Source organism: Anopheles coluzzii, chromosome 3 (genome assembly GCF_943734685.1).
Source record: "Anopheles coluzzii chromosome 3, AcolN3, whole genome shotgun sequence".
Classification (NCBI taxonomy): Eukaryota; Metazoa; Arthropoda; class Insecta; order Diptera; family Culicidae; genus Anopheles; species Anopheles coluzzii.
Genome location: NC_064671.1, coordinates 73,106,416 through 73,389,171, shown reverse-complemented (window position 1 = coordinate 73,389,171; position 282,756 = coordinate 73,106,416). Strand labels below are relative to the sequence as shown.

Sequence of the window (282,756 nt, the reverse complement as noted above, 5' to 3'; positions counted from 1 at the left end):
AGGCTCTCTACATTCATAAGAAATGTTAATACATGATATAAAAAACTTGAATTCAACAAAACGTGTGAAGGTTATGAGTCTATTCGTAAATTATATAGAACATATAGAAAACAAACAGATTTTTTTTTTATGAATAAAAATTTCATAGAACATGTAGAAAACAAACAGAACTCAGATAAACTTGAACTTAAAGCTTTGATAGGATAAGTAGTAGGTAAGAACACTCTTTTCTATTCTTTTAATAACAAAAAAAGGACACCATTTAAACCACAAGCACTAGTTTATTAATATCCGTAAGTGTTTCATTTATTTTATTAGCTTTTTTAAACGATTTTTTTTCCTTTTTATACATTCCATTTAATATCTTTCTAAAATAGCAGCATGTCTTTTCAAGTCATAAAGTGTCTAAGCCATCCAATTATGCCAAGGATCGTCTTAATACAAAAGCTTCTTTAGCATTAAAATTTCTGAATTTCCCACAAAACATTCCGTCAGCCTTCTGATTAGTTAAGCATGCAGCACGACGCTCTGCAGCCGGGTTTTGATTTATCGAATGCATCGCTAAACTATCGATTACATTGTACCGCGAATCACCCGCGAAGCGCACCGGCGGGGATTCCAATTTTCGAGATGAAATATTTGACACCATTACCAGGAGGGAGGGGCGAGCAGTCAGATAGGTTGTTCGAGGGAAAACATAATCAGTCCAATATTAATTTATTCCTCCCCACACCACAAAACCATTCTTCGCCGGCACCGCCAGGCTAATGTGCTGCGGCCACATGAAGAAGCTAAATGCGATTGAAAAAAGGTTAAATTAATCTTCACCGAGTCGGAGGGTGGCAGCGACCGGACGGACGGACGGACGAAGATGTTTCACAAAGCATAAAACGAACATTTACAAATGACCCCGCACAGAGCGATAAATCTACAAGCTTTCGGATCGTTGGGGGGGCTTTCTCGTTTGTTCGCCCATCGCGGCGTTGGCCGAGCTTGGCTGCATTTCCTTTAACGGTGCGCGATGCACAGCGCCACAAATAAAGGCCGATGTCAAGTGAGCGTTGCGTTTGCTGCGAGGCGATGATTATTTATCTAAAACCTAATTCTGACCTCAATCCACGATCCGTCGAGGTAACACGAAAAAGCATTCCCCGCACACGAGTAAGCTCTCGCCAGCCAGCGAACGTTCTTGTTATATTAGATTTATTTTAAATTCCACCTCACACCGTTTCCGGCTCTTCCGGCAGCGGGGCCCTCCAAGCGGTGCAGTTTTTGGCAGCGCACAGTGTCCGTGTTCCGTGTGTGTGTTGTTGGCGTGCTCACAGCATGAACCACGAACATCGCGTAGCAAGAAACGCATCCATCGTTGCACCGAAAAAAAAACACAAAAACGTTGACGCTGGTTATTTATAATATATTTCAATGAATTTCGAATGAGTTTTTAAACAATTTATAACAAAGCATAAATCATAATGAAGAAGCGTAGCCCTTTTGCCCGCGGCAAGCCGATCGCGAACGCCAAACGCTTGGACAAAGAGGGGACGCTCGCACTCGCACGGGGCCAAGATCCCGAGCCACTTCACCACGATTGAGAAGAAGCTTCCTCTTTTATTACCGAAATTCGAAAAAGAAAGGAAAGAAAAAACATAACCCAAAAGGGCAGAGTGGCTCCAAACGAAACGTTCATCATTCGCACAACGGGGCCCAATTTTGTGGCTCTACCCTTTGGGGAGTAGTTTTGAAAACAGGGACGCTGGCGCACTTTTTTGGTCGCTCCTTCTTGGCGTTGAATGAATATTTTCTCTAAAAACACTAACACAAAAAAAAAGCATCCCGCCCCATATGCAGGCCCCGACTGCTACTAGAGCAGTAACGATAAAAAGTTGTTAAACCTTTCACACGACTCACACACACACACACACGAGGCACTGTCACGAACTCTTGGCGGTGGTGTTACTGCACCGACACGCAACATGGTGCAGCAGTGCAGGCCCGCTCGCTGCATTGTTTCCCTTTCCACACGTTCACGTTTGTTCGAGCCCGCTCGGGATCGTTTTTCAAATAAAAATGAAAAAAAAAACCTCCCGGGAAGGAAATACTTTTGTTGCGGTAAGTTTGCGACAACTTTATTTGGAGCGAAACGTGTTGTAGAAGTGTTCGCGTGTTTTTTTTTTCGGGATGTGCAACCGTGCGTGCGTGTTGAGTCGCCGCCACGTTTTGATAAATTTATTCGACAAAGGATATGTTATTCGTGTTTAGTTTTATTCATATGGCTTGATAAAACCTGTTTAGTCCGATAATTGATCGAATGTGATACCAACTGTAGTTATGTTTTAATTTAGTTTGCTCTTGTAACGAAGAAGCTTGTGCTTTTTCTATCTTTTATTTTTGGTTTTTGCGAATCCCAAGCGTAAAATACATGGTTTTCCAGGGGTTCTAATAGTTGTGGGACACTTCCATTACAATTTCCTATTGGAAATGAACTTTATATCATGGAAATTGGACGCTTGGCACGCTTTTTGGACAGGATCCTTGCCAATTCCTACAGCATTTGTCCAGCGAGGATGCTATAGAGTTCAATTCCCAATACCTTAAGTTCATTTCACGCAACAAAGAGTCAATAAAGTGTCCCACAGCTATGAGAACTCCTGGAAAAACATCTAATGAAATTTGAAGTAATTTTGCTATTTACAGTACACTTTTATATTCCTTTTCAAATGGTTACTTCTTTTGAGTGTGTTTTGGCCTATTGTTTTTAGACCTATTTTCTTCTTCTTGCCATTTTCTATTCTAATGATTTTTTTTTTATCAATTTCGCTCTTCATGCTCAATTATATTATTTGTGTTGCATTTACTGCTCTTCTTTGCATGTAAGTTTATGTTTTCCTATTAACTTTTTGCTCTTATTTTTATTAACAGGTCTTTACTTGTTTTACTCAAAATAATCTCTTGTTAGCTCCCTTAAAGTGATTATTTTTTCTTCTATCTTTTTATCGTCATCACTTTCAAGCAACAATAAGGCTTACCCGTTCTTGAGCAATCAAACTAAACATTTGTTTGCTAGGTAACTCCACATATGTTGAAATGCATACACCTCAAATAGCCCCTCCAGTTCAGTCGAATCGATTCACCTCCTCCGTGTGCAAAAAGTCAAAATGTATTAAAATGTCAAAAAATAAAGAACCGGAAACGATTCACCCAGCAATCCGGATAAGACACTACACCGAAGCCACTTATCTGTCCGTGCCCTGCTCCAATACGTCATCTCACACTGCAAATGATGAAGTCATACCTGCCCGTTCCCCTTGGTTCAAAATCCCGCGGGATAGCTTCCGGTTCTGGGGAAAAGAGCGTTCCTGCCACTGATCGTGCTGCTGTCAAATCGCACGCGCCCGCGCACACACACACCGGCCGAGATAGATTGGACGAAATTTTATTCATTGCCAACACGTCGCTCATCCCGCGAGCACGAGGGACGCGTGTATACGAAATGAATTTTAATTTAACCATCAATTACCTCTCGATCCCAGGGCAGGGAATAGTAGGGCTTCCATGTCGGCCTGCCCGTACCAGTGGAAGTCAATTTTCCATTGTGCTCCTGAGGTTTTCCGCAGCCCGAGTCTGCAGCGTTCGACGGCGGAGCATGTTTCTGCGCTGCAGAACAAGAAACACGAACCAGCGGAGCCGGGGCGGAGTGAAAGGGATGTCGATTATGACGGGCGGGACATCTCCCTTCGCTGGTGGGGTGGCAGAATAAATTCAGAATCGTAGATTAATGCCGAACAAACGTGAAACGTGGTTTACGCGAATGATTACCGACGAGGGAAATGGGACGAAAAAGGAGATGGAAAATGAAAGAGAGTAGGAACAAATGGCAAAAAGTGGTATGATCCACTAACCTTCCGGCATATTATCGCAGCGGATGGAATACCTTCCACTTTCCTTGTCCTTGTCCTTCGTTTTCGTCTCACCGCGATGAGAAAAAATTATGCAAACAAGCACTCAGGAGCTCCATTTGCATACTTTATTACGTAACAACAGTATCAGGTATCATGGATGCCGTGTGACTATTGAAATGATACCAGGGGGAGGTCGTCCACAGTTGCCTTTAAAAGCGAGACAGTTTTTCTTCCCTCCTACCCCACGGAGCAAGGGGAAATCTGTGACATTTACCAGCACCGGAGCGGAGAGTGTACTAAAAAAGGGGTAAAACTACACACAGAGAATAGCAAATGAGAAATTAAGATGTTTATCTCGATGCTGAAAATTAACTCTTTTCCCACCCGTGTCCCTAAACCGTCGTGCCCTCTGAACCCGGTCGCCTTTTTCCGGGAAATTTGTTCTCGTTTTTGGGCTGCCATGCTTGTGTTGGGGAATTCGTTATGTTTTTTGTTTCCCGCCTCCTCCTGAGCGAGCAAAGGGAGCCAAGGATTCGTAACGGATGGCGGTTCCGCATGTTTGCCGACTATTAATAAAGATTACCCTACCGTACGCCCCCGGTTTCGGGAAGGCCACCGTTAAGACATTAAGCTTTACAAGCATACATACATTTAAATTCCTTCACCCGGGACATACGCCGTTTCCATGGGAACGTAAACTTTTGCTTTCTGTCGCTTTTGTTTGTACTCGGGGTTTTTCCCGTCCTCCCCCAAGCGCAGGGAACGAACGAGCCCACTCGAGACGTCACGGTAGCAGCTCGCTTTCCACATTAGCAGGGCAGACCGTTGCGTTTTAAAAGTTAGGGTTAAAATTAAGCATTTTTCATCCGGCACTCGTAAGTTGAATTAAATTGAGTCTCAAGCGTACACCCCCAAGTGGTGACAGCGGGCTAGGTTGGGAGGGGTGAATGGGTAGTTTTTCGGACCAGACTGCTACCTGCTTCTCCTCTGTGATCCCTAACAATCCCCGGTGCTAAAGCGGAAAATTCAAAGGAAAAAATGGGACTGGTTGTAGTAATAGGTGTAATGGCTAGTCGAGGGGAAATGAGGCGTCTGAATAAGTGCAATAATTACGTCTGAAGGCGTGTTTATTTTTCAATTTGTACATTCTAGCCTAGCAAGGGTTCTGGCCCGCAGTATTCGGAACCAATTTGGAATTCCATTGGATGTGAGTATAATTTAAAAAAACGGCATCATAATAGGGTGTAGAGTTGACGAATTGTACACGGTTTGTTTTAAAAAGAGAAAATTGAAAATATTTCTTATTGAGAAGTCTACACCGATTCGAGAAAACGAATCCACCGATCAAAGGGATAAAATGTCATCAAGTTTTTTCATCATTTGTATGATAATCTCTTACCAAAGATAGGAGGCTTGACCTTTATTTCTTCTTATCATTTCATACAAAACCCTCCTCAGCAGAAATACAATTTAAAATAATTAAACTTCGCGAATCGACATTCTTGAATATGCAAAACCCTGCCAGGAATTTTTGTAGTAGAACCAACCGATAGCTTTTGGATCGTTTATATTCTCATACACCCCATTCAGATGTGATTGCATACATTTGTTATACCACCATGCTCCTTTGTACAGAGTAGCACAGTCATCAATTGGGTGAATATCATTCCTCCGATCTTTGGTGGAGAACTTCATGTCTCTATGATATTTCAATGCATCTGTTGCCGTTCCACTGTACGATCCTAGCTTTTTTAACGGATATTGCTCCTCTTCACTCCCGATCTCGAACTCATCATACCGTGCATAAATGTACTTTCCATCGAAATCTTTCAGCTCCACCAGCAGCTCATGCTTTCGCGCCGCGGTAATCCGATGTAACTTCTCCAAGCCGAGCCAGAACTCTCCATCCATGCTCCCGAACCCATCGCGATACTCAGTCCAGTTAAGATAAAAGTCCACCGATCCATCAAAACGATACTGGAACACTAGCCATCCCCCTCCGAGAGTAGTCTGGTCACAGTAGCCCACGAATGGATAATCATTTTCGGTTGCCTGTATGATGTACTTGCCAGAATGCTTCGACTGCTCTTGCACGCACGATCGAGACGAGACATTCCGATATAGTATACCTGGATTCACCTGAAGCATAGCTAGATCTTTTTTAGTTGCAAGCACTGTGATCTCCTTCCTTATCTCGTCATGCGTAGCGTAAGCCGTCAGCTGAGAGATCATTTTACTTGACTGAGTTTGTAGTGCGATGTGATTTTCGACCATCGTTTGATTCAACTGATTTATAACAGAAAGTAATCTTTCCAACATCTCTCGATCTTGCCTCCTGGTGAGCTCCATCTCGTTTAGTTTGGTCTGAAGAATCTCCAGCCGCGTGTCCAAAATTTCGTACATAAATCCCGATATCGGTGATTCCGTAACATTGTGTTTTAGACCGCGCACTTTTGTCACAATCAAAAATAACGACACAAAATATATGGTCACTCTAAATGCCTCCATACTCAACACACACCTATACGATCGATGGTTTAACTATGCTGCATAAATGCTGATGCAGCGTGCTTTTATAGTGGTTTGACAAGCTTATCAGTATTGGCACGTTATACTCCAATTCTTTGATTGCTTTAAGATTTTTTGCGCTCTGTTTTACTTCGTTCACTGCACGCCAGTATGAAACTGGTATTATAATGCTGATAAAGCGTGGCGTAAGTCACAGTAACATTCAGCAAGCAAGTTTGCTATTAAATTGTTTTGAGTACGATTTTTATTTGCTTTTTTTCATATTTACCGAATGTGTGCAAAATTTCTAAATGTTTGCCATATTCACATGATTGTCTAATGGATATTATATCTGCACAAAACCAAATACAGATATCGGGTTTTAAAATAAATGGTAATAAACGCAATGATGCTATTCCGTTCTGCCAGTACACTTTATATTTCATATCAGATTTGCTCAATCGAGTAGTGAACATCCTCAAAAATCCTGTAAATAATTCCGAACGCTTCAAAAATTGTGCACAGAATGATCATTACCGGTGCAGTAGCGCTATCAATGTCGAGGTTAAAGTTCTATCTATGATTCAACAAAGTCCTGGGAAATCCTAAATGATACGAGTGGAATGAAATAATGTAGAGCCATATTAATAATAACCATGCCGTTGCTTACCACCCAATTCGTTATCGCCAGTGAGCTGCCTGACGTCCTGCAAGGCAATGGTTTGCTAATGACTTTTATGTAGGATATAGTGCGTGTCAACGGTCATGGTCAGGCCATCTCAGCCACGTGTTAGGGAATGGATTAAGGAATTTCACACCGTGTTGCTTTCATCAAAACACAGTAGAAATGGAACCTGACGTGATGAAACGAAAAGTTATGCTTATATTCAATGTGGTTATTCTATATCGCCAATGTTTCTAAATAGTTCACAGCGAGATTGTAACATGGTGATTAGCATTAATGAATTTTGTTCATCGTAAATATAAATATAATAAATAAATATAAATAAATATAATATAATATAAATATAATAATAAATAAATATAATAAATATAATACTTCTAATTTTTTGTCAAATGTCGCCATGCATTGTCATCAAAGGTTTGAAAATCACTTGTTTCAGAACAAGTGTTCGCGAATCGACATTCTTGAGTATGCATAGCTCTTCCAGGAACAATCGTAAATGTGCCAGGTAATATATTTTCGTTTATTTATATTGCCATGCCCTCCATTCAGATTGGATTGAAGAAACCCTTTGAACCGCCATGCTCCCTGGGCAGATTCATTGCCTGTGTTATTTTTTTTTCTTATTTGTTAGACTTGTTTGTTTTATTTTTTAATAAATTGATTTGATTATAATTCTTGTGATTATTTATTGATTATTTTTTTTAGGTGTTTTTAAATGAAAATGAGTCTTTGAACAAACTAGAATAAAGTATCAAGTGGAATGAATTTGATAATGAGCTGGAAAATGAGTTGATCGGGTTTTAACGGCTTCATCGGACAACAGGACTGTTCATCGAAAAAAAATAAATGAAAAAATATTGGAAAACCCTTTGCTCCAGAAGCTTCAATCACATGCCACAGTTATTATACTTCGCGAATCGACATTCTGGAGTATGCAAAACCCTGCCAGGAATATTTATAATAGTACCAACCGATGGATCTTTCATTCTTTGCATTTTCATATATCCCATTGAGATTTGAATGTTCACACGCTCTATACCACCATGCTCCTTTGTACAGGGTAGCACAGTTGTGCTTGGGGTGAACATCATTTTCCCGATCCTTGGTTGAGAATTTCATGCCAAGGTGATGACTTAATGAATCTCCTGCGCTTCCACTGTACGATCCTAGCTTCTTTAACGTATATTGCTGCTCTTCACTCCCGATCTCGAACTCATCATACCGTGCATAAATGTACTTTCCATCGAAATCTTTCAGCTCCACCAGCAGCTCATGCTTTCGTGCTGTAGTAATCCGGTGCAGCTGCTCCAATCCGAGCCAGAACTCTTCATCCATGCTTCCAAACCCGTTCCGATACTCATCCCAGTTGCGCCAAAAGTCCACTGATCCGTCGTACCGATACTGAAACACAAGCCAGCCTCCTCCGAGAGTTGTTTGATCGCAGTATCCCAGGAATGGTTTGTCGTTTGCGGTTGGTTGTATCAAGTACTCTCCTGTTTGATTCGATGGTTCCTCCTTGCACGATCGAGCCGATATACTCCGAAAATATAAGCCCGGATTCAGCGTCAGCAAAGCAAGATCTTCCTTGGATGCAAGAACTTGAAACTCCTTCCTCATTTGATCGTGATTAACTTTGGTTATTTGCTCAATGAGCATTTCATTCGACTTCCTCAGCAACGCGATGAGGTCATCAGCCATTGTTTGATTGCACTGATTTATAAACCTTTCCAGCAACACACGATCATGCTTCCTGTTGGCCTCCATCTGGTCCAGTGTGTACTGAATATTTGCCAATCTGGTTTCCAATAGTTCATACGCAAATTCGGATATTGCTTTTTCGTTCACAATTTGATCGCCACCTCGAACTTTCGCCGTGATAAGCATCAGCCACACAAAATAAATGTGCACTTTATATGTTTCCATGACCACACTTCTCACCAATAACTGTGATTTAATATAATGAAACATTGCATTGGCTGTTGCAGCTGCTTTTTATAGTGCTCTAGCAGCGTGCAAGGTTATCAGCATTGTTTTGTGTTGAGCCAGAGCGCCTTGCAAATTTGCTTATTTCCTCTCGTTCGTTGCGTGCCGATACGAAACTGCAAAAAACATACTGATATAGAATTATTCACCACACATATTTCTGTAGCACGAGCTTAACATATCTTCTATTACTCACTTCTTTCGCCTGGATTTTATTATCTACTCCCGGAGTATGCAAACAAAACTGAATGATAAAAAATTGGTCGTATTTACTGCAACCCGGTAATGGTAATGGATACACATATGCTCAAACTCATCATGTAAGGTTCAGTAAATATGTACATTGGCAGTTGGGTTGTCCATCAATAAGGTACAGATTAGGCACTGTAGTCTGGAGAACAAAAACATAGATTTGTAATAAACATTTTAAATAAAGACTCAAAGGAAATAATCGCAAAACCCTCCAATAGTTAAAGATGACCCCGGTCAACCAATCCATCCTTGTTTCCTCACCGATTCCCTTGCCTAAATGGTATCAGCAGCTGCTAACACGCGCAGCACGATTCCACTTCAAACCCAAGCAGCAGATCGTTAACACCATCGGCTTCTGCCATCTTCAGAGTCGCCCGTACCCACCATTCAGGCAATTACCATTTTGCACCGATACGGCTGCTGCTCACTGCTCGTGGCAAGCTTTCCGTTTCATTATAATGCAACCCAGCTCGTGCCAGCACTCGTGGTGTGAATTTAATCATTTACAATCGCGCCAACGATTGCAACACGCCTGCACTATCCAACCCATTACCCATCCTGTTTAAGCTGGTGGATGGTTTTTGTGGGTATTTTGTTGTTTCTTGTGTGCCACTCTCATTGCCTCCGTGACTTAATTCGTGACGTACGGGTAAATGAATGCGTGAGGCTTCATCTCACACCTCAGCGCCTACCTGGGGCGCATACCTTACCGTTTGCAGTTTTCTGGCCGCTGGCCAGGAGAACAGGAAAGCAAACGTTTTCTTTTGCCCTGGCAAACGGTAGGTCGTGCCCACGAGGCTTCCCGCGAGAGCCAAACAGCGCGAAACCGTTCCACCAACCAAACGTGCCCGACCAGCTCGTTTAAACCACGCGCTATCCTCTTTAGGACTTGTGCGGGGGGAGGGGGAGGCATCCAGCATCCTGCCATCGGACGTCGATGCCCGCCGGGGCCAACAGCAAACACCGAAACGGGTCGGGTCGGAGTGAAAGAATTATAATTAATTGTGGCAGCAGCGATGATGAATGGTGTCTGGAGTAATTAAGAGTAATGAGGTGTCTGACTGCGTTTTTTTTTCTTCTTTTTTCTGTATCGAGCGAGTTTGGAACAAGGACAGAAGGTGTTGAATCCCAGAAGCCCATAACGCTCGCAACCACGGGTGCAGTTCCTAAAGGAAACAATACCACCCGTGCTCCTTTTCCAATGGAATCGGATGCATTTACTCGCTCGCTAAACCAGTCCCGCGCGAACGTTTATGGGGTCGCGATGTAATGCAGCAGAAAAAAAACAATACGGAAGCTTACAGCGCAGAAGTTTGCTTTAAGGCTGGTTGCTCCGAGCGGTCCGCGCGCGAATGCATCTCCGCCCGCCTAATGAGGCCGGAAAGATGGAAATCCTGTTCGCAACGCTTCTTTTTGTTGCTGCGAGGAAGATTCGCACAAATCAAAGCACCGAATGTGATGCATAATTGCAGGATGCAATGCGCTTATGCATGCGCTCATCTCCATTCATGATTCGCCACGCTATTTTAACCGTGAGGGCGAACTCAAACGATGGCAGATGCTTACATTCGTAACGACTAGACAACATTACTCAGGATGTGGAGGGAATGAGTTGTAGAAAAAATAATATAAATATAATGAGAAGCTGTGATGCTGCGTTTGCTTTATCAGGTAAACAAAAAGCTTTTACTTGAACTAGTAATTCCTGAATATGTACTAAATGTTAAATGACTACAATCAATGTTACGAGTTGGTAACTGGCTGGTTTTATTCTACAGAACAACCTATACAAATAATCAATTTTTTGTTTACTGTCATCAATTTTTCCGTAGAAGTAGTATCTATTATTGCAATATCAAATTCAAACAATCAAAACTATTGTTCTATCGCACCGGGTGCATCGAACCTACTCCCAAAATACCCTTCACTACCATAAGTACAACCACGCCCACCAGCAGGTCCTGCACCTTGCAGGAAAACTATTTCTACAAGCCCAGAATGTGATAGCGTAATCATAATTTTAATATACAAGCTCAGTCCCTTTCATCAGTTTACAGCCGGCGTCTCTATCGCTGCTGACTTGGCATTCTTACGGAAACCATATATTTTTGCTCCACTGGCCATTGTTGCTAGCAGTAGTGAAGCGAAGAAAAAATACCCATCTTTAATAAGACACACTTATGCCGTTCGTTATCGATTTGGGATCGGTATGGAAGTAACAACAGCAATGCTCTAACATACACCCACCCTTCTCTGATAAGAAGATGCTGAGTGGAACAGTTTTGTATATTTTCTTTTTATTTCCTTTCTATTATAAAAAAAAAAAAAAACAGGATGAAAAGAATACGTAGCAGAGGCAGAATTTCCCCATACGATGTTTTTCCCCTTTCCCCAATATTCGAACCACCTTACAATGACGCATCTCATGTTTTCTTCGGATTTCTGTAAGAAGGGCGGGGAATATTGGAGAGCCCGCTTTCGTTCGTTAGCGGCCTGCTTCCGGATGTATCGTTTCATGGGATAACCCCATGAGATGTTTGCTTTGGAATGGTACAGGGGGGAAACATAAAGAATGTATTCTCTAAAAATTTTAATGATTCAACTTGAGTGCATATTTTGGTACTTATTCTAGATGCATCCAAATCATAGTACAATTTAGCCCATTTTTCTTATATAGTAAATGTTAATAACATTGATATAAGTTATCATTTCATACCACTAGCTATTACTCCCGTTCTTGTCACAATTGCTTTGATCTATCTTCTTCGAAAACCCCGAATAATCTCTCTCCACACCGATGGTCGATTTTCACCGGAATCGTCGTAATTGGAGACCGGAAATGGTTTCGAAACACCAAGGAAATAGACTGCCCGATCCGACTTATTTCCCCGGCTCAATCCACCGATTGGTTGGTTGGATGGCAAAAAAAGGGGTGAAAGATGAAAGTGCAACAACGACCCGGCGAAAAACGTGCTCAATTAGCCCGAGGAATCGAAGTAAAAGGCCGTGCTGGATTTGAATCAATCGGTAAAATGCTAGCGAAAAGGCCAACGCAGCCACGTTCACGAATTCCACATAAATATTTCCTACCCTTGGGGGGGATTTTAACTACACAACGGAAGCAAGCCGTTGAGCAAAAAGGAGGATTCAACTACACACCCGCAATTCCCGGCGGATGTTAGGGTTTTTGGGCTGCCGAGCAGCTCCTTGCACCGTAGGGAACAGCTCGCGTCATAACTCAGTGGCGTGCCGGGTCGTAGATCATCGCCGCAAAAGACACTCTCGGAAGATATGACACATTCTTGTGATTAAAACCACTTGCCCATATATATGCTTGATGGTAGCGGTATTCTTGTAAAGTTATATGACATCCAGGATTATCCATAAATGACGTAACGCAAAATAAAGATATTTTTTCCTCCGATAAGCGTATTTAATAAAGTTTACAGCACCTCAACTTAGTTCAATGTCCTCCTAAATAAATGTTATTTTAATGATTGTTATGTTTAAACACTTTTGCTTTATTTAAACACTTATTAAACATACGATATAAATAAAATACATAATGAACAAACACTTTAAACGTATACTGTATGGGCCGCGCACCAGCCGCACCGAGCGCCCCTGCCGAGAGCTCCTGCTCGATCGGCCTTCGTGCACACTCTGCCTAGGCGCTCGGCACACACTAAGCCTTGCACGCTTAGTGTGTGCGACAGTGTGCGTGTACACACTGTTGTCCCCCTGGACGTTGACCGGTGGCAGCGCAACTGCCACGGCAAGTCTAGGGGTCGGCACGCACGGCTGCCCACAACAATGATGATAAATTTCTGCATTAAAAGATTATCTGAACCATCAAAGCTGTCGTCGACAGAAATGTGATCGACACATTTTTACATTTTTGAGTTAATTTATTATGTGTTTTTCTAATTATTTTTTTTTTGTGATAAATTTACCACTGACTTTTAACATAGTTTTGATGAAAAAAAAGATCATTTATACCAATATATTTCAATCAAAATATGAACCTTTATAAACATTAATATGTAGTTGAACAAACTATGCTATGTGTTACGTTTGTCACCTTATCTCTGCATGCAGTCAACCCTTCTCCCTCATTGTAAGCGTTACAGAGTTTATGGATGGCCCCCTAAGAAGAATGAAGGATTGAAAATATTCTTTAAAAAAAATGGTTCCAATTCTATTACGCGCGTGAGCCACCTGATTTATAGCATGTCGAATGATTCCACCGGAAGAATTATTGCATATTTTAGGATATTATCCAGCACCACCGGAGAAAACCTGAACTGAAAAATGTTCTTGAAAAATTCAAAAATCTATTAAACAGTTGCCAACTATTGTCGTTGAATAACACTAAAGCAAAATTTCCAATTCTAACCAACCCTTTTGTTCTCTTTTAACTCCACACTCTTTGCGCTAAGTACCCGCATTGCAACGAACTCGCAACGAGATTACACAGAACCATTGCGCTGTGATAATTTATTTTCTCACCGCACTCGCCGTGTCACTCAATGATTACTTCCACTCGCATGACACTTGGCTGGCGTAATTTCCGAGCTCATATTTTTCGCTTTATAGCCAACCTATTACTATCATCAACCATCTCTGAAAGGGTGACCCGCGGAGGTTCTACGGGTCACCTTTCCATCCCCTGTGTGTGTGTGTGTGTGGATAGTCAGCCGACCTTCGGGCAAAACTAAACGAATTGCACCAAAACCGGTGGCCGATGAAAGAAAACAAAAAAATCCAGAACGATCCACTCACAACCCATGTTCTACTGCTCGTTACAACCACCAGAACCAGACCCAACGCCGGCACTCGGTGATAAATGGCACGAGTGTAAGAATGGGAGCTGTTTTCTGTGCACACCCGTTCGTTCGACTCGGTGCCATCTAATACCGATGCAGTTTTGCAGCAGAACGGCGCGCGGTGCGGGATGAAGATAGCCCTAGCGATTACCGGGCTCGAGGTTCCGGAAGGTCAGCGGGCGCAATCGTACCTTTCCGGAACGGAATGAAATAAATTATGACAAACTAATACTTTCGATATTAATGACTTGTCAGACACGGCAGCTAAGCTGCGGGTGATGGGTGATGATCAAGTACTGGGTCTTTTTGCTTTGTTCCTTTCGCCGGCAAATTTCTCAAGCACTCGCGTTCGGCCCCTATCTGCCGAGTGTTAAGAAACGTTCGTCTGCGGGATTAAACTGTGCTCTGTGAGGAGCAAAAAACGGATTGAACCCACGTTGATTTGATTCGTTCGTACAGCGCCGCGTTACTGTAATAGCAACATTACACTCAGCCTTCGCACACATGTATAGCTGTGTGAGATGATGATAAAAATTCCAACTGCAGCTGCATTCCTCGACACGACCACTCTCACCCACTGATTACACTAAGCTGCACAGTTGCACATCACCGGACAAATTGTCGTCCATATTTCACTTCCGCCGTACAAATCATTGTATTTTTGACGCCTCACGGTGCCAAATTTATTGTATCTTGTGCAGCATTTTTCGCCCGAAACGGGTCGTTCCCGCTGCTGTTTTCCCTGCTTTCGGTTGTGTCGCAATGCAATGGGAGCGTAACCACGATACCACGGTGTGCACGAATTTGTCAAACCCGTTCGCGCGGCGCAAATAATTTAGAAATGGGGAGGTGGCCAGCGTGTGAAAATCGTGCCCATTTGCCATTTACGTGTGGGTAAGCATGACGCTTTTTTTGCTTTTGCTTGGAATCTTTTTTCTGTTCGAAAAAGCTTACATATGAATGTGAAAATGAAGGTTGCAAAGGGAAGGGACCGAATTTATGGAAATATCAGATTATAGGAGAAGTTAAAAAAAAACATACACACACACATAGGGTCACAAGTTTACAAATCATCGTTTTCTCCACCATTAGTGCAGCACTCGGAAGCGTTTCTGTTCGGTCACTGTGCGCACTTCAACCTACGTTTTGCAATGGATAAGCGTTGCAGCTGAAAGAGAACAGCAAAACAATAAAATACTATTTTTGATTAATCTACCATTTGTTTTCCAATGAACAAAAACCTGTTACCATTTACAAGTGAGATGAAAAAAAATCAGTAATGTGATAATGTTCTGCATCACTGCACGGATGAAATGCAACACGGGTGCAGTACGGCCTGGATGCGACAGTAAAGGGGAGCGTCAACCAAACTGTCAGCCTGTCAGCGTACGAACCAATCCTGACACATTTATGTAGCGGATAGCAGCGTGTGTAATTAACTAGCAAAGCGGAATTTAACACAGAAAAAACTACACAAGCCGTTTCAATTCCACCCACGGTTCACAGATGCACGGATACAAAATATATTTAATTAAAATTGCCCACTAATAAGTTTCAGAATCGGATGGTGCATTCTTTTTTTTTTTGTATTTTTGCTTTCATATCCGATCCTCGGAACCGATTCGATTGCATTTAATGGGTTCAATGGAATGGGGGAAAACAGGATGAAAAAAAATATGCTGCTTCCGACACACGACTGATTAATGTAAATGAAACGTTAAACGTTTATTCAAGCTGATATTTTGAATTGTTTACAGCTGGATGTATATGTGCTTTTGTAATACCTACACAATGGTTAATTACATGTAACTTTAATTTTATTCAATTACTAGAAGAATGATATAACAACATCCTTCAATAACTATTACATTTTGATTTTTTATAATATTTTACGCCAATGACTTGCATTATGATGTTGTATTTCATCGATGTATATGAACAGTAGTTCCATATAAATCCATCTATGGTTCTGAGGTCATCCATTCAGTTCAATTTTCACCGCTTTTCTTGCGAAAATAGTGTACAACAACGCAACTATATTACAACGCTGAAATCAAGAAGAGCCCATAAATTACGTAACAATTTGTCAAATTCTTATTCTTTATTGCTTTCATCGTCGCTTGTCGCTTAAAAACTCTTTTTTATCTTAATGAAAATATTTATTCCACATACAAGTTTTTTCTTACAGAGCTCAAATTTCAATCCTCTCCGTGTCCCCGTGCAGGGCATTACGTAATATATGGATGATCCTGTAAACACAGAATACCGCAGAAATATACACAACAAATAACGTGTAAAAATCGCACATACTCAGCTTTAAGCATCCGCTTTAGAAACTAAAACTCACTTCAGCAACACATCTACATATTGATTTTTCCTACCCTGCTACCACCATTCACAATGAGCCCCTTCACACGGCACAGGCACCATCATCAGCGAACTCAAAATGCCATAACCACTTTAGGGGGATGGCGAGGGTGTCAAAGCCTTGAGTGCCACCGAACAGCCGTCCCAAACGGCCACAAAAGGGAAATGCAAAATTTGTTTTCCCTTCAAATCTCACACCTTTTGACCGACGGGGGTTAGCATCCGGTCCGCCCAAACACGAGCTCGTTTACAGCCTCTCTGGAAGGGAGCCTCGAGGCGGAAATGGACACTGGCCATACTATTCAGAAGAAGCCAGAGGGCGGCTAAATTTGTATGTATGTTTGACTGCTGTTGGGAGATGGGAAAAGGAAGAGAAAGGGACACCCTCACGGAGTTGGGAAAGCCATTAGGGGCAACCATCACATTTGGCATCGTTTGATGATGGTGTGAATGTACCATAGAAGAAGAGCGAATATAATATGCGAGAGAGAGAGGTATTTTTGTCAATGCCGTGTTATTGTTTGGCGTAATCTGACGTTAAGAGCATAATTTATAATTTTCTTGTAAAGTAATATCTGTGCATATTGATCTCTCAACAGTGAGTTAATGTTTTATGCATGAGCTTTCACTTGCTTTCAAGACGTAAGTGAAATATTCGACTCCGTTCCCCACATTTGTTATCAACCACCAATCAACTTACCCCCATTTGCAAAGCGAATCGTTTTGATTGCCTTCTCGTTTACTACCGATATCGAACGCTATTGATATTAGTAGTACACTCTTACACACACACGATTGGACCGATCGGTGACATTCGCTGAAGAAAGTCCCGACACGAGCCCCGAGAACACCCGCCGGCTAACCAATGTTCATTTGCCGCTCTGTTAGGAATCACTTACACCGTAGCTCGCCCTCCGGGAAAACACCACAACCAAGCGGTTGGTAGACTGCAGCAAGCTAGAAATGGGTCGCAACATCAGGGACACAAACAGACCGGCAGCGGCAGATCATGCCTCGGGTGTGCATTTGTTTGAAATACAACAGTCACACCAGTTGTTCGCCGTCCCGCAGGACCTAACCACCGTGGCACCGACGACCTAAACAACGAAGGAAAATGCTACTTTTACACCGCCTCACCAATTTTCTTCGCCGAATGCGTCCTGCTCTCGGTGCTTACCGTTTGTAGACTCTTTTTTATTTGTCATTCCTGCATCTCACCCAATAAAAACAGGCATAGACACCCACAACACACATTGGGGGATTGAAATCTGACTCTGACTCTGAGTTGGATGGTGGTTGATGTGAAAATGAGATTCCATTTTTACAATTCCCCCACATACACAACCTGGCGGTCTAGTGAACCTGTGAAGGGCCACACGGCCACATTACACTCGTCTACGTGATGCACGAATCTCGGAAGCAATTTCGGGGGAGGGTTCGAGGGTTGAAATGCAAATGGTGTACATTTTCCTTTTTTTATCCTCCTTCCCTACGCAAAAAAAAGGCATAATAGCTCCTGTTCCTAAGAGCTGCCAAGTGAGGAGGGTTTAAAAAAATATGTAAATGAGCTCTGTATGTGTGTGGGTGTGCAGGAATCCGCTCGTTTTTTTTTAAATGGCAAGGGAAAATCGGAGCTCAGGTTTGTGCAATCTGAGGGAGATCCCTGAAACGCGAAAACGAGTAGGTAAAAACATGTGTTAAGCATCCGTGTTTATTGATTTTTAATCCCGTGTGTCCTTTTCCCCGCTCGCTTCTAATATTCAACAGCCACAGCACAGCTCTCAAAGGGAATATGATTTCACATGGTTATTCGACTCTTTTTTTCTATTTGTCCAGTAGAGAAAAAAACTGTCACCAAAAGACACTCCCGAAGTTAGGGAGAGAGCAACTGTGAAAGGGAAAGGGTGTTATAAGATAAACTTTCACGATAAGTGTGGAGATGCAGACACCGTGCACATCGTAAGCTGATTGCGGTGCATCTTCACACCAGACACACACACGCGTACAGGTGGCTGACTGGCTGGCTCCTTCTGCGTCTAGGAAACTGATTCTGATATGGAAATTGGAAACGAGAACCAATAAACGACACAGAAAGTAAGCAAAAAAAACATACACGTCAACAAACTCTTACCGAGGGAACGCGTGCGGGCTGGGCCGTGTCTGTCGATTCCCGAGGCCAACATCAGGACACCCGGGGAAGGGTGCTGTGTGCTTTACATAATTTCTTGCCTGATTTGACGTTTCGATCTGCTAAGCGGTGGTAATTGGGTTTTTACATCGATCGCTATAATCGCGCTTCCCCTCGAGAAGGAGCATGCTAACAGGATGCACATGACATTTGAGAAAGGAGGATGCTTTGCAAGGCGGTTTAAAAGTGGCGGATGCAATTATGATCACATTTCGGAGAGCCTTTCTTGATGGGGAAATTAACAGAGCGTATTAAAATGATAAGATTATTGATTTTTTAAATCGATTTTTTAAAAATGTCAGACGTTACAGGTGCAGCTGAGCATTTAGTTTAGTATTATGTTTGGAAATATCTATACAATCAACGCATCGTTATCGACAAAGTGATAAAAAACATTCTAATAAAAAAGGTGACATGGGAACGGAATTTATCATTTATTTCTGTTAATGTTTATTTTTCTGCTTTGGAGATTTTCAAATAAGAAAGTTTACCATGTTATTATTGTAATCGAATGTTATTCTCATGACGTTGCAAGACTGTAAGCATGACAAGTAAACGTGTATAACCAAGCTTGTTAACAAATTATTTAATATGTATCTTTATTTTTATTGTTGGGAATGAATTTAATATGATCAGGTCGTAAAAACCTTAACTTAATGATCATTACAGCTACTGAAGCTCATTTTTGGTACCGTATTTATTTGTAAATTTGTAAATGACTTCACATTATATTAATATGTCATATTAAATGGGACTTCTGTTCAAAAGAGAGCCATACTTCCCAACAACTTGATTCTTCAAAATCTTTTGACGAGCAGTTGCTTGCTTCCTGCAAATAAAAACATTGCTGAATGTATTGCAATCTCTCGTTCGTAGAGGTATTTTAACGACTCAAAGGAATTTCAACCGCTACAAATCATTGCACTCGCACTAAATTAAACGTTTGTACGCCCTTCCAACTGGGCGTCAAATCAACCCTACTCATTCCTAGCATTTCCCGTAAGCAAAAGAAAAAACTGCACCGTCCATCATTTTCCTGCCGATAAGAAAGCGGGCAAGCTTATCGCTGCTCGTTACCAATGATTTTATGACACCCGGGGATACCCTTCCCCCGTAGCTGACTGACCGGCTGAAAGTCCCGGTCTTTATCCCTGGCAAACTCGCACGCACCGCACACGACACGCTGTGTCGACCGGAAGAAATTAAAGAGTACAATGACCGTCGCTAAAATGTTGCCCAGCGCTTTGCCTCCCCAGTTGGAGGTTTGAAATACCGGCTTCCTGGGGAGTTGGGGAAAATTCCCTACTACAGAGGGTGAAAAGGTACCAGCTACGGTACCATATCAACCTAAAGTTTTCCCCCCCCGTAAAGTTCGACTGGCAATGCTGGGAGGGTTGGTGGTCATTTGGGAATTCTTATCACAAGGCGTTCCAGCCCCACCCTTTAGTTGGTATTGTAAAACATGCAAGATTAGAAAGTGTGATAGTGACAGCGGGCTGCGGCTAATAGGGAAAGCACGGCACAGAGTGTGAGTGGAAAACGCCAAAACTTTCGGGAAGCGGAATCCTGCGTTTTCATTTACCTTGTGTTGACACAATGTTGTGAATTCACCCCAAAATATAAAAAGGAATAAGTGTATTTTGTAGTTACAGCGGTCCACCAAACGAGTAGGCAAATGGAAAGCCAAGTACATCAAACATACGCTTCCCCTTCTACGTGAAAGTCATTAATTACCTTGATATGGCACACGGTTCATGGCTTATTTGAAAAGAAAAGCCTCACGCTAATCAAAAGAGGGAAACTCAAAGCTGAAGGTCCGTTTTTTGCGCGCAATATGCGCCAGTCTTTCTCGCCACACCGCGTACAGGCGTACAAATATTGAAAGTGAATATAATTATCGATGAAAAAGGACCATTTTCATGCCACAGACCGCAACCCTCCAGCAGCAACAACGGAAGTCATGCTACGGCTCATGAACGCGGCGACGAACGAAAGTGCCACCTCATGACCGCACTTTGGTGCCTTGTTGGGTTTTTTTTCTCCTTCCTGTTTTGACTTTTTTGCTCCACTTCCCCGGTGCGTTCCAATTACCAATCTAATGGAGCATATTTTAGTAGGGAAATTACTTACTCCAGCACTGCTACCACCACTTCGGGCCTCCGGGTGGACACTGATTCTAATGGTTGGCGCTGCTGCTGCATTGAAGCCCCTTGGTTGGTGTCCCTTCCAACTCCAACTTTTTCGTTGGAGGCTTACTGTAAAGTTTTCCCTGCAGGAATCGTTAATCTCAAACCGTCAAGGGTGGCAGGGAATGGCCATGCGTCATGGATTAGGGTAAACATAATGAGGGCATAGTTTTTTTTGCCTATTTTGTTCCGCATTCCATCGTGGGTAGTGTTTATGAGTTTGCTTGTTTTTATTTCCAGTTTTCACGCTTCATTGTGGGATGGTGCTGGGAAAGCGGAACGAAAACCGCTCACACAAACTCGATTAATTTTCGGGGCAGAAAAAATTACATCACACGATGATTTGTTGTTCTTTTTAACTATATTTTAATGTTTTCACTTTGCTTTCAAAGCGAAATTAAAAGTGTCTGATGAAATAAATAGAGATAAAAAATAACCTTAAATTGTTGTTGACGAGCATTGTGAAAAATACGTCAAAAGTGTTTGTTAAATGTTGCTTTTCAAATATTTCCATTTTCTACATTACACCAATACAAATTACCTTTCCCGGTACATCACACAATCTCTGTTACCTGCAAGAAGCTCACTGCTTCCAGCTGCTTCCTTGCATGAATCATTCATCATAAGCACTCTGTCACGCACGTGATATTATCGATAACAGCGAGCCTGGCAGGTCTCTTGTCTTAATTAAATGTTTATCTCCTTTCAACACTACCGACTACATCGACAAGCCCGTGCCTACGGCCGGTATTTTCCGAGCCTTTGCCCCAGTACGCACACGGTACACGCCAGTCTGCCATAAATCAACCGACAAGATTGTCCGCAATCATTTTAAACTTTCCACCCATGCACACCACCGTATGATGAATATTCTGTACGCTACCTGGAACTCACACCGCTCTGCACCGCGATGGAAATGGAACAGGCAGAAACCGAAAAAGCCGAAACATTTCCGCTCGAAGGCAATCATCGTCCAGCAGCGCTGAAACTCCGAGGCTTCGGCGACGTTTCTCCACAGTTGCGTTGCATTCCGTCCGACAAGGACGGAGACGTTTCTCTCTCGCCATCCAACCCCAAGTGCCTGTGTCGTGAAATTTGAGAGCGAAGTAATTAATAGCATTCCCCTTGGTTCTTAATCGCCATTAATAATGCACGTAATCTAAACGTGACATCATTCCCGGGAAAGGATTAATACGTGAAGCTTCCCTCTCCACCGATCACCCTGGAAGCAACGACACCCGAGCGCGCATTTTACGAACGATTATTTATCTTGTTCCGGTATACCCCGGACAGAAGGGAGGGCTTCTTCACGCCGACTGCAGCCTGCATGGAGCCTGCCCGAAAAGGTGCCAGTAAAGGAGCTGACGGAAGCAGCGCGTAATGAAGCGGCAAGATGAAATTAGTTTCGGTTCATTTGAATGCCAGCCAATGTTCTTCTCCGCTGGGCAAGCCGGGGGTGTGTTCCGTGTTCAGTGTGGCAAGCGCGTTCTTCGTGATGTCATAGTTTGGGGCTGGAGGTAGCTGACGACCTCATCATGATTTCTTGCTATCGTCATCTCCATCTTTGGGAAGGGTTATACGGTACGAAGACTGTTTGTGTTTGTGTGTGTCCTTAGAGAGGAAGTAAGGAAAAGTTAGTTTCTCGTCCCAACGGGACCTGCAACACCAAACCAGTATATCCGGTGAACCTTCCAAACAATCTTCCTATCTGATGGATATTCTTACCTTTTGAATCGACCCATTACAAACGACCAAGACACGAAAGGTCAAGGAACACCAATCAGACCCAAAGTGGTGTTTGTATTGTTAAGATTGATGATTGCAAATCAGGTAAAATTCTACTCTCTATGGCTTTGCGATTTGATGAAGGATGACATTCTCAAGAGAAGTATAACTTATTAATGTATTCTTCAATATTTTCACTGAATCTTTAATACACACCTTATGTTAAAATACTCAAAAAGTACATCTTATTGTCTTCTGAATGATTAAATAGAAAATATTTATTAAGGTTCTTGGTTAGTACATTACTCCACCAACCGCAAACGCCCTTTCTATAGCCATTGAAACACGCGTTTGATTAATTTGCCCCACTCAGAGAAAGAAATGCAAGCGATAACACTCAATACACCAATTCGGCGGAAGTTTCTTTCCGCCTTTATCAATAAAATGATAAATCCAACCGCTAAAGTATCTGGTCACAAAGCATGCCACAAGAAACGAGAGGTGGGAAGGAAAACTAAACAATACATCTTGTAGACGTCGGTACGCTCATCATTCGCTGAGTTTTTGAAGATATCAGAGGACGAGAAAAATCCACAAAGATGAAACATTGCACACAAACACAGAAAAAAAGATCATTTGTTTAGGCTGCGGCACAATTGTAACCCCTAGTCCATATCTTGTATCTTTTCCCTTTCGATAGCGTTATGGATTGGCGCTAAGCTAAAAGCTATTCTTCTTGCACAGACAACCCTTGGTGGAAAAGCATTGTGGAAGAAGGAACTCCGTTGCATCCTTGAGTTGTTCCCCAGTACTTTCACCCAGAATCGTTGACGAACGAGTATCACGAATAAGAAATGGACTAATCATTAATTTTGATTTCTCATTCTTACCATCCTATTGTGTGTGCTGGCTGAATGGAATATGTTTTGCGCAAAGGGGCATCATTATTGACGCATACAGAGACGGTAGGCGGTGCTTCTTTCTTCCTACAAGTGGAAGGAAAAACTTCCCATCCAAGCACGCCACTGCGAGTGGTGCCGTTTTAATGGAAGTGTGGGCTCGTGCTAGACTTGTTTGTGTGTGTGTGTGTGTGTGTGTGTTGCAATATCTGAAGGATTGTTATGATGGATGCCAGATAAAACACTTGATACACTTCACCGGCCCGATTCCTCATGGGAGTTTCCCGGGGGACAACTTCCGGGTGCGCGCGAGCACTGGTGGCTTTGAGGCTTGAGGGATTGAGGACGAAATACCATTAGTCATTCGGATTCATAGGTGAATCCGATGCCATATTGGTCCATAGAGGGGGAGGAGGAGGGAGAACTAGGTCCCAAGGTTGGCGCCGGGGTGTCGAAAAGCATCACCACCCGTGACCGGATGGATAACATCCCAGATGACTCGGTGGAATTCGAACCGACAGTGTGCGAAGCTTTCATATTTGACTTTTGCGTTGTTTGCGATTCGTTGCGTGGCGTGTGAATGGACGTTCGTATTTAAATAATTGATTGATGTTTGAGTTTTTCGCCCCGACTCTGGGTTGATTTGGTTTTATCGCTAACTATTGGAGGGGAAGTTTTACTTTCTCTTTTCCAGAAACGTTGGCATATCGATGGGTCGAGCAAAAATGGATGCAAAAATCGAAAAAAATGTCGATTGAAATCGTTTGGAATACTTTTGAATTTGAATAAAACTGTCACACACTATAGTTATACAAGTTTTGCTGTAGGATCTTCAGAATTTTGTAAATTCGGTGGGAAATAAGGAGTTATTCTTCAACGTTCTACAAAGCAACAATAATCATTTACAGTAACTTCTAGATCCATCTTTAAAAAACACGTGTCCTGAAGAATTAAGCTAAACAAATCATGTATTGTAAAACAAACATACACATCAAATGTAAATAAAGTCAATTGTTTTCTCCGTACTCCATCGAAACCGATTACAAAATGCTGTTGTTTTTTAGATTTTACTTGTTTATTTTTCATTTCGAGACAAAAAATAAACTCTGTAGACAATCTCAAGTGCTTGATCGCTCTGACATTGACACTCCTTATGCTCTGCCTCTTCCTATTTCCCCCTTCAAAAATCAACCCCATAAAGCATCTACCTCGCGTTATGAATCAACCCCGAAATCAGCAACCGGAACAAGGACACACACACAAAAAAATTACAACATACTGATTCGCAATTTTCCGTGTCAACGATCCGCGGCACTCGCTCGGTACACAAAAGCCCTCTGTTCGGCGTCTTCAGGATTTGTTCCCGAACGACAGGAATGGAAAGATAAAATCGCTCCGTGAAATACATCACAAGCGAGACGAACTTGGCAAGAACAAAGAACAAAAAAAACAGTACAGCTCCGTGACGATCTCATCACTCACGCGGGGCGCTAGATTCCACCGAGACACCAAGCTCCTAGAAATTCAACCATTTACAATTCAAAGCGCGACGCAAAGCGCCCAGCACCGGCACCAACGGACAGGACGCGTCCCTAGGAGGGATGGAATGTGGGAGCTGGTGGGGAACAATTGCTCCCGCACAAGAACCCACGACCGGGGCACAAACGGGGGACTTTCGCTTTCATTGTTCAAACATCATTCCGCGTAGCACAATATTTATGAATTCCAATGCCCTGCGGGCAACCTCCGGCCCTGCGAGAATCTGTCGGTGAACAAATGACACGCGGGAGCCAGGCCCCAGCGTGGCGAATCTTTGCACGGCGAATGCCAAGAGCTGGTGACAATACAGCACGCTAGAAAGCGAAACAGAGAGAGGGTGAGAGAGAGTGGAAAAAAGAATACATCAACATGTCTCATGGCTCCGGATGAGCGAGGAAGTCCTAGGCATCAGCGCCGACAGGAAGCGGAAGCAACGCTACAACGAACGCCACTGCTCGGAAGGTACCCCGCACTCGTTCGGGAGATGATGAATTCGATTCCTGTTAGTGTGTGTGGCTGTGTGTGTATGCTTCGTGAAGCTGTCGTAATCGCCTCCGGGTGATCGAGGGTTGCTGTGCCACGATGCCGAGAATGATGGCACAAACCGGGATCGTGTACATCGACTTCCGGCCCATGGACGTCTACCACTCTGGCGAGGACCCCCTGCACGAGAACAATACACACCACCGTCTGTCCCATCTTCCACACCAACCTTCTCCATCAAAACTTCTTAGGCCACGTCGAAGAAGTAAACAGAGTATACAGGAATTGCCAGACTTCCTTACCTTTTAATTTCCCACAGCCGGCTTCGGGTCGTCTCGACCGTCTAAATCAGCTACCCCGGGAAGAAGAATGGTGCCAAATCGTACCGATTTGTGCGCGACGCGGTAGAATCAAACTTTAAACACGCATCCCATCAGGCTCCTCGTGCCGGGCGCCGGCATTGCAGGCAGAGCAACAACAGGCAACAAGGGAAGGCTGGTGCTCCATTCTGCCGCGAACGGCAAACGAGCTAAGCCATTGTACTTGCTCGCACCAACCAGATCCCGTACGCTTCCAAAACCCCTTAAGGGCTTTTTGGGGAACTTACCCAGTCATGAATCATTTCGACAAGGCACTAGAGCCTCCGCCCTTCCAATGGTAGGAAAACTTGTATCCTTTTGCTACTACTGGTGGTACAAAGATACAAATTTGCCAGCACGCCCTAAAACCATGAACAAAAAAAGAACTCTCCCTTTGCCTTATGATTCCTGGGGAAGGATTTCCCTCTTCCCGTCCTTCCTGTGTGTGTGTGTGTATATAGTTTCAAGTCCTTAAGATTTCTACCCCCAAAGCCCCTCAACTTTCTTCGCCACTCTGGAGCACAAGCAAAAGGTAAGCCGAAAGGTGCAGATTGGAGGGTGAACGGAAAGCCACAGGCGGTCCCGCCCACAACCCATATCTCATGAATATGTAATCAAAACTCGTAAGAAAAGTCGTTGCATATCATCATCGTTTTTGGCCGCAACCTGTAAAACGAGGGGATGGGGGTCGATTTTTCCCTTTCCAAGAAATGGGAGATTTGCTTTTTTTTCATTTGGGGGAGTTGTGTAGCTTCTTTTTTTCTGCACTTCTTCCTCTTCACAAGCAATCACTCCAAGGATCGCTCCCTCAGAAGCACCCTTTCCAACATATGGATTAAAAGCGGTAAGTAAAGTGGCGCCAAACCCTTAACTTTGGAGTGAAGTAAGTGTGAATTCATCATTCAACGGTTTCGCTTACGGGCGATTCCCTGGAAAAAACGGCATTGGAGAGGGGGGAGGAAGAAAAGCTTTCCGGGAAAGTGGCCCTATGCGGGGGTATTTTTTATTACCGCATTCAACCACCTCCAAAACCCCCCCGCTGGTTCTCGGTTTAATTGGGGGGATTTTTATGATCTCGCCACGATTTGCTTCACAGATTGTTTTACACCATCGCCACAGCGCAGCAGGGCAATCTGGCGACAAGGGAAGTAGGAAGTCATCATAAAAACCCCAGGTTCAAAGATGTTTATCGAATATGCTTTGTTGGAAACAGATTTATTGGTCGCGGTTTAGACGGTACGGTTTCCGATAATACACAACCATGGAAACAATTGTGGCGTTAGTGGATGTGTGTGTTGGGGGTTGTTGTTTTAATTATCAGATAATACGAAACGAAACACGCTGCTGGCGCTGCTTACATTCATCACAGACAGCGGCAAAACAATGGCCAAGTAATGGTAATGTGTAACGGTACGCGCAATACGATGCTGTAAAAGTGTGCCATAAATACATTAATAATAGGAAGCAATTTGGCAAAGCACTGATAGGTAAAAGGGGAACTGTTTCCGGTTTTGTTTAGATCAGTGCGTTTCATTTGATAGCTCTATTGTTAGAAGTTGGCAAACTTTACGAAAAAAGGGTCCAATTTAAGGGAGTAGAAGAGACTTATTCAGGGCCAATGTTCTAAAATATACATTCATTCGCTATAGAATGCATAGCATTGTTTTCCTTCCTTATCTACTGAAAAATATTTACAAACACTTTACTTCTACTTGTGAAAAATTGCTTCTCTACTGAGACAAAACAGACTTCTGCAATAAGTTAACAGACAAGTTTTTGTTTCAACTTTATAAAATCTCTTTTTGAATATGCAGACAGATATTAAAGTCGTAAATTAACCGTTGATCAACGTTTAATCAATCATGAACACTTTTTGGTAATTTACATCGTAGTAAGAAAACTTGAGTTCTTACTAGATAAGCAGAGAAGAGTCTCAAAACATGTTTAATGGGATAATAATTTGCTAAAGAGAGATTCCTGAAGGTCTAAGTGGAATTTTCAGAGCCTATGACATGACTTTATAAACAAACCAATAATCTTCTTATTAATTAGTTTATTTATTTTTATTTACGTATTTATTTATTGTTGTTCGTTGTCTCTTTTCGTTCTCATCCGCTCCCGGACGTGCTCCCGTAACCTGCGTAACGCGTGATCATATACAATTGTATTTAGTGACAACTCGGGAATCCAATAAAAAATAGTCTACCCACGAGGTAGCCAAAACTGGTTGTTAACAACATGCCCGTCATGGGTTCAAGTTCCGAATAGACCGTGCCCCCATACGTAGGGCTGACTATCCTGCTATGGTAACAATAAGTCATTGAAAGCCAAGCTCACTTCACTAGTGGGTAAAGCAGGCCTTGACCGACAGCGGTTGTTGTGCCAAAGAAGAAGAAGAAGATTTATTTATTGACTTGTTTATGTATTTAAATTGTATAACTTTTTCATAATCACATTACAATTTGTCAATTCGTCATCTGCAACTTATCTATTTCAATGTCAGTATACAATTTTATGCACCGATTTTCACTACCAGCTACACATCTCGGCAGCAGATTTAATTTGTTAACTTATTTATATCCTATCACTGTACCGTGATTGCTCACGGCACACCATTCAATTCACCGCCTGCATTGATCATAATCAAATCCGCTTCATGTTTCCATCCAACACAACCACACTCCAAAGTCGCACATTACAAATTCAAATACATTTCACCGCTTCATTAAAACAAGCGAGCCGATCCATCCCGCGGAAGGGTACCGTTTTGGAGATTAAAATTTAATTTTCTCACCCAACACACACACACATGCTAGCTGCGCTAAGTCTAATGAATTAAATTCGCCCGTCTACCTTCACTAATCACAGCGATGCCGTGCACATATTCTATCCAGCAGCGTGTGCATTAGCAAATAGAGTCGAATCCTTCACCGTCACTGGCAAAGACGCTCACGGCGACTCAAGATGAAAGTAGTCTTGCAGCCGACTGCTCACTTCTCGGGCAGGCAAATCCATCGCTTGCTTGGAGCACAAAACCACCAATGCGCCCTGATCAAAAGCGTGGCCACGCCAAAAACCCCCTCGCTGGAACGATGGGCCAGATGCGATTCCATCGCACCTGCAACAATTGCAATGCACGTGCGTCCCGTGATGCAAATAAGCAAAGGAAGATAACAAAAAAAACACACACAGCTAAAGCACGACAATTTGCTGTGGTTTCACAATCTGACGCCCGTTTGAAGTTTGAAGCAGAATGATGATTTATCTCCCACCGAATGAGGTCACACTAACTTCCTGTGCAGCAGAGTGGAGCAGGAGATGTCCGCTGGCATTCAGCTTCCGCCGACAGGCAGATCTTTGCAGCTTGGAAGTCGTAGCACGCGCTGTGTGGGACCCATTGCCCAAGTAAGTAAACCCTATGGAGGTTAAATTAACTGCCAACTCGGTTCCGTAACCGACGGGAGTCTTCATCCAGGAAAAGCATTCCAGCCGGGGCGGATAATCTCCTACAACAGCGAGCATTAGAGCCGTACGGGTTCGCTTTATCCCCAACGCAAGAAGTCGGCAAAGATGGCTTCCCCTTTTGTGGCCCTGTATTGCGGTTCCTTCCGGGTTGCCGGAGTGTGCGAATGTGCACATGCTTTCGTAATTAGTAATTACCAGCAACAGATTCTATTTAAATTCTTAATGAAACTTTTAAACGAAAGCTATCAAGGAGAGCCATTTCGAGAAAATATTGCTATTTAGATAATGCCCGGGCGCAGAACTTGCCACTTTGCCGAACGATGATCGCAACCCTCTTCTTTTAGCTTTGCTACTAAACACACCCACACACACATACACTTACTCGCACACATTTGTCCCTTTTATTTTTGTGAATATGAACCAATTCCACTGCGACGTGCGAGTACACCAAAATGGCTTTTCCCACCGTCTTTACCCTTCCATCGCTGCGCAATCCTTTAGGACGTAACTTTTCGACAAACTCACCCAGCAATGGTTAACACCCGTTCCTCCCCCCCTCCCCCCTTTTGCAACGACCATAATGGCACTGCACAGGGAAGACCCACAGGCGCTTCATTTAACTTTAGCACCCGACCGAAAAGGGCGTTAGTTTCTGCCAGCTTCTGCCAGTTTGCATCCAAGCGTAACGCATCGGTTTTATCCCGTCGTCAAATTAGCGTGCCGCGTCGGAATGGAACCATCGACCGAAAGACGGGGTAAGCGTGGAGATTTGTAAGGTAAAACCCGACGACAGAACTTTACGGCAATAAAACAAACGGCACACGGACCGACAGGGTACCGATGTCATTTCGTGTGAACTTTGGCCCCGCGGGATGACGAGCGACTCATCATTCTCGGCAACGGGTGAGGGTGGGAGTTTTCCCAACGACCTGAAGTGACGATGCAAAATGCAAAACAAAAAAAACATACACAAGTTCGCTGTGTAGTGTAATTATGGACAGATGCTTTAGCAGTTTGGCAGTTAAAGCGGCGGTTAGGGTGTGCTTTTGACTTTTGCAATTTCAAAAAGACGAATGACTGTTGAAAAATGTTTGAGTTAGTTGGGTTGGGGCAATAGGGTTTTAGTGTTAAGCAGTAGTCGAAGCTTTTTTTGTCTGTGAAGAGATAAATCTTTGTTTTTTTATTGAATCTGAGTCAATATCAAATTTTTCGTTTAAAAGCTCCCAAAAAGGTCAGTTTAGTGAGGCAGGTTTGCATACTTTCAGGGGGTTTGATTAACGGATTGCCATTTAGCAGCCAATTGGTTATTCAGGCTTATAAAGTATGCAATGCACAAAACGCCTGCAAACACGCACCTCATAATGTGTTTGGAGAATCCTTTTAGTCATTAATAGTTTCTTTGCCATTCTCCCCTTTTCTGCCATGCCTGCCGGGTAATAACGAATGATACGGTACAAATTGCAACACGCAGATACGTAATTTACAATACGCCAACAGTTGGTATTTAATTTTAATATCCCCCATTGGTACACAATTCAAAATATTACAATCATATCCGATGATCGACGAGCCGTGTGTCAACAGCTCGCCTCTGTCCGCCCATAAAACTCTTAACCAATGGGTGGACACCGCATGATCGCGACCACCCCCCGGGGGTAGGCAAACTGGCCGATAAAACACATCGGCTGATTTATCGGTTCAATTTGTTTTTCACGCCTTTGACACTCACAGCGCAAGTGCGTCCGCGTGCGTACGGGACACTCCCTGGCTGTAGTTGGATGGCGCCTTCCGGCGACAATAATCCCACCACCAATCCCGCCGACCGTAGTGTCGGTTATGCTCGATTAAATGCGCACAGCCTGAGCTATTTGATTGCTTTTTACCTTCACCCACGGAGTTTTTTCCTTCTTGCTGTTGCTGCTGCTGCACTGCTGTCGGTTTATCTTCTGACGGCGAAGGAGAAATAAGCAAAAAATGCACAACGAACATACCGATCATCACGCCCATCTGAGACAAGGGTGAAAAATTTGAATTTATGATAGCGACAAATGTACAATCGGACGTGTTTTATTAGCGCGAAATGCTTTTCCATTTGGCACGATTGGTTTCTGGCTTTTTTTTTTATTTGCTTCGTGCTACTGATCGGTGTAAGAATTTATTTACATAAGTGATGTATTGCCGTGTACAGCACTATAGTTTTCGATTGTGGACATGATGTCAGCTCCCTTTCGTTTATAAACTATTTCTTTTCAATGTTCAACCTTATTTTACACAATTTTTCTTCTTACAACCAACAAAAAACAGTCTCACATGTTTCCAAATTTTCCCTCCGTAAAGGAAAAAATGATTCAACCCCTGCTGATTCTTGGCGAGACAAGTCACCGTAAAGAACCATCTCCACCCCGTTAAAACAAGGAATCCTTGTACGTATTTTCACCGATCCGTGATCAACCCCCGCCGCTTGTGCCCCTTTCCCAAATCCTTGTAAGCATCAGCGTAAGTGGATTTTGGCGCCTTGTTTTCCAGATCATTAAATGAATTTGTTTATGCTGTTTGCTCTTGCATGAACGAACCCCGTCCTGGGTCCTGGGCATGTGTGTGCAGACGTGATACGTGGAGCGAGCAGACTAGCCCGGCTACTCGTAAAAAGGGGTTGCACGGTACTATAAACTAAGAAGCCGAGAGAGAGAGTGGAGGTTGGGGTGATTCTTCTACGACAGGATTCAAGGACCGACGCGTCAGATGTCGCTATTTGTCGATATAGTTTACTTGCGGCTCATCCCCATTTCATGTTGCGGTGTCGTGCTGATACATCCGTGAACAGGATGAGTCAACTGAAGGGGATGTAGGTTTTTGTTTTTTTGTTAGTGCCACATGTTACATGATTGAAATTTAGCAGAAGAAAAATACAGCAAACTGTTTGCAGCTATTTTGCTTATATTGATATTCATTTTATTGACATAACAGCTGCAGAATCACGTAGTTTTGTTTGAAAATGATTTTTTTGCTAAATTTATTGGGTAATTTGTTGCTTTTTTATGTAAAAAGTACTTCCAAATCTATTATAATACTAGAAATTTTCATGTTTATTAGTAAATCGTTGTTTATTTTTCTATTATTTCTTCATATTTCCATGATTGTTATAGTGAAATTATTATGGGATGTCATTTAGTTAATTTCGATAGCAAAAACCATAAAATTTCCTGTAGAATCCAAAATCATACAGCTTGTTAGCATTAATCAAAATTTGCTTCACTTATTTCAAGCAAACAAAACCATTCTAACCACATTTTTCCATCCCAATCGTTCGTTACCCTTATCAACACTTCTCGAAATTCTCCAATTTAAATAAAACATAATTTGCCGCTCAAATAACACATCAAAACCACCCGCCCGAAAGCGCCCGAATCATTGAATTGTCCTCAAGAAGTCGTATTGACTGATCCTCTCCAGACGAATCCTCTGCTATTTGCTCTTGTGCCATCCATAGAGCAGACGCGTTCGACAATACTATTTTCTCAACACTTCCCGAACGGATATAACGATCAACCACCCGGCAACTCACCGGCACCAGCCGCAACCACAAACAACCAAACCGCCAAACCAGCATAATCGGACAATTGGTTTGAGGGGGTGGGGGAGAGGGAAATTACGAATCGAAACTACCGGTAAGCTTAAGCCTTAACATTCTCAAGCATAAGGTACGAACGTGCTGCTGGGCTGACATCAACCTTCAGGGGTCCTCCGGGGAGAACCTTCACTGGCACAACTGAGCTGCACACACAAAGACACACAAAGGAAGTCCCTCCCCACGTTCGCCATAAGCCAAAAAGAAGAAACGGCTGTGTGCAGTGTACAGCTGTATCGTTTGCATTTGCATTTTGGCCTTCCCTCACCGCGCACTGTGCGGACGTTCGGACATAAATGTTTCAAATGGTTTCGCTCCATCCCGGGGGCGAGAAATTGCCCGGACAGTACATGCAGGTTATAATAGTTTTCATTCAATCCGACAAGGCTAGCGAGCGACAACGATCGCCGCACACCGCCCCCCGCTGGAAAGGGGGTTTCCTATCGAAACAATTCGGTTGTGCCCGTTGTGACGGAAAGTCCGACTTTCTATACGGCTCGGCTTGGAGGCGGGTTGTTGCATGTTTGTATAATCCGTTTGTTGAAAATATTTCACCACGAGAACGTGGATGCTTTTTCCGGTGTTAGATTCGTGCGATGGGGCACTCGGTCTCGGTCCCGTTCCGGGAGTGGAGAAATTGAATTCGAAACCACGAAACCTTCCGGGTTGCCTCTCGAGACGGAAGAGAAGTGTTGGGGAATGGTTTAATTTTTCAACCGTGTACCGGGCTCTACTTTAACATGGAGTTAAAGCTGACGACATTAAACATGCCAAGGTGTTTTGCAAGGTGCTTGAAACACTTGGAAGGGCTTAAAGGCCGGGCTACATTGACCGTACTCGCAAGTGTAATTTCGATTTTCACTAGCGCATCTGGCGGCGGCTGGTGGAAGCTTTTTTTGGTAGTCGGGGGAATGGTCGTGCCGGATCTCAAAATTAAGTAGTTTTTTAACCGTTTTTCGATGCGAAAACGGCTGGAATACTTGCACAACATATTCATCTATCAATTCCAAAGCTTTTCCAGTCCAGTTAAGGTAAAAAACATGGAAAAATAACATATTTTCTGAAGCGGCTCCAAATTGTTTGGAAAAATGCTTCGGTCAGCCGCCGCCAGGAGCGCTAGTGAAAATCAAAATTACACCAGAGAGTACGATCAATGTAGCCCGGCCTTAAGGGTTTTGTTACACTGCTTCTAGACGACCAACTTTTGTTCTGCGACAAATTTTCTGCGAGCTCTTTGTTCTAAAACAACATCTCAGTTTTAGAACAAAATCAGAGGTAACCGTGATTGTCGCGGGTTTGTGAAATTTTCACAGAAAGGCAACGCTCGCGTTTCGCGACATTACGATCAAAGTAAGCCATACATTCGTGCTAAAACAAGGACGGTTTGACAGATAGAAAGTGTCGCAAAAAATTGTCGCGGAAGATTTTTTGGGTCGTCTAGAAGCAGTGTTAAGGCCGGGCTACATTGATCGTACTCCGTAGTGTAATTTTTGTGCACGCGTACGCCATCTAGCGGCGGCGGGTTGAAGCAAGATGCTGGTATAAATTATCTGTCAAAAATCGTTTTGGGTCGAGGAGCCTATAATTTTGCCCAGTGATGGATAGAGGTAGGAAGATGGGGAAAAATGTTGCCCAGCGCTTTGTATGAATGACGATTTGTCCACCAACAACAATTAACGGCTTGCTTTGTTCCAATTTGTAGGCGTTTATCAACATTTAAAACGGCATACAAGTAGCCTGGTCGAAACTTGATGAGACACCAAGTATGAATAATTTTGACACATAAATTATACAGACATCTAGCTTGCGCTGGTCGCCGCCAGATGCGCTAGTGAAAATAAAAATTACACTTGCGAGTACGATCAATGTAGCCCGGTCTTTAGAGGAGAATTCCCTTGCTAGGATGTATAAAAGAAATAGACTAGACTTCTGTCCATCTAGAGCTCTTGACTATGTGCAATATACTACTAAGAACATTGCTAAAATTTACGAAAAATTAGGCTTTTAATGATTGAATACAAGCAACATGTTCATTAAGAAGTCCCAATGAAATGTTAAACTGAATATTTAAAAAAGATTGCATACCTTCAGGCGTTTTGTACTGAACAAGAAAAACATGATACAAAATGTTGCAACAAAAAGCGACTGTTTACAAATGGTAATTTTGAATGAGAAATAGAAAAACCCAACAAAATACAGCAAACAACCAATCTGATATGTATAACAACATCGAGCTCTCCCTAACGTTTCAACGCTACACCCAACCGCAGCTGAAATTATCCCTTTTACGGGGCATTATCGCAGACGGGACAACAGTTTCACGTCCGCCTTAATCAAACCGACCCTCGCCGGCAATCATCTTGCCTAATAAAACACGATACGAACCAGACGGCACCAACACGGAATCCGACGGAAGCGCAGCACCCTAGAAGAAAGGAAGTTTTCCACCCCAGGTTTCGGCGTTTCCCCATTTGCCATTTGATGTGATTTGGACACCTTTCGGGCGCGTTTTCGACGCTGCAAAACGTCATCCCTCATAATACCTTGGAATTTGAACGTCAAATTGACGAGCGGGGGGGGGGGGGGGCGATAGACACAGCGTGGTGAAAGCAAAAACAGAACACGCAAGAATGAAGGAAAAGCTAACGGTCGTCGCAGCATCCTGTACATTCACGGTCGATGCAAAAGGATACGCATCTCGTGATAAGCAAAAGCGTGTGTGTGTGTGTGTGTGTGTGTGTGTGTGTGTGTGTGGGGGGGGGGGGGGGGAGGCGGAGAGGGATTTTGATACGACGCATTCATTCATTTCCTTTTCTATCCGTCCATCCCCGTGCCACCCGCAATTTGCCCAGGAGATTACGTTCGTAAATCCTTCCGCTAGAGTGACACTTTAATCGCCGCGCCGTTTCAGTATCGAATGAGTGAACCAGGGCAGGGCCGGAGTGATATGGGTCCAGACAGATTACTCCCATACCCTCCCTACCCTTCCCAGAATCAAACAACCGTGCAAAAAGAACGTAACGTCTGACAGAGCGCGTATATTGTGGGGAAGAAAGGTCGCAAAAAGTAAACGGAATTGTGGTTTGTTTTCATATACAGTTCCTATTGTGTGTGACTCTGTGTGTGTTTTTCCCCACACAAAAGAATATTAAAACGCCTTCCTTAAACGCATCCCGCTTGTTGTCACTTCATTCGGAACCAAGTGGGGTGGCGAAGAAAAAAAAAGACAAAACAATAATAACATAAACTGAACATCCTTCCGCAATAGAACCTTCCCATAACTGCATTATAATCTCGCTGTCTAGTGTCTTATTTACGGGGCCAACTCTTGTAAAAGTAATGAAATAATTCTTATGACCTGCAAGAGGTATTTTCATTACCTAAATTTTATTTCAGTACCCATCCTTAACCATGACCAGGGTGGCCAGGAAGTGAATGAAAAGGAAAAATAAACTTTTAGATCCTTTTTTTATCCCCCCATTTTGCATCTGTCTCCTTTGTTTCTCGCAACTACGTTATACTAATACGGAAAAAACCAAAAAAAAACCCTGCAAAAACCCAAAAAAAGCGAACGAACCGTCGGTGCCGCATTGAAACACGGTCGCCCCCACTGCAGGACCATTGGGGCTCGTTGAAGTGGAAAATTATGCTTTTGATTTCTTTCTCCCTAAGCTGATGTTTTTCCTCATTTTTTCTTCTGTACGTGCGCCATCTTGCTTTGGTGTAGTACTATGATTTTAGCCAATGGCCAGTAGAAGTTGGATGAGAGTAAGTTTTGCACCATTTCAGTAAAATGTACGTGAAAGTGAAAAAAAGGAAAACTCAAATCTCCTACGGCCCTACCAGCTTTGACGCAGTTTGAACGCAGTGATTTTTGTGGTTAGTGTGCTTAGTGGACGTGTCCAGTTTTGCTCTCCCCCGCCTTATCGATATCATTTATTCATCCCACAATATTAAATTTGTGCTTGAAGTCTTCTCCTTTCCTATGACGATGAGCAGACTAATCGGAGTACATATCCAAAAGTGCCTCCAGTACATGCCAGCCGAATGGTATTAGGCATCTCTCTCCCCGGGCATGTAAAAGCGTAACCAAATGTCAGCTCCCCAGAATCGTATCGTGTTGTGTTTGTTATGCAAATAATATTTTGTCATTTTTATGCGAGATTTAATATGATTTGCATTTTTCCGATTGCCGTATGGCGGCGCTCTTGGCCCTTCCGTTTCCCTATCAGCACGAAATGATGCTGGCGAATCGTAATCAAAACCATCTGCTCCGTCTGAGTGCTCCATTCGAGTAGCCGGACGGTCGTCGGGATTAAACGATCTCCACCCACAAGCGCCCAAAAGTGGGGTAGAATGTAGAATCGTCAGAATTCTTTAAGCTCGATTTTCCGACATCGTCGCTACGGTGCACGAGCAAAGCTGAGGTTTTCCTTCCAGAATTTCGTCTCTCGCTTTCTCTCTGTGTACGCCCACTCACACTCCGCACGCATCCATCCGAAACCTTGGAACCTTCGCTACCGCCAGCTATAAGCAAACCTTTTCCAGCTTTGTTCCTTTTTGCCGCAGCGAGAGCAAAGCGGAACCGTGACAGTGTATAAAGTAAAAAAATAAAATAAATAAATACACCTCCAATACGCGTACGTACCCCAGCAGCGTACCCAACAGAAGATGAAAAAAAAACGAGCAGTCAAAATAAACGGTAAACATTTTACGTTAAATGTTCATAAACCGTTACGGACCTCGAACGCGCGCGCGGCTGATGTTTTATGGAGTGTTAGGCCGGGACCGACCCGGCCTGCCACAAATCAGGAAAGCGAACCGTTCCGGATTAGGGTCTGATTTGATTGGCTCGCCTGTTTGCAAGGGACGACGGTCTCGAGGCGCATGGAAGAGAATGTGCACGCAACAAAAACAGTCGCAAATCCAAGTGCCACTTCCGGTTTGAAGCACACAGCAGCAACAGAAGAGCAACCATTTTCACCAGCCACCATTTAAACTGTACAATTTGGAGAGGGGGGGGACGTCTTTACGCACCACGTCTGGCACGTAATATTTGCATGTTTACTTATGATATTGAGACATCAAGCACGACGGGAAGGAAGGATCATCAGACGTGGTGCTATTTTTATTGCTTTGCTGTTTTGTGCTCAACCACCGACAGGAACCGAGCATGATTGTTCAATCGAACGAAAACGTGTGCTGAAATGAAGCGATGCTGTTTGCTGAATATTAGACTCACGGCCATCAGACGGTCGTGTTCGGTGTCGTGAAGCAGATAGGAACCTTTTTGGTTATCTGAGATATCATAGGAGGTTGATATCAACAATAATGTTCACAGGCATGATACTAATAAACTTAAGACACTTTTCAGGAGATAAAATAAAAAAAAACAATTTGAGGGTATCATTATCATCATTATCAACGAAGCAATGGAAAACTTACAGCTTGTGTCGAAATCAGATGGCAAGTATGATTGTCGACTAGTTTTTGGCACCAAGAGACCTAACAGATATTCGAATAGAGGCTAAAGCATAAAGAAAATGCATCCCATTTGCATCATTTTCATTAGATGCACTATTACATCTGTTTTTTCTTCACAATTTGATTGTCTAGTGTTGGATACCAGTTACCACAGGGATAGTGGAACACATAGCAACACTTAGAAAGCATAGCAACCATGCGGTATAAAAGGAGCCGATAGCTCATCATCGCTTTACTCTGAAGTTGACTTTCAAATACAAAACTTTAATTAGAACCTGTGTGCGATAGTCCGAGTAGTTCGGACATATCATCTAGCTATCCCAATTCAGAGCTAGTTGGTCCTACTCAACTTCTTAGCACCATCTGGTATTTTCCATGTAAACTATTCAAACACTAAATGTTAATTGTTGTTAGTTGTTGTTAGGCTGTCCGTCAAACTAAATGTGGTCAATGTCGAGAACTCAACCATCGGGCATCGGACGTATCTAAAAACTTCAACAAAATCATCAAGAATATTGTAGGAATTAAACTTAAGTCACTATTGGCCAATATTTTAAGGTATTTTAGAGTAGTATAAAAGATTTCGTTGAGATCTTTATATTTGTACGTAATCTTGAAAAGAATTGACGATGCCTAGTTGACCTTGTACTTAGATGATGTTAGTGGACCATTGTGGGAAAAAAGTCATCAAGAAGCTTCTAGGAATTAAACTGAAGTCCCTATTACCCAGTTTTGTTCAGTAGACTTTGACAATGTCTACTATTCTTATATTTTAAAGAAATCTAAGAGGATCACCATGAGATCATTTGAACCTGAGAGGCTCAATCTTCAGTAACAAACGCTTCTAACACCAGCCAAAATTTGCGGAGTCCATGTTGGATATGATTGTTCAGTTTTCCATCATTTGCGGGTATGGAGTGTGGTCAAATTCGAAGGAAGAGTTCCAACTAATGTAGACACACGGCTAGAACTTTTACGGTGAAATTCTCTGGAGTGCAATGAATTTACGATAGATAATGTCTACAAATGAGACAAAACTGAACATTCTGAAGCTTTTAAATGATACAGCTTTTAGAGCTTCTACATCTCCCGAAAAAAAGTTGTTGGTTCAAAAGCCATCATCTTGGTCTTGATTATTTAAATGTGTCCAAAGGTATATCCTATTCCAGCTACAGTACGCATCCATGAACAATGTTACAAAAAAAAGCAATCAAAACTCATATTCTTAAATGCAATCAATGTAAGACACTGAGTATCATTTGCCGATGTACACATCATTAAACAAATGAAGCAAAAATGGAGCAAGAAGCGTACATAAAATATATCCCATTAAAACAATCCCTCAGGTCATGGAGCAACCAACATTCAAATGTAAGCGCTCAGTTTCCAATCAATTAGTTCTACGATCGAAATTCGCATTAAAAGAGTATTAAACAAACCATAATCTATCGTTGATAGAGTGAGTGTTTGGAAAAAACGAAGAAAAAAAAAACAACCCGATTGGAATAACTTCCCAGCAAACATCTAAATAAACTTCACGCTCCAATTGGCGCGCGGAAACTTTGGTACTGGTGCAAAACTGATGCTGGCATCGTATTTAGAGCGTAAAGCATTTAACCGTTTGCGAATCCTGCCCATTACACGCATGCCGGAAGCTCGTACATCTTTGCGTTAGTCACCCAAACTAGTCACCGCACCGCAGAGCCGGCACCACACAAACAAACAAATTATCGCAAACGCTTTCCGCTGCACCGAGTGTGTAGTGTAACCATGGCACAAGCAGGACGACATCGCCCGTCGTTTGCATTGTGTGTGCGGGGATGAGCCAGTACCACCATAAATGCACTCTCGTTCATTCGCTCGCACCCTGTCACATGTGTGCCATCATCATAACTTTACGGTTGGCTTTGTAACGATTTAGTGAGAGAGAGAGAGCAAAAACCATACACACACACACACACAATCACCCAAACAGCCACCAGCTGCTGTGTGCCAAAGTTTAATTAAACCATTCCTAAAAGTTTCCAAAAGGACCCGCCTGGAGGGAAAGTTCGCCAGCCAAGAATTGCATGTTCCATCCAGCTGCGCACTCCCTTCCCCACCCCACATATACACACATATGGCCTCGAGTCAAGTTGGCACCTCCCACGATAGAGCGGAACGCTGTCAAGTTTACACTGTCATCATCATGCAATCGGGGATCGGTTTTTCTTTTGCAAAACCCTCCCCTCCCGGAACACTCTCCAATGGTCCAAGGATGGCACTGGCAGATGAAATGTACGCCTTTCCGGCTGCAAAACGAGCTGCCGTTTCAGATCGGGAGCTAACTTTGCATAAAATGTTGCCTTCCGTTCCAATGTACACACATTCCAGCGGTGGCACTCTAGCAGGTGGGCCCCTGCTAAAACCCACATGCACACCACACACAATGTGTGTGAGGGTGTGGATATGCTCAAATATCATAACTTATTAACGGCATAAAATATGAAATTGTCAAAAGCACTTAAACCCCGATAAGGGAACCGATCCTCTGAGCCGAGTGCCGAGTGCCTTCTTCGAGATCCTGTTGATGGCTTTTGAGTCGGGCGCCCCTGCCCATTCGCACCCTCCGCAACCGGTCCTGATTCATTATGGCAAATAATTAGAAGGAACAGAGCAGCAAGGGCTGCCAAAGGAGGGCACATTATCACAGGCGACAGAATCGAATAAGGGGAATGCATGACAAAACGGGAGACCAGACTCGAAGCAATTTACCGAGTCTTGGAGACGAATCTCTTAAAAAGGCTGCACCTTCCCTCCGCTGTGTGCAAGCGCGTGGAAGGAGATCTGAAGGATCGGAAAGAAAAAGGGCTTTTATGCCTGCCCATGCTCCGAATGGCTGAATTAGTTAACTCAACCCTTGGAGTTTCATCCCCGCTTTTTTGTGTGTTTTATCGATATAATAACTTAAATTAAATCTACAGCCATTAAGCTTTAGTACCCGGCACTAGTTTGGTATTAAAAATCCCTCCCCTCCCTGCCCTGCAGCCTTGCACCCTCATTCCTTCCGCACGGCAGACAGGTGAGCGAAGTGCACCGACGAAGTACGTCATTTCTTGGCAAGCTTTTCATTCGCTAGTAGCTCCGCGCGGCCCCGGAAGGCAAACTCTCTCCACAATCCTTCTTTACAGCTACATTAAGCGCTGCCCGGCATATGGATATGCATATTTATGAGAGGTGGAAAATGAACCAGGCAGCAAGGGTTGAGCGCGGGAGTTAGTTTTCCCTGCCCGGGACACATACACATACACCATCATCGTAAGCGGGCGAGCTGGTAAGTAACCTGCTTGGAGTAACGCTTTGGAGCGCCAATGCAAGCATCCAGATGATGGATGAAATGGTGAAAGATGCGAACAGAGAGATTGCTTCTTTTCATTAAATATTGAAATTCAATGGTTTTGCAGCTGAAAGGCGAACGGTGCGGCTCCACTGCCGCTTGTATCCCCCGCAGCAGGATGGATGATCAAACGAGTTTTCCGCTGGCTGGCAGCTGCCAGCTGAGATGGCTTTTAGTACAAACGGCACAGTGGGCACGGCTGGATGTCGTAGGTGAAGAAATGGAGAGCCAAAAAAACACACGCTTACCTCATTACTGCTGTGATGTTGGGAGCAATAAATTTAGAGAATTAATGCAGTCACCACTAAATTATTAATTGCAGCATTAACCCTAAAGCCTTCCAACTAACTGGCAGCAACACTATCACTTTCAGCCCAACAAATCCATGGTGCTTTGACCAACGCGACCAATCTCCCGTGGCCTGCTGTGCACTTGCGGGAGGAGGAAAATGCACTGCCACTCTTAAGCCCATAAATACACCGCCCCAACCGAGACACAGTCTTTCACAGTCCATCTGGTGCTGGTTCCGACCGGAACCGTCATAAATAAAATCAGCATTTTATCAATATTTGTGCGATATGCATCTCATCCTGCCCGCTGGCCCGGAGGGGACCAAAGCCGAAGTAATTGAAAATTATTCCTCTGATCTGCTTCCCATGGTTTTTATCTCACTGCACCTGAGCGGGGCTGCATGCCCAAAGGGTAGTCTTCGTGTTTTTTGCCCTTAATTCTTTTTCAGCTTCAATTCAGCACACAAAACCAGAATTGCGTTCCAACGGATACGTTCCATTTGCTTTGCCCGTTCCGTGCGTTTCCCTTGGGGAGAGAGCGGTTCGAGGATTGCTACATCCTCATCCGATGGTTTGTGTGTCTGTATGTTTGAGTGTATTTCAAATGTACCGGGATAAGCAAAAACCAACCCCCATCAACCTAACAAACCCGACTAAACACGGCCGGAGCACCGGAATGAAATCTCACCCGCCTTATTGCCGGAGGCTTTCTTCGTCGTTCCAAAAAACTCATTTCGACTAATTTCTCCCGGGAATGAGCTGTCCTTCTTCGCTGCGTTCTCTTCCTTGTTGTATACTTGCGCTCGTAGTACTTCTGCAACAGCAACAACCAAACAAAAAAACACACAGACACGTAAACACAAGCCAAAAACATTATTCCCATTAAACGAGTGACCCTATCGTTGCTCTCTTTCTCTCTATCTCGCCCCTTGAACATTGGAACATTGGAATTGGAACATTCGTCATTTAAAGTTTTTGCTTCAATTGGTACAGGCAGGGGGAGAGGTGGAGAGGTGGCTTTTGGCACCCGGGAGACCGACCTCGCCAAACCTTTGCATGCACAAGACAATGCGCCCCGAAGGCACGTTACTTTCGGACAGAGCAGGCCGCACTTCGGAACTGGAGCTTGGCTAGAAGTTTTGCCATTTGGTGGTGCCATTTGTGCTTGGGGGGAAGCAGACGAAGCCCGGTACTAGCAAACCGACAGTTCCGGCCAGCCCGCTTCTGTCCGGCCAGGGTGCAATCGGCGCACAACTTCTTGACTTGGCACCGGGCAAGCACTGACGCCATGGCCGGACTCGGAAGAAGCACATCTTCCGAAGAGTTATGCAAATGTGTCAGACAATTTATGTTTATGAATAACATTATGATTCCGGTCGGGGGAAGATGAGAGAGAGAGGGGGAGAGAAAGCACAAGAAGGGAATGATCTCAACACAAGAACGTTCGCTTGTGCCGTTTCGATTATTTATGATTAATTGTTCGGGATCACTTGGCAGCCTCGGTTTGGGGTTGTTGTGCGCTTTGCCACAGTTTGGCCAGTTAATGGACCATTTTCTAACAATCCGTCCATTGGGCCTTTTGAAGATTGGACGATCGAGTGAGTCGGGGCCAATAACATACTTCCCTCTCAGCCGCTCTGTTTATTGCTCTCTATTTTGCTGGTAAATGATTTGGGATCTTCATAAAAGGCTTTCGAACCTCGCATGGACCACTCACCCCAGAAGTAGTAAATCATCACAAGCAGACAACAGGGCTGGCTCATTTTTCTAACCGCCACCGGTCAAACTCGTTTGGTAACAATACATTTTGAAGAAGACAGTAAGGAAGGGTATGGGAAAATTTTGGGTAGCTCTTCAAAGTTAATTTCGGTATATATTTTTCACTTTCAAACAAATCACAACTTAATCAACAATGCATTGTGGGTGTAATGTAATGTAATCGATTGATACCGTAATTAAAACACGTAAAAGTAAAGGTATTTTTGTTTTATTTTGGTATATGGCAACTCACTCAAACACAAATTGAATTGAGTTTCAACCAAATGGAGATAAGAAATAAACTGACAAGCATTCAATGTTCACAGAATATGGCTTTACAAAATTATGCATGCTTTACAAATTTTGCTCACATGAAGTGGGAATTCCCACGTGTTTATTTGGACAAATTGGACCAACTTTAACCTTTTAATTGATAAGCTCTTCCCATTGGATGGACTTGGGTGGAGTCTTGTTTGATGTTTTTTTTTTTTTATTCTGCATGTTGCACATTTGTATTAAGCATAATACGCGATAGGAAGCTTCAAAACGCTCTTTCAATTGTAATTGCAATTGTACTGACCTAGATGTTTGTTGGAGCCAAATTCTTTGTTTGCCCCGCCGCACAACTGATAAGCTTTTCTTTCTGTGTATTCTTTGCGATTTTTTCCCATCCCTAGGTTACTATAAAAACCAGCCGTTTGTGAAACGTTCCTCTATGTTCTTTTGATAGAAGTTAAGTGATCGGTAGCAGTGCACCATGTTAAATACTAAAGTGATAATCTTCCCTCTGTTAGTAGTATTTCTTACAACAAAAATCCAATGTTCCGACGAAAATTGTAGTAATTTGTCCCTCACTGGCTTTGGGTACGAGATGATAACGGCAAAACTAGACCATATGCAGTGTAAACTAACCGCGATGGAGATTGCTATGAAAGAGGATCGGGAAAGTATCGAACAGAAGATATCTGGAGCTGTGAGCCAACTAGCGTCGAAGGAAGATCTAGCTCAGTTGAGGGTCAGTAAGCAAACTTCCATTCGCTCGTGTAAGGCAGAGCCATCGAAATTATCTGGCAAGTATCTGATACAACCGACCGAAAATCATTACCCGTTCGTGGGACATTGTGAACAAACACGTTTTGGAGGAGGTTGGTTAGTGATCCAGCATCGGTTTAACGGTTCGCTGGACTTTTATCGCAACTGGACCGAGTACCGGAATGGGTTTGGAAGTGTTGATGGAGAGTTTTGGCTCGGTTTGGAGCTCGTGCATTGGTTGACTTCGGCACGCACCCACGAACTATTAGTGGAGTTGGAGGATTTCTCGCAAAACTACGCGTACGCACGATATAGTGAGTTTCAGATCGGCAGTGAAACGGAACAATATCCACTAGCAAAACTGGGATCGTACACAGGAACAGCAGGAGATTCATTGGTAAACCAAAAGGAGATGAAGTTTTCAACCAAGGATCGAGACAATGACATTACAGAGAGAGAAAACTGCGCTACCGAGTACAAGGGAGCATGGTGGTACAAAGATTGTCACTATTCCAATTTGAATGGAGTTTATATGAATAGCGCTGACGCAAAATCTATGTGTTGGTTTCACTACAAAATATCTTTCCAGGGATTGGCATATTCCAGAATGCTGATACGCGAAACATAATCACAGTGTAATGTATAAATAACCGTTTGTATCAATAAAAGTCAGGAAAAAGTGTTGGACAACTGCTCTTCTAATAGGGTCTCTTTTAGCTGATTTCAAATCTGCAATCTTCTAGGAAGCATATACTATTCCAGGTATGAAGTTAAACGATCAAAGTTTAAAGACAGAAATAAAGACAGTGTCTCCTTTATTCAGATTAGTGACATCATCAAAATAAAGCAGAGACAACTAACCATGTAGTTGTAAAAGTCTATCACACTTTGCAGACGTGCGTTAGGCACTCCATTACACCGAAATCTACGAACATACACCATTCTCTGTGTTTACTCCTGTAAGGAAAAAACACTCTCCCTAGCATTACAAATCACCAAGTAAACAAGCTTCGAAAAAATGCCGTACAAAATGTCCTTCCTCATAACAAGCGAATGAACAAAAAAAAGATTCACGAAAGATATTTTCCATCCCCCTAACTCCTCTTCCAATAAAACCAACCCGTTTTCCGCCCAACACCAAGCCTTCATCTCGCAGATGATCGAAGGACAGAAATATATCATCTTCGTACGCTTCTTCACACTCCAGCAAGCCGGAAGCATGCCGAAATTCTTGAAAAAGAGGGAAAAAGGGCTATCAGTTCGCTTACATGATGCGTTTAGCCTTAACGAGTGTGGCTGTATCCTTTTGCCTGCTGCGTTGCTGATATGCCGTTCGCGAAACACTTTCGGGTGTGAACACATACACAAACGAGTCAACAACCATTTCCTGCTGTGCTTCCAAGTTTCCGGCCAAGGCAGAGAGGAATAAAAAAGATCCAAACTTCACAAGCCACCAACTCACTGTATCGGCTGTATCCTATCGAGGATAGGAGCGCAACCGCTCAATCCATAGATCATTGCATTGGAAGTTTTCGAGGACAAATTGTTTGCCCATCGAAGGCAGCACGACCAGTGTGAAACCCCTCTCGGGACCAAAGGTGGCTTTCGTGGCAGCATAAATAGTGAGTGACTTCCGAATCGGCAGCTCCTGCGCTCTTTTTTGTTTGCTTTCTTTCCAGGGTTTTTGAAGTCCATCATGTAGACACGTAGGGATTAGAAAATATCTAGCCTTATACTTGTGTTGTGCAAACGGTTTTCTTGGTTGTTGTGTGTGTATGTTTTTGCGTCATGTTTTTTGCATCCGTTTCGCTTTTCCCCCTCCTCCCCTTGTGCGCTTGTTTTTGTGTCACCATGAATCTTGAATACACCGAGTAGGCCCGGTAGCGCACATAAATCACATCGGTATAGATAAATTATGAGCGCGCACCCTTTCGATCTTTGAGTGGGGCTTGAAATATTGTTCCACCTAAACCATCCTAAAACACTCACGTGTGAGGGTTTGTAGAAAAAGAGAGGCCTTCATTTTTAAGCTTTTTTATTATTTTCGTGCTCTTAAGCATGCCGATAAACTTTGCTCCAAGAGGTAGTCATAGATCAACAACTTTTCGAACAAAAACCTACTCGGGAGGATCGATACGGAAAATGATTTACGCCATGGTAGAAAAATATTATGCAAATATTTGGAACCTTCATCAAACATGCAAAGGTAGGAAAAATGAAACTGTATAATGCACCGTAAGCAATGCAATCTCTGTACCGGTCCAACTTATTTCGTTGAATCTATTATGCTCATTGCGATAGAGTCTACCCCAAGCGAGTTGAGATTCAACCAAGTAGAGATAACAAACGGACTGACACGCATCATTGAATTCACAGAAAGTGACTTTAAAAGACTATGCATGCCGTAAACATTAGCTTACATCAAGTGGGAATTCCCGCGTGATTTTTGGACAAATTGGACCACTTTTAACCTTTACCAATTGATAAGCTCTCTTCGTTGGGTGGGCTTTTTGGACTTTTTTGATGATTTTTACTTTTGCATGTGGTACATTTGTGTTAATCATAACAAGCGATATGAACCATCAAGACACTCTTTAAGTTGCAATTAACTGCACTGGTCCTGATGTTTTTTTTTTCTTTGAGCATTTTGTTTGCTTCTTTACACAACTGATAAGCTTTGCTTCCTATGCCTTGTTTCCTATTTTTCCTCTTGCCGGAGTACTTTAAAAAACCAGCCGTATGCTCCGTTCCTCAGTGTCATTCTGGTAGAAGTAAAAGTAACAGTTCAGCATGTGTGATCATCAAGTAATGTTCTACCTTCTATTACTAATATTTCTTACAACAAAAATCCACTGCTCCGACGAAAACTGTGCTAATTCGTCCCTCACCGGCTTTGGGTACGAGATGATAACAACGAAACTGGACTATATTCAGTGCAAGCTGACCGCGATCGAGCTTGCTATGAAGGAGGATCGGAAGAGCTTCGACCAGAAGCTGTCTACAGCTGTAAGCCAACTGAGCGAAACGATTGGCCGCAATCTGACCGCACTGAGCACACAAACAAATAAAATGCTCACTGAGGAGACCGCCAACGCCAATCACGAACGGATGCGAGATGAGATTCAAATGCTTTTATCGAAGCAAGACCTGGCTCCATTTATGGTTACTTCTGGCCTAAATCTTCACAGTGTTTCGTTTCAATCGTGCAAGAACAATCCATCGAAGCGATCGGGCAAGTATCTGATACAGCCTACTAAAAACGATGAGCCTTTCATAGGATATTGCGAACAGTCTAGTTTCGGAGGAGGTTGGCTTGTGTTCCAGTATCGTTTTAATGGATCGGTGGACTTTGATCGCAACTGGGATTAGTATCGGAACGGGTTTGGAAACCTGGATGGAGAGTTTTGGCTCGGCTTGGAACACTTGCATCGTATTACGCAGGCACGACAACACGAGCTGTTGGTTGAGATGAAAGATTTCGATGGAAACTATTTTTACGCACAGCATAGCGAGTTCGAAATAGGCAGCGAGGCAGAGCAATATATGTTAAATAAGGTTAAATTGTCTTCAGGAACAGTAAGAGATGGATTAGAATATCATAAAGGGATGAAGTTTTCGACCAAGGATCGGGACAATGATGACTATCCCGATAAAAGCTGTGCTCCCATATACGGAGGAGCTTGGTGGTATAGTTGTGCTAACACTTCAAATCTAAATGGTCGTTATATGAATAGTACAAGTGGAAAATCTATAAGCTGGTATTTTTACAAATCCTCCTATTTGGGTTTAGCATACTCAAGAATGTTGGTTCGCGAAATTTAACGCGTTTTAATCAATAAAGTAAAACAAACATGCATCCATTCCAAGCTCAGTTGAATTTCCAGAACCAGTTAACAGTTGCATATGTTTGGTGTATTATCGCTGCATCTTCATTCTTCGTCTGGTGACACGCCGGAATGCTGTGCGTTATGATAAGGCATCAACTTATGAAGTTATAGACGTGATCGCACTACTAAAATAAAAAAACTACTATAAGCAACACATTTATGGAAGAGAATCTATTCACAGTTATAATAAACCTCACTGACCCTGCCACTTGAAATAAAAAGGCACAACTAAAACAGCACACTAAACGACTGATAAGGCAGACCGCATTATTTTTGCATACGTTATCGCACTTTTTGAGACCGCATCCAAACGTTTCATGCATACAGCAGAACACAGATGACCAATCAGATAATTTACTTACTATGGTGTGCTGAAAGCCAAGTCGTGGGAATCAGTTGCTGTCTTGAGAATTTCAATCCAACCAGACCTACAAAGCGGCACTATAAAAAGAAGCCACATACGCCATTGCTCAGCCACATTCCATTGTGATAATTGGTTCTAAATGACCATCAACGTTTATTCAGTGTTTTTGTGCCTTGTGGTAGTTTTGTTTTCAACACCAAAAGTGCACGGTATCGAGCAAAATGATTCACATCCATCCCTCACAGGCTTTGGATACGAGGTCATTACAGCCAAGCTAGAATACCTCCAGTACAAACTGATCGCAATGGAGCTCGCGATGAAGGAGGACCGAGAGACTATCGAGCTGAAGCTGACCCATCAGGAGACTCTTATGGATGAACTATTGTGGACCATCGACCAGAAGCAGTCGGAAGTTACGGGGGCCATAAGCCAACTGAGTCAAGCGATCGGTCACAATCTAACCGCACTGAAGACACAGTCGAATAAAATGCTCTCGCAACAGGAGGCCTGCGCCAACCACGAACAAATGCGGAACGAGATCCAAATGCTATCGTCAAAGGAAGATCGAGGTCAATTCAAGGGCAGTTTTTGGTCTACATCGACGAAAACCCCCGTTCGCTCGTGCAAGGAAGAGCCATCGAAGCAATCGGGCAAGTATCTGATACAACCAACCGAAAACGACGAACCATTCCTGGGGTACTGCGATCAAACGACTTTCGGAGGAGGCTGGCTAGTGATTCAGCATCGGTTTAACGGATCGTTGGACTTTTATCGCAACTGGGTCGAGTACCGGAATAGATTCGGAACTGTAGATGGAGAGTTTTGGCTTGGTTTGGATCGTTTACATTGGTTGACTTCAGCACGCTCCTACGAATTATTAGTGGAGTTGAAAGATTTCTCCGGAAACTACGTTTACGCACGATATAGTGAGTTTGCGATTGGCAGTGAGGCAGAACAATATCCACTAGCAAAACTAGGAACGTACACAGGAACAGCAGGAGATTCATTAGATCACCACAAAGGGATGAAGTTCTCGACCAAGGATCGGGACAATGATAGTACAGGTGGAAACTGCGCTACCGAGAACGAGGGAGCATGGTGGTACAAAGAGTGTCACTACTCGAATCTGAATGGAGTTTATATGGATAAAGTGGACCCAAAAGCTATATGTTGGTACCATTACAAATCTTCTTACCAGGGATTGGCATATTCTAGAATGCTGATACGTGAAACATAATCATAACATCAAATTTACACGAATAAAATTAAAAATCTGGTTATCTGCATTCGATACTTCCAATATCCAAACTATCACATATGCATTTATAACGTGTGCTGCTATACTGGTTCTTCTGTCGAGATCTATTTTAAGATAAATTTCAAGAAGATCTCGAGTTTGATAATTCATCTAATATTGGCTCTACTTTTGTTAAAAATAATCTGCTTTGTTACGCGATGCTTTATATCCTGTTGTCTGATCATCTCTTAGCTCGTCTTAGATCATTTATATGCTCATACTTTATAAAGTAAAATCTGCGTGTACATCAATTTATACAGCCACCGAATGCTACACATCCATCGTCGTTAGTGTGACCCCATGAACCGCTCAGACTTCATGGTGTTCCACTATATGGTTCAATTGTGTAAATGATGTAGTAATTTGGGTACCAAAAATTGCATTTCGTTACTTTTTTTCGTCCCCCTTTGCAACAATCCCTTGCTGCCAGTCTAGCTTCAGTACCTCATACAATAAACGGCCAATAAAATCAGAAAAATCAACCCAATCAAACTACTGTGCTGTGGTTCCGTCACAAAACGACACCCATTCCCGCCCTCCCCAAGGATCGTGCTAAGTTCATGCATCAAGCACGTGAGCATACGCTAACCGTAACACCGATTCCGAACCAAAGCTGGCACAGCTTCGTACGCGAGTGCCAATCAAAACCTTTCCCTGCTGCTGCTGCTGCTCCATCTTGCCCACCTAATGCAGTCGGTGCAAATGTTTACCCTGTCGACTCACGTCGACACACTGTACCGGGGTTCGGGGGGGAAATGGTTGCGCTTCCAGCCTCGAATACGCGAACAACGTGATGTACTACTGCTTGCCAAACATAGTCACACGAAACTTTTGATGCACCACTACCCAGGCACCGTATGTGTGTGTGTGTGTGTGTGTGTGTGTGTGTGTGTGTGTGTGTGTGTGTGTGTGTGTGTGTGTGTGTGTGTGTGTGTGTGTGTGTGTGTGTGTGTGTGTGTTGAAATCGTTTACCTCCCCCTTCCCAGCTTGCCAATGTGTTTTCGTGACAGCAAGCTCTAAAATCCCCAGCGTCCCGTCTTCTGATACCGCCTTATTTCAGAGGATGACAGCAGAAGGAGAGTCCCTGATACACTTCACATGCGGGTTAAGCGGTGCCCGGTGTCTTTTGCTTCTTAAAACGAGCTTCGTGCAAATGATCCTCAAAAGAACGCATCGCACACTGCTAGCTTCTTTGTGAACTTATTTGACGAACGTGACTATTAGACAATTTTATTTGTGTACGTTGGTGCCGCACCACCACCATCACTCGCTCGCTGCGTCGTCTTGCGTCGTCAAAATTGGCCCACAGGCGTCATCTTCATCCGCACGTCCGTCCGTTCCCCGGGATGTACAAATGTTTCAATGCACTAAAACAAAAAAAACTTCTACCACTTCCCACCCTTGCGACAAGAAGCTGTACGCAATTGGAACTGATATATCTCCGCAAACAGACAGACTCACACACATGGGAAGCACTGACTGCATCATGTTCGTGTCATGGATGTCCTCCTTATGCTGCTCCTTATGCCTTGCCAGTCGCAGTCGCTGCATTGCTGCTCACGGCGTATGGCAGTGTTGCAGGGTTTTGGATACCCTCCCCCCCTTAAAAAGTTTTCATGGATGCACAATATTTGGCAAGCATGCCGCTGATGCCGTTTTGCAGTGAGGTGAACTTTTCCCGAGCGCCATTCTTCGGGGCAAAGAAGTGGCTCTGCTGGCTGGCACGACGGTACGATTCCACTGGTTCGCTGGTGACGATTGGCTCCGGGCGGTGTTTGCCTGGAAAAGTTTTAATGGTCATGTAGTGTGAATGGTACCGAATGAGGGAAGGCATTTACTGACGCAGTGTACAATCATTTCTGCGATCAGCAAGAAGGATAGTGCCATATGCAGGGGTTTGATTTGCAGCGATGATATCGTTTCTAGTTATAAGAGTCTGTTAACTTCAAATGGAGGCTATTCAGATGGATAGATATTTGGTTTTTCTTACATTTATTTTTGGCACTGTACATCCTCTAATGATAATTAAACTATATCCAAGGTATATGCTTAATGCATTAAGATATCAAAGATATCAATCTTACTTGAATTTTGGGTAAAACTGAATATGATGTAATTCTTTTCTCATGTGTTTTATAATTTTATTTAAAAAAAAACTTTTTTTTGTTTTTTTTACACATAGCGTATTAGACACGTTCGATATGCCTTAAAATCTGTAACTACGAATTTTGAAATACAATGCTAAGAACCGCGTTACAAATGAGCAGAATATTCGACTGTACAAAACTGTTCAAATGTTGATTAAATGATCCAATATTTATAGTTTACAACCAAACATTCATCCAATAAAACTTCCCTTTCCCTCTATTTTTATCATTTACTCTTCCCCTACAATATCCTCGTTTGCGCAATCGAATGAACAATCTTTTGCTGCAAATAAACGGCTCCAGTTTTTCATTTACCCATCTATTCAAGGAATCATAAATTTAGCATCTAATGCGACTGATAACAATCATCCAGCACGCATCATCCACCGTGAAGCCATAACGAACGAACGAAGACCTCCGCCCATGCACCTATTACGAATCATTTCACGTCCGACTGTCGTCAACCCAATTTCCCCAAATCTTTGCCACACAGCACACAAAATGCTGCTGGGGAAAAATCACCAATCGCACCCAAAACCAAGATCAGAAATAAATGCATCGCACCAATACGCAACACGATGACCAATCAAGAATTTCGACGACTTGTGACCAGTCGCCCTTTTACTCATGACTACTTCCCCAAATGATTCCACCGAATGCCGCACTCGGTTTTGGGGATCTTTTGCTGTTCCCCAGCGTTTCTTGCGTTTTGCCATTTATGGGAAAGTGTCTACCGGTCACTCTGTTTCAGTATCTCTCTCTTTCTCTCTCCCTAAGCCGGTAAACGAGAACATTAAACGGTTCGGCGCTCAGTAACTGGCGCCAAATTGTGTTCACCCACCCATTTCGATTTCCTCCCCCCCAGTAAGGCTACTGCAGAATCATGATTAACTTTTACTCTCGCTCCGTTGAGCTGATGCTGTACCCGGTCCAGGGCCGATGCTGGTTCGAGTCTATCTTTATTGGAGTCAATAAATTTAATTTGCTATAGCTATTTCCGGTTTACGAGCGCAGGATACTGCTGCCAGTACGGTAGCAAACGGCCACTCTTCCGTTGGTAAGGAGGCCAAGCTGGCACGCACTTGCAAACGTTCCGACTAAGCATCCGAGGCAGCAGGCCCCCTAGAGTACGTAGGCTACCGAAAGTAGGTACCGTTAACCGAGAACAAAACAGGACATAAATTAACGGAATAATTTATCCAACTACACTCCTCGGTGCTCGAATAAAGAAAAATTGCCCGGCCCGCACCACTGCCCGTGATGAGTGAGTGATGCTGGCAGACGGATCGTTTCCACGCTCGATCGTTTCATGTGCGTGGAGTAGTAGCCGTACTGTCTGTTAGGATGGATTCGTCTGGTGTTAAACGATGCAGAGAGCGGCAGTTCAGTGAGATAGGTTGTAGGAAATTTGCTAGAATTAATTCAATTTCATTACAGTACTGTTTGATACCGTACAGGGAAATTCTTTGTTATGGTGCTTTTTTTGGAATGATAGTATCTGTTCAAGGATGTTCCCTGATGCACTCTTTAGCATCTAGGAACAATAAATGAACTCAAAATAAGACAAGAAAAGCGATCAACTTCAAGAATCATAATGTTAAACAAAAACGTGGAGTTTTTAGGGCTTTGTTTTACTCCAATTGCAATATTCTGAGCATCAATCGTACTTATGTCTATAATTTCAGTGTTCGTTTCTGTTTTAATGTTTCAACATCTCTCGTCTTATTAGACTTAGAGAGCAAAAAAAGAATCTGTGATAGCTGATAGATCTCGACATTTTCTTATGTCTGAAAGCTCTCAGAATGTCCTACAAATGTCCTACTCACAACTAATATGATCATCCTTCTTTCTCCCTAATATTTTAAGGTGTAATGGGTACCTCAAATAATTGTTCCTGTCTAACTGGGTATACACAGATTCCCTAAATGGACCTACACGGTCTTACTCCTAGCTACGCGACACATTTTTGGACTAAAATAGTGAATTTATTACTTAATTTTTCTCAGCATAAAAAAATCAATAACCGCTCTAATTTGCAACTTTGTACATGCGTCCTCAACAAATCAATGACCCTGAAGAACCCCATTTTCCCTTCACCGTAGCATGCCAGGGCTGCGTTTTTCAAACCGCACTAAATTATTCGTCCCGGATACAACTCTTCCCAATCACCTCCAACGTTCCTATGCTAGACTTTTGCTTTTGCTCACTGACCGATATTGGAATCGCGAACGAATCGTTTTCATTGCAATTAATCAGCAAAGCAATCCAAACCTCCACCAATCGGTACAGGTTACGGAGAACAAATACAAGGCTTACTCGCACACAAAACCCATCGGCACCGGCATCCTAGGCAAATGGCAAATTGCTTCAAATTTACGAACGACATTCCACCGTACAAGCGGAACGCAACAAGCGAAATTTTGTTGTTTTCATGTAGCGTGAATCTTACCCCTATGTGCCAGTCGTGCGATTTAGCGCTAACCCATGGCTAAACAGTACCGACTGGTAACCGTTTCTTCACGTGCCAACCAACCATCCATTGCGGTGTTACACGAACAGCTGCTTTTGGATAACAATCAAACAATTATCTGGCACAGCAATATTCACTTGCTTGGTTGGGTACACGGTACAAGGTGGTTTTATTTTTAACTGAAAGGTGTTTTGTGTACCCTCAGTAGGGCTAGTCTAGTTATTTCTAGGTAAGCAAATGTTATAAATGTAAAATATAACTTTTTTTAGAAATTCAGACATAATTAATCTCTTTAAGGCCATATTTAAGTATCTAAAAACACCAATAAAAAAGAAAAAAAACATGTCTTATCCGCATCTTGAGATGAAGTTTTTTTTTACTTCTCATCACTCATCACTCCCTCCCAAAACCGCGATTGATGGTGAAAAATTTGCCAGACGGATATGGGCTCAAACACCGCAAACCGATTTAGCCCAATTTTCTTCCCATTTCCATATCAATTTCCAGCAGACGGGCAGAAAAATCAGAAGCAGCAAAAGCCCAAACCCAGTAAGACCGCTCAAGACAAAATCTGTTCCTCCCTCCCCGTTCCGAAAGGTCCGGAAATTTGGGCAATAAATTTCCCTGCTCCATCAAGCGGACACAATTGATGGATAAAAAGCTATCCATCCCGAGGACAGTGCGGTGAAAAAAGTTGGTAAAAACGGTAAAAAAGCAATGGTAGGAATGGGAAGGAATGAGCGCAAAGCGGGCCAGCGGAATGCGTGTGGAGGTGCAAAAAATGAATGATGAGCTGATCGGTTTCGGTCCGTTCTTTAGCCTTCCAGCGCTCATAAATTAATTTTCAATCGTCACATCACTCACTCACACAAACATACTGTGGAAAAGCGATCGTGAATTTGCATAAAAATTAAGGTCATCCTTTGTGAATTCGAAGCGGACTGGGATATTAGGATGAAGTTTTATTCCACGGGTTTTTTTATTTTCCTTCTTTTCTCTCCATTTCGGAAGTCCTTTTTCATTCCTCTGCCGGCGATAATGACTTCCATTTCGATGGAGAGAAGCTTAGCCAAACAATCGGAACTGGCGCTGCGGTGGGGTTTTGGTTGGGGCAATTTTCTAAAAATGCCATTATGCATCCTCGTTGCTACCGGTCCATCAATCCATCAAATAAGTTCGGTGATTGATAATAAAAAAAAACCTTAATTTTTCTGAAAAATGAAAAACAACGGCTAGAAAAAAACTTAAATGCAGTAAAATTTGCGGATAAAAAAACCGTTCTTTTCTGAGTTTGCTTCGTGCAATAGGGTAATTGAAATGTGCAGAAACGCACCAAGAATGACAGAAGAAGGATTTTGGGAATGGAAAATTAGTTTTTTATGTCTTTTTTAATCCATTATTAAAACATAATTATCCATCCTTCTGCAGCCAGAGACTACGGTAACCCATTTCATAGAAACCCTTTATGAAATATGCTGCTTTAGGTTTAGAATGAAAATAGCTTACCAGGAGAAGAAAAGGTCACCCAACGACACTAAATTATTATTCAAAGGTTTTATTAGTTTTTAAAATCCAACGTGAAACGCTATTGAAATATAAACTACGAAAAGGTTTTCCACTGATGGACGTTATCTACGATATAATGGACTTCCCAAAAACTGCACAAACGCTATTAAATCTTGTCCGAACAAAGCAATACAAACGCTCAATACCCTGCTAATCGGAGCTAATTTAAACTCAACCGAAAAACATGAAAACAGCAATCCTGACCAACAACAGTCACCAACTCATCCAAAACCATCAACAACAATCATATCTTTTACTACGAATCATTTCACAAATCGAAAGAACGTCCATTGTGATTGTGGTTCATCCTGGTGCAGGCCTTTCACAACTCCTGCTCCTGCCTCAAAATTGCCCCATAAATCGTCAACTTTCACCCGACGAAGCGTAAAATTGCCAATACTCTAAACTTTTGCCCATCGCTCATTTAGCCGGCTATTGTCCGGCACAGACCGGGCCCTTGCTGCATTGCTCTTGCGCAAAAGATTCGTTCAAGTCAAACCTCAGAAGCGACGATGTGTCAAGCCCCTTCCGTTTGACGGTTTCCCAATCGCGGAAACTTTTACTCTCCCCCGCAAAAACCATTACCGATCGATGGACCCATTCGGGTTGGGCTTTCTTATTCTTTAAGCGCAATGACAGAGCCAGAGGTTTAGCGCTGCCCATAGAGCAACTTTTAGCTAAATTTGATTTCCAACATGTCCCACAATGTATCATTTATGGTTTTCGGTGTGCCTTTTGCACGGATGAACACGAAGAACCGAAAGGGACTTGTTTGTAAGCAACAATGGTGTTCAAGACATCCATTGCAGGACCTTGTTCTTGCAGAAACAAAAATCAGTCTGTCTGGCTTGCTATTCTTTCTGAAAATAGCCAGACAAGCGTAACATGACTAACGGAGCAAGTTACGAGACGGTTGCAACTACTGTAAACATATCAACAACAAACAAGGACGATGCCATTCACTTTGCAGACTATTTATATACTGCAAAAGAGTTCGTGAACTTTCAGAACATGATATCTTTTAATAATTCTAACCATAAATTTATGATACGATGTTGATATTAGATTGTTGCCACTGTAATTCGAATTGAGGAATGTCTTAACTTTTTAAAATCAAACGACAAAACGCCAACTTTTCGCATCCCAGGCCTCGATCGTAAATCACGCGACACCCAACCCGCCCGGCATGATTGCATTTAATTATACACCACAGAACCAATTTCGCCGTGCAGGTAAAAAAGAGCTAAAACCAGCGTCCGAAAGTTTGCTGGAGAACCGTGAAGGCACACATCATCGATGGTGTGCACTCTGACCGCTCGCAAACCCGGGGAAAAGCGTTAGAAGTCAATAAAACTCAATCAAAGTGTAAACGTGTGTAAAATAATTCAATCTGCGCCAAGCACCTTTCGTTCGCTTGGGGGCGAGCGAAAAGTATCGGCCAAGTTATCGCAAACCGATCGCCGAGCTGGAACGATCCGAAAAACTGGAGGCGATGGTCACCCTTGGAGCTTCTGCTAAACAGTTGCACCAGAAAAAAGGAGCAGAAGCAGCACAACAACAACAACAAAAACACATCATCTGCCATCACGTCGTCGCTTTTGCTCGTTTTCACATCCAGCCTCAGCGCAAGGACGTGTGGCGGGGGAAAGTTTCCTTTCCCTTCCTCCCCCATAGAGTGCATGATCGGTGATGGTCGCTGGTCGTGCTATTGACTCGCCGGTAAAACTTTCTTTCGTTCGCTCGGTAAAAGTTCAGCCTCGTCCCAACCACGCGCCCACACGCGAAAGTATCGCTGGTGGTTCACTATCATAAGAACCTGCAGCCGCAGTGGGGTTTTTGCTACACTCTGGTGTGCGATCCAGCAAGGGGCCGGATGCTTCTATTGGCATTTCGTGACCGAATGTTTGAATTGTGGTTATGTGGGAGCGTATATTTAGCTGCACGAACGTAAAGGCACGTGTATCGAGAGAAGGCTTCGTTCGCTTTGCTTCTTTTTGCCCCATTCTACAATAGCTCTAGCAGCAGCTGGCGGGAAAGGATGTCTTTCTTTGTGCTATCTACACATTGCATACTTTCAGGCGCATTTTGGTTCAGTTTCACCACGTGGCGTGGGGGATGGAATAAATTCACCACTTTTGAAAGCGAATTCAGCCGAGATTGAACTGAACGCGGTAGGGATGATTGATGATTTGATAAACCGTATGCATACGTATGATGGGCAAGATTTGTGACATAAGCAACATTTCAATTTATTGCTATTCAATTCATCGTAAATCACGATTTCGGATATACCAAACGAAAGTACCACACTCGCTCTTGTGGATACCTTTCAACCACATCAATTACAACCGCAACGGCTGCTTTCGAACTAATACCACAACACTCTACTAACTTCAAGGATTGCGCAAACAAGCACACAAGCCGGGATCAGCAGGCTCTATCGGTAATCGGTTAAGAAGATGAATGTATCGTCTGCTTTTCAGCCAAATTTTACCCCGTCTTAACCGCAGATACATCATCCCTTTGTTTCACTCAAACCAGCAGACAAATAGTTTGTAAGTTTTTGTTTGATTTTGCTCTTAAAAGATCAATTATCGCTTTCTGTGCTAACAGCGTGCTTGTGTCCCCTAAGGATAAATGTGTTTAATGGTGTTTACTACAAATTCAGTCAAAATTCGTACAAGATTCTAGAATGTACATTGGTATTATGTTCGTTTAAGTTCTAATGTCAATACTTTATTTCTTGCAGCGAATAAAGCATTGTAAATTCAAGTTGGAATCGAATTGATTTATCCAACCAACGACATTTCATTACATACCTTTAGGCGCAAATCATATATACCTACAACATTTAAAAATAAATCATTTTTCCATAACACTTCTTGAACTAACTCAACCATCGACCCAATGACCTTAAACGGGAGAATGTTCAAAAGTATTTTCTACCCATTTTTACATCTCATATGCAACGCTATCTCAACAGCTGCAGTAGCAATTGCGTCATGATCATGATGATAGCTTTACCCAAACAAATAGACATTTAACTTGCATCTCGTACAAAGCACACCCAAAAGAGAAGAAAAAAATGTACAAAAACAGCAACCGAACAAAGTTTCTACTAACATTAAAAATAAGAACCCCTCCTTGTTCGTTGGCAAGGGAAGCATGGGCACGCCAGTATAGGCAAGGGAAGCATGGGCACGAAATAGCTGCACAGCATACACACTCACACATTCCCGTAGAAAGCATCAAGGGATGGAAACACTGGTGGACCATGATGCTGCCAGACGCGTTGCAGCAGTGGCAGGGAATCGGGACTCGGGCATTCTTTCCCGACACCATCCCATTGCGCTGGACGTCATAGTTCATGTTGGATGAATTTATGAAACGAACCAGTCACCAGCCGGGAAATGAAAGTTTGATTCTTTTAAACAGCACCAGAGCAAGCAAAAAGCTTTATGTAACATTCGTCCTCTGTTGCATATATAGCAAAGTTTGATATTGCATTTTTTTTTCTTATTATACGTCATCACTAATGTGTGTTTTATGTTTAGCGAAACCTATTTTTGTGTTGATGATTAAAATTTTACTACAAACAGCTAGCGAAAGGTTTGCACAGCGTTGCGTTCCTAAATTGAGCATCCTGCCTGGCGCCACATTTGGCGACCATCCGGACGCAGTAAATGCAATTCGCCATTGCAGTTCCCGTACTGTCCGCAGCACATCATTGGGGAATATCTTTTTTTGGGGGGCACTAACCCTCCGGAAAAATATCCAAAGTGCATTCCGTGTGATGCGTGTCCGAATTGTGTACTTTACTAGTGTCCTATTCCCCGTCGCAAAGTTATGTCCTAAAAGTGGTGCAGTAATGATCATCGGACTGTCAAGCGCCTTTCCAATGCACCAATCGAGGTAATCAAATGTGCACTGGATTCCGTTTTTTTGGGAAAACATTTGAAATTGGATTTGGTAAAAGGATGGGAGAAAACGTACCGATCAATTATGCCCATTTCCTGGTTGTACCTTTACGATGTCACAAATCTAAAATAATCTTATTTTAATGTACCACTCGTACAACATTTTCCTGACAATCCGGTTACATGTTCTATGTCAACTATAAGTTATTTCAATCGCACAAAAAAAAGGGATCCTGCCCCCAAAATACGTCGAACTCGTTACACCAGCGACAAACTGCAGCCCCGGAATGGAACTTTTTCTTCCGACACGTTCCTGCTTAATTTCACAAAGCGAACGAAACGATCCAGCGTATGCCAGTAGCAGAAGCAAACGCTCTCTGCACCATATGCACCACCAAAGGCAACGCTCGCCGAAAACTCACCGTACTTCCTTTCTGGGGCGGTTTTCCCGTTTGGCGTAGTTGTTTGCGTAGTTTCGTAAACCGCCGCGCCAGAAACAATCGACAATCCGGCAGTACGGGCGGAAATTCAAAGTCAAAGTTTTAATTTTGTTTGTACAGCCGGGAGGCGCCCAGTGCCGCTTTGTACCGCCGTGCAATATGTTCGGTTTTATTTCCTGCTTTTGCTCCGTTTTATTTTCTTTTAGTCTCAGTTCTGTTGGCCTGTGTGCTGTGTCTGTAGGGTTCCCTTTGTAGTTTTTTATGTTTTTTATTCAACTTTTCTTTCACATACAATTGTAAAATATTTTACTTGCTAAAAACGCCTTTTAAAGCGTCTCAAAAAGCTTCACAAGGGTAGAAAGTTTATGATTTTTAAGATAAACATCTCTATCTCAGCAAGCAAGGCTTATCGACAGGAAGAATTATTTTCCAACAGTCTCCAACTGTAAGGATGCTCAATCAGTTCCGTACAGCACCTTTTCCTAAACTGTCATGCCAGCCACAACCGGGAGGAAAAATCAGAAGGAGAAAACTTCTCAACCCCAGAAACAAAGGCGAGTCAACGAATCTCGTATCTGCGTAGCCCAGAGTAGTCGCCCGCACAATATCTATGCAAATTTGTTAATTAAAATTCTAATTAACTTCATAAATAATTATACCACCACTTCATCAAAGTTGTAATTAAATTATATGTACTGTTCACGTTTGACTCTTTATGTTTTGCATTTTTTTTTTCGTCTCCTTATTGCTCCGTGTCTACCCTCACTGTTCTCGGCAATTGCTTCAGCGGTAATTGACTAGCGGAAGCGCAACGAAAGAGTTTTTCCATTCTTCCATCTTTACCGGTGCGTGTACAGCTCAAAACAGGAAGAAGCTAGCCGCAGCCATTTTCCTCGCCATTCAGTGCGTGCGGTGCGCTTTCTGACACTCCATTTTCCCCGTCAGCATGTCCAGAAATTCCGCATGCACTTTGAAGGTGAATGGTGAAAATCTCACCACGCGCCATTCAGCGCAAAGTACACAACAACCGTTTTCTGCCGCTGACTGGTGAATTGGCACAACAGTGGAGAAGGAAAAATTTATGCTTAAAGCGTCCCATGTTTACTCAACCAAGATTTGAAGGCCAATGAAGAAAGCGAAGGACCGGCACACGAATAAAACCACGTCTGCCGTACAATAAACTTCAGCCACCATTCCGCCTCAAACCATCCAGAGATTGAGCCGCTTTTCTCTTCGTGTGTACAAAGGCTGGTCTCGATCGGTGTCTTCGGTGTGTTCAGTCAATTCACAGTGTGGGGAGGAGAAAACGTGAGTACGTTGCTTGCGATTGCCCTCAGAGCATCCGAGAGCAAAACCACCTGCAACGAACCTCGCGCACTATCTTCACCACACAACACCGCACCAGAGCGCGGTGCTGGGGCGAAACAATGATAAAGAAATGCAAACTCCTGCACCTACCACCTGCACCCCCCACCAGAAGCAGGGCAAGGCTGCGTTTCGCGAAGGTGCGAATGATAAGGGAGAAAGTTTTAACAGGTTTAGTGGTTTCTTCATTGAGGCGTTAATTAAATTAAGCTCCGATTATCACGATTATCTGCCGTAGTGAGCGCCGCGCCGTCCCATGATGCCGCCTTTGCTTGGAAGAAAGAAAAGGGATCCCTTCTGTTGCAGCCTGCTGGTGTGTTTAGCCTTTTTCGCTCCACCACAGCTCACCTTTTGGGCTGGCACAAGTCAATTGTTGTGGTGTTGCTTTTTTTTATTTATTTTATTTGCTTCTTTTTCTTCCGACAAGGCAAGTGCTCGCTTGCCATCCCGCCGAGCGCAAGAACGTTCGCTGGGCAGGTGTATTAGCAGGTAATCGTGGGGAAAACTTCTCGTGCAGAAAGGAACAGAAAAGAACAGCAAAGGGCAGCCCTAATTAGGATATTGCGTTCCTCAGGTACGGCGGGGTTTACTTTGGAGATTCTCATCGATTGGGTGTATGTTGGAATCTGTATTGTAGTGGAATTTTGTAATATTATAAACGCATTTATTTCGACAGGCAAAATAAAACATTTGAAGAATTACTTTTTGAGGCAAAGGTGCATTAAATATTAACAAAAATTCTTAACAAGGTATCTTACCGTTAAAAAATTAAAAATGTACATGATGCACTTTATATTGCATACTTTCAGGCGTTTTATGAAAACTCAAGCCATACTTTAAGGCGGTTTACACTATTTTCTTTGCTTTTTAATAATGTGTTTCCTACAATACTTGTCTGATACATTTCTTAATGTGTTTTTTTTTTTCTTATTTGCTTGAGAATATCAATAAATAGTTTAACAAAAAAAAAATCCCAATGAAATAAGGTGTTATCAATCATTTCAGCTAGATTTTGTGGCTCTAACAGACTTCTCTTAAACACCGGGTTTAACACACTGCTCCAATTTGGATACTTCTTATCGAATCGATAGGCAAGGTGCTCCCCACCCCTTGACCAAACAATTGTAAAATGTGGTCTACCTGTCGTCCCAGTTGGCCGCATCATTGAAAACTTCCAGCCCAGGTACAACGTCACCGTAAGCTGCCTGGCAGATACCTGGCTTGCCATCTTGTGTGTTTGCCCCACGTGTTATCATCGTCCCAGCTCCCTTGATATTGAGCGAGCCCCAGAAAGCCCGACCCGGCATTGTGTGTGTGACTGCACGAAATGTATTCCCATGTTTGTGAGCAGCTGCCGTGTGCAAATTACCGAAAACCACAGAAAACTTATCTAGCCGACTTTTCCACTTGGTGACATGGTTGTGGTTCCGTTTTTCTAACCCTCCTCCAGGCTCCACTTGGACAGCGTCAACCTCTCTGGGAGCTCTCACTCTCCCTCTCCCTGGTGATGTTGACCACCTTCAGCAAAAAGGCCACCTCCCAAACCATGTCCGATTGACCGCTTACTAATTCTCTAATTTGCTACGGTTACCGAAAAGGGACAACCCTTTTGGGTTAGTTTTTCTTATTTTCTTCCCCTTGGACCGACGACAACGTCGCACAGGAATGCTGCTTTTTTATTGTTTTTTACTGCTCACCGGTAAACTACAGCATTTAACTGACAAGCTTAACGAAGAGCTGGTGAACACCGGTGGTCTCACTACCCTTGCTTGGGAGAAGCTTTTTTTCTTCGTCTTGTTTTGGTATTGTAACCCGACCTTCGACATTGACCGCAAGAGCAAATGGGGAATTATTGGATGCTAAAATGGCTGTCGGCAGGAAGTTTCGGTTGAAAACCATCCTTGAACACAACGGATGCTTCGGGTTAGTGTCGCAGAGGTAGATTGGTGTAATTAAAGTGGGTTGATAGTTTTACGTAGATCTTACAACGTTAAAAAACTGTGGTTAAAACAAATCGATAAAAGTACACACTCCTTTCTGCAGCATGTTAAGACAAGCGCCACGTGCATTGCATACATTCCGGCGTTGTTGAGCAACCAATAAAAAAATGATCGCCAAGCACTTCGCAAGCTTTTTGAAGGCATTTCTTTTCGGGCTCTGTTCCTATTTTTTGTCGGTTCAAAGTTACTGGCGATAGAAATAAATCTACCTATCATCTTCCAGCTTTCGAGCGCCGGAACGCTTGAAACTTTCATCATAAATTCCATCACATTCCTCCAGCCCGCTGATCAGCAAATTTGGAAATTTTTCGAACACTTGAGGCTACGAAGCTGCCTCTGCCACTTTTCTTTTTCTTGCATCCAACAAACCACTGCCAACGGTTACGTCCAACCGCAATCTTTTGGCTTTTGCTTGCCTCGATTTCCGTGTGTCGGTGAAAGCCGCCCCGCGTTGGCGTGCGCTGGCAAAAATGGAAAATTATAAAACAATAAAGACAATAAATTAACGTGATTGTTCGCACACTCAGTGCGAAAGTTCCTCCCCGTAGCCCGTATGCGAAAGATACATACACATCAGTGAAGGTTCGGAGCGAGCAGGGTTTCGCAGCGTTCGGTAGCTGTCGGCAAAACGGCCGCCCGCCATCGACAGGGCCGCCATCAGCCCTGTGAGGACGCCTGTGCTGTGCCCCCTTTTCATTATAATGTTCACCGGCGGAGACAGTAAATTATGCAAATTTCTATATCCTTGCTACCATCCCGGCTGGTGGCGTACCGACGGCAGCTACCAGCTACGTCACTGCAAAATGCTACCGGTTCGATATAATGTAGATGGCCCGGAGCGATATGTACCGCTAGTGGTAGTGCCGTGCAGCATCGTGACGCTGCGTCACCTTTCGCTCGCTGTGTGCAACGTGGCGGGGCTGCAAAGTGCTTTCTTGCGGTAAAGTGATTGTATTTTCGGGAAACAATTTCCGTACAACCGTGCCACCAAAAACCATTTCCCTTTCTGCCACGGGAGTTTGAATGGCATTCGGGACATTGTCGTTTAGCAACGCGTACAGTGACGAGTGCAACAGTCGGTCACCCCGTGCCGGCTAGTGTGACAATCTCATATTGATTTTATATTAATTTTGTGAAATGCAAACATCAAACGAATCTTTCGGAAAAGGATTACGTTCGTGCTTCGCCGGTTAAGGATACAATTATCACAAACATCCTGCCAATGCCAGCTTAACGTACCACACTGTACCCTCAACCATGTGCCACGTTCAATCACGACATAAAGCCTTTGCTTTTCACATCTCTCGTCTCGTACAAAGTGAAAGTTTCCACACAACGAACCAACGGGTGAGGTCCTCAGAAAATTGTTTCCGAGGAAATTTTACCAATATCTGCGTGTGTGTGTGTGGGCGCGCCCACCCATCAATACATATCTCACATGCACATGCTTCGCCTCACAATTTCGTCGGAATTTTCCCATTTTGTACCACGGCTGCGAAAACGGCCCCGAAGTTCAGGCTTCGACACACTTCTCCAATTAATCATCAGCAGCGAACAGGGAGTATCGGTGGTAGCGGTACTTCTTCCATACTCACCAGAACTCATTGTGTTGTTACCACCGCACCCCGCACCGCCACCTAGAAGAAAATGCATTGTTCGTGCTTTTAAAAATGTATGTTACCACATTTTTTAACCCTGCTCCATTGTTGGTGAGGTACTTTCTTTCGAGACAAATTTCTGCCTGCCTTCCCTGCAAACGCTTACTTCTTCATTCTGCACGCAAATTTGTGCAATTTTATTGCGCGACTGTGCTCTGCGGGCAAATGTCTTTCCGGAATTAATCACTAAACGGGCACTACTAAACAGAATGGCGGGAACAGAAGGGAGGAAGGAGTTTATCCATAAAGAACGTTCGGGTTCCGATAGACTGGGACGGTTTGTACCGTGATCGGTCGTGGCACTGTGTTCGGTGGCCGCTGTGAGCGAGTTTCTGCGCCAAGCTTTTCAATTTCACGATCAATCCATGGCCGGTAGGTGGTAAGGTTGGTGAACAGATGCGGCGCATGATTGATGTCGGTGGACCAGGTCAGCAGACCCTGGACGGTGCGTCGTAGTTTGCCATCTTCCAAGAGCTGATCGCATATCAGGGGAGAGCCGCTGTAGTCCTGTAGAAAGTAGGAAATTGTTAGAATAGTTTGCATTTGGAAAACAAGACCAGAAAAATCATTCATAGCCAGAAAAGATTAGTACATTTTAACGTGAAGTGTCGTTCAGAGTTGGACTTTCATAACCAAAATACTTCATAGAAGTTCAAAACGTTTTTTTAATCCCTTAGCTCATTCAAAACTTAATGTAAAACTGCACTTTTTACAGAAATTAAATCATATTAGACTAAGCCACAATACAACAACTATAATATCGCCTAGAGTGTAACAAGCTGCCAGAGTTTTGCAATAGAGGGCGCTATTGTGTAATGGCTCTTAGTACTTAGAGAAAATTTTAATCTTATCTTATAAACGAACAAAAACGGATGTTACAGAGCATAGTAATTTATTCCTGATTATTGTTCAACTTATGAATGCATTAGCAAAACAAATAAATAAAAAAACTTGTTAAAAATGTTTCTAAACAAATTCAAAACAACCTTTATCGATTACTAAGCCAAGAATACAAGTTCCATATGAAATCGCTCTGTCTTTCACTGAGCTTCAAATTAACCAATCGTCACTAACAATTGACCACTTCATCACACACAGTCGCACGACCCTGTTGCGAGCGTACACTAAACCACACATTCGTGAGAGACCAAGAAAACCGCAAATGTCGAAAGCTGCATCGTACACTCTTTCCTTTGCGAGCGAGCCAAACCGCCAAACGACACAGTGCCCTCGAAACGAACCGTCCAACTAGCTCCCCCAAAACACGGAAACATGGAAAATCCTTTACGCAAATGTGCCCGCACCCGCACCGTTGCCTGCCCGGGCGAAAGCAATCTACGCCATCGCCAAGCAACAGTGTTCCGATTGCTGCCGGTCCGTTTCGGGTTTCGGTCAAGTACACTTACCACATCTATGCTACGGTTTTTGGCCGCACCGTAGCCGGCGCACAGATTGCCATCGTGCTGCAGATACTCCCGATGCTCCGGCCGGCACTCGGTGGCCGGAAAAATGCTAATATTTGTCGTAACGTAATTAGTGCCATCGTTGGCCAGCCAGTCGTCCGCGCCAGTGCTGCCAGCTGCCGGTGGTGGTTGTGCGGCCGGTGCCGTGCTGCAGATTTGGATACACCGATGCACCGAACGGATTGTGCGGACCCAGGCAGTCCGGTATGACCATGTGTGTGTGTGTGTGTGTGTGTGTTGCACCGGGAAACCATGGTGAGAAAACCGAGAAAAGATAGACGGTGCTAATTGAATAAACGACGTTCTTTCGATGAAATTATTTAATTCAGATTTTAGTCAAACACGAGCTGCAGCCACGGAAACCCCTCCGGGAGGAGAAAAGCGTTGACCAAAAGCCCGATGGCGGTAGCCGGCGTTTCTCATTAGTGCTACGTGCGGTGAGGTTTCCGCCTTCCCGAATGGCGAATGTTTACATTTTACGAGGACAAAAGGATAAGATGGACGATTCGCTGGTTCGCTGGAGGTTAATTCATAATGAAACCGGAAGAGAGTTATTTAATCAAGAGAATAATTGTCACCAAACAAGCTGCAGTAGATCACTGCTTTTTTTGGTTGTGGTTTTAAGAAGCTCAAGTCAACCACCAATGGATGGACAATGGTTCAAATTGCTTGTGCAAATAACTCATCTCTAATGAGCATGGATTAAGATGTACATTGTATGATGGGGCAAAAATTCATTATGAACAACGTTTTACGTTACAATGTTCCATAAAATTGGAGTAAAATGAAACTGTTGAACGATTAAGACATGATCAAAACAGAACATTAGTATTACAACTCATTAAACATCACTTTAACTTTAACTCATTAGATTTCAAATTTCAATAAAACAAACAGTTTCAAGTTTCAATAAAAACACAAACAAAATGTTTTGTGTAACTAGCCTTACTAATTAAACTACTTTTTGCTATAAAAAGTGTGCTATAAAAGGAAGCATTTCTTATGGCAGGCTACAAAAGCACTGGATTGCTGTCATTTAGTATTTAGTGTTTCATTATTATTACATATATTATGATTTCAATGACCAAATTTTTAATTTAACTGAAATAAAGAATTGCATGCGCCTGCCTCGATATCTCTACTACAGTCCTTGAATACATTTTACTATTCAAGTATCTATACATTCACTTTGTATTCAAGCAAGCCATGACTTGAGACGAGAAGCTTTTTGTTATCTCTTACAAAGAAAGTTGAAGTAAAGCTAGTAAAAAACCTCTTTCTTTGGCAGGAAATTTAAACAAACCTCGAATCGAAACCGTAATCCTCGCCCAATGTAAGACACAATCCCGGAACGTCCCGATTCCCTATTCCCCACAGCATCACAGCACCCCCTCCGGAGCTCTAATTGCAAAGTCAAACGAAAGCCCACCAGCGAAACGTTCCAATTTTCAAAACCGCAAAAACAAACGAAACAAAAAGGAAGGGAAAACTTTCCTGCTCAGCTCAGCCCTCCCCTGACCCTTTTGCGCGTAATGCCCTCGGTGCGATTACTTACGTGCTTGGAAGGTTCGTCTTCCGCAGCGACACGGTGTAGCAGGCGTGCTCCGGGGGGCTCCGGGTGCTGGCTGGCGACGCGGCAGCACGGTCTATAATTGATGATAAGCAAATAGACGCCGGTGTCCGTTTCCGCTGCGCTCGGAAAAGTTGCGTCCTGGCAAGATTTGGTCGTGGTGCGTCACCACCACCACCACCACCACTGCCGCCGCCGCTGCTCCGTACGCTAACTGGCCGCGCTCGCAGCCCACCTGTCGAACCGATCGGTACGGGAGCTTCCGTTGGCGGAGCGCTCGGCGGTGGCTCGAGCAGCAACAGTAAAGCCTGCAATTGGTTAATAATTTATTTTTATTCCACCAGTAGTATCATTGGCAGTCGGGGGGGGGGGGCTACAATTTGTGTTCTTTCTCATCGTAAATATCCCAACTGCCTATAAGAGTATGTGCTGTGTGTGTGTGTTTGTGCGTGTGTACGTGTGCTCATCGAGTGAAAGGTTTTTAGTGCGGCATCCTGATCATCCTGAGAATGGGATGGAGCAGCATTCTGCATCCAATATTCATTAGCAGAAGCAGAACTGAGCTCAGCCTCGGTGTGCATCCGTAACCAGATGGTAGCGCTGCTGTACAGCAATCGGGTTGTACGTTTCAATTAATTTCATCTTTCACTTTCCGGAGCGGAAATGAAAGAACGCTTTTGTGCCCCTCCACTGATCCATCCTGCTACTTGCTCCGAGCGGAAGCGCCGCAAGGGGAGGCGTTCTTTCATCTCCACCCCAAACCTTCGCAAACGATTCACCCCATGCGAGGATGCTGTCCCGGGTGTTTATTGATATTGCACTTCCGTTAACAACTTGTCATCACACCGAAACATTCTGCAGCTGCTAAAGACCACCGCTGTCGGGGCGGAACAGACGACACAATCACGCACGAACGCATGAGTTTGTTCCGCCGGGTACAAGTGGCGCACTCCTGTCCCCATACAAAATTGCAACAAACACCGCCAGCAGGACCGGGGAAAGATTTCTGATCCCACACACAGAAGATCCCGAGGATTGCACTTCAGCCAAACCTGTCAACCGTCACAAGCCGTGTCAACAGAGCGAACCAAAGAGCGAAGCTGAAAGGGAAAACAGCATCGTGCTGCGATGGATGCTACGCAACACACACACAAGTCCCAGAAAACATCAAAGGATGCCATCACATGCCACCATAGAAGGAAGTGGCACCCGGGTGGGTAAGGATCTGTTCAAAAAGAAACAATCATTTGTCAACTGGGTCGCCGACACGGGGTAGAGACATATGGTGAGTGCTGTTGCAGGAGGGGTTTTTGCAAGCTCCACCACTGTCCGCTTTCCAACGCGCTCATCATTCAACATTCAGCACGTCCTTTTTCCCAATCGGAGGACGTCGGAGGACATACCCCGGATGACAACTACAATTCCATTCTGTAGCACTTTGTGTACGCATTGTTACCTACAACATTGTTCTCGAGCCGCTCGAAAGTGGTGGCAAATTTCTCCGGCAACAGTATCCTGCCCACGGGCCACCGCGTCGCTTCCTCGGGCCGCTCCGGTGCACGTTCGCTCCAGACGATCAGCTCTTCCGGTTGCTTGCTGAAAATTTAATTACAATTCCATGAATGTATCCACTACTGGTATCGTATGGTAAATAAATGTAGAGTATGTAAAATAAATCTGATTGGCTAAAGAGAGGGACGCCCGGATACGTGATTGTTGGGATGCAAGGGATCGCCTCGTCAGTACTGCACCCGATTGTTAGCAAAGCAAAGATGTGTTGTGTGTTACGGATTAAGCAAAGGGAAGGGGGGGTGGACTGGGATTGGCCACGGTTGCCATGCCATGCTACTCAAACACAAATTATTTATTGTCCAATGGATGAGTGCAGCGGGGGAGGAGTATGTAATTACAAGCTTATGTCATGTTCTTTGTATGCGAAACGTTTAGCCGAACAACAGGATCTTTTGACATGCATTCTAATCGGCCAAATCTGGAGATAACGTACGAGAGCAGTTGGAAAATGCTACGTAAAAATCAAACATACGAGATAAAAGATATTACATTTCAATTGCAAAATGATCATTGAATCTTCATACAACTTTACAAATAACAAAAGAAACAATATTTAGACAGTAAATAACATATTTCATTAAAATTTTCATTTCCTCTTCGTATCTAAAGCATGCAGCCACGTTCAAACATCATCATGCCGATCTTTGATTATGCATCGTTTGATCCTGGTATGCTGTGGTAATCGTGCGCCTGCAAGGTAGGCTAAACACACAACTCTCTGCACCTGCTGCTAATGAACGCTTTTAATGTGCTCTCAGATTGCATACCTTCGGGGCGGTGGAAGGATAGCAAAACTAGTAATGAGTGTGGTTTCATTTGTTTGCACACCATTATACGGCGATTGATCGTATTCCTGTTTTCTACATGGTCGAAACGAAACATTTTCCTGGGAAAACAAATCTGAAATCAATTACCTACAGTCCGAAGTACTTTATTTTGATGAGGAAAACTAAATAAAGAACATTTCATTATGTACTCAATGCGAGCAAAAAAAAAGTACGAGAGATGTTTAATAAGATCAGTTATCGACTTAAAACGACTTAAAAATCCTTTTGCTTTTTTTCACACTATACCCTTTGTTTATACCCTGCTTGGTGGATTTTAATCTAGCTACTTTCAATTTTCCCGTGACAAAGCCCCGGCAAAGTGCCGGTTGAAATATTGTCGGCAAGCTGATACTGATTACGAAGCGCGACCAACCCCGTCGACTCATTTTTCGTTTCCCACGAACGCACTCGCTGTCGCTTCCACGCCGCAAAAACCCATCAATCCAACGCTCGAACGGCTCTCGAAACGGCAATATTCCCAAAATCACACAAACCTTGCCCGCGTCACTTCCACCCCCATACTAAAACCAGTCAGCGCAAACGCAAGCGACCGGAAACGGATGGAAACGCATCAGTGCGAAAAATCATTCCACCGAATGGAGCACAAGAGGATGGCGTACAGCGCAAAACCTCAACGAGCTGTTGGTGCGGGGAGAGAGAGAGAGCGAGAAAAAGGGAAGCAAAAAATTCTATATCTATATACAACAGAAACGATGTGAGATAAGGACTTAGCGCAATCATTATTCATCTCTCTATCCTCTAACCGGGAGCAGTACTAATGAGTAACGAGCTCGCAAGGTCGGTTTGCCGCGCACCACACTACCAGAAAGAAACGACGACGGTCCGTAGAAGCTGATCCCGGATCACTGCCGTGGTGGTGGTGGTGGTACGAGTGAGAGACCCTCCACCAAAATGAAGACAAAAGACTACTAAATCGTAAGTAGCGAGTGCTTGGCGAGGGACAGAGAGCGAGCACGGCCGCGGCAGTGAGATAATGGAAGGAAAACATCACAAAACGCGCGTCTAATCAGAAAAAGGATTTCCATAGCACCGGCACCGCAGTATCGTAGTCGTCGTTTCGGTGAAAAACTCATTTCCTGACAGGCGAACCGAAACCTGGTTCCAACACTCACAGAGAGAAACACACAGACACACAACCAGAGTTTGGTTTCATTCCGGTTTTGCCAGAACAAATGAAGGAAACGAATCCAACAGCCACCGTTAAGCCGATGCCACGGATAACTTCACTCAGCACCGGGCGGCACAATCGGAAGAACCGGTCGGTCGCTTTTCCGGCAGTGTGTGCGAGTGACGAAAGCAACCGCCGCACAATGCCTCGAAACCCAAGCAGCAGCAGCAACACGGCGAGGATTTGGGAGGGAAACAAGTATATTACTTTTAATCAATCATTAGTAAAAGCAGCTTTCATTTGTCTTCGGTTCGGCGGGTTGGCGTGCTCCGGCGTGCTCTCTTTGCCCCTATATTATATGCCGACAGTTGGCCGACAGCCGACCAAGTCTTACCACGAGTACCACGTGTGCGCTGCTCGAGGTGGCCGGTGAGGCCACACACAAACATTCGCCATTGCCACAAAAGCGTTAAACACGGCGCAAAGCAAAGCAAACAACAACAAAGTCAACCACATGAAGGAGCGTTGCTGCCGGCCGCCATCACCATTTTCGGAAATGAGAAGAAAAATGATGGATATAAATTTTCCTTTTAGCAGCAGCAAACCATTGTAACCAAACAAATGAAAATAAACATTCTGCTTCCAGGCCCCCTCTTTTGTCGCAGCCTTCAGGAGCGCCAGTGAAGTACGCATATCCTTTACGCCAAGCGAAATGAGTCCTACAGGCTTACAGAGCACGGGGGAGGTGACTGTACAAACAGTACAAACGGTCGACGGTCGCCGAGTTGCTTGTGGTCATTTTGTTTTCCTTTATATCACGTCTATGCCTCCTCTTCTTTTTCTGTCCTTTTACCCCCAGTATCTTCCCCATTCACAACCACTCGGCTGACGGCTGACAGATTTGCACCGCACAACGGACCTCTCAGACGGATGAAAGCTGGCAACGGGAAAAAAGGATTCCATTTTTCTTCGCCAAGTCCCGCACTCCGCACAGCCAGGCCTCGTTTGTATCATGGATTTAGTGTTTGATGCGATTCTGTCACACGGTACATTCATTTCTAGTGCTACCAGAGCTCGACCAGACCGGGAAGCAGCGGCGTTTGTGCGCTTTATGTAATTAATGCGCGTAAGTGGTGTTTGATGCTGTGTACGTGTGGCTCGTCTGTATGTTGCGCTACACGATCCGCACAATTACAATCTATTCGCATCATTACTTGGAGGGGTGGGCGAGAACTACATAGATTAACTGTGTAAGCGTCTGCAAGTGATTTGTCTTCGTAGTGTATGCGCGATTAAAATCACTTTTGAGTTGTTTTGCGCTCTCTGTACGCGGCGAATGAAACTCTAGGAACTGGTTGCTTGGTTTGGAAACAGTTTGAAGTCACTAGAACTTCTGTAGACTTCCAGTAATATTAGTGAGCCTATTTAGATGTGCCACCTAAAAAATATTCCACCTAGAAAGCTATTCCTGTAGGATTACCTATTGACTTTTGTATTTACGTCATTTGAGGATGTTAAAGAACGATTAGACATTGAGCATATAGATGTAACGTTAATGTCCAATTCCATAGTATCTATCTTTTACGGTAATACACAAAGTGAAGTCTCCCAAAAGCCAGTCTCGTGGTACAGCCGTTAACTCGTATGACTTAACAACATGCCCGTCATGGGTTCAAGCCCCAAATAGACCGTGCCGCCATACGTAGGACTAACTATCCTGCTATGAGGGGAAATCAATTGAGCCAAAAGAAGAAAGAAGAAGAAGTCTTTCAATCCTGCAGTCTCTCCAATATGAATTATTTCCTCGGGAGCCTCATTTTATATACAATTTTAGCTGAATTCCTTCGTATGCATATTTTTAACCAGCTAGATTTTTTTTACAAAACTTTAAGACTCCTGAAGTTGAAGCAACCAACGGCATTTCAAATAAGGTTTTAATTCTTCAGTCAAAAGAAGTAATGTGTTAATATCCTAGTTTATTAGATACTCCTTTGGAACAAGTTAAGTTACATTCTCTGAAGATGTAGGTCACACTGAGCTGTAGGTTCCTTCAAGGCTAATTTTAAAAGAAACTTTACTGTAAATCTTTGGCACGACTAGTAGGGTGATATCAGGTAAAATCAATAGGAAAAATTCTGGTATATTAGCTTAGAATACAATAGTTTATTCGATACCCAGAACCTGCAAATCGTCTTATCACAAGAATAACTACAAGGTGTATTAGATTACTTATCAGAAGTTATTAGCTAGCCAATCAACTCCCTGCCTCATACGTTCTGATGTATTAAGTTCACTATGTCCACGAACTACTACACGATAACTCTTGACACGTATCACTGAGCTGCGGTTGTATCACCTCATCATCACTCAGCTTCACCCGTCGCAGTACGACGCTTTTATTATTATTTTGTATCAAACAAGATATTTACTACATCTCGTTAGTACAAGAAAACTCTGGAAAGCGATTTATTAAAACAGTTTCAACTTCACCGCTGAAAGTCCCAACAACCTGTATATTACGTTTTCCTGTTATGGTTCTACATCTTTCTCACGACTGACTGTAAGCACCTATTTCGTACAATGGGCTACTTCCTTACAGCTTATTACACAAGCTGCGTCTGCCAACCTGTCCACCAGCAGGTCAGAACATGTGCTTTTAACGACATACTCACGCATAAGAAGATCAACAAAAGAAGAAGAAAAAAAGAGCACCGAAGAAAACATCATCTCAATCCACCCGTAAGGTGCCAACCATTGTGCTTCCTGCCAAACGGACGAAAACTTCCTCGATTACATGCTGTAATTAAAAAAGTTTCCGGCACTCGCCCCTCTTCCACCCATCCCATCATCCGCACTCCCACTCCGTTCGAAAGTTTAACCCACTCAGGAAGCATCCAGGAAGTTGGTTATTTTTGTTCCCATTTACTCGCCGCTCGCTGATTGTGTTTTTTAGTCTCGCTCCGATTTCTTGACTCCCTGGCAAACGTTCACATCAACGGGAAACAAAAAATCGGAAAACAAATTTCACCTCCACTTTGAGTATGCACTTTGAAACAGCAAAAAAACAACAAGGAGAGCGAAGCTCCAATTAGAATTGTTACGTTGCGCGCGTTACACGCCCCGAAGGCAACTGCTTGCAAGCTGTATGCTGTAATTGCATGTGCAGCATAAATTCCGTTTCCACATCAATTCATTTACGCTCCGTGATTGGTTTATGTTGCGAAAGCGATAGGAAAATTGCTTGCTACGCTTTTAATTTCAAAGCTGCACAAATAGCGCATAACTAAGCTTTCGTACCATCATGTTAGACGGCCAATAAATTTGTGTACAACAATTCGCAGAACAACTGTTACCATCGTTTTGGGTTGCAGGAATACGCTGTTTGACTGTTTTAATTCCCATAGCACCGGCAATAAAAGCGTCCCCGTCGATCCGTGTGTGATGAATCTCGGAGCTGTTGAACGAAACTCAACACCCAACTGCATACACTGTCCCGGTTTGCCCGTTCAATTTATTATCTCCAATATCTCCTGGCCGGTGCAGGGAAAGGTGTACGTAAAACCCATATCATCGCCACACCACTGGAAGCTTTCACGAAGCCGGGACGGTTTGTTCAAGCAAATCACGTCATGGTACCACCACACACAACAACAGGCAACAGCTAGTAACAGCAGTCCTGTCCCTCCCACTCCAAGAGACAAAATGGAGCTAAATCCCGGACAGACGTAATCATTTCAAGAGTCATCGACCATGTGCTTTTTCGGGAAGCATTGTGCATTGTGCGCTCCGTTTAACCTTTTGCCTACCTTGCAGGCGCACGGCGGACCGTTTGTGTACGTAGAATCGTCCTTTTCCTATTGTCGCATGCTGGTTCAATTGCTCTCGGTTGCTCTTTCTGTGCCCGTGTGGCCCGTGTCGCTCATAACCCAGGGCTCATCTCTCGGAACGAGGCCAGTGTCCATTTCATTATGTACGATTATGTGGTTTTAAACTCGTTCGCCCAAACCACAGTGTCTTACCCGTACGGTAAAGGCTACGGCAAAGGATAGCGAAAGGATAAACGGACCAGCGATTGCCAGCGATTTGTAACGCAGGTTGGGCTGGATCTACCTGTCCGCTGCCGAGGCTGCCCTTTCGCCGTAATGCGGAACATATTTTCGAGTGCAATCGAGTGCAGACCCCACGACGGCCATGGCGCACGCTTGCGAACGCAAAGCCCAACGGTTCCGCTGGTCGAGCCGGTGCAACCAGTGTCGCAAGTGTCATTTATTTAAAATTCAAATTAATACTTTCGTACCGTGCTTTGTAAGCAGCGGACCATCGGCAACAGAGGTAGGCAGACTAGAACAATATTGGGCCCACTACACGTACGTGGCATGGCAGAACATTCGTACGTACACAAGCAGAGGACCACGAATCGCATCGTGTTTGCATATTGCTTTGCGCCTGAGAGGATAGTGGTCGCTTTCCAATGGGGCGCGCCCATACGCTCCCGAGCAAATAAACATTTAAGCAGCGGAAATGCATCTTCAAATCCAATATTCGCCAGCTTCAGTGGGAAGATCAGATAAAAAGGGTATTTTCTGTTACAGAACAGAAAGAGCTACAGTGTGCTGTAGGGTTTTTTTTATCCAGCATAGTTGAACATTATTTGGGTGAAATAATTAAAATAGTAAAAACAATGCATCGTTTAACCCATGCCCTAGCACATTGCCAAAACCTGTACCGTTGAAAGAGCAAAATATTGTAAACCTTTTATTTTTCTTTCTCCATCGTAAAGCTCGCAGTAACCTCTTAAGTCGTACAACAGAACGAGACCGTACATCGTCGGACAACGGATGCAATAACGTTTTAATTTCCCTTGCATTCCAAAGAGCAAAACAGTCAGGGTACCCTTAGAGCTTGCTGCACAACTCAGCATACCGTTTTGCATTGTTTGCGAAGAATTGTCCAGATTCTCCTGGCCGGACTTTCGAGTACGCCGCCGGACGCCATCGTCAAACGGTGCGGAACGTAAAAATCTTCATAACATTTTAGCTTGCACCCGAGACCCCGAACGGATGATATTCGCATTTCTGGAGCTCACAACTCGACCCCTGGTACGACTCATGGCGATGCTTCCAAAGCAACCACTTCTGGGAAGCGTTTACCTGTACTAACTACTCCAAACTACCACCACCATATTTCCCTTAGAATAGGGTAAGCTTTCCATGTGTAAGCCGGTACTTACTTTATAACACACACTGCAGTTGTTAATATTAAACTCGGATGGATTAAAGCGCCAACACAGACGGGATGCTTCGTTTCAATTAAACCGACCCGGAACAGCCACGGTGCTCGATTGCTGGCAATTGAATTTTGCTGCTACAGAAAAGCGAAGGGAAGAGAAGGAAAACAAACGTGTGCAACGTTTATATTTAGTGGAAGGATTTTTGTCATGATGGTAGCAGAATATTGCAGATATTTTTTGTATTTGTAGGTTTTTTTGTATATTTGACGACAGTTGTGTAGTGTGATGGGAAACATAAAATAGCCTTTTCATCGTTTAGGGTGCTGCTGAAGAGGCATGTGCTGAATGTGTAATTAGATTCAGTTTGACAATAAAGGTTCCTCATCTGAGATGGTGCGATAGCGTAATTGTCTAGGGCAAATCATTTTAAACACGATCATCATGACTTCAAGCCTCAAATGGACCACACTTCGTTACATGAACTGTGACCTTCTTTTGAGCACAAATAAACTCAAGACATCCTTACAAGAAGAAATGTAAGCATAGAAGTTCCAAACGATTGCTGCAGGGTTTTTCACCTACTTCGGATAGTTTTGAAACTATCCCTGAATCATATTGCAGTTCAACTCACTACAGTCATATTGCAATACTACATATGAGAGTGAACCAATTGAATTCAATCATTAAATAAATTGAATTAAATCACGATCTCTAATAACTTTAACTGTGTGTATTATCTGTGAGTACTGTGAATCTGTGTATCATGTGTAGGCTACTTTCCACTCATTGAAGTAACTCACGCTTTGAGTGATGAGCTTCAATGTGAGTATATAGATATTATAAAAATTGTTATCTTTAATGTAACAAAAGCTATTGACAAACAAGGATCTTTCCATCAACCCACAATAATTACAGGGTCAATTAATTCAATTATGGTACATGCGTCTCTCGTCAGACAACAATGTACGCCAAACAATAACGATATCTATTTTACTCCTCCTTTACAGAGGAAAAGAGCGGCCTCAAGCAAGCGGATAATAGTTTTTAGCAAAATGATCATGTCATGGGACAGATTAAACCTGAAACGAAATGACCAGTAATAGGAATGATTGTATTTTTTTCCTTCTCTCTGTTCCGTTTTGTTGCACCAATCATTTACCACCGTAACTGTGAGATACTTCCCAACTGCAGCGCGCTGTAAAAAGAGACCTTCATCTTGCGATACAATTACATTACCACCTCCCGGGCCGAGAGAGTGAGCCTTACATCGATCCCATCGCTGTTGCATGACGATGGTGCTGGTGCTGCTGCTGCTGCTGCTGCTGCTGCCGGTCGGTCACGATGGTCACGAACGCTCGCGGGTGAAGGTGAACCAGTCGTCCGCAACCGAAACGATGCCGCTTCCGACGGCTGCATCCCTTTCCTGGCAGATAATGACAGCGATCCCATCGGTGACCGATGAACCGCGGCGGGAGTCGCCACCGTGTTGTAGCGCCGGACCGGCCCAAGCGCCGGTGCTACCACATTCTCGAGCGCGGCCGGATCGATCGAGCGGTTGAACTTCTTCTTCCGGCAGCAGTGCTCCCGGCAGGAGGTGTGGATTTTTCTGCAAATTTTTACAAACACAAAAGCAGAGAGAGTGAATACGAAAGCAAAATAAAAAATATCAGTCCCATGGGAAATCGTAAACCGAGCGTAAAAATTGCGGTAAGAAGAAAATAGTAGAACAAGACTCATCATCATCCTGCCTTTCGTAAGCCTTGGAACCAACCATTCCATCATCATTAAACGCCCATAAATGGTTAATTGCACGCATTATCTCATCCTTTGCAGGCCGAGTACGTGCGTGTGTGTGTGACTGTTGTCGGCGCCGGCCGAGTTCGGTCCGGCCGATGTGGTCGAGTTGTCCGGTTGAGTGCGTCCCGGTGTCCCTTCGCATTCAACGATCGTTCGTTCCCATCGTTTGTTCGAACTACTTCTATTTAATTATCTAGCGTGTCGTGCCACATATGGACACTTGACTTGGTTCTCGGCGGCTTCCTCCGTCACCCGGGCGCAATGTGCGAACATGCTCAATTAGCAATTGTAGCACCGATCCGCCAATTCCCTCCCCGGACACTGTCCGTGCGGCATTAAACCTCGGGCTCAGACCGCTGGATGGCCAATGAACCGGTCCCGAGCCCCTCGGACGACTTCAGAGATAATGCACGATGCAACCGCATCGCATTACACAGATTGCGTACCCGCATGTACCAACATTATCACACCACTTTAGTGGCCGTCGAAAGGAATGGACATTAAATTCAATATAAAGTTTAACCTCCTCGCAGTCTTGCGGCTCTCGACCACCGCGTCTAAGCTACTGCCCGATTACACTGTCTGTTGGGGGATTTTGTGGGCTCGGTCGGTAGTAAAGTTTAATGACGATCAGCTGTAATTGCTGACAAATGTGCCATGGGATGCATGCAATCGGTAGAGATCGCGTTGTGCTTACTTGGATGGTTGAATCTTTAGGCTTCTTGCATCGAAGGCTCCTATGTGAAGAAGCTTTCGATACGTCCTGACTAAGGACTAATTTGTCTATTTCCTTTCGGACATTTGAATTTGACATTTGACAGTTGACTAATGACTAACAGCTATAATTGTTCTATTTCAGCATCATATTGACCATTATTGGAAAGCTACGTAGTCATTTTGTTAAAGTATGAAGACTATCCGACTTTAAGTGGATCTCACAAATTGCCTTCTTTTTCTTATATGTATGAGAAGGTTTCCGAGATTTTTCCAAAGATGTTAGCCTGACGTTCTGCAGGAGTTTACCTAAAGAGTATCCTCAACGACCTTTTAAAAAAGATTTCGATAATTAATGCAAGGAACTGTCCACGATACTTCAAACTTGGTAGATGGACGAAAATATGAGCTGCTCGACCTTGGGTAACAGCCATTGTAAATAGCGTATTTTTTTGTAAACAGATTTGACCTTTACAAAAAGGATCCTTTGTCCAATATAACTTCAACTATTGATACTGAAAAAAGATATTTCAAACCATTCCAGGAAGCAAATGTAATGCTCACGTACTCTCTTACTTTCAATCGATAGATCCACGTGTAAGCGTTATAGCCTAGCGATGGCGAAGCACCTGAAACCTGCCGACAACGCAGCATCGATAAAATCAATTAGCATTCTCAGAACATACATCCGAAATCAATTCCGCTCGACTGCTGCCCAAATGGGAAAGAACATTTTCCGAAACCAGAAATCAACCCGCCCGATAGACAACTGACCTTCATCAACGCCAACGCGAACACCCGTGAAAACAAAACCGCTCCTAATCAACCCATACAAGGAAGCGCGGAAGAGAAAATCACTTTCAAATTCATCCGGCCACGCGTGCAGTCTCCGATACGGTCGATATGTTCTGATATACACAAAGAGCAGAACGGAACCGAACCAACGCTGCCTGATTGAAAGCAGAGTTTGATTTATTATGTATGAATTAATTAAATTGATATTTGAACAAAATCAACCGGTGTAGTGCAGGCGCGCGGACGACCAGGGGCGATTCGGTGCTGCTACGCAAACACACACACACACACACATTGCACTGACCAACCAGCGACAGGTGATATCGGATGTACGGACAGTGATGGTACGCGCGTGACATGGCCACCAACGTCGAGCGGTCCCGAGCTATGGATGGATGGATGGCGTCAGCTGGCCCGCAAGGACGAGCGATGGACAGCCGCTGGACGCTGATGTGATTTCCATCGCCAAAGCATCGCTTTTCAACTTCTACCGGTGGTGCTGCCCGGGCGACGAATCCTTTCATCGCATCCAGGCGAGAGTTGCTGGTCGGAAGGCAGCTGCATGTAAAATGGATTGCGAACATTTGCGGAAATTGGGACAGTGTTTGAGCAGTCCATTTATGCCATTGCACAGGTGGAAGGAACTACACCGTGTGTTCCATTTTGTATCGCCAGTTTGTTTGCATAAAAGCAAAGTTCAAGGTGAAAGAAGGAATATCTTTTGAAAAGTAAGACCAGTAATCTTGAGCAGCGAACTTCATTGAAGCTTTCACTGAATCTATCCCCCTTTCGACAGCTAATCAGATTGATTGAAAGCAGTCGAGCTTTTGTGGCTTTAAATTACGTTTATCCATGAACAGCAGGATGTTTTCACAGCCTTGCACACAGCGGGTCCAGTGTACGTTCGAGATTGTGCATTAAAGCGAGTGCATTAGCCGTAAGTGGCCGCTCATCGAGTGGTCTGACCTGCCCCGTGCTGTTTACCAGTTTTAAGCCCTGCTCGACATAGTTGTTTTAACGCCAATGTACCGGCTAATCCATCCAAATTGCTACCATCGTTAGGGGAGGTCGCCAGGCACCGATGCTATCCTCGGAACTTGGAACAGAGGCTCGAGAATGCTTCTGCTCGTCGTTTGATGCATGCTGTCGGTTACAGGCCCGATGTAGGCTTCCACAGGAGGAGGCCTCACCGTATGTGTGCATCGGTCCGAGCCACTCCCAACCGTTGATGAATGATTGAGGTCCATCTCTCTGTATTCCCGCGCTGTGGGGAAGGAACATTGTCAGTCAAACGCACCACGATAACACAAAACCGCAATCGCATGTCGGCATGAGGCAGAATCAGGGCAGGTTGATGGCATAATTTATTGGGGCCTCGGGGTTTCGCTGTGATACGACAAATGCAATGCACTTATCATTCAGAAATTTATCAAATAATGTACCATTACATTTTGACTAAACTTTCCGCTAACGCAAAATGACATCATCAAGGTACAGCAACAAAAAACTGGTACAATAATTACATCATTCATCTAAAGCTCGGGATGTTCTACCACGAACAAAGAGTTCCGAGTCGTGTTCGCGGGCTGTGCGATGCGTCAAGCATGGCCCTGCTGGCCTTTATCGAAACAATCGACAAGCCTCCCGACAAGGTGAGATCATGCGGCGCGGTACTACATCATCAGCAAATCTGTTGTAGGCTTCTTCGTGCTCTGAGCTTACAAAGCCTCCACGTGCAATCGATTTCAGCTAACCCTTGCATGCTCAAGGGCGCTTGTTATGACCCAGTAAGAAAGAGAGGAGTAAATTAAGAAGCACTTAAGACGAATTTTCTCCTACATAAAGTTCATCCAACTCACTAAACACACCCGAATCACGCGAATCAAAGACGTGCAATCCTGTAGCAATCCTGTAGGTTTAAAAATGCAGAAGCCCTTTCATCTCCAGCACGACGCTCCATCCAAAACGGGGGGCAACCCGAGCGTGTGCACGTTCGGGAGCTAATGGATAAGAAATAATAATAATCAAACACCCATTAATTCCCTGCCAGCGCAAACAGCAAGGCGTCCGCGTTATCGCACGCTCGCCAAACGCGAAACCGCAACCTTACCCCGCGCTTGCAATGCGCAAAGGATGTAAACTGCATCCTGGCTGCTTCCGTGTAGCGCTGCCAGCGGGTGCATAAATTTATGGACTTGTAAATCAACACGCGATCGCGCGTAAAGCACAATTAGCAGCCGGTGCTGGATAAAGAGTCGATACAGAGGGGTAGTAATAGGAAAGGAAGGATGGGGCTACAAGCGAGGAAGTAACGCTAAGCAATCAATTTATTAATTTCACAATCAAAGCAGCTACCCAGCTCGGATGCCATGCTGGAATGGTACACCATCTCGAAGGGCAGCGGATGCGGTACAGGAGACAGCGGACCCTTGTGTGTGTGTGTGTGTGTGCACAGGATTAGCACAGCGTTGATGACGCAATCAGGCACCGGTGGGGTTGGCATGGGATGCATCTTGAAATCAGGTCCTGCTGGCCGCTGATCGGAAATGCAAGCAAACGAAGGTTGGATGGTTTTGCGATATGCTCGGGTGAACAAGCTCGGGTGAACCAGAGACAGTGGCAGTGATGAGTTGTGGCAGCGTCATTTATTTGCTGCTTATTTGCTAACGTGCCGATAAGAGGTACGACCCGGGCCTCGGGGTGCATTAATGCGGCGATAATTCAGCATGAGAAATGGGCTTAAGAAAGCTCCGCCGATAAGAATGCATGTGTGTGTGTTGCGATGACAGTAATAATGCTTAATACAGGTAGGGAATGGTTGCAGCCACATGAAGAATTCTTTTTTCATGGGAAAGCTTTTGTTTTGTAAATTCTACAAAATAACATCAAGTCTTTGTTCATCAACGCTATCTTCTTCTTCTTTGGCACAACAACCGCAGTCGGTCAAGGCCTGCCTGTATTGGCCTGAATTGTTGGCGTAATAAAACTATAATATGAAGAATGTCTGAGAGCCTGAACTTCCAATTTACAATCGAATCACTATTCAATTTCTCCGGAAGTACCAGGGTATTCTTTCATCGATCATAGACCATAGATTTCTATTTAACATGGTTCGCTTGTATGTAGTCTTCAAACTATATTCAATGAATAGCCGAGCACTTGGATCTACCAAATACCAAAGAAACTCTGAACCAATTTCCCAGAAGATGTTCTAGGCTCATCAAAGCCTTTCACTCTAGGCTAGAATTCTTGGGAATCATAGAGTTAAATAAATTATAAAGCATCATTTGACGTCTTACTGTGGTCTGAAATCTTTGAACTACGGTTGATGACTAACTGGAAGGTGGATCATTCAATTTTCAACTCCAGCAGCTCTTTTCGAATCAACTCCGTGTCAATCAGCCGTATCGGTGAACTCGTTCGTGGAAATACGTTCGTCGCTCATGAGTGGACAGGTTTCTACCACTAGGTTGAACAGCACAAAACTTAGAAATGAAAATGAGTGTCACGGTGAACGTTCCCGGGAACGAACGAGTTCACCGATACGGCTGAACATCTACAAAATTGACGTAGGCTCTCCAACGTTTTTCACGAAGTGCTTAAATTATTCTAAAGGGATTCCATTACATGAATTATGCCTACAACATTACAAAAGTCAACATATGTGCTTCGGGAGCAATGGACTCGCACTAGCACATAGATTTCCTCTTCAATAACTGATCTATTTTATCACTGCTCCTACCGAACAGCACATGCAGCAGGTACGCTCTGTCCAATATGTTTGATATGAGCCAAGAACCATCCCGTGACTAATGGAACCTCAACCAATATCCTCCATGTAGCATTTAATACAGTTAATTCTAATGGACCACAACACGAACAAACCATTCCCCGGGCAAGAAACGCGCTGCACGATGTGGCCGGTCGTTCGCTAATCCCTTCCAAACAGTCAAACCACACCACGTTCACCAGCATTGTCCGGACGGCATTGCACTACGTTCTGGTGCACAAATTGCAACGGTGTTTATTAAACTATTCATACAACTCACACGGAGCATTAACCTTCGTCCAGGGGTTGACGCGCGCGTTCTTCCCACCCTTTACAGCCCTTTACAGCATCTTCGACATCTTTCCATCATCACCACCACCACCACCATTCGATAAGCCGCAAGGACACGCGTGCTTCAATGCCCGAAGCGTACCTGGAGGTGTCTCGGGGAACCGAAACCACCCAATATCCAACACAACCACCAATCATCTGCCAGTGGACGCTGGCTTCGGAAAGTCAGACCACACAACCATACGGTCGCTCATTAGTGACGTCCAAAAGAGACGATCGGGTCGGGCCGGGCCTGGTTGGGTTTGGTTTGAACGCTGCGACAACTATCGTCACCATCACTTACCTCTTCGGCTGCAGGGAGTTGAGCGGGGACGGGCTGGAGCTGGCCAGCAGGTCCTTACACGAGTAAGCCTCACAGTCGCAGTGCTTCGTGGTCACGTTCAGCGTGGACGAGTTCGCCAGGCAAGTAATTAATTCCGGTTGCGGCGCTGGCTACCGATGGGGATGGGCCGGGTTTTTGCAATTGCGTTGCGTCGTTCATTAGTGCGTGCCGGTGTTAATGGATGGGAAAGCCGGCGAGATGACACACCGTTCGGGAGAGCGCGGGAAGTTGAAAATAAACCAACAAAAAAAAGACATGGGAAAAAGAACGAATTATTTGTATGACATCGCGGACGGTGTACCTTGATCTGCATCATTATCGCCATCATTACTCGGAACGTGCGTGTCCTGACGAGTTAACTGATACTCAGACATTACCCCCAAAATATCTTCTTCGCTGTTAACAGCAGATACATTGTAGGTTCATCAGAGTCAACTAAAACAACTACCGAAACATCATCAAACGAGTCCCATTTCAATCAACATTCCTCCCTTGCCGCACGGAGATTGACAGGGCAGACAAGTAGACAAAAAATTAGTTATTTTTACACCCGATTACATCGCATCAACGTGTGTGAGTGTGGAGCATACCATTACCGGAGACAATGGACTACGATAATCACACCGCTAAAGACGACAATTTAATTTTCTACCGCGCAGAGCACAGGGTCGTCTCTGCGCCAGTTGATTGAACGCACCCATGGTCTCCTCCCAGCCCCCCCCCCCCCCCCCCCCACCGTGTCATCCCGATGCAGTGTCATCCAGTCAGTCAGTTTTACGTCACCGAACGTCACGTTACGCATTCACGGCAAATAATGAGACCGCGGGCGCCGACGGTACGTGTGCAAAATCCTTTCAGCTCTCGCGCAGCGCGCTGTCGCTGTCGGTTGCACATACAAAAACAAAGAGCAGGAAAGAGAAATCACTTCCTCACATCACGTACGCCTTGGCACGGATGATTGAATGGAGGAAGCGATAACAACGGAAGATTAAAAAAAAAGAGACATCGTCTGTTCTGAAATAAATATTTCTCGTTAATCGAAACATCCTTGCTAACAGAAGGGAGAGACGTTGCACACTGTGCAAAAGAATGTGCCCGTTTACATTAATAATGCTTGTTGTAAGCAGTTAACTTGTTCGAAGCTTGCTTCTACCGATCGGTAGCTGCCACTGCTCCTTGTTACCACGAGCGGTACGCGTAGTTTAAACAAATAGTAGCGATTTTTCATACACTTTATTGGATGTGTTCTGTGAGCGGCTTGGAATTCCAGCCTATAAAGCGCGAAAAGCGCTTAGTGGAAAGTATTCCCTAAAGGACAGTGATAAATTGAAACATGGTGGCTAGGGGTTAACCGTTTAAATGATTGCCCATTACGTCGGATTTACATGCCGGCTGCTTATAACGACTAGAAGCAGGTTTGCATTTTTCAGCCTATTACAATCGTTCTTAAACGGTCACAAAGGGCAAGTTCGTCATTTTTCAAAATGAATATCACTTGAAGATGCAACTTGGAGGTAGCGAGATAGTACAAATGAAAATTTGGTACTTGGGTTGTATTTGGTACAAAACAAATTTTAACATTATGTTTAAGGACATTGGATTATCCAATGTTTGATATAATTTTATGTCGAAATTAAGGCGCTCAAATACCTATAGTATCATTCCCTATAATAATACTAGGATATAATGTGAAAGTGGTAGTAGTATTTATTGTGGATATGATATATAGTAGCAAAAACCAAACTGATGGTGGCAACATCAGCGGGCCTACCAATAAATAATCAGAATCTACGTAGGCGTGACGTGCGGATAGGTGAACGCACTTTTTAAGTCGTCCCAGAATTCACCTATCTGGGGTCAAAGGTCAACAACGACAATAGCATGGAAGCTGAGTTGCGCGCAAGGATGCTGTCTGCCAACCGGTAATTCTACAGCCTGAAAAATCAGTTCACCTCAAAGAACCTGTCGCGCCGGACGAAGCTGGGACTATATAGTACCTATATAGTTCCGGTACTCACATACGCCTCTGAGACATGGACACTGTCCAAATCTGACGAAACCCTCTTAGCCGCGTTCGAAAGGAAGATGCTCAGAAGGATACTTGGCCCCGTATGTGTGGAAGGACAATGGAGGAGCCGCTATAATGACGAGCTATACGAGATGTACGGCGACCTCACTGTCGTGCAGCGTATCAAGCTAGCCAGGCTCCGGTGGGCTGGCCATGTTTTACGCATGGAAACGGACGACATAGCCAGAAAAGTCTTTTTAGGCCATCCACAAGGACAGAGGAGGCGTGGTAGGCCCAAATTGAGGTGGCAAGATGGAGTGGAGGCGTCCGCCATTAAGGCCGGGATAACGGCCTGGCAGATGAAGGCGCGAGACCGTGAGCGGTTTCGGACACTCCTGAGGCAGGCCAAGACCGCAAAGCGGTTGTAGTGCCGGATAAGTAAGGAAGTAAGTATGATATCTACTTGTGTACAAAATTAAGATTTCTTATCGATCTTGGGTTCGCTTTAGTGCTTTCCTCAATAATTAGAATTGTATAAATAATCATAGCTGTGTTAGAATGTGTCCTTACTTGATTTTAACTTTAAGTATATGCGAAAAACTGCAAAAAACCCATGTGACTTTAACCTTAACCTACAAAAATGATTTTAACCTACCCTAATGCCTAACCTACTTTATTAAACCTATATCTTAACGCTTGGATATAATAGTTTATTTTAATTGAACTAGAACTTGACCATTGGGTAGAGCAATTATCTATCGTTTATTTCAAATAAATTCATGAAATTTCATCCATTTTCATATCTGCTTATGCACAACAGAAATGCTACCACAGGAATTAAGCCTTTTTTAAAGTGTTGAAACGGTTACAGGATTATTGAGGGATTCTCATAATTTAAAAAAACACTTTCTTGGTTCTTTCTTACAAGGTTTCCCGCGATTTATTGACTTTCCATTAAGGTTTTGGGCTCGTCTTACGATATATTCATCGTGTCCCAAAGATTTTTGGTTCATTCCCACGATTTCCTCAAAATTCTTCGTGCTCAATTCTTATATGCTTCCTAAAAGGCTTTGTTTCTCGCAAAGTTGATAGTTGTAGTCACTTTTTATTTTCTTCTTTTTATTTCTTTTTATTTCTTTTTATTTGAATTTAAATGCTTATTTATTTGCTTGTAAAAATGCACCAAACATCGGTAAATAGACCAAAAAACTGGAGCAAACAATTCGACAGAAAATAAACGATACGTTTGACAGGGTTTGTCATGTCAAAACATGAACCTAACAGGAAAAAAATAAATCCTTATAACGTCATTAGCCTCCATTCTGATAAGCCGTTTCGCTATTTCAAAACTACTACAGGTAAATAAATCATCTAAAATTCATCCCATCAAAGCTTTTGCACTATTCCGCGAACACTCATTGCCAACCCCATAATTATACCCTAACCGGCGTTGGTTTAGATGCAGGACCACAGCGTTCACCCTGCTCCTGCACGAGTCCCCTACTTCGGACCCCCAGCAGATTGGCCCGGAACGGTGATTGTGTTGTCCCGTTGTCGGGAAACAAGTAAACAAAATTTGCAATTTCACCGTACGCCGGTAAGGTCCATAAAGGACCACGAGCGGCTCCCGAAATCAGCCACTGCCTCCCCCCAAAAAAACATATTTTCAATTTTCCAACCGACCAACCACCGCCGGCCGGGACCGGGGCCACCACTGCACAAAGATGGTGCAAATTTAAATCCCCCGGTTTGGTTGGTGAGGTTCGAGGAGCCCGTTTACGGTGCGGGGTGACGGTAGCAAATTTATCAAACAATACCTCCCAAAACGCACCGACGGAACGCGAAAAGCCGGAAGTCATGGCCACAGAATTGCCGCAGATTTTTCTCCAAGGGACGTACATGGCGGTCACGGGGAAGAGCGCATGAACTGTGTGTGTGTGTATGTGTCAGTTCGGTAAAATCACAGCCAAAACCAGTCAGTTTCATTATTGCACGTAGCACGCTAAAACAAACTCATGAATAAATAATTTACATTTTCCGGACGCCCGAACACTCAATCCCGGTGTGGGTAGTTTGCCATCAATTGCAGGAAAACGCGCTGAGCGCTTTCAAACAATTTGCCAATCGTTGAACAGGAATGGTCGGAATTCGATGGCACGATGGTGGATGGATGAATTAAAAATGGAAAGTACGCTCATAATAGAATTAAGCTATATCGCCTGCGCCCGAATGGCCCCCCAACCAGAGGCAGCCGTGGAGTGGACATGATCTGGATATCTGGTGCTGACGGGCCGGCCAACTTCTGTTGCGAGTGTCCTTTTTAGTGGAAGTGGGACGGCTAGTGGGCAATAGTTTATAGTTTGTGTTCAATTTGCTGACTTCAGAAGGACGTTGTAAAATTAATCTATTTTAAAATAATCATTTAAAGAGTCATAGAGCCATGCTACATTTACTACTCCACAGCGCCTACTGTACAGCATCTGTGATAGATATAATTAAACACTCGTTCGAGCTGCCAGACAATACCGTCGAGCATACCGTCCACCAAATGACGCCGATGTGCGCCAAACCGTACGGTTTGGAGAAGCCGGCGGAACCAACCGTTTCGTGCTCTCGCATGAATCCGTTAACAGACAAACAACACAGCACGACAATTGTTGACAACCACTGAAAGGCAACATAAACCTTCTGTCCTCCGCTTACTGCTTCCCCACAAAACACACATAGTGAACGGGTTGTTTTAACAGAGCGGCAGAGCGAGAGAGTGAGCCTTGTTGTACAGGGAAAAAAGGCACATTCAAGAAAAACAAGAATGAACACATTGCACACAATTCGTTCGGGGAAAGTGGACAGTGGAGGGACAGCGAATGGAGTGATCATTTCTGTACAACGATACCAGACGGCCTGGCTGGCCAGACCGGGCCCGTCTGGCCGTGGTCGTCGTATTGACCAGTTAAACAATACCTTCTGGCAAAGCCTCACCAGCCTCTGTGTCTGTGCTCGAAAGTCTGGGTCATTTCACCGTACGCTTCCCGTTCACTGGCTTCCCGTCCCCGGTTTGCGGATTGCAGAATTGCACAAAACTGCACACAGCCACTGTTTCGGGCAATCCTTTTTGCAACCGTACCGTACATCCTCAGCCCTCCGAGCCATACAGACCTCCACCTTGCGCGATACCAGCAAAACTCTCACAGCCACCGTGGAGCCGCCTCATCCGAGGCTGGATGCACTGGGAAGCACACGCCGCTGCTAGTAAGCAAACACAAATTTTGAACACATTCTGCGGAAACAAACTGGTGTGTTGATTGCTATTCCTGCGGACGATGACCTTCCCGGGCCGTCTTCCTGGCGGATATTGCGTTCGCATGCTGGTCCCTTGCTGGTGCGCGCTCTCGCAACGCCATTCGGAAATGACGCAATAAAAACCTCGGATGAGCATAAAAGGATGGGTTAGTGGTAGCAAACCAAGAACACACAAAAAAACGAACACCTAGAAGTACACACAGATTTAGCAGCCGTACGCTGCGTTGATTTATGGAGCACGCAAATGGTTTCCACCGAAAGTAAGCAGGCACGGTAGTTGGCACACGGATGCCAACGGGTGCAACTGGGCCGTACGGTTCACGCTGTATGGTGTTCCGCGTTAAGTGTCCAAAGTATTGCAACGTAAGGGGAACAATGCGTTTACTTTGGAGCATCAGGATTGGAGATGGGAAATTGATGTCAACTATTTCTGGACACTGTCCACGATGTGAGATATTGGGTCCTAAGATATTTGGGCTAGGAACTGAAATGCTAAATACTTGAAGAGGATCAAAATGTGACATCTTGGTAACATTCCAGTCATTTTTCAATGTAAATCTTGTGCTCAATTTCAAACTGATTCTTTTTCGACAAAGTTTCAAATTATTTGTCCTAGTTGTCGGGATATCACTCCAATAAATAGGTCAAATTCAAGAGATTCAAGAGCGTTTGAGTTAGTTTTCAAAGAAAAGCTTTAGTATGTTATAGCCTTTTCTTGTGTGCAAAATTATTTTACAAAACAGTTAACATAATGTTGCTTCACTGAAGTTATTCAGACTTGTAGCAATGATTTTTCAATTTCCTCTTATTGATGTTCACATCGGATCTGAAGAAGACTCAAATTACTAATTTCATATGCAACGGGATGAAGTTGCCGACTGCTGAAGTAAAGACAAGAAACCAATAAATGGCACTTTGGGCATGTTCTTTCCAAATTACCTTAAAGGAAAACAACTCTTTTTTACTGATCATATGTGAATCCTCCCGACTCAAACGCGAACCACCAAGAATTGGATTGAGAATCAATGCGACGAAGACGAAGTACCTGCTTGCCGGTGACTCAGACCATCTGGGAAGCAGTATATTAGTTGACGGCGACAGTCTCGAAGTGGTAAAGGAGTTTTGCTATCTCGGGACGGTCGTTACTTCGGACAACGACATCAGCAGCGAAATCCGGAAACGCATTGTGTAGGGGAATCGTGCATATTATGGGCTTCACCGACTGCTGAGATACAGAAGACTTCGAGCCCGCACGAAATGTGAGATACATCGCACATTGATTCGCCCAGTGGTCCTCTACGGACCTTCTAATACTGGACCATCTGAACGGAGGATGCAAATGCTCTGGGCGTGTTTGAGCGACGCATCCTCCGGACCATCTTTGGCGATGTGTTCGAGCATGGAGCGTGGAGGAGAAGGATGAACCACGAGCTTGCTGAGCTGTACGGCGAACCGAGCATCCTGACGGTGGCGAAGGCTGGCAGGATACGATGGCTGGGACATGTCATGAGGATGCCGGACTCATGCCCCACCAAGAAGGTGTTCGACAGCGATCCCCAGTTCGGCATAAGGCACAGGGGAGCACAGCGAACTCGATGGCTAGACCAAGTGAAGCGAGACCTGACGGAGATCGGATGTCTGCATGGATGGGAGGCTGCAGCCAGGGACTATTTTTGACCGGACCATGTCACATCGACGTGCTCTATCGTGAGCAGGCCAACAAGAGAGAGAGAGAGATGTGAATCCTCAATGTATTGAGCCAAACACTGAACAGCCAAAGAGGACCTCAGAACCATTTTACTAAGCATCCAGCTCGATACAATGTAAGTGAAACAATGTTTGAATTCCAAACTAAATCTACTCCTTTGGAAAGCAGATACGAACTAAAATAACTGAAATTTTTAACGACATACCTCAATGGAGGAGAATGATTCGAAGACAAAGAATCACTGTGCTGCCGCTTTGGTCACAGATGTTTCCAAATTAACCTCAGAGAATTCAATTTCTTCATTTATCGAACAATTTCAGTGGTTTCTTGCTAAACCACAATCTTCTTCAATAACTTCCTCCCAAAAATAAAAAGAATCAAATAACCGCAGCCATTCTGGCGGTTCTCAATCACTCACCATCGGACACCAAACAACCGCAAGAATGTGCCGACTAAATTAGAACTTTTTTTTCTTGTTTTTGGTTTCCTTTCCTGTGTCGGGTATTTAATTCCTCTTTCCCTTTCTCTTCCACCTCAGCTTTTCATTGGTGCGAGAACAAATTCCACAAATGGCACAAGTGTATAAAAAACACACCTATAGTACGCATGCATGCGCGAAACCTCAAACATGGGGCGGTCAGTTTTGTGGTTGTCTCTTACCTCTTTCGAGATTCTGTATTCGCCACCTCGAGCGCACACCGAATCGGTACCCCTTCAGGTCAAGGACACGGAGACCGAAAAGGGTGTATCGGCACCACCGGCAAGCCATGCCAAAATATGGACAGAACCCTGGCCTCGGACTGGAAGGCGGACTGGAGCACGTGAACGACGGCTAACCGCAAAAACCGGCTCCACACCAACCTGTCCGGGCTTGATTTAGCCGTTGCCGGTTCGATCAGCCCGTCGTCACTTTAAAAGAGACCAGCCAAAGGCGAGGGGGATGGGTATAGCAGCGAGCAAACCTCACACGCATCCAGGAACGCAATTAACGCCTGTTACCGGTAATCGACCATCAACGGTCACCTGCCCTACACCTTCCTTTGCTCCTCATATTTCGATGATTAATGAATGGTCGATAAGCGTCCAGCTGGGAGCGGGGAGAAGAAGGAAGAACAAATTTCTCAACTAAATAAGCGCAATGAAATGGTAGGGCAGGCTTGTCTGGATTCTGTGGTTGAAGAACGGTGCGCGAATAGCTTGTGTATCCTTGCGTATATCTTCACGACAGCGACAGCATCTACGCAAAAGGATCGTCACTACGCCCATACTAGGTTACGGGGCGCAAGATTTACCGATTCGGTCGCAAGATCAGCACCGACCCGTCTGAAGATGAGGCCATGTTCGGCCATCGACCAGCAGAAAACCACCGTCACCATTTCTGGCAACAAAAAAAAAACAAGGCAAGGGGTCATTGACAACTTGGATCGAGTGATCATTTTTGCTTTGCGATTCTCGCTTCGCACTCTTCGGGGACTTTCCTCCACCGGAGAGAACGGTATCATAAAATGTGCCATAAGCCCGGCTGCGCACCCGGCTCGATTAGCGAACCTAAGAAGATTAGCTGCGGTTTGTGCACACACACAGAAAAGGGCCATCGCGGATTGCACGGAGAGTCAACGGGGGCCCGGGGTTCCGGTGGTCCGATTCGTTGACGAATGCTCCGCAATAATTCAGCTGCATGACACCACTGCCGCAACTGATCCCGGTGACCAGCACACAAGCGTGGTAAGCTTCGAAGCGCGCTTGACCGCAACGAATGTGCTTAAGTCGAGAGGGGAGAAGGATGGTATATTACTGATGGTGGTCGATTCACTGATTCGATGTAAGCTGGGATAAGATACGTGAGTTAAATGGGTTGTGTAAAGATGCTACACAATAAATTCTTCACCTTAGTAGGAACTCTCGATATGATCATGATATCTCCTTAACAAGCTGGTGAGACATTCATTCTTCAAAACAATCTCATGCGTCTATCGTCTATGAACATTGGACAGGTACTCGCTCTACTTTTACACTTCTATGAGTTTAAATAAAGCAAATCCGGCTCGAAGGACCAAAGTTTAGTAAGTTTTAGGACAACATTTGAGACATACTGTAATAAAAGTATAACTTCGAGACAAAAATTGAGGATTTAAGGACTAAAATACTACAACAACGACTGATAAGTATGTAAGAAATGGTCTAATAAGTAAAATTGTGTAATTTACAGGGTTTGTTGTAGTGATGCATAAAATTGGCTAAAATCCAGAGTAGACTCCGATCCGACTCCGATAAATTCAGAATCGGCTCCCGAAAGTATATCCGGAGTCATTCGGAATCGTCCGAAATGGGGCGGAGTCGTCAGAAGTCGTTCGGAGTCGTCAGGAGTCGCCCGGAGTCGGAGTCGCCCGGAGTCGGAGTCGCCCGAAGTCTAGGTATAGGTAGTGCAAGCGCAAAGTGAAAACCAAAAAAACACAACGAAAGGAAATGGCTGATCATAAGCACATTTAACCACATGGCTCCTGTTGACTCCGACCAACTCCGAATCCGAACGACTTCAGATGACTCTGAACGACTCCGAACGACTCCGAACGACTCCAAAAGACTCCGGACTACTCGGACTCCGGGCGACTCCAGATGACTCCGAATAAATCCGAACGACTCCTCACAATTCCGGACGACACCGAACGACTCCGAACAACTCCAAACGACTCCGGACAACTCCGGACGACTCCGGACAACTCCGGGCGACTCAGAACATTTTGCCGGAGTCGGAATCGGACTAACAATAGTCGTAGTCGGATCGGATTCGTGGGTGCACTCCATACAGCACATCACTAGTTTGTTGAACCATTGTAACGCAAGCAAATGTTTTTAAAACCATTTCAAAAATATTAATTGAAATCTACACATACTAGACTATATCCACATCTGTATGTTTACACACAAGTGAATCTGAAAAAACTCAAACACTTGTCATTAACTTATGATTATGATTTGATGAAGAAGTTGAGGATCTCTGAAATATTCAAATCACTCCCGACTTCGTCAGTTGCTCCTGTACCTCCAATGCCTCAGAGCACACTGCCATCCAACGCCACCCATCACCCAAATCCTTTTGATGTCTTAATCTTTGTCACATCATTATGTTTCAATTAGGCCCGTGGTCCACCGATACACCCTGCCCATGCCCCCCTCGGGCTACATTAACTTCTTTCTCACGCACTTAACAATAAATTATGTCACTGTCAAAAACCGGTCCCTTTTCCCGATGCCCCCTGGTCTGGTGCGTTCGCTACCGGACACATCGAAGCACCACCGGGACACGCTGTTTTGACATGCGAAAACTAGAAGCCGCCACGTAACCAGTTGCCAGACGACAAAACGACCAAATGATTCCAATCGCTTTAGAACACGACCGCCACTTGTTTCCGTCAATTGGCTGCCAGCTTTTGAGCTCGGCCCCGCCGCCTGGTCTGTCCGTTGCTCCGCGTTCTCCCCGCACCCAACCAAACGCGAAACGAGATAATAAAAAAGCGCATTCCAATCAATCCATCACAAGCGCGCGGCGGTTGATACGCGGTTATGCAAATTCGCGGTGACATTTGTCGAACCATCCCGGCGCATTGCGCTGCTTTTCGGTGGAACCCGTGGAACGTGGGGTGCGAAAAGGTGGATTCGGGTGGACGATTTGTTTGCTAAATTGTCAAGAAGAGTAAATATCAAATCTTGCTCCATGTGTACTGTTTCAATGTTTTTCAGGAATAAAAATAGTTCGATCGAGCAGAAACTAAAGCAGCATAAAATAACCCCTTTCCTGGTTCCGTTTTATATCGAATTTTCGTAACACAACGCGCTCTCGAATGGTGCGCCATACCAGCGCGCCTAGTTTCTTCCCTCGAGGGAACAATAAATTCCGAATTAAAAAATACACAAACACACACACACACGCAGGGAGAGAGAAAGATACTTCTTGTGCTGGATGTGCCAAAATAGATACGAATTCGCACCGTCACCGTGTTTGGGGCTAGCAGAGCAGCAGCATTGCAGGAAAGCCCAATACAGTACAGCAAACAGCAACTGTCACCACAGGAAAGGGGAAGGACGGGGCGATGGCACGACACACACACACACACCGGGTTGTTAAAAATTCTATAAATTTTCAAATTTTCTCTCTCACCCCACCGGGAATTGTGCCAAAACATGTTCGGGAACAGAATACGCACGCATCCGTATCGCGTACAATCGTTAGCAAAGCAAGGAAGAGACCTCGTTGGATACGGGGAGGAATGAAAATTTGTGCAAAAATTGTGCGTGCGCGTGCATGCCATTCTAATCAATGCATGAGCTATATTTTGCAGCTGTACGTGGCGAGCCATTTTTTGGACTGTACAAGATTATTTTAAAATGTTTGTTTTTATTGTCCAACAAATGGATAAATCTCATACCTTACCGGGAGAGTTTTTCGACACTTGTTTGAGCCTTTGTAAATGTTGCTTTAACTGAGGCAGCGACAGTAAAAGCTTAACAAAAGATTGTTGTATCCCAATGTTAGCCTAAAAATATAAACAAACAGCTGCAATAGCATGATGTTCTGTATTTGCAATGATGTTTAGCAACTATTTACAGGCGGTTTTGTCGAAAAAAAGCATAACAACTTTGTTTGTAAAACGACCCGACGACACGAGAAATGGCATTTTTATCAGTTTAGTAGAGGGGTCGTGTTTTTTTGCTATGTTTAAAACGCAATTCGTCTATAATTAGTCAGTGTCGGCGGCCACAGGCTAGAAGGTGACAACAGAAAAATGTTCTTGCTTCAAGAATAAACACAAACGTGTGTGCGGTGATGACATCGATCCGATCGAGATTTACACCCAGAACCGGTTTTGTTGATAAGCAACGCGATAACAACTGGTCTATCTATCAGGCACACTGGGACGCCACTAAAACCGGAATAAAAGCGACCATCTATGGCGAAGGAGATTTATGTCCTAAACCAAACTGATGTACAAGTTGCAAAGATTTGTTATAAAGTTGGTAGAAAAACTATATTTTAATTTAATTCACTTCAACACTATTATTCCCATTTGTCTGGCAACTAAACAAGCTGTGTAATTTTAGATGATACAAAAACTATCAAAATTAATCAACACACATCAAGTTAAAGTATTGCTAGCTTTTTTATGTCAAGCGATCAGATAACCGGCACACACTCAACTCATATGTGATCCATTCTTCTTTTTGCACAAATCCTCCTCCCATATCCACTGCTGATCCGTAAAGACCAGACCAGACCCTGCGTTATAAAGCCATTAAAGCCACTCGCGGGACCATCGTCCAGCTCGTTATGTTGTTCGGGCCGCGCTGGTGGTAAATAATCCGGCTGATCGGCAAAATCTTGACAATAAACCCCCGTTTACACCCCATCCACTAAACCGGTCGCAGGATAATTAATTTTCGATTGGATTGGGTAGCTTAAAGAAGATCAAGCAACAGCAACAACAACACAATCGATTCCCAACCGAACCCGCTGCCGTTGTGATTGGCACCGCTCGTTCGCGGCCCCAACGGCGCACGAACTGTTGTACATGCTAATAAAAGTCAAACTCGGTGCCCATGCGCAGATTCAATAACCCTCGGCGGGAGAAAGCGATCTCGTTGGGAGGGGTAGAATTCCCCAAACCCGTTTTATGGTTTTGGTCTGCCGCTCGAGAACGAATTGGGCAAAATCGATCGTACGGTGTGCTGTGCGTTTTTGCTCACATTCACGATTCGCAGCACAGGGATGGTGAGGCTTTAACATTACTATTAGCAAGTACATATAAAGCTGCTCTAAAAATGGAAAAAAGCTGCTTGAAAGAACTACAAATTAATTTCCTACACTCTAAAACGTAAAGCTTTAAAATTTACCTTTATACTCACCATGTCATTGAGCATATCCGCAAGCAGAATCAACCGCAGCTTGGACAGCTTCGTCCGATACACGTTCCGTTCTGGCGGTCCATTCGTGGCACGCTGCTCCCCAGCTGCGGGGGGACCCAACATCGACCGTGCCATAGGGCTCGGGCCGGTCACGAGCAACCCATGGCGCGTCCAGAGTCCAGCACCAACATCACCACCACTGCCGGTGCTCGCATAAATTTGTACTAAAACGCTTAAAATCACAACTAATCGCATTATCGTCGCTAAAATTTGCATCTCATTTGCAAATGCAACGGGACAGTGTGGTTGTGGACAGGGAAAGAGAGAGAGAAAACGGTCCAACACTTTGGATGTTCTTGTTGTTTTTTGTGCCGCCCGTTGGTTCGTTGCTTCTTTTCTCACTTTATCGATGTTGTTACGGCTTTTAATCTTCACCTTCGCAGCACCTTCAGCACTTCAGCACTAGGGCACGGGTTTTGCCCTGATGCCCCACTTGATGAAAGCCGCCCGCCGACCTTTTCGGTGCTACTGGGGAGGCTGCTAGCACGTCCGAAAGTCCCTTCACCGCGCAGTTCTTTCCTTTTCTTCCCGCTCGGAGCGCTTTCAATCACCGTTATGCTGCTCCGAGGCCGCACGGAAGACAGGTGACACACGTAAGGCGGATCGATGATGATGTTCGTTTTTTTTCCTGATGATGCTGCTACAGGGCGCTGGTTTTACACTGCACCAATCACTACCACACACATGCGTGTAAAGCAAATCACTATCAAGTGGAACAAAAGACAAAAGGCACACGCGGTCAGAATGAACTGTGAAGCAAATGGGAAGATGCCATCATGGAAAGAAAGTGCCGAGATTGAGTCGGTCATTTTTTAAGGGTTGTTATTTAAAAAAAGAGTCCCAAATAACACATGCCAAACACTGGGGTGTACGAGAGGGTGAGGAAAGGGAGCCAAGAACCAAGACCAAGCAGAAACAAAAACACCGTCACGCGTCCAGAACCGTTATCAAACAGAGTGATCCCCCACCAGAGGGGTTTTCGGGGTTTTTTTTAAGGTGAGAATCGCTCTCTGAATCGCCCTTCGCTCTGACCATATGTGGACACTGTTAATGCATTTTTTGTTTTATTTTTGATAATGGTAGATAAGGATGGTATTCAAACCAAAAGCCACTATCCATAGTCACTTTAAATAGCGCAAAAAATGGTTAATTTACTGAATACACTCTTAAACATTTTTATGCGGAAAATTAACCTTTCTGCCATTTAAACAAATCGCTTCTGTTATATACAATAATATAATACAAAAAATCGTAGATTTTTTTTTTAAATATATATCGCACGGCTAATGTACACAACATGTTTTAAAAACAGGACGAACAGTTTGAAACAAGCTACTGTTTTTCAGCATGTGATTGAAACTCGAATTTCGCCCCATTAAACCGTGTTCGCAATCGAATTAAAATTAAAGCCGTTTTCTTCACAAACACTTTTCCAAACACTTCTAGTAGCACACACACACTCAAAAGCTTCTTCCTTTTAACTTCAACGGTCCCCAAAAGCTCTGATTGACCATTCGGCGGGCAGCAACTCAGCGCACAGCCCCGGCACCACAGCTTCAGTTTGCTTGTGTACTGTTACCTGCTCCACCGGCGACTGATGCCGCTGCTGTCCGGGTGAAGACGACGTTGGCCGTGGATCCTCTAGTTTGGCGAACTGCTGCTGCTGCTGCTGGACCGCCGCTAACGCTTCAGCTTTCTGCTTGCTTCTTCACGTTTGTTCTTAACGCTGCGATGACGATGATGATCAGTGTGTGTGCGATGATTACCACAGGGTGGGAAGAGCGAGGGGAGGGTTGTGATGCCATACCAACAACCCTGCAGCCGGGGCGCAGTTATCGATCACGGTTGACGGTGGAAAGACCCGACCGAGTGTGCTGGCTCCGTGCTCTCCCTTCTGCCTACCCAGAATGGTACAAGGTAGAACGGAGTGGAGCAAAACGAAAATAAAACAGCACACTGTAAAGCATGTTCGTTCTCTCTCTCTCTGTATCTCTCCCTCTCTGTTCGGGTCCAGTGCTGACCATCAAACACGTAATCGAACCGGACCGTCAGTGTGAGTATCACTTTGTGTCGATGGAAACGGGGGAGCGATTCGGGATTGGAATTGAGTGGTTTTGTTTTGCCTCATTTGTTGCCAGTTGCTGGTTGCTGCCTGTCCCCATCGCGAAAGGGGAAGGGAGAGATGGTTTAGGGCGTCGGAATTGGCGTTGATTATGCCGGTTTGGGAGGCTCTCTTATTATTATGTTGAATCGTACCGAAGAGTGCGGTCTCCAGGGCGGGAAGTGTTTTTGTTTACGATCGGCCCCAGAGAGTTCACCAAAGATGCTGTGCTTGGCTCGATTTTCCCCCGCCACTCGTATCGTTTGAAGGGTTTCCTCCCGCAACCAACCCGGCAAACGGAAGAGGCAACGTTCAAGGCCGGTACGCTCGGAGAGCGCTCGGGAAGAGAATAAACAACGAAAGACTTCAATGCCGCATCAAGCGACGAACCGTACGTGTGTGCAGTGCACGATGGGTCGTAAAAGCACTTAGAAGCTTTATTGACGCTATTACGCTATCCGATACGATGCTCGTTGCTCAGTTGCTCTAGATTAAATTGCCCGTTTCGCGTTTCCTTTTTAGGTTGAAAGAATCAAATTAATCATAGACCGGCAAACAAGCATCGTATCTTGAGCGATAAATCATTCATTTTGTTAAATCATTTAATATTTTCACTTGCCAATTAATTGAAATTAACTTAAGGAAGCTTTCAAGAAAAGTATTTTCATTAAAATCGTTGGAATACGGCCTTTTTGGACCGTTACTCCTGAATAAAAAAAAAATCGTTGGAGAAGAAAGCAGCAGATATTTAAAATAAATTAAATCATTTTATAAACTCGTGACATCCACAGGTCCTACACGACGATCGATGACGCGATATAGCTGCAATGCGGAAAACTACGAAATCATTCGCAGTGCTAAAAATCAAACCTGCAAGTTGAGCATTACAAAAATAATAACCAACCCCCGGATAGGTAGACCTCTGCATGTGATCCTCACTTTAATATCACTCGAGCTGGCAAGAACGAAGGACTGGGAAGGGAAGGGAACAAAAACATAACCATAAAATAATCATCCGTACAAGATCCAAATACGCAAGCACTGCAACAAGCAGAAGAACAGGTACCACACACATCCGACCTTCCGAACGGATTGGCTCCAATCAGAGCTTCTTCATCCCTTCTCCGATCTTGGAGCTCTTAGAGCTTGGATTTAGACTCAGCGCTAATACCAACCCGAACGATCTCATTCTTGCTGCCTCCCCCAACCCGTATCATCGTACACAGCACAGCAAACCAACGGATGGAAGGCCAACGGATGGAAGTAAAAGTGTAATCACATGCGAGGAGTTGGAGCCGGGAGGAGTACATGTGATTCCATCACCAGTTCAAGTTCAAATTGTGGTCAAGGATGCGCGATCGTTGGACAGCAGGCAAACCTCTATCTGCGGTCTAGGATCGGGGCATTATCTATCCATAGCTTAAATTGCTCGCTCCGTGATCGCGTCTGTGCTCATCCTACCTACGCTGATGATCGCTAGGATGAGGGCGAGGGAAGTGGAGAATCACATTTAAAGGCTCCCATGTAGAACCTCCCCCCGCAGTGACCGGCGAACGTCAACCGGCGCGTGTTGTTTATGATTACGAGACCACATAAAGCGTAGTAACGAACCTTAAACGAAGCATATCGACTATTCCAGAGAGAGAGAGAGACTGCTGACGATCGCTAATGAAATTTAACCTTCGCTGTTGTTCGTTAAGCGCGGTTTAATTGAAAAAGAGGCGTTGTTTTCCTAAATGGCATAATACGGCTAAAGGTATTAGTGTAGGTATCTAATTGTTATAGAGATATTATTTGCTTCGCATAAAAAATATATATAAAATGATACACAGTTGTAAGGGAATAAGGAAATAATTCAGTTACACAAAAATATATTGCCAACACCAATCGTCTTCCGTGACAGTGCATCATTTATTTTCTCCAAACTCACACGCCCCAACATTAGAAAGGCTTTCTTTTGAAGAGGTAAAGTGAGAGAGGAGAGAGCAGCACTGCCGTGACCAGGATTCGAACCTGGGTTACTACGGCCACAACGTAGGGTCCTAACCACTAGACGATCACGGCTACAGACGATGGCTTGCATGAGTCAGCTTAGACCACAAACAGGTTGCAAAACTACAACCATACTGTTACCATTAGCGTGAAGTGAAAGTATGTGGAGCGGAGAAATTGGTTTAGGTTGTCACAAAAGTATCGTTATAAGATTCCGATAAAAAAAGTATGGAATTTTGATTTATTTTGCATGTTTTTAGTTTTTTTTTATCTTGTACGTTAACTTATCTTATGGATAAATTAAAATAGCAATAACATTACTTAATTATTTTTTTTTAATTTAAGGTTATTAAACGCAATTAGTATAAAACTCTCTTACAACATGGAACGAATTCACTTAGAGCTATTTTTCTATATAAAAATATGTTAAACTAAAATGCAAAATGTTAAACATCAGCAAACTTTTTTATCAACCCAATCACGTAACAATCATGCCAAAGAAAACGCATTTGGAGCATGTTTAAGGTCTTCCACCTCTCTTTCATAGCAAGTATCTAAAAATAGACTCGTTTGTCCGTTGATGTACCGTAAAAAGCAAAGAAGAGAAATTGAAAACATACAATTTTATCTATAATTAAAAAAAAAAATGATTCTACCTCTATAATTTCACCATCCAAATGGAGGCAAATACTGGCAAAACTGCCAAAAATGTATTTCTATAAAATCTAAATGAACACACAGCTTTATGAAATTATGACATTAAGTTACATGAAACAAAAAAAAACCTCAGTCGTTCGTCTTCTTTTCTCATTGCGGTATATCACTGGTTCTTATTGAAGATGCACTCCTCCGCATATTGCATCACTTTGTTCAGGTTCGCCTGCAGCTTCTTCAGATGCTCCAAAGTCGCGTAATCGATCTTCGGCAGCAGCTCCCGATCCATGTCCTCCAGATCGGTCGGCTGCAGCGACAACATCCCGTCCGGCACCGGTATGTTTACGTTTGCCGTGTTTTTCGACATCACCGTGTTTACCACCGGGCTGCCGGTCAGCGAGTAAACGCTTTCGCCCGCCCGCGGATAGCGGATGAACGCGAGCGGCGTGTTCGGTTCCACCTTCAGCATAATCTGGCTCATGCCCCTATCCGCACTGACCGCTTGTGTGGTGCGAACCTTCCTGCTACCGTCCGGCAGCGGTGTGCGCAGCTTCGGGCGGGAGATTCGCTCCGACTGCCCGAGGAAAATGTTTTTCCCCACCGCCGGCGTACCGCGCAGATCCGCTTGCTTCGTCTTCAGACCGAACAGCATCGACGATTTGCTGGTCGGTTTGCAGGGTGTGCCGATGGTGCTCTGCCCGGACACGGAATTGCTGCGCCGCCGCGCGTAACTGCTCTTCATAGCGGAAGCAAGCGGTCCCATCGGACGCTTGGAGGGTTTGGCCGAGGCCAACACGTCCAACGATGGCTGTTTTGCATTGTCCTCCGTCAGGTAGCCTTCGTCGGTGCGATACGATCGCCGCATGCTCGTTTGTAGGTCTCCGGAGCCGATCGACAGTTGGCTCGAGTTGGCCGCATCCCGTTCCGGTACGCTGTCGAACGGGGCCGCGGGCGCATTCAGCACATCGACGAACATACTGCAGCCACGCTTTCGCAGATCGCCCATCGTCATCTGGAGTATTTCCTTCGGTATGCGACTCTTCATCATGCTCGCCTGATAGTCCAACTTTTCCAGGTCGGCGTTGAGCTTTGCATCGATCGACATAAGAAAGGTTTCCGCTATCGCCGCCGAAAAAGAAACAATCAATACGATAGCAACCCTTCATCCGACTCTGAGCATTTAAACAGCGTAACTTACATATAATATCGAATTCGCGCATTACGTTGGCGAAGCGCTCCTCCTGGTAGCTGGCCCGGTTTCGCTTGGATGCGCTGTTTTTGGATATTTTGGTACGAACCATTTTGGCGAGAATTGCTTATCACTGGAAATGGAAGGAACCCTATTGTATTGAGCGCTGTCTCATCAAGCCATCGCATAAGATGGTGTCCGTTGAACGACCAGACATACCAGGTGTTTGAATGTAAGAGTGCTTTCCTTCACTTACACTGCCAAAGAAAACGATTAACCTATCTTTTAGTATCACAGCATCTACTTGAGTTAGTTGATTATTCCCTAAACAAGCGGAATTGAAGCAATAGAACACAATACACATTTACAAAATAGCAAAATGGAAATTGACTTGTTCAGAAAGTCCTTTGCAGTTTCGCCGTAGCCGCCATTATCAACGTCAAATGGTGACAGCTCCAAGAACGCGGTTTGTTTACAATTGCAAGCAGCGGAACGCGCTTGAAAACGACTAGCGCATCTGATCGCGTGGATGACAATTTTCAAATTTCGTTCGTTATGCGTGAATTTCGTTTTATTATTTTGTTTTTAATCATTTTAATCATTTCATAGCCTAATACTGCTTTTAATGTTAAATATTCGTAACTTAACACTAGAATAAAACCTGAAAACGGTTTAACCGCTGCGTGATTACGTGTCCGAAAAAGGTTTTCTTTTTATTGCGCTACTGCCACACACGGGAGAGTGTTTGTTGGGATTCAGGTATTTAAAATGTAAGTACATATTTCTATATATTTATTTACACTATAGCGTACATGAAGCGAGCCGAACACGAGCACGTGTTCCGGTGGAATTGGATTCGATTTTACAGCGACTCCCAGGACACCCAGGTGGAATGCCCGTCCGACAAACGATGCTGGTGAATTCACGCGCATTGCACCTCGCATTCCTTCAAGCTAAGGAACCACGCCAATCGTTGCCCCCCACGTTCGTTCGAGGGTCTTCCATGGACCGAGGCGTCTCTCCCTTGTCCGCCCTAACTCTCCAGCGGCTGCAAACCGTGCACCGTGTACTGATGCTGCACCAGCTCGGCCGCGTTCGGGCAGCTCACATCGCACAGATGGCACTGTATTAGCTTGTCGTCGGCGTGCGTCCGCTTGTGACCGCGCAAGCTGTCCGAGCGGCCGAAGCACTTGCCGCACACGTCGCACCGGTACGGCTTCTCGCCCGTGTGCGTGCGCAGATGGATCTTGAGCGACTTGGGCCACGCAAACAGCTTGTCGCACATCGGACAGCGGTGCTTGCCCTTCGGCCCATTCGGCAGCAGTTCCGAGCCGGCGTACGCACCACCACCATGGCTGCCGGCCGTGACCGGCCCACTCGCCTGCGATGCGCTGTCGTCCTCGTAGCCATTGTTGCTGCTGTCGCACCCGCTCGTGGCCGGCAGGGACGGACGGTTCGGGGTGCGCGAGTCCTTTGGTCGGTTTTTTCGCTTGCTAGCGCTCTTGCCTTCCTTTCGGTCGACGCTGGCGGCACTGTAATGTGGAACGACACAGTGGAACGATGAAGCATTAAAGCATTGATTTTAAAAATTCATTTTTGTTCGCATGCTTACGTTGTGTTTGTCGCGATTCGGTTTGTACTGTTGTCGGTGGTCGATTGGTACAGCGCATGGTGCCCCTCCTCCCCATCTTCTTCATCCTCTTCCTCGTCCTCGCCATCATCTTCATCCTCTTCGTCCTCATCTTCACTTTCAGAGCAGCTCGCTTCCTTCACCATCACTTCAATAACCTGAAATTAAATTCATAAAAATACGTTAAAAACACTTCCTCACCTGCTAAAAGGTTTCTTCCACCGTACCTGCTCATCTTCGCTCTCTTCCGATTCATCCTCCTCCTCTTCTTCTGCCTCTTCTTCTCCTTCCTCCTCATCCGTATCATCATTAAGCTGCCCCCCGACACCATTACCATTCTCACCAACATGACCGCGCGCACCGTTCATCGTCCCACCGGCCGCGTCCATCAACGACCGATTGCTGCTCAGCTCACCAAGCTCCCCGCCACCGTCCGCATCGGAGTCGCCCGCCTCAGAAGCGGTGCTCGGTTCCTTGGACGTCGTCAGCGACAGCATGCTGAGGAACGATTCCTGCCGGTGGCACTTCTCGTGCGTCTTCAGATAGTCCGAGCGGATGAACGCCTTATCGCACTTGTCGCACTTGTACGGCTTCTCGCCCGTGTGCAGCCGGATGTGCATCTTCAGCGTGACGGCCGTCACGAACGTCTTGTCGCACTGGTTGCACTTGTACCGCCCGTCGCTCGTGCGCTCGTAATCGGACCGATGGAACTCACCCAGCGCCGACCGGGACGCCGGTTCGACCACCTCGCCCGCCTCGCGCTCGGTGGTGCTGCCGGTGGCCGGCGGCTTGCTTTGCTTCTGCGGGCTCGTATTAGGCGTTGCCGTACCGTTGCTTCGACTGCTGCTGCTACTTCGGCTGCTGCTGCTACTGCTGCTGCTGCTGCTACTGTTGCTGCTATTGCTGCTGCTACTGCTGCTACTGCCATTCGCAACCACACCGCCATCCTCAAACGTTGCCTTAGTGCCACCACTTTTGCTTCCCACCGCCGTCAGCAGCTTTACCCTGCTGGTCGATCCATCCATCGTTGAATCATTGCCCTCCTCTTCGTCCGGCCGAGCTGCGGCAGTAGGGCCGGTCGTCGGCACCCCGTCAGCACCCCCGCCGGCGGCCGCCGCCTCCGCCACCAGCTGCAGGTGGCGCTTCGATTTGAAGTGTTCCTTCAGGTAGTCGACCCGGTTGAACGACCGGTCGCAGATGTCGCAGTGGAACGGTTTCTCTTCCGTGTGCGCTAGCGCGTGCTTGCGCAGTAAGGCCACCTGGCTGAACACGGCGTCGCAGATCTTGCACACAAACTGCCCGTCGTTCGACTCGGTAAAGTGGTAGTTTTCCGGCGCCAGCCCGGCCCGCCCGATCAGCGGTTTGCCGGTGGAGCCCCCCGTACCAGCAGCCGCCGGCGTGGAGGGACTCGACTCCGCGTACGCCAAATCCTCCTTCACCGTCGCCAGTGCCGGTGGTGGCGGCGTGGAGGCAGCCGATCGACTTCCCCCGCTCGATGCGGCCGCTGCGGCCGCCGCCGCCATGCTCGCGATGGCGGCCGCCGGCAGCATCCCATCCTTAAAGTGCACCTTCAGATGGCGCTCGAGATAGTCCGACCGGATGTACGACTCGTCGCAGAAGGCGCACTTGTACGGCTTCTCGTTCGTGTGGATGCGGAAGTGGATGCGCACCGTCTGCTGGTGCGAGAAGAGCCGCTCGCACACCGTGCACATGAACTTGCCGTCGGGCGTCTTCACGCAGTACTCCTGCTGGTGGTGGTCGGGCGGTTTGCGCTCCTCGATCGGTTTCAGCAGCGAGATGCCGGTCGAGGGCGGCTTGGACGTGATTATCGGTTTGGGCAGTTTGGCGGTGGAGGGCAGGAGCGTGGTCTGGGACGGGCCACCATCGCCAGCAGGCGGTTGCCGGCCGGTCGGTTTAGTGTCGGCGGCAGGATTGACCTTCAAATCGATCGCACCCGGTGCGCCCGGATCTTCCCCGTTGCCGATCACGTGCTTTTTCAGATGATTCTTCAGATAGTCCGACCCGATGAAGGTCAGCTCGCACAGCGGACACTTGAAGGTGGGCAAATCTGCGCGAGAAACAGAGAAAGAGAGTAAGTTCGTTACTTCGAAATTATTTAAAAAAAACCGCCCGATTTCCTACACTTACCAGGATGCGATCGCACGTGCAGCATCAGTTCCGGTTCGCGGGCAAACCCTCGATCACACACCGGACACCGATGCTTGGCGCTCTCTTCCACCGCCGCCGCCGCCGCTGCTGCCGCCAGCCGCTTCGAATGTTGCTCCTCCATCGCGGCCAAAAACCGGCCATGCACCCCGCTCAGCCTCGGCAGCAGGATACGCCCACCGCCCACCGACCCACCCTCCCTTCGCTGCAGGAACCGCTGGTGCTGATCGCTACTATCCGCTCCCGTGCCCTCATCGTCGCCATCCTCATCGTCATCGTCGTCGTCGCGCCGATCGTCACTCGAAATGCTCGTGCCGGTGTGCGAGGTGCGCCGCGACACCGCCCCAAACCGGCCCTTCAGCGCCACACTGCTGCCCCGGTCGTCCACCAAATCCTCGATCTTGCGCACCATCAAGCGGGGCCGCTTGGCACGATGCTCGTATTGCTGGTTCGCGTCCGCTTGATGGTGCTGCTGCTGCATCCGCCCGTAACTGTTTCCCTCCTCCTCCTCTTCCCCATCCTCCTCCTCCTCCTCCTCCTCCTCGCCCTCACCGCCCCCCTCCTCGTCCTCCTCGTCCTCCATCGGGTGGAAGCTGTGGTACTTCAGGTAGTGGCACTGCAGGAAATCCATCCGGATGAACGCTTTCGGGCACATGTTGCACTTGTACGGCCGCTCGCCCAAATGCTGCTGGTGCAGGTGCTCCTCCAGCTCGACCCCGTCGCCGTACGCTTTGTCGCAGTACGTGCAGGCGAAGTAGTTCGCCTCCGTTTCCGGCACCGGGGGCAACGCGTCGGCCAGCCCCATCCCCGCATGCTCCGTCCGGATGTGGTGCGCAAAGGCGGGATCGGACGCGAACACGCTAAAGCACAGCTTGCACTCGAACGGGTTGTTCTTCTCGTGGATGCGCATGTGGTAGCGCAGATGGTCCGGCCGGTGAAAGATCCGCGGGCACACGTCACACTGGTACGTGCGTTCTGTGGCTGCAAAAGAAAAAAAAAGGATGGAAAAAAGCAAGAAAATGGCGTTAAATCGAAAACGGGACCGCAGCACACTGTGATTCAGTGGAGGGCGGCACAACTTACCAAGCAACGATGACCTCTGTGCCGTCTTCGATAGGATGTTCGCGGCGACCACCATCACGTCCTCCTCGTCATCGTCATCGTCATCGTCGTCGTCGTCTCCATCTTCGTCCGAATCATCCGCACTGTAGTCGGCTGCTGCTGCTGAGCCGTTGACAAGCTGCTGGTGCTGCTGCTGCTGCTGCTGCTGCCGGTGTTGCTGTTGCAGCTTTTGCAGCCCGTTCAGCACACCGCCATTCCGGTGGGCCGCACCGTACAGCTTCCCCCCGGTGGCGTCGCTGGCGCCGTCCTCTCCTCCACGCCCATTCCCTGTGACCCCATTCGAGGCGGCGACGGCTGCAGGGCGATGTGGCGCCCCACCTACCATGCGCTGGTGGTGCCCTCCGCTCGACGGCTCCTCGTCGCCCGAGTGCATGCTGGTGAGAAACTTGATGTGATCCTCGTCAATGCCGACCTCCACTATCTCCTGATCCGACGACTGTTCGCCCCCATTCGCTGCCGCCTCGACATCCATCGCGACCGATGCAGCTGCTGCTGCAGCGTGTCGCCGTACACCACCGCCGCTTTCATCGTGGTCGTTGTGGTCTTTTTTCTCCGCCTTCAGCTCCATCGCGCTCGCAGGCAAGCACGGGAGAGCGGTGTATCCCGTCGAACAGGCCCCTGCCTGCAGCTGCTGCTGCTCTGCGCGGACCGCACGGTCCGGTTCCACTTCCCTTCTTCTTCGCTCACACTCACTCACACACAGGCTCGCGCGCGCTCGCACACTGTTTCGCTTCGCTCGGTGTGTGTTGTTCACTTTCTCGCGATTGCGGTTGTCTCTATCTCACCGCGGAACCCGCAGGGCCCCTCTGAATGGTGCGATGGTGTGCGGTCGGGGGTCGGTTCGCATCGGAAAGGGGGAGGCACTGTGCTGTGACGCAAGATGGAGAAAGAGAGCGTGCACCCGCACCCGCAGCCGATAATCTAAAAACCCCCCGCACACCCAGATTCCAACACTTTTCGCACGTCGGCCTGCCGCCTAAAAACGCCAAACCCCGCACAAGCTCACGTTCTACACCAGCTACGCGGATGGATGGGAGGGGGTGCCGGGACGGTAACTGGCAACGAAGGTAGCAGCACGTCCAACTTTTCCCCCATCACACCTACACATACACAGACACACGCAGACACGCGCGCGCGCTCGAGAGCAACCCGCGGAACCGTCCAACCCACGGCCGTGGTAGGGCGGCGGCGGCGACGGCAGCGGCAGGTTGTATTACACAGACACACACGGCGTGTAGGTGTCCTTGGTGTGGCGGGGTACGACCTGGCGGCCAACACACAAACCAAACACTCAAAACACTCGAAAATCGCCTCCACTTCACGGGTACGCCTCGTTGTCGTCGTCGTAGTTCGGATGTTCGGAAAGCACCACAGCAACAAAACCCGAATGCCGACTGCTTGCCAACATCCGGTGTGGCCGACAAAAGCAGGCACCGCTGCTACAGCTATACACACGCACACACGCGCGAGCGTCGAGCACACCACACCACCGAAATGGCCCGTGCAGCAGAATCCGTCCAGAGAACCGCACGAACCGAACGCGCACGGCGGAATGAATATCGTCGTCGTTGCAATCCGCGCACCAATACACACACACACGTACACACATAGACGCACGCACACACACGCGCGTGTCAAGCACACCCGGGGCCAAAACCCGTCCCACCCGTCGTCGTCGTCGTCGTCGTGGATCCGCCTGTTTCTGCACTTGTGCACATTCAGACGTGCCGAGGCACGGCGGGCGAAGCGAACAGGCGACGGCGATGATTGCAATCGGTGCGGGTACGGGCGGATACTGGCGGTGCCCTTGCCACTCTGTCTTCCATTCGTCCCCGTTCTCCCACCGTGCGCTGCCGACACACGTCCGACCAATCCGGTTCCTTCGCGATGCGATGCGCGATTTCCAGGCACAGCGGGCAGGCAGACAGACGCAGTGGCCCTTGTATGTTCTCCCTGCTGGCTGCGTGTTGTTCCACACGATTTTTCCTCCCCGTACTCGTACCCGCACGCCCGCCTCTCTACCCCCGTGCGCTTTCTAGGCAGGGCAGGGTACCCTTCCCGCAACTGCGCTGCTAGCCCGACATTCGGTGCACATACACCGTTGGTACAATGGGAGGTAGAGAGATGGTTGCCCTTACCACCCGGCTGTTCGCTCGCTACCCCCGATCACTCCATCGCCCACGTTTCGTTTATGCTTGCTCATATTCGAGCAGTTATGCTTTCGGCGGGTTTTTTCTCCCCCTGCCTTTTTTAAATTCAATTACACGAGCAAAACGGATCCAAAATAAGTGAGTTCACTTTTTGTAGAATTGTTACGGTTTTTTTTAGTTTGAAAGTTTGATAAACAAAATCAAACAAAAAAAATCAAAAATAAACACTCCCAAAACGTTGCAGTCGTCGACCACTGTGCATCTGTCAGATGAGTGAAAAATGAGAAAATAACTCGAAAAAAGATTAACAAATGGGGTTTAAATATTTTTAAAGTAGTTATTATATTTTTTTCATAACTGTCTGAATAACTTCATTAAATTTATAAAATAATTTTTATTATTTTTTATTCAAACCCCATTCGAGCAGCAGCAGCAAATATTCGAGCAGCTCCCGTTTGACAGCTAGGAAAGCGAGCAGCAGCGGCTGCTCGACCGCGCAGCGGACATAAACAAAACTTCAAACTTCAAACTCGCATCGCCCAACGCATTTCCGCGCTCGTCAGTTGTACCCAGCGAACCCTCCCTGCATCAAAGACGCGCTTGGAAAGTGAGTCAAGTTTTCTCCGAACAAAAAATACAGCACAAAAGCCCCCAAAATGGTCCGCACCAAGGTGTCCCGTGCGGCTACCAAGCGCGGTCAGAACAGCTCCGACTCGAAGCTGTACATTGAGATGAAGCTGCGCGATTTCGACGTCATATGTAAGTAAGCTGGGCACGGGTGCGCGTCCCAAACAAACGGTCCTTCATTGCTGTTGTGTCCCTCCCCCCGGTTTCAGCCGATTGCCATCTGACCAACATCGAGCTCAAGTTCCAGAACGATATGGACCGGCTGAACCGGGCGTTTGAGGTGATGCGTTCGCGCATCCCCAAAAACTTGCTCTCGCTCACGATGGGCGAGCTGCGCGCAATGGTAAGTTGGCCATTTTGGTCTCCGTCCTACCGATATACATCAAGAAAATGCATCCCTATTCTCTCTGCGTAGCAAAAAGCAACGGAAGAGCTGAACACTTCGCCACAGCTGAATCAAACGGTGAGCGCTAACATGAGCGCCCTGCTGGAGAAATCTTGTCGCAAAAAGTCCAAAGACGATGGTAAGTGTATCTTAGGCGGGCATTAATTACATTTTTTTTAAACTACATGTCACCATCCCGTCACTAATCAACTGCTTCATAATTTGTAACTAACCGGTGTTTGTTTTCTCTCTCTCTTCGCACCTCTTTTCATACAAAACATACGCACATGTAAACGCTGGGTGGCTGGTATACACACACACACACTCACACCCACACTCACCCACTTTCCGTACCGTGGATCATAACGCTCAGGTTACCTTACAGAGGAGAGCGAACAGGGCGACACGTACCGGATGGGATCGCTCAAGCCGTCGTCTAAGGCACGCTTTGGCCCGCTGATGTCGGCCAGAACACGGCGCCGCAGCAAATCTACCAGCGCGATCGCGACACCGACCGTAAACCGCACGCTGTTCCTGCCCCAGAGTGCAATGGCCGGACGACTGCAGCAGCCAGGATCGACCGTGAAAGCCCTTACAGCGGCCGCAGTAGCAGCACCACCACCGCCGGGTTCGGAACGTACTTCCCGTTCGAAGCTGAAGAGCTCGCTCGCAACCAATCGCCCCAAAGCGATCAGTGCCGATCGGGGGTACGGTGTGATCACGCCAAAGGTACAACCGTACGCCGCCCTGGCAATGATCCGGCACGCTAAGCAGGGCGAGTCGGTTTTCTCGCTCACGGGCAGTCCGGTCGTTACCGCGAAGTAAGTGCAGGCTTTATAGTTTAATCATTTGCGTACGATATTTTAATGCTTTTTTTATATTCTCTTCCTGCAGTATGCTGGAGTCAAGCGCCAACGTGAATATCCCCGTGTCCAACGGTATGATTGCCATCAGACCGACCGAGCTGGACGTGATCGATGAATCGCTCATACGTAAGATCGACCCGAACGTGCTGATGGAGCTGAAGCAGCTGCAAACGAATCTGGACAAAATTATGAGCACGCTTAACCTTTCCTGAGAAGAGCGAGCCACTCAGCCGCCGTGTAAGTGTAGTAGTAGTTGCGGGGGCCCTTTTTTCTACGATTAGTTTTTGACACACATCAACGTCGTGTTTTATGTTGATAAATCATTTCTCTCTGTCTCGTATTAGTATTATAAGCTATTTTATTCAGACTGAATAAACGTACCAATTTGAATCACGATACAAATTGTACTCAATTTCCTACGCTAATTCCTACAGGAATTGTATCGGTTTTATACCCGGTACCAGGTCCAAGTATAGTTCCGTATCCGTATTCGGAACAGTTCCGGGTACTGTTCTTGAAAATAATGGAAATCGGAAGCTATTTCTGGATTATTATGGGTTCATAATCGGTTCCAGGACCGGTATGGGTTTAGTATCTGTTTAGTATGGGTTTAGTATCAGCTGCTTTATGGGTTTACTTTCTGTTCTAAAACTTATATGGATTCTTGAAAGATTCCAGGACCAGTATGGGTTCATGATCGGTTCCAGGTCCTGTATGGGTTTATTATCAGTTCCAGGTCCTTTATGGGTTTACTTTCAGTTCCAGGTCCTGTATGGGTTTAGGTTCAGTTCCAGGTCCTTTATGGGTTTACTTTCAATTCCAGGACCGGTATGGGTTCAGTATCAGTTCCAGGTCCTGTATGGGTTCAGTATCAATTTCAGGTCCTGTATGGGTTTACTTTCAGTTCCAGGACTGATATGGATTCTTGATACATTCCAGGATCAATATGGGTTCCAGTATCAGTACCAGATCCTTTATGGGTTTACTTTAAGTTCCAGGACCTATGTGAATTATTGATATTTTTTTCAAGCCCAGTATAGGTTCAGTATCAGTTCCAGGTCCTGTATGGGTTTAGTATCAGTTCCAGGTGCTGTATGGGTTTACTTTCAATTCCAGGACTGATATGGATTCATGAATGGTTCCAGAACCGGTATGGGTTCAATATCAGTTCTAGGACCGGTATGGGTTTATGATAGGTTCCAGGGCAGGTATAGGCTCATGATCTGATCCAGTACCAGCATGGGTTCTTGATAGATTTTAGGACCAGTGTGGGTTCAGTATCGGTTCCAGGACCGGTATAGGTTCAGTACCAGATCCAAGACCGGCATTAGGTCATGTAGAGTTCTTGTACTAGAATATGTAATCTATTGGTGTCAGGTCCAGTATGGGGTTGGTTTTGGTTTTAGGTCTCTTAAGAGATCTTCATAAGTATCTCATTTTAATTGTGTTAAGAAGTCATTAATTTCAGCGCACTCTTAAGAGTAAAAGGGATCTTTGAAATGTATTTGCGCAGCCCTGTAACCTGGCCAAATTAACTAGTTACAACAAAATGCAACAATTCAAGGAAGCTTACCCGAAATAATTCAATGCCATCTTTTATTACAGAATAATAATTAATATCCAATTAATTAATTTAGGTCAATTTTACATGATAATGTTACTTAATACAGGCGAAGAACTAATGCATTATCCCACCGATAGCACACACACACCTAACGTACTAATTACAATATATTGTGGTGCGGTATCTGTTACCCAGATATCTTGGTTTGCAAAAAACAAGACTTTCCCTCACTAATCTGCGCCCTGTGCGCCGCGTGCATAGTAAATCTTTCCTCCACCGTTCGTTCGCGCTCTATCGATTCGGCCTAGCCCCGAAATGATAAGATTTCCCCCCATACTCCATCACCCCATCCCTTCCTCTTCACCCCCACCCTCCTCACCCTGTGTGAGCGCGTGAGCGGCAAGGGCCGAAACGTTCGCCAAAAAACCACACCTCGCGCATTAATACGCTCGCAACCATGAGCATGCACACAGCTGTTACGCAGCCGAACACGTCGCTGCTCGATCAAGTGACGCTGATTGTGAAGATACCCGCCGCCACCGTGTACATCGTGACCCGCGGGCTGCTGCTGATCGTCAAAACGTTAACGCGTGAGTAAAAGAATAAAAAAAGGCAGACAAGTCTGTGGCCTCTCTCTCTCTCTCGCTTAGAAAATTGTGCTTTAATACGCATTAATTCTCCCTTCCGCAGGGCTTGGAAGGATGTTGCAGCAGTGAAGCGTGTCCAATAACCACCATCCATGATATTAGCCGGAAACCCCCGCGACAGGTGCGAAAGCGCGAACGAGTGAACTTATGCTTTAAGTGTTGTATTAGGTAAAGTTTAACTTTAAGCTAAATTAATGCGCTAGCTAATAATAAAACGTGTCAGTAATGTGCTACAACATTAAAAAAAAAAATGATGTGTGGTGTTCGTTGTGCAAATGTCGCCTATTCAACCCAGACACACACACTCGCACCCTCGCAGCTTATCTTCCGCTTTTATAAAAGCAACAATATTTAGCAACGGAATCTGGGCTTTTATCTAAAACCACCTTATCGTTTAGCTCCGGAAGGCGAGATAGCGCTAAAAACGTGCCGTTTTTTCTTCCTCTTTCCCCCTTTAAAGGGCACTTTTTTGGGGGCAAATTAATCATTGCACCGAGAACTGGCTTCGCCCCGTTGGCAATAGTCGCCAAGTGTCTCGCCTACTGTGACACATCCACGGCTGAGACTGAAATTGATTTGCAAACCCATACACACACCCAGACAGACCGTTTTGTTGATGGTTGTTTGCTAGCCCCCATTCAAACGAAACATGTCATTCCGCGGCGGGACAGAGTGGCAAAAGAAGGAAAAAAGAGAAAAAAAACAGCAGCAGCAGCAGCATACACGTCGACGACGAAAACATATCGAAACATACCGAGTCGTGTCGAAAGTCGAGCCGACTTGTGTGGGTGGCGTTGTTGGGGTTCACCCCCCCACACGGAAGGAAAACGCACGCGCAGGACAAACGCTTTTCGAAACGTCAGTCGTCGGCAGCAGCAGCTGTGTGCATATTCTCTTTTTCGCGGAAGCAACGGGGTCGTCGTTGACATTTCGCACCGCACTCCTTTCCTCGCCTATTCCTTTTTTTTAACCCCGCAAGCGAACAAAACCGATCAATAATTCGTGACCGTGTCCGCCACACAGCAAACGGGGGTAAATCATCTCGTCAACTCCGGACCACTGCTCACCAGGGTGTTGTTTGCGATTGCAGTGAAAATAATGCATAAAGTACAGCCGGAAGTGCAGAGCATTGCTATACGGTAGTGTGATACCATCAGGCCTGCAAGAACGAAAGCTGCTTTGGCCCAAAACCACCAGCCAAGCTGTTAGGAAAGAAGTGAGCAATTTTAGTGTGCGTGTCCGTGTGTGTCCGTGTGTGTGCGTGATTATGTGAGTACCATTTTTTGGGGTGGATGCACCGTCACCGATAAGTGGAACTGAAGCGAATCCACCACCATACCCAGCTTGCCAGTGAGGACTGGAAAAAGGTACGGAAAAAACTGCAAAAGCCACCATGCGTCTCCATCGGGTCACGTTTTTCCCATTGGTAGAAAGGAGTTGCAAGAAGCCTCTCCTACCCTGAAGATGTCTCCCAAGGGGACATTGACATTTTTCGCATACTGTGGAAAAGTATAAAAAATGCATTCCATCTTGTTTTGGCTTGATTGTTAGCTCTTCATCATCGAAAAAATAGCTTAAATTCCCCAGTGCATACATCATCATTGAGAAAGAGCCCGAATTGAAATTGGGTCAAGTTTGCGTCAGACATTCCCACTGTGGCATTGTGTGTGAGGCCGTTGTGGGCCGATTCTACAAGTCCTAATGACATTGGAGGTTAAATAATGCCCTTCTCATCCTTAATTTACAATTAAAGCACCCAAAGCCTACTATGGTCGAGGATGTCTTCACTGCTAGCTCTGCATTTCTTGCACGCTACATTCGTCCCTGAGCACACGAACCGAGCCCTTGAGATACCGTACAGAGCGCGTTTGTCAATCAATATTTTGTCGCAGGAATCGAATTCGACGAGACGCCAAAGCGAATGTTTTATCGATTGAAATTGTTTTTTTTTCTGTTTTTATGTTTTGCTGCACTAGTGTAATTGATTGTATCCTTGTGTGTGTGTGTGTGTGTGTGTGTGTGTGTGTGGGTGCATTAAAAAGGATGTGTTTATTTTTAGGTAACTTCCGCTTTAAAAACCAAGCGCAATCGAAGGAGACAAGTGACACCGCAACGCCTCCCAGCCCGACCCGAGCATGCCGATCGTGAATATACTGAAGCGCGCCTCCAGCTACATCCTGGGCAGCGATGACGACGCGGAGGAGGGGCCGGGCGAGCTGGTGTACGAAGACAACGAGATACTGTTCTGCAAGAACAACATCTGCGTCCATCCGCCGGCCGTAGTGCGGCAGGAGTCGGACATACTGCACTATCCGGGCTACCTGACCGTCACGACCAAAACGTTCATCGACCAGTACAACAATGCCAAGCGTCCGACGCTCTTCCTCACCTGGATACCGAACTCGACGCTCCGCAAGTGCCCCTCGACGGTGGAAAACGTGGGCCTGGCCCGGGCGGCCGCGAACGGTGTGGCGCTGAGCGAAAGCAAGCTAAAGCTCCACCTGCAGCAGCTACAGCCAGCGCCGAAGGGTAATGGGGCGGACCGGGGCGCGGCCGGCCAGCCGGAGAAACCGACCGGGCCGGTCGGCGAGAATCCGTTCACAACGACGATCAAGATCGCGAACACGAATCCGTTCCTGGAACCGTACAACGAAACGATCGCCCAGTCGGCGACGAGCGACAGCAAGTCGATGAACTGCTCCGACTACTCGGAAACGATCAGCATCAGCTCGAACTCGGACAAGGCCAGCCTGTGCAACAGCAACGACTACGACGGGCGCGACGACGGTCCCGACGATGAGGACGACGTGGATGAAGGGTGCATCGTGACGTCCGAAGCGCACCACTCGACAGCCTCGGTCGGGGGAGGCGATGGTGCAGCGAACGATCTGCTCGAGGAGGAGGAGGAAGAGGAGGGTGAAGATGCGGAGCTAAAGACGGAACTGCAGCCACTGCTCGAGGACGGCACGAAGCTCTCGGCGGCGGGCGGCGGCACGGCCAAGCTGCACCACCATCACAAGCTCCCGTCCCAGTCGTCCGTCACGTCCGTCAACATAACGATCGCGAGCCCGCACATCCAAAACGTGGACATTTCGCCGCCGGAGGCGACCCTGCCGGCGACGGAGCGCTTCCTGCGCTCGCTCTCCATCACCTCCAGCGACGAGAACAACCCGAACTGGATGTCGCCCGAGCTGCTGGCGTACAAGCACAATCTCGCCTTCCCGGAGAGTGCGTCCGCGTCGCCGATCGTGAGCCGCAAGGCGCCGCTCAAGTGTCGCCGCTTCTCGGTCGACCTGAGCCAGATGCGTGCGCTGCGCCTGTTCTTCAACGACGAGCAGTGCACCTCCGGCCAGCTCGTGATTGCGTCGCGCGAATCCCAGTACAAGATACTGCACTTCCATCACGGCGGGCTGGACCATCTCGCACAGGTGCTGCACCAGTGGCACTGTCTGCTGCACAACATCAAGCTAGCCCCCGGGCAGGACGAGCCGGCCAACGTGCCGTACCGGCAGTTTATGGTGTGCCGGCCGGAGGTGCGCCCGGCCGAGCTGCACCCGGAGGAGGGCAAGGTGTCGAAGATTACGACCGACTACTTCTACGGCACGCTGCTGAACGAGCGCGGCCAGATCGAGGACGATCTGCAGCTGCGCAAGTGCGTGTTTTTCGGCGGGCTGGACCGCAGCCTGCGCAAAACGGTGTGGCCGTTTCTGCTGCACTGCTACAGCACCGGGTCGACGTTCGAGGATCGGGCCGCGCTCGGGGAGATACGGCGCCAGGAGTACGAGGAGATTACGCGCAGGCGCCTGTACTCGATGTCGCCCGAGGCGCAGGCCCAGTTCTGGCGCACGGTACAGTGCGTGATCGAGAAGGACGTGGTGCGGACGGACCGGGGCAATCCGTTCTTTGCCGGGGACGACAATCCCAACATTGACACGATGAAAAACATACTGCTGAACTATGCATTCTACAATCCGGGCATGTCGTAAGGAGCGCGTTTCCAATGCCGAAGACACACGGCAAGATCGTTCGATTATCATTTCCTTCCTTCTTTTCCTTCAGATACACCCAGGGCATGAGCGACCTGTTGGCACCGGTGCTGTGCGAGATCAAAAGCGAGTCGGAAACGTTCTGGTGCTTCGTGGGGCTGATGCAGCGGGCGATCTTCGTCTGCACCCCGACGGACAACGATATCGATCGGAACTTGGTAGGTATAGGGGAAGGACCATACCTATAAGAAGAAGTATACTAAATGAGAGGGACTTCATATTGCATGGAATGATCATTAGTGCTTTGCAAAAATCATTAACTCTGCGCCATTATCTATCCACATGATGGATCTTATGCTTCAAATTAAAGATTAATAATTCTGATTCAAATTCTTGGATCTAAATTAATCTTTGAATTTCAATATCAAGATTTGAGATTCACGGATCTTTCAAAGTATATTCCGTAGCAAGGATTGATTATCCTGCTGCGTGGTAATGAATTAAGTCTTGAAAGCCTGTATAGACCGTCATATCCGCGTAGGATGTTAGAAGAATAGAAGAAGAAGAATCTTTCAAAGAGATGCATTAATATCTAATGTTTTTTGAAGGTGTATGTAAAGATTTTCTCTCGTTTTAGGCTCTTGAAGTAGTGATGGGAAAAATGAAGATTTCGCCGAAATCGATTCCGGATAGCTCCGAAGTTTTTTGGAATCGATTCCGGATAGTAGGTCCGGAATCAATTTCCCGAATCGATTCCGGAATCGGCTCCGGAGTTGGTTCCAGAATTGGTTCCGACATCGGCTTCGGAATCGGAATTGGCTCCGGAATCGGAATCGGCTCCGGAATCGAAATCGGCTCCGGAATCGAAATCGGCTCCGGAATCAGAATCAGCTCCGGAATTGGCTCCGAAACCAACTTCGGAATCGGCTCCGGAATCGGCTCCGGAACCAACTCCGGAATCGGATCCGGAATCGACTCCGGAATCAGAATCGATTCCAGCATTGGAATCGGTTCCGGAATTGATTCCGAACACGGAATCGGGTAGGTCCGATTCCGAGCTCCCACCACTATCTTGAAGAAACAATCTCTTCTTCTTCTTCTTATCGTTTCGAGGTTATTCTCCGGTTCGGTAATGGAATTCAGCTTCCTGGACGCTCCGCTACTAATCCGTGGTTGCGATCTATTGTTAACCTCTTTGGCAAGCTGCTCTATTAGGCCCAGCTGCTAAGGCTATATGTCCTAATAAGCGATTTGAATTTCTAGTAATCCCTATCAAAGTTGTTTTAACGTATTTTTTCGAGTCGTTGCATCGAGTGTAAATTCTGCCTCTTTTTGCGTGTCTGTGTCGGAACAGATATTCAGATATTCATTAGTTACTTCAGATTCATAAAATATTAGCAATTCACTAACTTTTAACGATTCATGAATCTGTGGAGATTCGATTAGAATGAATCTTTATGAAATATTCTAGAAGCACAACACTACAGGCGGTCCCCGAGATACACGGTTAATGGGGACCGAAAACGGCCGCAAAATACCGCGTATCTCGAATTTCCGCGTAAGTCGAATCTCGTGATTTCCAGCTAAAATATCACAAATTTTCGTGTAATTTTGCAAGTAGGGAGCGGTTTTAGTCATTTTATGAATTATTTGATATGATCCTGACTGAATATAACAGTTTAAAATCATTTTAAAAAGTTTTTAACATTGGATCGAAACGGAAATTATTTGGAAATTTACAATTGATGTGTCAAAACAGTACAATTTTCTCAAAGAACTGTCAAATTAAAAAAAACCGTGTATCTCCGAATCCGCGTATAAGAGGTACCGTGTATCTCGGGGACCGCCTGTACTAGAAATCATTATGAATGTTACGTAGTTTATGGATAAGCCCCTATATAACTTATTGCTTAGACCTGCTCTTTAACACGAAACTCTTTTAACCGGCTTGCTCTGTTTGCAGTGTTACCTAAGGGAATTGATTCGGCTCATGGTTCCTAACTTTTACAAGCACCTGCAGAAGCATGCCGATGCGATGGAATTGTTATTTTGTCATCGTTGGATTTTACTGTAAGTATAACGGGAACATGGAAACGATCATTCTTCTTCGTTACAACGATTTCTGATTCTTGCACCCTAGATGCTTCAAACGTGAGTTCACCGAAGCGGTCGCCATACGAATGTGGGAGGCGTGCTGGTCCAACTATCTGACCGACTACTTCCACCTGTTCCTCTGCCTGGCGATCATTGCGGTCTACGCGGACGATGTAATTGCTCAAGATTTGCGCACGGATGAAATGTTGCTACACTTTAGCTCGCTGGGTAGGTGGTGGCGGTTTAAGCTGGTTGCAGGATGTCATTTATTTTATTTTTTCTCTGTTTTTTTTGTTGCAGCGATGTACATGGATGGACAGTTGATACTGCGTAAGGCGCGCGGTTTGCTGCACCAGTTCCGCCAGTATCCCAAGATACCCTGCACACTGTCCGGGCTGTGCAAACGGTGCGGCCCGGGCATGTGGGACTCTGGCCACCATCCGTCGATCGAATGCATCGGCCATCTCGATCACGAGACGTGTGCACTAGCGATGGATTAATTGGCGAAACCCGGGTATATTTGTCACCACATCATGAATCTATCGTTTCTCTTTTGTCGTACCACCGTTGCCTCTCTATCTCTAATGTAGTGGGTTTGCCGAACCAAGAAAAGTTTATGGTCTCACCATTTTAATTCGCTTGCCGCTTTTGTAAAAAACAGAGGATTTATTCTTAATTGATTTTCTCTCACGATTATCGAATGTGTTTATAAAACTTTTCGAAGTACAAGAAGAGATTTCTCAAATATTTCCGATTGAGATTTGATCGCAGGATGAACGGGATGTCAACTGGAAACGATAATAAGACGCCACTCAGCCACGAACCGTTAGGGTACGTTACAAAGCAGGCTGCTTTTATTCCGCACACAGCTTACTTATGCTTTTCGTTGACAGGGTGACAGGCCCACGTCTACTACACGCTTCGGTTGTGTTTGGTTCCATAGTAAGGCGCCAAAAGTAGCTCGTAATGTAATACTAGTCTATGATGATAATATTGCCAATATCTGCTATAGAATATCGAATCATTCCCGGTTTTCACTTTACCAAAAGAAACGTTAATTTATCCAGCGTAGTTTTAAACCAGAGCATCCGATCGGAACAAACCGTGCTAGACTTAAGTTGTAATATAGTGCAGCCACAGCAAGCAAAAAATTCTATTTTCATTTCCTTTCAATCTCCTCAAATCCTCCAACGTTTAACAAAAAGGTTTAAAAAATAGCCAATCCATTTTGGGACAGCAAACAGTAAAAAGTTGCAAAATTGTGAAGGCGAAAGGGATTGTTATTGGATCGGAAGTAGCAGAAAAAAAACAACTCGTTCAATAATTATACATAGAAATTATCTATTGTTGATGTTATACAGAATCTAATGCTATAGATATACCGAAAATTTTATAACCAATTTAACTGCTATCCAAAGTGTGTGTGTGTGTATGTGTCGATGCATACAAAAACAAACAGGACACTTGCGCTGTATGGCTTTCCATGATTGAACGTAATCGTGCTGCTGTTTTCTTTTCGCTTTACTAGTTCGTCTACACTAAGCTCAAGTCAAACGGTCACAGTCAAAGGAGAGTTAAATAGCATTTAAAAAACCCGATTCCGATACGAAAAAGACACACACAGTTTCAACGCGTATTAAAACTAAACAACTAGCCGTTTTAAGTTTAGCAATAGGATACAACGCAAACAATGTAATCAAAATCGCCTACACCCAATTACACGAAACACGCTGTACGCTTACAGGCATGAGTTTACAGTAAACAAACAGTAAAAACAAACTGTTGCAAAAAAGCTGGCAAGCTTACTATTGAAAGTGCTGTACATTATGAAAAAGAATATAAAACAATAACAGGCGTAAGTTATGAATGAACGGAAATGAGAAAGAATGAAAGCTACACAAATGTATGCACTATGAAGAGCAGAAAACTGAACATGTTAAAAGTAAAAGTAAACATTACAAACTAAAAGAAAGTAACAAAAAGACACGCTTAGGACTAATGATGATGAAAAAATCGAACAAACCCAGGGTAGGGACAAAACCATACAACTACAACACAGTATATAAAACAACACCTGTAATCTGCAATGTGCTAAGGAAAATAAAACAATAAGCAAAACATAAAATGGTACAGATGGCTTTTACGATTTCGGGGTTTTTTTTTTGGGGGCTCGATTCAAAAACAAAACATTTCAATTCTAGTAGTTAGATGTACCTACCTTACACTCTTTATTTAGCCGATAAATTTTGGAATACGTACATTGCGCGCAGCCTGGTTTACCCCCCAGCCCACCCCGGTGGTAGCTACGCAAGATACGCGGCCCAGGCTCGAGGGAGAAGGGAGTTAAGTGCATATTAATTCAAAGCTAAACCCTCGCCGCCTGTGCATCGTTTAATACAGTTTCAAAATGTACAGTGTATAAGAGCTGTTTTCGCTTTGCTATTTTTTCCGTCTTCCGTAAAATGCTAAGGAGAGAGAGTGTGTGTGAGTTCAATTGCTAGCATTACTCTTCTGTCGGTCACGGAAATGGGAAAATTACTAATTATCTACTATCTTCAAATTAATTATCATAATATATGCCCCCCGCGCCCTCCTTCTGTGTCTTCCATTATTTCCGCGCACTCATATTCAGACCAAGAAATGCAAACTACGCCCCTATAATAATTCCCCTAGCTCAGGTCGTAGTGGTATATAAGACAAAATCCTGCTTGTAAAACGATGCTCACCCACACACCTAACTCCCTTCGTCGATCGATCGATCGGATCGTCGGTCAACGCACGAAGCGCGGGAGGGCGAACCTCCCTAAGCGTGCCCAAGTAAGCATGTACGTAAGTATCATCCGTACGCACTACCCTACGCTACACTCTCCTTCCCCGTCCCGAGGTCTAGTCCTTTTTGTGTTTGCTGGATTTTTTCTTCTTCTTCGACGATTTCGATTTCTTTTTCGACTTTTTGCGCTTCCCGCCGGATTCGTCGTCCGTTTCCGTCGTCGCAGCGGAACGTTTGGCACGCTTGCGCTCCTTCTTGTGCTTTCGCTTCTTGCGCTTCTTGCTGCTGGTCCCGCCACCACCACCACCACCACCGGCATCCGTATCGGGGCTGCTGTCCGTTGAGGAAGATTCCGAATCGGAGCTGGTCGTATCGCTCGAGCTGCCACCGGCAGCGGATTTGTTCCCCTTCCCTGACGATGGTTTTTCCACCTTCGTGCGCTTACTGCTACCGCTAGCGTCCCGCTTCGCTGCCTCGTCCTGCTGACCGCTGCCCCGTTCGGGCGAACCCTCCCGCAGGTGCTCTGCCGAACGTTTGCGGGACTGTCGCTCTGCCGGCGAATGTTCACCCCTTTGCCGTTCGCCACCGGTGGTCGAGCCCGTCGTCGAACTGGGAGCCGTTGCGTTCTTCTCGTCTCCGCGGCCTCCTTTCGCACCTTCCTCCCCCCGGTGACCCGACTTGGACGATGACACACGACCGGCGGACGTGTCCTCTCGCTTGCCACCCCGTTGATGCGTGTCGGCGTCCTTGCGATCGCTGCCCTTTTTCGCGCTCGGCGACACGGTACCCTTACGATCGCGGCTGTCCCCACGGCGACCACGATTATCACCCCGATCGCGATCCCGCTCTCGATCACGGCTGCGTCCACGTTGCTGCTGCTGCTGATCGGTTTTCCTATTGTCACTCCTTTCCCGGCTGTTTCGCCTCGGTTCCGCATCTTTACGATCACGCTGCGGTCGATCGTCGTCGCGCTGCCGATCATCGCGTCCCCTTCGGTTGGACGATTCCGATGGCTTTTTGCTGCCACCGCTGCCACTCTCGTGCCTTCCGCCGGACCGGTTTCGGTCGACGCGCTTCGAATCGTCCCGCGTTCGACTGCGGCTGCGGGATGAACCGCGGCGCCGGTCCGAGAACGGTTTTCCGCGACCGTTGCCATCGTTGCTGGTGTTGTTGTTGTTGTTGTTGTTGCTCGAGGAGCCGCCCGGTTTGCGGTTGGTGGGTGGAGTTCGCGACCGGCTGAACTGGGACGCATTGTCCGGCACCTTGCTGCCCAGGCGCTCTTTAACAGAGGTGCGCATCGGCGAGGAACGGGTTTCCACCTTCAGATCGGCCATCTGCTTTATCTCCACCGAACGTTCCGCTCGCTCGTCGTTCACTGGTACAGTAACCTGAATGTTGAATGTTAAATGAAATGTAATGTTAGTGTTCTTTTTAGAGAAATCATACACACAAACGTCTTTCACTTGTTCTTAGAAACTTGGCACATTATCTTGAATCTTCGTGACATGATCTCGAATCATTTCACAACAAATTTGTTTTGTCTGTGTTAAAATTGAAAAGTTTGAGTATATGTGACACTGTTTCGAAAAAGTTTGCCAACGCTTCGAGATAAAGTGACAAGCATCGAGAAAATCCGCCACCATTACGAAAAAAGATGAAAATCTTTCTAAACCGCTCAAAACATGTTTTTCACCTTAACTATCCTCCACCACCGTTCCATTCACTTACCTGGAAGCGCTTCAGCTCGTCGTGTTCCTGTGCGTGCTTCACGTCCAACGGTAACCGAGTCGGCGAACCGTTGCCGCTGCCACTGCCGCCCGTGTACAGCTTCTGCCGATCGCCGCTGATCTTCTTAATCTCAATCGGCCGTATCGCGTTAATGGCACGCGTGAAGATCGCATTTTCGGCCCGCTTCAGCACCTCACTCGTCACCTTGCCACCGGTGGCCAGCTGCAGGCCGTCCCCGTCCCCACCGGCTGATCCATCCTCGGGTGAGGCGCCCTCCTGCCCATCCTCGCCGGTGGACGAATTAATCTGCCCGTCCTCGTCCATCTCCCACTTGGACAGCTCGGGCATGACCGTATCGTGGTCCTCCTCCTCCTTCGGCTGGGACGAATGTAGCTGCAAGCTTTCGTCCAGCTCCTGCTCGTAGTCGAGATTAGCGTGCAGATCCAGCACAGAATCGGACCGCTTCATCAGCATGCCACCCTCGCCGCTGGCCGCGTCACTGTCGGCCACCGGTTTCTCCTGGCTGTCCCCGGTACTGTCTGCCAGCCCTGCCGCACCATCGTCCTCGACCGGGCCGGCCTGACCGCTCTCTTCCGCCAGCACGGACAGCTCCAGTTGATCCGCTTCATACCTATCCGGTATGTCCGAATACAAATCGCCATGATCGTGACCATCGATCTGCGCTTCCTGCTGTTGATGGTGCCGGTGCTCTTCATGGTCCTGCTGTTCCTGTTCCTCCTCTTGCTGGTGTTGCTGCTGCTCCTGCTGCTCGTCTTCGTGCTGTTCAGCGTTGCTACGGTCGTCATCGTCTGCGCCAGACTCACCCGAATCGCTCTCCTGCTTGCCATCCTCACTGGCAACACTTCCCTGCCGCGCATTGTCGTCTCCCTCTTCAGCCGATCGCGCTTCGTCACGCTCCCGCTCGTCCCGCCGCTCTTCGCGGGCCTTGCCGCCTTCCTCCCGCTCCCGTGCCGTCGGTGTGGCCGGTTGCTGCGAGCTATCCGGTTCCTCCTTCTCAACCGTTTTGCGCTCCTTGCGCCTATCCTTCGACCGGCGCTCCTTGTCCTTCTCCTTGCGCTCCTTTTTGTGCTTGCGCTTCTCCACCTCCTTCTCCTTCTTGCGTTTCTTCTTGTCGCGATCCTTTTTCCGGTCACGCCGATCTTCGTCGCTCGAATCGCGCGTCTTCTTCTTGGACACCTCCTTTCCATCTTTATCCTTTTCGCGATCACGCTCCTTCTCACGCTCCTTCTCACGCTCCTTCTCACGTTCCTTCTCGCGCTCCTTCTCGCGATCTTTTTCCCGCTCGCGATCCTTCTCCATGTCGCGATCCTTTTCCTTGTCGCGGTCCTTTTCCCGCTCTCGATCCTTCTCACCCCGTTCGCGATCCTTTTCCCTGTCGCGTTCCTTTTCTCTGTCCCGCAGCCTTTCCTTCTCGCGCTCCTTTTCGCGTACCTTTTCCCGCTCCCGCTCCTTCTCCCGCTCGCGCTCCTTTTCCTTCTCCTTTTCGCGCTCCTTCTCCTTCCTTCGGTCCCGGTCGCGATCATGATGTTCGGCGTGATCGCCCCGCTCCTTCTCCTTGTTGCGATCCTTCTCCCGCTCACGGTCTCGCTGCCGGTCTCGATCGCGCTCCCGCTCGCGATCACGCTGATGATCACCACCGCGGTCATTGTCGCCCCGTTCCTTGCCACGCTCCCGATGATGATGGTCACGCTCGTCTCCTCCCCGCCGGCCGTGCTGGTCCACCGGCTCGCTGCGCTTGTCCTTCTCCGAGGGCTGATGTTTGCGGTCCTGCTTGTCCCGCTCATGTTCACCGCCGCCGCCAGCCGAACGGGAGCCTCGGTTCGATCTTTCGTGCCGCTCCGCCGACTCGGACCGTTTCGATCGGTGCCTTCTGCGATCCGCACCATCCCGATCGGACCCATCCTGACCGGTCCCGGTCGGGAGAGGACGCTTGCGGTCGCGCGAACGTGATCTTCCCCGACCGTGACTACCGCTGGCCATTGACGCTGGCCGCTGTTCGGACGTACCGCGGACGCCCTTCGACTCGGGACTCGGCCGATCAGCGTGATGCTGTTGCTGCTGATGGTGATGGTGTTGGTAGGCGGGATCGTCAGTGTGTTCTGGCCACTCGCCCTCCCTACCACGCTGCGCAGGATCTTGATGTCCGACGCCTTGCTGATGAGCACCGCCCATCGGAGAAGATTGCCGGCTGGACTGTCGGCTTGTTCTGTGCCGTTGCTCGCCGCCAGGCGGTACGTTCGGATGCTGCATATGATGCTGCTCCCCTCCTTCGCCAAAGTCCGCCGATTGCTTGGCACCTCCGTAGCTACCGACACTTCGTTCACGCTCATCACGTCCCGGATACCTAAACCATCCATAGATGGAAGGACGTAACGCAGTTGGAAGTGGATTAAAAAGAAAAGAGAGAAAAAAGAGAAAGAACATTACAAATTAGTTGTGGCACAGGCGCGCGCGCTTAGCGCTCCGAGACTTGTACAATGTGTCGCAGGTCCTACAGATATATTGCGGAGATGGAAAAAGTTGTTGTTATTAGCATCTGGTGGTGATACAGTAAACAAAAGCACGACCACTTTACCTCTATCATCGCTCATCATGGGTTGGTGTTTGTGGAGAATGGGGGGTGTGGGAGGGCTGTAGCACGAACAGTAATACTCCCAGTAACGATCCAACAAAAACGCTGGAACAAATCCGAACCGCCCGTTTTGGATGCGTCGAAAAGCTAGGAGGAAGCTGGCCGTTCCGGTGCTTAAGCTTTGGGTTCAGCTACTCTTAACCGTTTGAGCGGCGGAACGATTGTAGTGGTGACGAGGAACGTTACATCGTATACTCCGATACCCTCCCCTTGTCTTGCACAGGCGATGATTTAGATGAAAGCACTTTCGCAGGCGCGATTCTTGCCGGAATGCTACAAACGACGAACCTTTTCTGATGCAGATCATAGACAACGAATCGCGATCCAAGCTGCTTATGCATCGAGCATACTTTCTTAATCACTAGCGCTTAACTTTATGACAACAGCAACAAAAAACGAGAAGCGATCGACACACATCGCAGAAAAGGGATTCGACAAAATAAAGAGAAGATAATAATGTCTATTCAACAAGCTCTAGCCTCTTACCCGGAATAACTTTTCTTTGTTTATTTCCATCCTCTCAAAATCAGTCACTTGTGTGAGGTAGTAGCCAGTAGTGCACTAAAGACTCTTTTTATATCTTTCTCGTTTCAAATGCATCTCTCTCTACACACAAACATAACGCTAAGGACGGCAAAGTTTAAACATATTCTTTACATGATATGTTAGAACTGAGCATTGTATGTTTTTGCCATCATATTGTGCGGTCATCTTAGCTTCGTAGCTACTTTCTAAAGGTAGAGCCGCTAAACAGCACATAAACGCATCTTCTATTCGCATCAAGAAACGAGCTTTTCTCTTCTGCATCCGGTGAGCCTTTTTGTCAACCGACAATGACGACGATCTTCACTTCTGTGTAAACTGTTATACAAGGTAAATTTAAAGCTATTTTAACAACCAGGTACAACAAGGATACGATTTTCAACCTAGCGATTGTTGAATCGTTTCCCTAGCGTAAAATCTAGATAATTAACAACGGGAGTTTTAATGGAATTTTGGAAATACAATCTTAACTTTGCTCTATTGTTTGTTTGTTTTTTTTTTCCGCCCTGATTCTGTTGTTTACACTAAATGGCAATCTTTAGGCGTGATTTAAAAGAGGCACCATTCATAATAAAAGTCATTTAAAATAAAACTTGTTCAACTCAGCGACAATGTGACGAGAAAATTCTACGATTAACACATACACATTGCGTACATTCTGCTGTGTAGCTTAAGTGAAATATTTTTACTTTTATCTTGTCACCAAACAAACAATAAATATATAAAAGATATATGTGTATAAGATAGCTTAAAAATCATTTAAAATCGTTCATCATTAAGAAACTATGAAGTCTGGAGTACACGAGCCGAATGTGTTAAGGTACAATTGTTTGATATATCGGTTCTAGATCAATACTGTGTATCTAATCAATTTCAACGTAATTTCTTAAATGTACATTATGACTTATTACGAACTACTTATCACAGTATTGTATGTGTGTACCTTAATTTGACCCGATACACATAGTATCACGTGTAGCTAAGTTAACAGGATTATTATATCACAATTTGATGTTTTTTTTACGTTTAGCTACTCCTTAAAAGGTTTCCACAAGCGCGCACGTATTCAAATTACAAATACTGAACGCCTCATTATATCTACACATTTTAGGTTCAATATATCACAGGTTTAGGTCGAGTTTTGTAAAAGGTAAAAATTAAATTTTCCGCACAATAAATAGCTCTTTTGCTTTGCGCGTTTGCGTAGGCGCAACCGTTACCGGCGGCACCCGAGAACATTGCAAACCAAAGTACACCAAAATTACTAAAAAGTTTAATGACATGAGAACAGTACCTGTTTGACTGTGTGGCAGCCATCGCGCCACCAACACCGCCACCCGATTGCATCGAGGCTGTTGCTGGCCCACCGCCGCTCATCATATTGCCGCCGTGCTGCTGCTGCTGCTGCTGGTGCTGCTGGTGCTGCTGCTGGCCACCGCCCGGTCCGTCCCGGTAGTCGTGCAGATGATGCTGCCCGTGCAGGAAGCCTGGCTGCATCTCGTCCGGCCGTCCGCCCGGTAACGGTAACAGGGGTGGCTGGTGACGATCATAGCCTCGGGGCGGGAAATGCTGCATCGGTCCACCAACGTCCCGACTGTTGCCACGAGCCCGACCACCTCCTCTTGGGCCACCGCCGCCTCGGGGAGGACGATTGCCGTAGCTGTTGTAAAACCAAAGGAAAAGTCGTTGTTAAATAAACTGCTAGAAAGGGAAAATTGTATTCAAAGTGCTTACCCAAAGTTTTGATTAAATCCAGGCGATCGATCGCGATTAAAGTCGCCCGGACGACGATCATCACGACGGTCTCTGTATCTGTGTACAACGGAAAATATTGATCAATTATAAGTCATTTGTAATCCTTGGAAATATTTCTTCTATCGACAGAGCGCTTACCGCATTCCTCCCGCAAACGATCCCGACCGACTTCGGCTTCGTCGATCTCTGTAGCCGCCCGGTGGACTGCGTGACCGTTTCCGTGGCGACTTGTTCCGCTTCATGGGCGACCTTGATTTGGATCTGAAAAAATAAAAAAATAAAAAAATCGTATTAAAATACATTTCTCTTCCTCTACAATAATGTGGACCAGTGCTGCAAAATGTCATAAGCATCACGAAATGTTCACCAACGAAAACAATGATCCGTGGTAGCTTGATGCTCATTGATGATACTCAATAAAAGTGCGTCATGACATGTCGATCACGACATGCGAGTGCTTGAGTCAAACGCGATACTCTGACCGACAAGCTGAGCTTAATGCCGTCGCAGGCATAATCATGACTTTTTCTGGCTATGAACAGTGCGCCAAATGCCACTGTTTCAGGCACCAACACTCATGACTGAAACGACGCTCAAATCAGATCACGTACACAATTGAAATGATCAGAGTTGAGACTCAAACAGTTGGTCGACGAATCACATGATTGCTGACATTTTGTTTTGCATCCAACTCTTGGTCACACATTTGGTCATGACATTTTCTGTCGGTGATATTCACGACATTCTTGGAACATACTTGGCGTGTGGTCCTTAGCAACAAAATGGGCATTCTTTCTCACTCTGTTTGCTTTGTGTGTCTGTCGGATCAAACAGAGCAAAGAATCATGCTCATTTTGTTTTTTGGAACTATTCGCATGCACCGCCTATCTCCCATGACTAACGTGATGATCACCGACTAAAAATGTCGTGACCAAGTGACTGACCAAGAGTTGATTGTACACAATGTCACCAAGCATATGATGGTCGCAACAACTGTTTGAGTCTCACCTCTGATCATCACAGTAGAGCTCGTGACGCTGACATGATTTTGATTCAGCCGAAATTTGTCATCACTATGTCTGACATTTTGCAGAATTGATCGCAGTAAAAAAAAAATGTCATAGTGACTGTCCAAGCGTTGGTTGCAAAAATGTCACGAAGCATGCATTGATCACACCAATTGTTTTGAGTATCACAATTGAATACGTGACGCTGACATGGATTTTGTTTCAGTCAGATTTTTTTATGACATTGACAGTGACATTTTGCAGCACTGATGGGGACTGGCAAATCGCTTACCTCGTATAAGAGCGCGAGCGCGAGGAGCTGTACGAGCTGGACCGATTCCGGCGCCGCTCTCGCACCCGGTCCCGCTCGTCCGGATGGTGCTTATCGTCCGGCGACCGTCGCCTATCCGGTGACCGCTGTCGCGAGGTGCGTCTCCGATCGGAGGAATTGCCCCGTGGGCCACCGCCCCGACCACCGTTGTCGAAGGATCGTGAGCGACGGCCCCGCTCACCCATCGGCGAACGGTTGCGGCGCATTTGCTGCTGCTGCTGCTGTTCCTGCTTTTTGCGCAGCTCCTTCTCGCGCATGATTCGGTTGAACGCTTCGAGCGGATCGTCAATGACGCTACGAAAAGCAAAACAAAAAGCAACGTTAATTGGGCGCTTTTCTACGCACGAAAGATGTTCTCTGTCTTACCCTGGCCCTATCGTTTGAAGTACGGTCTGATAGCCGCCACCCATCGGTCCCGGTCCCATCGGACGCTGTCGCATGTGGGGTGGATGGTGCTGCATATACCCCCCACCCCGCATCGGATACATCATCCTTGGCGGACGGTCCGCGGGATACATTCCGCCATGATGGTCGTATCCTCGCTGCTGCTGCTGCTGCTGTTGCTGCTGTGGCGGATAACCGCCTCCCTGCTGCATTCCGTACGCTCCTGCACCTCCCGCGCCCGCGTACTGTGGGTGGCCGACGTGGCCACCGTAGCCACCGTTACCCGGTCCCATGTATGCACCACCACCCGGGTGTCCCATGGCCGTCCCGATCGCTTGGACGTGCTGCGGATGATTATGCTGCGGATGGGGCATCAGTCCTCGACCTCCTCCTCCTCCGTGCATGTACTCCGGCGATCGCTCATCGTACTCACGACCCCGCTCGCCCAACAAGCCCGCATTCGGGCCGGCACCACCGTACCCTTCGCCTTCCTTCTCCTCCATCAACATCCGACGGCGGTGATGGTCGTCTTCACGCTGCTCCCGCTCCATCAGCTCGTTGCCCCGGCCACCACTGTTACCATTCCCGCCAACACCACCATAGCCCTGTTGTAGCTGCTGCTGCTGCTGCTGCTGATTCGCCACCATCTGCCGCTCGTTCGGTGGCGTATCGTGCCCGTGCAGCCGTCCGCCGTGGCGCATCGGCCGCCCGCCATTGTAGTGGCCGCGGAACGCACCCCGGCTCTGGAGGTGAGCCGGCGGCACCGTAACGGTAATGTTGTCCTCATAGTCCGACTCATTGTCAAACCCGCCGGTCGGTCCAGCACCGCCGCCCGCCACCATCGCCTCCTTCTCTTCACGGCCCGGCGAACCGATGTCATCCTGCTGGGAGATTTCGTCAAACAGCTGCGGCTGCAGATTGCTATCCGCATCGCGCGCTCCACCACCACCCGCACCATCCTCTTCGTACGTGGACGATTCCACCAGCTCGGTGGTGGTGGTAGTGGTGGAAATCGTACTGACGATGGGGGCACCCTGCTGAGCACCGTCGCCACCGAATGGTACGGAGGAAGAGGACGTTATACCACCACCGCTGGTCGTAGTGGTACTGTCCGCAGTCGGTGTTTCTTCCGGTTTGGTTTGTTTCTTACCAACGTTGGCTGAAGAGAGAGAGAAAAAAACATTTAAAATAAAGAAACAAAAAAATGGAAAAATCCGTCAAAACTCACCCTTCGGTTGCGACTTCGTGTAGCCCGTCTCGTTGCGGAACGCATTGACCGAGTTGCGCAAAAACCGGTTCGGTATGAGCGACCCGGGCGACGAACCCTTCTCCTTGCAGTCCGGACACTCGTTGTCCTCCGATTCGAGCAGCGCCGTCCGCACACACTCGTCGCAGAACGAGCTGCCGCAGCACGGTATCATGACCGCGTCGGTGAACAGATCCTTGCAGATGCCGCAGATCAGATCCTCCGGGATGGACTGCTTCTCCTCCGGCGGCATCTGCACCGGCTGCATGGCCGGATTGTTGCCCATCTCCTTGTCGCGCTCGATGAACGAGCGCGGTATGCCGGACGTGCGCTTCACCTCGATGCTTTCCTTCGGCAGCGGCCCCAACGGGCAGTTCTTGATCCAGTGGCCCGGCTTGTGACACCGGTAACACTTGTAGTTCATCGGCACCTCGCCCGTCTGCGTGCCGCGCACCTTCTGATAGCTAAGGGGGGAGGGAGGCAAGAACGAAAAAACGCTTATGAGTTGGTTGATTTTCTTACAGGAAATGAATAATTGAAAATGAATGCAATTGGAAATGAGAGCGAATAAATTAAGTAAAGTAGGCGGAAAGTAACTTGATACCTGTGCTTAAATCTACATCCCACAACCAGTTACCAACAGTTAGCCATTGTATGCATTGTGAATGGGAAATTGGGGGGAAAAGAACGCATTGCAGTTGTGTTAGAACGGTTAGCTTCTTGTACGCTGTGCGGGAAACGAAGGCCCAAAAAAAGCCCGTAATACTCACTTCGTCGGGTCGTATTCGGCCGTGCTTTGAAACATCATCTCCCGGATCTTGTCCTCCTCCGTCCCGTTCATCATCGACAGGTCGACGTTGGTTTGCGAGCTGGCCGCATCGTGCTTGCCGCGCGGTGCCGACGACGGTGCATTCGCCTCGGCCGCAGCGGCCGCCGCCGCCGCGGCCTTTTCCCAGTTCTTCTTCCCTGTGTTCTTGACCGGCACGCGCGCTATCGTGAGCGACGTGTTTTTCGGTATCAGCATATTATCATCATTGTATTCTGTATAAAAGAGAGGACACGTTAAATGGTGGTAAATTGACCGGTAATGACCAGGATGAGGATACGGCCGCCACTTACCTTCCTTCGTTTGCGCATTCGTAATCTGTAGATCGAAATCAACCGTTTTGCCCAGCCGCTTCTGCTGGATGATGCCCTTCTTCAGGTCGGCCACCGAGATGTGCAACCCGTCGAACGTGATCGTGTCAAAGTCGAGGGCGCTCTTAAACTTGTAGTGCACCGACATGTTGACCGCGCTTGTTGGGTGGTGGCACACACGCCACCGTATCGACGCTGTGGAGTGCGGATTATCACTGAATCGGAGGAGAGAGGGGAAAAAACCGAAAAGAAACACAAGAGCAGGAAAAGATTAGATTCAACCAGTCGCAAAAACACTCGCTACGCACGAGATTCCATTTCTGGCAACGAAAGTTTGTTTGATTGGCTGTCTTGTCTTGGGTGTACCATATTGATATTGATTTTTAATCTTGCCGGCCCCTGCTGAACGGCCGTGTTTTACACAATCAAACACCCTCTCTTGTCATCAGACAAACATCAATTTCAGAGCAGAAAACGGGAATTAGGCTGTGGTAAGCAGCTATCCCTGCGGTTAGAGGTTATGTTTATCAAGCAAACGGAGCGAACCCAGATGCACACAATCCGTGTTTCCGTACGTATTTTTGGACACTTTCACGACGACCTGGTCCGTTCCATCTCACAGGTCGTCACAACCACTTTCACGTCGGCAACAGCCAGGATGACCACACACTGTTTTCGCATTTTCACCCTGCTGCTGCTGCTGCTGCTGGTCGTCCATGTTTGATGGAAGTCCCGCACCGCTCATCCACCCGGAGGTACCCGCCGCACCAGCACACACGGGCGATTACCCCCACACTAGGCACGAATCTTTTTACACAAATCTTACGTAATAAAACGACCCAGTCCCATTTTCCACACACGCCGACGGACGGTATTACCTGTAACGTGCTGCTAATTCACCGTTCTGGTCTGCTTTTGCTGCATGTTTTGTCCTGACGAGTTCGCGAAAACAGCGCGTCGAAGATTACAAGCCCGATGGGTTTCTTTACCTCCGCAAAAAAATGAAAGCTAGCGGTGGCCTTGTTGCCAGCAGCAGCAGCTGTCATCCGAAAACGCTGTGTCAAAGCAGGCATTGGGCGGGTTTGGCAGCACTGCTCGCGCACCCAGGCGGCAGTTTGCTGCTTCATGTGTGTTGAAAGTGTAATTTTTACCAGACTTTCAATAATACGATAACGAACGCATAAAACATTCAGGAAAAACCTTGGGATGTAGGAAGCACATCCATCATCATGTGGTATCATAATCATCGTTAATTTGCTCATTTGTTCGTTAAAATGCTTTATTACTTAGCTACTAGATAAACAAGGGATTAACAAGGCAAACAGACAACAAATTTAAACGAGAAAGATTCATTTCAGTTTCCTTTTAAAAAATGCGTGTAAATTATGAAGAAATTAATGAGGTTTTTCGTAAGGTAAAACCTTAACTTTAATTATTTAGCATTACTACAAACCTGTAGAATAGTAGCGTTTGATATTGTCATGGGTAAAGTTTGCATAAGTCGACTCTGATTTCGAACATTTTGAAACCGGTTGCGGAAAATAGGTTCAATCAGCGTTATTTGGAGCTGACCGGTGTTATCTAGAGTTGATATCGGTCATAGTCGGAATTATCTAGAATCCCGCCACTTTCTTTCTTCTCCGCTAACATCCGGTAAGATAGGTTCAACCACCATCATTCGAAGCTCGCCAAAATCGTTCAAAATCATAGTCCGCCGGGATCGAAGACGTTCAGAATCGGAGCCTTTCGGAATCAGAGTCAGCTCCAATTTGCTCTGACTCTTATCGACTCCAGCACTGGCTTATTCCGACTCTGGATGGTTCTGTTTTCACCGGAACCAGAATCGAACTGACAATAGCCGGATTCAGTTCGGAGCAGTAGGTGCCCTTCTGAGAATAATCATGATTTATTTTAAAAAAATAAACCCTTTTTAACACTTATTGATTGAATTCATTGTATTTTCGAAAACCTACACTGAAGTTCATAAATTATTCATTTTCCTACTAAAGTATGCATGAAAACATCCGTTTTTTTTCATTTGAAGAAACTATTGTACAGCTGATTGGCAACGATTTTGTTGTTCTGGCGCTTCATCAAGCGCAACTTGGGACCGCGCTTCACCAACTGGGACGTCCACTCGTCTTGCATAAGCACACCCGGCACTATCCGGGCATGATTGTAGATGTTCTCTATTTTGTTTATTAGCTCAAAAATCTGCACGCTGTGCTTCGATCGCTGTAAAATGCTGCCAAATATTAAAAAATCGAATGATAACATTAGTGCTGTGCAATCAACTACCTGATAGATAGCGCATGTGACTACACTTACCCATCGAACACTTTTATGAAGTGATCGAAAATGAACAAAAAGGAGAAGAAACTTCCCGACACGAATAAAGATGTCTTATTTTTCATCTTATCGATGATTTCGCTCGTTAAATCGATCCTACAGATCAATCTTGCCTGCTCAGTTTTGATGTCATCTGAGGGATGCAAATAGATGTGTTTGACTTAGCTACTATTTTACCAACATTGAACGTTGGATCCCTTGTTGACTTACCGTTTCCTATTATTTTTATGGTATTGGAAAAATCTTGCTGCACCTCGCTGGCGTTGCTGAACGTACGTGCCAATACCAATGTCTCGCCCTTTTTGATCGATTTTAATGCCCGAAACGCGACGACTCCGTGGTCCAGCAATCTGCCGATACGTAAATTACGTAAGACGGTCATTTCTCGTGGCCTGTTTTACAAATAGCAACCCACAGTGTACTTACATAGTGATAACATTTGATTCCTCGTCAGAAGATTCAATTTCACGAACGAATCGGTACAAACCACGGTACTGGTTGAAGGTCGTTACTTTCGGTGCCGATTTGCACTGGGCCAGGTGCTCCAGAAAGTTGAACGTAGCGTGATAACCTTCGCAGTATTTTTGCAGCGCACACTCCACAGCGTCTACATTGTCCGCCTGTTGCGCTCGGTGATTTGCCTCGGTCCAACAAACGTCCCAAAACATGAGCAAGTTATCATGGGTTCGCGCGTATGCGGCTGGCCGCTGATGCGCATCGAATGGCGCCTTCGACTCTGGTGCGTTCGTATGCACTGCGTCCTGCGCGTCCGTCGCTGACGAGCGGTCCATTAACATCTCGTCGACATCTCCCTTGTCGTACGACAGCTCGTATTTGAATCCGCACATAAACGTGTGCACTACACACAAAAGCCGCAGCAGGACGCTTTCAAGGAATATGTTCCGCTCGGCAATCGATAGATTCATCCAGCAGGACTTGTAATCTTCAACCAGCCTTTTGTCCATCATTAAGTAGTACATGATGAGTGAAGCCTTTTGGATCAGCACCGGATAGCTGCCGGATTCCTCCACGTAATGATCGCACGTGCACCCTTGCAACAGCGAAAGCAGGTCTTCCGAATGCGCATGGTGATCCTCGAGCAATGCTGCCCACAGCTGCTCCACCGTCCTGGGATGTTGGGTGGGCGGTTTGCGTAGCGAAAGGTTCGTTTGCAGTACATCCAACGATTTCACCAGCAGACGGATTGTAAGCATAAAATCCATCAGTGGAAAGAACAGCGACCGGTAGCCCCGACACTCGTACTGGTGGTAATGCTCATCCTTGCCCAAGCATTGCACACTGCAGTAAAATACCTCACGGCAAACTACACATCTGAGATTGAAAGGGAGTTATTATTGGGTTTTGCGATCAGGTACCCCAAGCTGTTCAACACACTTACGGCACGGTGTAGAGCGTCTTCAGGGTGCACCAGTTACATTGACCCATCGATTCCGCAACGTAGCCAACCACTGGCTTTTCGACGAATATAACATCGCCAACGTTAAAGTCACGCTTGGCCACCAATGATCCGTTGATTCTGGAAAGAAAAAGCAAAAATTGTTATTGCACAAACTCCGGTTCGGCTTCGATGCCTTCCGGTTAGTGTCTGGAAGGGACTCACATTTCGCAGGACACGGCACGGCTGTTGCTAGTGCCGAACAGTTCCTTTTCCCAATCGACAGCGCTGCACGCTGCATCCTCCTGCCAGACGGGGAATGGCTTGTTACGAAGAATGTTTAAATTCTGCTCCTGCGAATGCGGACCCTTCGAGCGTCCGAGGAATGTGAGATACTTCCGGTACTGTTCGGTCTTTCTGTACGCTACGGTAAGCAGCAGGTTAATGGAGGTTTGCAACACATTCCGATTATTTTCCAACGGGATGACGTATGCAGCTTCAAGGTAGCGTATCGAGTCCCGCATCCTTCCCGCGTTCTGCAAACGCTTGCCGGCGTTGTTGTAGTACATCTTCAAGTGGGCTAGACTGTTGCACTGGAACACTTTGTCCTGCACCAATGCGGATCCATTCAATAGCAGCACCTTGTTGTGGCGTGACTCCATTTCCTTGACCGCCTTTTTACGACGCTGCTTGGCGAGGTAGTCCAGCTTTTCAAAGCAATGTGTTGCTTTCCTGTTTACGTGGGTTAAGGGGAGCGATAGAGGGCGGGGGAGCATGAATGTGTGTACATGGCTGGAGATTGCGCATCGATTTCAAGATACTTACTGCAGCGCCGTCGTGTGGTAACTGTTCTCACAAACGATACTGATTTCGGGAAGCTTTTCATCGTCACCACGGCCTGTAAAGAATTTGCAGTCGTTGTTGTAGAGGTAGTCCATTTTATTTGTTTCAACCACGCAAGATCACTCCCTTTTGATCGGCAAGTACGATTCCGAATGAATGCCGCGATTTGAAAGTTCTGTGGAAATGGCTCAATTTGACATTTGACAGCACTATCCTACCCCTCGTTAGGAAAAACATCGATTGGATCGAAGGCTCAAAAACCGGCTTTAGGGCCGTGTCTGTGCTTCATCGCATGCGATCTTATCGCACGTGCTATCAAACGCTTTTTCGTATGAAATTGCGATTATTTGGATGATTTTATTAAAATAAGGATTATGAAAAATTAAGTTGGAATTGTTCCTACAAAACACCACACATTTAGTTTGACAGATAAAATCGGATGCGGCGTCCGACGAAATCAAATTTTTTTGATTCTGTCGTAGGACGAAATCGCACGTCCGACCCCAAGCGCCACAGATTAAGCTTAAACGACTGGAAAATTGAATATCCATAGAAAAAAAATGAAAGCTCCACAGCTTCATTGGTTTGATCAATAGATGGCGTATTAAAACTAATCATTATATTGCTATCCTTTTCTTGCAATGTGTTTCGACAAGTTTCATCTTATCATGACCTATATAGCCTTCTAACTTTCCGAGCAAAAATCTATATGAATGGTCGTGTGGTCAAATACGTGGGTATTAACACCAACGACCATTACTCAAATCTCACTGGCTTCAGAGCTGGTGGTTTCCGTTGGAGTTTAGTATTTAAACAATCGTATCGCCGTTCTGGTTCTAGCGATGCATAACTTCAATGCGAAACCGTTGTATAGTACAGAGGAAATGAGAAAGCTCTCCTCCAAGCGATGAAGCTCCACTGGTTGGGGTATCCCACCAACAGAGAGCGCCACCAGCTTTTTTGCTATTTTTAGAATGCATGAGTCGTTTGCCGTCTGCTAAACGAAGTCTTTCTATATTCCGTTTAGGTAGAGATCTTGAGTCGTTTAGAAGCCGTTTAGTGGTCGTTTAGTGGATTTGTGGCACTTGGGACGTTATCTGTCAAATTCAATATTAAATTTTGACAGGCCTTCCGATAAAATCGCATCCGATGGAGACACGGGCCTTAACGAGCTCGCCAATGCTCCAAATTGGTGCAATTTTCCCTCGCTGGCGATTGTTTTTATAAGTCGTTGTGAGGGGTTTTGAGGGTTCAAGATGGCCGCCAAAAAGCTCGCGCTGCCCAAGTGCCACAAATCCACTAAACGACCACTAAACGGCTTCTAAACGACTCAAGTTCTCTACCTAAACGGAATATAGAAAGACTTCGTTTAGCAGACGGCAAACGACTCATACATTCTAAAAATAGCAAAAAAGCTGGTGGCGCTCTCTGTTGGTGGGATACCCCAACCAGTTGAGCTTCATCGCTTGGAGGAGAGCTTTCTCATTTCCTCTGTACTGTTGTATTGTTTCGCATTGAAGTTATGCATCGCTAGAATTAGAACGGCGATACAATTGTTTAAATACTAAACTCCAAAGGAAACCACCAGCACTGAAGCAAGTGAGATTTGAGTAATGGTCGTTGGTGTTGATACCCACGTATCTGACCACACGACCATTCATATAGATTTTTGCTCAGAAAGTTAGAAGGCTATATAGGTCATGATAAGATGAAACTTGTCGAAACACATTGTAAGAAAAGGATGGCAATATAATGATGAGTTGTAATACGCCATCTATTGATCAAACCAATGAAGCTGTGGAGCTTTCCTTTTTTTCTATGGATATTCAATTTTCCAGTCGTTTAAGCTTAATCTGTGGCGCTTGGGTGGTGTTTCCATCACTCGTCCACCTCCCCATCTTTCACCCATTGCCCTGCGGGTCAGCGATTTGGAGCGTTGACGATTCCCAAAAGCCGGTCGAGGACTATTCAAATGAAAACGGACCATTAATTCAAACTCTGTAGTTTATTTAGCATTAACATTTGTAGGAAATTGAGCTTAAATTTAGACAAATCACTCCCTTCGAGCAGAATACGAACATAATCAAGCGTTCGATAGAATGCGCAAAAAGCGAAAAGAGAGCGTGACGCGAGGGCAGGATGTCACCTCTAGGCTGACGGTAGCTGTTAAGCAGCATAGAATCAGCTGCATCTCATATGTTTCTTTTATGTGGATCTTCAAAATGAATTAATTTTATACAAACCAAAGGCCCAACGATGCCTGCTGGTAATCTTGTAGCAAGTTTTACAACGTACAAACCGTCTTTAAACATTCAACTTTCAAGTTACCAACGCTAACGGCGCCTCCTGCATCCAAAATTATACTCCCACAGGAAGAGAGCGAGCTAAAACCATCGTTCGAATTGCACACCATTTTGCAGTGCTCTAGCAGATATACCGTGAAGGTATCGTACAGAAATAAAATTTTTTCGCAGATGTGCGATTTGTTTGTTCAGCTGAATGCAGTTGTGTTGTGGTACGTTTTTGGGGACATTTTTTTATTGGCTTACTTTACAGATACCAGAGCTTAGTCCAATAAAAAAGGGGCATTCAAGTACACTCTTCTATACACGCCAGGCCGCCAGATTCGGTACGGGCAATGCGCTACACGCCACGGGTGTGTTATGTGCCGAGGCTGGCCCAAAAGCATTCGGTTGAATTTTCGATATCGTCGGTAGCGCTCCACACATCAGCCGTGCTAGACTAATTTTGCGTATCTCCGTCAGTTGCGCCGCCGAAAAGCTGCCCTGCTGTCTACCCGCTTCGAAGAAGTAACGATCGCCGGCACGCGCTGCCAAGAACTGTTGCTCCATGATGGCGTAAAGCGTTGGGCCAACTAAAGCTCCGGCCACAGGCTCTTCAAAGGCAGCACCAACGATCAGGTCAAGATCATCAATCGTTGGGTACAGCGTGCTGAGGTGTTGAACGGTTTTGATGCACGGTTGTCTTAACGTGGCGTTGAACGCTTCCCACGTCGTGTACCGGCTCAATCCGAACCGGGACCGATAGTCGTTGTACCGCGCAAAGCCAAAGTCCCGCATGCGTTGAATGTCGAGTGCAAGCTGATCCTGCCCGAGCGTCTCGCTACCACGGTACATGAAGTTTTTCCACTCGACACTGAAGCTAGCATCGACCTGTTTGGCCGATTGGGTGGTTAGTCCGTTGAAGAAACTGCTGGACATGCTTTCCAGGAGTGTGAGGTTGCCCGTTAAGCTGCTCAACCGCAACGTTTCAGTTACACCGTCCATGTAGAAACTGGTAAAAGAGATACAAAAAAGGTTGGCCGTTGCTATTAGAACCTGTCTTTCGCTCTGTAAGCCAATTGGACCTACTTTATACCACCCGGTAGTTGGGATTGCATGAACGGCATCACCACGGCTCCAAACTCGCCCACGGAGGAGGGATTTTGGAACTCATTAAAATCCGACGCGAACCCAGTGCCTTCGAATATCAACCGACTACTTAGCATGTTGGACCGTCCCAAAATCCGGGGCAGATACTCGTAGTACACGATCTGCTGGTACTGGGCGATGTTGATACGTCTTGCCTCCTGAAAGAGCACCTCATCCGACCAGCCGGCATTGAGCAGACGTAGCTGGGTGGCCAGCCGGTTGTGCTCTCGCAGGAACAAAAGATGCACCGTTGCGGCCATCGGCGACTGATAGCTCCGTATGTCCGCCACCAGATAGCACACGTTGGACCAGGTACAGCCGGCCGGATCTATTACCGGCCAATCGACTCCATTGCGCCTTACCGATTGCAGTCTACCGCCCGAGAATGCTCGCAGCCGTTTGCTTTGCGCAACGCTGGTGCCGTACAGGAAGGACAGATCGAGCAGGCTGCTAGCACTGTTGATCGGTTGGACCGGCTGTGATGCCGGTGGGTTGCCCGGTTTGGTGAGCACACGTGCATAGTTCAAGCACTGGATGTTGAAAAACGAATACAGCGCATCACCGCTCGGGATCTTGACGGGATAGCACCTGCTCGGTGCGTTCGGTACAATCTGCCCATCGACGCAGCACTTCACGTTGTCGTTGGAACCGGCTGCCAAGCTTAAATCGTTCGCTATCGCCTGCAGGAAGAATATGCTGATCAGTGTATTGCTCGGATCGGGCGTCTCGTCGATCGGGAACACAGTGGATGAAATGGTTCGTGCGTTAACAAACTCGCTGCCATTGCTCATGACCGGAGGGCGCGAGATACCGTCCGCAAAGCTGGCCGGAAGAAGGCGAGCGTAAGGTTCACCCGCACGGCCCAAGCTGGGATTGAACGGGTTGGCGCAGGACGAATCAATCGAACGGTACTTGGAGCTGGGACAGCTCGCTGTTCCACCGCGGGTGGTCGTAGTGGTTGGGGGCTTCGTGACCATCCATGCTGCCACGCTGCTAACGGCCAGTGAGAGCAGAATCGCGCGAACCGTAGCTCGCTGCTGGGGGCGTTAGAAAAGAGCGTCAGTTGAATTTAAAAACGAGATTTCTTGTCGCCCTACTTACCTGCATTCTATCCATGGTGTGGGGGTCTGTCAGCAAAATTGCACCTTATCGATCGGCGCTAAGCGTAGCACTGTGCGGAACAGATACCAGATATTCGCTTTTTATACAAACAATACACGCAAATTCGCGGTACAGCCAGCGTGATCGTGCACGAACATTGGAGAGACCCAGTGTAACCCGTGAAGGTTGCAAGCGTTGCGGCTGTTTCAGGGGGGGGGAGAAAACCATATTGTAACAGCTGACTATTAGCTCTTGTTTTTTTTGGGATATGCTTGCCGCTGGTTGATTTTTTTCCTTCTTCATTAGTCTGCTTCCGATACGTATCATGATGGATTGTAAACATTCGTACTGGATGCGGCAAAGCCTGACCCCAAAAACAAGTAAAATTCTGCACCGGTCCTAGACATAATAATGAAAATGCTCTGGTACCTGAATTGAACCCAAATCTGTTACTGTGATTAGACATGATTTTTTCACCAAAATTTTCGAAATATGATAACTTTGCTGCCCAACACCCAACCCTTTGCTGATAACTCACCCAACAAAAAGTAGCTCAATTTTGCAAACTTGAGCTACTCGCGCGACATTTCTGCTTCATCCGAAATATCCAGTTTGTTTACGAAGCAGACTAATTCAAAACTCAGAAAAATAAATGTGAACACGTTTTAACTTATTTTTTTATGTTTTTAAAGAAAAAAAAAACATGTAGGTTGACTGGGTAAAATGAGCTACTGTGAACTATGCGGAGTAGTTGTATGTGGAAATGCGGAACTATGCGGAAATGTAGAGATACTTTTTGTCGCGCGAGAAGTTGTCGCTCTATGCCCATTTGAATGATTAAATCTAATCAAACACAGCGAAAGAAAGGAACTCATTTTTTTCACAATAAATTGAAACGAGTTCCTCGACCCTGCCCGCTAAATATTGGGACGGTTTCGCACCGTTTTTCTAGCTCGAAATCGCTTGCAAGTATTGGTCAATTTTATCGCTCTTGCATAAATCAAATTTCTTGTTTTGTACTTTCTCCACGGGCACGAGGCTTGAACCCATTACGGGCATGTTGTGGCAAATCGTACGATTTGGCGACTGTTCCACCAGAACGGCCCAAAGGTCTTTAGCCAGCAAGAATATTCGCTATTCAAGGGATGCTACCATTCTAACTGCTAAATCTATGGGCGCAAAAAAACTGCTTGCCTTTACAATCTGCTTAAATGCGTTGTGGCGCTGGGGCTATGAAGTTGTATGGAGTGCGAGGCACCTCGAGCGAGCTCGCAGACCTACTTGAATTTGTTTCGCGGGATATTTGAACATGTTCGTTTGTTTCCGTTTTCAATTATGGTATATTTTTCACAGGGCATGAAAGGGCTGTCATTTGCGCTATGCAGCCATGGTCGAAAAGTTTCAATCATGCAAATGCATTTTTGCATTGTTTTTTACATTACGCTCGCTTATCCTTACCAATAAGCAATTACAAAAACATATTTTGTATCGATATTTAGAATAAAGCGATCTAAAGCCGCAGCGTTATCAATCGAAAACGGAACTTTTATCGCACGACCGTGCACTGTAAACACGAAAATCTTCCCCACCCCACACCCCCACCCTAAACTTAAGCTTTGCTGATTGTCATTCCTCCGATGAAAGTTCCAACTTGGCATTCATTTCTTGTTTTCGACGGTGAAAAAGGATATCAGTTTTTCCCCGTTCTTTTCCACAGTGCGAAATCTGTCCCGTCGGGATCGAAACGGGACGGGACCAGCGACTGCTCCCGTCCTCTCTCGGTGTGTGTGTGCGCGCGTGTGAGTGTGTAAATTGTGTGCAATCCCTATTTTGTTCGTAAAGTATCTGTGTACACACGAGCGGCGGGGAGAGGTCAGTGTGTCGAACGAGAGGAGGGGCAGTCAGTAGTCAACATCTCGCGCAAGAGTGGCAACATAGAGCAGGAGGAGAGGAAGAGGTCGCAAAGTGTATCGAAAAAGGTACGTGAAAAGTGGCCGCTGGAACCGTGCTGGTGTGGAAAATCGGATGTGTTGGAGGCTACAAAGGGAGAGAGAGAGGAAGGCGAGTTAAAGATAATTGCCCAAGGATGTCAATGTTATTGGTCAAGCGAAGGTGGAGAGGAGGGGGGAGAGGTCACGACGGACGGCACAAGTGTCAAAACCCAATCAAAGTGAACGTGAAATAGATTTGGGCCCGAGTCTTTTAATCACTTTACGTCCGGGACTTCAGCTTTTTCAGTGCTTTCCCTTGCTGGCCATCGAGGTTCGTTTGATAACGCATCCAGCAAAATGCAGAAAAAACCCTCACTCGAGGTTTCCGCATAATACGCTGCGGTGTGTGCATGTGTGCAACCCCTTGTGTGTGTGTTTTATTCGATGGTTGCATTCTTTTTCCAACCAGTTTCTTATGCCACTCTCCATTTCGATCGATCGGTGGTTGGCCCCCTTAAAGAAAAGAGTGGAGGGGGGAGGACGGTCGACTGGGGGGGGTATTAGGTTGGATCAAAATCTCCCCCCTACCCCAGTTTGGCACAACAATTTCTCCTGCGGACGGTGCCGAGACGATTACGAAAGTCTTTGCCCAACTGAACTCCTCGTCAGGGCAAACGACGGCAGAATAAATGATTAAAATTCGTGTAATTGGTTCCGTTGAACGATATTTTCGAATAAAAATCCGGAAGATATTCGTTGCTGAAGCAATTGAAGCTTCCGTACGGTGATGCCGATACAACGGGCATGTGCGGCAGGTGTGACACGTAGCAAGTTATCCAACGTGTACGAGAGCTGTGCGACCAGCAGCGTTTAGATAGCGCAGGTGCTGGCTGTCGGTGATATCTGACATGCTTTTTTTTTTGATAAACTGTCCGTATGTTTACACCTGTGCCATTGACAATTCATAATTCAAACTGAAAAGTAGCTTGAATAGACCAAATCCATCGAAAATTCATCTAATTTCTTTTTTTCTTGATTTTTTTTTTGTAGCTCTATACCAACGACACCACAACGACTTCGGAGAATGCAGCATTTCGACAGTGTCTAACGAAACGAGAAAAAACATCGGGATCTTTTCCTTCCCAAATCGTGCGTGTTTCTGTGTGTATGTTTTGTGTTGTGTGTGTGTGCCGTGGGACAATCTGGAACACACGGGAAAGCGTCTGATCGCTATACGGGGACCCGACCGTGCTGAAGAATGGCGGAACAGTTTTCTGCCTCGACCGCTTTTACCAACATGAACAACAACACGGACGGCTGGGGCGATGATTGGGGCGACTGGAGCGAAACGCCCGGCGATCCGGGACAGCTGAAACCGAACGCCACCATGCAGCCACCAGCTCCGAACGCTCCGTCGACTGCTTACTTTCAGCAACCGCAACACCATCCAAATCACCATCAGCATCATCAGCAGATGAATACAGCCGGACCGTATATGAACAGTGGAGCGAACCGTATGGATCAGAACAATCACAACTATCTGCCAAATGTGATGCCGCAGGGCAACAGCAATGCCTACCAGCAACCGACGATGCCGCCGAACGCGTACCCGCCCGCTAACTATGGACCGGCGCAGCCATCGGCGTACGGGCAGCAGGCAGCTAGCTTTTTCAACGCTCCCCAGCGTCCACCGTCGCATCCGGCACCGTCCACCACGCCGCAACTGATACCGACCTTCAGCCAGACGATTTCGGACAGCTTCGACACAGCGGCCGGTAACAGCTGGAACTGGACCGTGCCGGAACCGACGAAGCCGAGTGTGCCGGAGGCGCAGCTGGAGGCAAAAGTACCTCCGCAGCAACAACCGGCACCCCCGCAGCAGCAACAGCAGCAGCAGTACGACCCGTTCCCTCAGCCAAGCAACATGCAGCTGCAGCGGCTCAAGGCGGAAACCCTGTCACCGCAATGGTCCATCGAGAGCCAGGTGTCGTCGAGCGACCGATCGACGCTCGAGAGTGACCCGAGCGGCGATAGCAGGGGCCCACCACCATCCCAATCGACCACCGTGCTGCCTTCGGACGCGGATGCGGGTCATCGCAACACGACGGACGGCATGGAACATGTCGACCGACAACAGCAACCGTACTCGGCAGCACCGGCCGGGTCCGTTCCCGACCGGCTGGATGAGGTGCTGGAAGCGCTAAGCATCAAGCAGGAACCGACCGAGAGCAGTTACCGCGCGGAGCAAACGTTCCCGCCGCCTCCGCCCTCGATCGTGGGTACTGCGGCGGCCGCCGGACCGCTCGTGAACGACTCGCACGCCTCCAAGTCGTCATCCACGACGCCACCGTTGCCGCCGCCACCGACGGATAATCCCACGGTAGCACCGCCGGTGTCCACCGGTCCTCCACCACCGTCTTCCATGATGTCCGGCCCGCCGCCAATGGCCGTGGGCAGTAGCAGCGGACCACCGAAAGCGATGCAAATTGCCGGTTCCAACCCGTTTAAGCGTAATGGGCCAAGATCCCATACGGCTACGCCGGGCTTGGGCGCAGGAACGGCGGCAGCAGCAGCACCACCACCTGCACCCCCTGGTGGGACATTCTTTTATCAACAACAAACACATCAGCCGCTGCTGCTACAGCCAGCGCCGCCCAGCGTCGAGGAAGCGAACAACATCGAAACGTTGACGCCGGAGAATCAGGAAATTCTGGTCGAAACACGGCCCGAGCAAGCGGTGGTGGAAAATCAGGAAATCGCCCCGAGCAACGATCGCAACCAGTACCTCCAGACGGGCCACCTGTCCGAGGATGGGTACGGTGTGGACACATCGCCGAGCGGTGGTAACGGGCGTGTCCACCCTGTAGCTGAAGCCGGCGCTGAAGTTGGCCACGGCGATGTGAACGATAGCCGACTACCTCCGCCGGGACTGTCACGGTACGTGCCGGGACAGAACGAGCAGCAGCCGGAACCGCCGATGCCGGTGCCGGTGGTGCAGCAGCAACCTAGCCCCGTCGCCGTGGGGCAAAGCTACCCGGAACCACCGCCCGGGCTGGACCGAATGGTACCGGGAATGGATCTGCAGAACGCGTCCGACCTTTCGCTCGAGCGCCAAGCGGACGGGGAGGTGTCGGACAGTACGTCAGCGGCACCAGCGGCACCGATTGGCGCGCGCAACGAACATCTGCACCACCATCATCTCAACCATCACGGGCACCATCATCACGAGCGGGTGGACATGAGCGACCGCAACCGGTACCGCGTGCCGGGCGAGGATGACAATCACACGCATCACAACCAGCAGCGGGTCGTGCCAGGCGGTGGGCCAGAAAACGAGCGCCCACTGTCGACGTCCGTGCCGAGCGTCGTTCCGATGGTCCCAGGCAGCGCCACCGTCGCGATGGCTACGCTGGACATGCCCGAGGAGCAGCGCGAGCTGGTGATGGATGGGGAAAATCCGGACGATCGCCGAGAGGATCCACTGATCGGGGGGAACGCCGGGCCGGCAATTTCGGCCACCGGGTCCGCTTCCAGTGCTGCCGGTGGACCGAGCGCTGGCGGTGGTGGTCCCGTTGCAGTGGAGACGGAATCGAACGTTACAGCCGATACGTCGCGCATGGAACCGTCCAACACGTCCACCGCGGACGAAAGCGACAAGGGCGGCTTCTATGGGGCTGGCAGTGGGCCGAAGGGAACCGGCCGCCGGGAGGATGACGCATTGCGTCGGTCGAACAAGAGCAAAAGCTCGCGCGACCGGTACGACACGGAGGATTCCGATTACAGCGAGCACGAGCGTCGTCGGCGCGAGACTAGTGTGGGGGTGGCGGCAGGTGGCGGTGCTGCCGGTCCGGCCGACACCAGCTCCCATCGGCACGAGCGGTCGCGCCGTGCCGGCGGTGGAGCGGAACGAGAGAAGGACAAACGAAAGGATAACGGGCGCGACCGGGACCGTGACAGGGATCGCGAGCGTGACCGGGATCGTGATCGCGATCGTGATTATGACTATCGCGATCGTGATCGTGAACGAAACAGGTTAGTAGGCAAGATAGTGACGTGTGCGTGTGTTTGTGGAAGGTAAAATTGAATAATTGATGTGTCTGGTCTACCCTCTGTTTTAGATATGACCGCGATCGTGAGCGCTATGGTCGCAGTAGTAAGTACGATCGCGAGAGTCGCTACGAAACCGACGGTTCAAAGTACGAAACCGAACGATCGACCCGGTACGAGAAGGAGGACAAGCGGTACGGCGGTGCCTCGCGCGACGACTACTACCGCAAGCGGGACGGCGAGCGCGGTGGCGAGGACGGCCGGGGGCCCGGTGGGCGGGACCGCGATCGGGACACGCTGGAGCGGCGCCAGAGGAAGGAGAAGGAGCGCGGCGAGCGCTACCGGGGTGATGAGCGAAGGAAAGGTGAGTTACATTATGCTTTAATACTTACACAGGAATCAATATGGGGAAATTTTAAACGTTTTTTTTTTGCGATGAAGATATAAGAATGTTCGAACAGCTTATTGGTTGACCGCGTAACAAGTCCCGCAGCACAGTCATTGAAGTCCTTGAGAGCATGAATTCAAATCCAATTGAAACCTTTGAACAAGTGTTGTGCTCTTTGGAGCGCACCCACGACTCCGATCCGACTCCAACTATTGTTAGTCCGATTTCGACTCCGGCAAAATCTGAACCACTAGTTCCGCCCGGAGTCGCGGAGTCGTTCGGAGGCGTTCGGATTCGTTCGGAGTAGGAGTCGTCCGTCGTCGTCGGACACTCCTGAGGCAGGCCAAGACCGCGAAGCGGTTGTAGCGCAGGATAATGAAGGAGTCGTCCGTAGTCATCCAGAGTCATCCAGAGTTATCCGAAGTCATCCGGATGTAATTCGGAGTTATCCGAAGTCATCTTGAGTCATCCGGAGTCATCCGGAGTCATCCGGAGTCATCCGAAGTTATCCGGAGTCATCCGGAGTCATCCGGAGACATTCGGAATCATCCGGAGTCATCCGGAGTATCTATAGTCATCCAGAGTTATCTGGAGTCATCCGGAGTCATCCGGAGTCGTCCACAGTCGTCCACAGACCTCCGGAGTCGTCCGGAGCCTTCCGCAGTCATCCGGAGTCATCCGGAGTCATCCGGAGTCATCCACAGTCATCCACAGTCATCCGGAGTCATCCGGAGTCATCCGGAGTCATCCATAGTCATCCACAGTCATCCGCAGTCATCCGAGTCATCCGGAATCATCCGGAGTCGTTCGGAGTCGTTCGGGGCGTTCGGAGTAGGAGTCGTCCACAGTCGTCCACAGTCGTCCGGAGTCGTCTGGAGGCGTTGGTAGTCGTCCAGAGTCGTCCGGAGTCGTCCGGAGTCGTTTGGAGTCGGAGTAGTCCGGAGGCTCCTGTTGACTCCGAACGACTCCGGGTGACTTCGGACGACTCTGGATAACTCCGGACGACTCCAATTCCGAACGGCTCGATTCCGAACAGCTCCGGACAACTCCGGGCGATTCCAGACGATTCCGAGTGACTCCAGATAATGCTGGGCGGACCTACCTTCTGGAGTCGATTTCAGATTTTTGTCAATTTTACCGATATCTACTTTAAATTCCATTCACTCCATTGACCATACTTTTGGACAGAAAAAAATAACCAAAATAATCAGTAAGGAATATGAAAAACAGCGCGATTGTCTTTATTTTGTTCCTTCTATGAAAACTGTTGCTTTGGATGTACTTTTCATCATGTTTCCAGCGAATTGTATTCGCTTTACAGTTTGGCCGAAGTGTGTGTTAATATTTCGTGCCACCAGGTGGCACGCCCGGTCACATCCTGGCCCGCCATCAGCACCGACTCCATGCGTGCGTAAACGTTCCCGTCGGCAGCACCGAGCGGTGAATTGAGCACAAAGTCGGGCGGTGCCAGCGAATCGATCATGGCTACCGCGTCCTGCTTAACGATGGGCAGCAGACGTAGTATCGATTCCTGGACCAATGGTAAAGCGTCGACCGTGAGGTAGCCAGCACTTTGAAGGGTGGCCATATGCTTTAGTAACAGTGTCGCGCCGTACAGTTGGGCCAAACGCGTGAGATAGTTTCGTTCCGGTCCTTGCTCCATCGTGTCGAGGAAGGTACAGAATGCGTTGAATATTATGCGCTAGAAAGGGAAGGTAGAAGGTACGTTAGCGTTCTATGCTCATGAATGATTTTCTCCGAGCTCACCTCTCCAAAAACGATGGCAAGATCTTTAGCGTAGAAAATCTGCGTATCGTTGCGGACGTCGAATTTGCTGTCGCCCCGCTTAAGAAGTCCCTCCGCTCGTCGGTAGGTGCCTTCTAGTGTGTAGGCCGTCATCCAACTCAGTACGTTCAGTATAACTGCAGCATGCAATGAGAGCAAAAGTAAGGATCAGATTGTTCTTCGAGTTCCGCGTGCTAAACTACCAACCTTTCGGATCCTCAATCTGCTCCACCGTAATGCGCTCGAGTCGCTGCTGCATTATCCGCTCGTACTCAGCCAAAAACGTCATCGAACCAAGCGGAGACATCAGCGCGAATGCACCGTACTCGCCCTTGCTGCGTATGCCGACCAGCTGCTGCGAGACCTGCTGCAGCAGCACATTGTTTTCGCCCTCGTACGTGATGTTTGCGTCGTTGTCTACACGCAAATCGGCCAGCCCGGCCAGCCGAAGATACCCGTGGCCACCACACGCTTCCCGCGCATCCTGTATGCCGTCCCGGGCCGCCCAGCTGCAGATCGGCTTGACGGCGGACGCAACAATGTGCACCTCGAGCAGCAGTTCGCTCTCGATCGGTGCGGCTCGCAGCATGCGCACCTGCGCATCGCCCGACACGCGTGCGAACCAGCGATGGAACAGCTTCAGCGCCACGCAGGTGGCCAGATGGGGCAGCAGCCGGTACTGCTGCGACTGGTACTCCAGTATCGGTAGCTCCCGGTCGTCGCCCGTCGGTCCGAACTGACACCGCACGGCCGAGTACCGTATGCCGATCGTGAGCGCTTTGGCAAGCAGAGTCTGCGACACGGTACAGATGTTAATCCGCCCAATCACGAGCGGACCCATCGAAAGGGCGAACCGTTCGGTGGCGCTCTTAGCGGTCGATTCAAACATACCCGTCACCTCATTCACATCACCGAACCGCGCTAGCAGATTTTCGCGCGGAATGCGATACCCCCGGAACAGCACAAACCCATTGTCGACCCCGTTCAGGCCCGCTTTCTCACCCAAATCGCCCACCAACAGACCGGGCAGCGGTTGCAGCGTGTAGCGGTCGCGGATCGGCACCACAAACGCACTGACCCCGTGGCACGCGCCATCCGCCGTGTACAGCTGGGCCCACACGATCATGTCCGTGCAGCTTTTGGCTAAATTGCCCGCCCAGCACTTGGCGGCTTCGAAATCGGGCGTCTCGAGCACGAACTCCCGGTGCGCCGGGTCGTAGGTCGCGCGTGTTCGTATGGCCCGTGCGTTCGTCCCGTGGCCTACCTCGGTCAGGGCGAACGAACCGGCAATGTGGCCGGCCTCCGCCTGCTCGATCACGTGCGCTAACCGTCCGCCAGGCTCGTCGAACATGCGTATGGCGCCGTTAAACAAGAGATAGTTGACGGTTAGGCGCACCAGCAGCGCCATGTCGTACTCGGCGATCGTTGCGTAATAGATGGACGCAAGAGCGGGCCGCTCGATGAACGTTTCGTAGTGGAATAGACGTGCGCGCTGGAGGTGGTGCAGCTGTACCATGGCTAAACGGCGTCGCTCGTCCGTCGATTGGTCGCGAACGGTGCGGCCCCGTATGAAGGGTTCGCTGGTGCGAAACAAGCGATACAGCCGGTGCTGCAGCTCCAGCTCGTGCTGATCGGTAAAGGTAAGGCGCATCTTGCGCCAGTCGATCGTGGCCGCACGGCGATAGGGTGCTAATGGTCCGTGCTTTGGAAGGGGGCTGAACAGATTCTCATCCTTCAAAAGCCCTTCCATCGTCGATGGACTAGGTAGTTGAAGAGTGAAATTAGAGGAAAGAGGTTCTCATCTAAATTAAGCTGACAGATTCACTTGTATACGCAAACTAACCGATTAGCACTGAAATCTGGTAACACCATTTTTATGAAGCAGATCAGGGCGAGAGAGAGAGAAATGGCACACGCGTATTGGTCGAAGACACTAAACTAAATACAGGACGATCCAACGAGCACAACCCTCAGTTAACGACTGGCCGTAAGTTCACTCTCTAGTGAGGCAACAAAGTGGCACGTTTGAACATTCTTTCCAGTAATTTCTCGTTAGGAGAAACGAAAAGCTTCCATCGCAGACATGCAGACTGTCCTGAATAATGTTTTATCGGTAGCAATAACCACAGCTAGAGTCACTTTTGGATGCATTTTTAGCTTCGTGCTACAAAATATTATTTATGTGTGGTGTGGCGCTCTTGAAAACGGGTGAACTTTGGGGTGCAAACCATTCATTATGTATTCAGTCTGTATGGTTCAATGTGCTACACCACCGATAAGCCGATATTCATGAACATTGTATCCAAAAATTTAGTTTTTTGGCTTCCTTTATTGCTGGAGGGAACGGTGTGATATAATTTTGGGAAATTTGATTCGTTTAATTGTTGCGTTTATGAGGATTCATGGCAAGCGCTAGATGTAATGCTTCATAGGCGGTTGGTTTATACCCGATCTAAGTTGCCATGTAGCTAGACCGGTTCCGTAATACAGCTGTTAAATGCATGACCCGCTGCCATCCCCGTCTAGAGATCGATTCTAGTGTTGGCACGATATCGACCTCGTGCGAGATCTGTCAGGCGAATGTTGACATATATCGAGGTATCTTGATAATAGCTCGAATAAGTCGCAATAAATCCCTCAGATGGCGCTATACAGATACAGACAAGGACGAAAATACGAGACAGCTAGATCTCCAACATTAGGGCCAATTAGGAAATAGTTTATCTACGGTCAACTTAAGGGCAAACGAGGTCAAGGAGATCAGCTGATCGAGTAAAATGCCGCCATCGTAAAAGGGACAGTAGCAAACTTACATAGAAAGAAGAAAGACTATTTTTTGAACTGTGCGGCGAAAACCCTATACGCGAGAGCCAGTTACAAGAAAGTCTAACCAGGTACCAAAATAAACAGATTGTTACCAGGCGTAACAACATCTAGTTTGCAGCAACTTCTTCAGAAAGAAAACAAGCTTTTGTGATATTTTCTGCAAAGATTGGGACGCTTTATAACCGATCTATGAGTCTAATCTCATTGAAATCGAATCTTTGATTTTTCAAAACAACCGATTATGTGGTGATCGTGAATCGAGTCTAATATCCTATTGCTTTCTCCAATTTTTACAGATGATCGCTACCGTGAAGGTGAGAAGCGTCGTGATCGGCACGATCGTCGCTACCCGGACCCGGAAGACTACCGTGCGGGAAGCAGAAACGGCACCGAACGAGACCGGGCCCGGGACAGCCGCGACCGGGACGACCGCAAGGAGAAGGATCGCAAGTACCTGGGTGGCGGTGTGGCACCAGGAGCTGCTGTGGGATCGTCCGCTAGTGGCTACGGTATGGTTGCCGGTGCTGCTGCCGCCGGAGCTTACGGCCCCGCGAGCGGTTACTACGATCCGTACAGCTACTACGCTCAGCATCAGCAGTATTACGAGCAGCTGCGGCGCACGAACCCGCAAGCGTACGCCGAATGGTACCGTACGTACTACGCGCAGATGCAGGCGAGCCAGCTGCAGCGCGACCGGCTAACGACGGACGGGCGCGAATCGGTCCACTCCGGTCGCAGCTCGGCCAACGACAAGGAACGGTAAGAGTAACGGGCGACGGACGGTCGGTAATTTATGCCGGTTTGTATGTACGCGTGTGCGTGTGTGTGTGAGCGTGTGGGTGTGTTATTTACTCTGTACGTGTGCGTGGTTGGTTGGTTACTTATGTTTGGTGTGTGTGTGTGTGGTGAAATGTTTCCTTTGGCGACAAAAAAATAATTCTTAAATTGTTTTAAATTGATTACTAAAGAATGAATAATCTATCATTACTTTATTGAAGGAGAACGATGAGAATTCGGATAAAAAATAGCTAATTTTAGTATTTCAATTAATTGGATTGAAATGAGGAGAAAACCCCTGTAAAATTTTGCCTGTTCTGTCTAAATTCTGTTTTAAATACTGATCGCTCCATAAGTAATGTTAGGTTATTTGTTTATAATCAACCACTTCCAAAGTTACTATAGAGTGGAATTTTATTTAATAGTATATTTAATTCTGTGTGGTGTGTGCGTGTGCGTGTGCCTCTTTGGTAATCCCTTTGCGAGTTTCTAACTTTTCTCAAACGTGAATCTGAGTTATTTTTGGTTACTTTACTCTAAAAATCAGATGCATTTTTATTTCATTTGGATTACTCTACACTGCAATATGCTCTCGATCTATCCCTGTCTCTATATCTATCTGAACTGCATTTAAAACATTTTTTCTCCCAAATTTCCGTTAACCCAGCGAGAGGTTCTCTTACTTTCGTTCTGTATTATGTTTTTCTCATGAGTTTTCTACTTTACATAACATTATTTAATTTATTTAATTTTTGTGGTGCAACTCCCCATTAAAGCTTTGATCAAAATTAAGTGCCAAAAAAGAAGGGATTTTGTTTGGGTTTTGTTAACACTCAAAATTGCTCACTATCACACAAACCACATGCTGGTCGGGGTTCGCTTCGACTAATAATCATCCCACCATCGTCTCCTTCCCATCATCTCATCCCCTAAACCTATCGTCCTGGAACTCAAGCGCACCGCCAGGACCGAATCACTTTGGCTGCACTTTTCAGCTCTCACTCTCTGTCTCTCTCACGGTGCTTCAATGCTACGGCAGGGGTTGCTGTGTCTGAATGGTTAATTGTATTGGGTAGCTTCCTGTTTAAATGTGGCTAATAATGGCCCGCGTGCCCTAAGCTCGCACACCGAACCATACTGTGTGAACGTACATAATTCACCACCGTCAGCACATCTCCCCATCCCAAAATTCTGAGATGGGGAGTTGCAGCTGAATGAGCCAGCTGGCAAGGAGAACGCTACAGCGTGTGTACATGTCTGTGTGTGCGTGTGTGTGTGTATATCTGCAGGTTTAATCGGACGACACCGTTTATGCATCCGCCCGGTGTGTACACCAACCCGGAGGAGTACCATCGTCATTACAATAATCAATCGCTACCGTCGGCCGCCATCGCCGGCGGTGGTATGGCCGGGCCGAGCTCGCTGCTCGACCAAACCTATCTGACCGACGTGTCCGGTCATCAGCCGACGTCGCTGCCCCCGATGTACCACCAGGCGTACCAGCAAGGGCCACAGTCGCTCCTTCACCACCAGCAGCAGCGGGCAAACACATCGCTGGCCATGGACCGCACGTACCATAGCGAGGCGGGCGGATACTTTCAACCAAGGTGCTTTTCAACTTTATCATTTCATTTATCATTTCTTTTACTTACTCCTCTGTGTAGTTTCCCATTTCTTTTCTTTTTTTGTCGGGATATATTATATGTTCGTCCTCTCGTTGCGCCATTTTCGGGGATAATGCACTTTCTTCTTCATTCATTGTACACACAACATGCTTTAATGCGTCGTATATCGAATTATGTAGTTTTGTTTTGCACACATTCTTATAATTATTGTTTTTTTTATTATTGTTAACGTTATTTCTTTATTTAGTTGGTCTTGCATCTTCTGTTCTATGGGTTACGTTTGTAGTGCATGTTTCGTATCTTATTGCTTGATATGGTTGAACCATCCTCTTCCTTTTAACGATACAAAATACAAAGTAATAACGATGCGCATGCTTTCTTGTAGTAGATTACGGTTGTGAAAGTTTGCGTATGGCTTTGTGAAGTATGTTCTCCCCCCTACTTTTGATGAACCTGTTTGCCCGAAAATATCCAGCCCAGCCCGATCGGATTGGGATAGACGGTCGAGCTAATTATTCTTGTAATCTTTTGTACACTTAAACTTCCATCCAGCCGTCACTTTTTGTTTGTGTAACCCTTAACCATGACCATATTTTACTGGCTTCCCATTCAGAATCGACCAAATTGATGCGTCCGCCATCAAGCAGGACGCTACTGCCGAGCTGTCGATGATGGAACCGGAACGCCTGACGCCTCGCAAGTTCCCCGAAATTCATCCCATCGTCAGTGTGTCGGCCGGTTTGCTCATTTCGACCAAGAACCGGCTCACGATGAACGGAATGGCGGACACGGTGAAAATATACAGTCTAGGTAGGTGAAGATGAACACCAAAAACGATCAAGAACGCAACCTAACCATGATTCATTCTGCTTTCAGCATATAATGACGCTAGCAGGAAGCTGTTCCAAACCTACCCGGGCCCACTGGTGAAGGGGGTGACGCATAAAAAGTCCGTCATCGAGTTCTGCGAGGAGCAACTACGCCACGGCCCACCGTACAGTGGTGCGCTGGCGCTGATCAAATCGCGGGGCAACTCGATCAACAGTTTGCACTCGTCATCGCTTGCCGCTGGCGCTAACCGCAGCTCGTTCGCTTTGCTGTGGAACTACATCATACTGCTGCTGAGACAGAATGGCGTAAGTGTGTGGTAGCTTTATTTGCCTTTGTCTTTTAGTACAATCCCTTTCTTTTCCTTCCACCCACAGACGTTCGTCGGTACCGATATCTCCGAGCTGCTGATGCAAAACAAGGAAGAGTATCCGTTCGAGGCGATGCAGACCAGCGTGGCCCGGTCGGCCAACATTAGCGGGCGCAACTCGTCACTTTCGCAGCCCGAGCGGGAGGCCGATGCGCGCCAGGATGGTCAGGAAAGCGAGGAAGCGGCGGCCGATGCTACCGGCGAAGCAGACGATGTGGCTAAGGATACATCCGCCCAGGACGTGGCACCGAAAGCACTCACCGAGCAAGAGATTACGGACAAGTTCCGGAACTATCTGCTGTACGGCAACATTGGCGAGGCGCTCGAGTGGGCCACCGAGCACAACCTGTGGGGCCACGCACTGTTCCTCGCCTCCAAGGTGGACTCGCGGCAGCACGCGAACGTGATGATGAAGTTCGCCAACAAGCTGACGCTGAACGATCCGCTGCAAACGCTGTACCAGCTGTTGAGCGGGAGAACGCCCGCTTCCGTTACGGTAGGGCGAGCAAACCTTAAACTCTAACCCCATTCAGTGCTTTCCAAGTCACTTTCCAATGTGCACATCATTACAGGGTTTTCTGAGTCAATTTAGAATGTTATCAAAATTCTTCATTGCTTGCGAGATGTTTTTAAACAGCTGTCAAAAATGATGTACTTTCATCACAATCATAATATCAGATCTTCCACATGATTTTTAACACTTTTCAAACTGGATTGAGTTTGAAAGTTATTTGTGATCTGTTGAAAATCATGTGTAAGAATTTAAACATTATTGTGATGCAAATACAATTTATGACAGTCGTTGAGAATCATCGTGCAGGCGGTGAATAGTGATGTGCTGACCGAGAATACAGGGTTTTCCAAGTCACTTTCAAATGTGCACATAATTATTCACCGCATCCAAGATGTTTTTCAACAGCTGCTGTCACACGTGTTGCTTCACAATGAAATTTTAGCTTTTACACATGATTTTCAACACATCACAAAGAACTGTCAAACTCAACCCATATTGAGACGTGTCGAAATTCATGTTGAAGAAATTAAAAATTATGTGGATGAAAATGAAATATCAGATTAATGTGGATTAACATCCTGCACGCGGTGAATTGCAAGCGGAAACCCCTGTAATGATGTTGAAATCTGACTTTGAAAACCCTGTATTCACCTCTTTCAAGATGTTTTTCAACAGCTGTCAAATTGGTGTATTTGCATCAAAGTAAAATTTGAGTTCTTGCACATGATTTTCATCACATCACAAATTCAATCCAGTTTGAGACGTGTTGAAAATCATGTGGAAGATCTGAAACACTATTGTGATGCAAATACACCAATTTGACAGCTGTTGAAAAACTTCTTGCAAGCAAAGAAAAATGTTGTAGACATTGGAAATTGAGTCGGAAAACCCTGTATTTCTCTTTTGCTTCATGTTCTACTTTATTTTACCCCATTTCAGAGCGTGCTGGACGAAAAGTGGGGCGACTGGCGGCCTCATCTGGCGATGCTGATGTCGAACAGCTCGGCCAAGCCGGAACTGATCAAGAAGTCGATCACCACGCTCGGCGACACGCTGCTCAATCGGGGCGATCTGTACGCGGCCCACTTTTGCTACCTCCTGTCCGATGTGGCCTTCGGTCGGTTCGCCGACGTTAAGCCGGATGCGGCCGGCGGCAGCAACAGCAATGGGGTCGTGCGGCTGGTGTTGCTCGGTGCCGCCCATCAGCATCGTACCTTCCGCGAGCTGTCGACGAACGAGTCGATCATGATGACGGAAATCTACGAGTACGCACGCTCGCTGAACGAGGATCGCTACTCGATCGCGGAATTGCAGGTAATGATGATGGTGATTGGAGGTTGAAGTACTAATCAAATGGCCACTAAAACCGGGATTTCGTCATTTTCAGCGCTATAAATATTTGCTTGCCTGCCGTATGCTCGATCAAGGTATGCAGCTGAAGTGTTTGCTCTACATGGAGCAGATAGCCGAGCAAATACAGTACGATCCGTACCGGTTTGATGCTGATTTTGTAAGAAAGGTAAGCGAGAGACTTGATTCATTTTCTTGTCAGTGTCCTAATTGATTTTCGATTGAAACAACAGGTGTACACGCTCGGCGATCGGCTGAAGTATTACGATCCAGTCATGGAGAAGGCTCTGGACGAATCGGTCGATAACACGGGACGGGGCAATATCTATGCGAACGTGGAGGATCCGGAGTGGCTAAAAAGATTAAATGAAATTCTCCTCAATAGTGTAAGTATTCGAAGCTAAAAAGCATTTTTGTTGATAGCGAAGAAGAATTATTTTTAATACACTTTTTTTTTGTTTCAGCCGTCGAATGCGGTCTCGAATTTTAGTACCGTCAACGAGCCCCAAACAGGGTACGACTATAGCAGCTACGGGTATGGAGCGGATCAAACACAGGCTGCCGTCGATCACGAGCAGCAACAGTCGCAGCAACAGCAGCAGGAGTCTGCTTACCCTACCGAGTCGAGCGACATTAACAAGCAGTTCAACGAAATCAATCAGCAACTCGGTCAGCTGAATCTGCAGTACAGTGACCAACAGCAGCAACAACCGCAAGGGCAACAGTATCAGCCCAATGCCGCACCGTACGAATTGAATCCCGCCATTCCAAGCTACGATCAGGGGTACGAGTCAATCAATCAGCAATCGCTGATGGATCCAACAGTCGAACAAGCGGCCAACCAGATGCCGGACAGTTACGAACAGCAGCAGCAACAGCAGCAATTCAATCAGTACAACAGCTACGACGAACATCAGCAGGATCAGCAGCAACAGCAGCAACAGCAGCTGGGCGGTCCTACTTTTTTCACTCCAGCTCCACCGAACACTGATGCAATGCCGACGTCGTACGATGGAGCATACTGGGGCGCTGCTGGCAACAGTGAGGTAAATTAATCTTAAAGTAACGTTTGTTGTTAATGTAGCCCAAAATGGTTAAGTTTTGTAGCGTTGTAGCTCTGGTTGAAGCTGGGTTTTTTTATCGTTTTTATTCCGTGTAATATACGCCCTTAATTGAAGGGGCCGCCATTATGCCTTAGTTGACACGCCATTGTGTTTGATTGATTATATTTTCATCTGTGTGGCTTGTTTTGCCCCCCGTTGCGACTTTCGGTTGACCACCTCCCCGAAACAGTAGTAGTATGCGTTTGGTTTTTTTTTCTTCTGCCTATCGTTTGGTTTGCAATTGTATACTTGGTTTTTGAATGCTTTGGTTTTGCAACGACCAATCACGCACCCACCCACACGCAACTTGTGTAAACCGCTTACTTCCTTACCTACAACACGGAATGCAGCTACGATCGCAGGAACGCCCGTGGCAGCAAGAGAAGCAGCATGCTCCACCGCCCCACCATCATCATCATCACCATCACTTCCACGAAGAGGAGGAGGAGGAGGAAGATGAGGAACATGATGTGGACGAAGAGGACGACGAAGAGCACCAGGAGCGAAGCTCACTGTCGCCCTCGCCAGCAATCGGACCGATCGGTCCGTCGGAACCGTTGCCCCCGGCTGCCTTTGACTATCATCGCGCACCACCACCACACCAGCAACGGGATGCGTGCGTAAGTAGCATTAGAAGCGATGGCAATCGCTCCGCCGAGAGTGCTACCAGCTCGTCGCCACTCTCGGAAACGTTTCGTGGTGATTATTGTGCTAACAAGTGTACCGTGCGGCTTGTGCAAAGACGGCAGCTTTCGCAACAGCAGCAGCATCAGCAGCAACATCGCCGGCAATCCATCACTGATCGTGTAGCGCCGGCCAAACACGTGCAGTTTACTAAATCGCTCGCAAAGGTGCCGGAACCGCTGGGTGCAATCCGCAAGGTTCGAAAGAAACGCCGGAAAGTATCGAATGCGGGCGCAGCCGCCGGCAGCGGGTACGGTGCCGCCCTGCTGCCGCCAAAGCAACTGCCGCTCCCGGAGCGTCGGCCCGCCAGTGCGATGAAACTGTCCAAAGCCTATCTGTATACGGCGCGCAGCAGACGGGAAGGGTTTCTGGCGCATCGGGACGTCGTTTACAATGGGACGTACCCGATCGATCTGCCGTTCTGCAGCCGGTTTAAGGATTACAATTACAGTGGCGAGAGTACCGATTCGGCGACGAACAGTGAGGAGCGCGAGGGCCGGAAGCCCGCTATCGATGAGGGCATACGGAACTACTTTGAGGGGACCGAGCTGGGCAGTTTGAGGTGTAGAAGGCGCCCGAATGCTTCCCACGGCAAGGCCAGTGCCGTGCTGACTTATGCGATCGATGAACCGCTGTAGAAGATAGAGTTGAACGCCATTGTTGATGCTTAGATCGAATGAGTATAGTAGGGCAATGTTATGAAAGACTTCTTCGGCGGGTAGACGACGAACCGCCGATGGCTTTTTTGCTATATCAAAACATTTTGCTCGTGCTTCGATGTCGAGTGTTTGTGGGGCGTAGGATGCATTGCAACACAGATTCAGCAATCTACGCGAAAGTGTTGTCTTATATTGTAACCGCTTTTACATTAACTTTCCTGTTAAATTAAGCTTCAGTTTTGCTTTCGTGTTTGCGCATCTTTCGTTTTTTTTTATTCTTCTCCGTTTGTGCGTTACATTTGTTACTTTAGGATAGATGTTCAACATTCCATAGCTTTGTTATTAATCTTTGTCTTCCTTCCTTCCTTCACCGACAACCACTAGGCACCGGCACCGACGATCTCAATGCCAAACTCCGTCGCGAAACGGCCCGGATTCGGCGACGATACGGACGATGAACAAAGGGGAGGAGGTGGCAAGGGTGCCGCCCCAATGCAGGCAGGAAAGCAGCAGCAGCAGCAACAGCAACAACCCAATGCAGCAGCTGCACAGGGGAAGAAAGCGTCCGGACCCGGCGGAAAGGATGGAAAGGGAGCGGCCGGTGCAGCTGGTGGTCAAGGGTATGGCAAGCGACCTTTTGTTTGTTGCATTAAAACAGCGACTTACGGGGTTTATTTGTTCTTTTTTTAGATCCGGATGGTTCGGTGGAATCTGGAACAAGTTTTCGCTGAAACCGAAAAACCAGATGATACTGCCCGATGATAAGAATCCAAAGGTATGTGCGAAGAAACTCATGATTGTCATGTACACTCTCATAGCTTCGTTTTCTGCATGTTTAACCATCGCTAGATTGTTTGGGATGAAGTGTCGAAGCGTTGGGTCAATACGGACGAGGGTGAGGCAGCAACGGAAGCGTACAAGCCACCGCCTAAGATGTCGGATCTTGCCCCTGCTGGTCCACCTGCACCCGTCCCATCGGGTGGTGGTCCCGCACCGATGGGAGGACCATCGGTACCGCTTATGCAATCTGGCCCCCAGGATACGGGTCCAGCATTTCAGCAGCAACCAATGGGCAATGTGATGAGTCAGCCTGCCGATAGTCGCCCTGCTCAACCGATCGGAAGCGGTAATGCTGGTGGTGCAATGCAATCGAATGCACCGAATGCTGTCGCCGGTGGTGTTGGTGGTGGTCCGGTGGCAGGCCAACCAACTAAAGTTCCCACGCTGCAGTCAAACATGTACAAAATGCAACGGAATCGAAGTATGTAACTGGTGTGGTGCCGCTGGTACGGAATTTATAAAATTTTCTTCTAAAATGGATGTATTTTCGCAGCGCTGAAACGATCGTACGTCGATGTGTTCAATCCATCCGGAGCGGCACCGAGCAAACCGACGGAACCCGTGCTAGCGCCGGCCGTCCCAACGTTGCCTAATGCTCCGGGAGGCTTCTTCGTGCCTGGAGGTGGTGCTCCCAGCGCTGGCGGAGGAGCAGAACAGCAACCGGATGGTGTACCGGAGGTAATGTGAAATAGATCAGAGCAATTTTATCTACGGAATGAATGCTTGAAATTTTTAAATCAAGCGAAAACTCAGAATAGGCAGGGTTTGTCGCCTTATGCGATATTTTTGTTCTTGCAGGGTTTTCCAAGGGGTTCTCATAGTTGTGGGACACTTCCTTGGCTCTTTCTTATGGGAAGTGATCTTCATATTTCGGTAATTGGACTGTATAGCACCCTTTTTGGACAGGCGCCTTGGATTTCCCAATTGGATTTTTTCAGCAAGGGTGCTATAGAGCCCAATTCCCGTTACATTAGGTTCATTTCACGCAAGAAAGAGTCAAATAGATGTCCCACAGCTATGAGAACTCCTGGAAAACTTTTTAAATCATTCAATGTTAAAAAATGAAGCGTAAAATGAATTTCTTCAATAAGATATTCTGTAGAATGTTGTAAGAATTCGAAAATCATGATTTATTAGATAATCAATAATTCAAAAATGTTTCAAAAATAACGACCATTTTTGTTATTACGCATGTCGTTTGCCATCTTGCTCACCAGATTTTGTGTTTTATTTCTTTTCTAGGGAATGCCACAGTTTTACAACCCCAATCAGTTCGGTACGGGTGGACCCGGCGGTTACCAACAGTAGAGACCCTATCTACAACAAAATGACCGAGATCAACTCAGGAAGATGAAACTGGCCGCTCCAACACAGTAAATATGTGCTGCTCTCCCCCCTGTTGCGTAACCGCTGGAGGACGGGGGACAGATCTTCCCAATTTATTAATTACCATTTCGCGTCCGCGCACCCGCCGGTTTGTGGACGAGGTTTGCTAAACACGGAAAAAGTATCACAGTCAAACATTCAAAAACCCCACAGTTAAAACGTTAAAGTAGTGTGCATCCCCTCTTGGTTTTCGTTTTTATCCCTGATTTGTTTCGTTTGTGTTGATTTTTTTTTATGTGTATGTTCAATGTGTTATCGCGTTACAAAAAAAAGGCTTACCCCTTTGAATTTGTGTATTTGTGCGGCCCGTTTCGCGTTGCTTAGTTTGTTCTTCCCTTTATTTTAAGCGTACGCACGTGGCTGGAAGATGGTCCGTGTTGGAAAGTTGCAAAAACAAAAATTAAAAAGTAATAATAATGCTCTGCGTATATTATGAGTTTCGGTTGCAAAAGTAGCAAAGCGTGTGTTGCATTTGACATCGGGAACGGGTGCATTTTGAGTGTTGCTACGGTGCATCCAATTTCTAATTGTATGGGCGGCAACCCCTGCGTTGGTGCAACGAACGTTTACAAGCCTTTCGATCGTACACAGAACAAGCAGAAGAAGAAGTGGGACAAGTGAGTCATTACTGCTACTTCTACTACTACTACTCTACCATATTACTTGTCTCTTGCGTGTGTTTTTTGTGATGTGTGTTCCCTAACTAAGCCTAGAAGTTGCGATAATATCGGCGAGCGTTTCATTTACCACGGTTTTGCGTTCCCTATCGGTTTGGTTAAGCTGTTAAATTGTTTTAGACAACAACAAAAAGAGAGAAGAAAATTATAAGAGTTATGTTGTCCCTTTCGTTCCATGTATAATCAGCCAGAAAGCAAATGCATATGATTGAGCAGAAGTAGGCTAAGAGCCTGCGCCCGTAGAGACGGTGGGACACTTAGACAGACTTAGTGAGAATTATGTTTATTGTGTTTTTTTATTTGTTAACGGGTAGAAAGGAAATATAATCAAAATATCGCCTCCACCTTCCTGCACACTTCGTTCCCACTTCGTTTAGGCGGGGGTGTAGGTAAGCGGATAATTTTTGTACGTATGATTTAGGCTTAGTAGATTTGTACGCGAGTGAGCGTGTGTGTGTGTGTGGGTTGTATGGGAGGGCAACACAAAAAAGACGATGCACCCACAATCCGGCAATAAAGAAGGGTGAGAGCGCTCCTCTAAAACTGAGCCAACTGGTGTAGTGAGCGCGTGAGCACTTGTGATATGGCATAAATACGTTTGATCGATTTTGCTTCTTTTACATGCGTGTTGTTTGCCCACCGCAAAACACAAGCAATCTGTTCGTTGTTTTCGTTCTTTTTGTTTTTAAAATGATGCTTTTCGTTGATAACGATTTGATTTGGGCGCTAAAGTGAATGGCGAAAAAGACACACAAACACTGCGACACTTGGTGACCCATTGGGTGCAAAAAAAACGGGCGGTTTGAACAAGTGCGCATAGCAAGAAGGGATATTAAGGCAGGAAAATTGTAATGTATTTAGCCCAATTGTCGACAGAATAAATTACGCTATAAAATATTAACACCTCTTTACCGTCCGCCATTCGAACGCGTCTTCCTATCGCTCCTCTCCCCTCCGCTAGGACCCGATGGATCCGCGAAAGATTTTGTTGGAAAACTCCACGATCGTTTGCTTCTGCAGCGTGTTGAGCTTCAGTATGCCGTCAATGTCCTGCAGCAGCTTGTTCGTCTTGCGCTGCACGGAGGCTACCCACATCGCCACGTCCCGCACCTGGTTGCCGTCGATTAGGGTGCCGATACGATCGAGTTGCTGCTCCAGCGCAGCCAGCCGCTCGTGTTGGCTGCCGAGCGTACCGAACGTTTCCTTCGATATTGCGCTCGGCGGCAGGAAGATGATTCGTTCGCGCAGCAGCTCGCCAAGCGTTTCCACCTTGCTCTCGAGCCGGTCCAGTAGGGCGGCCAGTTCGACGGGCGGTGCAGACACTTTGTTCAGTCCGTGCAGTATGCCGTGCTCGAGCAGCGCTAACCGGGCGAGCGATTCCCGGTACTGCAGGATCGTGCGGCCGTACTGCTCCACGTCCGACTCGATGTCCTTCAGGATGGTGTGGCGCTTGCGGTCCAGCTCTTCCGTTGCCGTTGTGGTGACCAGCTCGTCGGCAAGCTGTATCGAATCCGCAATTAGCTGCTGCGTTTCCTCGTCACAATCTTCCAAATCTAACGACATTTTGCGCTTTCCGTGGGTGGGCAAAGCGAAATTAACGAATGCGATTTGCGTTTCCCCAACAGCGGTAGAATGTTTACGTTATTTTAATTTTGACAGCAGCAACTCGTTCGAACGTGCTGGCAACCAGTGTGGCCAGATTATTTTGGCAGTTTTCGGTAGGCGCATCAAAATTTTATCGGTAGTTTTCGGTAGGTTAAAACTCAAAACTTAACTGAGTAAAAAAAAAGTAAAAGCGAAAGAAGTGTTAAGTGGGATGGGGTGGGGGGGGGGGGGGGGGGCTAATGCGCAAAATGAAAGTTCCATCTCACGAGAATATGCATCCTTTATCTAAGATATGGATTAGATTTGGTTCAGCGGCTACACAAATGAAGGTCTTTCTGAAGTGTCGATGTGAAAATTGTACTGGGAATTCTAAGCCAAAGAAGAACTAAGATGCACATTATTTTTCTCAGTGGTGGCAAGTTCTTTTTCTCGGGGCTCTACCCGACCGCTTAGGGCCGCAGCAGTGCTTCATTTGATACAACTTTATCGTACGTGCTGTCATTTGATTTTCGCTGGATTATTTAGATTGATATGATTGTTTGGCTGAGTTTTATAGTTCAATGATTAAAACTCATTGGAATATATAGGACCAGTGTGGCCAGATTATATTGGCAGATTTCGGCAGGAGCACTGTTGAGAACGCAACCATTTAAATTTAATCAATTACAGGCGGTCCCCGAGATACACGGTTAATGGGGACCGAAAACGGCCGCAAAAAACCGCGTATCTCGAATTTCCGCGTAAGTCGAATCTTGTGATTTCCAGCCAAAATATCACTAATTTTCGTATAATTTTGCAAGTAGTGAGAGGTTTTAGCCATTTAATTCATTATTTGATATGATTCTGACTTAAAATAACAGCTTGGAACCGTTTGAAATATATTTTAACATTCGATCAAAAGGAAGTTCTATGGAATGTTATATATGATGTGTCAAATCAGTACAATTTGTTCCAATAACTGTCAAGTTTAGAAAACCGCGTATCTCCGAATCCGCGTATAAGAGGTACCGTGTATCTCGCCCAAATAGCCAGAATTGCTTAAGCAGCTCATTTTGGCACGCTAAAGATCGCTGCTCTAATTCGCCTTTTGCAGTAGTTAAACAGCATCAAAGTTCCAGGTGGGTCTTTCAAACAGCATTTAAGCAGCTTCATTATGCTACGGTACCAGGGATTATTTTTCTTTGTGTTTTATTTTCAAGCAAGGCGTCATCAATGAAATAAACAACACGATTTGTGTTTTGTTATGTGCATGTTTATTTTAAAACTCCAAAAGCTCTTTAATTTCACATAATTTTACATAGTTTACTAAAAAATCACTATCACTTCACTCAATATTCCTTTTACAATTAACTTATCTTACTTGTACAGCAGCAATGAGATGATTGACGGCGTCTGTCTTTGACACTTTGACAAAACCCACCTTGTACCGATGTCATGCATTAAAAAGCTATAAAGTTCCACCAAGTTCGGTACACATTCTTAACAAGCCTTAAAGTTCTATCATGAACCCTACACATAGTGCTAATCAGCCGCAAAGTTTCAAAGAATACCGGGTGCTTTTTAAAAAGCTTTATGGTTCCACCAAGTACCGTTTCATCTCTTAATCAGCCACAAAGTACGACATCGGCCCGATTTTTCGTTAAACAGCCCTAAATCAGCTATTAAGTACGAGCTGGCTACCCAAATAGCCAGAATTGCTTAAGCAGCTCATTTTGGCACGCTAAAGATCGCTGCTCTAATTCGCCTTTTGCAGTAGATAAACAGCATCAAAGTTCTATGTGGGTCTTTCAAACAGCGCCTAAGCAGCTTCCTTATGCCACGATGCCAGGGATTATTTTTCTTTGTGTTTTATTTTCAAGCAAGCGTCATCGATGAAATAAACAACAAAATTTGTTTGGTTTAAACACATATGTATATTTTTAAATCTTTTGTATTGATAAATTACACAAATTTTTACACAATTTACTGATAATTCACAATCGCTTCACTCAATATTCATTCTTCAAGTAACGAATCTAACTTGTGCAGCAACAATGAGATTATTGCCGGCGTCCGTCTTTGACACTTTGACAAGAGCCACCTTGAACCGATGTCATGCATTAAAAAGCTATAAAGTTCCACCAAGTTCAGTACCCTTTCTTAACAAGCCTTCAAGTTCCATCATGAACCCTACGCATAGTGCTAATCAGCCGCAAAGTTCCAAAGAGTACCATGTGCCTGTTAAAAAGCTCTATAGTTCCACAAAGTACCGTCTATCTCTTAATCAGCCACAAAGTACGACATCGGAACGATTTTTCGTTAAACAGCGCTAAATCAGCTATAAAGTACGAGCTGGCTATTTGGGAAATGAGGTTAGCAATCCTTGAAACAGCAACCCAAGCGGCTGAAACGGCTGAAAAATCAAATATCTGTGATTTTCGGTAGGATAAATGGAAAATCGGTAGTTTTAGGGCGGTCATCTGTGAATCGGTAGGCATATAAAAATCGGTAGGAATACAGATAAATCGGTATTTCTGGTCACTCTGCTGGGTCGCGCGGAGAACTGTCAAACAGACGGCATGTGCGTTTGTTTGGTAAACAAAGGTTCACGCCGTGCGAAGGGCTCAGTCGCTCGATTTCACCCCGGTTTTTTGTTTAAAACATTCGTCCTGCAGCAATGAACTCAAACGTGTCCATCCGGTTAGCTTGCGACCGGGTAAACATTCCACTCATCAGCGATGAAAGCAAAAGCCAGCGTCTATTCACACCCGGCGAGGTCGTGACGAGCCAGCAGGGCTTCATGCGGTAAACAAAACAGGGTGCAACCGGCACCTCTCTCCCATTGCGATGTGTGCTAATAGCGACTCCGTGTTTTCAGCGGCCACGGTACGTACATGGAGGACGATACGATCAAATCCTCCGTCGCGGGCGTGATGGTGCAGGTGAACAAGCTGATCACGGTAAAAGCGCTCAAGGGCCGGTACGTGGGCGAGATCGGGGACGTGGTGGTGGCGCGCGTCACCGAGGTGCAGGAGAAGCGCTGGAAGGTGGACACCAACTCGCGGCTCGACTCGATGCTGCTGCTGTCCTCGGTTAACCTGCCGGGCGGCGAGCTGCGCCGACGCGGCGTCGAGGACGAGAAGCAGATGCGCAAGTACCTGCAGGAGGGCGATCTGATCTCGGCCGAGGTGCAGAACGTCCACTCGGACGGGACGCTGTCGCTGCACACGCGCAGCTTGAAGTACGGCAAGCTGGCGCAGGGCATACTGGTGAAGGTGTTTCCGTCGCTGATACAGCGGCGCAAAACGCACTTTCACAATCTGCCGTGCGGTGCGTCGATTATACTGGGCAACAATGGGTTCATTTGGATCTCGCCGATGATGAACAGTGAAGGAGGCGGTAAGCAAGGGGCACGTTACAGTGAAAGTTGTTCAAATTGACGGCTGTTTATTGCTCTTTTTTGTAGAAGGAGGAGGCTTCACGCAAAACCTGGACGATGTCGTGACGAAGGAGGATCGCCAAACGATTGCGCGGCTCAGGAACTGCATCCTAGCGCTGGCCCACTGCAAGATGATGCTGTACGACACCAGCATACTGTACGCGTACGAGGAGTCGCAAAAGTACGACGTGTCCGAGCTGCTGCACCAGGAATGCATGACCGACATTGCCTTCCTAACGCAGCACCGTTTGCGGGTGCTGGAGGTGTGAGGCGGTGTTGAGAGTGTGTTGCAAATAAATTCATCTTTTATCCCTAATTGTTGTGCGTGATTCAATGTATAAAAATAATAATTTCTTCAAAATAAAAAAAAATATTCAATTTTACGAAACACATAAATTTAAATAAACGTCAATAAACATGTCCGCATTGTGCATTCCCTCTGTGCCCGTGCCGTGTTTACGAATGCGCACAAAAGCAAACGGGACAACCGGTGCGAGCGGGAACGCAACACCAACAATGCGACAGCGGTGGTCTCGCTCGCACTGATAAATGTAAACTGATACCGACCGTGCGACGTCTGGCCATGGCAAGGCGCAGGTTTGCCTTTTCGCTACGAACGCAACAAATTTTCACCCACAAATTGTCACCGTGCACCGTACGTAGTAGTAGTGTGTGAAATAGGGAAGCAGAAAGGATAAACACACCCACACTTAAGGTTGGGCAAAGTCCTTGTTTTCCGTGGTGCAAAGAAAGGATAAGGATAACAGGGAAGGCTAAAAGCACCGACACGATGGAAGGCATACTGGTGTTTGACCAGACGAACGATTTAATCTACCACAACTTCAACGAAGCGATGCGGGAAAAAATGTCCAAGCAGGCGTACGATTTGGGCCTGCTGGATGAGGAATCGGTGGTGAGTAGTGCGGCAAAACACAGGAAGCAGTGAGCAAAACATTTGTAAGGATTATTTTTTCCTTTTTTCGTTTAATTATTTGTAGTGTCCAACGCAGGAGCTGAACTCGAACGTGCTGATACAAATCTTCAGCCCGCTGCTGGCCTCGCAGCGGATCATGATGTGCCAGTTCGACAACGCGTACACCGCGATCCAGATGGAGAACAACCTGAACGTCGTGTTTGACGAGGTGAGCCGCCGCTCGGAAGCCGTACGAGTGTGGCGAGGTTTTAAGCGCAATTATTAGGGAAAAAGGAGCAGGAGGGGCTGTGTAAAGGAACTTGTTTCTTTCCTTTGAAACCTCGAAAAGTCCTTCAAGAGGGGGGATTCATATAGAACAAAACTGGTTAAAAAGTAGGATGCCTTGTTTGTCCGTCTGGCTGAACAGAGCGATGCAAAATGGGGCATATCAGATAAAGTTGTAGAATGATAAGAATATTTACATTTTTTTTATCAATCTCACGACCTATCTTCAAACCATTATTTTCATTTGTTTCTTCCTTGGTTACAGTTTTTAGGGTATATTTTCCTCGAGATCAGCACCAAAGAAGTCGATCTGGTGAAGCGCGAGCTGGGAGCGTTCATTGCCTTCATTAAGTACATCTGTGGACCAAACATTTTCACGTAAGTGGCGTCACAATTTATCGTGTTAAACATCCACTGTAGAATTCGCCTTCTTTTTCCCCAGAATTAAAAACGATACAACAAAGGCGGAACACCTAACCGAGCTTATCCTCACCTACCGGGAGCTGTACGCCATCAACCAGGGCGTGCTGATGGAAGCGATCGAGCAGCTGCTGGTGAACGTGGACGTGAAGAGTACGGTGGTGAACGCACTGCAGGCAGCCACCGACCGGTTAAAGCAGGACCCACACTCCCAGCGCTCCCATTCGCTGCTCTTCGTCGGCAGCAAGTTTCTCGCCCGGTACAGCACGCGCCAGGCGCAGGAGTTGGCCGCCGTCGACATGTTCTTCCTTAGCCTGCTCTGCCAGATGTACAATCGGCGCAGTGCCACCCATCGGCAGCGCATTGAGTCGCGCATCGTGTTCCTGCAGGGCAGCGTGCACCAGTCGTACGCCGGCTGCGTACCGCACATCGTGCACGTGGTGCAGCTGTTCGAGCACGTGTCGCTGGTGCTGGTGATCGAGCATGCTCACACCGCACTGGCCAGCCACCTGTACGATGTGTACTTTGCGCTGCACAAGCTGCAGAACCTGCAGAGCCAGTTCGATCTGGACAATTTGCGCGGTGCGTTCGAGGCGCTCGAAACGTACGCGAAGCACACGCAGGATGCGCTGCGCAAGGTGAAGGCGCACAATGCCGAGGTGGACGAGTGCATTCGCACGTTCGGCGTGCGGTGGGACACGTTGCGCAAGAAGTACGCAGATTACTTTAAAGCATCGGACAACGCGCTGATCGTGAAGATTGAGTCGAACATGCCGATGTTTGTGGAGTCGGTGAAGGAGCTGTTCCGGTTGCTGTGCGCCAGCTGTGCCACGCTCGAGCATGGGTTGCAGCGCGTGAGCGACATTGCGGACGTGGCGGAGGCAAGCCTGAAGGAGGTGTTCGTGTTCCTGCACGCCAAATCGCAGAAAAACTTTACCATGGGATCATATCCTTTTCAAAGTTGAATGTTTCAATGGTGGTTAAATTTATGGAGACACTTTTTTCCTTAACATTAGTTGTTTTTTGATGAGCACATACATGGAGGAGTTCCCGGGCATGGTACACTTCATGCATATAGATCGGTACAATGGCCGAATCGTTGCCCCATCACTCGATGATCACGACCCGTCGGACATTCTGAAGGACAGGGTAAGATGATTACAGCCCAACAAAACGTGCCAATTGCCATTTGCCAAACATTCTAATCCAACGCTCGATTTCTATGTACTCCATGGAGCTCCATGCGTTCCAGAAATCTCCAAAAATAGACCCCCTTTTGATAAGAGTGTATTTATACTAAAGCAAGATATTCGTGCCCTGGTTTCACCCCTCCCCGCATTCACAGATATGGTCGATGGTCGACTTTTCGCGCACCTATCTGGACAAGGGTTACATGTCAATGATCTGGAAAGATGTGACGTTCAGCTACGCGTACTTCCTCTGGTTCGAGGACGAGCACGGTGCGACCTTGAAGCCGAACGAACCGGCGACCCATGGGGCGGTACTGCCGGCCACGAAACCGTCGCTGACTGCCGGCATCTTGGCCGGTGATTACTATCAGTAAGCTGTCCATCAGTAGTAGTAGTAGTAGAACGGGTCGTCATTTATTGGCTAACCGATGTTGGTGTCATTCGCACAGGCGCCTTATCGAAAGCTGCTTCCCAAGGACACCGTCGAGCAAGGTCCGCTGTTACGAGCTGTTTCTCGTGCACCTAGGGCTCGTCACTTCAACGATCGTGTTGGAGCACTGTCGCCGGCTAGCCGTTACCATTACCGATCTGACGGGATGCATTGGGAATCCGATCGATCTACTTTAAGGGCATGAACAAGCGTAGTTTTACACAGCGTTGTATGTTACATTCGATTAGTTTGAAGTTGTCTTAGTTCATGTAAGTAATCTTTTTCTCATTTTTCTTCCCTTTCTACACTATTTATGATCAATTATTCTCGTCTATTGTTTTACCTCACTAATGCTGGCCAACGATAAAGGCGTACGTTCCAGCAGATTAGCATAACGCTACGTCATATGGAGAACATTCCAACCTTCATTCGCCGGCTGCATCGGTCTGCATCCAGCAACGGCACAGTGCAATGTTTATTTATTAGAAAAGTGCCGCCGAGTGCGGCCATGCATACCAGATGGCTGCTACTACTACCATTACTGCTACCACTACCACTACTACTATCGCTAACTAAACTTTATCACCACCTTGAGACGACCACCAGAAGCACATTTACATACATATTTATCAAAATTGATCGTATCTTTAGTACACACAGACACGGCCAGGGCACGGTCGGCTCACACTTTCTGTGGCAATTCTTCTTTAGATGGCGTCGTGCAATGATCAAGGCCTCACCATCATCATCATCTTTATGCAGTGTATCAATGGCTCCACCGAAATCAACGTACTAGGTACAATCTTCGTTTGCATCGTATCTTTCCACCATCCCACCCCGTTCTTATCCCTCAAAAAGGTTCCTTAGAAAGTAGAGGTTTGATTGAAAGATTTGCATTCGAAAGCAATATACACACAGTGTGTCCCCGGATGTAGAGGGATAACAAAGTTTTTTTGCCGCAAAAGTGTGAAAGTTTACTTCATGATGACATGTAATCTTGTTTCATTTTTTTAATACCTATAGTTTAAATTTTCTTTATAACGTCCGTGCTGTATCATATATTGTCTTACCTTAATGTCTTAGTGTCTTAATGCCAGATGGAAGATCACAAATGTTACATTTCTCTTTCCCCTGGGGATTTGCCAGATGTTTTGATGACGTGATTCATCAGTGCATCCGCCCGGTCGATGGGATTCACCACTCAGAGTTCATCAACGTTTGTTATCTTATCAAGTGGGTTATTTCTGAACTCTGGAATGTAGACAACCAAGATACTCACGCAACTGTAGCGTACTTTCTATCCAATGATGTCGTGTGATTCCATTTTGATTCCCAACTGAGCATTTCTAGGCACTATCGACACCATTAGTCAATCATTTCCGTTAAGATTTCTTCTATTTGGTGCAGACTGAAAGTGCTATTTTGTAGCGCATCGAACCATCTGATGCGTTTGATCTCACGTTGCGAAGGTCAGGTTAACCGTGCTCAGTCCTCCCCACACCCAACCAGCACACGCACATGCCCCGTACTCCACACTCCAGAGCAGCAGCCAGTTTGAAGATTGGCACAAGGGAATTGAAAGGTACAACCGCGCACTGCCCTTAATGCCGTATGATTAGCGTTGATAAGACCTAATTGCACTGTCGATGAATGTTGGTCGGTGCAGTACGGGATGGGGCAGTGCGCGGTTTGTGCGCTTGCAAAATTTCAACACAAGTGAGCACAAGAGGCATGGGTTAGATGTTGGTACTTGCAATCGCATGGCGCACACATCTTGATGACAACAACATCGATGAATGCTGCAGCCTGGGGAGTTGCCCGTCTCCTCTCCAGGCCTACATTTGGATGTCACTTAGGTTGTTTTCCAACACTGTTGCCCGCCACTGGATCGTGTCACGGGACAATTATAACAATAATCATTATTGATAGCGATAGTGTTGGAAGAGGGAGAGAGAGAGAGAGAGAGCGAGACTCTGTATTTGAATAGTACAATCCACTTCCGCCCGTGCGCTGACACGTGCGACCCAAGCGCGCGTGGATGTGTTGGATTTGTATCAGTAAATTACCGGCTTCTTTATTCCTGATAGAGTATTTGCAAATGAAAATTAATATTTTCAGAAGAATTATTTTGTGTTGAAGTTGTTTTGGGATTGTAATAGAAATACAGTAATTACAGCAGACGCAAATTTTGGTCTGAAATAAAAGGTCTCAAGTTGAAATTTCGTCAGCAATCATTGGTCACGTGTTGGAATTTCGTCAGACATAATGACGCAATGCATATTTTGCATCTTTTGGAGAGTTTTGTTGACTTGCTAGGGATAAGAATTGATCCCATGTGAGATCCATACCCAACCACAGATAGAATCTCTTTAATGACTTGCATATTGTCTGTGTTGAAGGTGTTTGAGCGTACGTGACCTCAAGGGAATTGGAAACATTTCTCAGCCTGGGATTCTTCGGCCATTTACGATGATTTGTACTATCGCATTTTGTCCATATTCAAACTGGGGAAGAACCGCGACAAAATATTACAACAAGAAAAGGTATTTTTAGTATAAAAAAAAGAACGTGAGTGCTTCAAGAAGACCTACTAGAACAAAAATAATTCACTTAATAATAAAAAAAAAATAAAATAAAATAAAATAAAATAATAATTCACAGCAAATTTACCTTGAAAATGAGTCAGCAGCAGAAAGTATATTTCAACGACATTGAGATGTCTGATATACACATTTTAGTAAGTTATGAAGTATTGTAAGTAAGTAAGTAAGTTATTAGTTAACTAACAATAGTTAAAAAAACAAATAAATAGAGTTAACAGATAGATAGAGACGAATGAAACGTGTAGATATTCTAAATGTAGAACATAAGGGTTAATATAGTAAAGAACGAACATAGAGCTAGTTAAAGAAGTAGTAAAAATCCAAGAGAAGACAGATAAAACGATTAAACTATCTAAAACAAACTAGTAATGAAACTATAGGACAGAGGTCGATCAACTGACAGGGTTCTGAAGATATTCCAAAAAAGTGATCAAACAGTTGTTAGAAAGCATAAAAGTGTTGGGTGGATTTTACATGGTAACAATTTAACTTCAATCATTTATCCTAACTGCTAGACGTTATATCCAACATACTAATTCAGCTTCATTCATCGACCCGAAGACACGATGCGCTTCTTTTCTACAGGAGTCGAGATCAGTCGAGGATCATGTGTGAAATGAGTGTTTGTGTGTGTGTGTATGTGAGCCAACCGTTAATTTCTACGCTTACTAACATCATCCACCCGAAAACCCCCTAATCAATGTGACTACTACTACCACTACTGCTACTACTACTAGGCACCACCTTGCGAAGCGAACTCTGACGCGCCGCCTTTGCCTATGACCGCGATCGTGCAAATCTTCGGCACGAGCAGCACGGTACATGGGGTAGTAGAGGGCCAGAAGGGTGCCGTTTTTTCAACTAACGACCATTGGCCATTTAGTTTGCGCATCCGATCGTTTTCCAACCCCGGACTGGCTCAGTCGAAACTGTCCGTCATCGGGGTACGATCGTCGTCGTAGTGTCGTGGTCGTGCTGGTTATCGTCGATATCTTCGGAAGAGTGTGCTGTGTTGGTGTTTTTGGAGAAGTTTGGTCAAAAAAGTGTCCTACAGATTGTGAGTGTTCTAAAGATTCGGTGCTAATTAGTGTCTTTCTAGCATCTCCGGGGAAGTCATCTACGATTACCTCAGAAGGTTGCAAGGAAAAAAAAAATATCGATTGTGTAACATCACTGTGTATCCGCCGTCCTTCAAGATCACTTTTCCTTGCGTGAGAAACAGAGTTGTTTTGTGTAAGCAAAAAAAATTGCACTAATTGCTACTCTTTTGCTAGCATCACTTCACCAGTTTGTTTGTAATTTAAAGCGAGAAAGAATAAGATCTTCAACAAAAAAAAGTTAACTTCTTGTGATACCGTGAAGCGTTACATAAATCGTTGCACGGTGTTGTTCCGGTGCACTCGATCCGCGCTCACCGTAAGCGTTCTGGATGAATTCTCTCTTGCTGCCAGTGCCAATGCTCTCGTCCCCATTGCTTCAATGTCACAGTGATAGTGATTTTATGTAATCAGAAATATCGCCGATCACTCGCAAACACCAGCCGGGCGCACACCGATCGATCGATCGAGCTCGAAAGAACCTCGATTCCGCCCCGTCCAAACCGTCTGGCCGATTTGAGGGAACAGAAGAAAAAAGAAAAACAAAACACTGTAACTCGTCGCGTAACGTCTGGTCACCGACGGTGGTGCCGGTACGAATACAACAACATAGAATTGCGCTAGAAGACGGGCTTTGGAAAGTTGTGTGAGGAAAAGTGGCGATCGGGTAAAAATAGTCAAGGGCCCACCACCACCTACGCGCGCCTACTGTTGGGAGTGGAACGGAGGGGGAACGGTTTCGTTAAAGGCCAGTCGCCAGTGTCGGGGTGCATTCGCGTGCGAACAGTGTAGTGTTTGTGTGTGTGTGTGCGGGTGTGTACAAAGTTGAAGGCTTACATAATTACCCAACCCCAGCAAGCAGAAAGCCCTAGACGACGAGAGCCTGCGCGGAGGAGAGGAAAAGTGGTTCGTTTTCCACGATATAGGATAGGAGAGAACGAACGAACCGATTGGAAAGTGTTGCCGCTCCTCCACATTCTACCCAGCCGAAGGTCATCTGCATGTCGGAAATGGAAGTCCTCGAGGAGGTAAGTGGCAACAAATGGCATTGGGGATTGCCCGAAAAACCGGACCTATGTAAAAAAAAAACTGGAATGGGTGGGTGGGTGTGTCTCGGTAGACCGGTCGTGCTTCGCAGATACGTCCAGCCGCTGACGGGGCAGTAACCGGGTACCCAAGATTGCTTATCGACAGCTGATAAGTATCCGCACAGGAAACCGGAGCGTCATTTTGCGAAAGGGGTTGTAAGCGATCGTGCTATTTGTAAACGTTTTTCCCCCTTTCTTTTCCCTTATCAAACAAACCCTTATAATGAATAGGTGGGAATGGGAGAGAGAGAAAGGGGTTAGATAGTTAAGAGCAAAACATGTTTGCTATCACCAATAAATGGTGACAAGTCGATCATAAAACTCTGGGGAAACCTTGGGAACGATGAGAAAAGTGCGATAGTGCAAAACAGTACGCACTAGCCGGGACCGGGAACAATCGAATCGCTTCAATTCATGGGCTAATCTTGTTTAACTATTTACCGAATCTACTTCACATCCGGCAGAGGCAGTATAGTTTCGCTGAGCTTACGTTTAAAAATCCATTGTTTCGGATGATTCTACGCATTTCAGTTGATGTCCATCTTATCTGCACCATTGTAAGACAATTTCCTCTTCCTTGGGGAGTGTTATTTATGATCGCAATAACGGGGATGACACCTACGAAGTGTGCACCGCGCACCAAAGTGCAAAATATTAAGCACAATAACCCCTGCTTGATTAAAGACAAACGCCGCACGCGCAGCCGCAATCCTTTGCGCAAATAGGGCAAGGGATCCTTTTACTACCGCCGGCGCGGCGCACTGTAAGTTACGCCAATCGATCCCGGATGTGTAGTAAATAAAACGATTAAGCGACACCAATTATCGGGGGATTTTACGGGACCTGGGTGTGATAAGCGCTCTTAGGGGGCGCTGCCATCGACGGCTGTGCTTGTTAGCAAAAGGGCTAACTAAATTACACACATCATGCAGCAATGTCATCACGTGAAGCGTTTCGTTTTTTTTGTGTGTCTTTGCACGATTTGCGGTAGGATTTTGCCAAGTGCGGCTAAGTGGAAGGTACTTGAAAAGCATTGAAGATCGTTTGAGGTTAGGATTGTTTGTTCTTTTGGTTTATATATCCTCTGAGTCATAACATCTATTGCAAAAACATTGATTTAACGACAAAGTGATTATGAAAAGATTCAAACAATTAGTTGTTCCCAGAAATCTAATCTGTTAGTCCTAAATCTAGTATTAATATGATTCAGTTCTAACATACCTTACCGCAGACCTACCGCGTGGTCCAATGGCAGACGTCTTAGGCTGCTGTTAAGGCCTTCCGTCGTTCAATTCTCCCAACAACAGGATAGAGCTCAACCATTTCCGAATAAATATTATTTGGTTAAGGTTGTTAATTACCTTTAATGTTGTGATTTATAAATGTGTCTTAATTAATAACAGTCATTTTATATTACTACGGTTCTGGCATGATCGTTATTCTGTATGTGTGTTGCACGAGTGTGTGTTGCACAAAGAAAGAGAAGGAAGAAAGAAGTGTCATGATGAAGTGAAGGTGGGTTTTGTTGCACATTTGCAACATTACTGATGCAATTGCACTATTATAAGTATTAATTTATTCTCATCTTTGTACGGCTTAATGCTGAGAGTAAAGGTTCCCTTGACAGTATAAATGATTTTTAGGGTTTTTAATCTTTTTAATCATTTTACAGCCCTAAATATGATACAAGCTAAAATGTTAAGCCTGATGCACCACAGTACGAAGGCCTACCTGAAAATGAAATAATTTTCTTTTTTTTTGCGTAATTTGTTATATGCTCGATTTTAAAAAAAATATAGTAAATTTTTGGAGTAATCGTGTCTAACCTTCAAAACTAATGATACAATTGATATCTTTCAATTGGAAAATTCAAACTGCACCGAACCATGTGTATGCAAGCATTGCAACAAAATGATGCAATTCGACGCCGAATTTTATTCGATCCCTATAGAGGTCCATCTTTTGCATTGATGAGAAATACCACTCTTACTTGGAGTGGGGATGGTTCTGCCGGTAATTTTCTACAGTTTAAAAATTGCATTCATTTTACAAAATAAAAACCCAAATGTCCTTAAAGGTTACCCTCCCCACGACCCAACCGCGAAGGGGAGCAGAAAGGTGCCAAAAAACCGGATTACATGTTCCCCACTCTGCTCGTGACGTCACACTACCCCTGTTTTGGAGGTGTGTCATTCGTTGCGTCTGCGCGCAGCGGTACTGCGCACGGTTCGATGTGTGCGTGCTGGGTCTGTTGCGTACCTTAGGATGGGGTTTTTTTCTCTTTGGAAAGGGTGCAACACGGAATTCCTCGATATAGAAAGGCTAAATACAGCTGGGGAGGGGCTAATGGAAGCAGAAGGGAGAAGGTTTTTGTGTCTTTCCCCTCTTGCGTTAGAAAGAACGACATTAGAAGGCAATGTCTTAAGGCTGGCATTGCGTGCCGCTGAAACAGTGCCGTTAAGTAAACACCGCGTGGGGGTTATATCGCACCCAGAGGCACACCGAGCTGTACAAGTGCTAGCACAATTAGCATTTCACTTTCCAACGCAATTCGGTGCGCTCTCCCGTGCCACCGTGTGCGTGTTTGACGTTGTTTATGCAGCGTGTCACTTGAGCATTGTCGGTGTGTTAGTGCGGCTGTCATAAAGCGATTAGAAATGTGTTTGAAACCTGATATCTCTTCGCGCTTTCTTTGTGTGTGTGTTTGTGAGATATTGTGTATTATCGTACTTACACACACACACACACACATACACAGTTTGAAATTCTTTCATTGCTTTTGACGCACATTGGCACATGTTCCATGTGGCGCACAGTAGAGTTGGACAAAATAGACAAAATTGTGGAGCTGATTCCGAATCGAAGGAATCGTGCGGAATCGTTCGAAACCGAAAGCAACGCCATTGTAGAACGGTTTCGTATTTATTTCCAAATCTGGACACGTGTTTGGCCCGTAAAGATGACTTCAGATTAAGGTGGGATTATTTTGTATTCAGTTTTGTTAGCAAATGCGACTCCAAATGTTACGATTCCATTAGTTTGTCAGTTCGTCGATGATACGATTCAGCAACCAATACATTTTTAAAGTCTTCTCAACAGACCATAAAAAAGCATGTTGATTTTGTGATACTTGGGATACTTTCTACCAAATCGACAAGAGTTTTATAACGTCCAATGTAATATAGACTACATTGGAGGATGTTTGTCTTGGGCCATTAACCATACCTCTAAAAGTGTATGGAGCGATCAGATGGTCCAGATGGCACGTTCCTGTAAAAGATAAAAAAGGCTATGACTATAAACCTGGCATCTGTTTTACTAACTGTTATGCGATTAATTTCATTTTGACCAGATAGTCTACAGGTGGGTTTATGGCTCCGATTTGATCGCCATTATCAATGGATATTTATATAGAAATTGACGTAAGAAGCGAAATTGTTGACGAAAACTTGGTGCTGAGAAGCACCTTGTTCGCGCAAACTATCAAATTTAACTAGACGGACCTACACAGGACATGTAGTACTTTATGGATCTTGCTTCGGAGGAGAAATCGGAGCAGTTTCTACGACGCTTCAGGACGATTCAGGACGATTCAGAACGTTTCCAGGTTTCAGATGATTCCAAAAGATTCCGGACAATTATAGGTATTGCCTGGTAGAGTTGGCAATTCACTTTCAACATCGGAATCGGAGCCTAGCTGGACTATAGCTGGTTCCACAATCGGTCCGAGAGCTTCGGAGTACCCATCACCAGCGCACACGCGGTCTCTTTCCATTCAAACGTGTTTCTGTGGGTGCGTTTGTGTGCGTGAGCAGTCTTGTCTTTACAATACTAACACCATCGTCACAGACGCCTGCCTTTGGAACACGTTCAAACACGTTCACACACACACAGAGCTCCCTAGCACACTGTCATTAGGTTACGTCCATCCCCTTCGCACTAGCGGGCCGGAATCAATGTGCAAGCGAGCAGCTCCAGGGGCCGCGGCCAAGGTGACCTTACGCAGTCTCTTAGTGCTGGACGAATTTTTCCCGTAAAAACATATATTCGCCCGTCTGTCCGCGCCACGGCGAGTTGTTTTTGAACGAAACCGCACACCGGGTCTAAGGGTACGATACGCAACGACCGTGTAACTGTAAGGCGCAGCGAACCTGGACTGGATCTGGATCGGTCTCGGCACGCTCTCCAACTCTGACAAGTGCGTTTGGTGAATTTTCAGCGTGTGTGTTTTGGTGTGCACGCGTGTACGCGAGCAAACATCGCTTCGTGACACGCTGCACTGTGACACGGTGGATTGAAAAAAAACAAGGGAGCAGGATTCTCAGCGCCTACTACTATCCAGACCGCAATGGTTCGCATCTGTCATATGGGGCTTGAAGTGTGAAAACGAAAAGCCTTTATGACAGGTGACAATGTAACCAACACATTAGAAAAGCTGTAATCAGTGAAATGCAAGTGATAACTGCATGCACAATGAGAAATTAAGAAAAGTGTGTTATTTCGAGGATTCGCAGTGCACAACTGACTCCTCTTATTACCTTTATTGTTGTGAAATTGTGGCTCCGGTAACGATCGCAACGGAGCAACACCCGGCAAGCGGATTATAGGACCCCTTTCTCCCTTCTTAACCCCCCCACTCCCCCTTCCAAAATTAGACCGATAATGGAACTCACTCGCTCGCTCCCTCTCAATCTCTCGTTCAAGTTGGTTGATGTGCCACGCACGAAATTATTTGTGACGTCTCTGCTGCTCGTTTCATCACCCTTTCGCGGGCGGCTTCTGGTCTTTCCCTTCTTTCCCCCTTCATTTCACTTACATTTCAATTGCTCCTAATTTGCATAGGTCGCAAAGTGTTGTTGTTCATGTGTGTATGTGTGTGTGTGTGTGTGCGATCGGTATTTTGCAAACGTTTGCAAAATTGTAGCGTGGCCACAGGAGCACATGGTACGACCCAATTCAAAATCATGCCCATCTTTTCTAACACATTCTCTAATTACATCTTTATACAGTTCGTTGATCTGTGCGTTGTGTGAAATTCCTTCAAAAAAATTTTGAAGAGGAAAACCAAAAGTTAAACCATCCGAGCCACGTGTGGGGTTTGCGCGATTGGTAAAAGTGTTGTAAAAGTGTGGTGCAAGGCACGAGCCAGATTCTTCAACGGTCCCTTATCTCGCTGCCCTGCCCTTGGAGTGTGTATGCGTGTGTGTGTGTGTGTGTGACAAGTGAGCATTAAAAGGGAAAGAAAGAAAGCAAGCAGCCTCGCAAGACAAATCCGTCCAGTCGAGAAGATCTGACTGGAAGTACGGCGATAGTAAGGCGCGACCTGCAGGCACACACATTATCGGTCGTAACATCGGCATCGCTTAGCAAAGCTGTCCGGCCCGAACACTGTCCCAGCATGGATTTGGTGAAACCGTTCATGGGACTGCACGTGGATCGTGTCAGCAAGGAAGTAAGTATGGGGGGGGGCAACATCCCTTTTGGGGCCTGGAAAACTCCCAACTCCACAACTTGATAATATTGCGCCCTAAAGGTGATGTACAACATAGACAACAACACACATAGGAGAGAAAGTATCGAGACAGTGTTAGGTAACAGCACAAGCCAGTGACACATGACAGTTCACAGGTGCTGCTACTCCAGCAAACGGGAAAGGGCGGCACGGTGGGAGAGTCCTTAAAGAACGAACGGGCAAACGCAGAACCAACCAACCAACCAACCCTGTGCCTAGCAAGGAGACGTCACTGACCTTGGTGGGTTTCACTGAAGGACACCTTGAAAATGGGAACTGACGAATGTGTTCCTCTCTGTATGTGTATGTGTATATGTGGGTTTGGTGTTTTTCCTTTCCTTCTAATCAAGTGGGTGGAGGCCGGTTAGAATTTTCCTCTGCCGTACCTTAACGCTCCGTCATTGATTACATCAGCAAATTAAACATTCTTTGCTTCATTTAGATACAGTTGGATGCAGTGGATTTTTAATGCGTTAATTATACCGCGTGGAGAGTTTATCCCCTTGGAACGGCTTCGATTTCAGTGCATTTCACTGCACGAGTGTATTTTTCTCGAAAGCGAAACCTATTGGCATTATTATTGAACGGCCTGGAGCCCGGAGTACGCATGTCAGCTTTAGGGGCATTCCATTCATGAATCACTAGCGGGGGAGTAGAAATACGTGCACGGGATTGCATCATCGGATGGCTGGTGTAGTATTGGTGGATCATTTATCCATCCATTGCACTAAATGCTGGGTTAAATTAAATTATTCCAGATAAGAACTTCTATTCCACGCGATACAAGGCAAAGTTTTTTTTGTGGAGCAAATGTAAGTTATAACAATGTCATAGGTCATAACTAAAACACTCAAAGTGTCAAATGTCACTGTTAGATTAGGTGAATCTTTGAAATTGTTACCCGGGTTACCATGTATAAAATCGTTGTCTGAGCTCACATAGCAGCAGAGAGCAGGGAGTCAATTTATGATTGAGGATCATTCCAATACTTCATTTAACTTTTCTTGATAATGTCAGCCAATATCTTAGTCGTCTTGCCTATTTTACCCTAATCCTATTGAAAGAGTTGGATATCATTTACACTTTGAATTGGACTCTTAGTAAATACCTTAATTCGTTCTGAGTATTTTGACTAATCTGCTTTTGGCAGTTGGAAAGTATACAAGGGTCAAAGGGGTCAAAGATTGTCCCCTTAGCAACCATTTCATTTCCTCACACCAGTCAACTCATTTCATCAGCATCAACAAAGTCAGAGTCATTGTCCTTTCCCACCTGTACCCTATCTAGTTACCTTGGTTTTGTGTAACAAACACAGTTAAAACTTTTAAATTTTGCATCATAATTACAAAGTTCGCCATCGTACATGAATTATAAAGTGCTGTAAAGATAGTGAATAGTCGCGATTTGATCCAAGTACCGTTGTGGTAGTTGCGCTCCACGCTGCTGTCTGCACTATTCGGCCGCTCTCGACTTACGCCATCTAAATGTCAATATAAGCAACTCAATTCGCCTATATTCATACGCTACACGTAGTTTCTCGCGTGTTTCGATGGTTAAACAAGGTTTCGTTTAAACTTATTTCCACCCCTTTAAAAAAAACATCATTAACACGCTCTTGCAGATGAAATCGGTGTCAAAAACCAGCCATGATCGAGAACAATCATGCTCCACGTTGTAGGCTGGGCTCAGTCCGATCAGTTTGCGTTTCACTTTCGTTGCGGCGTTTGCGGGCTCCTAAAGGACAGAGGAAAACAAAAAAAAAGTCAAAAAGAAACCCCCGAAACAAGAAGGTTTGACCTTCGCTTATCAGGCCTGCCTTCGGGGGCAAAATCTATACCGCTGCTTTGCGCCGGATTCGTGGTGGCGATGATTTCTTCTCGCTGGTACAGTTGATTTGGCTTCGCTGTTATTTTTCGTACCGTTCCGCCCGAAACCGGTTCACCGGTTTTGCCGTGTGCGGTTTTGATTGCGGGGCTCCACCACGCATGGCGGAATTGTTGCTTAATAAATTAAAGCTGCGCACGGGAGAGTGAGCGGCGCGCGATCGTATTGAGCGATCTGTGTGTTGTGATCTTTTGGGCCACGCGAAATCGAGCAGCGCGCGCTGTGTCTGTGCTCAATTCCACTGGTGGGATTGTCGAAAAGTAGCCGTTCGTGGCAATCGAGCAAATGTGAGCATTTTTTTGTGTGGTTTGAGCTTGCAACACCTTAAAGTTGACACGCCACCTGACAGTTAGGCCTGCACGCCGGAGACCCTCGGTGCACTGACCCGAGCACGATTGTTGCCTTCGATAGCACCGCCGCGGGGGGGTTTGTAGAGAAGGTCGTTCCGAACCGTTGCATCCCTTCGCCGGACCCAGCTAGGGTCCGGAAGTATGGTTGGGCTTTTTTTTTCTTCTGCAAACACGACCGGTGAGCGGAAACCCCTTTACTGCTCGCGCATGGAAGGTACGTCCGTGGTTAGGTGGACGGTTCAATTCCGCGTAGTCGTATAACCGGGCGTCCTTCAGCGAATGGGGGAGTGAAGTCAGCAGGACATCATACTAGGAAGGGGTGGGCTTGTCTACGATTTGCTGGTGGCGGCGAATTTAAGATCGATTTTTTACCTGCGCGAGACGATACGCGGACTGTAAAAGTGTGCTCACTTTAATTGAACAATGTTTAATGTTATCGCATTAGAGTGTGATTAACTTAATCATGAGCGAGATTGGCGTTGAAGCATTATCGACGGGGAATGCGGATTCGCTCTGCTGAGTAATGGAATGAAAATAGATTGGGGTGACGTTTGATCGGGGTTCTTCGAGAAGAATGTTTAATAATTCGATAAGTCATATTTTCTATGGAGTTGTACACATTGAGGACCATCTTTAAACTACGTAACGCGCGTACGGGGACAAGGGAACTCCATAAAGGTATTCTATGGGTTTTATTACATCAAGGAGAAGTGGTCAAACATTCGAATCAGTGAAGATTTGGGCGTTTGGCGTAATTCATCGATGACCCCCTGAAACTTTTGAATGTAATCCAAAAACCTTATCTACTTATTTTAGTCAAATAAAATGGGTTTAAAGGTTTTAAGCCACATCTCAATAAAAGCTTCTGTCCAGATAAGACTTGATCCCACGACCTGCGTTGTATATGGACCGCGCACGTTACCACGGCACCACGAAAGAGACACAGCTTACTGTGATTCAAATTCTAGTTTGCTCCTATCCTGTGCTGTAATGAATCTCCCTGCCCAGGAAACTGGGTCAGTTGCTTGGCCTAGTTTTGTGCCTTGCCGAAGATAATGCTTCTGCTTACGAAAGCACACAAAAAAAACGCCTTGAAAAGATGACCAACTAGCTTTTTAAAGAAAAAAGAGAGCAAAAAACAATAACAAAATAATCGATTGATGGGTTGTGTGTGTGTATGCATTTGTTTGGCTGATTTTTTTAACTGCGTTCGCTCATTGCCTAAACGCAAACGATGAATTGGTTTTGGGCGGGCGAATGCTGACCAAAACACCACGCCGTTGCGTATGTTTATTTTTCCCCCTTTCCCCCGCCTTTATTGCTTTGCGAGACTGATGCACCTTGTGGAGCAAAGTTCACACACCAACATTGTTGCGCCTCCACTACGTTCTGTTGCCATTTGGAGCAGTGTTTACACATCGCCCGCCTTTTTATTTTTGAAATGCCGAGATTGCCCTGCCTATGCTGACAGTTCGTTTTGGGCGGCAAAAGGGGTGTGTGTGTGTGCGTTTGATCATACTGCAATTCAACCGTCACGTTTTTAATAGTAACGCGCAGTGAGTAACGCTGAGTAATAACACGACACACTACCAGTACACGGTGGCGGGTCGTTATGTGACGTTCGGCACGTCGCAAACCGCATTCGATGAAGGGTTTTCATACCGATACCGCTGCCCGGCATCACCCCACGCACTGCACCACATTGGTGGTTTTGGGGTGGTAGAGGTAAAAGCAACGATACAGAGAGAGAGAGAGAGAAATCGCACTGGTGCAATTTTACGTTCATTCATTTCAATGTCACGGAGATACTTGGATACTTGTTGCACTGGCGCTGACAGGCACTACCGCACAATCTATTGCGCGTCTTGGTCGCGTTCGTCATCTGCTCACCTAATGGAGGAGGGCGGTTTACTGCACCGGAAGTCTTGTTCTGTTAGTAGGTGAAGGGTGTTTTATTTTCTAATTAAGGGATCTTATTTTGTGGCGTGTCCGATGCCGACGTGTCATTGATTGATTGATTAATGCAGTGACTTTTACTTTTATTTTACGGTTTAAATTGTCATGCTCTTACTCTTTCAAAGATACAAGTCTATTTTTTGTATAGATTATAATTTATTTATATCTTTTACAAATTTTTGAAAATTGTATTATGTAAACAGAGTATTTTATCAATACGTGGAAATGATCGTATTTAATACCTGTAGATCATGTGTACTTGTTGCTTCTATTTTTCCAATAGATGGCGCTCACGTCCTTGGATACTACAGTAGAACATCGATTTTCCGGGGACGGATTAACCGGCGGGCGGTTTAACCGTGCACATGAACTTGAAAGTTGGTCTGTCGTGGCGAACATTTTCTGTGATGAACCATTTGTAGCAAAAACATTTGTTGTGCAGCAATCTAGTATCTAGTGATATATTTTAACTTCATTTTCGATAAAAGACTATTTTTAGTCTATTGTTATTGAATCAAAAAATATTCTACTAGTGATCAAGCGATTATTTTAATGTTAATTTCTAGTAAAACCAGTGAATTTAAAATAAATTATATGAATTTGACATTTCTTGGACCATTATCCGTGGAAATCGATTAACCGGCACCCGCCCGGTCCCGAGCTGCCCGGATAATCGATGTTCTACTGTAATTTAGTATTTTAACCCTAACGTCACTACAGAATGAAGTATTTTGTTTCTGTAATCAAATTGCTTGTCTAATCTTTAGTACATTAGTGGTTACTTCCAAACATTTTGTACATTATACGGAAGAGTTTTTGATCTTTAAATAAAGCGTTCTTGTTTTGCCTGCAACTGATCCTCTGGTGTTGATTTACGCTTCGAAACAATTATGATTCTTTCGCTAATTCAGAGCAGCTCTCGCGTGTGTGTGTGTGTTTGTGTGTTCCCTTCCTATTTTGCTAGTGTAATTTGTTCTGCCTTTGCTTTGCTCTTTTCCGAGCCCACGCGACTTATGGTCAACGAACTATCCTTCACCGATGTAGGTCGTGATTCGTTGATCACATCGTCGGTCTTAATTGTGATTGATTGGTGTGCGAATGATCGAGCCTGCGCGATTGGCCGTTTTATTCAATCTTCACGATAAAAGTATACTTCTAGGTCAAAAATAGTGAAATGAAGGAAATAGTATCTAGTTGAAGGAATGACTAATAATCTGGGAAAAAATGTGTTAGTGAACGTGAATCAAACGATTACTACAGATTAATAGTGCATTTAAAGCACAACGCATTAACACTGCGTCACAAGCTGTTGTAGGCAGGTTTATGCATTCATTTTTTTCTGTTCTTAGCACAAAAACAACGTTCTACATTCACGTGTGACTGTGCGTCACATGCATAACGGGGCACGGGGTAAAACAACACCGTGGCGAAACACAACCATACATCGATGGGGTTGACGGTACAGAACTGCCTTCATTTTCGATGACGATGGCACACACTCACACACAAACACCGGGGGCCGTAACGCGATTACATTACACGTCCCACACTGTGGGGCACACAAAAAACAACCCTCTGCCCATACCCATACACCTTCCCTCGTGCCCAAACCCAATCGACCACGGGGATGCTTATGACAGATGTTTTTGCTTTCATCCGTTTGACGTTCGTCCGCTCGTGACGTTGCTCGCGACGGAGAAGTCACTAGTTTTGAGAAAATAATCTCCGTGTGTTAAACCGTATATTGATCTGGGAGGGTCCTCCGGTGCATTGTGCTGCAGCCTGTACTTTGAACGAATGCCACGGCGCTGTACAGGCACCGATGATGGTTGTGCTCCTCGATGCCTTTCTATTTTTAATCTCTTTTAATCCGATGCACGAGGAAGCGCCCGTCCGTAACGGCTGGCCGAGGGGGTGCTCTTGAGCGGTAATCGCTCGATGTGTGCTGCACTTGAATACGGGGTGGTGCTGCTGCTGCTGCGTTGGAGCAGAGGCCTCGGCCCACGGATGGGCGCGCCATTTCGCTACGCTACTACCCAATCAACGGCCAACCTACTGCGTCCCCGATGCTCGATGGGGGCTCGTCCGAAGAGGATTTGAGTGGGCCGGTTTCTGATATTTTTAAAATTTTCTTCCGCCGGGCGGACATTCCTACGCCGGACGGGGGAGAGAGGTATCAGAGATGCGTAGGCTTTATAGTTTCTTTGAAGAAGCTGTTCTCTTCCGGGCGTTCGTCCAACTATTCTTGCCCATTCAAGAGCGCAGAGCAATCCATCTTAGCCGTTATCTATGATTATGCTAATACTGCTTCCAGCCTTTCCTTTTCTATTCACCGATACTAATCAACACCAGACGCTCGTGTCGGTGTCCACTTGGAGGAGGGGTCTTTCCGACCCTGGAGCCGGTTTCGTTTCGGGCTGGAATGTGGTAGGACCACCTTAGGCTGTGGCGCCTGTACCGCTAACTGCGTGGGAAGTCACCAGTGTGGCCCTCGCACTGCATCTGGAATGTGTGTGAATGGTATGGAAACCTTTGAAGAGATTTATCGACCGATCATCACCCGTCCGCATGGGACCGAGACGGTCCTGGAGGTGGGAGAGAATTGGTGGTACACACTTCTGGCAATGTCTGTACGCTGTAGGTGGCACTCGCTGTGTTAGTCTGTGCCCCGTAGCAGACACATTTTTCTTATTTACTCTGGACCAGATCCACAAACGTACATACGTACACAGTTAGTTGTATCGTTTCTCGTTTTTCACAGTTTGCACCACTACATCTAAGGACTGTTATGTTCGATACCGTACTGATCTTTGGGAGCTGTATGTTGGAGTTATATTGCCTTGGGTTTATATTAATAGTATCGATTTGTTGTTAGTAAGATCTATTACTTCAACTGGCTGGTCAATTAGGTAGTCTCGTAAATGTTAGGAACTTAAAATGTGGGATTTAATAAGTGACCAAATCCATTCCCCAAGCATCGTATGGTACAATGGGGCTATATGGTCACCACCACATGCTGGCCTTATTAAGGCGTTGATAAGGCTGCCATTTTATTATAATCATGTTGGTTTATTAAATTTATTTGTTTTTATTAATATTTATGGATATATTCTTTATTTAAATATTAATAATATTTTATTTATTGTAAGCGGCATTACGGCATCGGTCGTATTTTATTTTTTTTGTGTATGTATTTATTTTCCTATTTTTTACATTTTATTTGTTGTTTTATTGTTTATTTGTATTTTTTTAAATATGTTTCACTTTTGTTTAAAAACAGTTTAGAGATGTAACTGTTTATCTGCATTAGTTTTTTAGCATTTTGCAACAGTCTTTTTTTATTTCTCGTAAAGACGGCCTGATTGGTTGTATCATTACAACAACAACAAAAGCCTTTTGTTTATTATTATTTTAATGTTTTTTTTATTTTTATATATTTTTACTATTTTTATGAATATTTTTATATTTTTAGTATGCTCTCCTTCATGCAGTATATTTTATACCAGTTTCAATTCAGCAAAACATTAAGTCTTTGTTTGATGTATATGTTATCTATTTTTTCTTAACATTTTCCCTGTTTTTCGTTATATTTTTTAAACAAATGGTCTGCTTCATACCGAATTTTTTATTGATCTGCTTTTAATTGAAGCCTTTCTCAAAATCTTTAAATTAGTCAACTATTTTGTGAGGTTAACAATATTTAATCAAAAAATAAAAATATTTGTATATGCATCACTGATATCGCCTTTAATGCGTTATGAGACCTTGAGCAAAGCTTTTTTTTTTTCAAAGTTTTTTTATATTGTATTATATTGACAGCGGTTATAAAATGTCATTTTGGGCAATGTGATCCTATTGTTGAGATTTAAATTTACTGTTTTGTTATTTGGATGTCAGTTACTTCCTCCAAAGTTAGCTCTATGATACACATAACTGACAATCATTAAATCTTTAATAATATAGATACTATCCAAAAAATGGCCACATTACCCCTTGCCGCCATATACTAAACTCTTTGCCCCAATCTGTCTTTTTTCACATCGTGAACAGATACCGATAACGTGGCGGGGGAAACGCTTCTTGTGTCGTTTCTTTCACCAAAAACTTGTCGCTGCACACTGGTTTTCTTCTGCAGCGATGCGTTGTGTGCGAGCCTCCCCTGCTTCGCGAGTGGTTCGGAAAATGTATCGGCCGAAAAAAAAAAAAAAACGTCGACCACACGGTCGCCCGATCGCCCGCATCCTTTCAGTCAGTGTCGTAACGCCACTCGGACGGATTGGCCACGCCGCAATCACCTTCGTTCTCGGTTAGCTGTTTTCTTACTCTGTGCGTTCGGTTGTTTGCGAGTTTGTGTGGTGTATTCGATTGTATTCGCACAGAAGGTGTTTACCAAGCAATCGATTTCGTTGTGTTATAAGTGTGTAGTAAAAGTTTTAGAAGCTTTCTATAAAAAAAAAGCAGGTGGAGCTGTGTTTAGCGTTAAATGTTTAGTGTTAAATGATTAAAAATGACCCCCGTTGCACAACTTAGAACTTTTAATTGGTTTCAAAAAGGGGGCGGTAGGGTTTCCTTCACACAAAAAATGCCCACCTTAACTTCTCTTCTTCAAAATCGTAAAAGCCGTAGTCGAAAACGAAAATAAATGGCAATATAAAAAAAAAACACAGAAAAAAAAAACAATGAACATGAAGGTAAACCAAACCCCCAAACGGGTGGCCGCCGGTGGCAATAACCGCGACTTCGTCGCCCTTCTTCGTCCGAAGGTTGTTCGAATGATTAAGCAGTGGTCAACGGGCGTGATTTTTAGTTGTTGTTGTGCGTCGTTTGCGGATTTTTGGTGTGATTCCCTAACTGAACAAAAAAAAAACCCCCACCGACACACAAACATCCCGGTAGTTACGGACAAACGGTCACAAAAAAGCATCAAAACACCAACCTGTGCGGGCAACAACGGCAACGACGGCGGCGGCACTGACGAGTGCCGATCACGAGTGCCGGTTATTTTTGGTGGCCATTTGCCATCGGGTTCTGCTGGTTTCGCTAGATCGCGTCAGCAGACGGTGAATCGAGGGGGGGGGGGGGGGGGGGGAGGGTACAATATTTCAGTGGACAGTTCAGTGTCTGCAGCTTACCTTCATTCAGGGTTTTGTTCTTGTTAAATCGATCCGTTTACCATTAATCATATGCTGAGTTGTCCAGACACATTATCTCAGCCCTCAAATATTGGTTGAGGGAGGGGAGTGCCGATAGAGGGACACTGTGGGGGCACCTGGAACAGTCAAGAGGTTTAGAGAGAAGGTAGAGCAAACAGCGAGCGCCGTCGTTTGACGTCCGCTCGAAAGGCGCGACCCGTTAGAAAGGAGGAAGCACGTGAGAGAACGATTGCTTTGCGCGTGAAGGAGAAGTGGGGGGGGGGGGAGTGAGAGTGTACCTTAGCACTCTTGTTCGCCCGCCATTATCACTGCTTGTCCCCATCGCTGCGTCAACACCAGTAGTCGATCGTTTTGAGAACGAAAATAAACATCCCCCTCCCCACCGCAGCAGCATCCTTTCCTTCGTTCCCTTCACCATGACGCGTCATGTTACCGATCGTTCGCGATGTTTTGCTGATTGTGTGTGTGTGTCACTGTGCACTCACAGCCGATCGTCGTCACGCGTGATTATTGCGGCGTGATCGGCAGTAAGCCCGAGTGGGTCCGCAAAACGGTCGGCCACAAAGTGTAGCCGGTGACAGTCGTTCGCGCACTACCTTGACAAACGCACACGAACGCACGCACGCACGCATTCAAAACCAACATCAGTACACGGTGCGTGTCAGCATTGACAGTTGGAAGGAGCGTTTGAGCGTGGAAAGCAATTAAAGCAGGCTATGTGATTGCGTGGAAAAAGGCTTTGTTTTGAAAGTTTGAAAATGTACTGAATAAAGTTCGTTTGTTTCTGTGTTTTTTTTTAAAATTAGCAAGCACGAAATAGTGTCACATTGAAGATAGAGAAAGGTGTTTGCGGTGTGTGTGTGTTGTGAAAAAAAACACCCCGTCCAGCTGATAACAGTGTGCATTTGTACCGTCCCATCACGGTAAACATCTACAAACGGTCTGAGAAGTGACACTTTGGCTCGTAGTAGGACGAAAGAAAGAATTCCTCTTTCTTGATCAATCGACGCCAAAACTAAGATCCTTTTAACCGCCATTGCCGCCACTTCGTCCTTCGTCCCAACTCCCCAGTGTATGAGCTACTAAGTTTGTTGTTGTGCGCCGTCTCGAAATGGGTGTCATCAAAGATAGCTTCACCAAGGTAAATAGTGTGTTGCGCGACATACATAGTAGCGCCTTACGTCCGAAACCGATCTCGTCAATCATAGGTTGGAAGCTGCGGGGGGAAGAATAGACACACAGACAGTGCCGGCTCGCGAAGCGGTTGGCCGTAAAATGCTTTTGCCGAAATATGTTTCGTGTCTGTGTGGTGCTTGTGTGCATCGCTCGTTCCGCCCGGTGACCTTTACTAACCTTGGCGGTCGATGGTGTTTGAGAAAACACATACCGGCAACCATGCAGAAGAGAGTGTGTGTAAGAGAGAGAGAGAGAAGCCGGTGATGGCTTTTAGTGTAAACAGAGAAAAAATCGGGTAAAAAAAGCAAAAACACCTTCAAAACAAACCCCATTTAGGTTGACCGAAGTGTGATTATTGAAAGTTTTATTTTCATACAATTTTGTGTAAGCTCGCTGCAAATGATTAAAACCCTTCACTTTGTAAGTAAAGTAAAGCACAAGAATGCGCCCCGTGTCAGGCCCGCGCGGACGTCAGCAGCATGAACTCGGCATTGACGTACACGATGGAGGTGCCTGGTGTGTCACACGCGTTGCTCTCGCTAGAGGAAGATAATCGTTAACACTTTCTCTCTCTCTCTCTCTCTCTCTCTCTCTCTCTCTCTCTCTCTCTCTCTCTCTCTCTCTCTGTCCCCCTGTCTCTTTCTCCCCTTTCCCAATTCATGTCTCCCATGTTTTCTACTTACAATTGTTTTTTTTTTGTTTCTGCTCTGTAGTCCGATACAGTAACACATCCGTGCGCATTTTGTTATTTATTTCTGTCCGCACCAACAGTTGTGCGGAGAGGTGATGGTTTTGTTTGGTGCCGAACGGCCAAACGCTCCTACGAACTGCGTAGATTCCTATCTACTGTGGAGCGGGTTTTTCCTCCTGTTTTTGTTCCGGTCGATCACGGGGGGGGGGGGGGGGGGGGGTTGAGGCTTTCCGGCAACGGCTAAAAAGCAAAAATGGAATGATGGAGTACGAATCATCTCCCTATCTCCCGGCAGGATGAAACCAAAACCGCACATATAAAAGGTTTCGCCGGCAAGTGTGTTGCATCGATTTGGCTTCTGTGTGTGTGTGTGTGTGTGTGTGTGTGTTTGTGTCGGGTGCGCCAACTTGTAATTCGAAGCATTGGGGGACACTTGAGAGGGACATTGAGGGTTTGGGCGCATTTTGCTTCGATGAGGAATAGAAATGGCGCGTCGAAGTGAGAAAGAGTGAGAGATAAATCGTCGATGAGTCGCGCTAGTAATTGATTTCTAATTATAGCCCCCCTCCGAAACGAAACCAAAAGCAAACAACACATCGAAAAATCAACCGTGTCTGTGTGTGTTCGGTTGATGCTTTTAGTTTGATTTGTAGAGAGAAAGGTGCAGAAGAGAGAGAGAGAGCAGAGGATAGAGATGCTTAGATGACAGCTGGGACGTGTATGCTTGAAACATTGTTTTTATTTAAATGCTTTCGAATTATGACATAATAATCAAAATGTAATAGCACCCACTGTATCTATCAGACGGTTGATAGGAGTTCCACTTTGTGTTGGTTTTAGCTGCCTGTGGGATCAACATTGTGGGATATTTAGTTAAGAATCCAAAGCAGACGATCCAAGCAATCCAAAACAGAAGACCCTGTTATGCAACTGCATCAATGTGCCATTCCACTTCCTCGTTGCTTTGCGTGCAAAATAACAAAAACAGAAGCACAAATGACGATGCAAAAACAATCCGCAATCTGAGAGGTGCAATCGACAAACACAGTGCTGCACCATTAATTGCTGCACACTTTAAACATGGCCCTTTGTTGGTATCATTTTGCACTGATAAGTCTGTAGGTCCAGTTCCGCGGAATTAATGGGGCAGCGCACTTTTGCCCCAAGCCCCACACGATTTATGATCCTGGCTTCTAAATACAGAGCCTCTTGCTCAAGGTTTTGATTGCACGAGATGTGCAGTGGGGTATTATAAATCCCTGGACCTGTCGGAACTTGTCACCGGAATGGCAGCGAAATGGTACTGGTGGTGTGGTCCCCTTTCGCCACTTGATTGTCCACACTAACGATCGTGCTGCCGTGGGACGGGCCCACGTGAGTGTGTCGGGTTGATAGGTTGTTTGCAAAACCACCACCACCACCGCCATCACCAGAATCGCTCTCTGGTTTGGTGGTAACTGACACTGCTGGACGCTGCGTCAAGGATCGGGGGTGCGGTGCGCTACGGTGAACGGTGCAATCTTGTAAACAACCTACTAACCCACACACACCGCTGCATTGGAGTCTAAACAACTGTAAGTCCTCCCTTTCTACATGATCGGATACTACGCCTTAACCTTGTCCGTATCGATGCCGTATCTCGCCGTGTTGGGCGGGCAATTAGAATAGTTTGCGCTTCGATTATTGGTGAAATTTTTCGAAACAGACATGGAGAAGATTGTTTTTCTGTTAAATCATTTCTAATACATTTGCTTCCGCTTGCTCGGAATAGTTTGCTGGAGCCACCGTACTCTTTGCAAGCAACGGTATCAGCATCCACCACCGTCAATATTGACACTCACGGGATGACGGAGCACCTTGTTGACGGTTCATAACGAAAGGTCGAACAAAATTCCCCCGCCACACTCTGCTGCGTTACGGACGGCTGGGATCGGGCGATAGTGCGGGCGCCATTCATTGATGCAGGGGATGGAACGCGTGCGCGCGCACACTCGCCCTCACGCCAAACTAATCGCACGATTATCACCGGGCCCTCGCACACCTCTCGCAGGCAGAGGAAGTGGATTGCGTTTAGCCCGACACGCTCTAGCGCGAAGCTGCCCGAGCCTGCTACTATCAGTAGAGTACCGTGTCTCCCTGTGCACCGGTCGCATCCTGGTCGTCCTCCGTTACAGCTTCAAAGTATCTTCGCAATGAATAGGGACGGTGGTGCCACGACCTGCAGTAGCGAGAAGGTGCGAAACACGATCTCAAATCTGTGCGGCGTCTTTTGGGGAAGACGATCCTCATCGTGTCGATCCTGCCCGAGCAACGGCGGAGCTACTGGTGCCTCCGTACATGTAGCTAGTCTCTTTACCTCAAAGTGTCGCTGTGTTGTGTAGCTTTTTATGATCTCGCTGAATTATTTGCTCGATGTTGTGCCGATGTTAGATGGATGGTGTGATTTGTGGCGCAGATTTTCATTAATATTTATCCTTTTTTTTTGTTCTTCGTTACTTTCCGTTCCAGATCCGTGAACAATGCAAGGAGCTCATCCTCACAGACAAACAGATCGAGGAGATTATGCGACGGGTGATCAAGGAAATCAACCGGGGGCTGAGCAAAGAGACGCACGCCGAAGCGGACGTCAAATGTTTCATCACCTACGTACAGGACCTGCCAAATGGGAAAGGTAGTGGGGTCGTCTGTTAGCTTACTACTGTTCAGGAAGTGCAGTGGAAGCTAACTCGTGTGAGTGTGTTTTTTTCGCCCTCTTTCCAGAGAAGGGTAAATTCTTGGCCCTGGATCTTGGCGGCACCAACTTCCGGGTGCTGCTGATTCACCTGAAGGACGAGAATGACTTCGAGATGCTGTCGAAGATATATGCCATTCCACAGAGCATTATGCTCGGCAGTGGGACGCAGCTCTTCGACCATATTGCCGAATGTTTAGCCAACTTTATGAAGGTGAGTAGAGGAACCGTAGTTTAGATCAGTGATATCTCCAAGTGATCGCCAACGCCTGTCAGAGAGCGTTTTAGAGTAGGAAGAGGAAAGATTCATAAGATTGGATGAGGTTTGAAGACATTATCGTATTAAGGGTTTCTTACTATTTTGGCTGAGGCGCTCGAATTCCTTCCAAACAGCTCAGATCTTAACCTGATCCAGAATTCGTGTGATAAACATGATTGTACGATGTGTTAAATACGGTTTTAATAGTCGCTAGGCACATTGATGTCTGTGAAAAGAGTGCTGTACGAAGAATTCCGCGGAACCAATGCTTTAAAAGAAGTTGTTTGTCAAAGCAGAAGTACACAGTTTCAACAATGTATAGCTGTGTTCGTATCTTTAAACTTCCGTTAAGCGCAAACGATAGCCATGTCCGATAAGAAGTAACAAGCAATGGCAGGAGCTATAGTTTAGAGCAACGTAATAGAAATGATTGGTTTTTATCTTTTAGTACCAAAATTCCTGAACACTTTGGTGTCAGATAATGAAGTTCCAATCTTATCTGCTTGTCGTTAGCTTGAGATCTGTTTCCCGGTGCGCAATGTCGGTGAATTTCTTTGAACATGAATGGTTTACAGCTTCGACACATTCGACACAGGATCACGATGACTCGGACAAGCATCACAATAAGTGTCAAAATTAGGAACGATAGACGCTATCACCAGTCATCGCAGAACACTATCACGAATCTTCTAGGATTAAAAAAGTTTTGCAGTAATGATGCAGTAATGCTGCTATCAGTAACTAATATCTTCCGGGTATTTTTTTTATATTGCCGTCTCTCAAACCAGGAACACTCCGTGTACGAGGAACGTTTGCCGCTAGGATTCACATTCTCATTCCCGCTAACGCAGCTGGGCCTCACCAAAGGTATTCTTGCCCGGTGGACGAAAGGTTTCAACTGTTCCGGTGTCGTCGGCGAGGACGTCGTGCAGCTGCTGAAGGATGCGATCGCCAGACGCGGGGTAAGTGTGTCGTCTTGACAGTCTTTGGCTCTACCAGAGGCTATCTTAATACCTTCATCATCTGCTACTGTCAAGAGCTGCGGTGTGGCTCTACCAAAATTATGTGAGAAGCACCTTCAACGGACTTGTACTTTGTTTTTGACTGTGATCGTTTTGTCATTCTGGGAAATTATGTCCAATTGTTTCCTGTTTGACGACGGTCCAAACGACCCAAATTTTCCAGTGTTATGACAATATAATGTTCACGAAATCACACTCACTCACTCACTGAACTGATATTCATCCCCAACTCCCCCTCACTGATTGGCCAAACAACAACAACAACAACAACAACAACCACTACACCATTATCGCGTGCGTAGGACGTAAACATAGCGGTGATGGCAATTCTAAACGATTCGACCGGAACGCTGATGTCGTGCGCGCACAGTAATCGCGATTGCAAAATCGGCGTGATCATTGGTAAGCCACCGATATCCGGATTGGGTTCTTTATGCAATCCATTTGGTGTGCTTTGTTGCCGTTTGGGATCCGTACCATCCGGCAGCAAAGTGGCACAGTGTACATAAATTCTAAAACCCCCCATCTTCTGCCGTTATCTTCCTACGTTTTCCGTTTTGTACTCTATTTATGTTCTTCAAAACTTTCCCATTCCGTTGGTATTGCTAGCAAGAGCCTGATACTTATCAGCAAGTTCTTTAACTGTTAATTTTCTTATCGTTTCTTTGTATTCGTTTTTTCTTTCATACACACACACACACACACAAACATATACACTTTTTACTCTGTCGTATGATAATGGAACATCGCCGGGTCCTTTTCTGCTACCATCATCATCCGGAAACCGTCGCTCCGGCACCGACATCGTTGCCTTCGGTGCTATGTTGTACCGCAGCCAGTACGGGAAATGAACAATTATGTTCAGCTATTTTTGATCTGATGCGTATTTTTAGTCTTGTCTCTTGTCCATGCTGCACGGTAGTTTTATTTAAGGAATGCTGAAGCTGCTAAACTTTTCCACACACACACTAGCATCGAGATGTATGGTACATAAAAATGCATTCTTCTTCTAAATACCTTCAAGAAGTACTTTTTATTCATTTTAGCACCCAAACTCGATGTTGTTCTTTGATTTTGGCTTAAAAGAGAGTTCATTATTGATTAAGCGCTCTATATCATAACAGGAAATTGAAGTTGTTCAGCACAGTAATAACTTTGTTTATGGTGCGATATCGCAACGGTGCACCTTTTATCGCCGGTACTCTACCCGTGTGTAGGATCTTTAATGACCACTATTCGCCTATTTTTATGACAGTAATTGATAGCGAGCTGTTTGAGACAATCGACTGATACTGTCAATGATAGTGGATTAGTTTATTAGCGAGCAAAGCGGCGAAGTTGATAAGAGTTTAATGCACCAACCTTCCGAGGGACCAACCGTGAGGAACTTGTTTGCGACTTTTCTATCCCGCTCAGGATTTACGATCGGTTTTTGAATTTGCGATTTGCGGTGCATGATATGCCTGAGCAAGAATGAAGAAATGAATCTAGAAACACATAAATGAACCGTCTCTATGTTACCGCATCAAGAATTCATGGTCGTCGATCTTCAGAAAGTCCGAAGATCTTGTATCTTTGATGATCTTTAATGATCTTAACACAATATCTTCTGGAATGTAAAATCCCATTAAAGGGAAGTCTTCGATTATGTGTAATACATCATATTTCATCAACTGATGACCTACTCTTTACACCACTATCATCGACGATGCACACCATCGAGTATGTTCGCTATATTAACGTGTTTATCCTTATTTCTTTCTTTACTTTTCGCTCATCACACAAACTCATCACGATACACTGACATCAATGCCTGAACTTTGAACAACACATGCACACCGATACATGATTTTCGAAATGCCCGACATTGATGCATCGATCACACCTTCATACACCTTCCAATATCTTGCCTGTTACACCACAAACACGTGCACGTCTGCTGATGATGATGATGATGCTGATGCTTGGGTGGATGCATTTCCGCCATACCTACTGTACCCATACCCCTTTTTTCGGTGTTCCGGTCCACTCTCTTCCCGAAATCGTGTGTACAAACAACTAGGACGTACAAATTGATATCTGTGCCATCCTGAACGATACGACCGGCACACTGATGTCCTGTGCGTGGAAGAATCACAACTGCAGAATAGGACTGATCGTCGGTATGTAGTCTGCGTGTAAGATGATCCGTACGTGCGTGTGTGTAACGTCTTGTTCTGGTGTGTGTGTGCCGTACTACTACTACTACTTAGCATAAGGAGCAAAAGGAACAAATTGGCTGTCTTGGTATTGATTTGTTCTTAACACAATTGGTTGATATTTGGTGGTTTTATTGTGGAGCATTGGCGAACAACAACTGAATTGGTTTTTCGGAAATATTGGGTAGTTTCTGTTCGGTACGCGGTGTACAGGACCCCCTTACTAAGTGGTGATGGTTTTCCAAACAATATTACATTTTCTTTTTCTTTTTGAATCAACACACAAAAACCAAATTCTCTTCTTTTTTTAAATTTACTAATATATAATGGCTCTTCCTTGATGCTTTGTAGTTTTCTAACTGTTTTACTCTTTTGTTTGTTTGTTTTTCCTTCTTGCTTTTTTATTCTGTTCATGTGTCTTATTTTTCATCTTGTTCTTCTTAATTACTCATCTTTTTTGTATTTTCTTACATCTGTCCTTTATTATTGTCCACTTTACCTATTATTCTTTTTCAACTCTTCCATTTTTCTGTTGTGTTCTGTTTTTGTTATTCCTGCATGAAGTTTACTATCCAATTTTTTCATTTCTAATTACTTATTAAACTTATCTAACAATGATTTTCTTGTTTCGTGTTCAACCTGCTCACCGACGCTGTAAAGGTACGGGCAGCAACGCGTGCTACGTCGAGCGAGTGGAAAACTGCGATCTTTTCGATGGGCCCAAATCGGGCCCGAACATTAAGCAGCACGTGATGATCAACACCGAGTGGGGCGCGTTCGGCGACGACGGTGCGCTCGACTTTGTCCGCACCGAGTACGATCGCGAGATCGATCAGCACAGTATAAACCCGGGCCGGCAGCTGTAAGTATAGGCAACTAGTTCGGGCGATCGGTTTTTTTTTCGGAGCCTTGTTAACAACATCCTCCTTATCGCGTGTGTCACAGGCAGGAGAAGATGATCTCGGGCATGTATATGGGCGAGCTGGCCCGTCTGGCGATAGTGCGGTTCACGAAGGCGGGCCTGCTGTTCGGTGGCGTCGGGTCGGACATTCTCTTCAAGCGCGGCCAGTTCTTCACGAAGTACGTGTCGGAAATCGAGTCGGACAAACCGGGCACCTACTACAACTGCCGGGAGGTGCTGGAGGAGCTCGGGCTGGAGCACGCGACCGACGAGGACTGTGCGAACGTGCGCTACATCTGCGAGTGCGTCTCGAGCCGGGCGGCCCATCTCGTGTCCGCCGGCATTGCGGCACTGATCAACAAAATGGACGAACCGAGCGTGACGGTAAGTGCAGGGAAGGAGCACGGTGGGGAGAGATCGATGATTTATCTTACAAATTGTTTTGCCTTACTTTGTAGGTCGGCGTGGACGGTTCCGTGTATCGTTTCCATCCCAAGTTCCACGATCTGATGGTGCAAAAGATCCGACAGTTCGTCAAGCCGCACATTTCCTTCGACCTGATGCTGTCGGAGGACGGTTCCGGTCGCGGCGCAGCCCTGGTGGCGGCCGTCGCCTGCCGCGAGGCGCAGTAAGCGCGGGAGCGTTCCGCCTGTTTGCGGTTTCGCATAGAAAGAAAGGGCGCCGAGACGAAGAAACGAACCGACACTACCTTACACTAGAATCGCACCGGCGCGCGCGCGCACGTGTTTTTGTGTCCAGTATGGATGGTGCACTCATGTTGCTGAGCAAACCGTTCACACCGTTACTCGCCGCATTGCAAATTTTGCGCAGAAAGGATCCGTTGGACTGCAACTGTGAGCGTACCAACACCGTCTCCTCACACTCAACTCAGTCAGCGCTTGACTGCGGCATGCGTCGTGCGATATAGTTGCGTTCACTCTTCTCACCCTAGCGTAACTAGTGATTTATAGAACATATTATATATACAGACACACACACACAAACATACATATTATATATATATAGTGAAAGTGAAACCATGTTGATCAGTGAGTAGGCAAGCGCAAAGAGATTGCGCATCATTTTATTAGCAAAACCCCCATGCGAAGCGTAGCTTCCGAGCTCCCATGTCCTAAAAAACAAACCCCACCATTTATTCTAACCCGCGGTAATCACAAGCGTTGGTAAGCAAAACGCTTGGTACCTTTGGCAAAACAAAAAGTTGTTAAAAATGTGTCCCTGCCACGTGGAGAGGAAGTAGGTACAAACGCCCCTGTTCCTGTTGGGAAGGTAATTGTGTGCAAAAAAGGCAAACTTAGGCGAAGCAATGGCATTGATGTAAAGCGTGGTGTAAGCGCTTTTCGAGGCTGTTGTCAATGCTGGTTTCGAGAGCCAGGGCGTGCGTGTTGCTCTGTGGGCACAGCCCACAGCCATTGCCATAAACAAGACGCGTCGTCTGTTAGCTAATATTGTCCACTATTTTGGAAGGGTGAGCTAGATGCTATAGATTCGTTACAGCAACGCGCGATGGTGATTGTAGATCGGTGTGTGGATGTGTGTTCGTACGTTTCAGTTCCCAAAATAATAGCACTAATGGTTACGCCAGTTACAACAACGACAGAATGGTGGGAAAACACGTGCGGCATCGTTTCTGTAGCAGGTGGAAGAAAGCACGCGAACACACGATTATTGTGGCCAACGGAGGGTGCGTGCGCGCGTGTGTGTTTGTTTATTTTTTTTTCATTTGAATTAGTTTAGTAGATGTGTACATTTGTTTTAAATTAGTTAAAATTATTAATGTTGCTGTATTTCTCAGTTTTTTTGTTTCATCTGCGGAATAAGAAGAGCGAGAATGTGGCAGTGCTTGTCGGTAGCGCGCAGTCGGAGAAAACGGGGTGAGGGAAAGAGGTATGCTTTCGGTCGAGCTGAACTGGGTCCGAAAGACAGGGATTAATGGGTGTTGAAGCATATAGGGCGTATCAATACATACAATGATAAGTTTAAAAAGAAAGCTGCAAAAAAAAAAAACAAATAATTAGTGTAGAAATAAAACAAAAAAGCAGTAGTAGTATCACACGCTAAAAACAAAACAAAACAGGATCAGGCAGCAAAGTGCATACAACAAAAATAAAACAATATACAAGCGTGCGTGTATGAAGCTGTAATAAAGTAGCATGTGAAGAGGAAAATGAATGTGAATTGCCGAATGGGGAAAAGAAACGGAATTATCAAACGGGGGCGGGAAAAGACAACAATGCCACAGCCCATTTGTGGTGGACTGATGATGCACACCAGCAAAGGGACGATGTATACCGGCCCGCTCTTTTAGAATGCTGCCTTGTTGACTCTCCTTTTATGCTCTTTTACTTAGGCTGCTTTTTAGAATTGTTGTTTTGCTTTTCTCTCTATTTTCTTATAGAATTTTCTGGGTTTAGTGGGACTTTATTCGTTTGCGCAGATTGATTTTCCTATTTGATTTCTCTCGCATGTTGGCATGGCCGCGTGTACATATCCTCCGGGCAAATAGTAAGCTTTACGTCTATTTTTATGTGTATAGCTTGGGATTTGCTCCTTTTTTCTGCAAATAAAACTATTTGCTTCACGGTTTTAATTTGCTTGTACCACGTCTAAATGTACATTTTCAATAATTTGCAATCTGTCTTGTCTGACCTGTAAGCGGTTCGGTAGAAAGAAAGAAATGAACTAGACAGGTGATGGGTGTGTTTGTGCGTGCAGTGAACTATCGTTTCGCTACGATTACGATACGGTGGAATATAATATGCTGGAAAACAATTGTTAAACAACAACGCAGTGCAACACAATTCCACAGCGCCAGCCACACCAGTCATACTTTAAAGTGAAGCGGAACGGTAACCGTTCAAAATATGTATGAAATAAATTGAATTAAAAGTATTACTTACCTGGTTTCTTTTTGTGTTTTGCGATCGGATCTTGTTTCCACTTTATCTCGACATTGTGGCACCCTTTCTCGAATAATTAAAACTTGTTTTCAATTAATTATTTGAACTAATACAAGGCACCTAAAACAACTTCAAGTACACTATGATGTGACAAAGATTCGAGAAAGCATGCCAAAAGCTTGTGAAACTATGTGAAATTTACCGTTTTTGTTCAGGCGTACATTTGACCGTTTTGGATGATTTGTTGATAAACAAACATAAAACAACCTTCCTTTCACCTTCTACTTCCCTTCCACCCTTCCTCCAAGTTCAACATATGATTGAGTTTGACAGATCCAGTGAGCTTGCGCTCAAGCGACACGTACACGTCCCGTACTAAACGGTTCGTGCGGCGCTGAACTTTGCTCAATTATAAGGAGCGTGTAAAAGTTTGTGCAGTTTTGTTCCATATTGGTCCTTTTTTGTGTTTTTACACCCTCTGTTTTTTCTTTTCTTTTTTGAATGCTCTTGATATGCTCCCTCTTCCTCTTCTTCATTTCCGCTCGTTGCTGAAGTCAATTTTGACCAACCCAGCCCCTCCAACTTGACTTGATTCACAGCAGAATAATCAATCCTGGCGTTCAATTATGTGTGGTTCTATTGGGGTTTGATACCTGATAGAATTTAAGCCTACCTTTGTTCTACTTCTTCTTTTTGGCATATCGATCTGCCTCACGCTTTCGGATAGTTAGTCATTTCTACTGTAGGGGAAGGTTCACATGGGAATCGTTTCTGTTCGGCCTAACAGGTGGCTGAAAGCGTTTTGTCGTTTTTGATTTTTTTTAAATAGAAAAATAACGTTTAAGTAGGTATGACATACTTTCAATGTCGTTCGTAGTTGTTATTTAATTAATTTAATTATTCAAACAATACGTTTTATCCATTTTTTTGTGTCTCTAATAATTGAGTATCACACGAACCATCGTCAAATGTGCGCCGTGTACGTGCTGCTTAACATTTGCAGATCCAAATCGTGTGCCGTACACGCTGCTGTCAAACGGATCTGTGTGTGTGGGGGACGATATCACCACTACACACGCACAATACCAAAAACACATGTTATTCGCGCACACTCGATACCGCGAAATCGCATCAGCCCCGTCGCAGCCAACCAGCCAGTTCTGAGGGTCAAAGGCAAGCGATAGGGTTAGTTGTCTACTGCACTGGACGTGACCGTGTCCGGGACCAACGGGAGCAAACAAGGCCGTGGTTCAAAACAGAAAACAGTGCGTCGCGGGCAGTGCACAACATTACCCAGTAGCCGGCAGTGTGTATCTTATCAATCAGCCTTCCAACACGGTAAGGATGGGTATGGTGCCTTCAGGGGGAAAAAAACAAAACAATGTGCAAATGTGCCTCGGCTGTAATCTTATCATATCTCGCGAAAGGGGGTGGGATTAAAATGTCCCAGATTACGTCCCTACCTGTGCTGTGCTGTCTTGCTGTGAGTTCAGTTGTGCGTTCAGTTCTAGCGAAATATCTTTGCCCAGGTCGACCCGGAGCTGTCGCCACAGCCTATTGTGATTTGGTGCTTTCTTTACCTTTTTGCTTAAATCTTACTCATTTTTCCGTTCATTGTCACAGTTGCACCATCGCTCCGTCACGAAGTGTCTCCACGTCGCCCCCTGATAAGTTCGTCTTCGTCCGAAGCAGAAGGCTGTAATAATTATCCTTCCATCCGCACTGCCAACCCCACGGAGGAAGGCTTACACCAAAGTGGCAACAACAATAGAACATCCCCATAGCCTCACAAAAGCATCATCGAGAGGGTGATATTCTCCCCTCACTCTTTCCTGCTGGGGCGAAGGCGGAAAGAAAGCGCAGAACGCAAAACAATCATCTTGAGCGCGCGTTATCGATTGGGCGATGATGTGAGACGGGTCGAGCGAAGGACCCCGGGCGTTTGATGAAATCCCCTGTGTAGTGTAGTGTGCTTGACGCTGGTGGCTGGACGAACGATTGCTTGTGCCCCTCGTAAGGTGGCACACTTTTGCACGCGACCGAACCCTCATCCGGAGGCTGCGGAACAAAAGGATTTCTAGATACACACACACACAGGCAGACATACACACCCTGGACGGCAAGGATGAACCCGCGCATCGTCATCATCGGGGCCGGTGCGGCCGGTGTAGCCGCTGCGACGCGGCTCATCGAGCGGGGCTACAAGAATCTGAAGATACTCGAGGCGGAAAATCGCATCGGTGGCCGCATCCACACCGTACCGTTCGGGGCGAACGTTGTTGACCTGGGCGCACAATGGTGAGTGTGTGTGTGTGTGTGGGGAGATTTTTGTTGTTGCTATTGCTGTTGTTGTGCCACCCCGTTCCGTTTCCCGAGATGAAGGTCACTAAATAATCGATTCCCCGTCGGTATAATTTATTTATTATCCACGGTACGGCGGGGTGGTTCCGTTGACTTTTTCTTTTCCTTATTAATGATGGATGTTGTTCTCCCGCTTTTTTTTGCCCTCCCAGGTGCCACGGTGAGAAGGGAAACGTGTGCTACGAGCTCGGCTCGAAGTACAACGTGTTCGACTCGAACAGTGCCCGGTACGAGCGGTTCGTGCTGACGCGCTCGAACGGCGAACAGATACCGAAGGAGCGGAGCGAAAAGCTGCTCGGCCTGATCTGGTCCATCCTGGAGACGCACAAGCACGAGCTGACCGGGTACCGCGGCTCGCTCGGCTCGTTCATCATGGGCAAGTTCCGCGCGCTGCTCGAGACGCCCGAGTACGCGGACGTGAACGACGAGACGGCGTACCAGGTGCTGGAGTTTTTCCACAAGTTCGAAAACTCGATCGAAGCGTCGGACAGCTGGTTCGACACGTCCGGGCCGGGCTACCTGCACTACTGGGAGTGCGATGGGGATTTGCTGCTGAACTGGCGCGACAAGGGCTACCGGACGGTGCTGGAAATTTTGATGGTAGGAGGGCAAGCTTGATCGTTTCATTGAGGCATTTGATACAAGTTTTGCTTTTTTTATTGTAGAAACGCCATCCACTCCCCACCGCAGCGGATGCAATCAATCTGGAGGACTACACGCACTTCAACAAAACGGTCGCCAACATTAACTGGACCGCCGGACCGGACAGCTTGGTGTCGGTGCGCTGTACCGACAACAGCGTGTACGATGCGGACCACGTGATCTGCACGATTTCGCTGGGCGTGCTGAAGGAGCGCTACCAGTCGCTGTTCACGCCCGATCTGCCCCCGATCAAGCGGAACGCCATCCAGGGGCTGACGATCGGCACGGTGAACAAGCTGTTCCTGGAGTTCGAGAAACCGTTCTGGGCGGCCGGATGGCAGGGCCTGAGCCTGATCTGGAACCAGGCCGACCTGGAGGAGGTGCGCAAAATGCCGGACAGCTGGATGGAGGACGTGTTCGGGTTTTACATCGTGGACTATCAGCCGAACGTGCTGTGCGGTTGGATATCGGGCAAGAATGCGCGCCGCATGGAGCGGGCGAGCGATGAGGAGGTCCGCCGGGCGTGCATGTTTCTGCTGCGCAAGTTTATGAAGGGCTGCACCGTGCCGGAACCGGTCCGGTTTCAGCGTACCAGCTGGTACTCGAATCCGAACTTCCGCGGCTCGTACACGTTCCGGTCGATGACGACGGATCTGCTGAACACGTCCGCATCGCACCTGGCCATCCCGCTGACCAACTCGTGCGGCATGCCGGTGGTACAGTTTGCCGGCGAGGCGACGCACGATCACTACTACTCGACCGTGCACGGTGCGGTGGAGACGGGTTGGCGCGAGGCCAGCCGTTTGATCGATCTTTACGATAGGTAAGTTGGAGGGTGAATGTTTTTGGTTGGTCACTGTTTTTTTTTTCTTACCTGGAATGCTATTGGAAAAGTCTCGAAAGAAACAGATGGATTTTTTTTAACGATTTTGGGCATAGTAACGGAAGGAAAACGGTTTTTATCCCTTTGAAGCAGTTCCTTAACTAAAAAACGTTTTTTTTTTCAAATTTGGATTGAGAAAATTCATGCATAATTACCAAATTAGGCTCGTAGGATCTAGTAAAAATTGATTTTTATTTCAAAATGTGCATGTTTTACTACGTTATCGTTAAAATTGTACTATAACTAATGCTGTACAACTTTTTTGATTGTTGTGTGTTTAACTTTTCGAAATACTTCATTGTGTACAGATTACAAAACCAAATAACAGTTAACAACACCCTTTCAAACAAACACATAAGCAATCGCATGTGGTTTTTACTCGGTTTTTCCTTAAACCTCCTTTTTGATTTGTTCTGTTTATTTCTTTTCTCCGTTTCGTTTCGTTTCTTTTCTTCCCATTCTGCAGGAAGGCTCATCTGTAAGCACGATGATGCAGCCGGAATTGCCCTCCCCATATACCACGAACGAACAGTTAACCAAACCACACACCACCCACACACAGATAAGACACAATACACCGTTTTTTCTCTCTCGCATAGATATAGTTTTTTATTTTCCACTTTAATCTTTCGCTTTGCGTTTTGCAAAACATGCTCAATTAGCGTTTACGTTTACTGCTTCAAAAGTAAGTTTGCATGCTGACCTGATTACATTGACACATCTTATCGTAATCGGTTTCTTTCCCGCCTCTTCCTCCCCGGCAGGCTGATACCACCATTCAACCACGGTCCGAAGGCGTACGTGGACGTGCTGATCCTTGGCGCCGGCATTGCCGGCCTGGGTGCCGCCAGGCAGCTGCGCAACTCGGGCAAAAGCTTCGCCATCCTCGAGGCACAGTCCGTGCCGGGCGGGCGCATCAGCACGAAGGCGCTGAAAAAGCATCACACCAGCGGCAAGGGCGGCCACTGTCAGCTGGTGGAGGCGGGCGCCCAGTGGCTGCACGGCCGGCAGAACGAGCTGCACGAGATGGCGAAGCGCAACGGGCTGCTGCGCGAGGAAACGTCCGAGGAGGGGTTGGGCGAGTTTCTGCGCGACGACGGCTTCCGGATAGACGACCAGCTGGTGAAGCGGGTCGACTTTATCGTGGGCCAGATACTGGAGCAGTGCGAAGAGTTTGCGGCCCGGGCGGCGGCCCCCGAGCGGGACGGCGCGGCGGTGTATCCCGCCTCGCTGGAGGCATTTCTGCGCGACCAGTTCCGCAAGCGGACGGAGAAAGACTTTAGCGCGGAGCAGAAGGTGCTGGCGCAGCAGCTGCTCGACTGGCACTGCAGGTTTCAGATCATCGACAACTCGTGCCTGCACGTGTCGGACATTTCGGCCAAGCTGTGGGGCAGCTACTCGTTCAATGGGGAAAGCTGTCAGGCGCACATCAACATGCGGTACGGCTTTCAGGCCCTGGTGAGCTGCCTGATCGAGGAGATCGGCGCGGAGAAGATCGTGTACAACAAGGCGATCTGCGAGATACGCTGGCTGGACGGGCGGGGCAAGGTGATCGTCAAGTGTACGGATGGGACGATCTACTGCTGCCAGCACCTGCTCGTGACGTTCTCGCTGGGCGTGCTGAAGGACACGATGGACCAACTGTTTCAGCCGAACCTGCCGGTCAGCTACAGCCGATCGATACGGAGCATCGGGTACGGGACGATCGACAAAATCTTCCTCCAGTTCGAGGAACCGTGGTGGGGCAAAGCGGAAGGCATTCAGCTGGTGTGGCGGGACGAGCTGCGCAAGGATTCGCACTGGACGCGGTTCATCTCGGGGTTCGATGTGCTCAGCCCGGGCCCTCCCAATACGCTGCTGGGCTGGATCGGCAGCTACGGTGCGCTCGAGATGGAGGCACTGAACGACGAGCAGATCGTGAGCGACTGTGTGTTCATTTTGGAGAAGTTTACCAAGAAGAAAGTACCTAAACCTGTCAATTATTACTGGTAAGTAATAACACAATGATTTTTTTAAATAGCGAATTGTTTATAAGCGAACGTTTCCGCTCTTTTCGCAGCACTAGATGGAATTCCAACCGCTACATCCGTGGGTCGTACAGCTACACCTCGGTCAACTGTGACCACGAGCAGAACTTTATGTCCAACCTGACGGAAACGCTCGTATGCAATCAGTACGACAAGTTGGGAGAGGAATCGCGCAAAAAGACCCAGTCCCAGCCACAGTCCACGCCAACCGCGGGTGGTACGCGCGCTGGAAGCACGGGCACGTCGACGAGCACCCCAAGTGGCCACAGCACGAGCAGCAGCAACAGCAGCAACACACTGACCAACGTCCAGCCAAGCTCAACGCAACGGGGCAGCAACACACCGACCAAGGTAACGACGGTTCAGATGGCAGCCGATTCTCTAGCAACCACTGCCTCGAACAGGCCGCCTTCGACCCCTGCCGGTACACCAGCGAAAACGAAACCACCGGTCGCGGGAAGCGCCAACGTGAGTGGTAGTGTAAAGCCGAGTGCAACCATACATTTCGCCGGGGAAGCTTGCCACGAACGCTACTTCTCGACCGTTCACGGCGCGTACCTGTCGGGGATGGAGCAGGCCAAGAAGATACTGTTGCTTGACCAGCAACAGTAGTGTAACCAGTTAGCACTTCCTAATAATGCGACGCAATCATATACAATCGGTGAAACGGAATCAAAACCAATCGCGATGGAGTCGATCAAAACAGTAGAGAACAGGAGAGCAATGTAGCAAAACTAAGCAGACAAAAAACAACTCTATTTAGGTTTTAGGTTTCGTGTCAGACACAAACCGAGATGATAATTTAGTCAGTAAGCAGAGGTAGCAAAGCAATGCCATTTATGCATCCAACTCCCAAACAAAACTGGGAACTGCAATGGGAAGCAGTTGTAGCAATTCATAAGTAGGAAACAATGTTTAAGAAAAAAGGAACACGCAAAATGTGTTGATCTATTTAGCTTCTATCGTAGAGCGAGTAGGACGAAAGTATATTAAAGGGCAGGTAGGACAAGCTAAGCAAATTGTGAGTAGGGTCATCATATCGTTCAGTGCCGTGTATCTTCCATAGAGCAGTTGTTCTAATCTACGTTCTTCCATTTTTTAATTTTCTTTTTAATTACAAGATTCTCCTTTCATGTGCTGTTCAAACACAGATACATTGATTTATCTTCCTAACACAATTAAATTCATCAGAAGAACCAAGCAAACTATTGTGTAGCTCAGCTTCGTTACAGGTGTGCATCGTGAACAATTCTAATTCTTTGTTTTCTGTTTTTTTAGAGCTAGAAACTAGAAAGAGATAAACAATTCGCATCTTGAAAATGTGGCGTATTTATATCGGCACAACGGAAAGAAATTATTGGAATATAAATTGCACCAATTCCTTTACATTTGTACATTTTCCTTTACATACAAAAATACATCATAAAAGTCGATCTCAGGTACGTACTTGGATTATTTTTATTTCTTTTTTAATGCTCAGCGTCACTAATACTGATAATTTTATTGTGTATTTAGTTTTTTTTATTCCCATGTCTACCTAAATTACTTATTTTAATTTTGTATGTTTAAAAGCTGTATTTATTAGACAAGCATGTTTTTAGCACAGTTTTTTTTGTTTTCTTAACACTGTGACACTAACAAAAATATATTTTATTAATTTCGCTGGACTCGTGGAACAGTCATTAACTCGTACCACTTAACAACATGCCCGTTATGGGTTCAAGCCCCGAACTGACCGTGCCTCTCCCATACGCAGGACTGACTATCCTGCTATGAACAATCAATAAGTCTCTGAAAGCCAAGCCCACTATTAGTAGGCCCAAATCCAAAAAAACCAAATAACACTGTAGGCAAGCCTTGACCGACAACGGCTAATGCACCAAAGAAGAATACGAATAAGAAGAAAATAATACAGTGGAGCGCCGTTTATCCGGGCTTCTCGGCACTTGACCTCACTCGGATATGCGAATAACACGGATAAAGAGTCAAATGATATATTTTATCACCAATTCCTGATTAATTTGTGGAAAATTATCTTATTTTTTGATAAAAATAACCCAGTTTTTATTAACTTCATATTTTTCTTATAAAAATATTTTAAATTAGCTTTGAATTATCGTGTCTTTTGTTATGAAAATGTGCTCTTTTAACTGCTTTTTCAAATATCCTCCTCATAACGCAATGTCACCTTTGTGTTCAACTGTCATTTCTCAACAGCACGAATAAACGGACAGCCGGATAAAAGGTACCCGGATAAACGGCGCTCCACTGTATAATATTTGTAATTTATTAAAATATTGCAAAGTCACCTTTCGAATGTAGTTGATCACCCCTGTAGCTGTCAGTACCAATCATATTTGGGTAGGTGGGTCTGCTGAGGAAACAATAAAAAATACAGTACGCATTTCTACAAAACAATCATAATAAAAATAACACAATTTTTAAAGTACCTAGTTGTCGATTGATCGACATTTCATCGCATAAAGTACATTTTGTAAAATCTATTTGTCATGTAAACGTTCACGGTCATGACCACCGGACGCGCACACCGTGCCTAACACACGGTGCATCGCATATAACCAAGGTTCGTCGTTTGAAAACAAGTCATTTTTTTGAATCGAGCCGAACCGAACGGTCACGGACAACAACACGTGCAGTGTGTAAGGTGCGTAGAACGGATGTGAGTGTGAGGATAAAAAAAAGCTGGAAAAAGAACAGAAACCGTGAATGAGTGGACAACAACAACAAATGCAGTGAATTAAATTCCGATTCTATTCCGCTTGTGATGCAAGCTGTTAAGATACTTAAAACATATCCGTGGTATTGTTGGTGCAAGTGAAACGTGTCTGTAGAATTGATGCTGATCTCTTGATAGTGTAAATGTGATCATTGATATATAAAGAACAACGTGATTTCTGTACGACAAATGGCAACATTTTGAATTCACATGTGACTGTTATTACAAATCCAAACGATGGATCGTGTGTAGTGGAATCACTGTAAATTAATTTAAACTATTTTTTAAAAAGAAATACATGACAATGTGACAGAACAATAGCTGCCATCAAAACAATAGTGACATTGATGATGAAAAATGATGAAAATTGTGGTGACAATAGTTTGAAATCGTGCTTTCATTAGCTTCCATCAAGTGTGATAAATAACGAGGCGTGTTGTAGGGACGATTCTGTAGCAGTAAACATCGAAGTAATTTGCATGTTTGTTTTTTTCTTTGCTTAACAAGCTTTGATTGATTGGTGGAAAAATCCGGTGAAATTAGCGTGCAGCTTGAAGATGTGAAAAAGATGCAAATCAAAGATTCATGGCGTGATAATCAGTCTCGCAAGCTCAGGACAGGTTCGTTGGGAATCGGTAGCCAAATGAGCTGCTTCAACCGAGCGAGGGAAACCTGTTTAAGATAACGGGAAGGGAAACAGGGACAAACCACACGATCGTCAAGTTAACCATTATCTTTTTTTTGTGTATGTGTATGAGTGAGTGTGTGTGTGTGTGCTTGTGCCCTTCCTATCACCTGTCGAATCAAGCGACTCAATTCGGAGTACCATTTGACCACACAAGTAGATGATCCAGCTTCCTCCCGTCTCGTGTGATGTTTGCCTCTTTCACAACAAAAATCATGCTAATAGTACTTCAAACAGTTTTTTTCACGTATGACAACTGTACAAATAGCTTTTTTGTCTTATCAGTGGTTGACTTTCTTTAAAAAAAAAAACCAAATGATAAACGGTTCCCACTCCAACAGGTGTAGCGTTACTGTCCTTCGTCAGCATTGAAGTCTCTCTCGATCCGCAGCGGCTAGTGTCGCCTTAGGCGAAAAAAGTTGCTGCAGGCACTTGTAAGTGAGAGCGAATTTCGTTAAAGAATAATGGAACCCATGTCACCTCACGCTAAATACAAAAAGCCCACACAATCTCACCAAAAAACGGCCGAACCAAAGGATTGCCCAGGCGATCGAGCAATCCCGAAACTTCAGCCCAGTATCGCCTGGAGGTACGGAGGAGGGTTCGAAGGAGTCACAGAGGCTCACACACACACACAGCATCACGCGAATGGTCATGGGAAAAGGAAAGTAATCGATACATTCCTTCTCTTCGTTTGCTTCGCGCGTCGCTTTCTAAACGAAGAGAAAGATAGTATGGAAAAGATCTGCTATAGAGCCAGATGGCCGGAGAGGGAGAGCGAGAAAGAGACAAGCACTGTCGAAAGTGGCTGTGGAATTCTATACGAAGGAAAGGGGCAAAATTTAACCTGTAGATGGTCAAGCCTTGGTCCTGCCGGCACTGCGATTCCATTTCGGTTGCGGTTGCTTTTTTCCATTTCGCCAAGCGCACGTGTCGTCGTCTTGTTCGTGCGCCAGCGACACCTCCGTGCGGGCTTCCGCGTTTGTGGGCTTAGTGATGCTTTTGTTTGAATGTCATTTTATTGAGAGATTCCTAAAGTAAGCTAAGAATGAATTAATTTAGAGCTTGAGTATTTTAACACAAGCACGAGCTCTTTCGAAATTACTTTTACTGCACTACTGCAGCTGCATCAATGTTTGGTCCCTAGTTTTCAGCTGCGAAAGTGTGAGAGAGCAAACGGCTTAATTTGTTATGCCCGTTTAACAGCCGGAAATATAACAAAAATTCTATCGATTAGGAAAGTGGATCGATGCACCACCATGAGGCTGCTCCGTCCATAACTTAGCATTCCGATCGATCGTCCGGCAATTAAAAGGTGGAGCTGCTTGTTGTGTGTTTGCTGCACGTCTTTTATGGCGCACGATTAGTGTAATATTATGCATCGAGGAGGAGGCCCGGTGATGGGATGGGATCCATCATCATCCAGCGCAGGAGAAAGTGTTTGCTGAAGGGCTGAAGGGGTGGCAATAAATCGATCGTCCAAAAAAGATACAGATCGATACAGAATTCATTAGCGTTAGGTTTGCGCTCCCCACTGCTCTCGGGGTTGTAGTAGTATGATGGTCCGTTTTGTTTTAATTTCTTTCAATTTCACTCGGGCAAAGAAACTTTAATCAAAACGTACTCTCTGTAGTCTTTTTGCTTTAATCCTCTCACTTTTTTTCTCCTTTTGTGCCTGTTCCCGTCCAGTGCAAACGATAATTCCGCAGTGACAAACAGTGAAGAACACATACAGCAGAAGAAGCGAAAAAAAAGCTATACCCTACGGGACAATCACGGCCCCAACCGATCATCATCATCATCATCATCCAAGCAGGCAATAATAATCGGAGATAATGGTTGCATAATTTTAGCATTAAATTCGTAACCGCAACCATAACAATAAAACAAAAAAACAAAAAAAAATCAGTGACCGCCAAACAAAGCTTCGCGCGAAGAACGTTGAAGAAGAACGGAAAAGCCAACTGGAAAACGAAAGGGTTAATACTTGAAGCAATAATACAAAAATTTGCAACACCGCATGTGAAACGACAGCAGTGTGTGCCGGATTCAATGGATTTGTGCCCGGGCCGGCCAACACCAGTGGGGCTGGAGCGTCACGGCGCAGCAAAGCGGGGCGAACCGATCGCCCAACGCGTCCAGTGATCTTGTGACTGTGTGACTGTGTGTGATTTTCTTCGGTGTCACCGTAATTTCCCGTCGTTTTCCACTGCTGCAAGGATGATGTCATTGCGTGCCGTTTGCGTGATACTATAATCGGATCATAGTTCTGTGCTGTGCGCCAGTGTGTGTTTAAGTGTTTTTTTCGTTGAGTTCGATAACATTTCGGTGCATCTAAAAGGTGATCTAAAAGGTGCAATTTACAAAAAAGAAAGCCAACCAAATTGATATTCCCGAGTGAACGAGTGGTTTTCTTTGGAGTGACTTTTTAAAGGCAACGAGATGGAAAACGAGTCCTGCTACGGCGGCGGCGACATTGTGGGGGCCATTTTCGGCACACTGCTCGCCGTGATCCTGGTCGGGGTGCTGCTATGGTGGCTCTACAAGAAAAACTACATCCTGAAGCGACTAGGTAAGTGGTTTAATGGATAATTGTATCAGTTCTGGGACAAATCAATTAAACTATTAAGCAGAGTTTTGTTGATTTTTGAATGTTTTTAACAATATTTTAGGCCATCATGTGACAACACAGGTCAAAGAAATTGATCTGGAGTTTTATTTGTGTTAACCCATTACGTCGAAACAGAGTAAAAATTCTCAAAAAAAAAAAAATTAAACACTATAACTTTCCTTAAGTTGATATTGATGAAAATCTATCAGAAAAAGGTATTGCGTGACGTTAGAATGCACCCGCCGCTGTCCGCAATTCCTCTTAGGCAAATATTGCCATTCATCAAAGCTGACACAAACACACACACACGCACACAGTCGGGTTGCATCAGTGCTTCCGGGCGCGTCATTATCACGCGGGGACTTCGAGCGGGAAATTATGAAACTAATTTTCCAATCCTTCCGGCGCACGCAACGCCACCGACTGAGGGAGGTATGTCACTTCAGCGCCCAACGGAGGGGGAGCTTTATTATTTTAGTGTCAATCTGTTTCACTTTCCAGCCCCAATCCAGCTCGCCCGGGAGCGGAAGTGCATCGGGGGCTCTTTGCATAGCTGGCCTGGGCGATAGAAAAGAAAGGGTGAAGAAACTTAGAGCACGCCGGGTGATTAGGTCAATCAAGCGTGGAAAAGGTTACCTCGCTCCACGCTGCCTCTCCTGGCCCATTGCACGGGTACGGCAGGATGTTACATGCGTCGCATGCAAATGACACAAGTGCACATAGTCCGATCGGTAATCGCACGGGATTGTGCAACGGTTGGGGTTTGGCTCGCACCGTGTGTCCCCGATGCTCCCGTTCCCGAAGCGGAGAAGCGCTTTGCTTTCTCTCCTAGCTGGGCTGGCTGGCGGCGATTGCCCGCGGTTTGGTTTCCATTTCTGGCCAGGTGAACTATGTACGCCCACCGGCTTCCTGGCTCGTGTAGTGGAATGCGATTGATCGGGCCCTCATTCCGCGGCGGCGCGTATGCGGGGAAGTCGCGGTATCATCATTTGCATACGAATCATAATGTTTATCCGATCGCTGCTCAGCGCTGCAACGGGCCTACAGAGCGTGGTTTCATCGAGGAAGGGAGTCCGTTTGAATGGGGGATCATTTTTGTGTGGTGCGTTGCGTCCCTCCCCCCTTTTGTTTACCATATTTATTTATGGTCGAATGTTTTGGGATGTCCATCAGAATAGCAAACAGCGGTAGATTGGCGCGGGCGTACGATGGGCTAAATATTGAATGTGGTTTGATTCGTGATTTCAAGCGCTGACCAAGCATTGGCGTCTTAATAGGAACAGACAAACGTTGATGTTCCTGATATTTAAATAATAATCCGATTAAAAGTTTGTAAAAGTAGTAAATATTGATTCGATTAAAAGTAAAAGTAGAAACTTTGTGATTGAAGATAAAAAAACCTTTAGCTGTATTTGCGAGTGGTTTATATTAGCTGAATCTACAATACGACTGGGCCGTCCCAACTGAACAATAACTATATTAGCTGATTCGAACATTGTTTAGGATTTCTGAGATTTTTATTGAAACATTAATTGTATCAAATCATCGTGGAGGATTAGAACTAAATCTACCTTGGAAGAAGAGTAAAATGTCAGTAATAAACAGTTATATTAAGGAACATGATCAGTTTAACCCTTAGCATCGTTATTCGACGTAGATATTGCGGCCCGCTTATTGATGTTTGGCTTAACTAGTCTCCCACTGAACAAATAAGTTTGTCACATCTGGTTTACACCAACATTAGTTAGGTTCATGTATTGAGTATATTAGCGAAATACAGAATAAAAAGTATTGTTGGAAATATAATAAAAATAAAATTAATTAATTTAATATTCGATCAGCATACACTGTGAGAAGTTCAGGTTGTTAGTAGACATTGAACATATGTTTTCAAAGGGCCCATTAGTTTTAAAGACATAGAAACGGAGCAAGGATTTCATTCAATATTGCAAAAATGGAATATAGAAGATGTAGAAAATATTGAATTTAATTAATTTGTTAAGTGCTTCAAAACGCAAAAATGTAAATATTTAACATTTTTAAAGCCTTTATTTATGGTCTTTTTAAACATAAGACGTATCATCTAGATGCATTTTCATAAGGATTCTAGTGTTTGCTAGTATCAAAACAACATATTTTAGACGATATCCGCGAGCCCTAATATTATACAACTCTAGTGAATTGCTACTTCCGTCCGTTGTAAAAACGATCAACAGGAACAAGAAAACTAAAAACAAATCAATCGTATGTTTGATTTCCCACTGATTATGTTGCACCCTTCCGAAATCGGTACCGGTAGCGTACGGCAACGGCTTGAATAAAGCACAGTGTGTCTGGGAGCTCGCTCCAAAAGAGGGAAGGGAGCAAAATCACTTTCCACTGGGGAGCCCGCGTGTAACACGGCTGCGCGCTGTGTCTGTAACATGGCGTAGGCGCGCACCCAGCAAACCATGTCCGGTGTGTGTGTGTGTGTGTGTGTGTGTGTGTGTGTGTGTGCAAGTATGAGGGGGCACGGAAAGCAGTACGCGCAATTTTTAATTCCTATGTTTTTGAGAAAGAGAGATTGGCACGCACTCCGGAACTGAGGCTATTAGTTCAACGCGCGTAGTGTACCGCAGTTTTTTTAAATGACATCCACGACACGGTAAACAGAGGGTCAGGTGGGCAAACTAAGTACATCCCTCCAGTTGTAGGAAGTGTTGTCGGCGGCAGCAGCGACTCCCATCGATCATCAGCCAGCTTGTCGTGCGTGACGACACCGGTCGGCTCGGTGATTGCTGCAGCAAATGCATACGCGCATCTCCCACGGAGCAGCGATGAAAGTGTGTGGTCGCGACAAGCAGTTGATGATTGGACTTGGGCCAGCGTACTCTAATCGTCGGATGTGTATTGGTTCAGGTTGGGATTTTGTTTGAAAATGTGGTGCAATTTGTGGGCTTTATATAATCGACCCTATCACTCACAAAATACAGCCGTTGCATCTTGATGATGGTGCGTTTAAATTTCCGCTTGCATCTTGACACGTGTTTGGAAGGTGATGAGAAGGGTTTTTTTTCATCTCGATAAACGGGTCCTACGAAGACCACCAGCATTTATTAACAAAAAACCGGACACAAGATAATAGAGAAGCGTGAAACGACCAAAAGCGGGATGTTGTATCGATGAAGAAGCCTCCAATGTACGGCATTACCCAATCGCGCGCTTTCCCTTCCCAATGCTGTGTGCACTATTCCCGTACGGAACGGGTTGATTGTGCGCCCAACCAAAAACACAACAAAAAAAAAACAGCTGAAGGATGGACAACAGTTCTCTCAGCAACTCCACGCACCCACCCGTCACCTGTTGAAGGGCAACCGGCCTAGGAGCGGTCCGAGATCTCGCCCACCGATATCGATCGCGAGCTGTCGATAACCTTCCGGTTTCGATCCAGTTTCGAACGGCATCGAACAGGAGGGGCCAGGGTTTGGGAATAAATACTTCACGCCTCATTTCTATCAAGCGGTACGCATCTACGCGTGACCCGCTGCTTGAACCTGTGTGTTTCGTGGCCAATCAACACAACGCAACGCAACGCCAAGTGCACGCTCCAGATAGGCATCAGGGGGAAGGTAAATATCACGGTGGGTACCACTTCCTGCTCGTTGGTACACAAAAACCATACAGCGCCAGGCGAGCAGCGACATGATCTGATCACGCCAGATCCGTCGAGAAAGTTTTGATAATTGGGAATTGGGAGGAGGGAGCTCCAGAAAGTTTACAGTTTTGGGGATATCTCTGAGGGAGATGTAGACTTCAGCCGGGAACTGCTTGAAGGAAATGTCTTTGACAGACGCTTTTAGAGATATATTGGAGGTTTCTGACACTTCGTCAAGCTTAACTTGATATTGGACAAAAGATATACATCTACTTCAGACATACTTCAGGATACCAGTTTCACACACGGGAAGGTTCGCAACGATGCCTAAAACTGCCTAAAACGGATTTCTTCCTTTCACGACATCAGGTCCCAATCCACTCAACAAACGATCTCCCGATGCTTATCATATGGTACGATAGAAAAGTGCAAAAAAAAAGATATCTAGTGACGCCCTCGAGCCTCTGGATATGGCTGGAACTTGTCTACTCGAAACTCTGCCAACATTAGGACATCGATCGTGGTGTGCGAGCGCGGGTGCGCTTGCGCTATTTTCTCAATCTAAGATCTCTTATCGGCCCATCCGCGATTCGCGTCTGTTGATGTTGTTGTTTTGCCAGGCTGCAACCTGAAAAACAAGTTTCCTGTTCTTCAGTGACAGGAAACTTGCCAAACGGCACTCACACACATGGATGCATACATTCACACAGGTGCCTCACCACGGGTAACTTGTTTTCTTCCAAACCCTGGAAGCGATCCAGAGTTCGTGGGGCAAACTCCAGCGTTTGGTATCAGGATTTGGTTTCCTTTTTTATTAAATATTCGGCTCTGCCTCGAGAAGACACGGAGGAATCTATTCCTGGCGAATATGCAAATTATATTTCCCCGAAAAATTTACCAGCGGACAAGAATCGGTAGAACTGATACGAGGTTTTCGCTATCTTCGAATCATTCTTTGCATTGTAGCCAGGTTTGCAAAACCCGCGAGAGAAAACATACTTCTTACGCAATCAGTGTACGCAACCTGTCTGCGCTTTGGAAGTTGTTTTGCTCTTTTTTTTGCGCTACTTCCGGTGACGTGATCTCCCTCCCAGTGTTTGTGTGTGTTGATCTATCGATCATCTTGTGTCTAACCCTGTCTGAAGGGAAACACCCGCGAGGCATGCACTCGAGCAAAACACGATTGGGTAACTTCAAAGTTTGCAACTTTCTCGAAATGAATGTTAGGATGCAGATTGATTACTTTGGAGCGACAGCAACTAGTTGGTTTAGGATTAGTTTGGTAAATTGAGCCATTATCCAAAACCCCTGAACTTGGTTTTGTAACAGATGAAGGCAAAGATGAGGGCAACGATTATTTTTATTTTGTAAGAGATAAAGGCAAAAGTAATTATTATTTTAGAGCATTTTTGGACAGTTAGGAAGGCGACAATGTCTCAGAATAATAGCAAGCAGCTCTCCGAAACTAAATTTCTACAAGAACTTTGTGAAATTCTTATAAAAAAATGGCCTTCAAATACCGAGTTTTGTAGTCATTCCTATACTTTAAACAAACTCCATTAAATGAGTAAATTTTATTACAACTGCAATTAAACTTATTCACTGGTTTACCATCCGTTTGTCGTTGCTAAAAGCTTCAACCTCATGCCACTCGACAACTTCCGTTGTCGGTGTGTGAACCGCGAGGGTGCGGTTGACGATCGTCGACCGTGCTTTCGTCGCAGATCGGTCAGCGACCGCAGGCCACAGTCGAAACCCGAAGACACCAACCACACATTGTTTTGGAGGTGACCATTTCTTCCACGGGCACGGCGGATCAAGTGTAAAGAGATAAACATTCCAACGATCCTCTCGGACCCCGTCGTGTTGCTTGCGTGCCGCAGGCCGTGCGGACAACTATGCGATGCCGCTTCAAAGTTGGCTATTTTCTATTGGCCCATTCGACCCAGCGACACGAGACGGCAAGTCCCTGATCTGCCATGCAGATCTCTCTCTCTTCCTCTCTCTCTCTCTAGCCCCAAAACACTAACCGGTGATGGGAGTGCGCACGCGCACACGCCCGTTGCCAAAGCGACAAAGTGGATGATTTTTATATCACTTTTCACAAACGAAACGGCGCTTCGTGTGCCACCCTCCGGACCAACCCTGGTGTTGTTGGTGGTGGTGGTGAGCTTTCCGAAAACAAACTGGTTTTGTGGCATTTTGCGTTCTTGCGTCCGCCGATCCCCTCCCGGGGTCGTCGAAGCATTGGAGTAAGCGCTAAAGAAAAGAGGTTGGAAAAGAATTTTTATCATTATACACACCTTCGCCATTTGCCAGTCTTCGGCGTCAGCGCGCACCGTTTTAGGGCGAGCGGGCAGCACGAATAGCTTGGTCCGCTCGTACGACACGTATGCTGTTAGAAAGCGTCCGGTGGCTCTGGGTACACCTCTGACATTCGCTCAGAATATCAACGGCTGGCCAGCCAGGTTCATAGTTGGATCTATCTCCGTTGCCGAACTGTTTCATTTGCATCTTTGATATATAATACAGATTCAGGCCTGTGCCTCCCCTGCAGACACTGTGGTGTTGGAAAGATGATGCCTAGAACCGGCACACGATCGAGTTAGATCTTGGACGAACTATAATAATTATTTTCAAGCCAAATTTGAGGCATTCACACCACCATTATGTCAGAATTTATTGGCATTTAGCCAGGCCTGAGAAGCGAAAAGAGCATAATAATATTCTTGATACTAAAGCGAACGGTCTCGTCTAATTGGCATACAATCTTGATTAAATATTGACAGATTGGATGAGGTCCTTCAGATTTGATCGTAAATATCTGTGAAGTATGAAGCACTGCATTAGTTCTAAGAGTTTATATTCCGTAGGATTACATCAGCAGGAGATCAGAAAATGTGTAAACTTCAATATTGGATCTCTGATATTGGAGCTATACAAAACTAATTACAATAGCTCCTTCAGCACAGAGTTAGTTATCTAAAAAAGAATAACCATAAGATCATCCTGTTCTAATACATTTCTATCAGTTTAGTCTTAATGTCACATTCCACACGCTGTAAAATCTATAAACTAGACTGGAGATACATGATGATATCCAAGAAAGTAAGTAACAAAGCAACACTGACTAACAAAATGTATTATACTTTAAACTTAAGATTTGAGGTCCTCCAGTATTTGAAACCAAAATCTATTGGATTATTGGAATTGCAAAAAGATATATAGGTAAAAAGACGTTTCATAGTTATTGACATCGTCTTGAGAATGCCATAGTCAATTCCTGCAATAAATTTGTCATTCGATGGACTCTGAATAGTGTTGTGAGCTTCTTCCTATAATCTGGCTCCCTTTTTTCGTAATTACTGACTCTTCTTACGCAGACTCCGCAACTCCAAGTGACTTGCCATGTCTGACGAAAGCGTTAAACGCTGCCACGTAACAAACCAATCGTCTGGACGTAGGTGAAAGCCTCAATCACGCATCACGTTATGATTGAATGATTCCGTAACGGGTCGTGTGCCTTCCCGATGCTGTAACGGGGATTATACTGCACGAGCAGAATAAGAATTTATTTTCGGTTTATCATAGTTTCTATTGGGCAGAATTCATTACACATCGATTGCACTACACCGGAACCAGTTTTTGCTTTGTAGCGTTCTTTTCTAGCGAGTGAGCGTGGGTTAAAAGTGCACCACTGGGTTACCGTAGTGCATTTGGCATAGTTATGTAACCCAGTTTTTTGTCGTTGTTGCTCCGGTGCTGGAGTACAACAAACCCTTTCCATTCATGTTTTCCATTTCAACGGAGCACTACGATTGTGCAAACGGCACATCATACAGAACGGCAGCACATATGTGTGCTATGCTGCAAGCCAGTCCGTGGACACAGCAGTGTGTATGTTCTGGCTGTTGCGATGTTGCGATCTCCGCGTATTTGTTTTTGTTTTGTGCTCGTACGATGATCATTAAGACGGCATACTTCGAGCGCAGCACTGGCGATTTAGCGGAGCAAAACTGGGAGACCTTGTTGGTGTAGTGGGCCTTCCTTAGATTGCCAACTGTTCTCATGATGGTTGTACCATACATTTCGCTCCAAAACCCCTTCGATACACACACACACAGATAGAAGTTTGACGCCAGAGCTATCGCGATCTCTTCCGATCGCGTTCTTCCACGTATCCGATTAGTCCGCCAGGCCAAAACCGCGCGCACCACCAGCGTAATGTGAGCGCTCACGCAAGCTTCGGCACAATGCAACGGACTGTTTTGCAACGGCCGCGATGACGACGACGACGACGACACGGACGACAACGATTATAGATGGTCATGGATCGCCTCTGCCTCATCCACTACACCCCTCCGCGTATCGACAAACGCCGCAGTCAAATGGCGCGCGCGAGCACGCGTTTGAGTGTTGCGCTAATAAGTCAGCGTGGTAGGTAAGACTACCCCGTCCGTACATGGGCCTGAGACATTCCTTTTTTTATACCTAAGCTTCTACTACCGTGTGGCATCCGTGCGGAAATATCATCTGGAGGGAATGATGATGGTGTTCCAGTACACGCTGCTCGTTCGATCTTTCCCAGCACGTGTAAGCGATTTATACCCAATGTTCAATGCGCTCTCAATACGGTCGGTTGCAGGGGAGGGTTTTAAATCGACTATCCCCCATCTATACTCCGCAGTAAGCTCGATCTAATATCTCGAACTGCATCTATCTAAGTGGGAATTTTATTTCCAACAGATTTCTCAGCTCAGGATGGAAGAAGGCTTTTGCCGAAAGAGGTTGGCTCCACACAATTATCTCCAATTTCCGTTCCTCTTACTTTTTCTGTGTGTTAGATTGACTTGTGTGTGTGGCAATGTGTGTTGGTTGATCTATTTTTGTATATTTATTTCGTAGGAAAAAAAGGGAAAATTCTTCTCCAGCCACACACGCGCACAATGCACACGGAGGTACTAACGGTGCATTGCTGGGAACGCATTCCATCGCTCAGCTAGTTGTAATTGTTTGTAATTATACGCGTCTAGAACGGTGTACGGCAGTATCTATACAAAAATGAAATCTAACAGTATCGAGGAGTTCGTGTGGGCTTGCCAAATGTATTCCTGGTAAACTCGGACCCGATAGTCTGAGGCAAAGTTTGAGCCTAGTCGAATCGATACGTTCAATATGTGTATACGGTCTGTCTTAATTAGGAGCTGCGGTAATGGGTACCCGATACCATTTTAAGCACGACCCAACTGAGGTTGTACTTGATTTCTCTTCATGACGCACTTGCAACGCACAGCACAGAATAATCGAAACTGTTACACACATTTTGGCACACCTTCCTTCTATGTCTTCACACCATTAGCAAACGATGCGTCTTTAATTATGTAAAATATGTTGTGATATAAGAACTATACTAACTAAAACTTCAGGGGCTGGAGTGCGTACTGATCTTTGAGTTTAACCTACTACTAATGTTACATGGAATAGTGTCAATGTATATGTATTTCTTATTCATTCTTCGCACCTCAATTGTATCCAAACGGACTCATACGAAGAACGTCAAATGACACTGAGGTGTAAAATAGAACAGAAGAATATAGCCCAGGAAATATTAACCCTTAACGATAAAATCGATAAGTTATAGGTGAGAGTCTTTAATCCTTAAAGTTGTGTCGAAAGCTATATATAATTTGACAGGTAAGAACTATTTCTCGTATCTCAAGATCGAGGTGAAGTACGAGAAAGTCCCTAGTTACATAAATCTGTGCTAGCAAGTGGTGTAATTATATAAAAGTCTTTTTTCTTGTGGTGATAGACGTAATCAACATCTTACTAGTAAATCCTGATAGACACTTTAACACATTTGCTGCAAATTTCGATCAAAATTAGGTCAATCGAAAGTCGTTGAGTAAAAAATTACCCCTAAACTCGACAACTCTTGCTGTCTAACAAACGAAAAGTGCTACACTTGTAAGTACTTCAAACCATTGACCCTTTCCCTATAAGATCGCGCGTGTGTGCAGCTTCTTCTTTACAGATTGGGCTAGCTTTCTCTCCGGAAATCGCACAAGATCCAGAAGACGTGCGCGCGAAGTGTCCGGATTTAATTGACCGTAACCGGTACCGGTTCTAGCTTAGGGTACCGTACTTTCTCTCTTTCCTCATGCTACCACTTCTCGAGCAGGGCGCGTGAGTAATAATATCGATTGCCCTTGTGTAATGGGGCGATCGTTCGATTGTCGATTCTTAATTGAGCCCAACGGGTTGCCTTAGGTGTGAGTGCGCCAAACAGAGCCGTCCCGGTTACGTGTCAGAAATTATCGAAATTAAACGCACAGTTCTACAGCGATCGTGGTGAAGAAAATCGCTTGAATAATTGCGTTCGAATTCAACGCTCTGCTCCGTTCGGAGGTTGCTTCCACGATGTGCTACTATCTTTTATTTAGGTGGCAAATTTAGCGACCAGCACAAACTTGCACTTCGCTTTAAATTGCGAACGCCTGAACAAGGGCCACCCAAACGTGGCGGACTTTTTTGTTGCCTTCCACGATAAGAGGAAGCTACACACTTGTGCTTGTTTGTGGGTTAGTTTATTGTTTGCCCCATTCCATAACGCACCCAGACACCCGGAAAGGTCTGTCTTATGTCATTGTTTAGATTCCAACTACCCACTCTCCCTCGCAAACACGAAACAAAACATGGCAATGAATATTTGGGACGGCTGTGCGAAGTATTTCCACCGCGTTCGTAGAAAGAAATTCCTGCCCAACGATGTGCTCGCCCGGATGTGCAAACCAACCAGTGACGCTGATGGTTCATTCTTTCGATGGTTATGCTTTTGTTACATTCCTTCGTGCCGTGGTGTAACGCCACAATGCCAACCATATCCTTATTTGGCAGCTGAATAGTTTGGCATCAGACCGGACGGGGTAAGCAGGCACGACGACGGGCCCGTAACGGTACAAGGTATTCTGTGAATTTTTGAGGTTAAATAACCTTTCCTTAAATCAAACCAAGCCTATAAGGAAGACCTCAAACAGGTGCTGAAAGAAAGTACGGCTCATCTTGCTGTTCTAACCAACTTGTCCTGCACAGGTTTCGAATATATGCAAATCTGTGCGGCTCGCCCGGTCGCGAAAACCCGATCGTCTGGTGAGAAAATCAAACAACATTAGACAAACAGTGACGGAGGCTTCGAAATTCGAAACCAGTTTGCTAAAAATAACAACAGCTCTACTAAATTCTCAGCTTCTCAGGCTGGCTGTCTGTGGAGTCGTACGGCTCGCTCGGGTCAGATTTTTTATGACGCGGATGCGGGTTTGGCGATCGTGAAGTGAGGGCAACAACAAAAAAACACATACACTAAAGGCTAGCATCATAACAGTGCAGCATTCAGGAGATTCACGCCGTTCGATTGACCTTCGCCCAACTAAGGACAAGTGATCGTCATTCGTGAGCGGCATGATCAGGCTTCTTTACAAATGGAGATAGGTTGCGGAGTTGTTGTTTGGTTTGGGATAGGTATTGATCGCTGCATTTATAGTGTAACTGGTGCAGGTGTTTTAGCAGTCGATGCGAAGGTTAGCTTAATACTTAATGGTGGTGTGGAGTTTCACTTACTAAGGCTCATTTGGAGCGCGGACTAAATGTTGTAAATGGTTGACATGAGAAGGTTCGTCGCTGTTAAAAATCGAAAGACTTCAAAAAATGAATCGAAGCACGAATTTGCTCTTTTTACATAGAAAATTGAAATTTTACACTCATTTTAAACGGATAAAACTTTCTAAAAAACCACGACGAAAAACTCGACGACAATTATTTCTGAATAATAAACTAAACAAAGCACTTAATAATCCAAACAATCAATTATACCTCCACCACTGTTCGCAGTAAGCAAAAAAAGGCCATTGAACGAAGGAAAGCAGTCGAAGCGTAATTGTTGTTTGTTGTGCTTTGGGATTTTGGCTCCCGAAAAAACAAAACAAAAAAAGCCAATGCTCACTCATCTCAGCGCAACCGAAACTCTTGGGAGGCACTTGTTGTTTCGCGCCCACAACCATTCAGGTCATTCGTTCGTGTGCGTTTTTTCTTTACTCTATTTTCTCGTCCCACTCGGAACGAAGGCTAGAGAATCGGGAAGTGTGGCCTGTACAATACGATCGGCATGTGCGACCGGCTGACCAAGATAGAAGAAGAAAAAAAGCAATACAGTACCCAGACGGTGTATCTGGAGCAGCGCAATAAATTACGATGTTATTGAAACTCCACATGAAAACCCCGCGCCAACCCGAGCCTGCCACTGATAATATGCCGGGAGTGGTGGTGAAGTACGTTTGTAAAAGGTGCATTAGGTCGTCGCCTGGCACCGGGATGTGGTTTCGGCTTCTAGCACACACCGCCGCCGCCGCCGGTGACCTCGATAGTAAATAATAAAAGTTGCAATAGTGGTAGAAACGGGAATCGATCTCAATTGGATTGGCGCAAGTGGAAGGAAAAAAGGGATCAAAAATACGAACCACAACCTTCGAGTGACGTTCAGAGCACATTCATTCGTGCATTCATACGTGATGTTGGATTATTTTTCTTTGAAATGTAGCTAAGGTGGCTCTTTTTTAACATTTTTTTTATTTTTTTATTTTATTGCTAGCTTTTATTTAATTTGCTTTTCAAAATTCACAATATATTGCACCTTTTGACAGCTATTAGGGTTGGCTTTAAATGAGCGTTGAAGGAGGATGATTATTAAGAATATCACTGCCTTTTTCTCATTACTTAACGATCACTGTTTCCTTTTTTAAATGTTATTTCACAATCTCATCTTAGAATCGTCCTGTGTAGCCGGTCTAGCCGCGAAGACAACAGCCAATCGTCTCGGGATTCTTTCCCCTCTCGCCAATCATGCATCTTATCGGCCTCCTTTTTATGCCCACTCTAAGCACTATTTAATTGCGCAGAGCGATCGAGCCCGCGCGTCTTTATATGTTTTCCCATTACGAGCCCATCCTCAACCGGGTCCGGGCTCGGTGTGTGCTGTGTGTTTGCCACTCGTTGGTGTGTACAATTGTGTACAATGTTACCGATGCTCCTCCCAATGTTACAATGTTACAATGAGCAAGATACGGCTGGAAGATGTCAGTGCATGATCATTAACGCAACTCGTGCCTGTGCTCCAGCCCCTCTTCCACACGATTTCACACCCACCGAACGCAAGCGCATTTTGTTTCCTCTGCTTTCCCCCCGTTCCACAACCAGTACCGCATTCCACAGCATTTCGGTGTCTCCAGACACCGTCAGACGGACCTGACCTCTCGTTTCGCTAATGTGACGAAAGAAAGCTGGCTCCTCGAGGAGTTTGGCTCTGCGATTGGCATCTCTCGTCTCGCTGTGTGATATATTTTAACAGCCCGATTTGCATAAAGGGGGGGTGGGTAGCTCGCGGCGCTCGGTGAGCCATTTGGAGATTGATTTAGTGAAAATGTGACAGGCGTTGGTGGGGATCGTTTCTCACTCGCTCTCGCTCTCTCTCTCCATTCCTAGTGCAACATGTTTCCAGGCAAATCAAATAAATAAAGAAGAGGAGAAATTACGCATCAGCAATCTGAAGATGAACTCCTATCTGCGAGATGACGACGGGATTAGTGAGTCGCATTTCACTTTCAACGGGTGTGAGCGTGTACTGGATGCTGCTCGATTGCTCAATCAACGCCCTCTCGCGTTCCTGGCTTGCGATCGTTTATCTTCGAACGAAAGCAAAAGCTCTCCAGCCAAAGGACGGACGGGGCGATTCCGGTCGGTCTCGGGCCGCGGCCGTGGGAAAGGAAACAAATGAAGCAAATTTGTTATGAATGAATGTTTTATAAAAATCCACCACCACTACCACCAGCGCCAAGATGTCATCGGAATGGAATGTAACCATAACGAAACTCCCCCCACAGGGCAAGCGTTTCGGCCACAGACAGGCTTGAGGCCTATTGCCAGCATGCGCATATCTAAGTATCAATAAAACCACCTCCTCAAACCGTATAAACCGGAAACCGGTGTTCCCGTGGCCGTGTGTAGCTGTTGGGGTAAAAATTTACATCTTTCCCATATCTTGAGGCGATTCGATTGTATGATGTGGAATGCTCTTCATATCTGTCTGTGTGTCCCGGTTTTTTTTTCAATCGTGTGCTCGCGGCCGTTACCAAACCCTCCACGAATCGGTCGCTTCGGACCTTCGGACTGAAGGGCTGGCTGTGACGTGCGAGCAAAAGTGTGAAACGATTTGCTTTTCTTTGCCAACCGAAAACAAACCATTCCTGACCGCTTTTTCCCCCCAGAGGGTGTTCCCAGACGAGGGCCAGAGCCGTACGATAGTAAACAACTTCCATTGACAGGCAGAGGACCTGTTGATGGCAGGGAAATGGTTCACTTTCGTTTCAGCCTGTTTTTTACAGCATCACCCAGAAAGGGATGTTTTATTTGTGTTTATTTAAAAACGCGGAGGAACGGTCCCTTAAAAAGCAAGGATGGGCTGCTTGTCCGACAGTAAAAAGAATTGTGTGTGCATTGTTGATACTTTTCTTTATCACTTCTTGGTGCTGCTGATGCTGCTGCTGGTTCAACACAAGTAGCACCGTTTGCCTCACTTAACACTCAGCGCGTTTTGAAGCAAACCCTTCTGCCACGGTGCGCGCGCGCAAACTTTTCCTTTCACTTGCGGGAATCGACCCGATCTCGCTTTGCATAACTCGCTCCATCCCTCTTGCATCGTGTGCCGGTCATCGGTGGCGGTGCCAACCTTTCGTCATAGACAAATTATTGGGCACACAGTGCGAAAGCGTGCGTGGTCGGGCCCGGGCGCGCAATAATTCAGCGTGCACGACGCAATCGATCATACGCGCCCGGTTCGATGACGATTTTGGAGGGCATAATTTATCGCTCTTGCTCACACACACACACACACATCCCATCTCGCACACGGTTTAATACGGGGCACGCTTTTGTGGCACGAGCATACACTCCCGCCCGACAAATTGGGCCAAATCGAAGCGAGCAGGCTTATGTGTCGCTGTGCAATTGCGCGGGAGGCGGGTGTTTCATCGGGGACGCACATGCTGATTAAGTAATTGTAAATCCACCCCGGGGGCTCACCCAGAAAAGAAAAGAAAAAACAGATTGAAACCGTACGCGGAGGTTTTCATTAGCCATGCAATTCCCGGCCACACACTTGTGCCGGTAACCATACATGGTCATAGGCTCGAGAACACGACCCGAGACACACGTAGGCCCACAAGAATGGAGGGAAAGAACACTCACCTTCATCCCGCCTCTCTGTGCCTTCTTTTGTTGCACCGATCGGATGAGACGCTGATGATGGGCCCGATTGACGCTTTGACAATCAGTGCGCGCGAGAACACTCCTTTCCTGCCAGCACTCGAAACGAAAACGTGGGTTCGTGGCTTCACGCGCGCTCAAATCGTTTGTACATTAGCTCTGCGCGCTTCATCTGCTGCCCGCTTGGCCACAGAACACGGCAAGCGGCGAGCGGGACAGATAAATTCGTTAATAATCGATTAAGGGTCCTTCTTCTTTCATTTCCTTCATTTCCACCTGACCTGGAGCGTGTGTGTGCGTGTGAATGTGTGCTTGTATGTACCACACAGAGCGACCGGTGTGGCTAATCAAAGTAAATGATTTCAATTTGCTATGCTTCTCCTCGCGTGCACACACATACACACACCGAAAGCCCTTTGGGTTGTTGAAAGAGACGCTGCGATTAATCGAAGGTAGAGAACCATTAGCTGGGGTAGAATCATCTTCACTCTGTCTCGATTACATCAATAAGTGCGGGCGTAAGGGCGTGAGTAGTGTGCGCATGTGTTTGTGTGTGTTTGGGTTGAAACGATAGTTTTAAAGTTCCTGTAACCACGCACAATTAGATTCTGTGTAGGACTGCACACAGCACGAAGGTAGTGTGTGGCATCAGCATACGAAGTCTGGTGTGTTTTGTGTTTCCTCCCAGTGGTTGTTGGCTGCGAGTGTGAGCGGTTTCGATGACAAATCACGATCGAGACGAATGTCATTTGATGAACCCGCCGGGGGGATGCTGTTGATGAAATGTGGAGGCTTCGACAGTCGAACGGAACCAGCGCGCACTGGGGCTGCGGAATAGTAATAGGCAAACATGTTAATTAAGGCTCCACACCTTTACGAATTGATGACTAAATGGTGACGCGGTTAATGTAGTTCCTTTTAAAAACAACGCATCTTGGGAAAGAACAGTTGTGACCTAGAAAACTGTTGCTAGTGTTTTTTTGTGTTTACGGTTAACGGAAAGACAGGAAAGACAAGGTTCTAGAATGATCGACGGCTTTCCTTACAGATGTTAAGACAGAACCTAGGTCTGGAATTGGTTCTTAGAATCACTAATGGACAGTATCTAGAGCTATTTACAATTGAGTGTCATCCAGTAGATCTCAAGATATCTACTTCGTATTATAGCCTTCTGTTATTATCATGGTATTCGCTGAACATAACTAATGCTTCACAAGTAATTCAGCCTCTTGCTTATCAATGCAATCCAAGAAGTGGCGTTTTCAACTAGACTTTTGATCATAATACTAGTCAGTGCAGCTGATTCCCTTACTCTGGAAGTCTTGGGCTTCATTTCACTCTGGACGACTTGTTGTTACGTATGAGAGATTCATGTTTGGTAAATCTTTTTATGATTCGTTGCTCTCTTCTGATAGCCAAGTATATTTTTTGCAATCAGGGATCAGGAGGACTTTAAGGATATTTTGGACGTTATTGAGAACCTGTTGGGCCTTATAAAATTCGGAAATTATAGGACCAATTCTTAAGATTGTCTGAGTCCTAGGCTGTAGTCAAAGCTGGTAACAATTGAGCATCATCCTGTAGAATATAATGCTCCTAAGACAGTCTTGGGCTCTATTTCAATATTTTGGACTACTGATGTTCAATATGAGAGCTTCCGGACTGGGATTAGTATTTGGATATGTCTATTCAATTATCTGGGACTAGTATGTAGATCTGTCATTGTCTGACGACTTGTAGTAATCCTAGTAATGTAAGGTCTACTTGTTTTTACTTGATCTACTAATGATACCGATATCATACCGAGTATTGCTTCTTTCACAATTCTTCTAATATAATGAAACTGCCCTGTTGTTCCCTTGTTATTACACAAATGAGATTCTTTTGAATTTCCTAGTACCTCGAAATGCCTAACATTATTCTCTCTCTATCTCTCTCTCTTCCAGGTAAGATTTGAAACACTTCTTCAACTAAGGGACCGCTGTGCATCCGTTTGGTGGGAACCGAACCAGAAACATTCCTACAAATTCAAGTGAGAACACAATCGACATCCTAAATGTATACTACCCCCTTGGCAGCGCATCTGTGCACCATTCGAGAGTATGAAAAATGACACTAACTACACGCCGACAGCACGCGCATCACACACGACATTCCAAACGACGAATCCCACATTCCCACCGCTTGCGATCGATTAATCAACACTCGGTGCCGGGCAGTGTCGACGACCGTTGTATCGCAACATAAGTTATCGCTACGGGGCTGGCGCTGACGGTGGAATTTTCGTTTGTCAATCGAGCCCGAGACCGAGAGATCGCTTCGTGCACTTTTGTGCAGCTCGGCTGGGGCGTGCAAACATTTCACGGCCTGCGGGAAAGCGAGCGACAAGAAAGAATAATTTCTTCATTAGCACATACCGATGACCTTGTACGGGATGCTCGCGTAGAAGCCGGCTGCAAGACCAGCTGAAAAGAACACTAAGCGCAGAGCACGGTTTGTCTCGAACCTTGCCTCGAACTCAAACCTCAAAGATAATAGCAAGCCTGGGAGTGGAGTAGGGGACTGTAGGGAACTTCTAAGATCGACGCTGTAAAAGAAAGATCATTATTTGCTTCAAAGCCCGAGATGCTGCGCGGCTGAAACATCAAACACCGAGCTTGATTGATCGCTCCCCGATGACGGAGCGTACCATTCGTCCCATCGGGCGAAGTCGGGAGTAAAACCAACACTAGCGGGGGGCTATCTGCGTAAAGGTCACACACCTGAATTCTTGAGGCTTGAGCTGCGTAGAACAAAAACGCTGCCCCGTTTTTCTCGCCACTGCGATGGTGGTAGTGCTGGTGATGATCTTATCCTTTGCATCGTAAGAAAGGGAGCTGCCATGTCATCTGTCAGACTCAGACACTGCTGGCCCGTCACACGCATGACCCTCACCCCACCCGGGTAACGAACGTTTGCCCCTTGGCAGGTTGAGTGAGTGTGCCACAAGACGTGTAGCGCAGGCGCGCGTGTTGATTACAAGACGCGAGTAGAAGGAACGTACCGCGAGCGGGGGCCAATGCATTACATTCAGTTTACACTCCACCCTTTCTTGCGCGCGCGTGTGTGTGTTTGTGTACAGCAACGCTTTTGTTTTCGTTCGCCAAGAAAATCCATTTCCAGAGCTGGGGCACTCCCTCAGCGTCCAGACATTACTCAAGCACGGGGAGGAGTTCCATCGCCCCTCTCGGGCACGGTCTGAAGATGATAAACACTTTCTATTTGTCTATCGACTGTTAGACATTGGTACAACAATTGGCTCTCTTTGTAGGTGTTGGGTTTCTTTCCATTTAATGCTTGTCTGCTTGTTTCCTTCTGTTTGTCGCTATCGGTCGTTGAGCTGTTGCATCGATTGAGATTGATTGATCGAATAGTTGGTTGCCAACTTTTTGCAACTAAAGACAATAACAATTTCATCTTGAATGTGATCGAAAAAAAAAACACCTGGAGAAGCTTGATCATAGAGCATCAGTATAACAGTTATTGTAATAACGCATACGCCATACGTCATGGACATATTAAGAGTCTTCTGTACCTCAGACAACAATATCCATTAATTAAAAGCTCTTAAGAGAACATCTTGTAGTGATCAGTGTGGACATTAACCCCTTACGAAAACATTTTGAAATTGCCCGCTGGCCAGAATTGACCCCGTGGCAAGAGGCGTGAACCGTGCAAGGACATTACACGGGTGTACTACATCGAGGCGAGAACGGAGAGCATTACACGTGCGCTTACTGATCGTCAGTTGAAGTGTTTTCCTACATCTTCACGCTCCCGTCGAAGATTCACGCGCGCGCGCTCTGGCAGCAGACAACAACAAAAACCCCCAGCAGCTGCCACTGCTGGGTACCTTTCGGATAACCTACAACGGACCGTGTAAGTGACGCAACGTATGCTAAATGCATACGTACCACCAATGCCCCCGGGAAAGCGTGATCGTTGATCGGCTGCAGTGCAGTGCTTTACAGTGCTCGGCTCATCTTCATCGCTTCCATCGGTGCCCGGCCGGCGAGTGAGGCGAACGATTACACACTTGAGAGAAGTACTGCGTGTGGTGATCATCGCGCACCGTTAGTCGGAGATCTTGAGCTCTTGATATCGTACTCGGCGTACCAAATGGACGACTCGAATAGGACGGAGCGAAGCCGAGCGCTAGTGTGTGACAAAAGGGGAATGGTTATTGGTATTTTATTCAAAACAAATCTCGTTCTCTCGCGTGTAGATGTCACGGGCGCAAAGGCAAGGCAAGATTGGTTTTTCCTTCGTTCCCGAGTTAGTGCGCTTGGAAGGGTTTTTGGAATATTATTAATTTTGATCTTTACCAAAACACGACACAGCGCAGCGCGTCATTCTAAGCGTCAGTTCGGGCGTTATATAAGTAAAAACATTTGACACACACACACACATGTACAAGCGACAAACGAATTGTGCCGTAATTTATGGTATTTATCGTGGTGATCCGCACTGCTTAGCACCAGCCTCCCGGTAAGCCGACACACAGAAAGGGCAACCGTTCTGGCGTTCCATCACAGCCGAGCCGAGCCTTCCTGCTGTTGCTGCTGCTCATGAAAAGGGCACGGGGTATTCCCCGGGATAGCTAACAAAAAAACACAACAAGAAGTAGAGATAGAAAACACACACACTATCATGGAGGAAGACGGACTTTCCGATTCCGAATTACCCCCCAAATTCCCAACGCTACAGGTCAACGGCAGGTACACTTGAGCGCGGTTCGACACGACTGACGGAGCGGTTCGTGGGATGTGTGGGAATTTCTGCGCTGTAAATCGCTTCGGTTTTACTGCACCGTCTGTTTGAACTCATGCTCGTGGTGCACAAGGACCTGGAGGCATGGAGGTTAAGCGCTCCGTGCCGTACCCAAGGATGGCTTTCGCTTTCTTCAAAATGCTAATTTTTGTTATTGGGTTCACAGTGCGGCAAACACGTACAGGTACACTCGGGTACCCCAGGTATTAGCAAAATGACCACCACAACCGCTCTAACAGGGAAGGTGCGATCGTCCTGCAGGAGGAGATTAGCTCTCCCGGCCTCATCGGCAGGGTAAATATCCGTCGCCAACCTCCTAATTGGTGGCTAGACGATCACGACAACAGACACAGGCAATAGAGATGAGAAAAGGCAGGAATAAAAAAGGCACCACCGGTAGCCGGTGCGCGGTGGAGAAAAAATGTGGTGGGCGAAAAAGTGGCGTAAATAATTTTGTCGACATTTCGTGGCCGTGGCTTGACTGACAGCCGACGACTCGGGCCGTCGATCAATCTATGTTTTTCGCCGTGCGGGAGAAGGTTGTTACGTAAAATACAAAATCTATCGGTGAGCTCTGCTCCTGGTATAGGAATGAGTATTTGGCAATTTTGTTCCGACAGCTCAAGCTTGCGCGTAAAAGCGGCTGAGGGTAATAGCGTGCAGGGAAATTGATGCGCCTCACTAATTGAATGTGATTGATTGGCAGCAAATGTTAACGCGCAAACCACTTTGCAGCTTTTGTAAAGCATAAAAGAGGCTATTTCGTTCTAAAGTTTGTGGAATAAGCCGAAAGATTTGGTAGGTTTTAACACTGTAAGCGAAGAGCAGCCTAAAAGATAGAGCCATTTTTTTTCAAACGATCTCTTAACTACCCATGCCCACTAAACACCAATCAATATTACGTGGATAGTGAAGGAAAAGAAATATAAAAAAAAAAACAACAAACTGTCCCCGATCATCTTTCGCCATTTGTCCCGGCTACGGCGACACAGCAGCTCGCTTTCCTTTCGTTGCATCAGCCGAGCGTGGCCCTTTTACGTCGCAATTGCGCCATCACGACCGCTATCGGTGAGTGCATCTTCCCGTTGAGGCATAGAATGTGAGCGCAATAGTTTGCGCTACTGCGATCTTGTTTTTTGCCTCGCTCTCCCCCTTCAAGACTCTGCTAGCGCCGTCCGCTTCTTTTGCATTTCTTCTCCATTCCTTTCCCTAAAAGTGCACGCGAAGGCAAAGGTTTGCGGTGGAGGGTAGGTTCGACGAGACACGAAGCTTACCCACCACAGTTGCTTGAACGAATGACATAAATAGTGTAACCTTCACGGTGGGACGGTGCAAAAAGACGGCTTCTTGCAGATTGACCGCAACAGTGCGAGTGCACAACAAAAAACAACAAATGTGGAACAGAAGAAGTCTCCCCACATCTGACGCTGAACCGAAACGGGATGGCTTGAAGATGTTTCAACAGATCGGAAACATGCGTTGCGGAAAAAGCAAAATGCGAACGATATCAAAGCATGAGTGCAAAATCAAACCGCACTCGGACTCTGCCTTAATACGGAAAAAATAATTTACCCGATTGAAGAAGGGAGCAGAAGCGAATGAAGGAGCCTCCTCGCGCGAGACAAGTGCAATCGAGCGCACTGAGGCAATTAAAGCATTAGCTAATTGATGACGGAGCCCGATGTCCGGGACGCTGGCGGGAGGCAGTGCGTTCGATGAGAAGCGATTGGGGCCCCGGATTGGGGGAGCCCCGCACGATCGTATTGATCAAGTTACAGTCGGGATGATGCTTCGACGCTTCTTGAAAGCGGCAAACGGTGCTAAAAGTGCGACAAATCACACCACAAGCGCGGGAAAGGGTGTGTAGTGTAGCACTCGTCACCGGAATGTGTCGGCAGAGGAGCAGTTTGAGCTGCCGCTTCCAGCCCGGAACCGCTAGGGAAGGGATTTCGCAATAAACCAGCTTCCCTCGGGGCCGGATGAGCTTATTGATTTCTAACGCAGTGTTTGCGAACAGGTATGAGAAAAAAGAGCCAGCGCCACCTTGCCGCCAGGGGAAAGAGGCAAAGAGATCGAATTACCGGCGTGTTAGTTGCACGCGTTATCGCCTTCACCGCGCAACGACAACATCATTGGCCGCCGTTTTCATCAAACTTCATTCATAAAACCTTTCGCTCGGAGATTGCAATCGATTTCATCACGATCTTGCGCCTCTGCTTTATCTCTTTCTCTTCAATTAGTGTTTAATTGTTGTTTTTTTTTGCTGCGTGTTGTGCTTTTAATTTCTTTCGCTGTTGCTACCACGGCTAGCGCACCTCCAGGCAAAGTGCATCGGTCGATTGATGAATGTTAGAGGCATTTTGTTTTCGCTCTCTTTTACGACGCTGTTTTACCATTGCTTTCCCAATCGCATCAAACTAGTGTTTCCTAATTGCTTACACGCTAATTGTTTGTGCTTGTGCAGAAGGTTCGCCTGACGTGTGAACGTCGTCGGGCACAATCGTGTGAACTTGATGCGGGATGTTTTTTTCAGTGTCGGGGTGAAAAATGCGATGCGATAAAGAGCAGTGCAGATGTCATGTAAACATTGCCGCTGAAATGGATACCATGACACTGTACGTGTTTGTAAATGGTGTTAGAGTAGACGGAAATAAAAATATTAAAATGGTTATTTTTGATCAATAATATCAAAATTTAATAATGCAACGAAAGACTTGCATTCAAGCGACGAACCTCTGGTTTACACTTTTAATTGAAAAAATGTCTTTTTGTTGCTAAAAATTTACTGTTGCTTTCGTTTGCCTTACGCTATGAGTCATGCGAATGGTTTTAAAAACCAACCCCAAACAACCCCAAATAAGTAAGACCCGCTTTTGAACCGTCAGGCTCATTTTGCTCGCCACGTTCTAGAGAGCTTAGCTTTCCTCCGGTCGTCGTCTTACAAAATTCACAACGAGCAAGCAGCAAGCGGCAGCAGCAGCACACCTCTGGAATGCAAAACACGCCGTTTAACCGTGCGCGACAACGAACCGTTCAAGGTGAGCCAGCGCGGGGCACGGCCGATCGTCTCACAGCCGTCCCCCTATGCCGATGCCGAACCGGTAAAAGTGCGCAATTTTTAACCCCCTTCTCTTCCATTTCCACCAACTCTCTCTCTCTCGCTCTTTCTCTCTCAACCCGCGGGAGAGAAGTTTGGAGCGATCGGGGAGTGCGCGCGCGCACAAGACATTGAACAGCAGGCTCCAGCACAGAGGCTTGCCTGCATGGCTGGGCTGCGCTGCAACGGCAATCACCTGACCCGTGCGCTGCAGGAAAGTGGTGCACGCTGGGCACGACCACCACCACCATCCAAGCAGGCAAAAGAATGTTAGCAAGGCTCCCGGTGCCGTGGAGGCTTGCGTTCGACTTGCGGGTATATCCCCCACTGGGTCCGAGATCCATGCGCCCGATGAAGTTGATTAACATTTTCATGCAGTTTGCTGGGTGGAAAAACGAAACGTACTCTACAACCCCACGGCAAACACGCTCCGGCCCGAACAGTCCGGGGACGGTGGTTTTGAATGTGTGTGTGCGCGTTGTTGGGAGGATATGTATACGTTTCCTTCTTTTTTTCTTTTTCTTTCGAAAGCTTTAGCAACAATTTGAGCGGTGGGATTTGGCCCGCTAAACCGCGGCTTAGATCGCTGGAGCCAGATGTGCACAGAATAGTGGTGCAGCAAACAACCGCCGTTGTATGAAAGTGAAAATACACATTAGGCAATTAGTGCCGGTGTTTAAAGGTTTCCTTTCTACTGTGACACACGGTGCGCCTGATTTGCCATTGTAACTCAATTCCGCTGGGTATATGGTGGCAGAAAGAAACGATTATTGCTATTTTATTTCGAACAGATTAAATTATCATTAACCGAGCTGGTGAAACCTTTTTTTTATTATTTTCTGCGAGCCATGTTGAGTTAAATTTTATAGCCTGCACCGCAACGTTGAAAATGTGTTTCGCACGCTCGCGCGCGATAATGTAAGCGCAATAATTTAGCTCGAAACATCAGCTTTAATTCTTCTAGCGCGCCTGCTTCGACGGTTGCATCGCTTTCCTCGATGGTCGATGTAACGTAAACTTGTTATCATTGCTTGCGGGCGCACGTTAGGCAACATCTCCCGACGCATCTCACAAGAAGTTGCCGCCCCGAATGAAGCTTCGCTTTAACCGGGCCGGGCAAAGATTTTATGCGCCATCCTGCCCTTATCTGGTTCGCCGCCACCTGTTCTGCAATGCAATCCATTGCAAACCAAAGTCCAGGATGATGGTGTGCAGCTTTTGCACCGTTAGGCAAATGGTGTCTGCCAAAGCGCTATCAAACAGGGTCGCAGGAAAACGGTTGAACAGGGCAAACAGAACGGATGTACAGTTAGCTGGTCGGGTGCATGCATTCGCAAGGAAACGTAAACAAGGAAATCACGCTGGTCCGGTGAATCTCACGATTAGATGATTGACAAAATCTGGGGCAGTTTGTTCAGTGGAAGTAAACCTTTATGAGGACTTAAACGAAGAATTGAGAGTTGTGATCTGATTCTGATTCTGGGATTTAAAAAAGGGCATTCCAAAACACTAAAGAAGGCATAGTGTAGAATGTCTGTTTGCTGGTAAGTTCCAGAAGCTGACTAGACGGCATCATAGGCATAGGCATCATTTTCAATTTGGAATAGCATTTTGAAGAATATCTTATGATCAAAGATCTCAAGCTTATTTCATTGGACCACATTGCTGAAGTTCCAGGTGATCTAGATTTTGTTGATATTTACTCCAAGGAAAGCTCAGAATTTTGAATTCTTCAAATATCCGAAACTCGGACATCAAAGTAACTTTGAAGTTGCATCAAACTATTGATGTTCAGACAACGGTTTTGCTATCCGACAGAAACGAATTAAACGCATCAGCAACATCCCAATCTTCTCGATGTCATAACAAACACACACAAAAACCTCCAAAAAGATTCCATTAAATTAAATACAACAACGGTTTAGACCCGCTTTTTATGCCACTCCACCCGTTAATGTGCAGCCCCTTTCGTCATTAATCAACTCTAGCCGGCCGATTGGGACGATCGATTTCTTTTTTTCTCTATCTCTCTCTCTATAACTGTTCGAGTTTGGCTTGGCGCGGTGGCATGCTCGTTTCTTTTAATCGATCGAATACACAACGATCATTAGTGTCCGAAAACAAGCGACGGGGAAGGTTCCCAACACTCCCACGGAAGATGACACCGGCGAAGGTGTCCAGCGATCTCCTCTTGGTCCGCTTGGAGGGAGATTTTCGAAGCGATGTAATAGATGATCATATTAATGGTACACGATCGCAAACACAAACACACACTCACAGAGAGCTTTGACCGAACGACAGCGCCTTGGGTGTCACTTTCAATTCTTCCCCCGAAAAAAAATCCCCATTCAACAATGGCCCCGCTAGGAGTGTGGGCTGCTCTGCAGGCTGAGGTAGTAAATTTCACCGACCTGTTCCAACCAGCGCGCGCGTGAAGCTCTTAACAAACAAATAGCATTTAATCAGCGGGCTCTTCCGTTTCTCCCGTTTTACTCAGTTACCCGCTCTGTTCGATTGCGGTTGTTGTCGCCCCACCCCCTTTATAAGATATAAGGGATAAGTGGAAGCCCAGAAGTGAGACCACAACCCCTCTCGAGAAAGCAAACTAAACCGTTTCAAAACATCCGGAACAGCCCAGAGAGCGTAATGAAGTGTGATGATGTCATATTCAAAAGCGCGCGTGTCTCCAAAGTTTCTGGCACCAGCAGCTTCAGGCCTTTCTTCCCATCCCATCGGCTTATCATGGTGGTAAAGATTTGACCAATTCCCCCCACCACGTGAAATTGTTTGGTTTCATGTTCGGCTGTGCGTGTGTGTGTGTGTGCATTTGTCACTTGGTTTCTCTTTTTGCATAGCTAAGCTGTTGTTTGCCCTCCTTCTACTCTGCACTGCTCGGCCGCCTGCTGAATCGTTTGAAAACGGGAGAAATTTAACATCGATCACCCCCCGGTGGAGAGAGAGATTGCTGACCAGCAAGCAAACGGGCCACCAACCGAAACCGGTCATCCCATCCCAAAAACCCACACCACCGGGCGGTTTGTGCGCACTAAAGGGAAGCATCCCAAATATATTTGTATATATATTGGAAATCAGGATGTTTCAGGTTCGCCGTTGTGTTGGCGACGTTTGAGTGTTTGTTACTCCCTTTTGCTGCATTCGATGCACACCACCGTGTGTGCGGTGGTGGCCGTGCTATATGTTGTGATACACCGCGCTCGTACCCACTGCCTTGCGGGGTGCATACGAAAGCAGTTCGTAGAGATGGGCGATGAGCAGTTTGGCGAAACTGTGCCAAAACGTGAGCTGCTGACCATGAATTTTGAGTTTAATTGCGCGAAGGTACGTACATCCGCATTTTTGAGGTGGTTGACAGGTTTATTGGTCGCCTTTCGCCTGTGGAGTTGAGTTCTTCAGTTTTTTTTTATTATTGTAGATGAAATGCATCATGCAATTATTTTCATTTCAACAGTTTTAAATGAATTTCAATGAATGAATGAATTTAAAAAATGAAACGGATTAGTATACTTTAATGTAGGAGTTCTCCATCTCGACAAAACTATCCTTACCACCGTTCTCCAGTTTTCTCTGAAGAGTGTAGGAAAACGGCTGCAAACGACAGCCGGTTTTAATAAACCATTCCCCACAAACGAGCAATATCCGTACCGTTGTAACACCATAAGCTACACTTGTTAGTGCGTGTCGGCTACAAGCGACTAACCTCCTGCGACATGCACACCGAAGGGCACGGGGCGAGAGAAAAACAACAAGCATCTTCTTCACTTTCCGTTCGCGTGTTACTACCATGCCCCTAATGCGACGGGAGCACACCACAACACCAACCACTACTGCAGATGCAACTGGTTCGGGCTCCCCCGCCGTGGTGTGAATGATTTATTTCCGAACCGGGTTACCATTAAGTGGTATTTAGCATGTATTAAAAGCTCATGTTCATGGCCACCGTTCAAAAATGATGGTTTGCTGCGGGGGAAAAAACCCCTGAAACTCGATTGGAATTCAGCAGCAACAGCAGCAGATTCGGTTGCGAAGGGGTTGCGAAGCAAGCGACATAATTCTTACTGCAACACAAAAGCGGGCAGTAACAAACAAGCACAACGAGAGGAAGAAAGCAATTGGGTTGGACTCGGTGGCCCGCATAAGAAAGACACCGACACCGTGCAAGCTAACATTGACATTCCCTGCGCTGGAAATGAAACTCGTTTTGCAATGTCCGCGAAAGACCGAAGCAAACAAGCAAAATGCATATCCCAATGTGTGCAAGTGTGAGCCTTCGAAAATTAATCGTTTCGCTGATCGTGCGGCTCCGGTCTTTAATCGGTCCTTCCTATATGCAAGGTCAGCACCATGGCGGCGATGGATCGCTCTGTTAATTTCTCCTTAATCGTGCGGGAATCGTTTTCGATTAATGGGACCCACCCGAACCCGGACTCCAAACTCCAGGCAGGTGGTCCCCCATCGATCACGGTCTGCAGCCTGTTGTGTAGGTTGAACCAATGTGTGTGTGTACACGTTGAGCAATCTTCTTCTTCGCGTGTCGTAGCCGAGAAATTTGAGTGCGCTCAGGCGTACGCGCGGAGCCTCGAGAAGAAGCGAAAGTGTCACCGACGAGGCACGCACGCTTTCTCATAGGTAATCCGGCTCCGGCGATGCATTTCGCTTAGCACCTTGTCGCTAACTTTCAACACAAACCAAGCTGATCCTCCATCCCTTCTGCGGCCTTCTTGAGCTAAAATAAAGGGCCACTGACACACACACACATACCCATTCTCCAGTACATCTGGTTTGTTCCGGCTGCTTAACGATTTCCCTGTGCGCGCGCGCACCTGTTGTTTTACCGGGAACCCCATCAAACACTGTTCCAATGCCGCCGCCGCTAACGTGTGGTTTGACAATTATCAGTCGCACCCCGTTGCATACACACACGCGCGACCGGTGCGGTCAAATGAAAGGATTGTTGTGTTGCCTGGGTTGCCTCATTTGCTGATCGCACCCTGCTAAATGGCATGCGGAAGGTGCAGATCAATGGCGTGCCAAGATCACGGATCACGGTTGACCTTCAGCCGTCCTGTTATGACGTGCGATACCCGTTCGAAGGTGGCACGGGGAGGATGGGGGGGGGGGGGTCGTACAACAACCGAGGACCAGCAGAACCATTGCGATATCGAATGCCATACGGGAAACGGGTTTCTCGGTCGGGGTTCCTTCACGATAAATTCTCATCAGAGGGGCAAGAAAAGAGAAACAAACCTTCGCAAAAGAGTTTCCTTTTATGAGGTTGTGTGGTGCACACTCCCTCAGTGCCCGGGGTGTGGAAAGAATGTGCGAATGTAATTTTTTGGAGGCTTAGATTGGAATTAGTTCTGCCCGTCACGTCCGGATCGGTGAAAAGAGAACTGCAATCCATATTATCGTCGCTGCGTGTTTTGTTGTATGTTGTTTGGTTTTTGTTAGGCTTTTCAGTGAAGTTTTTTTGCGGAGATGAGTGTTTAAAAGAGTCGATTTTTTATATGACCTCAAATATTTTAGGCTTTTTTGGTAAAATCCTGGTAATGGGTTAGACACGCACGCTGGACTGTAACTATTACTTCATACCTACAGAAGTGAAACTATCTGTAAGTTCTGGTTCTTTAGTTTACATTGAGTCATGTTCCAACCATCTTGAATTTTAACTCGTTTTTAGTGTGGCCTTTGTACCTACAATATGTATTTCATAAACTTAAGATACATCAGATTAGACAAAAAACTATGTAGTTGTTCTACTGTTCTACCAACAATCCAGAATTACAGATTTTACAAAGATCTTCAGAGCTCCAATGAAATCAAATCATGAAGACATCTCTTCATTATGAGATCTTCCTTTTTGGAACTCATTCAGACATTTCCTAAAAGGAACTCTTGCGGCATGCTCTAAAGTCCCTAATATACTGTTTTTATGGACCACTGCAATGTCGCTGCCGTGATAATTCTTTCGTTAAGCCCTCCTGAAAGCGAGAGTAGTGCCTTCGAGCGATCACACCTGATGCCTTTCGTTTTTCATAATCTCCCCAATAATCTCCCCCCATCGAACTCAAGTTCGTCGTGTAATTTAACCTAAGGGGTTAAAGCACTCGCACCCTTCTCCTCCCAAATGAGCCCAATTGCATGTGATAAAAGCCTTTTTGAAGGGTGGCAACAAGCAGTATGCAGTGCACAGACGAAGAGATGAAGGGAGCCATATAAAAATGGCTAAGATGAGTTGCAGTTTCTCAGGGCCTCGGAACTTTGTGAAAAAGCCCCAGAGCGAGAGAGAGAGGTCGGTTGCCATATGAAGCTGAAGTTGGGTGTTGAAGAGATGTGTATGGCAAAGTGCCGCACGGAGGCTACAGGCTCATCGTAGCTCATAATTGAATAGGTTTGTGGCTGCGGCAAGCAAACTTAATTAGATTTCGTGTCGTTACCTAAGAAACGCCTCCCAAGATACAGCCTTCAGGGTTTGACACGATCGTCTAAAAACCGGGTTTGCCTCTATTCGCGTCTGTTTAGCTACAAAGCAACGCCCGATCGATCATAGCGGATCGGATCGGTCGCCGTCGCGTTCGAAAAGATTGCAATCAGTGCGAAAGTCCCCGTTTTATTAGCACGCGCGCAGAAGGGGGTTCGTGTTCCTGGAAGCTCATGCTCGACGGAAGATCTTCCCCTCTAATTGGAACACACAGAGAATTCAGGGGGGATTTTTAGTGTCCCTGAAAGGTTACTTTTTTATGGCACTCTGCGCTCACAATCAAGGGAAGGTTATCGCTCTGGGGAGCTGTTTTTTTGTATGTGCAAGCAGCGATTAAGCCTTCAGCCCCTCCTTCACATCCGGTCGTAGTTGGGGTAGCAGATATCGAGAGGGAAAGTTAGGATTACGCCCTGCAGCGAATTGGCGGGTCGTCTGGTTCGTAGAATTCCAAATGCCATAATGATCTTGTTGGGGTTTTATGTTTAGCAGTGCAAGAGGACCTGTTTTTTCACTGTCTGGTTATTTACTATTTCCTGAGCTTTAGCACAACAAAGGCACCATAATTTGTGTACATTTTTCAGACTCATTGTCAACTAAACGACAGCTCAGACATTCAGGCACAGTCAGCGGCAATTCCGCGCTCCGGATAAATAGTCATCAGAGCTAATAAAGGCCCCATTAGGCAGCTTAACATCGGCGTCATCGCGCCAGCCTGAAATGCACTTTATGTCAAGTGAACGGAACAAGTGTGCGGCCCCCCAACCAATCAACAATGACAAGTAGATTTCAAGCGGTCAGAGCTTGACATTACCGTGGACAGAAACGTCCATGTGCTCTAGATCCGCAGCTCAGCCACACAAACTAAAGCAAATTCCGCGATTCAACCGGTAATCTGGACGGTAATCTAGCGAATATTGTTTGTTTTGGAGGCACAAATTAGGTCATGCGCTTCACGCAGCTCATATCGAAACGGTTCATGGCCATGACCACGACCTACAAAAAGCGACGCCTCAGCCGCACAGACACACACACACACACTTGGGCAGTGATTAGACGTGGTGCGGGCAATTAAACAAAAGTGTGCTTAACGTTCCGGAAACGGGATGGCCAATCTCGTTCACGTGTGCGCGCTGTTTTTGTTTGGTTTGGTTGTTTCCGCACGCCATTCCTCCACAGCACCGCAACACACCCGTAATCCACATTGGATGTGCAGACACAGTGAGGAGAGAAAATTAAATAACACACCCGCGCAGCCACAAAACAAACCAGATACCAGAGAGTGTTCCTCGACCGAGTTGGAACTTTGGAACGGGGTCTGGATAATTTTATTTGCCCAAAACTCTGGACCATTTAAGTATGTGTGTGTGTGTGTGTGTGTGTGTGTGTGTGTGTGTGTGTGTGTGTGTGTGTGTGTGTGTGTTTACTTCTTGTGGGGCACTTGCTTCACGTGCAAGGGTGCTGCATGATTGAGGTGGTCGTTGCGGTGTATTAGAAAACAAGTACACTCGATCAAACTCGTCCCGGAGCAAGTGCTGGGCAGCTTCAAGCATCTCTTACAGTTTGTTGGATAGAAACTGCGAAACCTTGCGAAACAGAAATGCGAAACCCGAGTGCGAATGGGAAAAGACAGACAAGGAGTTTAAGGAACCGGGATCTCTGTACCGGGAACTGCCACGGCCGAAGAAAGGTGCTTTATTGCTTTATGATACGTCCCTCTGCTCGATGGCGGGACGAACGCGGGACAGCACACCCATCGATGCTCGACCTGATTGGCCGGCCGGACAGCCCCACCAGCTCGATATCGGATGGGTCGAACTCTCTAAAGCACACCGAAACGGTGCTCTTTCCCTTGCAGACCCGCTCATTAAGCGGGCGGGTGGGACGTTTTGAGAAAAATAACTTTATGATTAATGCTCTCCCGCGCTCTTTGCCTATTTCCACCCCTTTTCTAATACGGCCGACCATTCTGGAACCCGTCCGCGCGGGCACGTGCTTCTGGTTTTTCTTTCCCCTTCAGATCGTTGCGAATGGTGAATGGTTGAAAATTGAAATTTACTCAACATATTATCGGTTGACATTAAAACGATGGTCTCTTCTGTGTCTTCTCTTCGGCAGGTAAGAGCGAACGCTGGCCCGCCTGGCACCGACTTTCGCTCCGGTGAGAGGTGAAAGGTGGACGGGGACCGTTCGGACGAGAAAATGACGCCACTCCGGTGATCGATGCAAATCGTAGCAATGTCTTATTGTGGCGGCAGCGGCGTCAGTGGCTTTCACAAAACAAAAACCCGCCACAAAACATTGTCTGCGAAGCGCACCGATTAAAGCAAGTACACACACACACACCAAACCGACGCACTGTCACGCGGGTGCGGCGAGAGTGAATGTTGCAATTTAAACATCAATGGTGATTGGGAAATGAAAAGCGGTTCGTCGCTTTGATACTTTCTTCAATGGCATCTTTTTATTACTTCTTGCTTGATCAGAGCTTAAAAAATGCGGCATCAATTTGTATTAATTTAAACGGCAGCGAAAACTTAGATTTAAAAGAGCTGGTGACCAATTTAGAATCTGATCAGTGGTTGATTTACCCTTTCAGTGGCAGTAGCATAACACTATCTGTTAGTGGAGCTTCTAGTTGTTCGTTGAACAGATCGTTGTCTAAATCATCAAAGTATTGAGCCCACCGCGAGAGGACCTCTGGTTACTAACCAGGCTGGTTACTGACAAGATCTCCATCCTTGTTGCGACAACAGGTTACCTGAGGTATAACGTTGTTTCAGTGGCCTGCTATCGTTTGGTAAAACTTTCGTGGTGGTCCGTACGACTCTCTGTTTTGCTCGAGTTCTCGTATGATTTTCTCTTCCCATGCGTGTTGCTCTGGAGCAGTAAACTCGTTTCTCTTCACATCAGAGCCGTGTGTGCAGAGGAATGCATGTCCTCGTACTATGCTGCATTGCTCGGTATGTATTGTTCTTACGGTCGGTAACTTGTCTGCATTCTTCATCGAACCAGCTAGATTTGGGGTTTATTATTTTTATTTTTAGAGCATTCTACCTCTCGCTCGTAGTTTCGTATCTCATAGACTCGTCTAAAGCGGCTTTAAATGCCTCTTGAACAGAGCTGTCCCTTAGAGAGTCCGTATTGAACCGAGGCTGCGTGTTTCCTCTTTTCTCGACGTGTATTGGCGCGGGGGCTGGCGATTCTACAACGTATCACTAAGTCAACCAAGTAGTCATCGGAATCGATATTGGCTCCTCGATAAGTTCTGGCATTTAATAGACTCGACTGTCTTTGGTAGCTCTTTGGTGGCTAACACGTGGTCGATCTAGCTACTATCGATAACTTATCGATTACAGGTGTCACCCGAGATACGACTGTATTTGGGACCGAAAAAAAAATTCCAAAGCAAGGCTTAAGTCGAAAAAGGTCATGTCGAATATCTATGAATATAAAGTTTATAACCAAAGTTGAAGAGTTGGAATCTATGATATCGTGTATTTTATTTAAAATAATGTTCGACAATGTAATAATTATATTCCAAAAGCCGTACACAATATAGATATTCAAGATCGGGTAGTTTTGAAATCTTTGGAAATGTATGTATAACGGTTATCAGCCCAGAAATTAAAAAAAATACATCAATTTCTTGTCAATGACAACTTTTAAAAGTCAAAATCAAAATCGTCGTATCTGCGAATCGTCGTAATTCGAGAGGTCGTAACTCGGGGCACATCTGTATTCTATTTGTACTATTTGTGTACAGTTCAGCCTTTGAATCCTTTGTTGACTGGTATTCTTCAAATTATTGTTTTTTTCCTGAAAATGTTCTATTACCTCTTTCTTTCATGCTCTTTAGAGGCATTGAGGTACAACGCTATAGTCTATTAAACCTAAAAAAACAGCTGAAGAACATATTAACAATTTCAACCAATTTCTTGATCACATTATCTGTATTTCACCAGCTCGCAGTAAACTTAAGGGTCCTTGGGACCTTAAAGACCTTGCGAATAAAGACCAGTTTTGGAATATATCAGTATTGTATAGAATCCGTCAAATAACAGCAGTTACACTAGAACTCAATGAGTCTGAAGATGTTTTACTGGATCCTGATATGCTTTCTTCTATCAGTTTTTATGTATCTTTGCTTCTTGCACTAAAAGGAACATAAAGTAGTGCAAATGGCACAACACTTAAGCTTTAGTAGCAGACCTAGAAATATAAAAAAAAACTTATAAATTTAATCTAATGTTTATGAGCCATTCGGTGAAACCTATCGCCAACAAGAGCCAAAAGGGTTGCATTACAAAACAGGGGGTTTTTCCCGCTTCGCTTACTCAATTAACGCCACTGCTCTTAAATAACTCATCTATACCACGGTAATCCCACGCATTAAAGCCCCATTCCAGTTTTAAATGGTGACCGGCGTATCGAACCATCATCAGGTGCTTTTCCCTGTCTGCCTAACTCACCCACACCCCGACCATCCCTTCGTTCGATAGATAAACGAGGATGATCGGCGTGGCTAACAGCAAAATGCTACCAGAAGCGGGGAGGAAAAACAAAACCACTCACCGCGTATCGCGTGAGCTTATTTCCTATGACTGCTAGACCACCACCACCTTCTCCACCCCACCATGTTGTTGTTGTTATTGCCAGCCCGTAGCAGAGGCAGTAGCAGTTTGCAATAATCGATAAGTTAAGTGATTATGTACGGTCGCACGGACCCCCGGGCACAAACCATTTTCCGAAGCCCACTGTTCCACTGCCCGCGCTCCCTCTCACATGCACAAAAATTGCATTGCATAAACGTGCGGCGGCAATCAGCTAAAAAACCTTTCGATTTCTCTCCCACCACCACCACGCTCCCTTCGATAAAAGCATAATCCATGTAATAGGCCCTCTTACTCAAGGGAGGCACGGTGACTAGGGATAGAGGAAAGAAGGCTTTATCGTTCTCTAGTGGTGCGGTTGTTGTTTTTTTTCCTCCCTTTTCCCGTGCTTTTGTTATTTAAGGTTCAGGTTCAACAAACTAATGCTGCGTGCGGGAACGTTCTCCCACGCGGGCCGGCGCGCGTTTGAAAGTGAATGGGAAGATCCGCTTATCCCCGTACCTGACCTGGCGCAAGTGTGAACCCTGGGAAAGAGCAGCGAGGGGGGAAAAGAGCACAAGAAAATGCACACTTTTCAAATGGAAAGCTTATTAGATATTCCCGGCAGCAACCACCCACCCCCATCGCAAAACGGAACCATTTCACCGAGTGACCTTGATCGTGCCCGGGATGGCGGATGCGCAAAGGCTTTTGTTGGGTCAATCCGGTCGACTGTTTTTTTTTTGTTTCATCAGGGTACGTGAACCCCATCACTAACAAGGCCCAAATGAGCGGCAGGGATGGAGGGGATCTCACAACAACGGCCCAGCGAACGAGAAAGAGAGCGTTTCTCAATCCAATTAAAAATCGTTCTTCAGCGGAGTGTTTTGGGTTGGCGTTTCCTTCCCTGGTCTCCTTTTGGCAATGCGCGATGGAATTCCAGAAGTGAGAGTTTTTTGGTCATTTAGTTTCGATTTCCAACCCGCTTGGGCGTTTTTGGTGGGCTCCAACCCTCCCGCGGTTGACGAAGGCACAAAACGGTAGGGACGTGAAATAAAATACGTTTACAACAAAAAAAAACAGGGTGACAATGAAGGGAAGATGAACAACAAGCAGAAAACACCAAACAAAAGCTCCCCCTTTACCTCGCGCCTTTTATTTTTCTCTTTCTCTCCCTCTCTCGGCACGTCGGCAAAACATGTTTTATGCATGCTGGAACGTGCGCGCCGAAACGAAATTACACGGGTTAGTGCACTTTCTTCCGCTGTGCGAGGCCAACGTTCCCCCCGGGGGCACACCCTTTGTGAAGGGGTGATGGAATGGGGCAAGAAACGGTGCGGAAGGGCATTCTATGCACCGAGTACGCGACGAGTGTATGCAATCACGGTGCCGGCAAAAAGGTGTGTGTGACTCGTGCTGCGCCGCGCCACCGATCGATTTGGGCAGATTGCGCCGACTTGCAGGCGAACGAAAGACTGCAAGCGACGAACGCACTGCACTCTCTACATCCTGCGCCACACACCGCTCGGTACGGTTCTATCTGCCCCGGGCCTGCGGGCCAAGTGTGAAACGGTGCGAAACATTTAAATGCAACACAGACGAATGGCGGAGTCGTGAAAGAGAAACTGTACAACGATGACGAATAAACGCTTTTTCTCTTCAATCAACCGGGCGGCGCGAACGAATTTCGATATGATCACACTACCTACCACACACACACTTACACACACAACGTAGCTAAGCATTGCTAAATCAAAAGGCGTGAGAAAGCCATACCAACTGTCCCTCATAGTTGCAAAAATTAAACAAAACAAACAGGAGGGAAAACGAAAAGTTTGAACTTTCCCATTGACCCCCAGGGACGTCCAAAAGCTCACCGCTCATAAATTGTCAAAGCGCGGCGAAAACACCGGGCCGACCGACCACCGGCACCAATTAGCGCGTCGACCAGCAGTGCCGGCGGAATCGAACGGAAGAAATCAAACAGACAACAGCAAGCTGCCGCAATGTAAATCGTGACATATCGGACCTCGGTGGTAGTGATGCCGTTTAGATGCCATCGAGATGCCGCCAGTATGAAAAGGGACTGGTGTTATTCCTCTTTTCTGCGCCAGAAGCCTGCATAAGCTCTGTCTACTACTACTACTAGACACATTGCGTGACGGAGTGCTGCTAATAGTTTATCTTTGCGTCGATCTGCGCAGGCTTTCGCACGCTGTGCTTGAAACAACACAACGTCTTTCCTATCCATTGCATATGGATTCGGTTGGCCATTACATTGCCATTCGCAATTCGCAATGGTTTATGCGTGCGCACTTTCTCTTATAGTTTCAAAAATTAAAATAAAACTTATTGCTTTCATAAATTACCTCGGCTCGCTGTAACACACAGTATCTTGCGGGAACGAATTATTCAAACAATTAAAAAGCCTCTGCACAACTGCCAGATGAAAAATATGCCGATCGCAACGTAAAACCCCTCAACTGTCAACCTTCATCTGCTTTTCTGGTGTGTGGTTCGCCCAACATTCCTGCGCGTCAAGCAGCAGTTACCGTGGGGAGACTATTTCTTTCCCATGTACCCATATGCCCGGTTGAGTTTTGCAAAACAAGTTGCTTGGTATGTTGGTATCCAAATGCCCTGCTGATCAGCTGATCAAAACCACAGCCGAGGTAAAACCTGTCAACAATATTATTGTGACTTGCCGCTGGTACAGAATTGCGCTCAACAAAACCGAGTCCCAACCCGAACGGTGCATAATAACTGGTCGGGCGGCTGCAGGGCACAATATTCAGTTCTATTTTATCACTCGCTCGTTTAGTAGCCTGTTCACTACCGAGAGAATCATAGGCTCCCGGGCAGCCATTGGCCGTTTTGGCGCGCACGATACGCCCAAGCCCCCCCCCCCCCCCCCCCCGGGGCCGGTGTAAGCAAACATCACCCAACGCGCAGCAGTAGTGGGCAGGTAAAGTAAACGAAATGTACATATCAAGCAAGAGAGGATAAAGGAAAAAGCCAAACCGGATCGCCGAAGCGTTTCTGAGCCGCCCTTGATCGTGCTCTTTCTTTCCCCTGCCTCGCCCCTTAAATAGGAGAGAGGCTGGATTGGGGTAAAGACAGTACCAGTGTGTCCGCGCGGGTGCCCACTGTGTGAAAACTAGGTTACGTGTGTTTGCATGTGTGTGACTGCCTGTGAGTTGTAGCGTAAATTTTTATGACTTTTTCTTGAGGCACCCTTGTTGGCACTGCTGGTTGTTGACTGCTGGCTAAATGGAATCGTTTGCCGCAACTGCACTGGAAGGATTAAGCACGCAAGGGAACAAGAAATTTGCAGACATTCTTTCATTTGAAACCACTTTAGGGATTATTTCATCCTGCAGAAATAAAATTATTTTTTTTTAATTTGTAAATTCTGAGGTGATGATATATTTTGTTTTATTTTTTTTTAATCAAGCCTGGATAAAACTAATCCGCAAAACTAACTATGTTGCAGAGATAAATTAAATTTATAGATTACTAAAGAAATATAAAAAAGCTTCACGTTCTTTCTATCAATAGAAATTGTTCAATCGTATGATAGAAAGCTTTCGGGTATTTTTTCTTTTTATTTCGTGGAGTTTGTTGATACTTGTTTATCTTACTCATACTGATCGTTAGCCAAGAATGAATAGATTTATTAATTTACTATCACTAGAGATGTACTTACTAGAAATAACATTGAAATGATTTGTTCCGCTCCAATAACAACTGCTCGAATCATGCAGATACTCTAACAGATATCCTTTAACTAATCTTACTGATTTGACAGTTCTTCTTTTAATCTTTTCTTTTGTCGCACGTTGTCGATCTAGGATTGTTTAAGCTACTTATGTACTTCACATCATTTATTACTGTTGAATGTTCTTCTTGCAAAAAAATGGATAGTTTGAGATAAAGGGTGCTCGATCTTTTCGAGGTATGAACTAATGTTGGGTAAATCTGATTCAGGTTCATGAATCTGAATGATTCTTTGAAATGATTCAATAAATCTGAATCTCTGTTGGAAAGATTCTTGAATCTCATAAGACTCATGATGAGATTCATGAGTCTTATGAGATTCAAGAATCTTTCCAACAGAGATTCAGATTTATTAGAGTCATATATATCGAAAGATTTACGAATCTCTAGGGATTCACAAATCTCCAAAAAATCATAGAGCTTGAGTTTCTTATTATTCTTCTTCTTGGAGTTCTTGGACTTCTTAGCATTCTTAGACCACTGTATGGGAGTGAGCAAATTCAATATACTTAAAATTATATATCTCTAAAGATTCATGGATTTTGGAAGATTCATGTATCTTACGAGATTCATGAATCCTTGGAAATTCAAGAATCTTCAGAGTTTCATAAATCTTTAGAAATCAATTCATCTTTGAAGATTCGATTCGAGATTTGAATCACTCATCCCTGAATATTCATATGAATGAAACTCAACAAAAGATTCATAAATCCTGACACTATTAGTATAAACCCATGACGGGTAGTTCAATGTTAACAGTTGCGAAAAATTAAGGCTCGATGGACGAAAACAACTGAACGTTGGTCAAATAACGAAAGGACAACCTGTCCCAAAGCTTAGATAATCTCTAATTATCTGTCAACAAGGCTGTGTTGCAAAATGCCTGCAATCTTATTAGTTTAAATAAAAAAAAAAACATAACAAAATGAGTTTCCGTTGGCAGAGAAAAAACTACCAACGCACTTGTAGTTTAAAAGCTAACGGTGCATAACACATACAAAACACACACACACACTGAACAAAAAAACACAGCATCAACTTTCCAGCATTCGTGACGCACGTGACAGAAACCAGCGACCGGCACCGTTTGGCACCGAACCGGCCAGAGAAATTAGCAACAAACGGTTTCAACTGTTGCAATTTTCTCTTGCCCGTCGATCCACCGCCGCCGCCGTTGCCTTCTTGCCCGTTCATCATTAAGCGCCAAACCCACCTTTTTTTTAAAAAACGCACGTGCACACGTGCCCCATTCTCAATGTCGAACGGACGCAACCGTTTTCCCGGTAGTTTTGCTGCCTGATTGGATTGGCGTCCAAATGGTCGTTGATCGATTTTGCGATACGCAAATATACGCCGCACTTTCCGACAGTAAAATTAAATCGAGAGCGAACAGCCCGAAAGATCCACATAAAGATCGTTTAATTCGCATTCGTTAGCACTCGTGCGGTGGTGCATTGGGCGACATTAACAAAAGACTTCAACGCTAGTACAGTTGCACAGTTAAAATTGATAAATGGGTACAAACGACCACCAGCAAAACAGCGTGATCGTGATCGGACAATAACTGTTCCAACGATATGATGGAGTCTCTCCCACCGCTCGAGGCGTAATGCGTAATGTTTTTGTAGCATAAACATAACTCTCGTATGGCTTCGTTGGGGTCTGGTTAAACAATTTTCTAGTTTGCTCGCAATTACGGGCTCTTTCGGGGAACGAAACCATGATAAATTGAATTCTGCCCGCCGTATGAGCTTATTTTAGAGTGCCCTTGTATGTATTCCACCCAACACAGGGGCCTTAATAATACAAATTAGTATCGTTCCTGCCGGAAACAACGATTCTCCCTCCTTTCCCTGCACGAACTTGGGAACGTTTTCGATAAAGGGGTTTGCCCTTTGTTTTACTATAAAAAGGGCTTTCGGATACAAATCGATCGAAAGTGTTGAACCGAACCACATTCGAAAGAAATGGTTCAGGCTGGGCCCATTTCATCCCATTTGTTTCTATGCGCCTCCTCGTGTGCAGCAGCTGTGGCATGCGGTGCGCGTTTCCGCATGATTATGGGATCAAGATACGCACAATTAGTAGCAGTTCTCGGCCGCAGGAGGGCAGCAGCAGTAGTGCAAGGTGAAACTAAAATTAAAACCTATTATTCCGGCCAAAATGGATCGAACCGTTGGAGGCTCCCTCCCGGTGCCGCTTAATGAGTGTAAAATCTGCTCCCCGGTGGAACACGGCGGCGGCCAGGCATCGTTGGGATCTTTCCGCGGGCGATTTACTTTTTTTAATTTCATTTTCTGATTAGTACGGCACAGAGAAGAAAGTGACAGTGTGTCGGGAGAGGTCGCCCGAAAAGCGGGCAAGAAAACACTTTCACACGACTGCTCTGTGTAAAACGAGAGCGAAAGTGTGGAGACGTTTGCCTTTTTAATTGTTGCAATTGCGATCAAGCTCATGCTTTACCACGTTGCGCGTGCAATTGGATGCATTGGAGGGGCAGATGCACATATTTACGGTTTTTTGGCAATTCAATGCAAGCTACGTTTTATTAAGAGATGATACAAAATGTTGAAATTAAAATATTAAATTAAACTGGTAAAAAACCGTACCGAAAGAAGGTCTTTGCATCTTCATCCAGTAGATTCACAACAACCCAAACCCGTCCCTATCGTCTGGTTTAACCAGAACCAAACCCGAAACCGAACGAAAAAGCAGCCAACAGCCAACGAAATAAAGATAACAAAAAATAAAAACACTTTGAATTCCAAACATTGCATCTCTCGGTGGTACGCTCCCGGCTCTGGGGAACTGGTTTGACTTGGGACCGATCAGCAAGCGACGAACCCTCTCGTGGTTTGAAAATGCATCATCGGGATCGACCGTCGGGTACCGCAGGGCGCAGGGGCAGCACAGGTCGGATGTTTACATTATGCAGCCCCGACCCCGCCCCGGTCACCTGCTAGCCAACCCTCCCGACAACCCCCGCGGGGGTTGTCATTCACACGCGTAAACGATTGTCATATTTCATGTTCTCTTCGATTGACTTTCGACCCGACATTACGGCGGGCTGACGGATAAGGTAGTTGGGTCGTACGTTTTTTTTTCCTTCTCCCTCTTCTCCTTCTCCTTGATTGCTCCTTCTTATTGGCTTCCCACACACACACACACACACACACACACATCCCCTTGTCGCGATAATGATCGCGATCGTTCGCCATACCGACGGCTTCGACATCTTCACTGACAGTGTGCACTTACCGTTCGTTTTCCTCTCCTTTCGTGCTCCCTCTCTCTCGCTCCTTCCTTTATTTCCCTTTTTCCGAGGACTAACAGGATTTATACCTTTTCCGCCCCCGTCCGTCCCTTTCCCATTCCCAAAAGCCCAAAACAATGCGCTCGGTTCAACGCTACGGGCCGTACCCAAAAACGGGAAAAAGCAATTCAAAAGATTTGATCGTTCCAGCAAGCGACGAACCCCCTCATCCGGGACAGTCGGAAGGATTCTCGATGATGGAGGGGGACGGGGAGATTATTTGTACGCCGGTGGCAGGATGTTGAAAACCTGTTGGAATCCTGTTGATTGACTCAATGCAGACCTTGTGTGTGTGTGTGTTTGCATTTTAATATTTTACCCCGCCGATGGAACGAAATATCGCCCGGCTGGCCCGTTGGCGTTGGTGGTGCGCCCGCGAAGAAGAATTCTGTCCTCACGCGCACGGCGTGTGACGGCAGCAGCAGCAGCATCCTTTGCTGTCCACCCAAGCGCAGCAGCATCCCATCGGTGCGAAAGAACCTGAATATTCAAGGCACACAACAAAAAAAGCCCTCCGATCGCCGCGTTCCTGGCGTGTATTCGATTCGGTATAATTTTCTTCTCATTGTTATTGGCGTTTTTTTTTTTGTTGTCCAAAACCCCTTGGGGGGATGGAACAACTTGTTGTTTATTACGCCATTGTCAGGTTAAAATTGTATGCCTTTCTTATTTCGTGTGTGTGTGTGTATGGAGGGGCTTTTCTTTTTTGTGTGGCAAGTCCCTTCCTCTTGCGCTCTTTAAATTCATTATGCTTTTCAACTGTAGGGTTTGTTCCCTGGTGGTTGTTGTCTTCCACGGGGTTGATGTGCTTTCCACACTTATCGTCCTGTGTGTGTGTGTGTCAACCTGCCACGGAACGGTCGTTGCCTTGTTCCCCCTGTGTTTTTTTTTTTTTTGCATCCAGTGAGGATTAATTTTTGTTTGCCAATTTTTTAACGACGCAAGATGGGCTCACCGCACGCAATGTGAAATGCCGTTTCCCGCACCGCACAGCAGGAGATGAGTTCTGCATTTTTAGCTACCGTTCCAGGGCTTATATCGGGCTCATTGCTCTCTTGGACGTATGCCATTTCAGTTGAACGGTTTGTGGAATTATTTCCACATCAAAACATCCAAAATCTATGCAAGTGTACGATTCCTTTTTTTGTTGCTCCGACAATTGATCGATCCTCACTCCAAGGAAGGATCATCATACAGCAAAAAAAAGCGCAATGTAATGAGACACAAGGAAAGGCAAGAAAATGGGTCAGTACGATATCGCCACCCGATTCACTTGCTGCAATCAACGCAGCATCCACCATCCACCGTCCCGCTGCTGCTGCTGCTACAGGAAGCATAAAACAATGGTCCAAGCAACGGAACCGGTCGTACTGGCATTACTATCCTCCCTTCTTTTCTCTCTCCCTTCCAATCCAATTCCCATCCGATCCGATGATCAATGGGGGTTAGGCGGTCCTCTGTATAGATGGATTGGTTGGCAGCAGCAGCAGCAGCAGCAGTCGCAACAGCAACCCCCGGAACCGGTTTGGCTGGACCTTGGGGTGTGTGGACCCTCTGCTTCTGCACTGCAATCAGCTGCACACGCACGGGGACGACACGACCAACGGCATAATTTGGCTCCAAACTTCCATTATTATTGTTATCATCTCGGCTCGCCAGGGTGCCCATGTGTACCTGTGTTGTTTTGTTTTTGCGACACTGTGCGTCCTAATTACCAATTTCCACCCCTTGAAGTGAAGCGAGTGGTAGAATGGGGAAGCAGGGCCCTTTCAAAAGTGATTTCTCAATTTTTAAGTCAAGCCAAGTTGATTTGGTGGTGCTCTTGGTGGTGGAGTTTTTCCTTCCCTGTTTTCCAAGAATTTATTTATGTCGTCAGGCCTTTATGTTTGCCAACTACAGTTAGCAACACAACGCAATCGGTTGTGTCTTGCTGCCCTACACATGGAGCTGACAAGCTTCTGCATTGGCAACGGGAGCCGTAAATCAATCCAACCGTTGCCCAAACCCCCGTCCCCGAGGACGCCAAACCGGGTTCGATGCGCAATTTTCGTTACGGAGCAGAAGCGAACGGGGAAACGCATGGTGGAAAGACTCGAACAAAAAAAAACATAGTGTGTAGGGAGGAGAGACATGTGGAAAGCTTTCGTTTATGCACAGCCTTACTTGAACTTGACCATCCATTTCGGTGCGCGCCCTCCCCGCCCCAACGGTCGCCACATTGGGCAATGAACTTGAGAGCGTGAGGCTTCTTCCCTCCCTGCTCGGTACAAAGTGCGTAAAAAACAGGGAAATAAATGTTTTGCAAAGCTTTACAGGGCTGTTTATTTGTTTATTTACTTACTGGCTAGGCTCATAAACGCTGTAGGGAGCTGTAAACACAAAACAACGGACACAAGCCGGTGTCTCCCAAGACACACATGTTAAGCACGCGCATTTAAAACATTTGGCTGGTTTTGCTGTGTTGGTTTTGCTTGTAAATCAAGTAAATCATGTAATCGAAGCTGTGGCCATCCGTGGGACTATTCTAACTAATAATTACTTACATTTTATTATTTATACAAAAAATAGTAAAAATGGCTTAAAATAGGAATTAAACATTATTCACAGCAAATATTTATGTGACCATGTGTATCATATCCACTGAAGCTGTGCTCATTGCAACACGAAAACTTTCACAAAAACTCATATTTTAAATGCATACACGAAAGAGGAACAATTTCTTCGCTACAAATATCATTAATTTATTACAAAACATTTGTTGTCATAGCTACTGGAGCATTATTTTGTAGCTGCTATATGTTTTGGATATAGGGGAAAGCGTGGCAAAATGGTTATATGAGCCGAAATGGCCACCTTCATTATTGGCAAATTTTAATAAATTTAAAATGACTCCCGATGATTGAATCACATCAACTACAATCTTAGATGATAGATATATCCTATATAGATATATCCTATGAATATATCCTTGCCTAAGATGTATAAATAAATTAATTAATTAATTAAGAAATAAAGTAATTAGTCAAAACGATGTTATGTTCTAAAGGCCGGGGTACATTGTCCGTACTCGTTAGTGTAATTTCGATTTTCACTAGCGCATCTGGCGGTGGCTGGTGGAAACATTTTTGGTCATCGAGGGAATGGTCGTGCTGGATCTCAATTTCAAGAAGTTTTTTTTTTGCTGTATTTTGATGCGAAAATGGCTGAAATACTTGCACAACATATTTATCGCTTAATTACACAGCTTTTCTAGTGCAGCTTAAGTAAAAAACATTGAAAAATATTTTTTTTAAATAACAATAACAACATATAAATAGTCAGCATCCGCCAGCTGCGCTAGTGAAAAATGAAATTACACTAGCGAGTACGGACAATGTACACCGGCCTTAACAATCAAACAATCATCAATGGTTTACGAGAAAAAAGTAACTATTTTACCATTATGTAAAGTTTTTAAAGTTAAAGTTTGTAAAATGCCGCACTTGGGTCAAAATGGTCGTTCCAGCTTAGGGCCTAATGGTCGGTATGTTTTGGGCAGGAGCAAAATGATGAGGCTGAGGTGTAGGCAAAGGTCGCTGCAATATATGTGTTTTGCATGAATAAAACTATGCTGTGTGTCTACTCCATCGGTATCACTGAAACATAACCGACAACAGGGCGGTCCAATAGTACAGTCGTCAACTCGAACGACTGAATAACATACCCGTCATGGGTTCAAGCCTAGAATGGACCGTCCCCCCGTACCAAGGATTGACTATCCGGCTGCGTGGTAATGAATTAAGCCTCGAAAGTCTGTGTATAAGCCAGCATGTCCGCCTAGAACGTTACGCCAAATAGAAGAAGGAAAAGAAGAAGAAGAAGAAGAAGAACTGACAACACATGAGTTATTGAAATATTCCAGAATTTGACTAAATCATTATCAAAACACTTTAATACAAAACTTAAATCTCTTCCCTTACAATTCTACCTAGATGGCAGAGCATAAACCAAAGCCCAATGTTGTGGTCCATTTTGCCCCTTTGTGTTGGTGTGTGATGGAATTCTGATTTTTTTTAATTTTATTTTATACATTTATATTTGTTGTTAATACGTGTACTACTAGATTTGTTTCGCGAATAAGACGTTAAAGCATCAATTGCTGTCAAAGTATCAGGCTTACCCAATAAGATACCGAGCAAACACCTTAACAGTGCCATTTTGCTCCGCTTTCCCCTATGACAGAAGCTAAAATAGGTGGCAAAATCTCATATTTTGATAATTTTGCCCGTTCCTTCTGCTGTCCATAGTGGTTCGCTTGTTCTTAAAACTGGTCTTAAACAAAAACAAACACATAACATCATTCATTACTTTCAATAACAAAGCCCAAGACATTTATTCACACAAATTAAATCAGTATTCTTAACAGCAAATGGCCAGTAAAAACAAAAAAGGGTCAATTTGTTGCGCTTCTAGACAACACACGACTTACAGTAGTTGATAGTTGAACACTCTTAAAGGAAGTAACATGAACAAACAGAAAAGAAATCACATGCCAAACGGCGGTCAACCATATGGGCCGACCCGCACCGGCACCACATTCGAATCGTGCCCCAAAGTGAAAGGGTTTCACCCTGCCCTCCCCACCCCGCCTTAAACCATCATTACAATCGAAGCGCGCCCGGTGGCGGCTTATGTGTCAAAGGGAATGTGTCACTCCGACAGGCAACAGACGACGAATCTGCGAATCTCCCAGGACAGCACACCGGTCGCCCCAGCCACTATAGACTATCGATCGACACTAATCTGGCTAAGCTTGCTGTGTGATTTTTTTGTTGTTGATGCTTTCGAACCAGAGCACGCACACATGTTTCGGTACTTCGCGCGAGATGTCTGCCCGATTGGTACTTCAATAAAATCTCGCGCGGTTGGATAGGAAATTTAAAATCAAATTAACCGAATGCTAAGCCGGGCGGAGTGGTAATTGATACATTTGCGCGAGACCCTTAAATCCGCTTACAGGCACTGTGTAAGCTCTTCTAATCTCTCGTTCCCGTCCGTGCGGCCAGTGAAACAATTGCTTTTAATTACAATCGATATTATGAAATAACGTGCCAAACGTTCAGTATTTAAGATGGTGTGAAAATGCCCCTTTCATAAGCATGGCCCGCAAGCGACTGCCACCAGCGCTCCCGAACGGTTCACGCTCTTTCTCCCCACCTGCTCTCGAATCCGTTCCTTCCCTGCCATGAGATAATTGCGAAACAATTTGGAAAGGATTTTGTTTTTCTTCTGTCGCTTTGCTTAGTAGCCCTTGCCTCGCCTTGCCGCCTGCATCTATGCAATCGAAAGAGAACAAGAGGCAGCCTCAGGGGGGGGAGGAAAAAAGCTTAACCGGAGAGGCGCAAAATACGCCGAATCGTTTATCGTTTCCCGCTAATGGGTGTTAATTAGATTAGCGTGCGATATTTCCCTTTGCAGCAACACTAAGACCCGAACCTGACCTCCCCTTTCCTTCTCTCCAGATGCCAAACTCGTAGCGGATGACCCGGAGGCAGTGGCGAAGGGTGAATACGCGTTCGACAATCCCGCCTTCCGGACGGAGCAGCAGACGAACGGCAGCAGTGGCACCGCTACCACCACCGGCAACGGTATCCCGCCGTCCGGCGTCAAAACCGGCTCCTCGTCGTCCCCGCTCGATCCGAGCTGGTCCTCGAAGCAGAACACGATCGAAAAGCGCAAAACCGTCGACGACAGCTACGTGAATGTGAGTGTGGGGAAAACATTCCAATTGCCAAAGCGAATTATTTTTCTCTAACCGCCTTTTTGTTTCTTCTTCTTCTTCTTTTCTGCATGCTTCCACAGGTGACGGCACCACGTCTCGTGTCGCTGCGCGGTTCCGACTTTACCGGGCTCGGTGTCGAGGTGTACGGCGGGCTGAAGGAAGGCATCTTCGTGAAGAAAGTGATGCCCCAGGGACCGGCTGCTGGCATCGTAAGCACAGGTAGGGACAGCATCACACGCAACCAGTGACATCAGCAATTGCAGCCTCACGAAGAATTGAGATGAGTGCAGCATTCGTGTGCCCTTTTTTGCAGCCCTCAAGCTTCATTCATAAGCGTAGTTTCAACAACAAACAGATAAACCCGATAAAAGGGTCGCAACAAGCGCAAAAAGCAAGCAACAAAATTCTACAAATATTTTCCCAATCTACTCGGGACACTCTAACGCCGTAGTTTGTCACGTTTTGAGGGCCGTTGCGCGAAATGCGATATGCGCGCGTTCGACACGGTAAAAGACAACAAAACCGCGCGCACGAGATGGAATGTTAACTCCCCCTCCGTCGTCGTCGTCGTCGTCGTCGGACAATATTAGTTCTACGGTTTGGTAACACGCGTTATCTTCCCTTTGGTCCCAAAACAACCCTTAGGACGGCGGTGGTGTTGACGTCATGGAAGAGGTGGTGCCTCGTCGTGCGTGGGTAATCTAAACCCTGAGATTGTTTCCCTCGCTGGCTTTTTGGGGTGCTTTAAGTGGGCAAAAATGTGATCTTACAGCGGGGGACTTATGCAAGAGGTTTACAACACAGCTGACAAACAGCTCCATTAGTGTGTTTGAGTGTGGTGGATAGTGATTTGAATTAACCTGTTCCTGTTTTTGTGAATGATATAATGCAACTAAGTCCTCTCATATCACTCGTTTTAAATACACTTTCAAACGCTGCAATTAAAGCGAACGACTATTGGGTCCAAAATCCAGCTGTTTTGTGGTCTGTCCCTGTCCCACAATTTTGTTTATCTAAAATATCCACCCGTAACTAATTGCGCTTGGTTGGCCCTGCCAGCCGGTCGGTGGCATTCATTTCGTTCCACCGAAAAAAACCCCGGCAAGTGCATTGCACGGTTCAATTCAATCGCTGCTAATCCAATTTTGCCCTTCCCGGCCGGCGAGATCGGTTAATTCGATCGTTAAAGTGGTCATTTCGGTGTTACGAAACCGGTCTAAACTGCTAAGAGTCGGTCGGTCGGTCGGTCGGTCGGACTCTCCCTCTTCCACCGAAGCGGTTTGGGAAAAATTCTTACCCTGTGCCTGTTGCCCGCAGTGTGGCTGAAGCCGGTGGATTTTGGGGTTTGCCGGTTTTGGCTCAAAACCTCATTGACTGGTGACCTTCGAACCGCTGGCGATGCTGTGTGTGTATGTTGTGCGTGCGAGTCGGTTGCACGACTAACCAGGGTTTTGCGCAACATTAGTTCGAAGTAAACTAATAACGAAGCAGCAGCAGCAGTAAAAAAACGCATAAATGAACTGTGGGACTTGACACGCTGACTAGAAGAGATTAGATTTTTGGGAGGTGGAATTGTAGGGCAACTGCTTGCAGCAACTTGTTGTGAGGAAAGCTGTTTAAACCTAACCGTCAGTTGTGGGGTGCAATGAGCGATTTAATTTAGAAAAAGGAAAAAAAGATTAAAATGCATTTTTAGGTTTGAAACCTTCGCCTCTGATTGCATATGACCTTATTTGGCGCTATAAATTAATTCGTTTTTTACCCCATTCCATATTAGGTGACAGAATAACGAGCATCACGATAGATTTCCGCCACATCGTGCAGGAGGACGCAATGACCATCCTCAGCTACGCCTCGCCCTACAACGTGCAGCTGGAGCTGGTGAGCGGCACGAAGCCGATCCTGCCGCAAACCCAGAGCCCGAAGCCGGGCCACCACCAGAGCCTCACGCATCCACTGTACCGTTCGAGCAGTCAGTCGGACCTGAACACGGTAAGCAGCGCTGCGGCAGCGCACAGAAACCCGCCTAAAGCTATGCAACCCGCAGCACACCAATGTTTGTTTACACACTTTCTCTCACACTCCACAGATTGAGCGCAACTCCCGCAAGAAGCTGTTCCCGAGCGAAGATGCGTCTCCGCTCAAGATGGACATCCGGGCGGGCAGCCCCACCAACAATCAGCCCCTCGCCACCGTGCACAAGGAGAACGAGCGGGAGCCGAAGAAGCACTCCTTCAAGCAGCAGATGCGCGAAATGATTGAGGAAAAGTTCCAAACCAAGCAGCCGGCGGACGTGGAGCGGAAGGGTTCGAGCGGCAAGGGTGACGAGCTAGTAGGTGGTGGTGGCAAGAAGACGGGCCACAAGTTTGGCATCCGTGTGTTTCCTCCCTCCGTGAACGATAAGCTGTTCGGCAGCAAAAGCCCCACCAAGATGCAGGCGGACAACGAAAACAACAGCAACATCGAGAAGAAAGAGTCGGAGGACAGCAGGAAGGAGGTGGAGGGCGAGATGCAGCCGCCGTCTCCGCCGCCGGTGGTAAAGAAGCGTACGAAGGCGGCCGGCGACCACCACGGTGGCAACAAGCCGGACGTGGTGGTGATGATGACGGGCCAGCCGGAGGGCGACGGTGGTGAGTTCCAGCGCCAGAACAGTCTCACCTCGAGCGGGATACGGCGGGATGCGGCCGGCATACCGCAGGAGATGCCCAGCTTCATGATGCAGGCGGCCAACGCGGCACGGGACAATCGGAAGTCGACCGGCGGCACGCTGGACGATGGCAAGCGCAAGGGCAAGGCACCGCCCCGTCCACCGGTGGGCGAGTCCGAGCTGGACGAAAGCACCGTCACGGTCGACACGAACCTGAGCAGCATCGATGGCGGCAGCCGGACGATGCTGTCGGCGGATGTGCCGGATGCGCGCGTTACCGCCACCGCCCTGCCGCGCATGAACTTTTCCGACAACTTTGCGGAGGAGGTGCTGAACTGCACGATCGACAGCATCAACGGGATCGAGCAGTTCGGGGAGACGGGCCCGAGCAACAGCTCGACGCCGAAGAGCGACCGGAAGCTGACGTCCTCGCTGACGGAGAGCGAGCTGGTGATGCGGTCGGAGACGATCGATAATGGTGAGTTTTTGGTGGCAGGGAGGGACACTACTGTGAACTAATTTTTGCCTTCGTGTTACAGAATCCGACGTCGAGCAGGAGCAACACAGCCGTCGGCAGCAGCCACCTCCGACGCCTCCGCGTCGCGATGGCAACAAAATCGAGCTGAACGCGGACGACATTACGGTGCATCGTAGCTCGCCGAGCCCAGCGCCGGACAGTAGCAGCAGCATGGAGCAGGAGGACGAACGGGACAGCGAACACGAAGAGGACGAGGGCAACCGGCGTACGGCGAGTTTGGGCGATCTGTCCAAGCTGGAAACGACTGGCAACGAGTCCAACTCGACCACCAGCAACACGCTCGAGCGTGCCCAAAGCCTCGAGATAACGGGCGACGTCGTAACGGTGGTGAATGGCAACACCGGCAACAGCATGGGAGAGGCAACCGTGATCGACGCCGGGCGCAAGCGTAAAATCTCCACAGAAATGCTTCTGGACGGTGGTGCGGTCACAAATGAACCGGGACTTAACTCGCTGCAGCGGCTGAACCGGCTGAAGGGTGCCTCGGCTTGGGGCAATCTGGAGGATGCGATCAACTCGGGCGAGCTCCTGCCGAACGGTGACAGCGCCCACGAGGTAACGGTCAAGCAGAACGGGTACACCGAACTCAACCAAGCGGTCATCGTGGCGGAAGCGCCGAAAAACCCACCAACCGAACCGCAGGAACCGCGGGAAGAGCACATCTCGCTGACGACTATCAGCATGCTGGTGGACCACCACCACCAGCAGGAACCGGACACGAACATACCGGACGATGTGAAGGTGTCCCGCTACCCGTTCGGCAGCCTGGAGCGCCCCAAATCGGACGTGCTGAAGAAGCTGCTCGGCCAGAAGGAGGAGCTGGAGAACACGCCCTCGGTGTTCATCTCGGCCGACGGGGGTGAGAGTGTGGTCAGCACGATAAAGATCGAAGCGGCGGGCGGTGAACCGGTCAGCCTGACGCTGATCAATCCGGCGGAAGCTGTGGACAATGGACAGCCGTCGCCCGTGTTCACCAGCAGTGGCACGAACGGCGTTAGCAGCATCAACATTTCCTCCAACGAGCCCGCGTACAGCGTCCCGGCGGGACCGATCACACTGAACGGCGGTGCGGGTGGTGGCGTGACGAAATTTTCCCTCACCGCGGACAACATCGTCACCATCACGACGGCAATGGAAGGCGCCGGCGGGTCGGAATCGCAACCCTCCTCCATCGTGATGATCGACGATGAAAAGCTCGACTTTAGCCTGCAAACGCTGGACGATTTTGATGATCCGCTGGACGATACACCGTCACCACCACCGCCGCCACCCCTACCACAGATGGAGTACGGTGGGGACGCGCTTAACGGACAGGCGGATGATGCGCCGGTTGCGCCGGAGCCGGCCCCGAAAATGCCCCTCTCGAATGGAGTTGCAGCCGCCACAGAACCACCGCAACCGCCACAGCGCAACTCGATCGGCCTTGCTCGACGCGATAGCAGTGGCCCCACTGCTGCTCCCCTCACAAATGGCGGCTTTGTGACGGAAATCACACTAAAGGCACCCGAACCGCCGACGGCTGCGGAGCGGGTGGTAGTACCGGCACAGAACGGTACGACCGCACCCGCACCACCCCCGGTTGTTGCCAGCAAACCCCCAATCGTGACGAAGAAACCACCCAAGCCGGAAACGAAACCAACGGGCAACAGCAACGCCACCATGACGACACCGCCCTCCCGGATACCGGTCGAGCGGCGCATGTCGAGCGAGCATGCCGCCGGCGGTGGTTCACTGATCCCGCGCAACACCGAGATCAAGTTCAGCACGGCCACGTACGAATCGTCACCACCCTCCACCGTCACCAGCACCTCCACCGCAACCGGTGGTCCGAAAACGCCCCAGCGCGGCGTCGACCAGATACGCTCCACGTTCGAGCGGTCGAACTCGCGCACCGAAATCCCGGTGCTGATCCGGCGCACCTCGATCCCGTCGATCAATCTGTCTCCGTCGGCGGCGGCGACCGGCGGCTCGATGAGCAACCTCAGCACCAAAGTCAGCCCCTCCCGCATACCCGTGTTCAACTCGAACGGCTCGAAGAACGGTGGATCGCCGCCACCGGCCCAGAACGGGGCAGGAGGCCATCACTACAACGGTGGCGGGGGGCTGCTGTACCGAAGCAACAGCAACAGTTCCATCAAGAACAACAACAACAATAACAATCTGGTCAACAACAAGGTGTCGGTTAGCATCACCTCCATCAAGAACCAGTCGAAACATCCGAGCGGCAAATTCTGAGGCGCCGGAGGAGAAGCTCCACTTCTCCTCCTATGCTGAGGAATGATCCGATCCGTCCAGTTTGAATGAATGCGTGTGTGTGTGTGTGAATGTGCGAATGTGTGTTTGAATTTAGGAATTATTTGTTTGTAAACTTTATTACGGTAAATACCTGGGGCGTGGTGTGTGTTTGAATGAGGCGTTCAATCGAAGGAGCTTTTGGGAAGAATTTTTGTTGGTTTGTTACGTTGCCCGGACGACGCGACGACTCTCTCGCAACAGCATTGGGAGCGCGGTTCCGGACATCTTTACTAATATTATGTTTGGCCATATTATCACGTATATATTCCTGTTATTATCATTCCCTTCACCCATCCCCGCGATCGGATGTTTTTTCTTCACGCTTAGGAGTTAATGGATAGTTTTAGTCGGTTAAGTTTAGCAATTGTTAAGTAGGGGAGACCGCCAGGCAGGATAGACGGAACAGACGGAAGAGAAAATGATTTTCTTAAATTACGCCCAACAACACTTGGTGTTTTGAGGGCGATCGCAAAAGGGAGCAAGGAGCGCGTAACATTTTGAGTGTATTTGCTAGTTTTTGTTGTATGTATCTTTAAAAAAAAGGGGTCCGACACCGTGTACCAATCACCCCCCCCCATGCATTCGGTGGTGTTTTTGGACCTTGGTTTGTTGAACTGTTGAAGTGACTTACCCATTATTTAAAATATAGCCTTCACACACATCCGTTGAAAGGCATCGCGAGAGAGCATCGGCAGGATAAGATGCATTCTTCACATTCCAGATTCTACCAGAATCTTGTTCGGGCGCAGCAGAGAGTAGGATAAAATGGGAAAGCAAATAGAAGAAGAAAAACAGGTTATCATTAGTGGAATATGTTTAGCGTTTTACAATGCAGACTTACTTACCATATCTCTCTATATCTTTACACCAACCAGTACGATTAGCGAGAAGACATGGGTAAACCGAAGATGAATATTTCAACTGAAAATGCTCAATAATCAACACAGAAAAATGCTCTGAATAAAGAGTGAGCTTCCATTTGGGAAATGAAAGGCCATCACATTGAAAAGACGATCAAATCTGGACCAAATCCCCCGTACGCAATGTGCCTTTCCCGCTCATCCCATTCCCATCATTACCACAGTTCGGTCCACTACCAATAATAATAATAATAATAATAGTAGTACACAGCAATATATACTTTATATTTACATTAAGGTTTGATAATAGTGTTTAAAAAAAAAGAAAGAACGTTAGTATTGCTTTTGTGCATATTTTTATTCGCAAGCTGTTTCTGTTAGGAGGGCCACAAAGCCACAAGCAGCGCAGATTGGTCTGTGTTCGCGCGTCATTTATTGCAGGCAGGCAAGAACAGCAATGTTTTCACATGTTAATAAAATAAAATAAAATAAATTTGTAACATAAAAAATGGTGTTTTCTTTTACAAAAGAAATTGAAACTGATTTTTTGTTTTTGTTAAGGGTAGTGCACGCAACCAAAGCGAACTATTTTTTGGTTTTCGTATGAGTCAATAATAATAATCAGCAGCGGGAACACGCAGGGCCAGTTTGTCGGCGGGGAAACCCGAGCCCCCGCTCTCAAGGGTAAAGCGATCGCGCTGGCTCCCTCCGTGTCGTAAAACATTTTATTACAGTGTTCGCAAGCGGGGTACTACAGGGCGCGGACGCCGATCGGCACAAGAATTGTGGCTCAGTAATATGGGTAAGGACGGATAGCGAGAGAAAGGAAAACAATGCCCAGCATTCAAGATGATGGCAAACAGATGTTTCTCTTTCTCTCTCTAGGGCGAACACAGGAGAAAGGCAATATGTCCGGGCGCTCATAAATAATGCTTCGAAAAACCAAACGCATATTATTACCACACACCATCGTGCCTATTGGCTATCGGGTCCCCTGAAGCGGTCATGGAATTCCCAAGGATGTGGTTTGACGGGCCCGGCAGATCATCGAAAACCAACATCCAATAAAACAGCATGTTTTTTGCTGCACGAAACTCTTTCATGGTTTCTTCATAAAGCAATAAAATCCGCATTGGCCTCAGCCGCGAATACGTCCAATGTGTTTAATTTCGAAGAAGCTCAACGTCCAACATCTCCAAGGATTCTCGAATCTCGAATGATAATTGAATCTTCAAAAAATTCATGTTTCCATTAAAACTTATATCCAGGGATTCATGAATCTACAGTGATGTATGATTTAACAAATATTGAATTTGCGCGATCTTATTCAACAACTAGATGCCCATCGTGGATTCAAGCCTCGCATGGACCGTCTCCCCGTAGCAAAACAAACGATGCGGCTGCGTGGTACTTGCCAAGAAGTCTCGAAAGTCTGTATAGGATGGCATGACATCGTAGGTTCTTACGCCAAGAAGAAGAATAGTAAAAAAGCGCAAGTTCTATGAATCTTAAGTGGTTTATGAATCGCTTGAGATTCATGAATTCTTAGAGATTCGTACATCTTTCGAGACATATAAATCTTGAAATTCTTGATTTTTACTAGATTCATGAGACTTACGAGATTCATGAACCTTTGGAGCTTCACGAATCTGTTGAGATTAATGAATCGTATGAGATTCATGAATATTTGGAGATACATGAATCTTATCTGCAACCGAGATTCAGATTCATTGAATCATTTCAACGATTCATGAATCGGAATCAGAATTACCCAACACTAAATACAGCACACACATTCTTACATTATCGCAAAAAGTTCATTTTATTCGATTTCGCTCATATATAAACGTCTCCACAGTTCGTTTGCAAGGTCACAACACAATATGCGCCTTTTGAAGTCCACTTTGGATTTGTAAGATGTTCCAAAAAATATGTAAAATAAAAGCAGTAAAAATATTTAAAAAAAAACCTACGCTAACCTCATGTATATAACCGTGTAGGGGGATTTTGTCGTCTCCTAATTCTGGAATGGCCACCTCTAAGCGCAGTCTACGAACATGTGTGTGCGTGCGGTATATGTATGTGCAACAATGAATGTAAGTATCAAAAACAAATCTATCCAACTCGAGATAACGGTAAGAAAATGTAGAAACAATGCTTAGCAACTAACGTACACCTCTCGTTCCCTGTTCTTTGAATTACCCTGAGATGAATGGTAAACGATTACGGGAGGGGGGGGGGGGATGTAAAGTACATTCTATAAAATTCTGGCACAATTGCAGAGCTATTCTCCGTCTTTGTATCTTACTTACAAACAATAATAATTCTGGCTTAGAGCTTCGAATTAGTTGTCAGCAATGTGTAGGGAGGGAGCGCGCGTGGCAGGAAGAACTGTATCGATTGAAAGTAAAGCGCAAAAAAAAATACAAAAAAGTAGGTAACGACGGGGGGCGTTGGGGTGTGTTTAACACTTAATAGAGGACACCCCCCTTCCTTTTGTTGCTTCCACCTTTCAAGGTAGCAGTTGAAATGGTAATTCTTTGCGTCACTAACTAGTAGCGACGGGTCGATAATAAAGAAAGGTGAAACAGTAATTAAATGAATGTAATTAAAAAAAATTCTCTCTCTCTCTCCCTCTTCTCCTCTCTCTCTCCCTCTTCTCCTTTCTCTCTCCCTCTTCTCCTTTCTCTCTCCCTCTTCTCCTTTCTCTCTCCCTCTTCTCCTTTCTCTCTCCCTCTTCTCCTTTCTCTCTCCCTCTTCTCCTTTCTCTCTCCCTCTTCTCCTTTCTCTCTCTTTCTCTCTTCTTTCTCTCTTTCTTTCTCTCTCTTTCTCTCTCTCTTTCTCTCTCTCTTTCTCTCTCTCTTTCTCTCTCTCTTCTTTCTCTTTCTCTCTCTCTTCTTTCTCTTTCTCTCTCTCTTCTTTCTCTCTCTTCTTTCTCTCTCTTCTTTCTCTCTCTTCTTTCTCTCTCTTCTTTCTCTCTCTTCTTTCTCTCTCTTCTTTCTCTCTCTTCTTTCTCTCTCTTCTTTCTCTCTCTTCTTTCTCTCTCTTCTTTCTTTCTCTTCTTTCTCTCTCTTCTTTCTCTCTCTTCTTTCTCTCTCTTCTTTCTTTCTCTTCTTTCTCTCTCTTATTTTTCTCTATCTCTCACCCCTTTCTTTTTTTCTCTCTTCCTCCCTCTCTCTATCTCTCTCTGTCTCGCACTCTTTTTCTCTCTCTATCTCTCTCTCTCTTTTCCTCTCTTTCGCTGACTCTCTACAGATAATAGAGGCGGCCTTCTAGCATATTGTGGGGCTGGTTATGGATGAACTGCGAAACCAGGAACGCGAGCTTGTGGGCGTACTGGCAGACAGCCGGTACGGCAACCGAACCGCACCAGTTGTAGTACAGATGGGTCTGCTTCGCCGTGTACACCTGCAGCTGGTCCGGCTTGAGGCCGCTCTCGTCGAAGATCACGTTGTACGAGGTCGGGGACACCGTACCCTGGCGCACCGATTGCGAGATAAGGAAGAAGTCGGTTCTACGAACAAAAACAAAGTCATTAACATACGCACACCTTTGGTACACGAGACGCCTCAAACACACACACACACACACACACGCTTACCTTTCCGGCAGCGTGACGATATCGTCCACCACCGTGCCGGGCGGCGGGTTGCGACCCCCGTCGAACAGGCGCGTGTTGATGCGCTTGTTCACCACGATCACCGTCAGCTGCGACTTGAACTCGTGGTTCTCGTACACCCGCGTCAGCTTCTCCTTGATCGCGCGCACCTCGTGGTCGACCACGTGGCCGAGCTGACCGTCGCCGACGCCGTCGCGGTACACGAGGATGCGGCGGGGCAGCACGCCCTCGCCGAACTGCTCCTGGTACTTGCGCAGCGCCTTCACGATGTTGCTGGACAGGAAGCTGGACAGCTCCTCGCCCCGCTGGTGCCGCTCGATCACCGAGAAGTACTTCGGCTCGATGTGCTTGGCGGCGTACATCGTCGCGACCAGCGCACCGTACGAGAGCGACTTGTCGCTCGCGTCGTGACACACGTCGAAACCGACCACCATCACGCTGCTCAGTGGATTCTTCACGATCCACGGTATGCCGCCGAGCTTGCAGTTCAGCTGTATCATCACCTTGGTCGCGATCGTCAGCAGCGCGCGCAGGTTCTGATTCTTCGGCGTAATCGTGCGCGCCTTTATCACCTGGCACGGGAGCGGCCGGTCGACGCAGCACTTCTTCTTGATCGCCTTGTACCGGTCGGCCCGATCGTTCGGCACGATGCACATCACCAGCTGCGGATCCTTGTTCATCAGCTCGTTGATGGCGTTCGTGTACGACGCGCCCGAATCGTTCTGCAAATAGAGGCTATTGTGACGGGGGAGAGAATAACATAGGCGTTACCCAAATAATAAAGAGAGTGAAGCGTGAAACTTACATCTGCGGCTGTGCCACCTTGAAGCCCATCCCGTTCGAGACCTGCATCATCGCACCGACAAAGTCCCGGGTCAGCTGCTCCGCCTTGCGCTCGCACACGATGAACCAGCGCTGCAGCGGCACCGTCTTGAACATGTGATTGTTGCGGAACGCCTGATTCCAGTCCGCTTCCGGGCCGGCCGGCACGCCGCCCCCGTCCGCCCGGAACATGATCGTCTCCTGCGCCAGCAGGCGGGCCGGCACCTCCACCAGGCGCCGGTCGAGCTCCGTCTTCCAGAACGTGAACACCTCCCGGCTGGCCGGCGTTTCCTGCAGCCGCTCGTTAAACCGCTGCAGCCGCTCGATGCGCTTGTCCGCCCCGATGCGCGTCTGGTCCGCGATGCTGCGCATCAGATTGAAGTCCCGCCGCATGTCGTCCGTGATGCCGGTCAGCCGGCACAGCTCCGGCACGAGCAGGATCGGGCCGCTCGCGCCCGACCGCAGCATGCGCTGGCTCGGCGTCGACACCAGCATCGGCTGCTTCGGGTCGCGGATCGTAATGTTGTACGCCTTGCGGTAGTACTCCATGAAGGTGATGTTTTCGCCCTCCCGGCTGGTGAACGACGACGACGGCGTGGTGTTGAAGTCGACGTCCGTCACCTTGTACGACTTCTGGTTGTACGTGCACATCACCTGCGAGCCGACGACCATCTTGACGAAGTTCTCCCGGAACGCGCCCGGCTGCCGCTGCATGTTCTGCAGCGTCTTGTACACCGTGTCCGTGCGCATCACCCGGTGCGTGATCTCCACGCACAGCAGCACGTCCTTCTCGTGCTGCCGGATCGACGTCACGTACCCGGGGAACAGCTCCAGCCCGTACTGGGGGATGGAGATTTTGGCCAGCGGGTCGAAGTAGTACCGATTGATCGGCAGCAGCTTCAGGCTGCCCATCGCCTGCCGGTGCATCAGGTTCAGTATGAGGAACGCCTTCTCCGACGTCATGTCGACCGTGCCGACGCGCCGTATGCGCAGCTTGTACAGCAGGTCGGTGCGCGGGTCCTTCACCTGCAGCTCGACCTCGTCCTGCCGCAGCTTGTTGTACAGGAACAGCATCGTGCCGTCGAAGATGTACGGCCCGAACAGCGGGCCCTGGGTGCGGAGCAGCGCATGCACCACCCGCTGATCCTCCACCACCGGATCGAAGTCGATGCGGTACTGGAAGATGACGCTGTCCTCCTTGCGCGTCAGCCGGAAGTAGTTCGTCTTGAGCAGCAGCTTCGTGCCGAGCGTGCCATGCTTGGACGGTGCGTTCGGCAGCCGGGTCACGACCACCTCCGGCACGTAGCGCGATCCGCGCATCGCACCCCGCCCCGACGGCCCATCGCCGGCCCCTGCTCCGCCACCGTTGCCGCCGCCGCGCTGTGCCACCGGTACGACCGATCTAGTGGATGGATCTCCATTTCCATTTCCGTTGCCGTTGCCATTGCCGTTACCGTTGCCACCATTTCCGCTAGTGCCTGCTGCTTCCTGGGGGCGGTCGGAAACGTACGGTGGGCGGGAGGGACCACCGCCCTGCTTCCAGTTCGGCTGCGCACCGCTGCCGCCGGGTCCGCCACGTGTTCCGCGACCGCGTCCACGATTGGGTTGGTCCATTCTGTTCGGATGCTACACCTTGAACGACCAAAAAACGACACCATTAACAACGTGTGTGTGTGTGTGTGTGTGTGCAAACTATTCAAAATGTATGAACGGATCATTAAGATGTAGTGCAAAACTCTTCTTCTTCTTCTTCTTTGGCTCAACAACCGTTGTCGGTACCCACTAGTAGGCTTTGGCTTTCAGTGACTAATTGATTCCCCCCCATAGCAGGATAGTCAGTCCTACGTATGGCGGCGCGGTCTATTTGGGGATCGAACCCATGACGGGCATGTTGTTAAGTCGTACGAGTTGACGACTGTACTACGAGACCGGCTAAATGCAAAACTCTAAACCAACAAAATTCGAAATGAAACGTCGCTTTCTGTTCCTACGCTTTTCTGCCGATTCTGCATTTCAATGCAGACTCACTAAAAGACAGGAAGTGGTGAGGAGTGTATCTTCATGGCACGAAGGCTTCTTTTTGAAAACTTCTTTCCTGCAAAAGACAGGACGACGTTTTCGATAACGGATAAAAGATGGCGCGGGTCTTTCTCAACCACACTGGGCAGTCGTCATCGTCGGTGGGCAACGTGATCTGCTCCACCAGGCGAAAGGAAGTGCAAAGCTGTGGAGAAGCCAGAATATCGCCGGATCATATTACGCACTCGTAATTGTTCTCCCCAAGCCCAAAAGGCCTCGCACAGCTTCAATGTTCTCCGCCTGCAACAGCACCCGCCAAGGATTGGGAAAATTCTGATAAGAAAAATAAAACAGCGTGCCCAAACTCCACATACAGCACCACGGAACACACCACTTCAATGCCGGCAACGTCCGGCAACAGAACGTGCTCAAACATGCGCTGTGTATGTGTGTGCGCGAGCGCGCCTGAACGTACAAAGAATCGAATTTCGTCCGCACACAAAAGGGAGCCATTTTCTACGAAAGCCAAACACTGCTGCGCATTGGCTCGCCGGGTAGATCCCGACAATGTAGATCACAAATGGGCTTGCCTGATGGAATACGGCAGAAGACACGGCGGACTCCAAGGCGAACCACCACCACTACGCCCGCCGCGCATCGTTCCATCGAACTCTGCTCCATGTCTAGAACAGCTTTCTGCATGTTCAGCGAAAACATTTCTGCTGATCTGTTCGGTGCGTCCCTCTCCACCCTCTGCCTGTCTCTGTCTACGTACCTTTTCCGGCCAATATTTGCACCGTTAGCTGACGATCACTGCACTCCAGGAAATCCTCTTGATTGCAGAACGCAAGTAAAACTGATTGAAAACTAAGGATTATCGGGAATTCTTTCTTCGTTTGTACACTTCACAAGTTTTCTCTTCTTTGGGCTCTCGTATCACACACGTTGATATTGCCGCATAGCATACGCGGGTGGTCGCACGTCCGCTTCCTACAGCTCAATGAACGATTCTGAGGAAAACATTTCGATGCGTGCTGTCGCTGGCTGTCCTGAACACTTTGGAATGATCGTGTTTTGGCAAACTCCCACAATCGACGCATTTTATTTGACAGCAGACGCTTGAAACGTCTTACCGCGGGACAGTGTGCTCGGTCCATTAAAATCTGTCCTAAAGCGAGGAGCTGAGCGAAGTTTTGTAGATAAAATATCTCAAACGTTTTGTAGTTTGTATTAACTCGAAATTTATCTACAGTGTTATATTTACACTAAATCCATTCTAATATGTTTAAAATGTTTGAAACTCCAAATAACCATATCTGAGGAGTCATTTATTGTATCCCAGATAACCATTTTGGAAGTGTCAGGTAGTGGTTACCCAAGTGTCACAAATCCACTAAACGACCACTAAACGGCTTCTAAACTATTGAATTAAAGGAGAGACACGTCTGTTCCGTTTGGAGCTCAGATCAAGACTGACTTAATTATATTTGAGTTCTATTTATATATATACACAGGAAATTGATAATTCCAACACTCTCCCTCAATTTCTGAAAACACTTAATCCCAAACCCATGCGATGTAGAACAAACGGCTTTACAGGTAAACCCTTCGTCATAATATCCGCCACTTGTTCAGTTGTCGGTATATACTTCAGTTTGATGATTCCCCGTTGGATGAGATCTTGCACAAAGCGAAACTTGATGTCTATGTGCTTTAGCCGGCTGGTTTCCTTTTCCTCTCCCATGACTCGAATCGCCGATTGGTTGTCTTCATGGTACACTACAGGATAATCCAGTTTGATGTCAAGATCCTCCAGCAGTCGTACTAGCCAAATGCCATGGCATGCCGCCATGCACAATGCTATAAGTTCTGCTTCTGTTGAAGATAATGAAATTGTTGTTTGTTTCTTTGTTGACCAACTCACCGTACTACCATAAACTTTGAAAACATAGCCAGTCAGCGAACGTCGATCGATCGCATTGTTTCCCCAATCAGCGTCCGAATATGCTTCGATAGCTGGTAGATTGTCATTACCTTCGAAGTGTAAACCAAAGTCCAAAGTACCACGCACGTAGCGCAATACTCGTTTTAGATGGTACCAATGCTGGTCTGTGGGGCAACTTTGAAATTGGCTGAAATAATTCACTGCTGCACACAAGTCCGGCCTAGTTGTCAAAGTTGCATACATTAAGCATCCAATTAGTTCTCGATATGGCTTATTCACACGATTGCATTCTTCACCCTTTTGCAGTTGCAAACGATTCTCAATCGGAGTTGACACTGGTTTACAGTCCTTCATGTTAAATCGTTGCAGTAATTTTTCGAAAAATGATTGTTGGCTTATATGAAGAACACGTTGTTCTGGTTTTCTTTTGATTGTCAAACCGAGAAAACACTTCACTTCACCAATATCCTTCATTTCAAATTCCTTTGATAAGCATTGTTTCACTATCGTAATTAACGGCATTTTTTGTCCAATCAAAAGCACATCGTCCACATAGATTAATAAAAATAGCTGGTTTTCTCCAGATTCACGCACATACAAACACTTGTCACTTATACTTCTTTTAAATCCTAGTTTTTCCACAAACATATGGAATCGCAAATTCCATGCTCTTGACGCCTGTTTAAGTCCATATAAAGACTTGTTCAGACGACATACAAGATTATTCCCTGTTTCAAACCCTTCGGGTTGTGTCATGTAAATCTCTTCACTAATTGTTCCGTTTAAGAAAGCACTCTTTACATCCATTTGTTGGATTAACATACCCTTCTGATTTGCCACTGCTAAGATCGTTCGCAAAGTGTCAAGTCTAGCAGTGGGTGAATATGTTTCAAAATAATCAAAACCTTGTCGTTGGCTAAAACCCCTCGCCACCAATCTTGCCTTATAGTGATCTTCAGAACCATCGTCTGTTTGTTTTATTTTAAAGATCCATTTACACGATATTGGAAACCGTCCTTCTGGGAGTTCCACCAAATCCCAAGTATGGTTTCGCATCAAAGCATCCATTTCTTCGTCCACTGCTATTTTCCACTTTGGCCAATCTTCTCGTTTCTTCATTTCCGCAATGCTACATGGTAGATTATCCACAAAATGTGAGGCATTTAACGCAAAACCACTTAGATCATAATCTTCATGCCACGATGGCGCCACACGTTCTCTAACTGGACGAGAATTTGTTGCTTGGTCCAAGTCACTAATTTCACGAATTGTTTGATCCAAGCAACTGTCAAACGATTCATCGTTTTCAATGCCATGCACACTTTCACTATCATTTTCTACCTGTTCACTTGAGCCAATATTATTTGGCACTGAACCACCAGGAATATAAATTTCTTCATTTATGGAAAAATCACTATCACGCATGTTCATACTATTCTTTTCTTCGACGAAAATCACATCTCGCGCAATAACACATCGATTTCTTTTCGGATCCCAAATCCGATACCCATTTGTAGCATAACCAATGAACACACCTTCCCATGATTTGAAGTCGAGTTTTTGTCGTTGTTCCTTTGGAACATGCACGTAAACATTTACACCAAAAACTCTAAGTTTGTCAACGTTTGGTTTTTCCTTGTTCCAAATTTCATATGGTGTCAAATTGGAAGCTAAAGCCTTCGCAGGACATCGATTGGTTAAGTAAGCGGCTGTTTGGATTGCTGGCCCCCAAAGCCTTTTGTTCACATTAGAATCCTTCATCATTGCACGAGCCATTTCTACGAGAGTTCTGTTTTTCCGCTCACTAACACCGTTTTGTTCCGGCGTATAAGGAACTGTAAACTCGATTTGTATCCCCTTTTCTTTGCAAAAATTCAAAAATTGAATATTGGTGTATTCTGTACCGTTATCACACCGCAAACGAGATATTTTTGATCCAAATTAAGCAGAAACTATGGCTTCAAAGTCACGAAATTTTTCAAAAGCTTCACTCTTTGTCTTAAGTAAAAACACCATTGTGAACTTGCTCCAATCATCTATGAATGTTATAAAGTATTTTTCACCATAAAAACCGACAGGAGTGATAGGGCCACAAATATCGGAATGAATAAGTTCCAATAATCTGCTCGATCTTCGATCTTCACTTGTTACAAATTGCTTTCGAGTGAGTTTTCCTGCAACACAAGCTTCACAGATAAAGTCTTCATCACCTCGTTGCCGAATTGGCTGCATTCCAATCACCATTTCGTTTCGCAAAATCTGATCTAATCCTTTTGCACTTATATGGCCAAAACGACGATGCCAAATTTCTAAACACTTCGGAACCTTCCCACACGAATAGAGACATGAATCAGCTACATCCTTAATTTTCAATAACGTTAATTCGTAGAGTTTTCCCCGTCGGCTTCCACATGCGATTGTTTGCGACCCGTATTTCACTAAAACCTTTCCATCCGAAAACTGCACAGTTAGTCCAGCTTCTTCCATTTTGCGTACGGAGAGTAAATTCACACGCGCATTCGGTATGTAGAGTACGTTTTTGAGAGTAACAGGTACCAATTTGTCACCAACCGAAGAAAACAGTTTTATACTTCCATATTGTTCCGCAACTATTGTTTCACCTTCCTTGGCCACTGCAATTGTCATAGGATTGTCCATTAGCATTAGTTTGTCCAGCAAGTTTCTATCGTTAGTTAAGTGTTCCGACGAACCGGAATCTACAATCCAATTTACCTGCTGTGACGTACTGAGAATTTCATTGCTACCAATGAAACAAACACCATCATCACCAAAATACGCATTGTGTTGGTTCGAATTGCTTTCCTTTTGTTTCTGTTTTTCTGGGCAGTCCCCGATTTTGTGACCAATCTTTTTGCAACCAAAACATTTCAATAGTTTCTTTTGTTGGTGCCTGCCACGGTTTGCACTGTATTCACTAGAAAACGCAGCTGGATAGCATTGTGTGTCGTTTCTTGTTTCCACACTTTTCTTTGTTTCTTCATCTAGTAAACGTGCCTTTACCATGTCCAATGTTAACTGCTCTTGAGGCATAGTTTCCAGAACAGTAACCACTGTGGCATATTCAGACCCAATAGTCAATAACAAATGACAAATTATGTCTTCATTTTCCATGGTTCCACCCGTTGCCTTAAATTCTCGCACTAGTTTGTCAAATGCTAGAAAATGCTCCGTTAAGCTAGAATCTCCTTGTTTTAGTAGCAGCATTTTTCTTTTCACATGCATTTTACTTGACAAACTTTTTCGCTCG

General features: G+C 46.3%; 20 protein-coding genes, 1 long non-coding RNA gene, 1 other non-coding gene and 1 pseudogene across 49 annotated transcripts; 11 read left to right on the top strand and 12 right to left on the bottom strand.

Moving 5' to 3' along the window:
• Positions 1-5,378: 5,378 nt before the first annotated feature.
• On the bottom strand, positions 5,379-6,427 carry LOC120957804 (fibrinogen-like protein A). The gene has a single exon (XM_040380168.2). It carries the CDS (start codon positions 6,405-6,407, stop codon positions 5,379-5,381), a length of 1,029 nt encoding a protein of 342 aa, XP_040236102.2. The 5' UTR covers positions 6,408-6,427.
• Positions 6,428-7,578: 1,151 nt separating this feature from the next.
• LOC120959647 (microfibril-associated glycoprotein 4-like) lies at positions 7,579-9,037 on the bottom strand. Its single transcript, XM_040383214.2, has one exon. It carries the CDS (start codon positions 9,016-9,018, stop codon positions 7,999-8,001), a length of 1,020 nt encoding a protein of 339 aa, XP_040239148.2. The 5' UTR covers positions 9,019-9,037; the 3' UTR covers positions 7,579-7,998.
• A 35,782-nt stretch (positions 9,038-44,819) lies between these two features.
• Positions 44,820-45,563, top strand: LOC120956255 (ficolin-2-like). The gene has a single exon (XM_040377630.2). It carries the CDS (start codon positions 44,820-44,822, stop codon positions 45,561-45,563), a length of 744 nt encoding a protein of 247 aa, XP_040233564.2.
• A 1,995-nt stretch (positions 45,564-47,558) lies between these two features.
• Positions 47,559-49,038, top strand: LOC120957202 (fibrinogen-like protein A; annotated as a pseudogene).
• A 243-nt stretch (positions 49,039-49,281) lies between these two features.
• Positions 49,282-50,488, top strand: LOC120959248 (microfibril-associated glycoprotein 4-like). Its single transcript, XM_040382511.2, has one exon. It carries the CDS (start codon positions 49,326-49,328, stop codon positions 50,421-50,423), a length of 1,098 nt encoding a protein of 365 aa, XP_040238445.2. The 5' UTR covers positions 49,282-49,325; the 3' UTR covers positions 50,424-50,488.
• Positions 50,489-66,148: 15,660 nt separating this feature from the next.
• Positions 66,149-100,475, bottom strand: LOC120958521 (uncharacterized). Of its 5 annotated transcripts, none has more exons than XM_049610242.1 (9): positions 100,145-100,475; positions 98,506-99,268; positions 85,547-85,695; positions 79,104-79,443; positions 77,838-77,971; positions 70,540-70,675; positions 69,065-69,387; positions 67,453-67,657; positions 66,149-66,553 (listed from the first exon to the last, which is right to left on the bottom strand). In XM_049610242.1, exons 2-9 carry the CDS (start codon positions 98,779-98,781, stop codon positions 66,284-66,286), a joined length of 1,833 nt encoding a protein of 610 aa, XP_049466199.1. In that variant the 5' UTR covers positions 98,782-99,268; positions 100,145-100,475; the 3' UTR covers positions 66,149-66,283. The 5 variants fall into 5 exon arrangements, with proteins under 5 accessions (XP_049466199.1, XP_049466198.1, XP_049466202.1 ...); XM_049610241.1 differs by lacking the exon at positions 100,145-100,475 and adding an exon at positions 99,992-100,125; XM_049610245.1 differs by lacking the exon at positions 100,145-100,475 and adding an exon at positions 99,992-100,125 and having other exon boundaries at positions 77,838-77,968.
• Positions 100,476-102,658: 2,183 nt separating this feature from the next.
• Positions 102,659-102,730, bottom strand: Trnah-gug (transfer RNA histidin (anticodon GUG)). Its single transcript has one exon. It is a non-coding gene; the product is annotated as a tRNA-His (tRNA).
• A 587-nt stretch (positions 102,731-103,317) lies between these two features.
• Positions 103,318-104,939, bottom strand: LOC120959695 (borealin-like). The gene is made up of 3 exons (XM_040383284.2): positions 104,721-104,939; positions 104,511-104,634; positions 103,318-104,431 (listed from the first exon to the last, which is right to left on the bottom strand). The coding sequence occupies exons 2-3, from the start codon at positions 104,611-104,613 to the stop codon at positions 103,479-103,481; spliced, it is 1,056 nt and encodes a 351-aa protein (XP_040239218.2). The 5' UTR covers positions 104,614-104,634; positions 104,721-104,939; the 3' UTR covers positions 103,318-103,478.
• A 249-nt stretch (positions 104,940-105,188) lies between these two features.
• LOC120956484 (zinc finger protein 236-like) lies at positions 105,189-111,508 on the bottom strand. Its single transcript, XM_040377973.2, has 5 exons — positions 109,381-111,508; positions 108,280-109,278; positions 106,359-108,199; positions 106,114-106,289; positions 105,189-106,033 (listed from the first exon to the last, which is right to left on the bottom strand). Exons 1-5 carry the CDS (start codon positions 109,985-109,987, stop codon positions 105,535-105,537), a joined length of 4,122 nt encoding a protein of 1,373 aa, XP_040233907.2. The 5' UTR covers positions 109,988-111,508; the 3' UTR covers positions 105,189-105,534.
• A 539-nt stretch (positions 111,509-112,047) lies between these two features.
• On the top strand, positions 112,048-113,859 carry LOC120959484 (borealin-like). Of its 2 annotated transcripts, none has more exons than XM_040382913.2 (5): positions 112,048-112,328; positions 112,406-112,539; positions 112,612-112,720; positions 112,955-113,402; positions 113,476-113,859. In XM_040382913.2, the coding sequence occupies exons 1-5, from the start codon at positions 112,226-112,228 to the stop codon at positions 113,657-113,659; spliced, it is 978 nt and encodes a 325-aa protein (XP_040238847.2). In that variant the 5' UTR covers positions 112,048-112,225; the 3' UTR covers positions 113,660-113,859. The 2 variants fall into 2 exon arrangements, with proteins under 2 accessions (XP_040238847.2, XP_040238848.2); XM_040382914.2 differs by having other exon boundaries at positions 112,049-112,328; positions 112,967-113,402.
• A 1,556-nt stretch (positions 113,860-115,415) lies between these two features.
• On the top strand, positions 115,416-123,863 carry LOC120954849 (TBC1 domain family member 16). 2 transcript variants are annotated; one of them, XM_040375103.2, is made up of 7 exons: positions 115,416-115,601; positions 115,702-115,826; positions 117,718-119,640; positions 119,718-119,862; positions 121,608-121,714; positions 121,785-121,966; positions 122,039-123,863. In XM_040375103.2, the coding sequence occupies exons 3-7, from the start codon at positions 117,794-117,796 to the stop codon at positions 122,236-122,238; spliced, it is 2,481 nt and encodes an 826-aa protein (XP_040231037.2). In that variant the 5' UTR covers positions 115,416-115,601; positions 115,702-115,826; positions 117,718-117,793; the 3' UTR covers positions 122,239-123,863. The 2 variants fall into 2 exon arrangements, with proteins under 2 accessions (XP_040231037.2, XP_040231036.2); XM_040375102.2 differs by lacking the exons at positions 115,416-115,601; positions 115,702-115,826 and adding an exon at positions 116,370-117,025.
• A 70-nt stretch (positions 123,864-123,933) lies between these two features.
• LOC120954848 (zinc finger CCCH domain-containing protein 13) lies at positions 123,934-136,312 on the bottom strand. Of its 2 annotated transcripts, none has more exons than XM_049610662.1 (11): positions 136,171-136,312; positions 135,275-135,507; positions 134,926-135,196; positions 134,138-134,619; positions 132,892-134,068; positions 132,487-132,819; positions 131,326-131,448; positions 131,167-131,244; positions 130,727-131,092; positions 126,237-128,601; positions 123,934-125,896 (listed from the first exon to the last, which is right to left on the bottom strand). In XM_049610662.1, exons 2-11 carry the CDS (start codon positions 135,438-135,440, stop codon positions 124,625-124,627), a joined length of 6,633 nt encoding a protein of 2,210 aa, XP_049466619.1. In that variant the 5' UTR covers positions 135,441-135,507; positions 136,171-136,312; the 3' UTR covers positions 123,934-124,624. The 2 variants fall into 2 exon arrangements, with proteins under 2 accessions (XP_049466619.1, XP_049466620.1); XM_049610663.1 differs by lacking the exon at positions 136,171-136,312 and adding an exon at positions 135,868-136,076.
• A 943-nt stretch (positions 136,313-137,255) lies between these two features.
• LOC120959832 (uncharacterized) lies at positions 137,256-141,395 on the bottom strand. Its single transcript, XM_040383509.2, has 7 exons — positions 139,863-141,395; positions 139,263-139,769; positions 139,041-139,178; positions 138,068-138,973; positions 137,852-137,991; positions 137,621-137,774; positions 137,256-137,537 (listed from the first exon to the last, which is right to left on the bottom strand). The coding sequence occupies exons 1-7, from the start codon at positions 139,973-139,975 to the stop codon at positions 137,327-137,329; spliced, it is 2,169 nt and encodes a 722-aa protein (XP_040239443.2). The 5' UTR covers positions 139,976-141,395; the 3' UTR covers positions 137,256-137,326.
• Positions 141,396-142,385: 990 nt separating this feature from the next.
• On the bottom strand, positions 142,386-144,539 carry LOC120959121 (peroxidase-like). 2 transcript variants are annotated; one of them, XM_040382290.2, is made up of 3 exons: positions 144,413-144,539; positions 143,252-144,345; positions 142,386-143,174 (listed from the first exon to the last, which is right to left on the bottom strand). In XM_040382290.2, the coding sequence occupies exons 1-3, from the start codon at positions 144,425-144,427 to the stop codon at positions 142,484-142,486; spliced, it is 1,800 nt and encodes a 599-aa protein (XP_040238224.2). In that variant the 5' UTR covers positions 144,428-144,539; the 3' UTR covers positions 142,386-142,483. The 2 variants fall into 2 exon arrangements, with proteins under 2 accessions (XP_040238224.2, XP_040238223.2); XM_040382289.2 differs by having other exon boundaries at positions 143,252-144,348; positions 144,413-144,538.
• Positions 144,540-146,031: 1,492 nt separating this feature from the next.
• LOC120954607 (uncharacterized) lies at positions 146,032-167,103 on the top strand. 4 transcript variants are annotated; one of them, XM_040374685.2, is made up of 18 exons: positions 146,032-146,391; positions 147,394-150,375; positions 150,462-150,754; positions 155,686-156,148; positions 157,456-157,773; positions 158,405-158,601; positions 158,668-158,927; positions 158,997-159,485; positions 160,443-160,817; positions 160,891-161,022; positions 161,087-161,239; positions 161,318-161,899; positions 162,307-162,576; positions 163,684-163,919; positions 163,990-164,074; positions 164,149-164,560; positions 164,633-164,817; positions 165,382-167,103. In XM_040374685.2, the coding sequence occupies exons 2-18, from the start codon at positions 147,602-147,604 to the stop codon at positions 165,445-165,447; spliced, it is 7,290 nt and encodes a 2,429-aa protein (XP_040230619.2). In that variant the 5' UTR covers positions 146,032-146,391; positions 147,394-147,601; the 3' UTR covers positions 165,448-167,103. The 4 variants fall into 4 exon arrangements, with proteins under 4 accessions (XP_040230619.2, XP_040230622.2, XP_040230620.2 ...); XM_049610598.1 differs by lacking the exon at positions 146,032-146,391 and adding an exon at positions 146,565-146,674; XM_040374688.2 differs by lacking the exon at positions 157,456-157,773.
• On the bottom strand, positions 151,311-155,441 carry LOC120954608 (peroxisomal acyl-coenzyme A oxidase 3-like). Its single transcript, XM_040374689.2, has 4 exons — positions 154,407-155,441; positions 152,771-154,323; positions 152,546-152,700; positions 151,311-152,480 (listed from the first exon to the last, which is right to left on the bottom strand). Exons 1-4 carry the CDS (start codon positions 154,433-154,435, stop codon positions 152,094-152,096), a joined length of 2,124 nt encoding a protein of 707 aa, XP_040230623.2. The 5' UTR covers positions 154,436-155,441; the 3' UTR covers positions 151,311-152,093.
• Positions 167,104-170,327: 3,224 nt separating the features above from the next.
• On the top strand, positions 170,328-171,541 carry LOC120959076 (exosome complex component RRP4). Its single transcript, XM_040382229.2, has 3 exons — positions 170,328-170,591; positions 170,665-171,185; positions 171,253-171,541. The coding sequence occupies exons 1-3, from the start codon at positions 170,464-170,466 to the stop codon at positions 171,492-171,494; spliced, it is 891 nt and encodes a 296-aa protein (XP_040238163.2). The 5' UTR covers positions 170,328-170,463; the 3' UTR covers positions 171,495-171,541.
• Positions 171,542-171,673: 132 nt separating this feature from the next.
• On the top strand, positions 171,674-175,413 carry LOC120958295 (Hermansky-Pudlak syndrome 1 protein homolog). Its single transcript, XM_049610274.1, has 8 exons — positions 171,674-172,138; positions 172,224-172,367; positions 172,689-172,801; positions 172,866-173,792; positions 173,881-173,992; positions 174,189-174,403; positions 174,483-174,662; positions 174,833-175,413. The coding sequence occupies exons 1-7, from the start codon at positions 172,016-172,018 to the stop codon at positions 174,658-174,660; spliced, it is 1,812 nt and encodes a 603-aa protein (XP_049466231.1). The 5' UTR covers positions 171,674-172,015; the 3' UTR covers positions 174,661-174,662; positions 174,833-175,413.
• Positions 175,414-178,477: 3,064 nt separating this feature from the next.
• LOC120960075 (hexokinase type 2) lies at positions 178,478-205,257 on the top strand. 11 transcript variants are annotated; one of them, XM_049610278.1, is made up of 9 exons: positions 183,151-183,243; positions 184,261-184,703; positions 198,482-198,644; positions 198,734-198,918; positions 199,752-199,925; positions 202,048-202,147; positions 202,844-203,045; positions 203,129-203,468; positions 203,543-205,257. In XM_049610278.1, exons 2-9 carry the CDS (start codon positions 184,650-184,652, stop codon positions 203,714-203,716), a joined length of 1,392 nt encoding a protein of 463 aa, XP_049466235.1. In that variant the 5' UTR covers positions 183,151-183,243; positions 184,261-184,649; the 3' UTR covers positions 203,717-205,257. The 11 variants fall into 11 exon arrangements, with proteins under 11 accessions (XP_040239949.1, XP_049466235.1, XP_049466232.1 ...); XM_049610275.1 differs by lacking the exon at positions 183,151-183,243 and adding an exon at positions 183,250-183,360; XM_040384012.2 differs by lacking the exons at positions 183,151-183,243; positions 202,048-202,147 and adding exons at positions 183,263-183,449; positions 200,288-200,387.
• Positions 182,092-182,983, bottom strand: LOC120960077 (uncharacterized). The gene is made up of 2 exons (XR_005752288.2): positions 182,755-182,983; positions 182,092-182,521 (listed from the first exon to the last, which is right to left on the bottom strand). It is a non-coding gene; the product is annotated as an uncharacterized LOC120960077 (long non-coding RNA).
• A 1,798-nt stretch (positions 205,258-207,055) lies between the features above and the next one.
• On the top strand, positions 207,056-213,238 carry LOC120956002 (uncharacterized). Of its 5 annotated transcripts, none has more exons than XM_040377321.2 (6): positions 207,056-207,343; positions 207,629-208,303; positions 208,519-208,966; positions 209,032-209,831; positions 210,656-211,879; positions 211,951-213,238. In XM_040377321.2, the coding sequence occupies exons 2-6, from the start codon at positions 208,131-208,133 to the stop codon at positions 212,528-212,530; spliced, it is 3,225 nt and encodes a 1,074-aa protein (XP_040233255.2). In that variant the 5' UTR covers positions 207,056-207,343; positions 207,629-208,130; the 3' UTR covers positions 212,531-213,238. The 5 variants fall into 5 exon arrangements, with proteins under 5 accessions (XP_040233255.2, XP_040233258.2, XP_040233257.2 ...); XM_040377324.2 differs by lacking the exon at positions 207,056-207,343 and adding an exon at positions 207,471-207,488; XM_040377323.2 differs by lacking the exon at positions 207,056-207,343 and adding an exon at positions 207,483-207,500.
• Positions 213,239-214,500: 1,262 nt separating this feature from the next.
• Positions 214,501-271,571, top strand: LOC120956347 (uncharacterized). Of its 3 annotated transcripts, none has more exons than XM_040377731.2 (7): positions 214,501-214,583; positions 217,030-217,912; positions 264,484-264,725; positions 264,824-264,962; positions 266,521-266,735; positions 266,833-267,868; positions 267,930-271,571. In XM_040377731.2, the coding sequence occupies exons 2-7, from the start codon at positions 217,783-217,785 to the stop codon at positions 270,161-270,163; spliced, it is 3,996 nt and encodes a 1,331-aa protein (XP_040233665.2). In that variant the 5' UTR covers positions 214,501-214,583; positions 217,030-217,782; the 3' UTR covers positions 270,164-271,571. The 3 variants fall into 3 exon arrangements, with proteins under 3 accessions (XP_040233665.2, XP_040233666.2, XP_040233667.2); XM_040377732.2 differs by having other exon boundaries at positions 214,521-214,598; XM_040377733.2 differs by lacking the exon at positions 214,501-214,583 and adding an exon at positions 215,079-215,275.
• A 1,307-nt stretch (positions 271,572-272,878) lies between these two features.
• LOC120957560 (protein aubergine-like) lies at positions 272,879-278,620 on the bottom strand. Its single transcript, XM_040379825.2, has 4 exons — positions 278,319-278,620; positions 275,508-277,156; positions 274,685-275,437; positions 272,879-274,597 (listed from the first exon to the last, which is right to left on the bottom strand). The coding sequence occupies exons 2-4, from the start codon at positions 277,136-277,138 to the stop codon at positions 274,333-274,335; spliced, it is 2,649 nt and encodes an 882-aa protein (XP_040235759.2). The 5' UTR covers positions 277,139-277,156; positions 278,319-278,620; the 3' UTR covers positions 272,879-274,332.
• Positions 278,621-282,756: the final 4,136 nt, after the last annotated feature.

What these genes read in the sequence shown, in the direction of transcription:
- LOC120957804 (XM_040380168.2), bottom strand. Translation starts at nt 6,407, where the DNA reads ATGGAGGCATTTAGAGTGACCATATATTTTGTGTCGTTATTTTTGATT.
- LOC120959647 (XM_040383214.2), bottom strand. Translation starts at nt 9,018, where the DNA reads ATGGAAACATATAAAGTGCACATTTATTTTGTGTGGCTGATGCTTATC.
- LOC120956255 (XM_040377630.2), top strand. Translation starts at nt 44,820, where the DNA reads ATGGAGATTGCTATGAAAGAGGATCGGGAAAGTATCGAACAGAAGATA.
- LOC120959248 (XM_040382511.2), top strand. Translation starts at nt 49,326, where the DNA reads ATGACCATCAACGTTTATTCAGTGTTTTTGTGCCTTGTGGTAGTTTTG.
- LOC120958521 (XM_049610242.1), bottom strand. Translation starts at nt 98,781, where the DNA reads ATGCAAATTTTAGCGACGATAATGCGATTAGTTGTGATTTTAAGCGTT. An exon ending in CGGATATGCTCAATGACATG is followed by an intron (nt 85,696 to 98,505) that starts GTGAGTATAAAG and finishes CCCCATCGGTAG; the next exon opens with CCAGCGCCGCAACCGGAATT. An exon ending in ACTGCAGTGTGTGTTATAAA is followed by an intron (nt 70,676 to 77,837) that starts GTAAGTACCGGC and finishes TTAAATTTTCAG; the next exon opens with CAAGCAACCGGAAGAGCTGA.
- LOC120959695 (XM_040383284.2), bottom strand. Translation starts at nt 104,613, where the DNA reads ATGGTTCGTACCAAAATATCCAAAAACAGCGCATCCAAGCGAAACCGG. An exon ending in GCGCGAATTCGATATTATAT is followed by an intron (nt 104,432 to 104,510) that starts GTAAGTTACGCT and finishes CGGCGGCGATAG; the next exon opens with CGGAAACCTTTCTTATGTCG.
- LOC120956484 (XM_040377973.2), bottom strand. Translation starts at nt 109,987, where the DNA reads ATGGAGCTGAAGGCGGAGAAAAAAGACCACAACGACCACGATGAAAGC. An exon ending in GCACGTGCGATCGCATCCTG is followed by an intron (nt 108,200 to 108,279) that starts GTAAGTGTAGGA and finishes TTTCTCGCGCAG; the next exon opens with ATTTGCCCACCTTCAAGTGT. An exon ending in CGAATCGCGACAAACACAAC is followed by an intron (nt 106,034 to 106,113) that starts GTAAGCATGCGA and finishes TCCACATTACAG; the next exon opens with TGCCGCCAGCGTCGACCGAA.
- LOC120959484 (XM_040382913.2), top strand. Translation starts at nt 112,226, where the DNA reads ATGGTCCGCACCAAGGTGTCCCGTGCGGCTACCAAGCGCGGTCAGAAC. An exon ending in TGGGCGAGCTGCGCGCAATG is followed by an intron (nt 112,540 to 112,611) that starts GTAAGTTGGCCA and finishes CTCTCTGCGTAG; the next exon opens with CAAAAAGCAACGGAAGAGCT. An exon ending in CAAAAAGTCCAAAGACGATG is followed by an intron (nt 112,721 to 112,954) that starts GTAAGTGTATCT and finishes CATAACGCTCAG; the next exon opens with GTTACCTTACAGAGGAGAGC.
- LOC120954849 (XM_040375103.2), top strand. Translation starts at nt 117,794, where the DNA reads ATGCCGATCGTGAATATACTGAAGCGCGCCTCCAGCTACATCCTGGGC. An exon ending in ACGATATCGATCGGAACTTG is followed by an intron (nt 119,863 to 121,607) that starts GTAGGTATAGGG and finishes CTCTGTTTGCAG; the next exon opens with TGTTACCTAAGGGAATTGAT. An exon ending in GCTACACTTTAGCTCGCTGG is followed by an intron (nt 121,967 to 122,038) that starts GTAGGTGGTGGC and finishes TTTTTGTTGCAG; the next exon opens with CGATGTACATGGATGGACAG.
- LOC120954848 (XM_049610662.1), bottom strand. Translation starts at nt 135,440, where the DNA reads ATGTCGGTGCACTACAAGTTTAAGAGCGCCCTCGACTTTGACACGATC. An exon ending in CTTCAAACGATAGGGCCAGG is followed by an intron (nt 132,820 to 132,891) that starts GTAAGACAGAGA and finishes TGCTTTTCGTAG; the next exon opens with CGTCATTGACGATCCGCTCG. An exon ending in CGCTCGCGCTCTTATACGAG is followed by an intron (nt 131,449 to 132,486) that starts GTAAGCGATTTG and finishes TTATTTTTTCAG; the next exon opens with ATCCAAATCAAGGTCGCCCA.
- LOC120959832 (XM_040383509.2), bottom strand. Translation starts at nt 139,975, where the DNA reads ATGGACTACCTCTACAACAACGACTGCAAATTCTTTACAGGCCGTGGT. An exon ending in CGTGCCGTGTCCTGCGAAAT is followed by an intron (nt 139,179 to 139,262) that starts GTGAGTCCCTTC and finishes TTTTCTTTCCAG; the next exon opens with AATCAACGGATCATTGGTGG. An exon ending in CATAAAAATAATAGGAAACG is followed by an intron (nt 137,775 to 137,851) that starts GTAAGTCAACAA and finishes TGCATCCCTCAG; the next exon opens with ATGACATCAAAACTGAGCAG.
- LOC120959121 (XM_040382289.2), bottom strand. An exon ending in CAACTACCGGGTGGTATAAA is followed by an intron (nt 143,175 to 143,251) that starts GTAGGTCCAATT and finishes CTCTTTTACCAG; the next exon opens with TTTCTACATGGACGGTGTAA.
- LOC120954607 (XM_040374685.2), top strand. Translation starts at nt 147,602, where the DNA reads ATGGCGGAACAGTTTTCTGCCTCGACCGCTTTTACCAACATGAACAAC. An exon ending in GCGCTGCTGGCAACAGTGAG is followed by an intron (nt 161,900 to 162,306) that starts GTAAATTAATCT and finishes CACGGAATGCAG; the next exon opens with CTACGATCGCAGGAACGCCC. An exon ending in ACCAGCAACGGGATGCGTGC is followed by an intron (nt 162,577 to 163,683) that starts GTAAGTAGCATT and finishes GACAACCACTAG; the next exon opens with GCACCGGCACCGACGATCTC.
- LOC120954608 (XM_040374689.2), bottom strand. Translation starts at nt 154,435, where the DNA reads ATGGTGTTACCAGATTTCAGTGCTAATCG. An exon ending in CCAGATTTCAGTGCTAATCG is followed by an intron (nt 154,324 to 154,406) that starts GTTAGTTTGCGT and finishes TCAACTACCTAG; the next exon opens with TCCATCGACGATGGAAGGGC. An exon ending in TTGCCATCGTTTTTGGAGAG is followed by an intron (nt 152,481 to 152,545) that starts GTGAGCTCGGAG and finishes TTCCCTTTCTAG; the next exon opens with CGCATAATATTCAACGCATT.
- LOC120959076 (XM_040382229.2), top strand. Translation starts at nt 170,464, where the DNA reads ATGAACTCAAACGTGTCCATCCGGTTAGCTTGCGACCGGGTAAACATT. An exon ending in AGCCAGCAGGGCTTCATGCG is followed by an intron (nt 170,592 to 170,664) that starts GTAAACAAAACA and finishes CCGTGTTTTCAG; the next exon opens with CGGCCACGGTACGTACATGG. An exon ending in GATGAACAGTGAAGGAGGCG is followed by an intron (nt 171,186 to 171,252) that starts GTAAGCAAGGGG and finishes TCTTTTTTGTAG; the next exon opens with AAGGAGGAGGCTTCACGCAA.
- LOC120958295 (XM_049610274.1), top strand. Translation starts at nt 172,016, where the DNA reads ATGGAAGGCATACTGGTGTTTGACCAGACGAACGATTTAATCTACCAC. An exon ending in AACTTTACCATGGGATCATA is followed by an intron (nt 173,793 to 173,880) that starts TCCTTTTCAAAG and finishes GATGAGCACATA; the next exon opens with CATGGAGGAGTTCCCGGGCA. An exon ending in TTGGCCGGTGATTACTATCA is followed by an intron (nt 174,404 to 174,482) that starts GTAAGCTGTCCA and finishes TCATTCGCACAG; the next exon opens with GCGCCTTATCGAAAGCTGCT.
- LOC120960075 (XM_049610278.1), top strand. Translation starts at nt 184,650, where the DNA reads ATGGATTTGGTGAAACCGTTCATGGGACTGCACGTGGATCGTGTCAGC. An exon ending in CAGAATAGGACTGATCGTCG is followed by an intron (nt 202,148 to 202,843) that starts GTATGTAGTCTG and finishes GACGCTGTAAAG; the next exon opens with GTACGGGCAGCAACGCGTGC. An exon ending in TGGACGAACCGAGCGTGACG is followed by an intron (nt 203,469 to 203,542) that starts GTAAGTGCAGGG and finishes CTTACTTTGTAG; the next exon opens with GTCGGCGTGGACGGTTCCGT.
- LOC120956002 (XM_040377321.2), top strand. Translation starts at nt 208,131, where the DNA reads ATGAACCCGCGCATCGTCATCATCGGGGCCGGTGCGGCCGGTGTAGCC. An exon ending in GTTGACCTGGGCGCACAATG is followed by an intron (nt 208,304 to 208,518) that starts GTGAGTGTGTGT and finishes TTGCCCTCCCAG; the next exon opens with GTGCCACGGTGAGAAGGGAA. An exon ending in TTGATCGATCTTTACGATAG is followed by an intron (nt 209,832 to 210,655) that starts GTAAGTTGGAGG and finishes CCTCCCCGGCAG; the next exon opens with GCTGATACCACCATTCAACC.
- LOC120956347 (XM_040377731.2), top strand. Translation starts at nt 217,783, where the DNA reads ATGGAAAACGAGTCCTGCTACGGCGGCGGCGACATTGTGGGGGCCATT. An exon ending in CTACATCCTGAAGCGACTAG is followed by an intron (nt 217,913 to 264,483) that starts GTAAGTGGTTTA and finishes CCTTCTCTCCAG; the next exon opens with ATGCCAAACTCGTAGCGGAT. An exon ending in TGCTGGCATCGTAAGCACAG is followed by an intron (nt 264,963 to 266,520) that starts GTAGGGACAGCA and finishes ATTCCATATTAG; the next exon opens with GTGACAGAATAACGAGCATC.
- LOC120957560 (XM_040379825.2), bottom strand. Translation starts at nt 277,138, where the DNA reads ATGGACCAACCCAATCGTGGACGCGGTCGCGGAACACGTGGCGGACCC. An exon ending in AAGGTGGCACAGCCGCAGAT is followed by an intron (nt 275,438 to 275,507) that starts GTAAGTTTCACG and finishes CCGTCACAATAG; the next exon opens with CCTCTATTTGCAGAACGATT. An exon ending in ATCGTCACGCTGCCGGAAAG is followed by an intron (nt 274,598 to 274,684) that starts GTAAGCGTGTGT and finishes TTTTGTTCGTAG; the next exon opens with AACCGACTTCTTCCTTATCT.